The following is a 250,064-nucleotide window of genomic DNA, read 5'->3' as shown; positions in this document are numbered from 1 at the left end:
CTCAGCTTCTGCCAACCTAACAATTTGAAAGCATGTAATAAATGCAAGTAGAAAAAATAGGGACCACCTTTGATGTGAAGGTAACAACGTTCCGTGCGTCCTTGGCATTTAGTCATGCCGGTCACATGACCACCAAGACATCTTCGGACAGTGCTGGCTCTTCAGCTTTGAAACGGAGATGAGCACCGCCCCCTAGAGTCGGGAACGACAAGCACATACAGTATGTGCGAGAGGAACCTTTACTTTTACCTTTACATACTTGCTAACTATTTTTCTTAGCTAGATATTTGCTAACTATCTCATTATTTATCTTGGCTTAGCTTTACCACTTTTTGTCATTTTTCAGTTTAGGTTCATTTGCACACAATTTGTCTTAGCAGAATCCCCTTTCGATACCCCTACCCTATCATTTATTTTCCTACCAAAAGCCTGACTCTTTCTTTTTTTCTTTTTTTTTTTTACTATCGACAATTTTAAAAAATGGTTGTTATTTTTAGCCTGCCTTGTAAATTAAGTTCCTTTTCCATTTAAACCTTTCTTTTTGTCTGCAGATATTAGCTGCTTTGGTGGTACATCTCCTTGGTGATGAACCAATCTTCAATTTCCTTTATATTACTTTTAATTCTTTGCTCAGTCAAAAGCACTCTGTGTGTCCACAATGAGTTCCTAAAGTGCTTCTTTTAAACTCTTTTTTTCTTATTGGAATGACGTGCAATTATATTTTCAGTATCATATTCTTAAGAGGTTCCCACATTTCCTATATTACCCTAAACTGAGGATTTCTTCAATTGTGGAAACTGTTAGTCACTGCATATGCTTCCTTTGCCCAATTAAAAAAATATCTATCATGCTGATGAATTTTTCCTCTTACTCCTTCTCTTCAAGCAGAGCACTCAACTTGCACTTGTAGCATGTATGGTTGTTGTTGTCTTCAAGGATGAAAACAGTCATGGCACAGGTAAGAGGAGCAAATCTGTTCCTTTTTGTGTTCCTCTGATAAGCAATAAATGTCTCCCACTTTCACACACAAAGTATTGATGCACTATTTGTTGGACTTTCTATTTGCTTACTTAGTGAAGTGATTCGGTGGGGATCTGACTTTCTTATATATGTCCTGAAACTCCCTCAACTTGGACAATAGCAACTAATACTCTGATTACACAAAATTGACAATGAGCAATATAGAGTACAATCAGCAGCATTCAGAAAACAATCAACAGTAGTAGTCAATCAGAAACAACTTATAGTCCAGAAGTCTCTTCAGAAAGTGAGTGTGGTCTAGATTATTAAAATATTGTTAACAACAAATGAGGAAAGTGAGACACAAGGAATAAATTATTTAATAGATTCTGTGCTATTTGAAACACAGGATCGGTTGGATATTAATATCCAAACTCTGCCACAGAACATCCACTTTAAAATATAATGAACTAAAATTATTTTAAGCCTAGACTTGAGATGGGCAATCTATCCCTAGATCCTTATTTGTCCATCCCAGAGCTATCCAAATATGCAATTTGACAGCAGCTTTTCTCCCTTTTTCACAAACAAAATAGATCTATAACAAACAAAAAGATGCATAGACTAGATAGAGTACACTTCAGCATACTTCATATTCTCGGCATATTCAAAAAGTAAAACAAAATGACCTCCCTCTAAATGAGTTAAAATGTCCACCTCTAAATTAGTTAACGTGTAGTCTTTGGCTGAAAAGGGTTGGCTTCTTGGATAAGATTGTTTGTGTTATGACAAAAGTGGCAAAAAAAAAATTCCATTATTTCAGTTTCATTGCAAGATTATTTTCTCCAGTTAATAAATCGGTGATTTTGCTGAACCATCATCCAGTCAGTCTGACACCATAGCTTCCAGGTTGAGTTTGTTGAAAGGCATGACTGCACAGGAATTTGGAGTTCCCCTTGCTAGGATCAATGGGATTAAGCTGGATCTGGAAGCATGTGTAAAAATGAAGCTCTGGTGTAAATATTCTAAAATGGCCTTAAAGACTAACAAACTCACTGTGATTTAAATGTTACATCAAAAGCATGAGTTATTCTCATTACTATTATTGTTGTCAGAGCCTTTCTGGATGAAGAGAAAAGAAAAAGCATCTTGGGTAAATAAAATAAGAAATAGATGGATAATATATAATATACATCTGATATTCATTCATAGATCCTTTAGGATGATTAATAACCCAACAGAGTTAGAAACTCAAAGATCGTTTTTGTTTGTTTGTTTGCTTGCACGGCTGCTGGACTGCTTCCTGCAAGTAGGTTGAGCATGAAATAATTAGATGGTCACCTCTCTTGCTGGGGCTTGCAGTCTTTCTAATTAAGGATCACAGTTTTCAATCTCCAGTATATGTTAATAGCAGATTCCTTAGGGGCTGAACTACATGTTATCTTCAGGTAAACCACCCACATACAGTTTCAGGTTTTCAGAAGTACAAATTGTCTTTAAGAACAAAACAAACTAAGAGGAAGCAGAAAGACCAGTAAAGACTTATAAAAATTACTGCTGAAGGAGAAAGGATAGAAATTAACAGATGGTGATAGAAAGAATGGAATAGAATATACTGAAAAAGGCCACAGATAATTGATTGTTTGGTGACATCACCCATCAGGCAATGTTTTGCTGCAGCTGTTTTCTCCATTTAAGATGAATCCAGCAGTAATAAGCTTTTTACTTGGATACATAAACATCTACATATACAAAACCCAGCCCTGTCCTTACGTATAGATTGTTTTTCCAGAAAATGTCTCATGCAACAGGCGTAGAGTACATAACACAGATTATATTTTTGCAATATAGAAACCACCAAATAAATGCCTACAAACAAACTGTAAACACTACCATCTTCAACTAAAACATTTCAGAACTCTGTCAAAACAATACTTTAGTACCATCCGAAATACTTTCTGAAACTGAGAAAAAAAACAACCAAATACTCATTTCCTGGTATGCGAATCAGAGCAAAACTTATTCATCTGCAATAACAAAACCTTGGTGAGCAATTCGAGAGTCTGAATCTTTCATTTGTTATTGCATCCATTTCAAAACTTTCTGGGCTGCTGAAAATGACCAAAATGGCCATATTTTAAACCTTGTACTGACAGTCAAATATCAGCCTTTTGGAATTAGCAGTATACAACATGTACACAAGGAAGAGATATGTGTATATGTATGTATGTATGTATGTATGTATGTAGTGTGTATGTATGTATGCATACACTATGTATACAAGGAGGTAATGAGCAACACTGGGCTCCCTTTCCACCCACTATTCATTCAGAAGTAAGTGTCCAATATGCTCTTCCAATGAGAATATACATCAGAGTGGTAACCCACATGCAATGTGAATCCTTAAGACTCATTTATGAAACTGCAAGAATCCCCATGGTATGCAGTCATTACTCAAGAGTTATTCCATTTGTATGAATTTCAAATTAATAGAACATAACTCACTATAACTATTAGTAGGAAATAATTACTAGAAAACCCAGCACCTTCAAATCCTACTCCTCCAAATAGAAATGTTAGTTATACATGTTCCAGTAACATGCTCTTTTACATGACTTAAAGTGAAGGGGAGGGAAGGGCATTAAGATTAGAGCATTAAAACTGGAATGTCAATATACAAAATATTAGCATGTTTATGTATATGTTCTCTTTTTCTTTCTTCCTAAAACAAATGTATCAGAAGCTCCACTGTTGAAAACTAAAGTTGTTTCAGCAGCACTGTGCTGCCACACCCATTGACTAAACCATATTATTATTCTGAATCTGATCAATGTTAGGTTTCTAAATTAAAACAATCTGAGATTTATAAAGCTCACTTGTCAAAAGAGGCTGATAAAAAAAACCTACATTTTAATACCTTCTTCAATCGTGCCCATTAACTCTCACTGTTCTTTTTATACTGTGTGTGTACTTTATGCACTATGAATGAAACAGAATGAGTATATGTATCTATCAGTTACTTGATTCAATAACTATACCACCTCTTTATTTGTATATCCAAGGCAGGCCTAGATGGCAGGCCTTTCTGCTATGGTGCCAACATTGTGGACTCTTCTCCCTCCTTAGATAAGGTTGGCCACATCACTGTTGAGATTCTGGAGGTCCCAAGACCTGGTTATGTCAGCAGGCTAGGGACCCCAGGGAATAGATGAGGTGGCTCTGGTATTTTTAATATCCCTTCAACTATTTTTTTCTTTTTATAATTTATTTTCCATCAAATTCTGACACGATATCTTCTCAAGTATTTATCGTTAGGATAAACTTGCCAAAATTTAATATCTGCAGTTTTTATTCATTTTTGTGTGGATACTTTCAAAGAAGGTATCTAAACTGAGTAACTTTAATGCATTTACACACAATTGTTAAGAACTTCAAATAAATATAATTGCTGTTTCCCAGCCTAAAAATTACAAAACTGAATTCTGACTTCTGCAGTTTAATATTTTACTACCTTAGGCCATCTAAGTTGTGCACTCTTCATTTCATCCATGATTTAATAAGATTTGATTTGTAAAGAAAAGTCCATCCATTCTATAGACTCATTGTTTCGTTTCTTTTCTTTTTTTGTCTTGTAGTAAAAGGCAACACTTTTGCAACGTTTCAATAACTCACAAAACACAAATTATTTTTCAGTGTGGATCCTATTTTAACTAATGATTTTATTAATGTTAAATTGATTTTTTTCCCTAGAGAACGTTTTAACTAGAAAATATTCAACTCATGCTGAAGTAATAATTTATATGAAATATATGATGCATGGAAAAAAGAGGTGTCAAAGTTGCCACCTTGACATTTTAATCTCAGTCCCTATGGTTGAAACCTTTGTTTCAACTATAACCCTTCTAACCAATACGTACATAAATGATTCAGACTTAGAACAAACACAGATATAATTAGCAATGGGAGATGCACTTCCTCCAAGTCTGATATTCCTCCAAGCATGTTAGCCAGGTATAAAAGATGATCAATGCATAACTGTAGTCAAGAAATAATACAGTAAAAGATTGAAGGTTAAAACTTCCTCTCCCAGAAGCCCCTTATGTCTGCAAACCCTAGCTCTACTTTCTGCCTTGGTGTGATGCTTTGTAGTTATTGATGTGACCATCTAACTTCCAGGAGGGCACCTTACCTTTTAAACTCCCCATGTGAGAGACAGGGGTCCTACAACCTACATTGCTTTTCTGGCCTTGTAACATTCAAATGTGCAATTAGCAGTATCAGCAGTCTCTCCCCACCTGCCTCATTATAAGAGGAACCAAATTCCTAAGAGAGAAATCAAACTTTATTTTATGAAGGAGAAGAAACATAGAAATAATGCCTTTTACAAAAATTTAAATTATTGCATACAAAATCTTCAATGGCAAAAATACAGAAAACAATATGAATAGGTAACATATAGAATAATCAGAATACAGAATAACAGAGTTAGAAGGGATCTTGGAGGTCTTCTAGTCCACCCCATGATCATTTGTACCATTCCAGACAAATTACTGGACAAATGACTGCTCAATCTTTTCATAAAAACCTCCAATGATGGAGTATCCACAGCTTCTGGAGGAAAGCTGTTCTATCGCTTAATTGTTCTCACTGTCAGGAAATTTCTCCTTAGTTCTAGGCTGGCTCTCTCCTTGATAACTTTCCATCTGTTACTTCTTGTTTTGCAAGTGGTTTGGAGAATAGTTGATTCCCTCTTCTCTGTGACAGCCCCTCAAATATTGAAAGACTGCTATTATGTTACCCTTAGTCTTTCTTCATCATATGTTTTAGCTACCAGTCCCCTAATCATCTTTGTTGCTCTTCTTAGCACGTTCTAGAATCTCAGCATTTTTTTTTGTATTGCAGTGACCAAAACTGGATGCAGTTTTCCAAATGTGGTCTTACCAAAGCAGTATAAAGTGGTACTAACACTTCACACCACTTATTTTATACCTGTGCATTTGCTTGTTCTTGCTTAAGTGTAAAACCTTACTTTTCTCACCACTGAATTGCATTTTGTTGGATAAACTCCAGTGTCAAGATTCTTTTGGATCTTAAGCCTATTTTCTAAAGTTTGGCTGATTTCCCCAGCTTGATATTGTCTGCAAATTTGATGACTTCCCTTTCTATCCCCTCATCTAAATCATTTATGAAGATTTTGAAGACTACTGGGCCTAAGCCAGAACCCTGAAGTACCCCTTGCATGTTTCCCTTTCTGTAAATATAGTTCCATTGAGAACTACATGTTGAGTGGAATTGGTCAGCCAGTTACAAATCCATCTGGTGGTGATGCTGTCTATTCCACATTTTTCAATCTTCCCAAGAAGTAGGTTGTGGTCTGTCAAATATAAAGCTGTGGACAGGCAACTAAGTTGAAGAGGTTCCAATTTGCAAAAAACCTACTCAGAATTACTGAGCTTCTTCCAAGAAAATAAAAACCGGAAACAAAATATTAGACAGGGAACACTTTCTTTCTTTATCTAGATATGAATATAGAGTCATAATACTGAGTATCAAAGAAGTAATTTGTAATACAGAATTTTAAAAATAAATTTTGAAGAAGTTTATATTGTAATTCAAGTATGGCATTCTACATAACCAGAATGAATATTCGTGATGAAAAGAAATACTATTCCTTCTTATCAGCTTACCAAACAAGTTTCAGAACTCCTTCCATGTTTTAACTGAATATTTCATGCCTATAGTCAACCTAATTGCCTGCCACCCAGCATGCAGTGGATATGATCTAAGGACAATCTGCTTCTTAGTTTATATGAGGCTGTTATTGTACTTTTCTTCCTGCCATTCAAACTTGGAGACTTAACAGAATAGCTGGAATTATTCATGTTGCCAATTTGTAACTGACTCACTACATTTCAGTGAAATAATTGCCTTTTTATATAGAGAAGGACATAATGTCCTACAATGGATCACAGCAACGTAAAAATCTCCACATACTTACCCAATTGCATTATAATCTCTCAAATTCTTTTCAGGCTAGATACATAATTATTGCTTAAATATTTTTTTTTTTAATGAACCACTTTGCCTTTGGTAGCATTTTCCCCTCCTTGCCTTCCTCTGTTCCTTCCCTTCGTTCCTTCTCGAAGCCTGAAAGTACTACTTAATGAACATAATATACCTAGCTAAACAATCTTCCACTAACCTATTTCTATACTTTAGAAAATTACTTCCAATGGTAATGGAGAATTCCTCCCTGGATATTTTTCCTTTTCTATCTTGTTATTTGTGCATTATCATGAGGACATTAATCCTTGGTGCTGAGAGAGAGAGAGAGAGAGAGAGAGAGAGAGAGAGAGAGAGAGAGAGAGAGAGAGAGAGAGAGAGAGAGAGAGTAGTATACTCATGCTGTCATTTAGCCAGTGTTTATCTTGTCATAAGCCATATGACAGTAAATTTCAGAATGTTACTGATATTCTACATACAGCTAGATCTAATGAGGCTCAAGAGGTAAACATGTAACTTGAAAGTTAGGAAATAAACCCAGAATTTTCTATAGTGCCATCTTTTATATATTTTTCATGATTGTCTGAAATCATTGAATGATGTTTGGATTCAGATATTATATTTGTTTTAAAAAATGAATTTTTATTGTTTGAAAATGACTCTGTCTTTATTCTTTTCTTTGAGAAAAGAAAAATTAATGTCCATCCCTTTATCATTGTTTAACTTTTGCCTTTTTTTTTTTTGTGCAGAATATACACTACTTTAACTAGAGAACATTCTATTGCACAGCCTGCAGATTTTTTGTTAGTTTTAGGAATCTTAACTGCAATCAAGATAATAGTTAATGGGTTTTGTTTAATTGTCAATGTGCCCTTAAATGCCTGCAATAATTATCTCTGGACTTTGGTGTACAAAACAAAATCCAATATTCATGTGAATACATATTCTTAGCCTAAATGAAACAAGAGCAGCTTCCATTAAGCTAAAGAATCTGTATATGTATATCTATGTATGCATATGTTATATGCATATATGTGCATATGTAAGCATATGTATGTATGTATGTGTTGTATATATGTTACACTTGCATAATATTTCATAACTGGCTTTTCTTTTCCCAACTTTCACCCCTAATTTCAGTACTGACATTAATTGCCTTTTTATGTTTCAAGCATGTTGCTGAATAAGAATTATTTCGGATGCAATTCTAAATTAGGAATAAGCTTCATGAAAACCAATACTAATTCTGCTAAGACTGCACTTTTAAATGTTCTTGATGAACCTGTTACAAATGGAGGAAAAGAGAGAGGAAGGGAAGAGTTGTTGTTTTCCAGAAATGCAGCCTGTACTATTGGCATGCATTCATTCGGGTTCCTTTTTTCTGGATTGCATGAACAGTATGACCTTTCCTAGGTTATTTTTCTTATTGCTGCTGCCAATGCTAATTTGCTTGACCTCCAGCATTGGTTACAACCCAACTTCATCACTGCTCAGGAAATGAAACTAAGATGAGTAACCATTTCTTGCTTGCCTGCTTGAAAAATGTGGCAAACAGAGAACATCATCAAGGCAGGAAGTTGAAGTCCCAATGGAGACATACTAAGCTGGAAATGGGTGATACATTGACAGAGAAAGCACCAGCCCCACTTCACACAAGCCCCTTGATTTCTTTAGCCTACATTTAACTTTTGGAATTTAAAAATGATTTAATATTTGTAATTGCTTTTAATATTTATATTTTTATTGTATTGTGAGCTGCCCAAAATGGTTTTGGATAGTGAGATCGGCAGCATATAATTTGAACAAAAAATAAATAATAAATAAAAGTAGCAAGGCCAGAAGCATTGAAAATGATTGCTTACTGTGTATCACCTTGTAGATATCCAAATGCCAGCCTCTGGCTCTAGTTCTAAAAAGATTGGCATTTCTGAAGGCAGCACAAAGTTTTGAAGAGGTGAAGAATTCCTCTTAAGTTGTTTCACAAAGCAAAATGCTCCCAAGTGCTTCTAAAAGTAAATTGCTGTTTGTTTCTCCTTTAAAGATTGTGCCACAGTGTGGTGTAACCCTATACAGTAGCAAAAAAGTAACCCAACAAGGAAACACACACCTACAAGAGTCGTGGTGGTGCAGTGGTTATAATGCAGTATTGCAAGCTAATCCTGTCGACTGCCAGCAGTTCAATTCTCACTGGTTCAAGATTGATTCAGCCCTCCATCCCCCCAAGGTCGGCAAAATGAGAATCCAGATTGGTGGGGGCAATCTGCTGATTTTGTAAACTGCTTAGAGAGGGCTGTAAAGCTCTATGAAGCGGTATATAAGTCTAAGTGCTATTACTGTTCCTATTTTGCAAGGCTCTAGGACAGGACTGTCAAACTCACGATCCGGATGCATCACACGCTGGCTACACCACCCATGGTTTAGCAAAGGGGGGAAACGTTGCGATACATCATGTGACAATGTGTCACCGCGAGTTTGACAACCCTGCTCTAGGATATCTATGGCATGTGATTTTCTTCTTGATATCAAGATTTTATGATTACAGCCATAATATGTGCAACAGAACTATATGACATAGAGCCACATAGTATTGTGTAAAAGTGTCTAAAAATGAAACAGTATTTCTTTTACTCCTCTTACATTTATTCATTGATCTACTCTCTTAATTATTAAAGACAAAGAGATATATTTGATATTTGAATATTCCTGCTGTGGCTCATCAACCTTCATAAGGAAGATCATAATTTAAAGTCCTTCCAATCTTCAATTCTTTAACTGTAATTCAACTCTTAGAAAAAGCAGATAGTATGAAGATTTCTCTTTTGAAGAAAATAAAAAAGAGAATTACTTTGGATGATAATATAAAAAATTAAGTTGCTATGAAACAAACCAGAAGAGATCCACTTCATGAGGCCTGATGCAGAAAAATACTAATTATTCACTCTGCACAAGAGACAGCAAATCACATTACTGATGAACGCAATTGGAATCACTTATCAATTTATGATTTGCAATGTTCTTCTACAACAATAATTCTTCAGCTTTGCATTTCTCAAATCAGTGAAGCACATTTTAGGACCTATTTGTTTTGTATGAATGTTGATTATGAAAAGGTCTTTCTATAGTATTAAAACTCCAAATTGCAAATTGTTTAAGACTGAGAATTCATTTACTTGATTATAATAAAGCTATTATTATAATTTCTTTTATTCCCTTTGGAATTGCATTTTTATTTCTTTGATATAGGAGTTTTGATATAGGGGACTAGCAGATAAATCAAAGATTCTAGCTGGCCTTTAAGTTGTTTCAGCATTCTACTCAATGGTATTATAGCTTTAAGAATTTCATTAAGTAAATTTTTCATCGATGAATTAATATTCAAGGAACTGGAATAAATGTAATTACGTCACTAAATCTGACTGATGACAATAGAATGGCTCATATGTAAACTGTGTACTAACTGGCACAACTGCATTCTATCTAGCTTGAAACAAGATATTGTTATGTAGCGTAGCTATGTATCACAGTATGTATGATCCATCAGTTAGTTGCAAGCTGATTAAAATCCCAGTTGACTGTAATTTCATTGTTTATGCTTTTCAACAGGGTTTTAAATTGTGGTCTATCCATAACCATAACTGTCTTAACTTTTTGCTAATCCCACAGCTCTTGCATTAGTCAAAGTATTTGACTAATTATTTTATGGATTACTTTTGAGCCTTTTTCTTTTGAAATGTATGGCTTTTAATTTGCTTTCATACTGTTCCTTGCCCACCATCTGAATTTAGGCTTGAAATAATTAATATTTATATATATTATCTCAAGATTTAGTTAGTATTATAACCAAAATAAGAACTATTTATGTCTGGAAAATATACTTCAGTGTGACATTTAAATCAGCTGAACTATAAAATATATAATTATTTCATTTTTTTTCCTTTAAGTATCAATGAGCATTACATAATTTGAGAGTATTGCAGATTAAAATTTCCAGTCTAAAAGCAAACATTATCTTTTAACCATTATGATTGTTTCGTTTCCGTTTTAGATAATGCTAGCTGACCCTTTTTAACTATTCTGGCTTTTGTAAAGGAGCATTTTGTTGGGAAACAGATTCCAGGTTCCTTTCTGTAGATTACAGCTCACTGCTTGATTAGAACCCACTTAAACCACAAAAATAATTCTTGTTTGTTAGAAGTTTGTTTATGTGGAAAAATATCCAGCTATTATTTCTTTGTTTCATGCAAACCAGGCCAGAGCTATTAATCTGTGGGTCAGTATACAACCTTAGGAAATCATAGCATTTGCAGAATTCATAGTTAGGTTAGGTATGGGAAAGCAAATATGCAAATGAAGGCATGTGGTACCTATCCAATAGTCAGCAAGTGCCTCAATTTAAGTAGTTCAATTCAACTCAATTCATTTAATTACAAAATATGGGAGCCTATCGGAGAATCATCAGGCTGCAGACTGAACTGGGAAGTCATAAAAATACCCCAGAAGAAGCCCAAATCATAGCACTTCTACAATGCTGCTAAGATAGCTATATGGATCTGTGTAGGTTGTTTCCAGATGCTGAGCTGCAAAGGATTCGTCTGTTAATTTAATAGGGAGTCACCTTTTAGGGCAATGAGTTTAACTTGCTCTTAGCATTAGATGGTTCTATTGACTACCATGATTATAAATGTAATAAAGGAAATAGTATTATAGTCAACTTTGTTTAGTAGACTAGAAGAAAATCATTTCAAGAAAAAGAAAATGACAGCATTCTTATAACCATAGAATTCTACTGCAAGAAAGTGTTGTGGTTTTCCACTTTTTGTTCCTTTTTCAATATTTAATTATGTTTACTGTTTAAATAGTTGCTACTGTTAGAATTTTACAGAAGTGAGGAGATTCTGTCTCATCCACAGCAGTTTCACAGAAACTAGTCAATAATTGCCTGAAGATTCAGGAAAATGTGTATTACATTATAAAAGTCCATCAGCCTCTCTCTCACAGGTGTACTGTTCACTGTTCAAAATACTTAGCAAATGATTACTCCAGTGAGTTTAGAAAATCATCCCTCCAGTTATAGAAAAGCTGAAGATATTTTCATTACTTTAAACTCTCAGATTATCAAAACTGAACTGCCAACAGCAATCTCCAATAAAACATTTCTGAACATTTACCTCCGTGTTGATGGAAAAATGTACAAGAAGGTTAAGCATTTGCATTCTACAGAAACCTTCATATTTGCTGTGTGTTCATGTTATATTCTAATCATCTTCCAGACACAAGAATGTATTTAAATAGGGTGCTTACAAAACCATTACTGTAAGCTAAGTAACAAAATAAAGCTCATTGTCTATTTGCCAGAAATACTTTGCATTTTTGTTTTCTCATTTTTCATTCCTTTGCAAAAATGCAAAAAAAAAAAAATCTGAATAATTGACCTACACAACAATGGAAATGAAACAAAATGAATTTCTTGTCTTTAAAAATTATCTGAAAAACAAAATCTATGACATAGTTATGCTCTGGACTGAAAATCAGATTTTCCTCCCAGACATGCCTGTGGATTTTTTTTCTTGGATAATTTATTTTAGGTTAAATTATAGCAGTTATTTTTTTTTAATGACATTATACTCTATAGAAATGAAAGATTGAATGTAATCCATGCTAAATTTGTAAAATACAGCTGATGATTATGATTTATTTTGTCAATGTATTTACCAAACTCTGGACTGATAAACTAAGCAAAAAAACTTGCAATTTGCAAAGTCAGTGAAGGCAAATCTGCAATCATTGGAAGATAAAAGGGACAAAATCCTATGATTATTATCAGACTATCTTAAGAGAGGTTTATATGAGCCAGTTGCCTAATTCACCACAGAACGATGTTTTGTTTTCCTATAAATACAGATGTAGATTTAAGGATTTACCTAGCTCTCATTCATCCACTTTACCGCAAATTCAGACAGCACACTAAATCATGTAGTTCCAGCCCTGGCATCTCTCTGATTACTTTGAGACCATCAGTCGATCTGTTCCAACATTTCAATATTGTAGATACAAACAGAAACCTTATTCAGCTTGTTTTCTTCCGTCCAGGTTTACAATTGACTTAAAGCTTCACTCTCTAGAATATGAGCTACACAACCACACAGCCATACCCTCAGATCACAATTACAATGGCCAAACATGTTGTGCTTGTTGTGCCTTAACATATGATTTTCAGTCAACATCAGTGTTGAATAAACTTTCCTTGCTGTTAAAAAGTCTGCCTTTGAAAATCTGCTACAATGTAACGAGTGCCCTCTAGTGTACAAAACTGGCTGAAAAAGATGCAGGGAGAATTAAATGTGATGTTGAAGTCCAAGGAATGCCCAAGACAGCTGCTGCCTTTTGCTTTCACCTGGGTTCTTTTTCTGTAAATAAAAGATGAAAGAGCGACCACAAGAAGAAAAATTATAATATGGATAAGGGAAGTGTTACAAAAATTTAAAATAGACAATACCTTGTGGGAATTATTTGTGGAATCATAGAAACATAATGTTGATACACTCATGTGATGTCTCCAAATCACTCCCACAATGAATTCTTCTTTCTCTGTCTCATATTTCCTATTAAGTTATTACATCAAAAATAGAACATTTTCTGGATCATTTGTAATTTGCAAACAATAGTGACACCATCTCTTCCCTAATATGAATGAAATAAAAAAGATTTAGGGTAGCCAGAAGTGAATTTTCATCTGGAACAACTATGAGTTGCTACGATTACTTAAAGGATTACTTTAAGAATCTTGGAATCCTCAGAGTTCAGGATTCTATTTAAAAAACTATAAAGCAATTTGGATCCTGCAGACTTGAAGACTAAGTATTCCAGTCCTGGTCCTCAGCAGTATTTTGAACTCTTCTTCCTCTTTTTGGCTACGGCGTTGCTGACCTTCTCAGTTAAAACTATAATAAGGACAATATCCAGTGAACAATCTTCTTTTCTTTCTTTGCTGTGCCTCTTCAACTTTTTTTTTCAAGTATAAGTTCTGTATCTTTTCAAAACATCTGTATATCTAATTTTCATTTCAGTTTTTCTCTGAGTTTAGAATAGTTTTAACAGCTATCCATTCAATTTTTATGAATTCTAGTAAAGTATGAAGCAATCAGAAGCAGTCATTTCAGACCATTTTGTGGGGATGCTTTTTATACATGGTATGAATAGAAATACACAAAAAATGGACTTCTGGCATCTGGAAAAAATGAATAATGAGGATAAAGGACAACAAAATAAGAGGACATGAATTACTAAATATCTCATATCTCAGCTAAGAGGAGCCTAAGCAGAGCCAGATAAATAGACAGGCTAGACTAGATTAAAAAAAAAAACTTTAAAAATCTGGATCAAGGTAATGACAAACCATTTTTATATTAATATCAGTAAAATAAGATATAAATGTCCATGTAGTCATCAGCAATCAGGCTCAGGGAACTTTATATTCTATTTGGAGTTCATGTACAAAATAAGCACATGCCCCTTCATTCATTTCACCAATAATAGAACAACCAATTAAAACCTGCTTCCTTATATTCCACTAATGGGATTTATGGATGTTGTACTACGGTATTAAAATAAAGAGAGATGTATTTCAATATAATTAATTGAGACACTTTCTTGGCTTCAAGCCTTTCTTCTAGTTATCTACCCATGGCATGTAGAGTCATTTAATTGATTAATCAGTGCTCTTCCTGACATAACTGAATTCATTGCTTCTCTTCTCAGAGATGCTTCCTAAAATGTACAGTTTTAGAATGGTAAATGTAAAAGGCAGGTATCTGAACTTGTATATTTTTTCTTTTTTGAAAATGGCATAAAGTTTATTCCAGAGTAAGGTGGTAAATGGAATCAGCCAATACTTTATATACAAGAAATGTTTATCACTTTTTAAAGATAATTGTTTTGAAGATATCTAAAAGTGCATTAAGAATCATTCAAAGCCACAGAAACCTCATCTAACATCACAAAAAATTTGTTTAAAAGTTTTGTTTCAACTGGTACATTAAACATTTTCTGCTATCTTTGAACATTTATTGATTCTTGCTTTCTGTTTTCAGCACACACACACAAAAATCTAACTACTGTGTGGATACCATTTTTTCCAAAAAAAATTATATAACAGTTGTGTGTTACCTAAATGCCCTTCATAACAGTGTTAATTGTTTACTGCCACATTTTTTCAGTAAATAGTTTTCCTGATGGATCTCTACATAGCAGTCAAAGTACAGTCAGGCAGTCAAACCATAGTGTGTTCTTAAAATTGGATTTCATTATTAGCAACAGACCCTTATACATCTGACAACACAAACAACAAAATCCTAAGTAGCATCTCCTAGAGCCTCTGAAAAACAAGTGGGAAGAAAGATTAGGAATAAATGATATAGACTAGGTTTCCCCTACCTAGTGCTCTCCTGATGCTCCCTCCAGCTAGGAAGGGAGGGAAACTCTGCAGACTCTAGTCCCAATACAATTTAGACCATATCTTTCTGGCAAATTTCTGGATGTGACAAGTTTCTTATTACATCCTTAAGTGGCTTCTGTCAGAAAGAACTAAATAACACTCCAGCTTTCCCTGGGAACGGGGTCTGGATCAGAACTCTCCAGCAGAAAGGAAGAACTTTTGAAAAACCCATGTGGCCAAAGTTGATTGGACCCAAGGGTCAACATAGAAGGCCCCACTTGGGATGGTGGGGAAAAGCTATCCTGGAGTGAAATATCATCCTGATCAGGTGGGGATGACTACCACATCCACCCACTCACTCAAGGGAACAACAGAATCGTGAGTCTTGCTTTGGCCCTAGGCACGCTGATACGTCTCTCCCCACTTCCCCCCACCCCGTACCAGATGCTTCACTCCTACTGGATGTCGTAGATCTTGCGTCACACGGAGGGCAGTAGGCGATTGGGAGAATGCTGCCCGCGTCTCCTTTTTTGACTAATTATAAAGTCGCCTTCTCCACTTCTTTGCTCCCGATTTTGCTGAAGAGTTCCGAAGCCAGAAGAGACACCCTTCTTGGAAGCGAAGGAAGCAGTCCCACCAGCGCCGTCGTCGCTTCTCTTCGGTAAGATTGATTTGTATTATTGCAGCGGATCGTTCTTCGCCATCTGCCATTCCTTTCTTCCCTCCTCCTCCGTTGTTCATTTTTCTTTCTTTCTTTCTTTCGTTTTCCTTCCTTCTTCTGCATCTTCGTTAGTTAGCATCTTGGAGAAAAGCCCCGCGAAGTTCTTCCGTGGAATCTTCTGACCTCTGAGCAAGAGACTTCACCGCTCACTTCAGAAGCGCACCGTCTATCGCGGAGCAGAGGAGAAATGTAAGTCTGGGCGTGTGGGGAAGGAGGGGACAATTGAGCTCCAGGGCTAGCTTTATCCAGCTTTTTCTTAGCCTGGATTTCACTCGCGCACCTCCCGTGGCTCATTGCCGGCGGAGATGTAAATAAAAGGAATAAGATTACGCAGCGAACGGGATGAAATTCGTTCGTCGCTGGTTATATTATAGCATCTGGAATTGTTCATTGCTCAAGGTTAAATAATCCCATAAAAGTACGTGAAGTATTTTATTGTTTACTTAGTTTGTTACTAAGATTTCTTCCCCCCCCTTTTCGCCCCCCCAGAGTTATACTGAAACTCTGTATAAAAGGCAACATTTATAAAAAGGATCGTTCTGTTTATTATGTAGTGAGCTACTTGAGATCTGATAAAAGGGAAAAAATTACACTCGATTTCAAAGAATGTATTCTAATTGTATGTTCTTTAATTGTTTCTAGCATCATGCATGAAATTGTTCACATATGTAATAATAGACGTTATTGCAGGATCCAGTTTGGGTTGGTCAGCAGGATCAGAGGTTTAGTCTTCTGAGCTTTCGGATTGGTGCTGAAGCCCATCTTCAGGGAACTTCTCTCTAGCAGAGGGTGTGCTTTGGACTATTCTATGTGGTTATATGGTCGCTGTCGTGTGTGGCTTTTTAGGTGTTGATTGGGGATTTAGGTCTGGACAGGCACCTTATAAATCCAACACACAGAATAGTCCAAAGCGCACACACTGCGAGAGAGAAGTTCCCTGAGGATGGGCTCCAGCACGAATCCAAAAGCTTGTAAGTCTAAACCTCTGGTCCTGGTGACCAACCCAAATTGGATCCTGCAACATTATGCTGGGAAACTTATATTCGATGTCATTCATGATATACATTATTGCTGGCGTAATACAGCTAAAAATACCTCGGATTTTTTTTCCATATGTATTTCTTAATGCAATGTATTGCTGGTATAAAAAAGGAAAATATTGTAACTGAGTTTAATTCTTCTTCTTTTTGCAGACCATGACATTGCTTCTGAGGTGTTATTTCTTGCTGTTGGCTCTTAACGCATACCTTATCCTTACCATTCAGGCAGAATGTACAAAAGATTGTGCATCCTGTGCCCATCAATTGGCATATCATGCTGATATCAACCCCTTGGTAAGCAGAATTTACTCATTGTTATTTTGAGATTCTTTCTCCCAGCTCAGCTTGATACTTCATAGTTGCACAAATAGATTACAAATTCAAAATTAGATAGATCACTAACTTAGATTAGTTACTCAACGATGGAATTGAATTATCACTGAAGAACTTACGTTATAGTTTGTTGTCCATGAATATTTTCACACAGTCCATTGAATCTAATATATGTCAACTACAGATAGAAACACTACAAGACTGAATATTAGCATATGTTCTTAAGCAACAAAATTACAAAAGTACATAAAGTGCTATTTGATTTTTCTCCCCAATGTGTTTAAATGTTATAACTTCATTCACTAGTAAAATATTTCTTAAAAATTGATGTTTTCTTATTTTATATTATTATTTTATTTTAATTTTTGTACTTTCAAGTTAATTTTGACTTCTGGCATTAGCCTGGACAAGTCCCTGTATTTTTCTTGCCCATGTTTCTTTTTTTCCCTAAGTGGTTTGCCACCGATTTCTTCCTCGGGGTCAGAAAGAGTGACTGGCAGGACTGACCCATCTGGGCTTCTGCCTAAAACTGGAACTCATGGTTTCCCAGTTCTGGCCCATTGCCTTAAACCACAACACAAAGTGGATCTCAGCCTTAATATTACTATACATTGAATATTCAAGTTATATATACTTCATTGATTAATTAATAGTGAATATGCATTAAATTAATTGGCTACATTCCTGTAGTTCATCATAGCCAGATCAAGGCATTCACTAGTCCTCTTTAACTCACTGTATTGGAAAATGCTTGCTCTTGCTGTAACCACTAAAGAACGGATGGAATAGCAAATAAGACAAAAGGAATGGAATGCCTTTCCCATAGTTCAGCTCGTGATGTTGCAGACTTAGTGGAAGCTATGCATTTTAGAATTAGTACAAACAACAGTGTCTCAGTTATATGGTTTATTATTGTCTCCCTGTATCCTGCTAATCTCAAAATATTATAGTGATGGCATAATTATTGCCATTGTTGGTCCTTTTGGGGGTCTAATCTGACCCAAAACAATATAACTTTCAAAAGCACCATATATTAATGGAGGTCTTTTCTTTCTTCCCCTCCCTCTGTCTTTCTATTTCTTCTTCTGTGAATTTGTTTTTAAAATCTCATCAGATCCATAAGAGAATGTGCGTTCTTCTATATAATCTCCCTGGTTAATAATTAAGTAAAAACAATTGAAACTAGTAAGATTGTCATAGAGAAAAACATGTTTTCTGCCTATATTCTTAGATACCAATGCCCTTTGCAACTCAAAAGCAAAATAGCAGCCGATACTTCATTTTATTAACCTCCCAGACCTTCTTCCAAAATATATTTTTGAGGAAAAAAAGTACTGTTTTTCAACATTTAGACTCCTCCTTCAGCATGCACATGAAAAGTGAGAGAAACAGTTTGGGCTTGAGTTCAATCATAAACCTGTTAAACAATTAGCATCATTAATTTCATTATTATTCCAATAAATATATACATTTAAAAGATAATATTAACCATAAAATCAGGTTATTAATTATCATAATGAAAATGGAGGCAAAATAAAAGTAAACAGCAGAGCCAAACGGTTAAGCCCATCTTCCTTTATCAGACTTTCATTGTGAAAAATGAATAACAGCCCTCTGAAGATAGAGAAAAATAGTACAAGATAGAACTATGGCCACCAAAGGCAACATTTAAGTTACAATAAACTTTTGAAGAACTTCAGGAATGTATTGGTTGTATTGGCCGAAAATAAGAGTTATACTCCAGTATTATTGAATAGAATCTGGTGAATAGTTCTACGTAGACTTCCAAGAGTCCATCCCAATGAGTAAAGATGGACATACTTCTAAGCAAATAAGCATAGGTTTACATCAGATGAGGAAGCAAAATAAACGGAAATTAATCATTTGATATCTTAGCTCATAAATATCTTGTTTAAATTTGATCAGGCTAGTCATTTATGTTTCCTTTTGTTTAATCACATCCTGAATAACAAGTCCTTTCCATAACTATCTTATTTGGTTTTCCTTCTTAGTTTAGAATAGCAGAAGTAAAAAAAACAAAAAGAAATAGGTATTATTCCCATAAAGAACAAAATGTTTTTCATAAAGTAAAATTATATACTTTATATATAAACTAATATATATACTATATATACTAACATATACATACTATATATGGAGATAGCATAAACTAATGCTACAGGGTTATCACAATTCAATAATTACATATTTGGTTCTTGTTCCTTTTAGCTTGCTAAAATGTTTTTGGCTGTTCTTTAATGCTAATCTATTACATTCCCTTAATTTTGCTGTTTCATTCTTTTTCCCCATCAGATCTATTAAGTTAGGGTTATTAATCAATGGTTGATAGTTATCCTGGTGAATATATACATTCACACCATAATCATAATAGGATATACCAATTGAATCTGCCTGTAAAGATTAAAAATGTTTTGGATATGAGATTTAACATTAGCAGGAGGCAAAAAAAAAAAAGGAGCAAGAGCTAAATATTCTGTTAGACTTCAAAAACCAAGAAATATTTCTGTATAATAATGTTCATATACAGCTTTATGCTGATGATAATTGCATCACGATTCTATTGAAGTATACTGTATATAATTTATAGCCAAATATTCATATTTAAGCATGCAGGATTTTCTTACTTCAGAGGAAGTCATGATTCCCTATGGATTCTCAAAAGATCCCTAATGAATATAAATTATTCCTTCATCAAAACTGAGCTGTAAGAAGTAAACTGGTAGAAGAAATCCGCAGTCATAACTGGTAAATCAAGCTTGTTCAATTCCAAGCATGAAAAACAAAAGCAAAATTAAGAAACAAATGTGTATGTAAAGCAATAGCAAACTCTCGGTTTGAACAAAAGCATTTATTATAAAGAAAGCTAATGACCAACCTCAATAGCTTGAATTAATCGTTCTTTATTCTAGCTTCTGAAGTTCCTAACATCCTTTTAGTAATCAGGAATTGGAGAAAAAGTCAGTCAAGGAACGAAATTATATATTTCATCTTGCAAGAATGTGACCTATTTGCTTCCAACCATGATGAATTCAAAACAATTACAATTATTCCTCTTTTGAAAAACTAAATTATTTCAGTTAGACTGACATATGGAAGAAGACAATGAGTGTCAGAGACCTAATAAAATCAAAAATTGCTTTCCAAAACTATGCATGTAAATGGTTAGTCTAAATGACCATACGTTTTAGTATTAAAATTTGCAGATCTTAATGACATACCAAGAATGGGCCAATTTTGAAAAAAAAGTTATCAATCCCCACAATACAAAAAAGAGACCCTATAAAAGTACAGAGAAGAGCAACAAAGGGCTCTGGAGCAGGTGGGTTCTACTTACCTCTGCTACCGGTTTGCAACGGGAGCGCACACATGCGCGCTTACAATGGGAAGGTGGGCAGAGCCTCCCGCTGCCGTTACTACCGGTTCATAAGAACCGGACCAAACCGGGAGCAACCCACCACTGGTCTGGAGTCTGATCCATATAATGAACAGTTGAGAACTTGGTATGCCTAGTTCAAAGAAAAGGACTACGGATGATATGATAACAGTTTTCCAGTACCTATGGGGCTCTCACAGAGAACAGGGGGTCAACCTATTCTCCAAAGAACCTGAGGTCAGGAGAAGAAGTAACATGTGGAAGATCCTTAAAGAAAGATCCAACTTATAACTAAGGACAAATTTCCTGACAGTGAAAACAATTAATAAGTGGAACAACTTGCCTCCAGAAATTGTGGGTGCTCCATCACTGAAGGTGAATAAATTAGGAGTAGGTTCAGTATATGTATTTATCTTTGTTCTACTTGGCTATTCCAAATGAATTCTCATGGTCCAAAATGTTTTAATATTACGTGTACAGTTTTTATACAATTTAATCTTTAATAGAATATATAGGGATGTCAATTATAAAATGCATTTCTTTCTTCAACCTGTGTTTGAAATCATCTTTCATATAATTCAACAACTACTCATTGAATCAAACCAGCAAAATATTTTTAAAATATTTTATTTGTATGCATGTATGCATTTTTATCTTTTTTGTTGCCTGCCTGCCTGCCTCCCTGCCCATCCATCCATCCATCCATCTATCTAACAACATTCCTAAGATTCTGCAAGACAGTTCTTAAACTAATTTCCTTGAAAGCAGAATTTGAGTAGAATTTTTAATTATACCATATTCCATATACCAGAATGGATGCCATTCCAGTTTCTGAAAACACAGTTTCTGAGAACACAATAAGGAAACTTTTGTCAGACCCAAGCCCAGAGACAATATAGTGAAATCCAATTGAGTCCAATTCTTTATTTGCTTATTCCTAATATACAAAATCTTGCCAGACTAAAGCTAAAACTCTCTAACATAATAGACCGATGCTAAGAGATCCTAGGATGTGGCTACCCTGAACCTCTTTCTTCCTTACCCATCCAGTTTTGGATTAACCAGTCTCTTAATTTGGGTTTATCTGCCTCCATGGGAAACTGTCCCAGGTGCATATTTCCTCAGGTACATATTTCATCACACATTTGATTTATCAGCATCAGTGATTATAGAATATCTGGAGAAAACCTTATTAGTTTTAAAAGTAGCTGAACTGCCAACTAATACATGCTTTTTGTTTTGCTTTGCTTTTATCAGCTTAAATCCTTAAACTTCATAGACATATATAATCGTTTAAATGGAGAGAGCATAGATATGTGTATTTGTATATGTTATCCTTATTCAAAATTGTTTTCAATCCCTTAAATGAAGGTCAAACAGGGGATTTATAACTTATATGTGATTCAAAGTATTCAAATATAATACATGATGAGATTTACAGATGGTTGCTTGAATTATCATTCCAAAGAATTATGTAAGTACTGAACTACTTATGCAACATTGCTGACATACATCTCTTTAACCTAGTTGTGCAATACAAAGTAAAGGTAGTTAGCTTAGGCAGCACCAGTAATCTGTTTGGATAGCCGCAAATCCTTGCATAAGAGCTTTACTTTCGGTTCCATCAGATAATCAGAATGATCAATAATTGAGCATGCAATTATCTACTAAATATGGGTCAGAATATACATATAATCCTAGAAATTAAATCCAGAGATCATACTTAAGCAAATGTGCAGGCTATACCTCCTTTATTTCCAAACATTTCCCTCACTGAAATGGAATGAGCAACAATGTAAATTCAGCAGGTAGGGAAGAATGGGATTTAGGTCTGAACCTTAGTGTTTCTATGAGCTATGCAGGGTCTGGTGGCTCAGCAGACTGATAGCATTGTGATTAACACCAGCTGTCTGCAATTACTGTAAGTTCGAATCTCACCAGGCTCAAGGTTGACTCAGCCTTCCATCCTTTCTAAGGTAGGTACATTGAGGACCCAGTTTGTGGGGGCAATAAGCTGACTTTGTATAAATATATACAAAAGTATGAAGGCTATTGCTTAATGCATTGTAAGCCGCCCTGAGTCTCCGGAGAAGGGCGGCATATAAATCAAATTTAAAAAAAAAATTCTGGAATTACTTTACTAATCCAACTAGATCATTTTAAGCATTACCCTCTATTTAAAAATGAATATGTCTTATTGGCATCAATTGCTCAAATTATAACACTGTATATAGAATAGACAGATTCATGTTTAGTCATAGACTTATTAAAACAGTGTAATTTTAATTAATAAAAACTAATGTTTCTTGTTGATTTCAAATGATCTAAACTAATTTAGTATAGTCCTTTTCATGCTATAGAAATGGGGCAGGAAATAATTGTCATGATTCTTCCTTATCCCAAAGTTCTATGTATTTTTGCAAAGGCTGGGAAAACTAAATGCAATATGCATTTAACGAAAATTATTCTTATTTCCTTCCTTTAGTGGAAAATCTCCTAGTGTCTCCATGAACATAATGAAGAAAGACCATATATTCATTATTTATATTTTAAAGTTGTTAATAAACTTAGTAAGGTTTTACTTAGGAAGGCTTTGGGGATTAATTTTAATAAAGTTATTCTGCAACATTCTTAAAAATTTAGCTAATCTAAATTATTTTTTATGAAGTGATTTTGTAGCAGTTTTATTGATATAACATGCAAAATTTTGAAATACTTATTTCAAAAAGAAGTATTATTTTATTTATTTATTTATTTATTAGATTTTTATACCGCCCCCTCTCCCGAAGGACTCGGGGCGGTGAACAGCCAAAATTAAAAAACATACAATATAAACAATTAAAATACGTTTAAAACAGAATTAAATCCAAAATGGCTCCCCAATTTAAAACGCCTTACCCATACCCCTATAAATAAGACGAATTTAAAATTTAAAAATTTAAAATTTCCACATTTAAAAAGGGGGAAGATTTAGGCCAGGCCAGCTTGATAAAATAGAAAAGTCTTAAGCGCGCGGCGGAAGGTGCACAGATCCAGGATCCTACGTATATCCGGGGGGAGCTCGTTCCAAATCGTAGGTGCCCCCACAGAGAAGGCTCTCCCCCTAGGGGCCGACAGCCGACATTGTTTGGCCGACGGCACCCGGAGGAGCCCCTCTCTATGGGAGCGTACTGGCCGGTGGGAGGCTATTGGTGGTAGCAGGCGGTCCCATAAATAACCAGGTCCTAAGCCATGGAGCGCTTTAAAGGTGATAACCAGAACCTTGAAGCGCACTCGGAAGACCACCAGGAGCCAGTGCAGCTCGCGCAGGAGAGGTGTCACATGGGAACTCCATGTCGCTCTCATCACCACCCGCGCGGCCGCACTCTGCGCCAGTTGGAGCCTCCGAGTGTACCTCAAGGGGAGCCCCATGTAGAGAGCGTTGCAGTAGTCCAGACAAGAAGTAACGAGGGCATGAGTGACTGTGTGTAGGGAGTCCCGATCTAGATAGGGACGCAACTGGCGGATCAGGTGAACCTGATGAAAAATCCTCCCGGACACGGCCGTCACATGCTCTTCTAACGACAGCCGTGAATCCAGGAGGACACCCAGGTTGCGGGCCCTATCCGTGGGGGCCAATGATTCGCCCCCAATAGTCAGCTATGGCACTAGCTGACTATATCGGGACGTCGGAAACCACAGCCACTCGGTCTTGGATGGGTTGAGCCTGAGCCTGTTCCTCCCCATCGAGATCCGTACGGCCTCCAGGCACTGGGACATCACTTCAAGGGCATCATTGGGGTGGTCCGGGGTGGAGATGTACAGCTGGGTGTCATCCGCGTACTGATGGTACTTCACCCCAAAACCACGGATGATCTCGCCCAGCGGCTTTACATAAATGTTGAACAAAAGGGGCGAGAGGACCGATCCCTGCGGCACCCCACATGAGAGGCCTCGGGGTCAACCTCTGCCCCCCTGTCAACACAGACTGCAACCGGTCGGAGAGAAAGGAGGAGAACCACCTTAGTACGGTGCCTCCCACCCCCAACTCTTCCAACCGGTGCACATGATACCATGGTCGATGGTATCAAAAGCCACTGAGAGATCTAACAGGACCAGGACAGAGGAGCAGCCCCTGTCCCGAGCCCTCCAGAGATCATCAACCAACGCGACCAATGTCGTTTCCGTGCTGTACCCAGGCCTGAAACCCGACTGGAATGGATCCAGATACGACTCTTCATCCAGGTACTGGGGAAGCTGTCCCGCACCCACACTCTCAACAACCTTCGCCACAAAACGAAGGTTGGAGACTGGACAATAATTAGCCAATATTGCCGGGTCCAGGGAAGGCTTCTTGAGGAGGGCCTCACCACCGCCTCCTTAAGGGCGGCGGGGAAGACACCCTCACCCAATGAAGCATTTATAATCCCCTGGAGCCAGCCTCGCGTCACCTCCCGGGAAGCCAGCACTAACCAGGAGGGACACGGGTCCAACAAACATGTGGTTGCGTTCAATCTACCCAGAATCCTGTCCACGTCATCTGGGGTCACAGGATCAAACTCATCCCAGATAACAGTCTCAAGACCTGCCTCCGTCACTCTTGCTGGATCTACCCAGTCAGAGTCCAGACCTTCCCGAATCTGAGTGATTTTGTCATACAGATACTGAACAAAGTCCTCGGCTCTTCCCTCCAAGGGGTCCTCCCGCGCTTCCTGGTGGAGCAGGGAGCGGGTCACCCTAACCTCCTTTAAAAACAGTTTTGTGCAATATATATCTATTTATTTGCAATGAATTTATATAATCTGATCATTGTTTCAGTCACTTTTCTGCCACTGCTCTTGGTTTCATCTACCTTTCTTTTTTTCTACACTTTAGCTATTCCCAAATATTTTTTACAGAATTTTTATTTTTCAACAATTGGAAAGACAGGGGCAATCTGATTATATTCATTTTCATTACTGTGTGGGATATGTGCTAAGCAAGCAAAATTTCTTCACATGTACATTTTGCTGAAGATATATTTGTAGTAAGTCATGAAGGTGTGTTCCAGTAGTATAAGGATATGTCATGTATAGAACTTCTGAGACATTATTTTTTTCAAGAGCACTTTCTTCTATCCATAAACTCAACAATCCTGTATTTCACAAATCATGCAAAATCTTTATCACTATTGTCAGATTACTGTTTTGAGGAGTACATCTTTTTAATTCCATCTTTTCCATTCCTATGCTTAGAAATTGATCGTTTTGATCAACTTTGATAATCCGTTCAGAAAGATACCATATTTGGCCATTTTCAGAATTTAAAGTTCTGAAACCTAAGACGATATTTCAAATGTTATTTCTACTTCTAAAATAACTTTATAAATCAAACTATTTTTCAGGCATGTACACTAGAATGTGAAGGGAAACTGCCTTCTGCCAAAGCCTGGGAAACCTGCAAGGAACTTCTTCAGATTACTAAACTGGACAGTCCAAAAGAGGATGAAAGCCATTTGCTAGCCAAAAAATATGGTGGCTTCATGAAAAGGTATGGTGGCTTTATGAAAAAGATGGATGAGCTCTATCATGTAGAACCAGAAGAGGAACCCAATGTTGGAGAAATTCTTGCTAAAAGATATGGAGGGTTTATGAAGAAAGATTCAGATGATGATGGTTTAGCTAATTCGTCTGATCTTCTGAAGGAGCTTCTTGCAACAGAAGAAAATGCTGAAATAGGACACTATCAAGACTTGAGTGATAGTGATAGTGAGGTCCTCAAGAGATATGGTGGCTTCATGAGAAGCATAAAGCGCAGTCCAGAGCTGGAAGGTGATGCCAAAGAGTTACAAAAGAGATATGGTGGATTCATGAGAAGAGTAGGAAGGCCAGAATGGTGGATGGACTACCAGAAAAGATATGGTGGATTTCTCAAGCGGTTTGCTGATACTCTTCTTCCTTCAGATGATGATGGAGAAAATTATTCCAAAGAGGCTCCAGAGATGGAAAAAAGATATGGTGGATTTATGAGATTTTAGCATTCCTTATTTTGTCCTTTTGATCCCAAATCAAAGACTGCCTCATTAACCATAATTTATTGTAATGTGTTGCTTGTACTGTACAGTTTTTTACTGTCCTGGTTAATAATGCAACTTATTGTCTGTTATTTCAGGTTTTGTGCTCTTTTAAGTTTAAAATAATTTGTTTTAGTCTAATTTGTCTATATTGTACTTTCATGCTAAATCTACTTTAATTACCATATCCATTTCTTTAAAGAATGTAATTGTTTAACTGTATATATAATAAATTATTCATCTTAACTGCATAAAATATCCTGAAGCAATTTTTGTAGTCACTAAATTTATGAACAGCAAAGATTTAACAGTAGACTGTTTTATGTGAATTTTATGCTGTCCATGAAATAGAAGTTATTCACTTTCTGAAAATATTCCACATGGTTACTTTTAAAATCTTCTGTATTTCAACAGCTTAAGAAAATCTTAATAATTTATATTTAAGTTTACTCTTTACCATACCAGCCTTTATGTTTGTAAAGAACACATTTCATCACTTCAAAGCAATAATCTAATTTGATTTAATCCAAAGGGATATTATTTTCATAACCATTTATATAATTGGCTTGTAAATTGAATAAACAAATGCAATTTTCCTAAATGTTAGTTTCCTTAAGAAAATTAAGAATATAATCCTATAACCTTCTATTATGTAATGACTCAATTAATTCTACATAATAATTTCTGAGAATTTCACCATAAAACTTTTATAGTTATGAAATTACATAACTACTAATAGATCTTAAATTCAGCAAACGCATAGCTTGTAACAGAATTATCAATTTATGTAAATACATTTCCTAAATTCAGAATTGCTTTCACATGCTATATTTCAGGATTTTAAAATTTTCCATGTCTCCAGATATAATTAGTTGCTTGTCTTTTGCGATCAGGTCTGGGCAGCATGAGCCCATACAGTAGCTATGTTACCTTCTTCAGTTATAAGACATTGTATATAGCTATAGTTATTTGTAAGGGGTACAGTTTCTCCAAATGCTCATTAATATTAATTTGTGACTTTATAATGGAATATGGATGAATAAAAAGAAAACAGGCTAGAATGTATTGTATTCATCCCCCTACCCTGCCCCCAGAAATAGTAAAGTTAGTAAGAGCAGCCTACATCTTTTGAGTACTTCAGGTGTTACATTGCAAGTAAGAATAGAAGAACTGTATATACTGAAATGCAAAATTGCAGCATTCCTCTCTTCTAACCTAGGTATGGCATATTTAGAACAATGCTTATTACTTTTATAGAAAGACATTTAATAAAGAGTACTTTGCTGAACATATTGGGAGAGAGCTAAACAATTTTATATCTCATGCACTATATCAAAAAGACTAGTTCCTTTTGGCCCACTTCACCTAAATTTTGAAAAAAAAAAACCTTGATCATTCTGCATTGAGGAGATACAAAATAAGGTTTTAAATGGTACATGCTCTGTAACAAGCATAAAAATGATGCTGTGAGTTGTCTAGGATTAACACTACACTAGTTATCCCATTTGTTCTTTGCTTCTACATATAATTCTTGTGAGACAATGGTCAAGGGCAATGGTGGTATTCAGCCGGTTCTATCCGGATCAGGCGAACCGGTAGCGGCAGCTGCAGGAGGCTCCGCCCAGCCTTGACATAATCACGTCCCATTTAGCCACATTTTTTGAGGTCTGTGCATGTGCAGAAGATGGCACACGCTCACATTTGCCAACCGGTAGCGAAGGTAAGTGAATACCACCCCTGGCCAAGGCACCAAAACCACCCTTCCATCCTTACTTTAAAGAAGTCCGCTAAGAAAGGAAAGGAACCAGGTTCTTCACATGAAGTGGCGTAGGTTCAGCAATAGCACAGACTAGTTTACATACAGATTATTCCTTGCAGGGAAAAGTTGATTTTATTATAAAAAGTAATGATACGTACTAATTTGACTTGGTGTATGTAAATCGTCTGAAGTCTTATTTTCTTAGTATGATAAATTATTAATTTCTATCTATTTCTGCATATCCTAATTTATATCAATTTCACCCATCATAAAAGCTCTATGCTCAATCCTTTGGATTATCTTTTATTTTATCGTATAATTTATTATATATTTTAACCTACAGTTACATTCTCTATTTTTGAAACCCCTCTGTTGATTTCTATCCAACCTAGCTATAGTTCTGTTTTCCTTTAATAGATATTATTCTGTTTATTATTGGTTAATCTTTAGTGAGATTCACAGCCTTTGAGGCTGGTTAATAGCTCAGTAGCTCGAGTCCTAACCTAGGAACTGTTAAGGTATCGTCGGAGGATGTAAGCTGTTCCGAGTAAGGTGGTTTTTTGTAGAATCAAAATGTTCAAGTCCGGTAAATTTAGAATTTCTAAATAGCGGGGTAGCCCTTTGGGTATTGCTCCAAGGGCTCCAATTACAATCAGGACAACATACGATTTCTTTTTTCACAGTCAACTAGGGTTGTTTGAGAATAGAGGTTTGTGACTTGATCCTGAAGAAAACTTTATGCCCTCCATTTTGTTCCATGCATGCTATCTCTAAACATTTATTTTATTTTATTTTATTTTATTTGAATTTATATACCGCACCTTCTCCCGAGGGACTCAGGGCGGGTACAGCCAGATAAAAACATACAGTACAAACATTACAAACAATTAAAAGAATATATATTAATTTGGCCCCAGTTTAAAATGACAAACCAATTAAAAATATTTAAAAATATGTTAAGCCAGCCCGGCTTGCTGAAAAAAGAAAGTTTTAAGGGCACGGCGGAAGGCACCGAGGTCTTGGATTCTCCTTATCTCTGGGGGCAGCTAGTTCCATAGGGTAGGTGCCCCCACAGAGAAGGCCCTCCCCCTGGGGGTCACCAGCCTACATTGTTTGGCTGATGGCACCCCGAGGAGGCCCTCTCTGTGGGAGCGCACGAGTCGATGGGAGGTTGTCGGTAGCAGCAGGTGGTCTCGAAGATAACTAGGTCCTATGCCATGGAGCGCTTTAAAGGTGGTAACCAACACCTTGAAGCGCACTCGGAAGACCACATGTTGGATTGCAACATGATAAACATGTTGCAATCCATTGACATTTGTACTGTCACCACCACTCACTGACTTTTTTGTCAACTGATGCTCTTAATTCCTGCCATACTGGTTTCTTGAACGCTATTACTACTCTTCTCTAATGCTGCCATTCCTGTTCTGGATGCTGCCACTATCACTTAATCATTGCCTCTGCACAGTACTTGGAGTCACCCTCTTGTGATAGATAGATAGATAGATAGATAGATAGATAGATAGATAGATAGATAGATAGATAGATCAATGCTATTTTTTTAAGGACAAGAATGTTTAACAAGAAAAGCAGCCTGGACAATTTTAGTTTTGTTAGTAGTCAGGGACGTATACATGTCAGCCTATAAATCTACAACAACGAGCAAAGCCCATACTAAGTAAGTGGGAGGGGATGGCAAATAAAGAAACAAAATTTCCAATCATTGTCTCCAATATCTGTTTTGGAGGTGAGAATGTGTTCTGCAGGGAACAAGAAGAGGACTTGGCATACAGTTCTATGGCAGATGAGAGTAGTTGGCACTAAGTAAACAATATATAGCACCATGACTGAAGAACCAAAGATTTTTCAATAGTGAAGGAAAAGCCAGGAGTGATGGTAGCAGAGCTGGGACAAGTGAAGTCATGGGTGAGTGAAGCATAGGCAGCAGCAACCCCAGAGATTATTTATTTATATCTGTTAGTTGTTTGTTTGTTTATTTATTTATTTATATCCTCTCTTTATTATTTTTTACAAAATACTTAAGGTGGCAAACATACCCAACATACCGTCCTCCTCCTATTTTCTCTACAACAACTCTGTGAGGTAACTTGGGTTGAGGGAGAAGGACTGACTCAAGGTCACCCAGATGGTTTTCATGGTCAAGGCTGGACCTGAACTCCAGCCTCTTGCTTTGTAGCCATTAGACCACACAGCCCTCCACAGTAGGATGACACACTTGGATTAGCAGCACCAGCAAAACATTATGTAGATCCCAGTGGCAGCTCAGAGCCAGAGAGAACAGAAGTTCAGTTGTGGGGAAATAATTAGTTCCTCTCTATTGCACAGCTGGGAAAATAGCCAAAACCAGTTATGCCCTTGGTAATTGCCAGCAGGAGGCTATAATAAAGACCCATTCCAAAAAAAGGCAATGGAGACAAAATATAGTTAACGTAGCATAAATTTATGAGCTAGAATTAGAAAAGCAAGCAATTGGGAATATAGATAAGAAATAAAGGCTATACGGTAACTATAAATAGCATATAAAAACTATAGAGGGGTCTATTTTGTATAAGGACTGTACAAGTTATGAACATGATCAGTGTAGAACACTGTATAGGACATAGGGATTTTTATGAATTGAGTATAGAATTACTGCACTAAGAAATCACAACCTGGTTTGATTAAAAGCAAAAAAAAAAAATATTTTGTACCTTCCTTTTTATAATAAAAATACTTTCTCAATGGAAGTTGGCTTGTGTCCCTCCTGGGTCTGCCACAGTCCCTCAACCTAGGACAGTCTGGTCTCCTTGGCCAAAATCTGCCAAATTTTTTCTTGAGTCATTTTATACTGCCTGGAAAAAGACAAATACATGTCTATTGGCTCCATGTGTCAGCACTTCCCTCATCCTATTACTTCACAGGGAATAAATACATATTTTGTTTCATATGTGCAACTGATGCAGTTTAATTAATTGTGGGTGTTTAATTTAGATTGGGTTTTCCTTAAATCTAATCTTTTCCTTAAACCATTTATGGATTTGATGTTATTTCTCATGTAGGCACAGTATTACTAAAACAAAGAAAAAGAAAGAAAAAGAAAATGTAATTGGCAACCAAAAAACATGGAATGGGAGAAGCTGCCTAAGTTGTTCTACAATATCTTAAGGTGTGAAATCTTTCAACATATAAGCAATTGCAAGAGTATAAGATGCAACTTGACATCATGAATTATGTAAATGACTTGGCAGAGATGACTGACAGAATGAAGAATGGCAACTCACCTGACTGCATTACCACATTTGGACTAGAAGAACAAATAAAGTGGCAGTTCCCGTTCCTAAAAGTAAATCTGTTCAGTTGCTTTAAGCTATGGACCTTAATAAAATATAAAATGAAGTTAATCGACTATATTATGATTAAATCAATACAAATTATTTAAAAATTGAGGTTGCAATTTTAGTTACCTTCTATATTACTTCTTTTTCACTGATATTAAATGAATAGTAAAGGCCATTCTGTACATTCTATACATTCTGTATACATCAGGTAACAGAAAACATCTCCCAAATTGTATTTATAGAACCAAATTAAGACCAAAAACAAGGAGCAAATTACAATAAAATAATACAACAGCCTAATCAAGGAACCACCGAGAACCCCAACCAACACTGACAGGGCAAGCTACCAGTATATATAAAGACAGGAAACCCCATTCCCTTCTAGCATTGATGATGTTACTTAGCTTGGCAATGAAATGTGTGCAAGAAACAATCAAGCTCAGAGAGCACCAAAGACCTCACACTTCAATCCTGAGCTACTATATCTAATCTTTTCTAGCAGTACCAGGGGTGAAATGCTCCCAGTTCGGACCAGATCGCCCGATTTGGTAGCGATGGTGGCGGGTGGTTCGGAGAACCGGTAGCAAAAATCCCTGCGCCCTCCCTCCCACCATGCTCAGCTGAGCTGCACAATTATCAGAGGCTTTTTTTTTAAAGCATTTTTTTCTACAACCTTTTCCACTGAAAAAAATTTTTTAAAAGTAAAAAAAAAAAGCCTCTGATGATCGTGCGGCTCAGCTGGGATCGTCAGAGGCTTTTCAAAGCATTTTTTCCTGCAACCTCTTGGCCGAAGAGGTGGTAAAAAAAATGCTTTGAAAAGTCTCTGACGATCCCAGCTGAGTTACCTGATCGTCAGAGAGGCTTTTCAAAGCATTTTTTAAAAAGCCTCTCTGACGATCAGGCAACTCAGCTGGGATCGTCAAAGAGGCTTTTAAAAAAATGCCTCTCTGATGATCAGGCAACTCAGCTGGGATCGTCAGAGAGGCATTTTTTAAAAAGCCTCTCTGACGATCCCAGCTGAGTTGCCTGATCGGCAGAGGCTTTTTAAAGCATTAGAAAAAATGCTTTGAAAAGTTAAAAAAAAAAAAGTTGGCCATGCCCACCCAGTCACATTACTCTCCCCCCACCAAGCCACACTCACAGAACCAGTAGTAACAAATTTTACATTTCACACCTGAGCGGTGAATATTAAAATATGTATCTAAGTGGATTTTGTTTCTTCTTTTAAAAGTCTGCTCTATTCTAGGAAAGTACATCAGGCAACTTTGTAAAACAGAGCCAATCTAATCATATTTAAATGAAGGAAATCTTATCACACAATGAATAAGAATGTGGCTTATGAAAACTGTCTTTTGTTGGGTTTTGATGAAGTAATTTCATCACAAAAAAAATAATTAAAGGTTATTTGGAATAACAAAAAATTAAAAAATAAAAGGTGGTGACAGTGGTAGAATTTGGGTTCTAGCTTTTGTTACATAGAATTAATTTCTTGCAATACTTATTCTATGTAGTGAAACGTACTAAAAACATTTATTTTAATTGCAGTCTTGTATAAAATCTTAAATACAAGCCACCACTTTCAGTGAGCCTCTAAATACTTCCTGATTATTTTTTTTCACAATCCAATGTCCTTATTTAATTTGTGGAATATTATTAGAGGGCTTTAAAATATAGCTTTTTCATATATTTCTTCATTACTTTTTCTATTTTTTTATGATACATATATTTCCATTTGAGCATGCTGAATGGTTAGGCAATGTAAGTTAAAGAAATCTAAAATGGGTAGTATGACAAAATCTGGAAATTTACATATTCAGTAACATCTTTAATAACACTGCCATGTTTCCTTGTTCATGCAAACAGTCTGCTTGAGCAGGGTTTTTTTCCAGAAGACCTCCAGAATCTCTTTTAATAGGAGCCTGAATGGCGTAGGAGGCTAATGCCTCCTACTAAGGCAGCATTTAACATCCAGCTGCCTGCAATTACTGCGAGTTCAATTCTCACCAGGCTCAAAGTTGACTCAGCCTTCCATCCTTTCTAAGGTGGGTAAAATGAGGACCCGGTTTGTGGGGGCAATAAGCTGATTTTGTATAAAATATACAAAAGTATGAAGGCTATTGCTTAATGCATTGTAAGCCGCCCTGAGTCTCCGGAGAAGGGCGGCATATAAAAATAAAATAAAATAAAAATAAAAAAAAATAAAATAAATCTGTTATTCTATTATTTAGCTGCTGCTTCCTCTACTCCACAACCCATCCAGTTCCCTTTCAGTCTAGCAGAATCTACTGCCAAGCTCCCATCACCACAAGTCCCCCTCTACCTTCTATCTTCTCTGACATATTTAATGCTTCTTTCTTTTGAAATCTCTGTGCCAGCTTGGAGTTGTAAATTTTCTTGTCTTTCTCAGTAGCTGGCTGAGAATATGCAGGTGCATATTTAAGTTATGCACCTGCCAGTCAAACTACTGGAAAATATTTCATCTTGAAAGTGATATATAACCTTTTTTTTTATTTGACTTCAGGGCATCACATTCTTACACTTAGCAGTAACTGAATTGCTATTAGATCCTAAGCATGAAGAATAAAAAGGAAGCAGCCAATCAATAACACTACTAACAGGACAGAAAATGAATAATAATTGAATTGTAAGTTATGCTTGAAAATATATATATGAAAAGTATATCATACGTACAAGGTCTTGTATTGTGATATTTCCTGAAAACAGACAGAAGCAACAGCATGATCAATTTGTTGCAGAATATTCTTGTGTGATTGGTTCCAGGATTTGTAGTTTGAGAGAGATTATGTTTCCTTACATGAAATGGTCTGTCAAGAATAAAAAAGTTCAGTGTCCTGGTATAAATGCAGAGGAGAATGAGACAGTCAGATTTCAACTTTTCTTTCCTCTCAAGAGTGTCTGGTTACATGTACAAATGAGGCAGTTTGAAGTGCAGTTAGAACAAAATGTTTTCAAAGATAATGCAGGACAGCAATAGGTAGTTCATTTTATTTTCTTCTGACAAAAGCAACATGTCAGTAAGTTGTAGATAAAGAAAACAGCACTTAGATTTATAAACCGCTTCATGGTGCTTTACAGCATATTGCCCTCAACAATCTGGGTCCTCATTTTACCAACCTCGGAAGGATGGAAGGCTGAATAAACCTTGAGCACGTCAGAATCGAACTGCTGGCAGTCGGCAGAATTAGGCTGCAATACAGCATTCTGTGGTACCATGGCTTCTCTAATAATTAAGAAAAAGATTACAGGACTTTAATGGCTATCAATGAAAACTTACACCAGACACATGCTGAAAGTCTAATCCTAATACTTTCAAAATATAGTAAAGCAAGTACTACCAATACATTCAAATGAGTATTTGAAACCCCCTTACACAGAAAACCCCCCAAGAATACTGTAGTTCTAGTTCAGTGGTTCTCAACCTTGGTAGCTTTAAGATGTGTGGACTTCAATTCCCAGAATTCTTCAGCCAGCCAGGCTGATTGGGGAATTCTGGGAGTTGAAGTCCACATGTCTTAAAATTGTCAAGGTTGAGAAACTCTGATCTAGTTGAACATGCTTTTTTTAAAAAAACAGACTTGTGATCTAAACTGATAACAGATTCTGCCCGACAAAAATAATTTTATCTGGGATCCTATTTGAAGAAATTCAGAAACAATACGAATTCATTATAAACCTCTGAGAGAGGGTTGTAAAGTAGTGTGAAGTGGTATATAAGTCTAAGTGCTATTGCTATTATGTTGGTTAGCATCAGTTTCCAAATTTTCTTTTCACATGTAAGGCTTCTTTTGGAGAACAGCTGCCGAGAAACTGGTTTGCCTAGAGTTTTATTAATCAAGCTCAATATTGTTTCATGCCAGCTATTTCTGAATATTCATAATCAAGAAGCTAGAAACAGGGCAAAATTATGCAAGGACAGACTTACCTTTCCGGAAAGTGTTTTCTGAACACTGCTACAACAGTATGCAAAAAGCCCTGCTTGCTGGGAATTGGAGCACAAAGAATCTTGATTTATTAAGGTTTTATTACAATATTTAGTGCAGATAAATGAAAGTTTTAATTTACTAAATTGGATTTAGGACAGCATTTTCAGAACCTCACAAAAATATTTTTCTGAGATAAAATTTCAGGATATAATAACGCTCATGCTTTTCTGATAAGCTTTGATTTTTATTCTCTTCTCTAGCTTCTAAATTACACTGCTACAAAGCCATCATTTGGCTTTTTGTAGCTTAGTAGGAAGAAAGGCTATATCATGATCCATTCAAGTAACATGAATATAGAATTTGTACTCATTTAATAGAAAACTGTATGCTATGCTAACAGATGTGCACAGTTCAGCTAATAATAAGAATTGGTCACAAATGGTGAATGTCTTGATTTACAAAGACTTAAAATGAGAAATCTTAATAGATGCAGAAAACTGATAATAATACAGGAAAAAACATAAATAAATTCAGACCTTTTTGGTAGGTCCTATGCTGTTCAACATATTTATAAATCATTTGAATGTGGGGTTGGAAATTGTGATTTGATGTTATAACACAAAGATAGGGGGAGGGCTAATATCTTAGGAAATAGTAGTTGATGCTCCCATTAGATGAATACGTATCTGGGTGAACAATTACATCAATGAGTATACATCAGAGAATATAGTAGAAATATAGATCCAGTTTGGTCTATAGTTAATGCACCAGGATAGAAGCAGGAGACTGTGAGTTCTAGTCCCACTTTAGGTATGAAAGCCAGTCAAGGGACTTTGGGCAAGTCACTCTCTCTCACCAACTCATCTCACAGGGTTGTTGCTATTGGGAAAAATACCGTAGAAGTGTATATTCGCTGCCTTGAGTTATTTAGAATAATAAAGGCAGGATATAAATAAATAGTGTGGGGCTCTTTTCCTAGCCCTCAGTTATTCAACATACTTATAAATGGCTTAGAAAAAGATTTTAAAAATATTATCAAATTTTCAGGTGACATAAAAATAGCAAGGCATAGCAAATGCCTTAGAGAATCTTAAAGCACAGAAGGATCCTGACAATAGGAACATTAGGCAAAATTCATTAAGATGAATTTCAACATACAGAAATGGTGACTACTGTGAAAAGGATTTAGCGGATCACAACCTGAACATGTGTGAACAGGATGTTGAAGTAATAAAAAAAAAATACAGTCAAAGGCTACATAAACATATGTACAACATCAAAGTCAAGATAACACATTATTCTTCTCAATTCTACAATAATCAAACCGCAACTAAAATATTATGGCCTTCTCTGGGCACATTTTAGGAAGGACATTGACAAAGTGGAGTATGTCCAGGGGAAAGCAAATTGGACAAGGGCCCTGGAAGAAAATCTTATGAGAAACAATTTTGATTGAGTGGTGGGGAGTCTTATTTCTCCTTGTTGATTCTGCTGGAAACTGCCCTCTCACAAGGATGGTGCCAAGCTGAATACAGGCCAACCAATGTCAGGCTTGAGCAACAAGCTTGTCAGTAAATTTTTATCACAACTAACGGATCAACTATTTGATTCTGGTTGCTGCATTGGTCACATGAAATGACATTTGTTAATCCAAAAAGCAGACCCTGCACATGGGAAATGCTAGGATAAAGAAGAACAGTTCAAGTCACTAAATGATTGGGGGAAAGACTGCTGAAATGTATACTTGTCTTCAAATATCTCAAAGGTTCTTATGTAGGAGCCGGGGCAGAATAGTTCAGAACTATTCAAAATCAGAACAAGAAACTGTGGGTTTAGAGAAATATTTCAATTAGCCATCAGAAAAAAACCCCCAAAAGATAAGAACTTTTCAATAATATAAAATCATGTGTCAGAAAGTGATGGACTTTCTTTCACTGGGAGTATTTAAACAGGATGAATGGCCATCAGTTGGGAATAGTACAATAGTTGAACCTTGTAAATTGGACAGAGTTAGACAAGATTCTAACCTTTATATTATTACATTATATTTATATTTATATTATAACATTTATATTATAACATTATTTATAACTGTAGAGGTAAAAGGTCATGGTGTAGGCTGAGTGCAGCACACTGCCTTGCCTCAGACACTATGTATCTTGCCTGCTTGTATGATCTCATTCTGGCTCTGATTTGCATTATCTCACCTTGCCTTCACCATCAGGAGGATGCAGGAGGATGGCATTTTAAGGGGGGGGGGCGAATAGTATCTATCAGTTAAAACACTGTTGCTGGTTTGCCTTTTCTGCTTGTATAAAGCTGTATAAAAAGCAATAAATGCTGCGAAGGAGAGAAACATCTTCGCACAGAGCAAATGCCTGGACCCTGATTTCTACATATAACATTATAACCAATGTTCTAACCTTTATATTATATAAAATGAATTGCATTAGGTATAAGAATTTACATCAATTCTTAGAGCAACATGTCTTAACTCTCTAGAAATACTACTCCATGTTCCATAACTATTTAATGGATACATAGGTATGTCACAATGTATGTATTATTGCTTATTGCATGTATTATTGAAATTTAATACATATTCTATGTATACATGGAAAGTTACCTACTAAAGAAGTCAAGAAGAAGCCTTGAGTATGTGTTTGTGTGTCAATGTCAGCTCGTTTTGAGTCCTAAACCCTTTCCTCTTGACATTTCGAATAAAATAACTTTTAGGAATTCTTTTTTTTTTTTTTTGGCAATCAGAGTTTGAAATATTTGTTTCATGTTTTCATAATAATTATTTCTAGCTTGAAAATTGCTAGTGCTCCACCTTTACACCAGATTATTTATTTGATTTGACCTTTGGATAGTAGGCAGATGCTCAGGATTATTGATTACATTTTCTTAAGAGGTACGAATATGTAATATGAAAAAAGTACTGAATGGAAATTTGTCTAAGATATGTGTGACTGTCATCCACATTTTAATAAGGATTTCTCTTTTTAACTTCCCCAAAGAGAGGGGATTATCCTTCCCAAGAGAGTGGTTTAAGTTCCCTTCCCTAAAACCTTTTTACTCATTTTCCAAGATGTTACCCTGCTTTAATTAATCGTGCAGCTTTTTACAGAGATGCTTAACATGTACATTTGCTAATTAGTTATGAACCTTGTTGTATATTTAGTGCATTAGAAAAAATGTTGTGTACAGTTGCTAAAACAAATATTACATAGCATACAGCAATAAGAAGCTTTCTGGTGCTTGGAGAAAACAATACTTCTATTTCACAAGCTCCAAAAAGAAATTGCACAAGTGATTAGATTATGTAAATAGTATTATTCTACCATGGCAATAATGTCAAGCTCGCTGATAATAAACTGAAACTTCACATTTTGACAGTTCCACCTTCTCTAATCTTTTGGTATTATTTGGCTTAATTGTTGAGTTGCATCACCTAAAATCAATCTTCATCTTCATATGTATCTTCATGTCTATCTTCATGATTTACAACACTTGACTTTTTTTGAAACTCATTCTGCATTTTCACTAACTTCCATCACATGGCACATAATTCAGTTTAATAATTCAAATTTGGGAAGAGTTTAATTGGGCTAACTGAATTCCAAATGATCGTAAACTGCTAGATTGTATGGCTGTTATAATGAGGTAAACCCCATGCTTTCAAATTTTGGGGATGGGATAGTGGGGATTAGTTTCACAGGCTAAACTTGGTCTGAATCTGTCTTTCCCTGACCACATTCCTCTTTTTCACTGCCTATGCTTAGCGTGTCTTTTCTGTTTCCTGAGACGACCGTCCTTCCTCCACCGGACCTCGCGCCCAACAATGAGAAAGTGGCTGCTCCGAGTAAACTGCCTCAAGCACATTCACCTGGTTGGCGCAGAATGTACCGCTTTCAAGTGAAGAGTTATTACGCCCTGGATCGCTCAAGACCGGAAAGAACAATTACTGCGGCCAGAGTTGGCAGGGATCCAATTGCAACAGGGATTTCAGCTGTGCCAAGCGGAATGAGAGGCACAAGTGGCGCCGAGCATTTTTTCCCTCTCTTTAAGGGACGCGCTGCCAAGGAGCTGCTCAGTTTTCTAGCCCCCCCGCCTCTCGGCAGCGAAGTTGGGATAAACTGGGCTGAGCGATGGAAGGGAATTTCCCGTCTTCTGTGGAGAACCCACCCCCTTCAGTCAACTTCTCCTCTCCACTGTATTGGCTGAAGAATGGGGAAGATAAACTCGATCCTGGAACTGCAGAATTAGGCTACAATTAGACTAAGGCAGTCGTCCGCACGTAAAGCAGGTGGTAGGACCGCCTTTGGGGTGGATGGGCGTGTCTTCTTCTGGACTGCCATCTAGAGAATCTGCGCTGGCGATACTACTTCGTGGTGGCCTTCTTGTTCGCAGTACGGACGTAACCTTTGCCTCTTCAGCGAAGTCTGGAGCCGGGAGGAGTAAAACAACTGAGTAAGTCGGTGCGCGGGGCCGATAACTAGCTGGAGAGTTTTTACGGCGTAGCTCTGGGGCGCTGAGGATTGTGGTTGTTTCACGCTCAGGGCTAGGACCCGAGAGACGCTTAAGAATACTGTAGTTTACATTTCACTTCGTGTGTGTACGCTATCTCTCTCTCTCTCTCTCTCTCACACACACACACACACACACACACACACGGGTGGGGTGGGGTGGGGTGGGGAGGGGGTGGAGGAATAGAAGGGGCTGCTATCTGCGGGTTCGCCCTGTTGCTCTTTAGTCACTGCTTCCTCTAATCCAAAGTTCAGAGTTACGTCGCCTGAAATGGCTGGTAAATACAAGAGCAGATCCTTTTTAGTGAGAGGGAATTTCCTCGTTTTTGCACAACTTACGGTCAGGCCGTATCTTGTCGAAATTAGCAGAGGCAATGTTAAACTTTTTGCCTAATCCATACGTCTGGTTTGCTTCTGCTACCCAATAAAACAGACACAGACTTCAGAGGATAATTAGAATTGCAGAAAAAAACAATTGCTACGAAGCTGCCTTCCATTGAGGACCTTACGATTTATATTGTTTCCTAGTATGATTTGATTGCTTATTTGAACCCAAATAAGCAATCTTATATGTACCCTTGGGTACCCCAGGGTACATATAATAACTATACCATGAAATCATATTGAATTTTGAATTATCTGTAATAAATTTATAAGAACATAAAAATGTTGCTTATTATTTAATTTCTCTATGCATAATTACAAGATTTTGAAAATGTTAAAACAGCCAAAAATTATTTAGAGCACTTTGTTGCTTTAGTTTCATCATTTACACTGCCCACAGGAATGATATACACATGCCTCTTTCTCACTGATAAACCCTATCAGTTTTGATCTTCTTCTCTGGAGGATCCCAAGGAAGAAGGAAAGGATCCCAGCTGAAAGGAGGTGAAAACAAGACATAAATGTTTGGCAATAGATTTAACTGATCTTTGAATTTATTCAACAGGTAATCTGAAACGTGGTCTCCAAAATGAATTTCTTCCTGGAAACGCTGAAAATCATTTTGCTGTGTATATATTATCTGATGGAGTTTTTCTTATCGTTTATCTATGCACGGAAGAAAAATGTTGCTGGTGAAATAGTGCTTATAACTGGAGCTGGAAGTGGAATGGGAAGACTGATGGCTTTAAAATTTGCTCGACTTGGAGCTACTTTAGTTCTTTGGGATATTAATCTGGAAGGAATCAAAGAAACAACTAGATTAGCACGTAATATTGGGGCTATGAGAGTACATGACTACATTTGTGATTGCAGCAAAAGGCAAGAAGTCTATCAAGTGGCAGGCCAGGTAATTATATAGTTATAGATTTTGTACAACATAAAATAGTTTATTTAGCCATCAAACATTTGTTCCATCTGCTAACATGGCATCTGTAAATCACTGGAATCATATATTGTATTAAACTATAGTTTATAGTTTAAACTATAGTTTATTTATTAAGCATTGTGTCTGGTTTTATACAACATATAAAATCAAAATCATATTATAGGTTCACATGTGTGAGCCCAGTTGTAAGAGTGCATAGTATGTAAACCTCCAGATATTGAAGCAGAATCCCCAGTAGCTCTAGCCAACATGACCAATAGTGAAATATTCTGCTGGCTGAAATTCAGAAATATCTGAGGACTGTACATGGTATTCAAAACTACTTGCATGTATATGACACCATTATGTCATTTTAATACCACCTGTAGTCTTTGATTTATTCAGATAACAGTCTTTTTTATGGAGACTTCTAGGATAGCATTTTGGATCTCCTGCTGATAAAACACATGCATCCCAATTCTTGTGATGTCTTTTTAAACAGCAGTGAAGCCCGTACCTTTACCACAGATCCTTAATGCTGAATGACAAATTGAATAGAAGGGAATGAAGGTAAAATTTAAATTAGAGAAAAAATGTTTTATTTTCCAATTTGCCCCAGTGTTTTTTCCCTTCTTTGAAACTTTAAAGTCTACTTTGCTGAACAGTGAAGTGTGTCTATAATTGAGAGATGAAATAAGCCACCTCCATTTCATGTACTGTAATGTCTGATGGCATGTTTAATGTAAATGTATGAAAATATCTATATGAAGATTTTGATAAGTTGGCTTTCTTTTGAATTATGTAAATTTACTACAATTGTTTTAACTTGGGCCTGCTCTGTGGCTTTTCTAGGTGAAAAAAGAAGTTGGTGATGTTGGTATCCTGATTAATAATGCTGGCATCATAACAGGAAAGATGTTTTTAGACACCCCAGATATGCTTCTAGAGAAGAGTATTCAAGTGAACACAATGGCACACTTTTGGGTAACAAATTTTTGATTAATTTTTTTTTAATTTGATTTATATGCCGCCCTTCTCCGGAGACTCAGGGCGGCTTACAGTGCGTTAAGCAATAGCCTTCATACTTTTGTATATTTTATACAAAGTCAGCTTAATTGTGAAAGTATATCCAATATTAACTTGAATTGTGTTTTTTTTTATTAGTAAAAATGGCCTTACAGATAGAACTCTTGTGGAAAGTCCTTTGTCTTTTCTCATCATCTTCTGACCAATAAGAGAAATATTTCATAGTAGAATATCTTCTCTCACTAGCTTCTGATCAAATTTCTAAAGAGCAAACAAATAAACAGAATCCAAGAAAGATGATAGGGGCAAGAGAGACCACATGAACATGATTGTAAGAAAATCATAACTAGAAATCCTGTTTCTCAAGCAATTTCAAAGCTATGCATAACATTATCCTCAGCCCCCAATCAATTCTATCACCACATAATACTTTTCTATCCTACTGAAGAAGCTATTAGAATTGCACAAAGGCTCTCTTAGAAGACAATTCAATAATTTCAAAACAGTAATTCTACTATGATGGGATCATGTTCATTCACAAAAGGACTACTGGTATATGGTGATCTCTAAGATGCAGCAATATAGTGAGCCCCTTAGCATTAATAAACCCCTTACCATTTTCAACCTACAACAAAAGATTATATTTTTAGTAATTTGTTTCTCCATTTTTTTAACATCCCTTCTTAACCCTTCTCTACTCAACTATTGTCACTCAACTTGAGAAGTTGAAAATAATGAAAAAAGTTCCCCACTTCTAACGTAGGCCGTATTGGTATTCATTTATGGCTTTTGTGCTGCTATAAAAGAATAGTATAATTATTGTAAATGTGATAGAAATCTGGACAAGTTTTATTTTAGTGGAACAAGTTGAAACGAACAAGTGGAACAAGTTGGGCGAACAAAATTAAAATGGACAGGATATTATCTAACACTCTTGATTACTGGCCATGCAGATATGAGATGTAAGCCAGCATTCAACAAATTTTGGAAAGAAAAAAGTCCCAAAATCTGGAATGCTACCAATTGTTTAAGCAGATAATATTGATGTTGATTTTGACGAAGATTCACACAATCAGCCATTGCTGTTGGCAATCACAGGTTCAACCCTAGAAGTTTTTAAAAACCTTTCAGTCATGCTTCTCTAAGTATAGACTTTCTCAAGAAACAACAAAAAATCTTCTGTCTCCATAGCAAAGATATTCAAAAATATTGTTTTTCTTTGTTTCTACCTTTGACTTCGGTCTTGATTCCTGGCAACTTCGTCAATTAGGTCCATGCAGTTTTAAAGTCTGCATTTTTGCTATTGATGCCCTCTAGTGGTCTATTAAAAAAAACAAAACAAGAATCATAGCTGTGGTTAGCTGTATATACGAAATAGTAAATTTGAACATATCACAGCAATAACGTAGAAATGCATAGCAGGAAAAGAGCCAGTGATCCATCGAATCTGCCCTTTCAGAGGTTTATTTTGTTTTTAATTTATTTTTTTAAATTTAATTTAATTTTTATTTTTGTTAGATGATAGACATGTGTTTATCACCTAGCACATTTACCTAGGATTGATCCACTACCTCCACTGGAAGTTGGCTCCAACTTTCGACTACTCAACAGCAAAGTACTGTTGAACTTCTGAAATAGAGCTAGATTAGATATATTAGCATTTATCAAGGGTTCAGATTTTACAAGGGTATTATAATCTCTTGCATATTTTTTCATTGGTCCTGATGAGAAGATTTCTTGCAAAATAAACTAACATATTTATTTATAAAATCAGCAATGATATTACTTTAATCAAATACCCTAGATAAAATGGAATAGTATAGTATAGTATAGTATAGTATAGTATAGTATAGTATAGTATAGTATAGTATACAATACAATACAATACAATACAATACAATACAATACAATACAATACAATACAATACAATACAATGCATAATATGGACAAATAGCAAAACTAACTGAAAACTAAAACCATTGCTAAATATAACAGCCCTAGTGAAATGTAAAATATGCAGAATTTTAAACAATGATGTTTATTATGCAGATGACAATGTTAAACTGGGTTAATTGTAAAGAAATAAAACTTTCAATCTATGGTACACTCTCATAAATGATTATTATTTATTTACATAGTGGAATAAACATTTATTTCTCCTGAATGTATTGTATTTCAGCCTAACATTTCTTGATAAAATTAGAAATCTACTCTGGAACCAAATAATTATATTAGGAGAGTGGCTACAGCAAAATCTAACATTGCCTTCTAATGTAGTACTTAGTATTTACATAAATGTTATTTCAATAAACAATAGCCCTGCAGATACTGTGATTATTATTATTTAAACTTGTTATAATCATGAGGCATACACATTTGAGAAGGCCTGGGTTTTTCTGTCAACAGATGAGACTGATATCTGAGGAAGGAGGTCAACCAGTAAAAGTCAGTTCCTCCCACTTCCATCTACCATAGCTAATCTAGAAGGATACCAGATAACATGGTCAGTGGTATTGAAAGCCACTGAGAGATCAAAGTGCCCAAGAATGGAGGTGCCACTCCATCCTGGCCCCAACAAATATTATCAACAAGCACAACCAACCCTTTCTCCATACTGCATTTCAATCCAACTGAAACAAGTCCAGATAATCTGTTTTCTCCAATATTCTTTGTAGCTAAAGTCCATCACCTTTTCCACAACATTTTCCACAAAAGAAAGTTTGGAGACTGGATGATTATTATTCCAAAAAGAGGGATTTGGTAGTAACCTCCTGAGGAGAGAATGTACCCTTCCCTCTTTCAAAGAGATTGATACCACACACAGACCCATCCTTGGTCACCTTCAAATTGCTTTAACATTCCAGAAGAGACCAAAATGAAACAGATAGTTGAACTAAGACTGGAAGACTTTTCAGAAAATCTGAAATATTGTTGTATCTACCCAATTAGGTCATTTTTGAAGTAAAATTTTAATTTTTAAAAAAATACATATTTTTTATATATTCATATGCTGAAATGTATTTGTTTTTACGTCTTCTTCATAGACTGTCAAAGCATTTGTTCCAGCCATGGTAGCTTCTAATCATGGACATGTGGTGACTATTTCAAGTGCAGCTGGTTGTTATGGTGTCAACAAAATGACTGGTTAGTATATGGCAAAACTCTTAATTTGACAGTTGAGGTAGGCCAAAGAGTTAGCAACCTTTGTTACAAGTCATGTTTCCTTTGAACAAGAGATAAAAGACTGTAGTAGGAAAAAAAGAAGAAAGAAATATGAAAGAAAGGTAATCAGATTTATAGAAGTATTAGTCATTTTTGAAAAAATGATAGGGCAATGTACTTCAAGTAATTGAATTAAATACAGTGAATATGATGGCTGCCCATTTATTTAATTATTCCTTCTGTCACATTTCATGATAATATTTGAAAGAACCATTTAGGGGTTCCCCTCAAATAGTTTTAGGTATAGTGCATTTTATCATAAACGTGAGACAAGCTAATAACAAATAATTACTGTGGCTATTAAGTATAACATGTATGCATAGTAATTAAGAAAGTTGCATTTTCACATTTCATGATAATATTTGAAAGAACCATTTAGGGGTTCCCCTCAAATAGTTTTAGGTATAGTGCATTTTATCATAAACGTGAGACGAGCTAATAACAAATAATTACTGTGGCTATTAAGTATAACATGTATGCATAGTAATTAAGAAAGTTGCATTTTCACACATCTGGAAGGACTTCCTTCTTTACCCTCAAAATTCCCAGCCTCTTTTTAGCAGCAATGTTGTAAACATAGAAAATAGACCTCTGAAGGTACAAACAAAAGATGCCAATTGCCATTGATTTTTATTCAGTTAGTTATGCTTATGTGTGATATCCAAAATATTTTTATAGGAAAACTATTCTGCTTCGTGCACATACTATTCTATTTCTTTCTCACTTTTCAGATTACTGTACAAGTAAATTTGCAGTTCTGGGTTTTGCTGAATCTCTAGCTTTAGAGATGTTCGCAATGAAAAAGAATGGTGTTAAATCTACAATTGTCTGTCCATATATAGTGAACACTGGAATGTTTGAAGGCTGTGAAACAAAGTGAGTTGTTTGCATTTCATAAATATATGTGTGGCCTTAAATGATTACATAAAATAATGACAGGTTTGAATAAAAATAGTGATAACAGGTTTAAATATAGCAGAACTTGCTTTCTACAGCATTCTGCAACCTTAGTAGCAATTGTGTATATGAATTTTTCCAGTTTCTCTACCAGAAGCCATTTCTGATATTTCTATAGTTGAAGTCCACACATTTGGAAGACTTCTGTTGTATGTTGAAGTCATATACATGGAAGCACATTCTTTTGGAGAAACTCTTTCTAGTCATGACGTCCTGTGCTCTGAGGAGTATTCAGTACTGGTTCTGTTTCAGCCATCTTGTACTTTCCCCAAAAGGAAAGCCAACAAGAAAAGATGCTTTGTTAAAGAAACTGCATGTTCAATTGTGAATCATGCAGAAAGGGATGATTATGGTGACTGGCTCAATGGACAAATCAACAGAATTAGAGAACAAAGTCCATAAGGTATCAGGATTTCCTTTGTTCCAAGTTGCACTACTGTCAGGTTTCGATGCTATCTCAAAATAAATGAACTTCCAAACTGCCGATCTTTAAGGAAATTTTCTCTTTATTTGAGCACAGCAACCTGATCCTGACTCTTTCGCGGTCAGTACTGACCTTTGCCCCCCAATCCCTCCCTTTCCGATCCCCAATTCTCTGCTTCTCATTGGCTATCTTCCAGGTCACTTTCCTGATTTCTTCTTCGTCAGGTCACAGGAATGTCTCCCCTCTCCCCATCTCCGAGGAGACTGAATCTTCAAAGGGATTTAGCAGGCAAAAGTTCAGGCTTCTCTTCCCTTTTCTATGTCAGTTCTGAAACGCTGACAACTACTTTATTCAGCCTACCAGATCTTTCAGCACAAGAAAATCAAGATGTAAACAATACCCTAATCAAGGAACAGCCAGACAAGCTAACAGTAAACAGCCCAACTAAAAAAACCTCCAAGACTACCCCAATCCTCCCACACACACACACACACCAACACGGACAGGGCAAGCCACTGGTATATAAACGGAGAGCAAACCCCACTCCTTTCTAGCACTGATAATGTTACCTAGCTTCAGTAATGAAATGTATGTAGAAAACAACCAAGCTCAGAGATCACCAACAACTTTTCAGCTGTGGTGGCACAATGGTTAGAATGCAATATTTCAGGCTAACTCTGCCCACTGCCAGTTTTATCCTGACTGGCTCAAGGTTGACTCAGCCTTCCATTCTTCGGAGATCGGTAAAATGAGGACCCAGATTGTTAGGGCAATATGCTGATTCTGTAAACTGCTTAGAGAGTGCTGTAAAGTACTATGAGGTGATATATAACTCTATTGCTATTGCTATTTCAACCCTGAACAACAAATATTCTCCTTTATTGGTGAAATCTGGTTTTGGTAAAGCCTGCTAAAAATCTGGTAAAATGATTCTTTACATGTATAAAATGCTTGAGCCTTGCCTGTTATAGTGATGTTTCTATACTCTTAGCAACATATTTTACACTAGATTTTACACTAAATCCACAAAAGAAATCTCACATTTGCAATGTTAGATGTGCTTCTCTGAATGCTTATTAATGGAGTATTTGCAAATTACTCCATTAGAATTGTGAAAACTACCTATAAAAAAATGTTGTCCTAAGAAAATAAAGAGTTCGTATTCTGATAAAACAGTATAATAAGCCAAATGAGAAAATATGGATAGATGGTAGTAGGTACATAGGTGCACAAATGGCAAAAAATGCCTTAAAATATTATAGAAGGAATTTGCTGGATTGATAAAATACCAGATCTAAAATCAATTTTTGACAAAGGTTGAAAAATTAAACTGAGGGAATTATTTATATAAATTATAACTTGCTTGAAAGCCTTTTATAGAGAAGGCATATGAAAAACTGAGTAAAGTAATATGACAAATTGAGGATAAAATATGAAAAATTAGTCCAAACATTTTAAGTTGTATTATTGTAATAGTAAGTGAACATATATGTTTTACAAATAGACACATAAGAAAAAGGGCACGAGGAAGAGAAGATATTGGGGTTACTGAGAAAGAGAGGGAGACAGTATTAGTTGGTTGGTGCTGGTTCCAAGCATATTGATGATTGCTTTAAGCTTCAATTGTTATTATTACAGATGAAATTCAAGAAAAATGTAATTCAAAGTGGTGGTGTTTTATTCTGTCAGGTGGTCTCACTTGCTGCCCATTATAGATCCAGAATATGCTGTTGAAAGAATTGTGTCTGGGATACTTCGAAATGAGCGATATATCTTTATACCACGAAGTCTACAATTGTTCAACATAGTAAAAAGGTAAGATTATTCTGCTAGAACTAATCGAAAATGTCAAGAAAGGACCAGTGAACAACAAAAAAGTGGTATAAAAAAGTCCCCAAAATGTGTGCTGTATTGAAAGAGATCTCAGGTGTATGTAAATTAGACAAAATCTTACACAGGTTAATTTTATTTTGGAAATTGATCCAATTCAGTTCAGTTATTTTAATTGAATTAAACTGAATTAGTCAAAGATAAAAGAAGGCACCAGGCTAAGCTACCTAAAATGACACAATTTCTCTTTTAGAACAGATTCTAAAATTGATGTTTCGTATAAAAGTACAAAAAAAGATGGATTCACCTATAGTTGGCATTTTTTTAAAAAAAATAAAAGCAATGAGAAATCAGTGTCGTAACATACTTTCATCCAGTAGCACAAATAAGGAACACAGAGTGAAGACTGTATCTGAAATGTAGCAGAATGGTACTTCACAGAAAAACAAGAGCAAAAAACAGTGTAGCAGATAGAGCATCAAATTCCTGATGTATATTCTTTGAGTGTGCCACCAGTCCTTGGGAAGATTTCTTTCCTTTAACTTGAAGTGATATCCACTAATCTTTGTTTTGAAAAGATCAAGGGGAAGCTTTGTCACATACCCCAGACCAGCTGCACCTATGCACTGAAGTCAGGCACCATCAGCATTCTTTTTTGTTTTTGTTGTTGCTTTAAAGAAAGAAAATCGAATCATATCCATGGGGATATGAAAGTTTTACAGAATATTGGAATGTGTATCAACAGAGACCACCATTGATTAGTGGGCATACCTGGAACTCTGAGAACATACTGGGAATTCTTTTACAAAAGGGTTGTCCAGAAGTCTGCCCATTCAAAAGAGGCTGCTATGGAAGATGTATCCAGCGGTGACACTGATTTTACAAGACACTGTCTTCCTCTCTACTACCTTCTGTCTCACTGCAGAATTTACTATGCTACTTCCATTTATCTTTGCCCTTTTAGGTGGAAGATTAAGCACTAGTTTGCAACCATTCATTTTTCTTTACCAATAATATAAAAAATGATGGGCACAGAGCCATAGTTGGAAATGCATATGCTGTTAGAAATAGGTATTTTGCTTTGTAGTTTATTACTATTATATTTTAATTGATTTTAACTTAAAAAGTAGGGGCAATAAACCTGGTGGGTGCAAAAGATTAAAAGTATGGCAAGCATTTTATCAATAGAATCATTTCTAGGGAGAATGTCAGAAATTCAGATTCCATATCGTAGTTTGGATATTTTGAAGGCATATTTTATTGCTTGCAGGCAGCATAAAATAAATAGTATCATACACAATGCAGAACAAATATGGCTTGTCTCCAATGCTTTCCTGCAGTCACACTTGGAGCAAAATTGAAATGTGGTCATCTTCAGGTATTGCCTAGAGCCCTGATACTGTAAATACTCTATCAGGAGAAGGGGCTGACCCTTGCGATGGGTTACTTGTAGAGATTAAAAATCTGCAACATAACCTTTGCTTCAGTGATAGCCCAGCAAAGGAGAAGCTAGCAGTTAGCAATAGCACTTAGACTTTTATACTGCTTCATAATGCTTTACAGTCCTCGTTAAGCAGTTTACAGAGTTAGCATATTGATTATTCTTTCTAGTCTTGTACTCAGAAAGGCTGTTCCTTTTTGTTTGAGACAGAGCCTGGATGAATTTTACTGTAAATCCAGCCCTGGAATAGGGTTAACATTTCTGGATAAAATGGACATTGTTCCCAAGGGAAGAAAGCCCACAGTTCAACCAGCATTGTGTTCCTATACACAAAACATCAGGACAAAAAGAACAATCGTATTAATGTGAAGAAGAAATAGACAGGTTTTATTTGCTTCTAAATTGTGAGAAGGGATGCCTGAATCATACTCATAGTAAACCCAAAAAGCAGCAGTTGGCAGAGATGTTAACAGCTAGTGATGGCATGAATCCAGAGAACTATTATTACATATCAGTGTATTTTTATTTGTGGATCAGAATAGAAGAAAGAGTGGTTTACTATACTCTGCATTTCTACATCTCAAAGAAAATTGGTAAATCCAAATAAGGACATTTCTGTTTCATCAATAGCAGATCAAAGACACTAGGATATTTAAGAAAATTTATATGTGTATATGCCCCCGAGTTATAGACATCACTTCCAAAGAGAATTAAATTGGTTCTCTTATCTGCTGTCATCTTTTTAATATGACTGAGAGGGGCTTTTATTTTATTGGCTACTACAGATTATCTGCTGTCTACAATTTTAGTTTTTTTCTATGTTCTAAAATTTAATTTTTATGTTGTTTCTTTTGCAATTAATATTTATTAAATTTCTATACTGTCCCATCTCACCTAATTTTGTTTAGCTTCTTAAACAATCTGTAAAATTAGCATAACACTAATTTAGCAAAACTGACAGCAACTCAAAGTTTAATACAGTATAGAGTGGCTTATGTTCTTCTCTTTTCTTTTTAGCATTGTTCCTGCAAAAACGCTTGATATCCTTTATGACTATTTTGGAATTTTAAAAGTTATGCATAGATTCAAAGGTCGGACAAAGAAGATGGATGATTACAAATATCAGACAAAATCAATAAAACCTCCAGGTTCTCTTGACTAATTATAAATTGAGAAGCCAATATATAGAACTTCCAATTTAATTAATGTTGTTGCAAAGGGTACACTTAAAACAACAAATCTGGAATGGCTTATTAGCAACAAGTTAAATACTGGGAACAGGGTATGAATAATTTTAACCATAACTGTTTTTACAATTACTGAAATATAACCTAATGGTGATGCTTTATTTTAATGAAATTACTTAATTATAGGGAACAAATTACTTTTGGGTGGACTGTTAGCAAACCAAGGAAAATAGTAAATTAATAAACTAATGATATATAAGGTGAAGGTGCTCTAACCTAGTTTAGTCTAATTTCCCCATTCTGACCAGGAGATTGTGGTTTTTCACTTTAGATGAGAAGAAGAAGAGGTTCCTGTGACTTCTCCCAAAATGCTGAGTTATTATTTCATAGTTATGTTCTGTATCCTAACCCAGACTGACTACAACTGCCTATCTAGAAATTGAATGGGAACATCTCATGAGCTCTGGCTTTCCAGACTTTGCAGTAGAAAAATCTTAGCTTCAAGGTACCCAGCCATGACAATTTTGTCATCAGCTAACTTGGCATTTTAGATACAAAATGAAGAGGCTTGCAGCACCAGCAATATTTTTGAGTTCAATTATTGTTCAGATTTTTCACAACCAAGAATATTTAGACCTCTGCTTGGATATGCCCCAGTAAGAATCATAGGCCTTTATCTAATTAAATTATCCGTTTTAAAATACAATGACTAAAAACAATATTTTTAATATTAGCAAATTTTAAATTGTATAATGTAGCAGTCTACATCAACATTTTCTTTACTAACACTCTGCACTTCAGGGGCCATCTATTCGATGTGAAAACTCTTTCTGTTGGGAACCAGTTTATGAACGTTTTGATTCACTGCTCTTGCAAAATGTTTCTTTCATTAAACTTGTTTATAATTATTAAGATTATATTACAGGATCCAATCTGATGCAAATGCTTCACATGAAAATAACTGCACTGTTCTTGTGAAATATAAAATGCTTTGTCTTATACCTCTAATTTTATTTCATCCCAGTGAAGAATGGAAGTGGGTACCATAGTTTTGTTTTTACTATTCCAGATTATGTATGAGAGACCAGGTAATAGATGTCAGTTGTGTCAACTGATTGACTTCAAATCTATGAAGTATAGGGCAGAGTCTAGTTGAAAAAAAGTGTGGGGGGGGAAACAACACCCTACCACCATCACCACACTCAAATGTATAAATTGCCATAGATATAATAGTGAATTACACTCCCAGATGTTTTATACAGGTTAGAACTAGTTTTATACAGCTTAGAACTAGCCCACGATAAAAGTTTTATCTTGAGTGTTTGAGAAGTCTGTGGAACTCTAAATGTAGCAGCCTTGTTAAGGTTAGGGCTTGATTCATTGGTCTGAAATCTCAGAAGAATAAATCTCTTTTTCTGAATTCTGCTTCTGATCTGGAAAAGGATCAGGTAATTTCCAAAGATTAGGCCTCTGTCAGTTTCCAGAAAAACCCCCAACTCCAAGTAAACTCCAGCTCACTACATATCCCTAATACAGAACATATATAATCTCTTTCATTTAATCAATAACTTTAGATACCTTAGCTCAGGGGTATCAAACTCTGGTTGTCATGTGACGTATCGCGACTTTTTTCCCCTTCACTAAACGGAGTGGGTGTGGCCAGCGCGTAACGTATCCAGCCCATAGGCCGCAAGTTTGACATCCCTGCCTTAGCTGGTAAAGTTACTATTTCATATAAGTAAGTAGTAAAATGATCATCACATGATCAATTTATGCCAAGGAACCAGTAAAGGCTTACATTTAAATATGAAATTCTGCTTACAATAATTGTATTCTTTAGCTATTACTGTTGAAATCATTCCTCAAAATTATTTAGCAAGCATAGTGCTTCCATTGTGTTTCTGGAATCCTTCCTCTCAATAAGACTGAAATGGTGATAGGCAGCTCTTTTCTCTCTCTGTCTTGATGTATAGATAAATAGTACAAAAGTAGCTTAAAACAAAGATAAAACATGCTTTCTTTTGTAAACATGCTTACAAATAATACCTTATACATTGGTTTCATTTATTACAAAGAAATGCAATTACATACAAGATCTGTCAACTCTATGTGTGTTCTAAGAGTTAAAAACATAAATTAACTGCACTTTATAGATGCCCATCTTCAACTTTAACGATAGTTGGCAGATAACATGGTTAAAAACTACAAAAACACAAACAGGATCGATAAAATATATAGTGGTTGCCAAGGACAACTGTCACAACAATAAAATGGATCTCGCAAGCCTATCAGCCTCCTCACCCACAGGCTAAAAAAAACAACCATGTTATAAAGTTTTATGGAAGTCCAGAAGAGTCATGCCAGCTGGATTTCCTGAAATATGGTGTTCCAAGGAACAAGGGCTATAACAGAAAGGGGGGGGGGGGACATTTCCCAGGTTACATTAGTTGACATTTCCTAATTTCCTAATATTCCAGCCCCATGTCACAGAAGGCCAGGACCTTTTAAATACTACTAAGCCCAGTTAGAACCAGTGCAGTTTACTCAGCAGATATAATATTGATATACAGTGGTGCACTCAAAACTGCCTGCGACTGAATTATTGATCAGCTGAAGTTTTCAGATGGTTTTTCAAGACAGCCCAGTTAGATCACATTGCAATAATTACACAGTAGGTGAATATGAGCAATACCACCCAATTTAGGAAAGGGTACAATTGCACAAGTTGTAACTGCAAAACTCTCTGGCCACAGATGCCACATACTTTAGGCAAAAACATGAGGTCATAAGACCTCCCAAATAACACATTGGTTCAGTTTGGGTACTGCCATGCCATCAAGAACTAAAGATGGCCAATTGTAATTTTATTATAGTTACAGAAAACAGAATATTGCAAGTCTAAATGTGTGTCCTCTTTCCTGTCTTTATCTTAAAGAAAACTAGGAAGGATCAAGTCTGAAATGTTTTCTCAAATTACATGCTTTGGACTCAGATTTCTTTTATATGACCTTTCTCTTGGCTGCAATTCTCCTGTTCCTCAAAGTTATTCTCCCATTACATCCCCTACAGCTTCCAGACATGAAGCATCACTTGATTGTCCTTGGGCAGAGATCATGAGTATCATAAGCATATTGAAAATGTTTCAATCCATGCTGACAGATAACCAGCAGCTTCACCTATATTTAATAAAAAAGAGCAGGAAGAACCATTACAGTAATCCAGAACAGAAAATGAAACAGACCACCTATAGACCATCTTTCAAAAAAAAAAAAAAGATGCCCACACAACTTTATCCAAAAATGCCTGACTACTCAAACCACTATAGCACAACCAACATAAAGTCTGAAAAAGATAAGATTACCACACATTAAAAACATCTTACAATCAACACACTGTTACAACAATATGGCATCATAGCAGTACACAAACCAACTAAAACCCTTCAAAACATCTTAAATAAACCAAAACACACAATAGCCCAGGAGACAAAATAGGAGACATCTACAACAGGGGTCTGCAACCTTGGCAACTTTAAGACTTGGCAACTCCCAGCAAAGCTGGCTGATGAATTCTGGGAGGTGAAGTCCACAAGTCTTAAAGTTGCCAAGGTTGCAGACCCCCAATCTACAATATACAATGTAAAGTATACAATGTAAAGATTGTAACAGCCACTATGTAGGACAGACAGACAGAAGACTACCAGAACGCATCCATGAACTAGAACTCAAAAGATATAATGAAAACTTCTTAATCTTACAACATGAAGACAGATGCAAGCATACTTTTCACTGGGAAAGTGAGCAACCTAAACCAAGCTAAATCCAACACACTAGGGAATTCATGAAAGCTTGGCATTAAAACAGATCAGCCACCAATTGATACATAGAAATAAACCATATTTACACACTATGCAAAAGAGACAATAAAAAAGCTAAACAAAAAGAACAGAACACATCCTCTCCAACAGCCAACACCTAAATAAATAGGAATTAAGATCAGGCAAATAATTAAGCAAATAATTAATACCATAATCAAGGAACTATCAAGGAGAAAACTGCACCCACACCCACTGGCAGGAAAGCTACTGTACATAAACAGGCAGCAAACCCACAGTTATGACATTATTTAATTAGGCAATGAAACATCTGCAAGTAAAAACCAAGCTCAGAGAGAACAACCAGTTTAGCATTTAATGAGTATTAACTAAGTTTCTGGGTTAATAAAATATATTCTTTATTCTAATCCTTAAATAAGTGGATGAAATTTATAATGGGCTAGACATAGGCCAACAAATGAAGACTTTATCCAGACTGAGGAAATAGACTTGACTGCATGACTTTAGGTTGCAAAAGAATTTAGTTATTTGCAGATTCAGCCAGAAAGGCATAATGGTTAAGATGTTACTCTGGAACGGATGTCACAGCAGCGTCATGTGATGTATCGGAACTTTTTCCCCTTCGCTAAACTGCGCTTGGGCATGGCCAATGCATGACGTATCCGGCCTGTGGGTCAGGAGTTTGGCAGCCCTGCTCTAGAACAAAAGAGATGTAGATTCAAGTCTATTCTCAGCTGTGGAATCTTACTAGGTGACTTAGTTTATTTGCTACAGGGAAGCACATTAATAAAAGAAGTAAGATTTATTTAGCAGCAATATTTCTACTACTTGTTTTTAAAAATTATATATTGCAATATTTTCTCCTGAAATGACACTGTAAATGTGACTTGGCCCACTGGAGGTAGTGGAGTTATTGACATTTTTAAGTTTCTCTAGTTTACTAAATGCATGTTACTACTACTACTACTAGAGAACAAAAATCTAAACTCCTTTAATGAGAAGCATGTGATTAGCAATAAAATGAAGTATTATTCCAGCTTCAGAAACCAGGAAATGATAGAAAGAATGAAAAGAATGTATATATTCAGGTCTAATGATATATTTCTTATATTCTAAATTGTTTTTAATCTTTAAGTTTTACTTCCAAAACTTGCTAGTAATTAGGAGCTACTGAGACTTTATTTTATTAAACAAATTTATATACCGTAGCTGCCCAACTCACAGTGACTCGGGATTATGTAAATTAAAAACCTAGAGTTTGACCCACATCCTCACCTACAAATAATTTTCAATAATTTTAGAATAATTTACCTCACTGTACAATGTAGAAGTGTAACTTCAAGACTAATGGCTTGAGAAATAAATTATATATTTTAATTTATACTACACAATTAAATAGAAAAATACAACAGCAGTTACCTTTTCAGATCTTTCTCTACAACAAACTGTTGCCTCCCAGGATAGTCATCAACTCAAGTAAAAAATAGTCTCTTCTGTTAAGCTCAATTCCAGAAAACTCATGCAGCTTTCTTGGCAAAAATATAAAAGTGACCACTTGGGGAGGGTGGGGAAGGGTGTTCTATTCTATTTTTCCTACCGATCTAGATTCTACAGCCCTTGTATTCCATAGAGATCTTCCATCAATATTAACCAAGCCTGATCCTATTTAGCATCTAAGTCCAGAAATATTACCTTGTTGTTAAACAGGCATCAAAGCAACTTGAGTTGCAGTAAACTTTATAAATGCTTTTTAATTTAGTAATTTAAACACCAACAAGTATGCCTTACTATTTTCCCCAATGAATTACATATATCAATATTACACTTTCATATTTCTAATAGCATCTGAAATTACCTTAATTATCTAGACGACAAATATATTTACTAATAATAATTTATTCTAGAAAAAAGGATAAAGCCATGATTTTGTACATGAAAGACTCCAAATTCTTCCTTTTCTTGTAAGATCATGAACAGGAAAATAATATAATTAATAAAATAATTATATTAGTAATATATTAATATAATAATTGTGTCATAAAATTAAGTCCCTACTCATGCAGAAATTCAAATTACAGCATTTCAAATAAATCTGTCTAGTTTGTTTCTGTATATAAATAAAGAGGCACCTATCAGCTCTTTAGTTGATTGATTCAAATGCATTATTTTCCAAGATTCTCAGTTTTTGTTTTTCTGTATCTTAAATCCATTTCACAGTAGCCTTTTTTTTGTAATATGGTAATAGAGAAAAAATCGATCTTTTTGTAAATGACATCATCAGGTTTTTGAAAAATCCCGTATGTTCCCTATCTGTAATCTTAACATTGCATATATCCAGTATAGTCACAGAACTAAATAGACCCATTTCATCCACCAGACCTGAACAAATACAAGTGAAGGATATTGTAAAAAACAATTGAACTATTTATGAATATTGGTGGATTCTGAAAAATCACCAATGGAATATTTTAAAAGATCAAGCCAATCAACAGCTTCACATCAATACTAGATTTGCAGACATTCTAGGAATGGATGACAACCTGTCACCTCCCTCTAGTCACTTTTCATTCTTAATTCTCCGTAATCCAATTCTATATAATGCCATTTTGAAAAATTGAAGATTCAACAGTTGAACAGGGGCAGAAAACATAAATGTAAAATTCAAACTTTTGTGATGACACATGACACATTAGTTGAGTTCAGGATTAAGTTATAGTAATACACAATTGTTTATTTAATAATTGTACTAAATATGGGAAGAGTTTCAATATAGTCTGAAATGTTGCTGTCAATTTTTCACATCCTCATTTCAGTTTAACTGCCTAGTAAATAATGTAGAACTGTTTCTAATCAGCATTGAAAAATATTTTTTTTAAAAAATCATAAGATTTATATGTAGAATTGCTCACACTTAAAACACACTTGTTTCAACACTATGGCAGTACTGAGTAAAAGTAGGAATGAAAACATCAGCTGAAATAATTCACAAGATCAAATCTTCAGTAACACCCTTTCCTCTAAAATAATTAAATATGGTTCAGATACAAAGATTTCATACAGAAGGATATATATAAATCTATTCATTTTAATTATTTGTGTAACTCTGACAGTGTTTGTAATTTGATTTAACTCTTCTATACAACATGCCCTTTAACAAATAGCTGCCAAGTACTTCCCAGCTCACCTGGCTGTTCTTTGCAGAAGACTTTCCTCATAATTTTCAAATTATATCCTATAAGCAAGAGATGAACAGCGGAATTTAACCAGCAAGTTGAAAAGTTTCTCAAGAATTTTACCAGCATATCAAAATACATTTAAGTACTACTCAGTTGAACATTTATTATTTAAAAATAAATAAATAACATAATTAAAAATTTATTAAAAATATTTATTAAAAATTTAAAAAAAAGAGGTTCATAAATAACATTTTGAAGGAACAAAAATATTGCCAAAATTAATACATTTAATGACCTATTTTTAAAGGTCTCATGCAATAGATACAAAACTAAATATGAATGCTGTGATATCCTGACACTAAACATAATATGATTCATATGAATTCAGTGATTCTTGATTCCATCTATACTGAAATTTATATACAAATTACAAGTTGACGTCTGCTGGACATGCGGAAAGTGTTCAGTTTTTCCTAAACTTTTTGAAAATACTACATACCACCTTTTCTAGGAAACTCCTGATGTATACCAAACTGAATGTATTAATGTTAGTTAATACCACTGAATTGATAGACTTGAGGTTAAAGGTGAAAATATCTATAGATTGATAACCATCAGCATTTTAGTGAAAAATATAATTCCTTAAAATAATAATTTTAAGATAATAGGATATTAAGATTTACTAATGATACACTGATCTAAAATGAGCCAGCTTTGCCTTTTCTTGGGAAATAAAATTTATGAGAATGGTATATTTTCAACTATTTCATTTGAAAATTAATTTTACATTATCTGTTATCTATTTGAATTTTCTCCATGTATATAATATATGACATTATGTGGTACAATAAATATAAAAACACATGAATTTGCAAAACCTTATTTATTTCTACAAATTTTTCCCATATAAGAATGCATTTCATTCTTTAGACATCTGAAGTTTCAGGGTTCTTTGTTTTTGGTAAAAATCACAGTACAAGGTAGTAGCAATGCAGCTATCAAGAAACCACTTTTTAAAATAAAATAAAGCACACAGTTATAGTAAAATCATTACACATCCTATATTAATAAAACTGTATGGTCAATATGGTGCTCTTCCCAATGAAGCTAGAATTTTCTTTCTTTCTTCTGCTATAGGCATATATGGTTTTATTCCATCTTGTCTTCTCTGCATCATAATCCCATGCTAGAAATGAAAACAAATAATACACTATGATTAAATCCATTTTGCTATTAGCAAATTAATATTTAATACATTTACATATTTAGTTCAGCAAATCGAATACTTGCTGTATAGTTGGATAAGACTTGCTCTATTAAAATAAATGTTAATGCTGTCATTTAGAGTACCTATTTTTGAAATACTATTTCAACATCAGTAGAAGATAAATCACACTGTTTAAGATACACAGTCATCACTCAATAGTTTGGAGATGGAACTTGGCCATTCATAGAAATGTGAGTCAGGAGAGTTTGCACATGACAGAACTATACAGAGAACATCATGCTTTGACTTTCTCTTTATATACATAGACACTGATTTATATACATGGACACTACTAGAATGAAGCCACAATGTGATTAGGCCTAGAGGCTCAATGTCAATAATCTACCAGAAGAGTCACTTTTTTAAAATAAAAAGGGAAATAGTTTGGTATTAACTGAACAGACTGCAGAGGTGAAATGCTCCTGGTTCGGACTGGATCAAGCGATCTGGTAGCGATTATGGCAGGTGGTTCAGAGAACCGGTAGCGATGGCAGCGTGAGCCTTCCCCCACCCATCCAGGTGTCGTTACTTCCTGCTTTTAAAAGGTAAAAAAAGACTGATGATCACGCACCAAAGCTGTGATCATTAGAGCCTTTTTTTACTAAAATAATCTTTATTAAATATTTACAATAAAATTAACACACAATAATGGTTGAAAAGCAATATAGGAAGCAAAACATAGAAACACTTAAACACAGGATTAAAACCAAACAACAAACAAGACTAACCGAGAGTTAAACTCACTCTCCAATTAATATTAACTAATATCATCCTAGCCAAACATTTCAATGCAATCAAGTTCTTTTTACTAACTACAAAACAATTGGTCTGTTTTTATCAAAATTATAAAGAGTTATAAAGCCTAGTAAATATCTAGTTAATCTAATTAGACGATCTTATCACCCTTTTCCTAAGATTAACCTTCTTTTGAGCCAAACAAAATATCTGTCCCAACTTCTATTATATACTGAATCTTTCTTGTCTTTTAAGATATACGTTAGCCTGTCCATCTCAGCACATTGAAGAATCTTGTTTATTATCAGATGGTCAGGGGTCAGAGCCTTTTTTTTTAATCTTTTAAAAAAAATTTCTCAGGAACTTTCTCTGCCCCGAGACATGTCTGCCCATATTCCTCTCGTCGCCTCCATGGCTGCTTGTTGCTTTTACACTTAAACTTAGCGCGCTGCACAATGGGGGAGACGGCATCCCCTCCTCCTCCTCCTGGAGCCCATTATGACGCGGAGCATTGTCTGCAGCCAGGCAGTCCAGCCAATGTCTAGGCGCAGAGAAAAGTCACGCATTTCCCAACAAGGGCTGGAAAAAGACGCAAATAGAGGGGTGCTTCGCTTCCACTCTGAAATACGGAGTGAGTCTCCATCTGCCACCGTCGCCCTTCTCTTCTCAGGATAGGCGACGAGTAAGGGGGAGGGAAGGGCGAGGGGGGGCAGCCAGCCGACAGGGAACCACAGCAGGGGGATGAAAGAGCTTCATTTATCTGGGTACCTGAAATGACTCTTGATTTAAATCATACGGTAAAAAGAACCCAAAGAAGAAACAACATCAGCAAAAGAAACCAACCCTCATCTGTTTTTGGAAATGGTTAAAGAGGGAAGACGCACATGTACACGCACACACACAAACGAGAGAGGGAGAAGGAGAGAGAGAGAAAAAGAAAGATGAGAAAAAGAGAGATGAGAGACAGAGAGAGCTGCCTCCCATTTCCTGCTGCAGTCGGGCAGAGTGTGTGTGTGTGTGTGTGTGTGTGAGAGAGAGAGAGAGAGAGAGAGAGATTGAGATTCAGCTCCATCTGCTCTCCTCGAGGCAACCTCGTGGTGCTCTGCTGTGACAGCCTGACTGTCACCCCTTTTCCAACGCAAGGTTTATTTTGGTATCTTTCCAGAGACAGAAAGAACGTGGCCAACTTTCCTTACAGTTATTCCCTGGGTGTGGGGTGGGAAGTGAGGGTGGGGAGTGGGGGAGAGGGAGGAAGAGAGAAAGAAAGAGAAAGAAAGAGAAGAAATGTTTGGATTTCACCACTAGTTTGTACGGAGGATTAGCGGGGGGGGGGGAATGCATGACCCTCCGGGATGGAAAGGGTGGCAAGAGAAGGCTCCGATGTTCACTTAGGTAGTGGAGGGAAACTCAAAGTGTTTGGGGCTTCAGAAGGGGCAGAATGTGCTTCCAAATGTACAGCTCCTGGTTCTAACAGTGAGTGATGTCAAGTTGGCCATGCCCACCCAGTCACATGACCACCAAGCCACACCCATCAAGCCATGCCCACAGAACCAGTAGCAAACATTTTTACATTTCATCCCTGACAGTGTGGTATAACATCAGAGTATGCTCAGCTAGTTTTTTTCACAAAAAATAGGTGGGAATAAATGAATGTGTTCACCCATATTATTAAGTGCCTCCGGAGGACCTGACTGGGGGAGGGAGGGGGAGGTCCGTTTTTCTTTCTTACCTGGCTCCAGATCCTCTCTATGAGTCTAAGGAAGGCGAAAACAGCTTTTCCCACTCTCTCATAGACACTCCGGAGGCCTGAAAAGGCCCATTTCCCAACTCCCGGTGGGACAGGAAGTGACGTTTTTTGCTGTTCCCAGCCTCCAGAGACGCCTAGAGAGGCTCTGGAGGCTGGGGACAGCAAAAAAGTCACTTTCTGTCCCACCAGAAGTTGGGAAATGGGCCCTTACAGTCCTTCTAAGGGCTTCAGAGGGAGTGAGAAAGGCTGTTTCGCCCTTCCCAGATGCATAGAGAGGATCTGGAGCCAGATAAGAAAGAAAAACAGGCCTACCAGGCCATTGCATGCCAGAAGCAGGGGGTAGGGGGGGTTGCACGTGCATGTGCAAGACAGGGCTCATAGGATTATGGGTGTGGGCACGCGCGTGCGTGAACCTCCCCCCTTCCCCTGGCACACTATGGCAAAAAGGTTAGCCATCACTGACATAGGCTCTGCATTGTTCCCCGTGTAATTTAACTTCTATAGGAAATCACTGGGGCAGGTGATTAATTAGGTTGAGGTATTAAGATAAATATCCAATTACATATTTTCACCATGGGTAAAGCTGAAAAGTGGTTGGTATCATTAACTGTGTCTGGAGGCTGGATGGGATAAAATAATCTAAAGTTAAATATACATAAAATATTAATTACTGTTCATTAAAAAAGGATCTGGAGTCAACTCTTCTTCTTTTACATGATAAAGCAGCTGCAACTTCCAAGATTATACTGTATTTACAGAATCTGACTCACTGTTGTGAAATGGATGGCTGTTTAAATCAAACAAACAAACAAACAAACAAACAAACAAACAAACAAACAAACAAACAAGATTGCTCAGTAAATAAAGGCTGGGGTTAAGCGAGCCTCTGCCCAGTTTCAACTAATGGGAAAACTGCAACCCTACGAAGGGCTCAGAGACGTTGTAATGTAAATTCATATAAATGATGCAATAATCTGACCCTTTAATATTGACAGCTTTTTTAAAACAATTGATAGACAGAAATAGATAAGAGACATTATTTCTATTTGTTTACCTGAAAACGTTTATTTAAAAGCCTTTCAAATCTACTTACCCAAAATTTTCGGCAACTTTTATACTTTAGAAAAAAGATTGCACACATATCCTTATCGGATTGATTCACTTCCAAACACTTTCTAGAAGCATCGCTTTCCTTGAATATGAATGAAAATAAAATATAAAATATAAAATAGTTGATTTCCACAGTTTGGAAGAGTGCCATCTTCATTTGTTGAAAGGCAACTAAACAATAAGGCTGTGATCTTACAAATAATTATGTTAGAATTAAATCCTACTTAAAAGTAGTGTTATATCTGTTTCTTAAAAGTATTAATCTAAGACATTAACACTAAGTTTAGGCTAAAAGTTAAAACTATAGTTTTGTAAATATTAAGATAATAGATATCTTAAAATTCTCCCAACAAAAAAATATTGTTACCAAGAAATGCAACCAAATTTGATAAGGATGTAAACTTTTTGGTTTTTTTAAAACTAAAATAGAATTGATAATCTAAAAGATATACTAGAATCCCAAGAAATATGCAAGAAATAAGATAATTTCCTTATCTGACTGATAGTTTCAACAGCTTGCTCAAAGGTTTTATAACATCATACGATATCACCTATAACAAATCACAATTATAATTTAGAATAAACCTACATCTTCAACTGAACTACTTCTCAATTCATAGAAAGGAGCTGGGAGATAAAAAAATAAGGCAAGCTGAACTCGGGAAGTGGTACTTCTTTGCAGAGCCAAAGCAAATGCATCAGCAGAACTTCCTTCATAGAGCTTATAGAAAAAAAAGGAAAGAAACACGGAATTCTTGTTGCTGAAGAACAGTACCATAATAGCACTGAACAGCCCATGTTTTATTTGTATATATACCAGACTTAGGTCAAGTTTTGTATAAATATTTTTAAAAGATTTTAAGTTGTTAAAATAGAGATTACAATAGCCAATAAAAACATTTGGTTTATGATAACTTCAAAAATTTTAATAAAACTATTCTTTAAAAAAATATAGAATGATAATTAGTATGATTATTAGTATTTAAAGTTGTTAGATGTAATCAATATTCTATTGATTTCTATTAAGAAATAAGTTGTTTATAGTTATATTTTACTTGTTCTGCAAAGGGTTAATCTTTGTGCTTGAAAAACTAAATAAAAGAAAAATAATGGATCTTGAATTATATTATATCAAATCAGTTTATTAGTCATAAATCCAATAAAATATCCAATAGTAGAACTGCTATATTACACATGTGACAGAAAAAACAATGAATATAAGACTTAAACCAAAGGAATTGTATCTGTATTCAACAGGATGTTCTTATATTAAATGTCTATTTTTTTCAAAAGGTAGAAATTTTTGAATTCATAAATATTTCTTAAACACTTCAAAACAAGTCCTTAGACTTCAAAACTAGTTTAGTAGCAAATGGAAACTTCAAAAAAGCCTTACTTCAGCACATATTTCAAGAAAGAAAACATTATTTTAATTTATTTAATTAAATTTATTATTGCTGTCCATTCCGTTTATAGTTGTTTTATTGTATTACAAGATGCAAATACATTATGTAATTCAGATATTAGCTAGGTACAAAGGTATTTGTACTGTTAACTGTAGGCATCACAACCAAGCCAAATCTGGAACATGAAGAGTGTGTACACTGTAAGTATATCTGGAAAAATGCTGTTCCGGAAAGCAAGGTCAACAACAAGAAATGTTTTGTTTCAAACTACTGAAGTTCAGAAGCATTATGACTTTGCAATTCAACAGAAATAAACCCAGAACATATTAGTACCGTATTTTCCGGCGTATAAGACGACTGGGCGTATAAGACGACCCCCAACTTTTCCTGTTAAAATATAGGGTTTGGGCTATACTCGCCATATAAGACTGCCCCTCTTCCAATGCACACCAAATAAAAATTAAAAAACATCAACTGGCTCACCTACAATGTAAAAGCAGCTGTGCTAGACCCAAAATGGCCCCTGTAACAAGCAGGAACCTCACAAAAAGCCCCCCCAAAAAACTTTCACACTCTAAACACACACAACACAACACAACTGGCTCACCCACAATGTAAAAGCAGCTGTGCTAGACCCAAAATGGCCCCTGCAACAAGCAGGAACCTCACACAGCCACAAAAAGTCCAAAAAACCAACTTTCACACTTTACACACACAAAATTCCACATACAGCTTTGTGAGATTTTGTGTGTTTGTGTAGTTGGAGTGAAACACTACAGAAACACACTAAATCTCAGAAAGCTGCACAAATATTTTATTTTATTTTATTTTTATTTTTATATGAAAGCTAATTTTAAAACTTCCTAAACTTTAAATGGCTAGGTCTAAAAAAGAACAACTAAAAAAACCCCAATTGACTATTTTTTTTAAAGCTCCCAAAGAGGAAAAAAACTTACCCAATAGAACAGGGGTCTCCAACTTTGGCAACTTTAAGACTTGTAGACTTCAACTCCCAGAATTCCTCAGCCAGCTTTGCTTTGCTGGCTGAGGAATTCTGGGAGTTGAAGTCCACAACTAACTCCTTGCTTGATTGCAGGCAGGGAGTTGCTTGCTTGCCTGAATAGATTCAGGCAAGCAAAGCAAGGCAAGCGTTGCGACTAGCAGCTGAGGTAAGCAAGCTGGAGGGGGAAAACTTTTTCCCTTTTACATGGTTCTGGCGATCCCAGCTGAGTTGCAGGGAACTCAGCTGGGATCGTCAGAGCTGGGATCCTCAGAGTAAAAGGTAAAAAACTTTTTCCCTTTTACGTGGTTTCTGGCGATCCCAGCTGAGTTGCAGGGAACTCAGCTGGGATCGTCAGAGCTGGGATCCTCAGAGTAAAAGGTAAAAAACTTTTTCCCTTTTACGTGGTTTCTGGCGATCCCAGCTGAGTTGCAGGGAACTCAGCTGGGATTGTCAGAGCTGGGATCGCCAGAGCTGGGATCGCCAGAGCCATTTAAGGCTCGTCAGAGCCTTTCGGGCTGGTCTGCCTGGTTACAGGAGAACTACACCCGGCGTATAAGACGACCCCCGACTTTTGAGAAGATTTTCATGTGTTAAAAAGTCGTCTTATACGCCGGAAAATACGGTAGTTACAAGAGCCCTTCAATATCAGCCATCAATTTTCTGGTCTGTCTGCTATCCCAACATATGATAATCTATTGTGATTTATATCCCACCTGCCTACCATCCCAATCTTCCCAACTTTTTACCTTCCTTCTCCTGCCACCCTTGATGTCCCAGCACAGCATATACTTTTCATCCCGCATCTCCTCAACTGCCACTGGTTAGGTCTTCACAAGCTGTTGCCAAGAAGATCCCTTCAGACTTAAACAAAAAACAACCTCTCAACCCTTCTTTGAATCACGCTTACCTGGACCAATCTTTCTAAAAGAACACAGCCCCATTTCATTCTATGAACTAAGATACCTAGAATACATGTCTCTGTTTGGACACAAACTATCCACAGTCAACTGCTATGTTTGCCGTGTTTTGCACATTCTTATGTAAAGCTACACTTCAGAAAAATAAATTAAAAACTCATAATGTCGATTTATAAGTATTCAACTTACCTCTAAACATGGATTAATGTCATGATCTTGCAATCGGCGTTTTTGGGACATAAAGTCAGTATTGTACTGCTTTTCTCTGTGGTTTTTTTTCGCTTAAGGACAGCAGCTAAAAAAAGACAATTACAACATATCAGGACAGCTTTTGTCTTCACAAAAATTTTATACTTTTTCCTAGGGATTTGTAAATAATATTTTAAGAAAAGGTACATGTTTTGTAGAAAATTTTGAATAAGAAAATTTTTTGTTTGCAAATTAGTATAATGAAAATCAGCATCAGCTTCACGTTCATTAAGCATATAATGTATTAGTATGTTCAGTATTATTTTTTTTAAATCTGGTTTTATGAGGTTTAACATTACTTTGAAAAAAGCACAAAGTTCTGAAAAATAATTTTTACTTAAAAATTGGAAAAGAATGTGGCAATAGATGACAATTTTTTAAAAAACAAATAATCTGTAAAGCAAATATGATATAACTTTGAAGCTGTCAAAGTTGGCTGAAGTGAACTATATTTCAGAGACAAATCTGATTCTAGAAAATCTGCACTGGCATATTTCTGAAAGAAATATAAAGAAGAAATACATTTTTGCCCATCCCAAAGTTAGGAATTTACAGTTTTCCACAGAGTATGGCTATTACATATGAATTTAAAGGCAAGAGGTCGGAGCTAGGTCAAACATGTCTATAGGTGGTTCAGATAAGTCATTTGAATATATTTGTATAATCATGGCGTGGGCGGGGCAATACAAGGCCTATTTCTTCTACACAGCATTAACTGAGGCCTTGACCTAACAGTCTTAAAAGCTATGAATTAAAAATATAAATTGCAATAGATATTATAGAAAAAAATTCTGGATTTTTTATTATAATCCCTAAGAATAAATTTTTAAAAGAGCAAACTTTCTTAGCTGATGCTTCCTGTTACTCTATCTACTATCTCTTACAGAATGGCTTTTCAGTGACAATTAAGGGAAAGACAAAGCACAATGAGGATGATTTCCAAACCAAATCAATTGTGGCTGGCTTTTCTTCTGCTGCATATAATTACTGGCTTAATTTAAAATGCAGCAAGTTATAATTTGATCTTTGAAATTCAAAGCAGTAAGAAATTTTCCAAGCTTTAGTATCTAAATAATAATACTTTTACTTGTAAAAAATATTTTTACAAAAGTTTGTTACATTCATGTTGCAGGAAAGCCATATTACCATAGCCAAAATTCAGAAATATATAAAATATAATAATTTTCAATAAAATTTGTTAATCTGAAAATCTATTACCAGATTCCTATACATCAGTGGTTCTCAACCTGGGGGTCGCGACCCCTTTGGGGGTCGAATGGCCATTTCACAGGGGTCGCCAAAGCCCTCTCTCGCCCCCCTCCCACGCCTTCACTCACCCTCACTCTCTGCTCTGTTGGATCGCCAGCCGTTCGCTTACCTCGCCCACTCTCAATCTATTGCTGCCTCCTGAGTCCCAGCTGATGGCTAGAGGAAAAAAAACTGTTTAAATTCTTGCCGCGGGGCTTCAAAGCCCGCCCCTTGCCCCGCCCCTCCACACCACTATTTATTGCCAATAAATAATGGTGGACGAAGGGCGGGCGAGCCAGCAATTTAACAAATGGTTCGGTGGTTTTTTGTAATTTTATTGGCCCGCGGAGCTTCAGCATAGGCTAATTAGCCCTTGATTAGATCGGCTCCCGACTCTCAGCTGATTTGCTCTCAGCTGTTTTGCTCAGGGCTCTGCTGCTTGCTGGAGCAGATTTTTTTCTCCCTAGCTATGCTGAAAAAACGAAATTGAAAGTAAAGCAGGCTGTTGGCTTTGCTGTTGCTGCAACGTTGGAAAATTAGGCAGGCAGATTTCTTTTCTTTTTCCTCACCATAAAAGGTAGGTGCAAACAATTGGAAATTTAGGGAAAAAGAGGAGAGTTCAAGATTTTAAAACACAAAAGAAAAAAAGCTCTATTTAACTAGGGAATTGTAATAATTGAGATACTATTAATTGTATATTGTGTTGAAAGCAGAAATGGTTAAGTTGTGGTTTGGAGGAATATATGGGGGAAATTATTTGGTTTATTATTATTGTAAATATAATTGATTTGTAAGAAATTGGATTGCATGGAAATAATTGGAATATTCATGTTCATATTGATTAATATACAAAAAAGGTAGTTATATAACTAATTGATTTATATTAACATGTTGAATTTATATTAAACAACTGTAATATTACATAATTAACCAATGTGAGGATGGATATAAAAATAGATGACAATGGGAAGGGGTATAATATAGAATAGAAGGGAAGGGGCGTTGATCCTACCTGAGACGCACCTTCTCGTTGGGTGGAGACAGCAGCCAGGATGGGTGTGGTCATCTGTTAGGCCGATAGACTGAGCCCATCAAATTTGCTAAGTCCCGCCCTTGTTACCGGGCAAACCCAGCTTTTGGCGAGGATCCAAAGACAGGCTCGGCGTGTGGGACACCAATACAGAGCAAAGAATAGAGACAGAACAGAAATAACAGGGCCAGACTGGCGACAGCGAGGGAGGGTCTGGCTGCTGTCTCCACCCAACGAGAAGGTGCGTCTCAGGTAGGACCAACGCCCCTTCTCCATTGTGGGTGGAGACAGCAGCCAGGATGGGACATACCAAAGATTCACGTCCCTACAACCGGGTGGGACCAGTCTGGTCCGAAGTACCCTCCCCGGAAACAACTCTCTGTAACACTCTACGACCAAAGGAGGCATCAGCCGAGGCAAATTTGTCAAGTTTGTAGTGTTGAATGAACGGAGAAGGCGAAGTCCATGTGGCCGCTCTGCATATTTCAAGCAATGAAGCCTGAGTTGCCCAGGCAGCCGAAGTAGCGGCGCTTCGGGTAGAATGCGCCGTCAGTCGAGGAGGTCTCGGTAGAGAGCGTAATTCGTATGCCTTGGCTATCGTCTGGCGAATCCAACGCCCAATAGTCGGTGAAGAAACCTTGCCGCCCAAGGATACCGGTAGAAAGGAGACAAAAAGGGATTCCGTCTTGCGGAAATCCGCCGTCCGTTTAATGTAGATCCGTAGAGCCCGACGAACATCCAAAAGGTGCCACCGTTGTTCCAACCTGTGGGCTGGACGAGGACAAAAGTTGGGCAGGATAAGATCCTGCATGCGGTGAAAGGTGGTATTAACTTTAGGTACAAAGGTTGGGTCCAGACGGAGAACCACACGGTCGGTATGGAACACACAAAGGTCCTCCCGGATTGAGAGGGCAGCCAGTTCGGAAATGCGTCGGGCCGAAGTGATAGCAACCAAAAATGAAACCTTGCAGGTCAAAAGACGAAGGCTAGTCGTACGCAAAGGCTCGTACGGGGCTGCCGTAAGGGAATTAAGGACGACGGAGAGATCCCAAGTGGGGTACCTGTGCAACACAGGCGGGCAGAGATTCATAGCTCCTCGTAGAAATCGGCGGATTAACGGGTGCTGTGTCAAAGAGGACAAGGAACCAAAGGTAAGGACCGATGAAATCGCCGCCACCTGTCTCCGCAACGTGTTGGGAGACAATCCTTTGCGAAGGCCTTCCCGTAAGAAAACTAAAATATTAACTATTGAGGCCTGTAGGGGAGGGATCCCCGCTGTATCACACCAAGTGCAAAAGGCCTTCCAAGTGGCCGAATAAATCCGGTTCATAGACGGCCTTCTCGACGCCTGAATTACGGAGATCACGTCAGGAGGGATGTTGACCTCCCCAAGTGTATACCGCTCAAGTGCCAAGCGGTCAGACGGAGCCACTGTAAGTCCGGATGAGTCAAGGTTCCTTGGGTTAGAGCGTCCTGTGGCTGAGGTAACTGCCACGGTTGGGTTATTGACAAAGACACTAGGTCCGCAAACCAAGGTCTGCGCGGCCAATGTGGGGCCACAAGAATGATCTCCGCCTGTTCCATCAGCAACTTGCGAATCACCCGCGGAATCAGGGAAACCGGAGGAAAGGCGTATAGGAGCCCGGGTGGCCACGGGGAGCGGAGAGCATCGACGGCCTCTGCCTGAGGCGACGGGAATCGTGAGATGAAACGTGGCAGCTGAGCATTGTCCGACGTGGCAAAGAGGTCGAGTACCGGCTCCCCGAAACGAGACGTGATCAGTCGGAAGAGACGAGGGCTGAGACGCCACTCCGCATGATCTAGATGACGACAGCTGAGCCAGTCGGCTTGTAGATTGGTGACCCCGGAAATGTGTTCTGCCCGTAACGAAGCCAGGTGGACCTCCGACCATAGTCCCAACCGTAACGCCTCCGACATCAGAGAGAGAGACCGCGTGCCTCCCTGGCGGTTGACATGGGCCTTCGCTGTAATGTTGTCCGTGAGGACCAAGACGTGTGAGTTGGAGACGAGACGATGAAAGGCCCGAAGAGCCAGGAAGATTGCCCGCAGTTCCAGCCAGTTGATGGAACGACGGGACTCGGCGGATGTCCAGATGCCCTGGGTCAGGTGACCCCGACAATGAGCACCCCAACCCTGGAGACTGGCGTCCGTTGTCACCACCACTCTCTGTGGATCAAAGAAAAAACAACGCCGGGAAAGTGCTGGAGAACGCCACCACCTGAGAGACCTAATCATCTTCCTAGGGACAGAAACCCTCCTGGGAGAAGTACCCCTACCCGCCTTTTGCAGAGGTAACAGGAACCACTGAAGTTCCCTAGAGTGCAGTTGGGCCCAAGGAACTAATGAGATGGCGGAAATCATCTTACCCAGGAGTCGAGACAGGATTAGGGGAGAGGAAGAAGGAGACCGTTCAACAGTGGCAACAAGGGATCTCAAACTCTCCTGCCTCTCGTCCGAGAGGAAGACCTTCCCAGCCACCGAATCTATCAAAGCCCCCAAGTGAACCAAGGAAGTGGTGGGGACCAACTGACTTTTTTCCAAATTAACTGAAAACCCGTGGGCCGAAAGGGAGTGGAGAGTGAATTGTAAATCAGCAAGAGCTTGTTGAGGCGTAGGAGACAGAATCAGAATATCGTCCAGATAACATTGTAATCGAACAGACTTAGCCCTGAGGGAAGCTGCCAGAGCAGCTAGTACCTTAGTAAAGGTACGAGGGGCAGAGGAAAGGCCAAAGGGCATGGCCCGATATTGATAATGGTGGCCCCCGTAACAGAATCTAAGGAATTTTCTATGGGCAGGGAGGATGGGTATGTAGAGATAGGCCTCAGTGAGGTCTATGGAAGAGAGGAGATCGCCCCTCCTGACACCGTCCAAAATAGATCTAAGGGAGTGCATTTTAAACTTTCGATACCGGACGTACCGATTGAGACGTTTGAGGTCCAGAATGGGTCTCCACCCCCCCGAGGACTTGGGAACAAGGAAAACGCGGGAATAAAATCCCTCGCCCCGCTCTAACACGGGAACTGGTTGAATAGCCTTGATCAAAAGAAGGTGCTGAACCGCCAAATCCATAAGGGATCGTTTCTGGATATCGTTAGAGAGCGGACAGCAAACAAAAGACCTCGGAGGGGGGGAGATGAATTCAATGGCCAACCCGGATCGAAGGGTGGCCAGAACCCATTTGTCTGAAGTGGAACCTTCCCAAGCGGGGATGAAAAGAGCCAATCGGCCCCCTATGGGCGGATCCGGAGTGCACTTAACGACGGCGACCGGAGAAACGACCTCCTCCCCCTCGAAAGGGCCGTTTGGGGACAAAGGTCCTACCTCTGGGAGGTCTGTCCTGAACGCCCCGTTGCCGAGGTTGAAAGTTCCCCTGCGACCTAGGGAAGGAAGAGGAAGAGGAAGGTCCGTCATAGGGGCGAGATTGGGGGCGAGACGGGTACGGGCGAAACCTGGAATCCCCCCTACGAAAAACAACCGGAAGAAATTTCTTCTTGTCCTTTGTCTCCGAAAGAAAAGGATCGAGGGAGTCCCCGAACAGTTTGGAGCCCGCAAAAGGAACCGACGCCAGGCGCCATTTATGCCTGGCGTCGGCCTGCCAGTAGCGTAGCCAGACCAATCGGCGCGCCGTAACCGCAGAAGCTAGAGACTTGGCCGCAAAGCGAGCAGTATTCAAAGTTGCGTCTGCTGAAAACTGCGTGGCGGCAATAATCTTGCTGAGATCTTGCCGTACCCGGACGTCCTCCGTAGACAACGACTCTTGTAATTGCCGAAGCCATAACAGAGTTGTCCGGTTAAAAAAGGAGGCCGTTGAAGCTGCACGGATGGCCCAAGAGGCACTTTGGTGGGCTCGTTGTAAGACATGTTCAGCACGGCGCTCCTCCGGGCGAAGTCCTTCCTCAGGGTCACCGGGAACCGCCGAGTGAGGTAGGAGGGCAGCCACGGGAGCGTCCACAGACGGGATCTGGAGAAGCGAATCTAGATCCGGAGCGATGCTAAAGTTCCGACGATCAGTTACTGTAGGTGTCAGAGCAGAACCCGGCGTAGACCACTGTTTCTTAATAACATCAAGAAACAAGGGAGGAGTGGGGATGGTATCTACCGTCCTAGAAGGTTCAGCGAAGAGAGGACTCAAGGTACCTTTGGTGTCCGAAGTAGAAGTTGGCAGCGGGGAAGGAGAACCAAGCTGGGCCGTAGCAATGGCCTTATGTAATAGCGATTTAAACAAGGCCTGGGGAAAAATGTCCGTAAAGGCGGGCTGCTCAGGAGGAAGGTCCTCATCCTCCGAAAGCTCCAGGTCGTGAGGCTCATCAGTCACCTGAGAAGGAGACCCGCTTGCCATAGAAGAGACAGGGGAGTCCGGGGCGTTGACAGACAAAGCGTCTTCCTGCTCCCTATTCTCCCTGGCCGGGGAGATGACGGAGCGTACAGAGGCCGCCCTACTGGAGGGCTGAAAATGCGACGCCAAAGACTGCTGAACCGCTGCAGCTATCATCTGCTGTATCTGTTCTTGGGACGGAAAGAAATGATGTTGCGGTCCCGCTGGCACAGCCTCTCCAGAAGGTGGGGCTGGGGGGCTTCCGCTGAAGGAGTCGCAGTCAGTGACGTAGAAGAACCCCATAGACCGGTCGTCTCAATGACCGCCGGGCAGTCCTGGAGGGAGAGATGGTCCCCTTGTGCACCAGAACCAAGTCCCGTAGAGGCGCGAGGTGAAGTGGATGAAGCCTCGTTGACGGTCGACTGAACACCGCTGGCTTTGGCGCATATCTTTTGTAGAACCTTGTCCCTGCGAGCTTCCGCCCGGGAAGGAAGAAGATGAGTAGCCGCCTTGCTTCGAGGCCGAGGGGGGTCAGAAGGATCCAGTCTGGAAGAAGCTGCAGCAGAGTCGCCCGTGACGGCAGGGATGTCCCCACGATGATGATGATGAGAGTCGGAGCTCCCCGCCTTTCTGCCATGTTTAGACTTGTGGGAAGCTTTAGGCATGATGACAGAGAGCAGTGTTACAATAGTCAAAGAATTGCCCAGAAACAAATACAGTGGATTAGCCCCAGAATTTAATTGTTGGGAGCGTAGAAAAACTCCACCTGCAATTGCCAAGAACGCCCTGATGACACTAAGGTGTGCAGGGAGCACCAGTAGCAGCCCGTAACAGGAGACAAGGGCGGAGGGGGGGGGCGCGAAGCCCCACTTCAAAGCGCACGTTTAAGAGACAATCTGTCCACCCAGAAGGGGAGGTGGGGGGGGCGCGAAGCTCCGCCAGTTATTAGGTCAGGCAAATACTTCCAATGCTGACAAGGGCCCGTTACTCGTGAATGGAGGCCGTTGGATAAATGCCAGAATAAGTTTTCGCGCCAGAAAGGGCCTCCGCCGCCCAGCGACTCCGGAGGAATGGCGCCTAAGCCGATGGCCCCTCCCAGTGTCTAGCGCGGCGAAATTAGCCCCCAAAGCACGCTCAGTTGTTAAAAACGCTGGTGGTCGAAGGGAAGAGTCTGGCTGCCTCCCTCAATGCCGTCGGGAGCGTAAAACTCCACCCGAACACAATCCACGCTGTAATTTCAATGCAAACGGCAAATAGAAAAAAACCGGGGCACTTTGAAATCCAAAATGGCCGCCGGGAGCTTCTGAAGGGGGCGCGAAGCTCCACAGACGGCTAGAAATGCTCTGGAGACCCGAAAAGGCCAGGAGAGGGTGGAAAGGGAGCGCGGACACTCCACGAAGGCTCAAAGGCTTCCCCCAATTAAACTAAAAGGAAAGGGAATGTCCTTCCCCCCCCCCAAGCCACCAGCAAGGCCAGCTAATGGGGAATGGGAGAAACGACCTACTTCCCTGTTTACTGAAGCTGTAATCGCAATCCAAAGAAGTCCAAATCACAATCCGAGTCAAACCAGGAAGACAAGTGAGAAAAATTATTTCAGATAGGCAAGAAGCAGCCAGGAAAGGTAGAAAGGATCAAGAGGATCAGTCCCACACGCCTGTCTAGGCTGACAGACTGAGCCAAAAGCTGGGTTTGCCCGGTAACAAGGGCGGGACTTAGCAAATTTGATGGGCTCAGTCTATCGGCCTAACAGATGACCACACCCATCCTGGCTGCTGTCTCCACCCACAATGGAGAAAAATTGAATTTGATTAAGATTAGAGATGAGGATGAAGGGTAATATTGGTTTTTTTAAAAAATAGATGAGGAATAAATATGGCAAAAAGGAAATATAGAAATTGTAAATTTAATTGAAATGACTAAACACTGTTTAAATTTGTGAACCGGCCAAATACTCTGTTCAAAGAAAATACATTGTATGTTTGTATGTGTGTTTCTAATTATTGCTATTTATTCATATTTGTTCTCTTTTATTCTTTAAAGTTTAACAATTCATTTTTTATCTTAATATCTTTATATTTGTTTGGGGTTGGCTTTCTTCCCTTTCATCTTTTTTATTGTACAGCAATCTTTCTCCTCAAACCTACCACCTCTCTCTTTTCTTTCCTTCTTACTTTCTCATCCTCCCCCTCTTCTTCTCCTCCCTACTTCCTCTTCCTTTCTCCTTTTCCTCCTCTCTTCCTCCCTCTCTTACCCTCACTCCTACTCTAATTTTACTTCCCTTCCTTCATCCCTCTCTATTGCTGTATCCTTTTATGCATATTTACTACTCAGAGGGCTGAAAAAGTTATTTTTGACTGGTCCTCGCACTTTTGACCAGTCCTCAAACTTACGACTGTCCTCACATTTTACGTTTTTGCCCTATCTTGTCACCATGGTGAAGAGAAGCAGTTATGAAATGAGTGACATGGTTGTTAAGAATGCTACAATGGGCATAAATGATGACCAGTCGTAACTGCGAAGACCGGTCAAAAGTGCGAGGACCTGTCAGAAATCACTTTTTTCAGCCCTCTGGGTAGTCCTTTTGTGCATATGGACTACTCAGAGGGGCTGAAAAAGTTATTTTTGACTGGTCTTCGCACTTTTGACCAGTCCCTGAACTTACGACTTACTCACATTTTACGTTTTTGCCCTATCTTGTCACCATGGTGAAGAGAAGCAGTTGTGAAATGAGTGACATGGTTGTTAAGAATGCTGCACGGGCATAAATGTGAGGATGGTCATAAGTGTGAGGACCAGTCAAAAGTGCGAGGACCTGTCAGAAATGACTTTTTTCAGCCCTCTGAGTAGTCCTATACACATAACCATGGCCACCCGGTCACATAACAGCTAGCCACGCCCACCCAGTCACATGACCTCCAAGCCACACCCACAAAATAAGCCACGCCCACAGAACCTGTAGTAAAAAAATTTAGAACCCACCCCTGGTTGGGGGTCACCACAACATGAGGAACTGTATTAAAGGGTCGCGGCATTAGGAAGGTTAAAAACCACTGCTATACATGGTAATGCAGGAAACTAGCAGTGTCAAGGGAGGAATTACACAGGGAATCAGTTTATTGAGTTTCTACATAGGCATAAGAGGACAAAGCCCCACTCCCTTGAATGCAGTTGACTCTTATCTAATTTTATCCAGGTGCAAATCCTTTGTTTGAGAGTGCATAGGCTTGAGAAATAAATCAGTAGTTTTGAACTTTCACATGTGGACCTGCTTGCTTGAGCCTAACAGTACAGCACTCTTGAAACGGGTCAACATATATAACTTAACTTCGATAATTCATATAACATAATAACTACTTAAGAAATATTGCCCGCTCTCCAAAAAAACCACCTGAAACTATCTGTGTAGTTATCAAAGTCAAGGTTGACTTTAGGGATCACACATACATACACTGATTTGAAAACAAACTTATAGATGTGGATTTACAGCCTAATATTTGTGTGATTGTATACTACTTCAATCCTTATGATTCTTACATCATTTATCTGCTGACATTGGTTATTTCTTCATTTCAAAATAAGGAAAGACATTCATGTATTTTGGACACTGGTTTTGGAAAAAAAGGGGGGGGCAAATTGTGCTTTTAAAGAATTTTTCTATGATAAAGCAGTCTACAGTATAGCTATACAGTCTAGACTTTTATCTATGCAGTAAACAATTTATGTAAAATTTGCAGTCTAATCCTATGTAGGTTACATTAAGTTCAACATGGCTTACTGTCATTTAAAGTTCTGCATTTTCTTTAAATGTTACAAAATATAACTACTAAATATAGTAACAACTAAACCATAGCTTGTATGAACACTAAAATATCTGTAACTTTTTCTGAAATATAAGATATATTAAGTTTACAGACTTACTACCACTACAAAATAGTTTTTCTTTTTGTGTCAGACTCAGACTAAAGCCCCCTTCATGGATTACTGTCTTGTTGTGGCGAAGGGGCTTGCGTAGCTCAATGAAGCTATGAGCTATGCCGTGCAGGGACACCCAAGACAGACAGGTCATAGCAGAGAGTTCTGACAAAACGTGATCCACTGCGGAAGGAAATAGCAACCCACTCCAGTATCTTCACCATGAAAACCCCATGGACAGTACCAAAAGAAAAAAAGATATGATGCCAGAAGATGAGCCCCTCAGGTCGGAAGGTGTCCAATATGCTACTGGGGAAGAGCAGTGGGCTAGTACTAGTAGTGCCAGAAAGAGTGAAGGGACTGGGCCAAAGCCGTCACACAGCTGTAGATGAATCTGGTGGTGAAAGTCAGATGCTGTAAAGATTTTTTGTCCATAGGAACCTGGAATATAAGATCCATGAATCAAGGCAAGCTGGATGTGGTCAAACAAGAAATGACAAGACTGAACATCAACATTTTAGGAATCAGCGAACTAAAATGGACAGGAATGGGTGAATTTAATTCAGATAACTATCAGGTATACTACTGTGGGCAAGAATCCCCTCAGAAGTAGGGAGTAGGGAGAAATGGAGTAGCCTTCATAATCAATAAGAGTAGGAAAAGCAATACTGGGATACAATCCCCAAAATGACAGAATGATCTCAGTTCAAATCCAAGGCAAACCATTCAATATCACAGTAATCCAAGTCTATGCCCCAATCACTGGTGCTGAAGAGGATAAAATTGGCCAGTTCTATGAAGCCCTACAGCACCTTATAGAATTAACACCAAAAAATGATGTCCTTATCATCATGGGGATTGGAATGCTAAAGTAGAAAGCCAAAAGATAACCAGAATAGCAGACAAATTTGGCCTTGGAGTTCAAAATGAAGCAGGGCACAGGCTGATAGAATTCTGTCAATAGCAAACACTCTTTTCCAACAACCCAAGAGATAACTCTACACATGGACATCACCAGACGGTCAACACAGAAATCAGATTGACTATGTGGTCTGCAGCCAAAAATGAAGAAGCTCTATACAGTCAGTAAAAACAAGGCCAGGAGCTGACTGTGGCTCAGATCATGAGCTTCTTGTTGCAAAATTTAGACTTAAATTGAAGAGAATAGGGGAAGCACTAGGCCACTCAGGTATGAACTAAATCATATCCCTGATGAATATACAGTAGAGGTGACAAATAGATTTAAAGAATTAGATCTGATAGACAGAGTGACTGAAGAACTATGGATGGAAGTTCGCAACATTGTACAAGAGGTAGCAACTAAAACTATTCCAAAGAAATAGAAAGGCAAGAAAGCAAAATGGTTGTTTACATTCCAATTCCAAAGAAAGGCAATGCCAAAGAATATTTAAACTATCGCACTATTGTACTAATTTCACATGCTAGTAAGGTTATGCTTAAAATCCTACAAGCTAGGCTCCAGCAGTATGTGGATAGATAACTACCAGAAGTACAGGCAGGATTTCAAAGAGGCAGAGGAACTAGAAATCAAATTGCCAACATACGCTGGATCATGGAGAAAGTTAGGGAGTTCCAGAAAAACATCTACTTCTGCTTCATTGACTATGCTAAAGCCTTTGATTTTGTGGATCACAACCAATTGTGGCAAGTTCTTAAAGAGATTGGAGTACCAGACCATCTTATTTGTCTCTTGAGAAACATATATGCGGGTCAAGAAGCAACAGTGAGAACTGGACACGGAACCACTGATTGGTTAAAAATTGGGAAAGGAGTCCGGCAAGGCTTTATACTATCGCCCTGCCTATTTAACTTATATGCATAGCACATCAGGAGAAAGGCGGGGCTAGATAAATCAAAAGTTGGAATTAAGATTGCCGGGAGAAATATCAACAACTTCAGATATGCAGATGATACCACTCTAATGGCAGAAAGCAAAGAGGAACTAAAGAGCCTCTTGATGCGCATGAAGAAGGAGAGTGCAAAAGTTGGCTTGAAACTCAACATTAAGAAAACTAAGATCATGGCATCCAGCCCTATCAATTCCTGGCAAATAGATGGGGAAGAAATGGAGGTAGTGACATAGTCAAGGCTATGGTTTTCCCAGTTGCAATGTATGGCTGTGAAAGTTGGACCATAAGAAAGGCTGAGCGCCAAAGAATTGAGGCATTTGAACTATGGTGCTGGGGAAGACTCCTGCGAGTCCCTTGGACTGCAAGGCGATCAAACCGGTCAGTTCTAGAGGAGATCAACCTTGACTGCTTTTTAGAAGGCCAGATCCTGAAGATGAAACTCAAATATTTTGGCCACCTAATGAAAAGGAAGGACTCACTGGAGAAGAGCCTAATGCTGGGGAAGATTGAGGGCAAAAGAAGAAGAGGACGACAGAGAATGAGGAGGCTGGATGGAGTCACCGAAGCAGTAGGCGTGATCTTAAATGGACTCCAGAGCATAGTAGAAAACAGGAAGGCCTGGAGGAACGTTGTCCATGGGGTCGCGATGGGTCGGACCATGACTTCGCAACTAACAACAACAGGCTAAAGCACTTTGTATTCTAACAGTCTATTCCTACATCTTATATTAGGAAATGAATCCTTTATTAAATGTTTCCTCCTTGGTGGAAATATATGCAGACTGAGCTCTGTGAAATTGATGGCCATTCTATTAGATCTCTGTGCAGATAGGAGAAATGCTTATATTCCCAATGGGGAATTACCCAAAAATGGTAAGAGCAAATAACATTTTCCTCCTGCAACAAAAACTGTTGCAAAAGTGAAGAGTTTGGCAAATTAACAAAGTGGCCCCAACACTGAAAATAAATTTCCAAAAATGCTTTTTTCCCATGTCTATATATGTTTCTGCACTAACCTTTCTGGTTAGACTTGACAAAGGCAAATACTCTTAAGAATACAATAAAGATTCCTTGAGTCTACTTCAACCTTGAAGACACTTCCTTGTTATTTTCTAGACAACAGTATATGGAAGTGATCTTATTCTAAGATTTACAGCCCTGGGATTTTCTATTAGTCACTCATCTAGATATATACTTACAGATTCAAACTTGTTTAATGTTTTCAAGATTAGTTGAAGTACAAATCAATGGTACCCATCTCTACCTGACAAGCTCAAACTGTCTAGCAAATATGTATAAAAAACCTTCCCATCGTTATATACATTCCTATGCATTCTTCTATGATAGCAGTTTATGGAAGAAACTGGTTCCTAGTTTTATTCATCCCTGTTAATTATTAAGTTTCTAATATCTTTTACATCTTTGCTTTTATTATATTGTCAGCCTCCCGAAGTTGCTTGGATAGTGAAATGGGCGGAACATAAATGTAGTAAATGAATACGTAGTATATTTTCCAATGAAAAGCTTTCGGGAAGTCTATAAACACAAAGGAAACAGCTGTCTCTGAGCTTCGAATCCAACTTTTCGTACAATTCAATGGAGCACACCGCCATTCTCCACAGAAACCGAGGAAGGAAAAGGGGTGGGTGCAGAATGGCTAATTCCTAACCCCAAATCAGGGAACAAATTTAGAAGGAAGATTGAGCCTCGGTCGACTGAACTGCTCCCAGGGCCTTCCCGTGTAATTTAGCCGACAGGAACCTGGAGCATCATGGTGAATGGCGATAATGACCCCGTAAAGTCACTCCGGCCCGTTTGTGGACTACCCACGAAAGAAAAGCGAATCTGAGAGAGTCGGGATCACCGCGACAAGAGAAAAAGCCTTCAGCACCTGAAACGGACCGGGGGAGGGGGGGAAGGGCGAGGCCCGCTTCGGTCACCTTTCCCTCAAAGCTCTTTTCCCCGCATTCTTCAGTCTCTTCAGAGCCGGGGGCAGCGTCTGTCTCGGACGCCGCGAAGCTCCGAGAGGAAGGCAGGTCTAGCGAGGAATATCTAAGCGGGCGAAGGCGCCCCACGCAGCACAGGTGATACACCGCGTTCTCACGACGCCGCTCCACAGCGGATAACTCACCTCAGTCACCACGAGGGAACTCAACCCGACGGCTCGTCTCGGATTCGAAAGACGTCAGCGGCTTGGGCAACGACCTTATAACTGGCGCAGCCTACCCCATTTCTGGCCCCGCAGCCCGGCGGAAAATGACAGCTCCTTGACCCAATGGATGCGGCCGAAGCTCTTTGAAAGACAGCGCCAAGCCGCCGCAGACTGGCCAATCTTTGCTCGGTTCCTCCCCGGCCTATCCCGAGCGGCGTTTCCTCCCACCAACGGGGCAAGCTGTGAGCGCGAAAGGCGCCACCGACTGGGCGAGGCTAGGCGGCTGAGTGACAGGGGGAGGTGTCCAACCCGCGGCGCGTGTGGGCGGCTGGCGGTGTGGGCGCGGCGTGTGCGGCAGGCTGAGCTGCACCGCAGCGCATACACTACAATGGCTGCTGGAAAGAGGGGAAAGCAAACAATTTCCAGGCCCGCCGCGTCCAGCCCGAAATATGGGGAAAAAATTACAGAAAAATCGGAGAACCCTGTAAAAGGCGGGAAGCGGGCGCTGTGGGGATGCTGAGGCTCCCGGGGTGAGTCTGCTGTGGGTTGGGGGTTCTGCAGCCGGGGTTCAGCAGGGAAATATTAGGGTTATTTAAATTCTGAAGGGGGAGGAGGAGGAGGAGGAGGAGGAGGGACGCGAAGAGCGAAGCAACAGCAGCCGGAGCAGAGATGGGGAAGGTTTGCGCGGCTCCATCTCTCTTTTTAGCCCTTCTGGGCTTCTTGGGGGGTCCCTGAGGCCAGCCCGGGAAGGCACCCTAAAAGTAAGCCTCGCTTTCTCCAGACTTGGCTGGGACTTCTTCCCCGTTCTCTCTCCCCCCCTCCCTTCCCCTTTGCCTCGGTCCGGGTTTCTTGGAACGGTGAAGAAGTGCCCACCCCGCGCGCGCTTGTTTTAGTTAAGTGGGGGAGTTTTGCAGAAACTTGGGAGAAAAGTCCCCCCCCCCATACACACACACTTCGTTTCTCTGTATGTGTGTCTTCTCCACCCCCTCCCTCCCCTGAGCTCCAGCGTCTGTGCTGTGAATATAGTGACAGCAGCGGTAGCAGCAGCAGCAGCAGCAGCAGCGAGGAAGGAGCGGAAGACATTAGAGTCCGCGGTGCCCCAAAATGAGAGAAAATTAATGAAAATTCAGCGGTGTCGCCGAATCGGACACATTTTGCGCAGAAACGTTGCTAGGGGATTGCTCTTCCCTGAGGGAGTCCCGGGGTGCCCGCTGATGAAGCTTTAGGGGGATCTGGAGTCACTTTGGGACATCCAGCGCCCTTCTCCCTCTTTTCATTGGACAAAAGTTTTTTTTTTTTTTTGGCTTCCCCCCCCTCCCGCAGCATAAAGAAACGAATTTGCCTCCTTTTTGACTTCGGCAGATGCGGAGGCTTTCTTTTCCTTTCTCGTGTGGGTTTGGAAGAGAAGCTTAGGAAGGCGAGCAAGGTTGAGGGTGGGCAGCATTGGGGAGCGGGGTTCGTTAACTGAAAGCAGGAGAGATCCGGAGAGAGAGCAGGGACAGCTTGTTGTCAGTATCATAAACAACCAAAATGGAGGGAGAACTGAGGCATATAACAAAATTAAAAATAGCTCGAAAATTCCTAAAAAAAATCCCCAAGGCGCCCGAGCTTCCGAATTGGCCCCTAAAAGATCACTCTGAACCCGCACACCTTCGTGTTGAGTTTTTAATACTCTCGGAGAGCAAGGAGTTAAAATTGATGCCTATTTTTGTTGTTGATGAGCGCTTTAGAAAGGCAAAAGCCCTTTTACAGCTCATTCCCGACACTGCGAGAACGTGAAAAACCCCTTTCTTCCTTGAATGGTGGCGGGAGGTGGGAATGCACGAGCTGCACAGCTTTGGGGCAATGTGGAGCTGATTGTGAAGAAGGTAACTGCTACATTTGCCAAACTTTGTACCTTCCTTTTCTTTGTCTGGGTGGTGGTGGTAGAAGCACAGATGGAAGAAAGGGAAGGTGGCGCGAAATGAATTACCTCGAGATTGCCTTCCCCAGTTAAGATGTAATGCAGTGTAAAAAAGTAAACCTGGCCTGTCTATGGAATATCTTTAGGCTGATTATGGATCTCAAGTGTTTGGGGTTCCTCTTTGTAAAGTGCATTCTGTTTGTACAATACAGAGTTACAGCAGCGTGCCTTAGAGTGAACTGGCAGAAAATACATGCAGTGAGGTTCTGGGAAAGAATCAGTGACTTAAGTCTAGCATACTTAATTCACTTGGTTTGTATTTTACAAAGCATGCAATCTATAATTTTCTCCAGATAAGAACGATGTATTCTTTGCATCATATTAAAGTTGATGTTAAAGTGCTGCTGATGTTGGTTTCCACGTGGGATCAGAGACAGAGCAGGGTATCTTAAAGAGACAGCTCCTCTTTTAGCTATCCTCACCTATGTCAGAGCTCTAGCTAAAGCAAAGCAGTTGTCCTGTATTTGCTAAAATGTAAAGCCATAAATCAAACTCAGAACGGAGACTATGACCCATTAAGCTGACAGAATTGCACTACTTCCAGTGTTATTTCTATAGCTGTTGATTGGATGTAAGTATTTACATGCTGTGATGCCATAAGGCTGTATTGTACAGTGGCTGAATTTAAATTAAATTGTGCTTTGGAAATTGATTTTGTAATGTTACGTGTAGAAACTGAAATAGTTTCTGCAAGTTATAACATTATAATTTCTTAGAATAACAAAGTTTCCTTTGAATTAACATACATTCAATCAAAGGCATGAGGGAGCTGATAATTAGACAATATTGAGAGGGTATCAGTTGAAATGAAGTAAAAGTATGTCTTTTTATGATATTCAAACCTGGTCAAAATATATGGCTAGAGCAAATAGGGGACCCAATCTGTGTGAAATTTTTACATATGCTTATGATATCTCTGTTGTTTTCATTGAAATACAGTATAAAGTGAAAGCAGGTCACATTTTTAGAATCTGTGGTTGATAGTCACCTAATAATTTGAAGTACCAGTGCCTGTCTTTTAAGTGAACAATAGTAATCTTTGTGATATAGAATTCACCATACATGTTTTAAAAGCTTATAGCAATATACCTGAAAAATATTGTAACAGCTCTCAGCTTTGTCATGAACACATATCTAAAATACTTGCTTTTACACGGTATGGATTATAAAGTGAATTCAGATAAGTATTCTACCCAAAAGGGTGAACTGAATGTTGAGATTAAAGTTATCAGTGTTTATTTTGTGTACCTGAAATCTGTTTTAGTGTGTCTTTTATGTGAGCAACTGAAAGATTATATATAACCTTGTGATCATACATGTCTTGTCACTTCCTTGGGTGTATCCAATAAATGTATTGACTGTGAACAATCCTGTGGCTTAATACCTTTGCACACCAAATTTTCCAGTTATCTCTTTTAAAAAAAAATAATTGCAATTATTTTTAAAGAATATATTAATTCATTTGGGAAGGGATTAATTTATTTTTATGAAGATGCTATATAAACTCTTGCTGAAGATTTACCTATTTTTGCTATATGTTCTAATATTTCTAATACAATAAAAAGAACTTTAAGAAAAACAAACTTTCAAATAACTGATGCACACCACAGGTTTAAGAATGTCACTTGAGTGACTGGGGTTTGTAGTACATAAGCAATTTTGAATTACCAAGTAAAGTCACTACGTTCATAAATATATGTAGGAGAATAAATAGGAAATAGACATGTAGTCTTCCACTCTTACCCTAAATACATGAAACACTATGGCATTTGTGGACCATGAATAGAAATTTTCAACATTGGCATTAACCTTAATGCTGAGTTTTGAGCATGAATCTTGATTTTTCTACAATTCACATTAAATTGTATTTCCCAGAAGAACAAATAAAGTTTATCTACCTTTCATAATATAAATTATATAAAATAGATTTACAGAACTAGTATTTTATTATAGTTTTATGTGATATACTGAAATGATAAATTCATTGTTAAAAATGAATTATTCTGAAAAATACAATCTGAATTTTATTTTCTTGCTTTTTATGAATGTTCTCCATTTATGGAAAAGTTTAATGAAGTTAAATTAGACTGTGTTGTTTAGCCTTAAATATATTTAAAGCTAAAAGATTGAGAAAAGTATTTGTTTCTAGAATATAGTTTATTCCCTGGCTTTTTTTTTTAACAACAGGTGAATTTCTAGATTCTTTTAATCATTCAAAATCTTTAATCTTTTAAAAATTGGATAGACCTCCAAGAATATAGATCTTTTATTACTGAGAACATACAATTCTTTTTAAAAAGTTAAAACAATGTTTTAAGAAGTTACATTGATTATAAAATTCTTGAATTAATATAAAATCCTATCTATTATGCTATAATGTTAGAAATTTCATAGTTCTTCAGTGTATTTTATTCTGCATGCTACTTTATAATTCAACCTTGTTCCACAAAATCTTTTAAATTTTAGTTTAAATTCAATTATGATATTCAACCTCTTACTAATATTTTATCAAATGGTTTCTTTCCACAGTAATTTTACTCTTTTAATATAGAGGTTTAAGTTGTTCAGTTTAATGCATTATCTCAGACATTTATGTAAATTTGTTTTACACTTAGAAAAGTTTTTGAAAGCGGCTTTAAATTATGTACTTTACACTTAAAGATTATCATTTGTATCTGATAAGTTTAATTGTAATGGTTTTCACACATGTTAAACTTTAAAGGGATACTGAATAATTATGTTAAGGTTTATATCCAAATCTTCAGTGAGTTACACTAAAATGGCAAAATGTCTTAAGTGATGACAATATCCTTCTGAAAGTAGATAGGATTAATAATTCCAGTAGATTTCAGCAGGATTTAGTAAATATCTGAATGACATGCTGATTACCTTTAACCAATTACTGTTTAAAAAGTGTTAGAGAACTATGAGAATAAATGAAATTTGCAAATATATTTCGTACTTGTCTGACATAAATTTGTTTAAAGATTTACATGACAGACAGCTACTGCTTTATGTAAAAGATTCAAGAAACAAAAAATTGTCTACATTTAAAGAAAGCAAAAAGCTGTTAAATAGTTTTTCTTTCTTTGAAATAATGCAGATTTTTTCAGATAAACAGAAGAGTGTTTTTCTGAAAAACAGTAAAACTGATTTGTCTTAGTTTTATGTATATTTAGTTGCTAATGAATAGCCCAATTATATGTATAATGAACTCATGTAATCTGAACATGTGTGTCTGTCCTATAACTGCACAACAATTAGATTACTAAAACCACAGTACTAAGGTAACCATGGTATAAGTTAGTACTTTCAAATAATGGTGTAAATTTTTGAAAGACCTTTATCTTCAAACAACTAGTATGAATATATAGGTTAAAAATTACAATTCTTATCTATTTTAACAATTGCTTAATCCTGTATATTACTGCAAAAATACTTTATCAGAGTTTTTGTGAATGTGTAGAATTTGGGCAGCTTTTTCATACTTTGTAGAAATTATAAAACTGAGTACTATAAGTGGAAAAAGGTTTTATTAAAATTAAAAAGCTTTCTTAATCTGTTCCCAAATGAACTTCTTACCATGAAATTGTGTGTATTTGTATATTTTTGCCTAGACAACTAAATACCCAAACAGTTAAGAGATATAATTTAAAATGTGGCATCTGTTGTAATTTTTCAAAACAAAAATGGGAAGCAAGATATATATGAATGAGAATCTACTTCATTTCATATCTCTCTGAAAGGTTAGGGATATGCTGTTCTATTGGAGCTAAATGAACCAAGAGACTAAGGAAAAAAAGAAATAGGACCGTGAAAAAAGATAATGGAAACATACTTCGAAGGGGGAAAATGAAAAAACGAAAAGAAAACATGTTTGAAAAAGCTATTGTAATCACATTTGTTTTGTGTCCAATATCCCTGGAAATCAGATTAGAAGTATTTAGCAGACATTACTTTTTAGGCAGTTGTCAGCTAAAATTAATTTTTAAAAGGCTAATATGATTCATGTAATGATGGGATAAACTGGATCACTTTCCATTTTAATAGATCTTTTTGTATTTTTCATCTCTTTTGAGAAGTTGAAAAAGTTATCTTTTTTATGTTACATTATATGGATATACATGTTATATCTGTTAAATTCAGAATGCTGTTGTAAAAACAATTTAAAATAAAATATCAGCACAACAATTGATGACTAAGAGATGAGTTGTAATTTGTTGAAAAAAAGATATTTAGATGAAAATAATTGTAAAAATAGAATTGGTAAATACTGTTTCAGTCTAATGTTCCATTATGCAACTCAAATTACATTGAATTAATGGTCCTGTAAATGTATAATACTTCTGTATTGGATTAGGAATACTGTGATTTTTCTCATAGATGTTAAAATTATATTGCTAGTCTTATGTACTGTTTATTCTGAAGTTAAAATATATACAACATATATTTTCTTCCTGTCTTACATCCTCCTAAGTGTATGAAATACTTGTAGAACTATTTATCATGAATGACATTTCAAATGTGGAAGTTACATACAAGTCTCTCCAAACACTGTTCTAGTGCAATGTTATTTTTTCTTACTAAGGAATATTTCCTTGTTGTGTAAGCTTGCTTGCTTACTGATGCCTGCTTCTTACTAGATAATTTAGTTTCTCAATGATTGATTTTCTCATTTTAGTTTTTCCAGTTTCTTAGATAAAATGATTTTCTTTAATAATCTTATACAAAACATGTTGAAATAATCTAACCTACAGTATAAGGTATATGAAATGTATTATACACAGTATTTTAGATTTTGCTCAAAAGTGAGCAAAGTTAAAATACTGTGCATAACACTGTTTATATGTATGCTTAAAAGGAAGATTCTGGGAAATATTTGTAATGGAATAATTTTTATTTTCTTTCATAAAAAATAGTCTGTAATAGATTAAATCAGTTTGCAGTGGTTTTAATATGGTACAAAATGGGAATTTCCTTAATTATCATACGGTTTCAGGGAATATTAATACAAATTCTAGTTTTAAAAAATGATAGACATTTCTTTGGTATTGTAATAAAGTTACGATTGCATTTGAAGAGAAGCCTATATTTCAGTATCCATGATTTCATTATACCAGAAGTTGTTTTTAATAACAAGAAGTTGAAATTGGAAGCAAACCATAAACCACAGCGAAATGGGGACCAATTCTGAGACTTAACTATCTGACGAACTGGATCTACATCTTGTTCATTTTGCGTATATAAAAAATACATTTAGTAAAATTTATGTGTTTATATATATGAAACTAGTTCTAAAACAGTCCATGGTTTTAACTTGTTTTCTTTACTTTTGGATTTTGTGATACAGTAAATTAATAAATTGAGAACAAAATAATTTTATGTTATCTTGTACATTAACTGACCACATTAGCTGTGGACAAAAAAAAAGCTTTGAGTTACAATTAATGAAAGTCTATGCCCAGAAAATATTTGAGTTTTTAAAGGGCCACAAGATTACTTAAATATTGCACTGTGTGATTTACTTAGTTTTCTTTTATTTCTAGATAAATAAGTGTTTTAAAAATACTCAAAACCATAGAGTTTGCTTAGTTCATTTATAAATTTTTCTTATTTTTTATGTATGATGGCTAGTTTTCATATTTACCAAAGTGGTTGAAACCTGCTAGGTTAAAAAAATTATTAAAGTTTTAGGAAACTCATCTCTATCCAGGAAATTAAAGTAATCTTTCAACCATCATATACATTATATATTGCTTTGATCTGAGATGCACAAACAAGTGCAATTTCATATCATTCTAGTTTTTAAGTAAAGTTAACGTTCTAGTTTTTAAGTTAAGCTCTTAGATCTTGTGTCTTAATTAAAGAATGAAATGTAATTGAGAAATGAATCCAGTGAGTTGAATCCCAAATTTCCTTGATTTTTTTAAAATGCCAAAGCATTATTCTTTACTCTGCAGTCTTTGTGCCTTTTAACAACTGAGAAGATAGTGTGGTAAACTGCAAAAATAATGAATGGGCAAAATAGAGTTAGGTAAAATTAATACAGTACTATACTAAAATCTAAATTCCATTTTAAAGTTTTGCATTTTTGTAATATTAATGTCAAATCAAATGTGAAACAGACATTCCCTGAAAGTTTTTATAACTGATGTGTTTATTAGTTTTAATGCAGAAAAACAGAATAATTGTATTTCTGAAAATATATACTGTTATCATTTATAAAACTATAAATTGGTAATTTCTTTCAAAAACTTTTATTTTGATCACATGACATAGGAATGTTGCAACAGTTGTAAATGTGAAAACAGTCATGAGTCATTTTTTTCAGTTCTGTTATAACTTTGAATGGTCACTAAACGAATAGTTGTAAGTCCCGGACAACCAGCACTTCCACAGAGAATGCTAGTTCCAAAAGAATTCTCAGCCTGAGGATCTGGACCTTTTCCCTGATAAATGACTATCAAGTATGAGAAGTTTAATATGAATGACAGTAAAATAAACATTTGCAATATAGTTGAAGAGTTGTTGGTGTCCAAAAAATCCTATGATTGTTTCAAATAAATATTATTTAAGAATTTATATAGTATGTGATAATATTGTAATTTTTATCTCTGTTTCATTGCTTGGAAGACTTTTATTTAAATTATTCATAAACATTGCTGTAATGATGATAATATGAAAGGAAAGGGAATTTATAATTTTAACACCTGCAAAAGTATTGGGGCTCACTAGATATTCTAGTTTGAGGTAGTTAGCTGTTATAGCAAGACTGTTTCCACTTGCAGCAATTTTTTTTCTATATACAAGTGCATAATCTACAGAAATGAAAACGAAGATTTGAGGAACATAATCTTACTTATCAGTGGCTAATGGAATAGCTGGTTTAGGCAATCCTCCTCATCCCATCTTAGTACAGGCCTCTAAGAGTACTTGGAAGAAAGCTCCAAGATAAATGATATCTACCCACTAATAAAGATTATACGAGATATCACTGTATGGTAATAGAATAATTAGGATACAGGTTTTTTTAAAGCCTTAACATTGACGTGGGAGATATTTTTAATAGGGTTTTCATTAGGACTTGTCTTCTCAATTGTAATCCATAGCCTCAAAAGGATCTTTTAAAAAATGTTGCTGTTAGATATGCAATTTTACATGTTCAATGAACCCAAAATTGGAGGATGGAGATATTAGTTTAGTATCAAGAGTGAAAATGTGAACTCAAGCATTACAATTTACTCTATGTTGAAGAATCATTTATGTCCTTTGTACAACAGTTATGCAAGAGTATGGAAGTTTAGAATTCAAGCTATGTATATATAAATTTCAAAATGTGTTTTCAGAATTCAATTAGTTTACATCTCTTTAAGAAAGAAGAAAAAATGGGCTTTCTTCAACAATAATGTTTGTTTTATAAAACAATAACAAAGCATGTTATTGTCTTTAATTTAAATATTAGAAGATAAAAAATTACAATGAAACTTCAATTTACCAAAACTATGCAACAGACTGTGTGTGAAATACATCAATTTTGATTACTTGTAATTTGTGTAATAAAAATATATAAAACACACAGATAATAAATGTTCTAAAATTTTATGAGCATGTGATTAGTGGGGATCCTATGTTCCAATTAGTCTACTAAAATGAAAATTATTAATGTGATCATTATCTTCGAAGTCCTAGTGACTTGAAAAACAAAGACCTTTCCTGAAAGGATGAACAAGCCATGTGCTTTGGAAGAATCATACAACTCTTATGTGAAGTAAGAGTACTGTTGCCTGTGCACACACATTAATACAACTGGAACATTTTTTAATCAGCTACACAAGCCTTCCAAACATACAGCTGTGCCATGATTTTATGCAAAGCAAGTGCTTTCCATAACTTTATTTTATTGTAATATAAAATTACTAGTAATATAATATAGTAATTTTATAGTAATATTACAGACTAACTGTTCAGGGTGGTGGTAATCGCTCTGAAGTTATCAAAAGTAATACAGAGGAGTAATATGTAGGAGCCTTTGAGAAAACTATGAAAATAGTTTTTGCTTACTCCAGGTAATGTTTTAAACTGTTTATTTTTAGTTATAAAAATAATCTACCCACAATATATAGACAACACTACAACAATCAGTGCAAGTTCTGTCCTAGTATTGTTAGCCATTCCTTTATCTTTTACATACAGTTTGCATTGCTGCCTAGGATGGAGTGGATAATCAGATTCATTTTTTTATTTATCCAATTTATATAACTGCCCAAACGCAATTCTGGACAACACACAACAAATGGGTAAAACCACATATAAAAACTACAGATATAAAAGATATTAAAATCACATTAATAGTAGATTTTATATGAGGTACATCCCTAGGCAAAGAGGAAATTAAAAATAGCCACCTCAGTGATTGAGCATCAGCTGAGGAGTAGAAGCAGGACCAAAAGTGGGTAGAATTTTAGGATTATAGTCTAGCTTTTTCCTTATGGCAGTCCAGTCATCTTGTGACAAATGCCTTAAATACATATGAAATGAATAGTAACTTCCAACAGAATAGTGTGAAGAACAGGAGAATTTGTAGTTCTTCTAGAAAAACATGTGTTTCTTGGTTTGGATAAAAAAAAATCCTAAAAACTGGAATGAAACAACAGGCAGAAGCCACTTCTGTGTGTCTGCAATATATTGGAATGTTTCTCAATAATGAATCTGCCATAGCTGAAAAAGATGTATAAATTAAACAATTTTTTATCCAGTACAGAAATACAATATGTTTCCCTCCCCCACCCCCCAGTCTATTGTAATAAATTATAGTCATTAAAGATCTTTTAATAAGCCAATGAACAATTCCACCTGCATGGTTGGATGCCTTTTGGTTGTTTAAATTAGCTGCAGAAAATTTTTTAGTTCTGCTGCCGACTAAAAATATAGCTTTGGGAGAAATTGCTTTAGCAGAATGTTTGCTTTAGGAAAACTAATGCTTCTTTAAAAACTGTCAGGTTTCAAAAGCTCTCCCATTCTCACTTTGTACATTGATAGATATTGCAAACACCATGACTTTCCAGAATAATATCAAAAGAATGTGCCCTATAAGGACTACTGCTATTGGTTAAGGAAATAAGAAACACACCACAATATTGTTACTTTCGTAAGAATGTGTCTGAACAAGTTATAGGTGGTTCTTCCATCTTTTTTAAGCACAAACCAGACAGGCATGATACGTGAATCCAGGCAAAGGGTCTTTGTCCTCCACTACAGTTCCAGCACTTAGATTGATATTCAGGATGACTGGAAAGATGAGAATGTCTTTCTCAACTTGGATGGATTGAAGAAGAGAGACTGCAGGCTGGAAGTGGAAACCCGAAGCTTGCATCCACCCATGGCCCAGAAGTGTTTGGAGCTAGATAGTTGTCTAGCCAACTATCTATCTATGTCCTAGACAGCCAAGTAATGCTTCTTGCAAACTAGTTTTCAAAATGACTAAGCATATTGTCTGAACATTAGATTATGTTACCTATAAGACACTTTAAACTGTTCAACTCTAAGTCATGAATACATATTAAAGTTTGCAGGAGACCAGAAATACTTTTTATTCAGACAATACCCATAAATAATTAGCAAGCTAGAGACATCATTGTTCTTGTCATATGCAGCAGAAGTATATATTCTTATAGTGGATGTGATAATGTAATGAATATTTTACAGTTTCTTTTGATTATTCTCAAAGACTGGATTCACACATCATGCTAAGTTATAATAGGAGGATGTTTGGTCATTTTGCTTAGCATATTATGTGATTCCAATAATCAAGTTGACTTGCTAAAAATTATCATAAATGAATGATACTAACATTTTAGAAATTCTGCATACAATGAAATTAAATTTGATGACAGTAAGGTTTTCATAATTGTGAAAACTAATTGCTGCATCATTAATACTATCAAATAGATTATAATTAACAGACATCATAAAAATTGTTAGAACTCATACATGGACATAGAATTATTGATTCCAATACATCAAATAGATGTATGAAGATTTGTCCTTATCTGTCCTTAGTTATGACAACTATATCTGTCATTGTGAATTTATATGAAGTCCTATTGTTTTAGAGAATTATTTTGTTTTCCTCCAGCTTTCCCTTTCCTGGGCACATATTCCAATAATAGTAACATGCAGAATATATAGAAAGTTTTACTTGAGATAGTTATCATTGGAGATACTTTTTTAATACATGGAACGGATAACATTGACTGTATGAGCTTGCGTGTCACCATACCATTATTTTGAAACCAGTACCTTAAGCTTCGATATATTGCTTGAGTGATATATCATGTTTGTTCATTTTTCATGCTTCTACAGTATGCTTTAACGAGAATTTCCAGAAGCAGCCTAGGGAAGAACTTTGGTGTTGCATCGAAAATTGAAGACCATAGAGGACACTCTCATTATCACAGGCTTCTTTCAGTAAAGTAATTTATGTGTCATGTGGGAGGGTGGTGGAGGAAAGATAGTAGTTGTAATGTTACTTGATTTGTTATGTATGGTTTGGTGTAGTTTGTTAACCTAACCTGCAGAGAAAAGAGATTGAGGCTGACAGACCAAAACATTTGCAGAGGTATAGAACTTAATTGTAAGCAGGCATAATACAAAGTAAAATGCAGCGTACAGCATATGAAAGTTGTACTGAATATCAGAGCTTAAAATGAGTATGCTTTTTCATGCAGTAATACATTTCTAGGCACTTGTTTCTTCAATCAAACTTTTTGTACTCCTGAAATAACTTTTTTTTTCTAACCATGGATTTACATATATCTTTTCCTAAACAAATGCATCTAAACCTGCAGTTCGTATACATAATCCCATATCTGTCAGATGAAAAGTGACTGTTATTTAATGGTCATGAATGCAGCCCTGGAAACATGGATCTGATTCACTGTTAACACTTATTATATGCCATGAAATAGGTTTTTGAAAACACTGTCCTATATTTTCTTGTCTTGTCCAATGCAGTCCTGGACCTTGGGGATTTTTTATCAGTTAGTTCAAGTTTGTATTTCCAAGTTTGATTTTTAGATTAATGGTGTTTTGCATGGCAATATTTCATGCACTGAGTTATGATCATACATATATCTGTTGCTATATAATGTTTTTCTAGCTTTAAGATGCTTTGATATGAAGAGTTTACATGGTTGGTTTATTCAGCTACTTTCCTGAAAATTGTTTAAATAGAAAGGCAAGTTATTCCTAAAATAAAGGTACCATATAGGCTGCCATAACAGAAACTCATAACAAATTGTGTTAAATATTTGTCTTGGATCATATGATGTCTAGCTCTTTCTTTTTCTTTCTTTTTTTCAGATCAGCAAAAATGGGAAGCAGTAGATTCTGGTTTACTTCTAGAAATGTCAGTGGAACTGGTTAAGACCAAAATCTGAAGGTTTATCTTCGTTGCCCATCACCAGGTGTGCACTGACAGAGGCTACCATAAAACTATTTTGAGTATGAACATCTTTTAAAATGGTATAATATATATATATATGAAAGTATTGTTTTGTAATATAATTTTAAATGGTAATTTATACTGTATCATTCATTCTACAGTTGTGAAAGAACGAATGTGAATAATGTGTACTGAAGCTGAAAATAGACATTGCTCAAATTTTTTTCAGCTGGTCTTTGAGAAGTGTAATATTTGAGCAACAATATTAAATACTGTCTACATTGCTCAGCCTGTACATCCACAATTGAATTAGTAATATTTGACAACTACAAATAATAAGCTAGTGTTTTAATTATTTAGAAATTTACTCTAGGGACAACAGAACCAAAAGCAGCTGGGCTTCAAAACACTATGCGCATTGTTCATCATTTACATGAGAACGTTTCTGATAATCTTTTTCTGCCCTGCTCCTCATATATATTTTCTCACTCTCTACCAAAAAAAAAAAAAAAAAAACCCTACTGCTTTCGAAAACCAATCATTTTCTGTGGTATTATTCAATAATGTAACTTTAAGGGAAGATCAGTTTTCTCTTCAGATATTTCATATGCGCACACCTTCGGATCCAGGCCACCAAAATCCTTTTATTTTGTTTTTTAAAGAACCTATAATTCTGAATTTTATTATCACTTGAATTAACATAATTAATCATAATTAATTCATAATCAAGTTTAAAGCAGCAGGCAACAAGCGCTATTTTCCTTTCTCTCATGGGTTGGATAAATGTATATCTTTTGGGGATCACGGGGCTGCCTGATTTCAGATGGTTAGCCACATCAAGCCCAGAGACTAGGTTACTGACCCTTATTCTAGAGAATGCATCTACAGTTTTCTGAATTGGTTCAGGATTTTGTCTCCAGTGCAGGTAGAATTACGGGAAGCATGTAAATGAAAACTTGGTTTCCGTATATTTTCATATATTGAAAGTACAACTAGTCCTCAACTTACCATTCATTTAGCAATCATTCAAAGCTAGTAACAGTGCTGAAAAATATGTCCTTATACGTGCAACCATTACAGTGCGCCTATAGTCACATGATCAGAATTTGGGATCTTGGCAACTGACATGAGTTTATGAAAGTTGCAACATTCCAGGGTCACATGATCAACATTTGCAACCTCCTTAGTTGGCTTCCACTAAGCAAAGTCAGGGGGTGGGGGTGGAGTTCGCTTAATGACTGCATGCTTCATACAACAACAATGGTGTTCACTTAAAATCTAGAGCAAACCTGGTCATAAAATTGGATACAACTCACTTAACGACTGCCTCAATTAGCAACAAAAGTTCCAGTCCCAACTGTGATTGTAATTGAGGACTACCTGTAAAATGCTTCCTTTTTCATCTGAACCTGAGGCTCTTATTATGTACCATACTATTAATATTATGGAACCTGTACTGCATAGTTCCAAGATGCAATGAATGAGACACATATGTATCCTGTGAACGTTTGTAGTTATTCTTGAGAAAATGAACATTTGTTGGTGTATGCTGTGCACTGGGGAAAAGAAAGCAGACTTAAACTAATAGGGTCAATTTCCTATTAAGCCTTTGCAGGGTATGCAGTAGTGGGAAGAATGGTTTGGTGAAAATCACTGTCCCTTTTTCTCCAACAAAATTCTGCTGAACCATTAGTTGAAGCCAACTAATATAAACATAAAGGACAGGAGAGATGGTAAGAAAGAAAAGTTTAATTTATTACCCTCAGTTGAATGTTCTAAAAAGATTTTATTGCAGCTGGGCTTGAAGATCAATATTAAATATGGACAGAAAAAATATGTTGGGGATAGCTAATTTAGGAAATGGGAATGCAGAGTCTGAGAAGCAAGGGTTCTGTTGGCCATCACAACTTAAAATGCATTTATTTTTAAGAATTTGAAGATTAACTAATGGGAAAATAGTGAGCAATACAAGATATTATCCATTCTTTCCTGCTCCATAATTCAATTCTGTAAAATCTCTTGCATTTTATTGTTTTTCTTTCTCTGCTTACTCAGGTTGTTTTTAGTGTTCTTTAATCATGATCGTAATAGAATCTACGGTGTTTTACTTATTAGTTCCACATCTTTATATACCTTTTTAGTTAAATAGGCATTAGTGTTAATAAGACTAGTTATAATGTTAGTTGTAACAATAGTTATGATTGTATTATTAATTTGAGGTAGAATTATAATTAAAAAATAAGATTCTAAAATTCAGCCTAATTGAATTAAATATTGAAATTTACAGAGCAACATATGTACCAATATTATTAATTTGATTATGATTCAGTTGTTTTAGAAACTAGGCCTTCTAATGCTTTAAGACAGGTATCAGTTATTTTTTTATGATTGGAAATGTTCAGTGTTCTTCCCTTCCTTAGCATATCAGTTATAATACTGAATTGTTTAAGATATGACCACATTTATGCTTGATAAATACAAATTGTATATCAAACTTTTTTACCAATAAATAACCCCATCCTCCTGACTTAAGTTTTTAGAATGACTTCAGACTTTTCTGGTGGCCAATTGTTGTTAAGCAATCAACAGTGTTTTGTGGATCTGATTTTTTTTCTTTCTTAAATGCCATTTCTTCCTCATCATTTTTGAGTTAAAAATAATTAATATTACTGTATAGCTGCAGTTTTACCAGTCATAGCATTAAAACACATTTATAAAGAATTTATCAGTTATACTTGCAAAAACTGATAAATAAAACTTCTGTAACTTCTTTAATTGCAATTAGAGTAAATCTGAAGGATTAGGAGTATCCATGTACTTAAAAGTCAGTATTTCTGCCTACCTAAGACCAAATAAATTAATCTGTCCATATCTTAAAGTATTTAGCTGAAGTGCTGAATATTTGGATATTTGTGAGAACACTTAAAATAATTTATTTTTATAACATTTGGATTTTAAAATATGTATTCTTTAGAACAATTTTTCCTTAAAAATCATGTACTTACTGCAATTATTTTCTCCATTACTAAACAAAGGCTATTATACAAAAAGAAGGTACTTTATATTGAGTGTATACTTTTTACATAGCAGTAGCAGTTGCTAGTAAAGACTTAATTTGGATCACATAGTAAATTAATCTAAGCCCTTATATGGAAAAGCATTGTGCTTTTTATTTCTGCCATAGCTTTGCCTCTAAACATTTCTCTGAATATTTGAAAACCCTATTGAACAATATGGGATGGGTTATAATTTTCTTTTACTTAACACTTCACTTACCTTGTACAAGAGGAAACCTGATTTGCAAGGAGAAAAGTGGGAATGATGAATTTACTAAACTCAAGTTTATTGTAGGATCTAAACCTGTGAATTGGTATAACAAAACTCTATCCACTGCAAAATCAGTGAGCAGCAAAAAAGAGACATAAATATTTAATCCCTACTCTGTAGCACCATGACCATCAAATGAAAGCTCCATAAATTTCCAGAATAGATTTGATGTCAAAAGGGAAAGGAGGGAGAGAAAGCGGAAAAAAATTGATTACACTCCATTGATTGAAATCTATGTTCACAGAAGTATTGGAGTCAATATTATGTTTATAGTAGAGACTCAAATAGACATAAAAATTGGGGAACTATCTAGCAACTAACAGAAAGCAAATTATTATTCAAAGATACAGTAGATTATTCAAAGATACAGTAGTTATTTTCTCTACTGTTTCCAGTAGAGATCCAGAAGTTATTTTCCCCAGCTGCTCAAACATTCAGGAACACTGGTTAAAAATAAAAATGGGACTTTGGAGCATCAGCAATTCAAATCAAAATTCAAAGTAACATTCAGAATAAAATGTCTAACTAAGAAAGTAAATAGAAGTCCAAGGCTGGATTTACTGCTCTTTCCCAACAATCTTAATAAGCATTACAGCCTAAACTATGGGCATATATATAACTCCTTACTTGTATAGTCTCTGGCTCCCTTCTTTTTCTCTGATGAAGTATTTGCAAGTTGAGGAACCAACTTTCTTGTCGGTCTGGGCAATCTGCTAATCCAGATGGTGGGCAGAGTTTAATTTTACTGACCTAATAAGGATAATTCATCAGGTGTTTTCTTTGCAGACATCTTTGCAATCTCCCTCAGCCTTCATCTTCAACCCCTACCTGCCCTTCTTTCAAAGCTACCTTTATGCTCTCTGCAAATATTGCTTGTTGGTTGCTCTCAAGGAGGTTGGTTTGTAATTTAGTTTTAACTTCAACTCAGGATTCACACATCCATTTTTGATAGGTTTCTTAGGCTTCAAATCTAACATGGGGTAAGAAGGGACCAGCCATACTTGTTTCTTGATTTCTCTGATAACTTCTTGCCTGACTAAGCCACATAACACAGAAGAAGTATCTTGACTATCTATTTTCTGGTTCTTAACATATCCTAGTGAAGACTGGTCCTTCTGTGCTAAATAGCTAGCTTATTCTGCAAAAAACAAATTTTAATATATAAAAATAAATCCTTAAGAGAAAAAAAGGAAAACAAAAAAATCAGCTGTGAAAAATAAGATTCAATTTTTTAAAACTAAAATAAAATTGAAGTTAATCAGGAAGAAAAATGTTAGGTTGACTTATGTTTTCTACAAGAAATTACCTTTTTCAGGGAAGTAAAACAGTTTTTTGTCAGTTTTAATATGTTTTAAGACATGGGTGTCAAACTTGCCACGTCACGTTGCCGTAACATGATGTTTTGTGACATTTTCCCCATTCACGGAGCTGGGATGGGCGTGGACTGCATGTGACGCATCCAGCCGCCAGTTCAGCACCCCTGTTTTAAGATATTGGACATTTTAAAAATTGATTAACCAATTAGGAGGACTGTCCAAAATATATCAAATTCTGTAAACAAACTAAGCCTTACTCAGCTTATTATGGCATCTTCTATGCTTATATTTGTCTTTTCTGGATCTTATATCTGTCAGTTATTCCAATCTATTTCTCTGGCCTTGCTATCTTTGATCCCACTTTAATTCTACCTATTTTAGGGAGATAAAAATTAAAGCAGTTGCACAGTACCTATAGTACTAATACTTAGGTTTAGGTAATTTGGATATAAGATATTTAAATAATTAGCTAATAAATATTAGGCCATTCTCATATGTTAAAACATTGCATGGAAAAACTTATTGAGGAGCTTATCACTTCAGAATATACCTGGAGGATCTGCATCTGTGAATATTCTCATAATATTTTTAAAAGTTTTTATTCAGGATAAGATGTTAAAGAAGGAGCTTGATTTAAATTTTTCTGATTTGCAAATAATAAGAATGGTTTGGATTGCCTGTTCTGCTTTTATTTTTATATAAAGTTTTTCTATTTTTACAGATTGTTTTTTTATTTAAGACTATTCTAATTCTCTTGCAAACCATATAGGAAGAAGAGAGATATAAAAGTAAAATTAATAATATAAACATGAGACCCTTCAAACATGCAGACCTTCCTTCTGTTCTGTAGTATTACTTCCATATTGCTGTATTCTATAGCATTTATGTTTCACAATGCTATGATTCAGACAACAATCCTTTGGAAGTATATATTAGCCAACTTGAATTTTGATGCTAAAATTTCATGAAACAGTTAAATTAGTTCAAAAACCTATAAAGCAGTATAAGGTACTTCAGAGTACATGTGGATCTGTCCATTCTGAGCAGTGAATTTTGAGCTTTAATAAATAGTCTAAAAAGCGCCTACATATATTACATTAGACCAGCTGAACCTAATTTTATATATGCTTTATTCAAAAGCATCACATAGCAAGTAAACTTCAAAATTAAGTGTAGTTACAAATAGTTGTTTCTTATTTTTTTTTCCAGTCCCCTTTTGCTTTCTTTAACGACCACATGAAACTTGAGAAGCCATCTAAAGCTAAATCATTTAGTGGAGTTGGGCAGTTCCCAAGTGTCCAACAAGAAGGCCTGGTTTAGGCTGCGATGGCCACTGTCATTCCTGGTGATTTGTCAGAAGTAAGAGATACCCAGAAAGTCCCTTCAGGGAAACGTAAGCGTGGTGAATCCAAACCAAGAAAAAACTTTCCTTGCCAACTGTGTGACAAGGCCTTTAACAGTGTTGAGAAATTAAAGGTTCACTCATACTCTCACACAGGAGAGAGGCCCTACAAGTGCACACAACAAGACTGCACCAAGGCCTTTGTTTCTAAGTACAAATTACTAAGGTATTAAACTCTATTTATTTTTCAGATTATATTATGTGTTGGCCATTTTAATATATATCTGTGTACACTCAGCTGACTTTTCTGAGAGGAAATGTTAATTTAGACATCAAATTGTACAATTATAAACTACAGTGCTTAATATTATAAACAAATCTGAATATTGTGTGTGTGTTTTTGATGAGAAAAGTTTAAATCTTTTCAGTTATATAAACTTGTTACAAAGAAGTGAACGGACTGAGCACTTTGGGTATGGCTATAATAAGTAATACTACATAATAAAATGTTAATGTAACTTAAAATCACCAAAGTAGCAGTTGACTAAATTAGCTTATAATGTGTGTTGCTACATTTTAGTATGATGTGTATTGTCTGTAGTGACATGTCATGTAAATTTGTTTCAAAAATATTTAGTATTTAGGTACCGTAAAAATATGTATCTTCTGGTCAAAATAAATACTTACAGAATATATCTGTGTTTAAAGGCATATGGCTACTCATTCTCCTGAGAAAACCCACAAGTGTAACTATTGTGAGAAAATGTTTCATCGAAAAGATCATCTAAAGAATCACCTACATACACATAATCCCAATAAAGAGGCCTTTAAGTGTGAAGAATGTGGAAAGAACTACAATACGAAGCTTGGATTTAAGCGTCACCTGGCTTTGCATGCTGCAACAAGTGGTGATCTCAACTGTAAAGTATGTTTGCAGACATTTGAAAGCACAGGGGTACTGCTGGAGCACCTAAAAACTCATGCAGGCAAATCATCGGGTGGAGTGAAGGAGAAAAAACACCAGTGTGAACATTGTGATCGACGGTTTTACACCCGAAAGGATGTCCGAAGACACATGGTAGTACACACTGGAAGAAAGGACTTCCTCTGTCAATATTGTGCACAGAGATTTGGCCGGAAGGATCATCTAACACGGCATATGAAGAAAAGTCATAATCAAGAACTTTTGAAGGTCAAAACAGAGCCAATGGACCTTCTTGACCCATTTACTTGCAATGTTTCTGTGCCTATAAAGGATGAGCTGCTTCCAGTGATGTCTTTATCTTCCACTGAACTGACATCAAAGCCATTTACAAACACTCTACAATTAAATCTATACAACACACAACTTCAGTCCATGCAGAGTTCAACATCTGCACACCAAATGGTTGCCACATCATTACCTTTAGGAATGCCTTGTCCAATAGATATGGAATCAATCCACCCTTCTCACCAGCTTTCTTTAAAATATCCACTCAGTTCTACCTCATATACAGTTTCTATGACTGAGAAAGACCAGCCATTGAAAGGGGAAATGGAAAGTTACTTAATGGAACTGCAAAGTGGTATGCCTTCTTCATCCCAAGATTCTCAAGCATCATCATCTAAGTTAGGGTTGGATCCTCAAGTAGGTCCACTAGATGATGCATCTGGGGATGTTTCTCTTTCCAAAAGTTCTGTTTCTATAAGTGAACCTCTAAATACCCCGTCACTGGACTTCTCTCAGTTATTCAATTTTATACCAGTAAATGGACCTCCTTTTAATCCTTCTGTTTCTGTGGGAAATCTTGGAATGAGTTACTCACAAGAGGAAGCACACTCATCTATGACTCAGCTTCCTCCACAGGCACAAGACCTTCAAGACCCTGGTAATGGTATTAGCCTTGGGTCTCTTCACTCATTGTCTGCAGCTTTCACTAGCAGTCTAAACACAACCACAACTCTACCACGTTTTCATCAAGCGTTCCAATAAGATGAGAAAATCGCCTTGTGACAAATCTGTAGAAATGCCTTAGATGACTTTAAATACTGTAGTGCCTACTATGTCATTTGTAAATCTACTTTTGTACAGTACCAGTCTCATTAAGCCAGTATAAAATTCAAATTAACTTTTAAAATATTTTGAATGTGTTTGTTCACAGTTGTTTACTCTGGGTGTTAAAACAATCTGCATCGTCACTGCCAATAGATCCACAATTTTTAAAAAGTCTATGAAAAAAATATTTCCAGAATGTTATGGATCTCTTGTTTTGAAGCTTCATTGAGATTTGATAATTTTTATGGTAATTAAATGAGGCTCTTCTGATAATTTTAAGAAAGAATAAAATATTAAAAATTTGGTTTCATGAAAAATGTATAAAACAATTGAAACGATTTATAAATGAATACATTTGTTACCAGTATGAAAAATTGTTCAGCTTTTTACGTGTACATTTCTAAGAAGGTCTGAAGGACCTATTATTTTTTCTTAAATAATTTCATAATTAGGGGTATAAATGTATTTCTTCATTTAAGTGCAATTACAAAGAAGTATGATTTGGCAAAAAAACCCTATGCCTTATTGGCAACTTTAATAGAGACAAAATTAAGAGCTTATTTTGAAATATAAATATTTTTGTTTCATCATTCTGTAAATATCTGTTATTTTCTATTCTCATTTAAAATATGAGTCAAAATCTGCCAAAAGGTTTCACATGTTAATTTCAATTTGAAGTTAGAAAATGAATGTAAATCCACAAATATGTTTTTTCCATAATTACATTGGAGCTAAACACTTTTGAGTTGTATTTCATGACATATATTGTCCCCTGTGCAAGACCTTTGATGGTAATCTTCCTTACCACACCTGGGTATTTGGCTAGTGATTTTTTTTCAATGCCAAGAATTTAAAACAGGACTCTCAGGAGTGAAGTAAAAGCATATTGCTTATGCCACTTTTACTTAATATTCAAGGTATTTAGAAAAACTAATAGCAAAACAGCTATTCATGCTGTGTGTCAAATTGCTACTCCTTTTCAAAACACATTCTTATTTTCCCAGTAACCAAAAGAAAGAAAAACTGTGATATAAAAATGGAAAATGTACTTTTGCTGTAATTTGGAAACATATCCACTGATACCTTTAGATTTTTAAATCATATAATTATGACTATTCATTAGTGTGGTTAAATACATGAGTTTTAAGTAGTTAAAGGAAATATATTTAACAGAAACAAAGTTGCTCCCATTAAGGAGCTTTGGCTCCCAATATTTGTATCATAAGTTCCTACTTTATCGTAGGAGCAATATGCAGGTATGATTTTACTATTTTATACTGATGTATTTAAATTTTATTACTGAATAATAACTTTTATAAGTGTTTTGTTCCAAAGGCATTAAAATAAGGATGTATTAATAAGGAAAAGACCTTTTCAAATTTTGTAAGCTGCTCCAATATGCTGTGAGAATACTTTCTCAAAGTAGTCATTAGCTCTGCTGCATGATTGCTTCTTTTAGTTTCTATGAAACAGATTGCTAAAATGTATCTTTAATGGAATGATTTGTTCAATATTGCTTTTCAGGCTTTTAGCACCATTATTTTAATCCCAGGGGTTGGCGGGATTTCAGAAAGGAGAAGTCTTTGTCTTTTCAAAGGACTAATATTCTACAAGAAATGTAAATGTCCTTATGTGCCTTTTTTGTAGATGGTGATTACTTTCAACCCTTAAAAACAGAATTGGCTTCAGCTTCATTGTCTTTATCCCAGTTTTTTTTTTCATTACTCATAATTGTTTGTGTTCCTAGGAAAATACTGTCATTAGACAGATAATCGAAAACAAATTTTCAATCATTAAAGAAGTGAAATGAACCAATTTTAACCTATCAGTTTTTCATATTTACCACTTCATATAATTACTTATAATTTTTGACAGGGTTGGTATGTATAAAGCATGTTATAACAATGTTATCTGTTTTCAGTATTAGTTGCTGGTTATCTTGTTTTTAGAAATAAGAACTAGTTTTTCCAGTAATCCTTGATCCATGTTAAAGGTCCATATTGTTATGGCAGCTCTTTCAGTTTCTGAAATGGGATTAATTAGAGAAAAGGTGCATTTCAAATTAGCAATAGAATTTCAGACAAGATATTGAACCTCATTCAGTTAGTACTTTGATAAATGGCTACACCTTGTGTGACTGTCACTGAAGATGTATGAATATATGGAAGCAGAATGACAGTGTGGGCGTTATTTACACACTAGTGCTTTATGACTATCATTTAAGCAGAGATTTTGTTTGGCAACTTTAAAATGACAATTTTAAAGCCTTTTATAATTACCAGGTTAACTCTTAAGAATGAAGTGTTGTGTGTGCTGGCTGCTCATGCACCACACTTTGTATACTATGGATTTAAAAATATTATATATATATATATATCTATATATATATAATTTGCTTATGTTTTATTAGTAGTGAATTGTGGAATAGAGTGATTTATTCATTTGACAGTAGAGGTTTTCAAAAACCATATACTGACTAAAACATGAGCCAGACCTGATTGCTTTATTAAGCTAATAATGAATGTTAAGAGTACATATTTTCAGGATCTTTTACCTAGTGAGCTCTATATGTATTTTACGCTGTGTGTGTGTGTGTGTGTGTGTGTGCGTGCATGTGTGTGCACACGTGTGTGTTTTAAACTAAAGCTCGATCAATTTCTGTGTTACACATAATACAAGATATAGCACTTTCAAAACAAAAATATAAATCTTATAAAAAATTTCTTGCAGGTTATGCTTTCTGCTTTTTTTTAAAAAAATATTACTTTTTCAAGTGCCATTAGATGACATATGCAGGCCTTTGGTATAATGCTTTGGGTACAATATGGTAAACAGTGTAACTATTAACAGGTACATCATAAAGTATTCTTTTTTATCAATTTGCTCTATTGCACAGAACTAGAGTGTCTTTTTAAAGAGTTTTACAGTAGATTCCTAGGTTTACACGTTTCAACATATCTTTTACTGCCATTTAATATCAGTCCAATAATTGAGTGGTTAACCATATTTAAGTGTATACATAGAATTTGGAGGTTGCAGTCATGTGCCCACAATTGTTAGCGGAATCTCATATAATTCAATGGGAATTACATTAAGCACAGGGTTTTAGGCTAACAGCTCAGCCCTGTACATTTTATTTGGAATACCTTTTAAGTTTAGTGAAATTTATTTTATGCATTATTCATAGAAGACAAATCTTCAAAATGTTAATAAACAGAATTTCAAAGTGTGATATCCTGCCACGCAGTGCTGTTGTTAAAATTCAACATAGGTTGATTTTATGCCTATTAATATAAAGAAAAGGATGAAGCTCTTAATTATTTGTCTCATACACTGGTTGATCAGGTTAAAATAATGTGCCTCTGAGTACAAAGATCTCTACATTTACATTAAATGTAAATGAATGACAGCTGCCTATCAACATCCTATCAGTATACAGTAAGTTAACCACCCATTTGAAATTAGAGATCATTTAAAGTAAGTCATGTTGATTAACATACCCTTCACCTTTATAAAGGTGCCCACATGTTGAAAGTCCTTGACTTTCAATAAGTATTTATCCCTAATTAATATAGAACTATTGTTAACTGCATGCAAAGATTTTTCAGTATCCGCATCAGTGGTACAATTGAACCAGAATGAATGTTTATTGTCTCAGAAACACTCCTACAAATATATTATAGTGGATCATGCTGCTAATATAACTTGGGATACAACTCCTCTCATGGTGCTACAGATCTCCCTGTCTCATTTAGACTGTGTATTTTTATCCATAGAGAAAGGCCTATACTAGATTTATAGATGTATATTTTTATACTGTGACTTAATTTGTCATTTAATGAATTTTGTATACCACAATTTTTTCATATACACTTGCAAAATGTAAAAACTTGGACATATATGCCCAAATAAACCTTTCATCCAAACTAAAACTAATAGGGCTTTTAATATGGTGTGAAGTGAAGAACATACTTGTTTATAAAAGCTCTTAAATATTGACAGACTGGGAATTAACATAAAAAGGATGACATCTGAAACAAGCTTGGATTGCTGAAACTATATTTTTAGATAGTGAGAAATGTTTGAACTTGTGTGCTAAAAAGTTTCAGTGATACAGATTTTGAGTCAAAATAGAAAAATGCATTCCAGATTGAATTTGTGTATTTCATTTAAAATTACTATCCTGTGATATGGAAATTTGTGTTGCTTATCATGTATATGTACTTTACAATGTATTCACAAACTACTGTTGTATTTGTATAAAATATAGACAAAAGATTGCATATATATTTTTGTGTATAAGCTCTGTAAAATAGCTATCACATTATGAAGCTGCAGCAGAAATTCATTTTAGACATTCATATCCAAAGAAACAGACTATTTATTGTCCACATACCCTGATAAAAATATAACTTGCTGCTATTAAACAATAGTGCTGCAGCTTCTTGTGGCCTACAGTGTTATGTTTGCTGTACAAAAAAGTATGTGAACTCCACAAAATATCAATAAAACTACAAATGGTTTTAGTTATGTACAAAATATGCCTGGATTTAAGTGGCTGTATGTTGTTTATCTGTTGTTGCGGTAACCACTAATGTCTTTGAGCTACTTTTTAAATTTGTGGATAATTGTTAATCTTACTGTTTGAAAGAAGAATGATAAATAGCATCACTGCATCATTGGCCTGAGAATAAGGGAAACTGCTGGGTAAAATGCATACCCCACATTATAAATTTTTGTATGACAGAGAAAAAAAGTCTCCAGAGGTTTTTCCTAAATGAAGAACTTATAGTTTGCCACTAATTATGCTGCATTTTAGAACACCTTACAGATTATCCTGGATTTTTCTTTTCTTTTTCTTTTGGCCTTTGAATCAGTTTTTAATTCCTGGAGATTGCCTGGACTAGTTGCTGCAGTTTCCTTAGCAAAGTTTTTAAGAAATGGCTTGCCACAGCTGCTTCTTAGGGCTGAGAGAAAGTGACTAGCCCAAGGTCACCGGCTTTGTGCCTAATGCTTTCACTTTTCTCTCATGATTCCAAAAAACAAAATTTAATAAAACTTATAAAAGAATATGCAGTTTCTGTTGAGGACAACATTTAAGGGGTTCCACATTAATAATAGATCAGTCCAGGATTATTTGTTTTTGTGTTTTGAGAATGTTAATGAAATGCGTACCATGTTTCTGAAAGACTTTGACTTTTAGTCCCTCCTCCATGAAAAGTGGGTACTGGAATATTTATCCATGCTTAGGAGGAGAACTCAGAAGGAACACTGGCTGCTTCTTGCAGCCTTAAGCCCTTAAGATCACAAAGCAAAACTGTGCAGCCCTAAATGTGAAAATGTTTCAGTGAAAAATCCCAATTAAAATAACATTGCCAGTATGTCGGCTACTAAAAAGAATTCCTTTTGAAAGATGGGGAAATGGAAAAATATGAGAAGGGAACCATCAATTGTTTCCCACAAAATGTTACCCCCGAAACAAACTTTGTACTCTCTGTACAGTATGTGAACCCATTCAAATAAAAATAGACTAACCTTGATATCTGAAAATTATATAGATAACAAGTAAAATCTTATTAGAGAAAGGATAGTCAGAATATTTTAGAAGGATTAGGTTGAGCAAACTCATATTTTTGTGAAATTGAAATGTGAAAGCCATGGTCATACATATTTTATAGTTCTATGAGTTCTTCCATGTCTAATATTAATCCAGCAATTTGAAAGTATTATACTAATTACTATTTGAATCTATTTTCCTCTAAATTTCAGTAGTGAAACAAATGCCCTGTTACACAGTACCTGAACAAATTGTACAAATACAAGATTTAGACTAGTATTGGAAGATTCAATTTATTCACGTTTCTCACAACATTACCAATTCTAGTAAGCTGAAGAAGCTGAAGTGAACAATTTCCAGTAGCCAAATCCTCTAAAGCCGTGTTTCTCAACATTGGCCATTTTCAGATATGTGGAAGTCCACTGCCAGAATTTTCAATGGTCATGCTGACTGTGGAATACTGGGAGTGGAAGTTCACACGGCCAAGGTTAGGAAACACTGTTATAAAGTCAATGGTGAAAAGTAGTATTAAAGCTCGAGATCCAGATGACTGTAAACTCTGGTGTTCTGCAAGTGTAACTGAATTATATGAGAAATAGGAATTCTTTTATAAAAAGTTATATTTCATAGAATCTATCACATTATTCAGATCCACTCAGTTTTTTTTAATTGACACCATTTCGTATCAACATTGGAAACATGAAATATGAGGTGAGTGAATCTAGCAAAACTGGTTTCTTCATAAGAGTACACTTAATTGAGAATAACCTGCTAAGCCTTTTTTGATATGGGAACAATAAAATAGTTGATGATTCATAAGTTGGGTTTTTCCTCTTCACTTTGCATTGGAAATTTGAAGAACATATAAGATTTGTGATTTCCTCACAAATAACATTTATTTATAGAATTTATATAGCCTCCCATCCTGGCATGTGACTCTGGGAGGCCTACACAATTAAAAACAAACTAGCAACATAATTCAACCATTAAAATATAACAACAACAAACACAGGGAAGAGTGAAGTCTACACTTACACCAGCCAATTAATGGACTCCACACTTCCATGGGACTCCCCAAGCCTGATGGCAAAACCCAAATTTGACGAACTTCCAGAAGTGCAACAGGGTTTGGTCCAATCTTACCTTGTGGAGGGGTGATGTTCCAGAAGGTGGGTGCCAGGCCAGAAAGGGCTGTCTTCCTGGGTCTCATCAAATAGTTCCTTGAACCACAACATTCATCTTCTGCCAGATCTGATGGGATGAGTAGATGTAATTGGGGAGAGGACTTTTTTCAAATAACCTGTCGCCCTGCCCTGTAGGGTTTTGAAGGTTATAACTAATGCCTTAAATTATATCCAGAATCAAACTGGCAACCAATGCAGCTTATGGAACAGAAGGGTAAGATAGGCATACATGTACTTGGGGCACACATAATAGCCCCTATTGCTGTATTGTACATCAGCTGAAGCTTCAGGATACTCTTCAAGGACATTCCCATGGTATGAGTGACTGAGTTAAATCTCTCAATCCATATCCCGGTATATGGAATATTTCCTTATCCCAGCATGAACTCCTATATTCTCTAAGAGTTTGAACATAATACAGAAGATGGAAATGTTGAGTGAAGTTGGTAAATGAGTAATAATTAGTTTTATGTTTTCATTTATAGGATTAAAATCTAATGAGATTCTTTTCTATCAATACTAGCAATTTAATGAAATTACTTTAAATGTATTGTTCAAAATTGTTCTTTAGATACTTTCATACCAAATAAAAGATAAGATTGCCCTCTTGTGTAGACAAACTGTATTAAACATTTTTTTAACCTTAAATCCATAGCAGGAAGGCAGTACCGGAATTCTAAAATAAAAATTTCAGCTCAGAGATTTGTTATCATTATCCAATTCTAAATTCAGCAACTTGCCACTTTATGTGAGTAGAATTTAATTTGGTACTTTTCTGCTTAACATTTGTAATCAAATTATAATAGGAAATGGCAGTTCTTTAAAAAGCCATCCCTGTTACTTGAAGTCATCATTGCTTTTCATCGTAATGTAATATTAATTCTAAATTACAGACATATTAATTAATATAAGGATCAGAAAACACCTTGAACATCATCCAACCCAATTCTTCTCCAGTTCAGAAACTTAGTACTTATAGCTAGTAGTAATGTAGCTATACATTACTACTACTTGTAGATATACATCTACTACTACTTATAGCTTCCATTCCTACAAGAGGACTAGAACTTACTATTTCTCAGTTTCTACTTCAGCATCATAACCAGTGCAGACCTAAAACCTTTAGAAAGAGAGTAGCTATTAAAGTACAAGTATAAGGCAGCATAAGAACTCCAAATACATGGCACAAAAATTAGTTCATTAATTCTTTAGTTCAATGAGAGTTTACAAAAGGCCAGGTAAGCTTCTCTATAGGGGGAATTCTTTGGCTTTGATGATCTATCAGAGTAATTTCTTCAACCAGACCACTGATGATTAAAAACAAGGCTTCAGGTGACAAATATAATCAGAAAGAGGAACCAATTCTGCAAATGCTTACAGTCCTTTATAATAAACATTGCTTTGACTTGCTCTTGAAACCAGTTTGAAGTAGCCAACTTAAAGTGAACCAAATCTGAATCCTACATTCCAAAGTAGAAGTCCTAAAGCTCCAAGGACTGAATTTTTGCAGAAAGAGTGGATGCTTTCAAAGGTAAGATTTAAGAATATTTTATAATATTTAATATTTAAATGAATCAAATACATATCTATTGCTATATTTCCTTTATCTGAGACAGTGGATTAGCCAAATCTGTTGTAGGGCACCCTCAAACACACAACAATGATCCTTCAAAGACAGATCAATTGTGTCTAACACAGACATTACTTCTTTAGTTCAATGAGAGTTTACAAAAGGCCAGGTAAGCTTCTCTATAGGGGGAAGTCTATTTTGCCTAAGAAAACTTCAGTTCATTACCTACAGAACACCCAATCTTCACACCCAAGCATAAAGTCAGAAAGCTAACTGTTACGAACATAACTGGGCTTTTTTTCCCATTAAGGTCCTCTCATTTTGAGAATCATTAGCAACATATTCAACCTCCAAATCCTTAGATGACTTTTAGTGTTAATGGTATTTCATTAATTGACTCAACTCCAAAGACCCAATAAAGCCTTTGAAAGTCTTGGGAATAAACCTTCAGGTTTAGTCAATGATCCTGCAAATGTTTGGATCTCTGCTTGTACAGAAGAGCATTGAAATTTTATTACCTATTTTTGTGATCTTCATAAATTAAAACTTAATTCATGTGAGAGTGGTTATGAAAGGAAGCACTCTCTTTCAAATACCTTAGGACAATATTCCATAACCCACGATCCTGGTAAGCCCATTTATGTGTACATCAGCTACATTAGAAGATTCTTCTGTATCAGAAGAGTTTACTCCTGCACACATTAAAGTGTCTAAGGACAAACTCTTGAACAGGGCAAAATCTTGTATGTGACACAGGTTGACTATTTGTTAAAAACACTCCCAATGAGGTTCTATAAACTAAAATTTTAAATTTTTGCTGCATTAATCTCTAATGAAGGCATCAGATTTGAAATAGGTATGCCCAAAACTGAACATGGGGCTAGGAGAGAAGTTCTGAGTTATGGTTAAAAGTTTTGTTTCCCTCAGTGAAACTTGCACCTCTCACTTTAATGGATGACAATGCTTCTCCATTGGCCTTGTAGAAAATAAATTACCCAACATTGGTCTATCTAAAGAATAACCAAAATGAGCATATATAAAAGCTGAAAAATGAAGAATTATAAACCAAATCAGCTTCCTAAGATAGCTCCAAAATGTTTATCATTGTGAACATTTGGAAATATGTGAATTACGTACATGAGCATAATTGAGCAAAAGGAAAGAATTCTTTAGTTAGGAATAGCATCCTACCTTCTGCCTTTCTCTATACATGGAAGATTATGTCCATTCTGGAGAAATAGAAACAGGTAGTAACGTGTTTTGTTCAGCACATATCCATTATGCCCTATTAAAACATTCTTGGGGGGGGGGGGAATTCTTCAAAGAGAAATGTGCATTTGTTTTTAAAAGATATTGAAGTTCTCATGAGACTGAGAATTAAACATGTTTTATTTTTGTAGAACCTTTATTCCATCTATTTTTATTTGTAATTATACATTGAAAAAGTTACATAGCATCACAAATGCTATCACATAACAGTTAGGGATTGCACTAAGAAACTAATAGCATTTTTTTATCTTTGTTTTTGCAAGACACAGAACATTGGTTGTATTTCAATGAATGCAAAATAACATGAAAACCACAGATTCTCTACTGGAAGCAATAGTAAACTAGCCTATAACCAACAACTGGGAAAGTATAATTATTTTATTATTACTATAAAATATAACTATTGTACAAAGGAAAGAAAAAAGGATTAGCATAATTGTATATTAACTAATTAGGTCTTTTAAGGAAAGGAGATTGGTTACAGACTTGTTGGAACAAAGCATCAAATCTGATATGCTGTTAAACATAACGTATTCAAGCTACCATTAAACATTTCATTGCCAATCCCCTTATGGAATATAATTAGGGTTAGGAAGTCAGTTATCTGTATTTGATTCTGTCCAGCCCAGGTTAAGAAGACAAAAACACAATTTCTTTGAAGTAATAGCTATTTAGTTTACTGCATTAGTAGGTCAGTATCTCAAACAATTTATTCTCCCATAGTTTCACAGAGTTTTCACTCTTGCTGGTTTTGGTAGCCACCCATCAACAATCCTTGAGGATTGACATAAGAAGATCCTTTATAACAAAAGATGGTGCCCATGAAAAGATAGATCATCAGAAATTATTGTTGCTGAATAGATAGCATACTTATTGAACTTTGAACTTACAGTATATAAGTATCTACTTGGAGATAAGGATCCAAACACTACAAGGCAAGTAGCAAAATTCTTTCTACAGCATGCTGAATATGAAGATCCCTTAAGGAGCACCAAACTTGGCTAAGATTTTTTAAAAATTGGATTATTTTGTTATATCACAGAACTCACCTATGTAGCATTTATTTGTATCTGAATAAAGAATTTGATAAAGTAGCTTACAATAAATAGGTCTTAAACTTAAATATTCTAGTATTTCAAATTTTATAGGTTTAATAATTTGGTACTGCCTATGTTCTATATTGTTTTAAGCATTTTATAAATATACTATTTATCAAGTTATGGGAGTTTTTATGACCAGTTACGCATTTGAGCTTCTCTTTTTTAATGACTCCTACTAACAGCATATATTTATCTATGCTCATTTTTGTGTTCTTACCTGGTCTTTACAATTTTACTTGTAAAACATGTATTATATCAGTTAGTGACTACTATTGATTCTTAAAATTGCCCCTCTGAGGCTCAGTACAGTAATTTACAATTCAGCAGCTACTGAAAGGCCAATCAAGGAAAGAAGTAACCCTTTGATCTCTGCTATTCTGATCTCAGCAAGATTCCCGCTGAAGCAATTTACCTCTGAAGGAAAACTGTTATTAGTGCCAGCGGTTACCACTTTGGTTTATAAAAGGGAGTGGGAGTTGTTAATGAAGTAATTGTAACAAGTCAGATGGATGAAAAATTCATTTCATTAATTTTACCCATAGTACTTGTTTAAAAAACATACCTAAAATATCCAGAATTGTAGTACATAAAACAATTTGTTTTGTAAAATTGCAGCTAATACTTCGTTATTTAGTTATGTAGCTCCATAAAATTATCACTTCCAGAAGACTTTTTGCTTTTAACTGCTGTTCAAGAATACAAAAAGTTGACTTCTTGAAGTCATGATGAAATACCTTCAGATGTTTACCTGTTATACAATTTAAAATAAGGAAACTGTGTAATGGGGTAAGCTCTCATTCCTGCTTCAGCTCCTGTCCACCTAGCAGTTGAAAAGCATGCAAATGCAAGTAGATTAATAGGTACCACTTTGGTGGGAAGGTAACAGCATTCCTTATACTTTTGGCTGGTCACAAGTCCATGGAAAATCTCTTTGGACAATGCTGACTCCCTTGAAGAAATAAAAATGACCAGAAGAAACAAAAATGACCAGAGTCCACCCTAGAGTATGACTTGACTAGACAGGGAAACCTTTATTTTCACCTATTATCTGAAACTGATTGGTGTTTATTATCTGATAATCGCTTTTATGAAAAGTATATAACTTGGTATACTATATTGTGCTATAAAAGTATATAGTACAAAAGAATAGAAGAGTACTGAATTTGCTTTCTATTCTGGAAACATTTTCCCTCTTTGTTAATCTAGTTTTGCCTAATCTTTTCCTTAGATAATCATGCCATCTCCTCTTTCTCTTAATCGTCTTCTCCATTTGGAATTCTCTCCATCTGTGAATGCACGTCCCTGCAGTAGCCCTTTGGTCTGTCCTGCTAAAGGAGAAAAGTTCTTTGGGATGGGAAGCGTGTCTAGGATTCGTCGGCTACCCCCCCACTTGGCTTGGTGTTCAATCGACTGGGATCAGTTATGTCTCCTGCATCTCCTCGGCTCTGGCGGGTTTGGTTCTGTTTATAAGGCAACTTACCATGGAGCTACAGTGGCTGTAAAACAAGTGAAGAGATGTAGTAAAAACCATTTGGCATCACGGCAAAGCTTCTGGGCAGAACTAAATGTAGCACGTCTTGACCATAACAATGTGGTACACATAGTAGCTGCTAGCACATGTACCCCTACTAGTCAGGATAGTTTGGGTACCATAATTATGGAATATGCAGGTAATTGCACTCTACATCATGTTATCTATGGGACTGGTTATTTAACAGGAAATAATGATGGCCTTAAATGTGACCATGGGTTTTTGAGTACAGCTCAGGCTGTCATTTACTCCTGTGATATTGTGGCAGGATTAATATTTCTCCATTCTCAGTTAATCGTGCATCTGGATTTAAAACCTGCTAACATATTCATAACAGAACATAATGTTTGTAAGATTGGAGACTTTGGATGCTCCCAAAAGCTAGAAAATAGCAAATCTTCAGGACTACATCTTTGTCATCAAGGGGGAACATACACACATCGTGCTCCTGAACTTCTTAAAGGTGAGAAAATCACACCCAAGGCAGATATCTATTCTTTTGCTATTATTCTCTGGCAAATGGTAACACAGCAAGAGCCTTATCTGGGTGAGCGCCAGTATATACTTTACTCTGTGGTAGCATGTAACCTGCGCCCCTCTCTAAATGCAGCTGTGTTTAAAGGTTCAGCCACTGGCCAACAACTTGAGACAATAATTGAAAGCTGTTGGGGAGCTGATGTAGCCAAGCGTCCTAGTGCAGAATGTCTCCTTCACGATCTTCATTGCTTGCCTGTAGCAGTATAAACAGATTTTGTCTTATCATTTGCTATCTGTATTATTATCTTTGTCCTAGCTAAAGTGTGTTATTGATCTTAACTTTGATGCTTTCCAGAAATATATATATATATTTAAATAAATATGCTCTAAGACATGAGGGTCTTTATAAAAAAAAAGTGACAAGTTTTTTTCTGCTTGTTAGGATTTACAGTATTCAGTTTCTTAATTATTTATTTTCGAAAGATGCATTTACCTCTTAACACCGCAATAAAACAAAGAATCCAAAAATTTGTGCTGTGAACCTCGGACAAATTATGATGTGCTATTCTCCCTGCCCCATTAAACATTATATGGCTTATCAATAAAATGTTGACTCTTTTTGAATTACTGCCATTCAAAATATGTAAAGAATATATATGTAACTTTAAATATGGTAGTGTTCATTTGTGTATGAATTGAAAACCATAAATAAGAAAGATATTTAACTGCAGTTTTTGTATATATTTTCTGAGACAATTTCTGCAGTATGGTGTTCATTCAGTTCTACCATGGAAATTGGGAAGGAAGCTGTTGTAGAAATTCTTAGTTCACATATATTATTTCTCTTCCTTCGATGCCCTCTTCCATATAATAAATGCAAGAATTTGTTCTTATAGTTAAGTTATTGGTCTCATTAATTAATCAAGTGTATATTATTTTACTGATCTTTTAAAAGAAGTTACTTCCTATACTTTCTGCCTAAATAAATTGTAAACTTTCTAAAAAATATTTGTCAACTGTTCCAAAAAGTTACAAAAGGTTTTGTTCATTTGAAAAGAAAATCTGCAATTCTAAAGATACTTCAAAGGCAGCATACTTATTGTGACTTATTTCAGAGAACAAATGCTAATCTAATACTATGTATACTTGTAGTTTAAATTTCACTGAAATTATGGAAATTACTTTTAATAAAATAAATAAATTTAGACTGATAGTCTGTATTATTTTGTAAAAATGTTAAAAATAAAACTGGAGTTTGGTTTGTGATGCATATCTATACAAAGCTCTAAGCCAAATGTTGAAGAAAATATCTGCTCCTACTCCTCTTCTTTTTAATATAATGTGCATTATAATTTGATGTTTTTAAAATTTTGAACAATAATTTGATTTTAAATTAGAATTACAAAGCATCAAGAAATAAGATAAACCAAAAATGCCCTTAATCTATTTAGCCTAACTTTTACTGATTATACTTAATAACTTATTTAGCAATATAAATAATTTGGCCAACTAAGAACAGAATAACAATGAAGAATCATTTAAATATGAATTTATGACTATTGAATTTTTGATCAATTATATGATCAATTATATGAGTTTTTCTTTAATCCTTTCTCCCTATGAATAACAAGTACGATCACAGTTCAGAGTGGTCCTCCAAGAAAATGATGTCTCCAGCGTTTTCTGCTTAGGCAGAAATGTCCATTTTTATAGTACGTCAACATCTAATGTTATAGATTGTATTTTTACAAAACTGATAGAATTGAATAGTTACAATTCCAATTGTTATATTAAGAACAGTCTTTACAATAGTATGGCTTTCTGAAATCTGTATTTCAGATATTTTAAATAGCAGCTACAGTTTAATCACTAAATAGTGGCTAAAAAAATCAGAGAACAGCTAACACACTTGAATTTTTGCTGACAATTTTCCAACTCAGTATCTACTGAAAAAAATGCCATTCCCCTTCCATATCTAAAATTGTCCTATGATAAATTTTAGAAAAATAAAATATTGGATAACTTGCTATACAACATGTTCTATAAATACATGAAAATAAAGGTTTTTGAATAATGAAATAAGACTTCCACCTTACCCGATTTTTTCCAGCTTATAAAGTGATTATCCCTTAGCTAACATGTACTTACATATGTAAACATATACATAAATAGCACATAAAGAAAAATATTCCTGTATCTGATTGTTGTCATATCAGCCCCAGGTCAGGCCAGGAAATTCCATAGGAAGGTTAGAAACTGACTATTAAAAAAAATCTTGCAAATCTGATTGTGCTGTTCCTCTTCATCCTCATTCTTCAATGAGAGAGCAGCTGCCTGAGCAGCTTACACATTAATTTGACTTAGGCAATGTATTCTGCATATATCCATCAAGTTAGTCTTCCTTACATTCTCTTTATAATTATTCCCACACCTAAATGGAATGACTAGATGTTACCCAGAAGCTGATTTTCTATGTTCTCTAATAGAACACTATATGAATATTTTTATACCATACTCTGCTCGTTGACATACATAGCAATTAACCCCCATTTCATTAGTTTATCCACAATTCAATATTTCTCATCATTCCACCAATTTTCTCTTATTTCCACTGCATCTGTGTTCTTATTTAAAATCTACAGTAGAATTCTTCAATCTCAGCTTAGAAACTTTTTTTAAAAAGACACTCAGCTGTATTTCATGTTACTTCAGTAAATTTAGCTGCTAAGCATCTACTGTATTATAAGGTAAGTCTTTAACCTAGCTCAACTTTTGATGACTTCACAGACACATCCATAAAATTTTCTTGGCAACACTGTGAAACTGATTTGTCATTGCCACCTTTTGGAAAATATCATGGTACAGTCTAGATAACATCATGTTCTCCTATATTCCTAGGATATTTTCCAACCTGTTTTCATTTAGGTAAATAATATTAATTTCTTGCTAATTGGCTAAGGTTGTTGAAACACCAAACTTTTTTTAAAAAAAGTTGTTTTGCAAAAGCAATCTGTTTCTATTCTGGGTTGTAGACCTTTTGTGTATACTATTCCTTGAACAAGAATTCTACTCTGTTTCTCCATGTCCTGTCATCTCACTTCTGCACTGAGATAGCACTATTGTACTTTCTCACACTCTGTGTGTGAAGTCACATGTATACTGAATTTCTTATAGTTCACATGGTATTATGGTTAACATGGAATTCGCAGATTTTTTTTTCTTGCACCCTAGGAAAGAAATATCTGCTGGTACCTACTCTCAACCTTGCAAGTAGGAGGCAAGCATCTTCATCTCTAGGCCACCAAATTATATGACAATATCTCTTGCAAAAATAGTGATTTTGTTCAGGGATTGTATACCTCATTTTTGTTGTCATTAGCCATCTATTGGAACAAATTTAAATTTACAATACTGAACAGTTGGTTATCAATTTTGCTTCAATATTACCTATGATATTATGAAAACAAAAGGTTTCCCATCAACTGAAATTGAAAAGCCTACTTTATTTGTCCTCTAAACCTTTGACAAAGTTGAAGCTATCTATACATTTAAGGAGAAATTGTAATATTCTAAAGAATCATAAGATTTCGTTTTTGTTACGGAGCCATTTATTTATTTATTTATTTATTTATTTATTGGTTCGATTTATATGCCGCCCTTCTCCGGAGACTCAGGGCGGCTTACAATGTGTTAAGCAATAGCCTTCATACTTTTGTATGTACCTGCTTAGTCGGGTTTTCGGCCCCCCAAGTGGTGTTCTTTTTTATAGTCAGCTTATTGCCCCCACAATCCGGGTCCTAGACGCTATAGAGCACTGCACACAAGGACAGTTTTTCCCGAATGCCATCACTCTGCTAAACAAATAATTCCCTCAACACTGTCAAACTATTTACTAAGTCTGCACTACTATTAATCTTCTCATCGTTCCCATCACCCATCTCCTCCCACTTATGACTGCATGACTGTAACTTTGTTGCTCGTATCCTTACGATTTGTTTCCTAATATGATTTGATTGCTTATTTGTACCCTATGACTATCATTAAGTGTTGTATCTTATGATTCTTAACGAGTGTATCTTGTCTTTTTATGTACAGAGAGCATATGCACCAAAGACAAATTCCTTGTGTGCCCAATCACACTTGGCCAATAAAGAATTCAATTCAATTCAATTCTCTATTCTGTTCTGTAGCTTCCTTGGTGGACATTAAGGTCTAATCGGTGTTTCTTAACATCAATCAAGTTTAAGATGAATGGACTCCAACTTCCAGGATTGAAGTCTTGGGGGTTGAAGTACACACATCTTTAAACTTGATTGAGATTGAGAAACCACTGAGGTACTTGACACAATTACTCGAATTAGTGGCTGCGGAGAGATTTCCTAACGGCTAATATAGCCTATTTTGACGCAGTTTTACTCTCCTCCAAAATAATTTTAAAAAGTGACAGGAGAGAACGCCACCATCTCCAGACAACGCTTCTCTCCCGCCAAGGCGAAAGAGACCCCTCCCTCCCAAAAAAAACAGCCTTCGCTGTTTTCCGGCACCATTAGGAGCGGCCGCTCTCTCTGAGGCTACGCCTACAGATCTTCCACTACCCACTACGTTTCTGGGCCTAACGATATCAGTTCCGGTACAAAGGGCAAAGAGGCGGGGAATGGTTCTCCCTCAGACTATATAAAGATGCCCCTTGAGAGCGTGCTTCCTTTGGGCGGTTGTCTGTGCTGCGGTTCCTTCTTTGTTTCCTGACTCACCGCTGTTCCCTGGGCCTCTGGTGCTCACTTCGGCCGGGATTAAGTCGGTCAGGAAGGTTTCGCGGCAACTATGGTGAGAGGAGGAAGGGGAGAGCCCTGCGCCGAGGGCTGGGCTGGGGTAGACCGGAGAGGATGTACGAACTCGAGCGGCACGAGAACTCTTAGGCCGCCTGCCTGCGCCTGCGCCGTGCTCGCTGGCGGCTCGTGCCTTTCTCTGGCAGCCCAAAGGCGCTTCCTGACTCAGAAACTGGAGCAAGGCAAGCCTGTTCGTTGGATAGGAAAAAGGGCGAAGTCTTGTTATTAGCTATTCCTATGCTTGTCTTTTGTGATCCGAGGCGACTTTTTCGCCACTGGGTTTTGAAGTCCCGCGCAGGTCGGAAAGGTCTCTGCAGATGGTCCAGTACAGAAGTCTTCAAACTTGGCAGGTTTAAGACTTGTGGACTTCAACTGCCAGAATTCTCCAGCCAGCTATGCTGGCTGGAGAATTCTGGGAGTTGGTCCACAAGCTATGCTGTGGAGTTGAAGTCCACAAGCTATGCTGGCTGGAGAATTCTGGGAGTTGGTCCACAAGGTATGCTGTGGAGTTGAAGTCCACAAGCTATGCTGGCTGGAGAATTCTGGGAGTTGAAGTCCACAAGTCTTAAAGCCTCCAAATTTGAAGACCTCTGGTCCAGTAAAACGCGTGGGAACGGGCTACCTAAATACTTCATAGTAGGGCTTCACGACCACTAAGAAGAGAAAGGACAGTACGAAGGAGACATAGATCTCAACCTATTTTTCATTGGGTGTTATTTCAAGGTTTCAGGATGTGTTCCGATTTCTCAGAAGTATCACGTCATTACAATCCTGTCAAATTATTGTTCCTTAATTTAAAAGTTTAAAGGTAAAACTTCAATGTTTGTATTTGACAACATAGAACCTTGTTATAAGATAATAGATGGATTTCACAATTCTGGCTAAAATTATTGTTCAAAAAATAATTCAGTGCATTATGACAGATTTGTATATTACAGTCAATGTAGTTCACATTGCTTAATTAGTTCAAAATTGCATAATTTTGATTGTGCCTGATTAAAACAGTTCCTCAGTTATGACTTCCTCTTAGTATAAGCAAACTGAGCATCCTTCAATGGATAAGGGCAACCTGTTCTTCAAGGAATGCACAGACTGCTAAACAGTCTAGGAAAAAGTTTTATTGCAGATGCTCATCAAAAGAGCACAGGCAAATATTTATATACTAAGATGTCATTTCTCTTGTTGTGTGAAGCAGCGTATTACCCTTCTCAACAAATCACAAAAGGCTGATAAACCTCTTTTTGAAAGGTTTTTCTAGCTTTCTTTGATAGTAAGGTCTGCCTATTACTCTACAGTTCCTAATGTGTAAGTAAGCCAAGAATTGAACAGTTTCGTCCACAATTTCTTTTTTTGGGGGGCGGGAAGCGTTCCAGAAATAGTTTGCTGTTGCTAATAGCTGAGTTGCTAATTTTCACTTTGGTGGTTTGTTATAGGCATTTAAAGATACTGGGAAGGCACCTGTGGAGCAAGAAGTAGCAATTCATCGAATCAGAATTACTTTGACAAGTCGCAATGTGAAGTCTCTTGAAAAGGGTATGTCACAAAATAGAACAAACATTTTTAAATGGGTGGTAGTAGTTTACATGGTTTTGTCCCAAGCTTGTGTGTTCTTACATAGACATAGAGGTCTCAGAATAATTTTTATTGGCTCATATATTTTGTATTATTGAATCATATATAAAGTAGCATGATGTGTTTGGGCTTTGTATTTTTATTGATAGAGAAATAAAATGTTCTACATTGGTTATATTAGTGTTACTATATAGTTGGCAATGAGGACAAAGGCTTAATTGAATTACTATGATAAATTTATACGCTATTCTGAGCCAACATCCAAAGCAATGCTAAAGTGATCTGTATGTAACATTTAGTTAAAATTCTTGCTTTTTTACAGTTTGTGCAGATCTCATCAGAGGTGCTAAAGAAAAAAATCTAAAAGTGAAAGGGCCTGTTCGCATGCCTACTAAGGTACTTAATTTGTGGAAGGTTTATTTTTTTCCTATATATCAAATTATTAAATTGTATTAGAAATAGTTTGGTTATTGAATACGTCTTTTTGCTTACATTTTAGACTCTGCGAATCACTACAAGAAAAACACCATGTGGTGAAGGTTCCAAAACTTGGGATCGTTTCCAAATGCGTATACATAAGCGCCTCATTGATTTACACAGTCCTTCAGAGATTGTCAAACAGATAACTTCTATCAGCATTGAACCTGGAGTTGAAGTTGAAGTTACTATTGCTGATGCTTAAATGATTGTTACATGTATCAATAAAAGCTGTTAAGTTTTTATCATTACTAGTTGTGATAGTGACTTTATCATGAAGATTTGAGAAGTCTAGCTTACAAGTTTTAAGAAAGGAAAGTGGTGATCAAGATATCAATACAAAATTCTCTGGTTTATAAATTTGCAATGGTTTGTATAATTAAATAGACTGAATCTGTGATGGCGAACCTATGGCATACGTGCACGAAGTGGCATACAGAACCCTCTCTGGGCATGTGCATTGTCACCAGTTGCTCTTCCGAGTTCCAGTGCACCAGTGCACCCTCCAGTTTTGTCACTCTGTGCCGAAAAGGTTAACCATCACTGGACTAAATACAACACACACACACACACACACACACACACACACACATATGTATATATACTGGGATCAAAAAAATAATCTGATTCTTGGGTATTTAATTCTTCTGTCCTGAAATAATTTCTATGATGGACAGTTTTAACTTTAAAAAAAGGCACTAGATCTGTTGCGCATTGTAATCTAAACCCATTTTTTCCTTTTTTTAAAACTATCCTGAGATAGTTTAAAGAAATTGTTTTTTAAAAAACTTCCTGAGCTTTTTTTCTGAAGTCTCTAGAGTACAGTATATTCTTTGATCATGGGGAGGTTGCAACAGTTGTGTGAAAAAGTCATAGTCACTTTTTTCACTTTAAGTCAACTAATAATAGTAGCTGGAAGTTACAGCAGACTGAAAAAGTGACTTGTGACTTTTTCACACAACTGTTGCAGCAAACCCATGATTACATGATCAAAATTTGGGCATTTAGCAACTGGCATGTATTTATGACAATTGCAATGCTCTAAAATGGGACAAAAAAAAGGCATAAAATGGGGCAAAGCCCACTTTCTTGCTCAGCAACAAATTTTGGGCTCAATTGTAAGTTGAAGACTGCAAATTAATTGGAGTTAAATAATAGGCAATTGTTTATTATACCTTGCAAAGAATGGCTGATTTTATTTGAAAAGAAAGGGATCTTTTGCTCCAAATAATAGACTTTTAAATCAATACTGAAAAAATCGCTTCATAAGCAGGTTCATCACAGATAAAAATACACATTTTGGTGGGTATAAACATTTCTCAAAAATGAATACAATTTTTAAAAAGACATCACAATTGGTTTCCATAACACTAACATTGTGAAATGGACTTGTCATGGGTGTGTCTCCTTCCCTGTTAAGAGAATTATGTAGACAGTATTTTGAAAAACATTTACATTAGTGATGTTGCATGCATAAACCACAAACTTTTTTTTAATTAAAGACTGGTAGAGCTTTGAAGTAAGCAACGATGGATGTTGAATTTTACTTGCTTATTCTATTGGACATTTGAAATAGTCATAATCTAAAGGATTGGTAGCTTCAGTAATGTTTGTTAATTATTACTCATTATATGTGAAAAATATTTTTGCCTAATGTTTTTAGGGCATTTTTGTTAGTTCAATTTTTTTATTCCTTTGTTAATGCCCTCTAGTGGATTATTGCAGCCACTGTAATTTTAAAAGAAACCAGACCAGTTCTAACTAACTGGCTGCATTGTATTTGAACTTTTCACAGGAATCTTTCTAGATGTTAACAGCTGACAAAAAAATGTTAATCTCATTCAGTGCTCATTTGCAGCAGGAGCTATATTGCATGCAGTACACTTGGGTATTTATAGAAATATAACACACTGGCATGTAAATACATATGCAAAATATTTTTCTAGCCATATAATTTAATAGTGGGAAATTTTGCATATTTCCTTGCAATATGAGGGGATTTGTCCTCATGTTCTCATAATGATAATGAGTGTTTTTGCCAAGTAGAATCAGGGAAGGGAATCGCGGGTTCGGGCGGCAAACCTGTGATCCCCTTCCCAATTCCAAACATGGAGTATGTGCAGAGACAAAAAAAACTGTACCGTGTTTCAGGCAGCGGAACTGGCCAGGAAGAAGTGTGCTGAGAAGGAGGATGGGGGCGCGCGGCTCTGCAATGTGCAGAAAAACACTTTTAGGCGTCAGCACTACAATCTCCTCCCCGAATCCAAAGCACTTCCCAGTTCCCCGCTGCACATTGCAGGGGAACTGGCCGCCACCTGAAGCGCGACTCTTGAGTTTGCATTTTGGAATCCAGGCAGCAATGGCTGGAAAGGAGGAACGTTTCCCTTTAGAGGCTCCCATTCAGCTCGGTTTGGCTCCTGGGCGCAGAGAGGGTTAGGTAGCGGCGGCAGCGGCTCCTCACATTGCTGAGGAGTGAAGTCAGCGCGGCCAGAGGGGTGACCAGCCGCAAATCGTGGCACCCGCCTTGTTCCCCAAAGCTGCTGGGCAGATTCCTCCGCCCCCACACTGTCCCGAAAAAGAAGGGTTGTTCCTCAGGCTGTGCTCTGTCCCTCCCCCCAGAGCATGCTAGGGGTCTCTTTGGGGAAAAGCGAGTAGTCCCTGCACCTCTAGCTTGCAGGAGGAAGAGGGCGGTGCCACCTTAAATGCTGGTAGGCAGAGGTAAAATACTTTTTTCCTTATTTTCCTGCCCCAAAATTAAGGTGCATCTTATACTCCGGTGCGTCTTATACACCGAAAAATATGGTAGGTTAAAATGTAACTGGCTATGTGGTAGTGAAGTGTGCTTTTCAAATGCTAACAAATGAATGCAGAGACCATTTTGTGCAAACACACTCCCTGATTGGCAGAGGTCACTCATGTTTCACACTGTAATCTTCAGATGCATTTGGAAATGTTGAACTAAATGTTACATTCTGAATATAAAACATAATGAGCTGCAGTCCTTTCATATACCTTTACTTACCAGTGTTATGAATCATGAGTACTATAATCCAAAAGAGTGACCACATAGGCAAGATTTGCAGCATGAAAATTAAATACAAATAAGAATGCCAAATTCTGTAAATGAATTGTTACATCTCCCAGCACCAGAGGTGGGTTTCAGCAGGTTCTGACCAGTTCTGGACAACCGGTAGCGGAAGAGGAGTTTGGAGAACCGGAAAATACCACCTCTGATTGGCCCCACCCACATTTATTCTCTGCCTCCCAAGTCCCAACTGATTGGGAGGAAATTGGGATTTTGCAGTATCCTTCCCCTGGAGTGGTGTAGGAATGGAGATTTTACAGTATCCTTCCCCTGCCATGCCCACCAAGCCACGCCCACAGAACCGGTAGTAAAAAAATTTGAAACCCACTACTGCCCAGCACAATTACTAAGCTATTAGGTTTTTTTCTTCCCCTTTTCTCTTGTAGGAGCAGCTGCACCACGTTGTCGTCTGATAAATACGTATTTTGTAATACTGTTGTTGTAAATGACTTGGAGCAGGCACTTGAGGAATTGGCAAGACCACTTCCCTCCCATACTCTAAACCAGTGTTTCTCAATATTACCAATTTAAGATGTATAGAATTCAACTCCCAGAATTTCCCATCCATTCCACACATCTTGAAGTTTCTAAGGTTGAGAAACACTCCTCTAAAAATGTTAAATATTGCACCTGCTCATATTAGCCAGAACCACTTTAATGGTTCCTTTGTTCTTTACGAAGTTTAGTCTGTTCTGAAGGTTCACTGAAACTACTACTTCAATAAAAAAAAATACTTCCAGTAAACATCTATGGACACACAAACTACACATCTTTGCTGATAACTTCTAAGTATAAATGCTTATATGCAGTACATACAATATTAACAGCCCAATAACAACTTGTTTAGATAAAAGTCTGCTCAATTAAGCTTACAATCAAGTGTGGAGATTACACAGCTGCCTCTCCCAGAAGTATCAGTAGGATATGGGGAGGGCATATAAGCATAAATTTACTTGCTGACTTCTAATTGGTCAGAGGCCCTTATATAAAACCTGAGGTACACAATAACTTTTGCTGGGAAACTTGGAGAAACATTTTTAAAAATCTTTAAATAGAAAGGAAGTGCTTCTATGTAACTTCCAGAGAAATCAAAACAGGTAAAATATTGTTCAGGAAAAAAACAGAAGTTTAAATATATCTCTAATAACTATAAATGTGTAGAGAAAAAGAGAACCTTAATTATGCTTAATTATGCTCTAAAGAGACTCTAATGATACTTTTCTTGAAAAAGTTTGTGGCTAATTTGCCTGTGGTGATATACTCTAAGATATTTGTTTAAACCATGGTTTGTTAAATAACCTACAATGGCTGCGTTTACTCAACATATTAACCCATTATCAAACAAAGTAATTTAAGGTGTAATATTTGTGAAAGACCTAAAACAATCTTATATGAAGGTTAAGCCTGAAATGAGGAAAATACATAAAATATGTATCTGAATGAACAATTATAATTAAGGAGTACATTTTCTGAACCATGTTCTCCTAACATATTCTAGAATTTGAATCAATGTGTAAAAAAGACAACTACTATGTGGGTTAGCTAGGTTCAGAAGCTCTTATCGACTATCCTTTGGAATTTTACTTGTGGAGAAAGGTTTACTAGTGGTTTATTTAATAACATGTTTTGTATTTTCACAAAGCCCTACCAGACTACCATAATGGGTCTAAAAAATTCTGAAAATTACTACAGGGCAATAATTTATTCTCGTCTTAGATCCTGTTTCTCAAATAATAATGTACCTTTAACTGGCTTCATTGATAGTTTGACATCTACAGGCTAGTACCCAATAATGCCAATTTGAAAGATGTGAATAGATATTTTCTACGATCTGAGACTGTTGCAAGTGGCTTGATATGAAGCCACTTTTCACTTCTGTTTATTAAATAATCCCACAAAGACTGGAAAGGAATCAAATGGAGTTTACAAATTCAAGCAGACATTCTTTGGTCTGGAATTCCATTCTTATGGCTACCAGATGAAATGAAAGACTTTTGGTTTTGAAAGTGTAGAAGCAAATCAGTTGAAGCAAAAATAGGATGTGGAGCTAAATCAAAATCAGTTTGTATTTCTTACCAAAACAATGATGCAATTTTATATTGCTCTTACAACCATGCAGTGGTCATTAAATTTCTTTTGTGATGGGCTACAAGTTTTTTTTGTTACCTTTAAAACTCTACCTGCGCTAATACATCAGTATCTTAGGCCTTAGTTTTATTTTGTGCTACATATGATTTTTGTTTTGTTTTGGTGAGATTCAAAGAACCATTTAACTTTAATAAAGAGAAGCTTAAATTCTGGTGATTTAATGAATACAACTACAGTATTTGGTTTTGTATTACAACATGGAAGTCCTTAATTGTTGCCTTTATTTATTTATTTATTTATAAATATTTTTATTTACTTCGATTTCCTGCTAGCTCATAGCCTTTATGTTTCCCAGTTATCTTCCCTCCAAGCACCTCCAAAATCAACTAGCTGAGCAAAAATAAAAAGCTCTCAAGTTGCGCATAGCTGCTGACAATTTCCAAGCATTGTGTGTGTGTGTGTGTGTGTGTGTGTGTGTGAACAATATATAAGTGATCTGCCATTCTGCAAGAAATTTGATCAACTTCCTAGTCTGTTCTGCAGCTTTAGGGTCAATCTTAGTTTGTTTCTAATCCAGGCAAAATTAACTAGCTGCACCACCTGCAGTGTCTCCAAGTACTCTTAATTTAGCATTTGTGGTGAATTTTAGATACATTGGTTTGGATCCTGAATGATTAAGCACATTTGAATTAAAATCAATGGATCTTTATGATCATTAAAAATTTACATTATAATTAGTTGTCTAACAGGTAATACTAGGTTCAAAGGTTCATAACACTAACTACAGGGGGTTTTTTTGCTTAAAAAGGACATTACATACAAGCTAGGATTTTTTTTTTCTGCTGTCATATAGCGAAGAATGAATTGCCAAGAAAATTATGGAACTGCTTTCATGGGATGTGGCCTGGTAGAAGCAGTATCTCGTGAAGAGTTGTCTGAAGTATCTAGTCCTGAAGAACAACAAGAAGTGAAGGTAGATGACTTCATGTTTAACCACTAAAGACGCTTGTCTAGATTTCTGTGGTTTGACGTAACATACTGTATGTGAACGCTAAATTCTCTAACCCTCAAGTCTATCCCATGAAACATTGGAGAAATCTCCTGTCATCTCACTGATGAATCTTAAATTATATCATAAAAGGACCAAGTAATTATGAACATAATAAACACAAAGAGAGTTAGAGCAATGTGTTGTTTTTGTTACATGGTTGCTTCTCACAGTGATTGAAAACACAGTACAAGGAAAATGAAATAAAGTTAAGATGAGCAGCATGTACTATGTACCAGATTAATGGACCTAAATAATAAAAAATTGCAACCAACTTAAACTGTGTGGCCTGATTTATGGATTGTGTGAAGCAGTGGTTTACTGATTCATAATTATTTGTATAAACTACAAGTTGTTGCATTCACACCACAGACTAAGTCATAGATTCTGGTTTACAAACTACAACAGTAGTTTGTAAATCTAACAAACCTCATTAGGGCATATTGTGATGCTTGAACCCTGATACAAACTTTGATCCCTTAAAATCAGAAATATTTTTCACCCCATTCCCATATGTAAAGTTAAATCATGAGCATGTACAGAGCTGGTTTTACTAAACAAATAATGTTTAAAAGAAGTAAATTTTTAGGCACAAAAGTAAAATTGAGGCAATTTAGAAAGTAAAGGGTAGTATATTCAAGACTAGTAATTCTAAAGGATAAAATAGACATTATATATTTATTATTTTCTTCTTTAAGGAATTATATCAGCCACTGAAAGTTTACTTGAGAGTTCGGCCCTTCTCAAAGGCAGAGCTTGAAAATAATGAAAACCAGGTTTGTTATACATCATTTTGAATATTCAGAACAAGTAATCTAAAAATCTTACTTTCACTATTTTGGTTTCTTAACAAGCTCTTAGATTGTTTTTCATCATCATTGTCTAAATATCACCTATACTAGAATGCGTTATTGATTTGTTTATGATTGCCTTAACAATGGTTTTGCCATTAATGGAAATGTGTCTTTTCCAGTGTATTTCTAGTTGAGTTCTGAAATCACTGCTGTAGACCTGTTACTATGGCTCTCATGCTACAGGGGTCCTCATTTAATGACCACTTGTTCAGTGTCTTTTTGAAGCTACCACCGCACTGAATGAGAAGACTTATTACTGGTTCTGTTGCAGCCCTTACAGTGTCTTTGTGGTCATGTGATCATAATTCAGGCAATTAGGGCATCACAAATATCCTCACATGATCACCATTAATGAGCTTTACTGCTGGCTTCCAACAGAAAAAATCAGTGGGCAAACCAACAGTAGGCTGCAAATGGCAATCCTTCACATCATGCCTAACAACTGTGCAAGATTTTTTTTAATGACAGAAACCAGAACTGACACAGTTGTTGGAAGCGAGTGTGGCCATGTGACATCATGCTGCCTAGCAATAGAGTTGCTGCTCCCAATTACTGTTTTTAAGTCTATACAAGTCTATACTACTTGGCAGCCATTTGTTTTAGCAAGAGCTCTTCAGTTAGGAAATACTTTTGGTATATATTTTTATTTTATGCATTTAAAAGTATTTTGATTTTTTTCTCCTGTTATGCTTTTAAATAGTTTGATTTCTGCATAAGACTGCTATTTTAAATTCTTTTTAATATGTTTTATATTGATTGTGTTTATATAGATTAGGTTGTGCTTTAATCAAACAGCAATATGAGATGTTTTAGGTATAGGATAACTAATGCATTTTTAAAATAAACATACAAATAAACAGCTGGGTACATTGAAAATGTACAGTGGAGCATAATATTTAGATCCTAAAATCTAAATATGTTGGTTCTCCTGTCTGAATGTATATCAGAAAATAGCTTTTCTTGGTATAGAACAGTTTTAACAACCTTAGCAATGTTAAGATGTATGGAATCAACTCCCAGAATTCCCCAATCAACATAGTTAAAGTTGTCAATGCTTGAAAAATATTGCTGTATAAGAATATCTTCTGCGATGGGCTCCATCGAGTTGTTATGAACACTAAATGGATAATACAAGGGGTTTGCATATACTGCATATCTTGGACATTGTGTCATATCATTTAATTTGTAAAGGATATTAAAAAGCTTTTTGTATTAAGGACTGCTTAATTATTGAAAATCAAGAGGCAGTAACACTTCAGGTTCCAAAAGAATTGGCCCAAATAAAGACTAATGAAAAGAAGATTGGACAATCTGCACATCAATTCACCTTCACAAAGGTAAAGTGTCCCTCTTTCCCCCATGCCCCATTTTCAGAGTTTTGAAACACAGGTAAATTAGTGTCAAAATATTTTTTTGTTTAGTAATTTTTAAGAAATTGCAGTTTTAAATATACAAATATTCAATTTTTATACACTATATAATTAAGTACAAATTAGTTTTCAATAGTAACCAAGTAACCAACAGTAAAGGGACTGTTCATTATTTCAGTGGAATCAAAGCTTTCAAAATCAAATTGGCTGCTACACCCTCTGGTCAGTCTAACATCACATAAAATCCTAACTCTTTTAATTGAGTAATTTAGTTCTTAATTTGATTTTAAATTGGGGGTGTTTTAATTGTCGTGGGCCAATACTATTTAATTTGTTTTAAACTATTTTTAAATTTTGTATTCTATGTATCTTTATCTTCAGCTGTTCACCGCCCTGAGTCCTTCAGGAAAAGGGCGGTATATAAATTTGAACAATCAATCAATCAATCAATCAATCAATCAATCAATCAATAAATAAATAAATAAAGTATGTATAAACATGATCATTTCTAACAGCAGTTCCTGGAGAATCCAATTTAGATCAGAACCATAATACTTGAATTTGACGGTTAACCTTTTAAAAGTTAAAATAATTTATTTTCCACAAGTGCTATTTTGAATGGAAAATCCAACATGCATTTTGCTGCTTCATGAGTTCAACTATCTAGACAGAAATGTTTTCTCATCACTTTTTTTTCCCATCACATAGTCAATATTCACCAGGGAATTTTATATCTAATATCCATGTGCCATAGTTACATTAGATAAATTATGTTCTGAAGCCAATGCAGATTTTTCTTGTGGTTTCAAAAATGGAAAACTTGATGAAAAGGGATGGGAAAAAAATCTAATAGAAGTGTTTTTGGAATAATCTGCACATTCCTAAAAAAAAAAAAAAGTAAAAGTTGTAAAGATTGTTTGTAAAGCTTTCATGCATCCTGTTTAATTTGTCTCTGAAAATAACTTGTATTCTCTGTGTAGGTTTTTGGACCAGATACAACGCAAAATGAATTTTTTGAAGGCACAATGAAAGACATTGTAAACGCTTACCTTGACGGAAGAAATGGCCTTGTTTTTACTTATGGCGTTACTAACGCAGGCAAAAGTTTCACAGTCCAAGGTATAATCTGAGGTTCAAAATTCAGAACATCTTCTCATTTTACAGCATGAAAGGAAACAAAATTAATTGTATCCTTAGGTTGTCCAAAAGATGGTGGCATTCTTCCTCGTTCTCTTGATATGATCTTTAATCATATAAAAGGAAGACAGTATTCAAAGATGAATTTAAAACCTTGCTTCAGTAATCTTACCAAGAGGCTAAATGACATGCAAGTTAAGCAAGAAGAATCCATGAAAGCTGCACTTCTTTTTTCTTTGAAAGAGGTAAGTGGACCAATATGTTTGGTATTATCATGTGTTAAAAGTCATATAAGGCTTCATAGGAAAAACTCCACATAATCCTAACTAGAATTTTCTACGTAATTCATTGTGGTTCTTATTTAGCAGTGTGTATGTGTAAGAGTATAACCAAGCCAATTAAATGTACCTAGACAGACTTTAAGATCAAAACAACAAGGTATTTAAAGAAGTTATCCTCTGTGATAGAAAGCTCACAATTTTGAGCTCTCTGTTCTAAAGCTTAAGAAGAAAAAGAAACTATCATGCTCTTCATGTAGAAAGCAGGGTGAAGGAGAAAGACCAAGAATATAATGCCTTGGTAAGGCCACACTTGGAATACTGCATCCAATTTTGGTCGCCACGATGTAAAAAAGATGTTGAGACTCTAGAAAGAGTGCGGAGAAGAGCAACAAAGAGCCGAGGTGGCGCAGTGGTTAGAATGCAGTACTGCAGCTACTTCAACTGACTGCTAGTTCAGCAGATCAGCGGATCAAATCTCACCAGCTCAAGGTTGACTCAGCCTTCCATCCTTCCGAGGTGGGTAAAATGAGGACCCAGATTGTTGGGGACAATATGCTATTTAGTATACTGTCTTTGGTGTAAGCCGCCCAGAGTCCTCGGAGAGTGGGCGGCATAGAAATATGACTAATAATAATAACAACAACAACAACAACAACAACAAAGATGATTAGGGGCAGGGGTAAAATCCAGCAGGTTCTGACAGCTTCTGTAGAACCGGTAGCAGAAATTTTGAGCAGTTTGGAGAACTGGAACGGAAATTTTGAGTAGTTCGGAGAACCGGGAAATACCACCTCTGGCTATCCCAGAGTGGGATGGGAATGGTAATTTTGCAGTATCCTTCCCCTGGAGTGGGGTGGGAATGGAGATTTTGCAATATCCTTCCCCTGGACTGGGGTGGGAATGGAGATTTTGCCGGATCCTTCTCCTTCCACGCCCACCAAGTCACGCCCACTAAGCCACACCACACCCACCAAGCCACGCCCACAGAACCGGTAGTAAAAAAATTTGGATTTCACCACTGATTAGGGGACTCAAGGATAAAACAAATAAAGAACAGTTTCTGGAACTGGATATGTCTAGTCATGAAAAGAAAGACTAGGGGTGACATGATAGCAATGTTCCGATATCTCAGGGGGGTTGCCACAAAGAAGGAGTCAAACTATTCTCCAAAGCACCTGAGGGCAGGACAAGAAGCAATGGGTGGAAACTAATCAAGGAGAGAAGCAACTTAGAACTAAGGAGAAATATCCTCACAGAACAATTAATCAGTGGAACAAATTGCCTTCAGAAGTTGTAAATGCTCCAACTGTTGTGGCCCCGCCCTCTGAGCCTGTCCCATCGGAGGAAGAAAGCTCCGAGCATGAGGAAGAGGAGTCAGCCAGGCCTCCCTCTCCAGGCCCCTCCCCTCTGGCATTGTCTCAAGTGCCGGTCGAGGGAGAGGAGACAGCTGATTCGAATCAAAGTGATAATGAAACATCATTCCTGGACGCACGCCTCCGAAGGCGTGATAAACGTTTGCAGCAGCTTGGGAGGCGTGCTAGGGATTAGAACTGAGTCACTGGACCACACCCCAGAGACTATATAATAGAGGGTGGTGGTCAAGAATCTTTTGTGACGAACAAAGCAAACCTTGAATAGTCACTAAAGCCTCGTCCGGAGCTGCTGAGAGAAAGATTTAAAGTGTCGGACATTTGGACTCTTGAGTATTTTGTCTTTCTGGTTTACTTTGAAAATAAAGTCACTTGGCAGACGGTGTGTCTATCGCTGCCAAGTGGGAGATAAGAACTGGGTGCGTTCCAAAGTGTTTCCTTAACCCTCGACTGGCTGTGTGTGTGTGTGTGTGTGGGTACGGGGACAGATCACCAACACTGGAAGTTTTTAAGAAGATATTGGATAACCATTTGTCTGGTGTAGGCTTTCCTGCCTAATCAGGGGGTTGGACTAGAAGACCTCCAAGGTCCCTTCCAACTCTGTTATAATATTATTCTTCAACTTAGAATCAAGCAGTGCAGCCACAAAGGAACAAAGAAGAATTTCATTGTTTGCTATTTCTCCTATTGTTCATGGTAGTCAATAGAAGAGAAGATGATATATTAGAATTGCATTTCCAGTAATAGCTAGACATTCCCTGGAAATTTCATATAGTATTTATGATGAGCAAGGATTATTGGCAAGAAGAATAAAGAAACAGTGTAAGTCCTTTAAGTCATATGAACCCACCATTTCTTTTTCTAGGATAGGAGCTGGTTGTTTTTTTTCTTAGCCAGAATTTTAGACGTGAATGAGTCCACAGGCAATTAAAAAAATTTAGTAGGTGGTGTTTTCTATACAGAACAAAAACTGTAGAATCAGTTAAGCAAATCCATGGGTGTGCTCTTTAAAGTTAATTTCTGCCTTCATATTATAGTTCATATGTTCACCTATGATACGGAAGGTTAATTACTGGGAAAAAAATAATATAAAAATAAATCTAAAGAAAAATAGATAAAACAAGAGCTAAAACAATTCCTAAAGCTAGACTGAAACTATTTTTATCTGCACCTATCTTTGCATTAAGGAGGATGCGTGAAATAATGTTTTTAATTATCATTTTGGTGATCCAACATGCAGCTCAAGTATTTCATTGTACAAGTAGTCCTTGACTTACAACAGTTCCTTTAGTGACTGTTCAAAGTTACAATGGCACTGAAAAAAGTGACTTATGACTGTTTTTCACACTTATGACCATTGCAGCATTCCCATGGTCACATGATCAAAATTCAGATGCTTGGCGAAGGGTTCATATTTATAATGGTTGCAGAGTCCTGGGATCATGAAATCACCTTTTGAGACCTTTTGACATACAAAATCAATAGGGAATTCAGATTCACTTCACAGCCATGTTACTAACTTAACAAGTGCAATGATTTACTTAACAACGGTGGCAAGAAAAGTCGTAAAATGGGGCAAACTCACTTAACAAATGTTTCACTTAGTGACATAAATGGGGGGGGTTTAGTTGTGGTCATAACTTGAGGACGATCTGTATTTTACTTTTCAGTTACCAGTAGTTTCCAGAAGCTGCTGAAATATGTTAAGACATTCAGCTCCAAGTATATAACTGGGTATCAAACTTCATCACAGGAGAATTGCTTGTCTTGAAATAGCCACATATTCAAAAATAAAGATTAAAACCTTGCAGGATTGCTTACAAAATTATTTAAAGTTTATATGAATAATAGAATAAAAATACATTAATAATACACAGAACATTGCTGTCTGTGAACTAAGCCATATGATGTATTAAAAATAGATGCACACATAAGGCAGGAGAATGGCAAAGCATGTTAATTAATATGTTAATCTCTGGAAAATCCTGACATGCTTTAGTGTTCTCAGAATGAATATGTGAAGTTTTGGGGAATATGCATTTAATGCTAGATTCATTAGAAGCTATAATAGCTTTTTTTAAAAATGGAAAGTGTGGAGGATTTTTAATTTTTTTTAAAAAACAAATTCATATAACTGAATAAGAATAAAATATAATTAATCTATATAATATTTTTTAAGGAGACTGAAAATATTTGGAAACCTTCAGATTCAATGTCATACAGCTACAACTCACCAAACCTTCCTTTGGACCAGTTAGGTAAAGTAAATAATGATCTTTCTTTCTTTCTTTCTTTCTTTCTTTCTTTCTTTCTTTCTTTCTTTCTTTCTTTCTTTCTTTCTTTCTTTCTTTCTTCCTTCCTTCCTTCCTTCCTTCCTTCCTTCCTCCCATCCTTCCTTTCTCTCTCTCTCTCTCTCTCTCTCTCACTCTCTCTCTCTCTCTTTCTCTCTCTTTCTCTTTCGCACACACACAGAAAGAAAGATGCACAAGATGTGCATGTACATCTTGTTAGGATAATGTGAAAAAGTGCCATGCCCTGGAGATAAAATGCAGAAATTTTGTGTAATAATATGGAATATGTCAAAACAAAGCTGTATGTCTTCCACCAGTTCTTCAAAGCCAACATTCTGAAGCATCATTAGGCATCAAATTAGGTCCTTAATACTAGCATTTAACAAGGATAATAATGTATAAATGTGAATAAAATCTCATTACTTTGTTGAATAAGTGTTGCCTTCTATTCTCTTTGCTGACTCTCAAACTTTTGTAAACAGATTACAAGTCTGAATTTGTAAAATCAGAGGCTTATACCATGGATCAGAAAACCTTGGCATCACTTTGGGTTTCCTTCTTTGAAATTTATAATGAATATATTTATGACTTACTTGACTTACTACCAGTCTTGAAAAATCAGAAGCGCAAAGTCTTAAGAATCTGTGAGGATCAAGGAGGAAACTTTTACATTAAAGGTAATACTGTCACTTTGTTGTTACTAGCTAGACAATTACTGGGTCTAAGATCAGTTTCAATGATTATTTTGGTAGCCTAGTTGTTAGTTCTTGGGACATTGTCCGGCACTAAATGAATATACAATTTTTGCAATAGCAGATGGAATCTATTTCTCCTCTTAGGGCAGGGGTCAGCAACCTGCTGCTGTGGAGCCGCATGTGGCTCTTTCATCCCTGTTGCGACTCTCTCTTGCTGGTCGGCTCCACAACTGATAGGACTTTCAGTTTGGACAGGTAGAGGAAAAAGGATGCCATGCTAGGAAGAGACTCTATGGTGGGGGAAACCAACTTTCGGTCGGCTCCAAAATTGAACGTGGGGGGCTTCCGGTTAGGATTTTTGTGGCTCTTTGTGTGTTTAAGGTTGCCGACCCATGTGCTAATACAACCTTTAATAAGAAGGCACTGTACTTTAAAGTTTAAATGGCCATACAGTAAATTCTAGATTAGAAACACAATAAAACTCACACACACATCCCAAACTCGTGTATTTAAGCCCCAAGATCATTATTGCACAACTCTGCCTAGAAACAGGCACTTTTTATGATGGAGTCCACAAACATTTACTATAGTCATATTCTCACATGCACCTAATCAGGGTACAATTATTCCTTAGCAAGTTGCTTGTTCTATCATATCTCTATGAAGCTGTCTTCAGATGGTCTTTACCCCATGAGTGAATCACACTTGATATCTCCCATAATTGCCTCAATGCTAAAATAATTCAATTCTTTCTCCTTCTTATTCTGACAAGGAAAGCCTTAACATGTACAAAATCTCCACTGTATTGATCACTGACATCATGATAGCATTGTTCCAATATTTGAAGGGCTGCCAAAGAAGAGGGAGTCAAGCTATTCTCCAAAGCATATGAAGGCAGGACAAGAAGCAATGAATGGGAACTAATCAAGGAGATAACCAACCTAGAACTAAGGAGATATTTCCTTACAGTTGCTTTCAGAAGTTTTGGGTACTCCATTACTGGAGGATTTTAAGAAGAGATGGAACAGCCACTTGTCTATGGTATAGCGCAGGGGTCAGCAACCTGTGGCTCTGGAGCCGCATATGGCTCTTTCATCCCTCTGCTGTGGCTCCCTGTTGCTGGTCGGCTCCACAATTGATAGGGCTTTCGTTTAGGACAGGTAGAGGAAAAAGGATGCTAGGAGGAGACTATGGTGAGGGAACCGGACTTCCGGTTGGCTCCAGAATTGAACCGGGTCTTCTGGTTAGGACCTTTGTGGGTCTTTGAGTGTTTAAGATTGCCGACCCCTGTCTTAGGCAAATTCAGAAATTGATTATTGTAGCAAAAAAATGCTCAGTTTCATATAAAGTTTGTTATTTTTCAAAAGCAAGTAATTTAGTTTGAGTCTCTTATTTAATGAAAATCCCTTTTCATAATAGAAGATGACACCTGTATTAACTTCTATTGGTTTCCAAGTTACAACTTGGAATAAGAGTGCCTTGTGAATTGGTTGTTCTATAACTTTTAAAACAATGTTATATTTTTTTGTTAATAATAATATTTGCTCATTATTTGGCTAATCTTAACATCAGCTTTATTGAATATGTAGGCTTCTTGTTAGTTATATGTAATTCAGACCAGAATTCAAATATTATTTTATAAATAGAAATCTGTCTCAAAAATTAGGGTGAAATTTCAGCTCAAAAACAGTGGGACAACTCTGGACAGTAAAAGGTGCTTTTTATACTGGTCTTGAGTCAAGGCTTTGTGAGAAGTCGAAACCCTATCTTATGTTATCACTTTATTCTCTTTTATTCATCTTGTGTCATCTTTTTATTCTGTTTAAGGCCCTGACAATTGTTTTCTGGGCACAAGAAAGAAACATGTGTGTCCATTTTTTATGTTATCTTATGTTCATTATCATTATGTTCATATTATATTTTATGTTCAAAAGCAGGGTTAGTTTGAACTCAGCAGGAGTACTTTCTGAATAGCCATGTACAGGAATGCACTGCAAAGAAGCAACAAGTTGTATAACTGCACAGTGAATAAAAAGAGCTATAGTTTCATTTTTAATGTATGCTGATGTTATTTTTTCCCCCAGATTTAAAATGGGTCAATATATCAAATTCAGAAGAGGCCTGTAAAATACTTAAAATAGGAAATAAGAACAGAAGCTTGGCATGCACCAAGATGAACCAGCAATCCAGTCGAAGGTTTGCTTCATTTAATTTAGTTTTACTCTTCCTTCTTGAGCTAATGATATTGCATGCAAAGTATAATAAATGGTATGATGGAAAAGGAATGAAGAAAGTATGTACACAAGACTGACTACAGCTTAACGCTATAGAACTGCAAAAAAAACAAAAAAAACCAACCACAATTGTTCACAGATTTCAGTTTTCTTCTAGCACTGTGAAGTATTATAAAATGATATTAACACTTCATGTGATCTTGATTATATCAAGGGTGAAATCAAGCAGGTTCTGACAGGTTCTGGAGAACCAGTAGTGGAAATTTTGAGTAGTTTGGAGAACCAGTAGCAGAAATTTTGAGTAGTTCGGAGAACTGGCAAATGGAGATTTTGCAATATCCTTCTCCCGGGAGTGGGGATGGAATGGGGATTTTGCAGTATCCTTCCCCTGGAGTGGGGTGGGAATGGAGATTTTGCAGTATCCTTCCCCTGCTATGCCCACTAAGCCACCCCCACCAAGCCACACCATACCCACCAAGCCACACCAACAGAACTGGTAGTAAAAAAAATTTGGATTTCACCACTGATTATATCCCTCTGTTAATGCAGCCTAGGACTGTTGGCTTTTTTGGCAGCTGCAGCACACTGTTGGTTCATATTTATGTGATTGTCCACTAGGACAATTCACTACTTTACTAGAACAGTTCACTAATTTACTCAAATACTTTTCTAAACTGATAATAATAGTTATGCTATACATATGCCATAGTGAAATATTAAAATGCTTGACAAAAATTAGAACACAACATAACATATCTGGTGATTTTTTCCCCTAGTCATAGTATATTTTCTATTCGACTCCTCAGTTTGAGTGATGAAGATGTGCCACGTACTCTTGGAATCTCTGAGTAAGTGTCACTTCACTAATGATAGAGTACAGTATACTAATGTAGATTTATTGATTGATTGTATTTGTATGATGTCAAATCTCCAGCACTTACAGCAGCTAACAATAGTAAACTATGCAAGATGCATAATTAAAACATCAATGGTGAACAATTTACAATATATAAAAATATATAACAACCAAAAAAGTATACATATAGTATAAATAGTTGAGAACATCCCATTAGTCCCAAACGTTCCTTCAGAAGAGCTGTGTTTTAACTAAATGCAAAGCAACCAAATGAGGAATTAGCCTTACTTTCAAACAAAGGTAGTTTCAAAGTATAGGACCATATGGAGGGGGGGGCGGAATCCTGGCTTCCAGCATATTCATCTCATCAAAATGTGATGATACCAGTAGTTTTTCTCAGGAAAAATGTATCTGAGAGTTTGCATCTAGTTGGAGAAGGCACTCCTGCTGGTATCTAAACGTAAGTGTTATAAAGCTTTATAGGTTAAAATCAGCACTTACGATTGTACCTAGAGCTTATGGGCAGCCAATCCAAGACTCACAATACAGCTTTTAGATGCTGATAGTAGCAGACACCTACCAATGACTAGACTGCTGTATTTTAACTCCAGTGCAGTTTCTGGATAGTCTTCAAAGGCAGTTTCATACAGATTGCATTGCAGTAGTCCAGACAAGTAGCGTAAGGCCATTAATCACTGGCCTTATATTTGCTTCCTACAGAATGAGAGTGAATTCATTTTCATAATTACAGTTTAGCTACCTTAATGACAACAGCTGCTTTCATTTATTCAACTAATGAAAGATCAAAAGAAATTAGATGGATGTGTTGATTTGTACAGACTTTCCCTCTGTGACCTGGCTGGTTCAGAAAGATGCCATAAAGCTCAAACCTTTGGAGACAGACTGAAAGAAGCTGGCAATATTAATAATTCTCTTCTTATTCTTGGAAAATGCATTGCAGCTCTGAAACAAAATCAAAACTCAAAGTAAGTAAGATAGATAAAAGTTTGGTACAACTTCAATTTAAAACTGTTTAATACATTAATAACTTCAAATAGTATGAAAGGATAGTTATAGTTTCCTTAAATAATCTGTAATGACAGCATGACACAATGCAATTGTTTACTGCAGCAGGTAATAAAAAATTGTTATGTTTGCCAGTATCATTTCCCAAAAACCACACGTTTTAATTGCTATACAAAAAAAATGGTTTATCTCTCCTTTTCTCTGACTCTTACCTTACATCTTTGGATTTTGCAAATTATCCTGATTCTGAAGTTAACATTTATACAATTTTTACTCCAAGATTAAGGCCAACTTATATTCCTTTTCGAGAGAGTAAACTGACTCGCCTCTTCCAACCCTTCTTCTGTGGTAAAGGCAAAGCCTGCATGATTGTCAACGTTAGTCAATGTGCTTCCACATATGATGAAACACTTCATGTAATGAAGTTTTCTGCTGTAGCAAAACAAGTAAGAAAGATGCTATATCCTTTACAATACAGTGAGCATGTCATGTATCTTATACTACCACTTTTACCATAGTGATTGGTTTGTTTTCTTTGTCAGCTTATCTTGTTTGAACTGAAAAGATGATTTTACTCCTTCCTTCTTTGATGCTTAAAATTAACCTGAACTACACACTATGCATTTAACTGCTTTTGTGTGAGAACAATAGTATTCAATTGTTGAAGCTGCTGTTAGTGATTTTTCCAATATATGTAATGTTTATAGATTATAGATACGTTGAGGTCCAGTTCCCTCCAGCCTCAGACTGCCTGTCCAATTTCCAAATAGGATGGAACATACATTACCTCATTCTATGTTGTTAGTTTCAGAATAGAAAATTATACATTTGTGGTGAAAATTTAATTTTGAATGACAGGGTACATACCCATGAATGGGTATTTACTGCTGAAAGTACTAAAGCTAGTAAAAAAAAAACTTATTAAGAGGTAGTAACAATAGCTAGAGGTATCTACTGTATTTTATACTAGCAGAATTTCCAGTCTTCCATCATTTTTTTAATTAATTTTTTATTGATTAAAAAATACAAACAAACATATATACAACAATACAACAAACACAACAAATAAAGATAAATCAAGTCTTGCGACTTCTTTTCCAAGTTTATCACATCGGTAAACTATATTTATATTCCTATATATATATCTACATATTTACTTACATAATAATATCTTAAACTCCATATTTAACCAATTATATTTCTTGCTTGGTACTCAATTTTTGTCTATGGATTTTGACCAGTCTTCCATCATTAAATTACCCCTTGATGATGAACTAAACATTTTTTCCATTAAGTTAATAGAATTTCTCTGATAGTTTTTCAAAGAAAGTAAAAAAACAAAACAAAATTAAGTTAAAACAATGATCTTATCTTTTTAACCAATCTTAAAACGTGTTTTGTGCCTGTTTGTGTGTTTTAGGTCATTCCAACATTTCAACACAAACTCTTCGATTATTTTCCTCCAAAGTATAGCAGGAGAGAAGATAAACCTACAGTGCATTTTGATGACATATCAATTGAGCAATTTCCCACCTATACCGACATTCCCTCTTCCTCTGAAGATGAGGAAATAGACATTACTATTCTGAACCATGAGGTAGTCAAAAACCAGTTCCTTACAATACAATATGTTCAGGAAAAAAAAATATTGTGTTTTGTTTAACAAAAAAATTGTTGTGTAAATTATAGCTGGTTGAAAAACATATAATTGTAAACCATAAACTATAATTTGTAAATCCAAAATGGTTGAACATGTATCAGATGACTAAAACATATTATGGCATGGTGAAATGAAGGAACCCATAACTTTTCCAATTCAAAGCAGTTAAATGTGGGTTGTCCATATGCAAAAAGAATCATGACAAGTTAAGAGCTATGGTTTAAGGACTGGAAACTTTGATAAGTAAACTCAGATACATGTTGATTGTGCCATAGGACTACTAGTGACTTTGTGAAAGTAGTAATGAAGTCAGAAAAAACCAGAGGAGGTTGATCATTTTGCAATAAAAGTCACTGATTTAGGCCTCATTCTCTTGAAGAACCTGAGTTAAAAAAACGATAGAAAGAAATAGTTTTCTATTATCTGAGAACCTGTCTAAAGAACTACAGATATAATTAAAGACACAAGCTTGTAATTCAGACTGGAGTGGGTGCATATGATAGATTTAGACCTCCTTTCCCCATCTATTTACTTTCTGAAATTCAATATCCAGAATAAAGACTTTTTTAAAAAAAATTATTCAATTGCTCATCACCACTAGTGAATTTCAGAACTCAAATAAGAATGGCAGGAATTTAGGCATTATGTTCCTTGCCTGCAGTTTTATTCTGAAATATCTGCAAACTTTCAGTAAAACACAAGGAGTCACTGGTACACTGTATGTTTTTATTCCTGCATTACCGTGCTATGCAATATGCATTCTTAGTTGAGAAATCACCCTTGACTTCTGCATGAACAATTATGGCAGCCATATGTTCAGCTACCAGTGCAATGGTAATAATTTTTCCATTTATTTCAACAAAAGAGGATATACTTAATTGGGCCAAGCTTTTAGTAGAATAAATTTTAAAATCAATACAGTTCATATGTGAAGTACATTGGGCCATTTTTAGTAGTACTGCACAACCTGAGATAAAACGTCTAAGGATAAGCCTTCTGGCTAGTGAACTTCCAATATTAGGTTTGACTTCTTCATGCATGATGTATCACTTCCATTTTTTTCATGTTTCTATATATGGTTCATGTTGGTACTATAGGATCTCTTGAAAACCACAGAGATGTTAAAGAATAAACTGATTGCAGAGAGGCAAGGCAAATTACTCCTTGAAGTCCAAATACGCAAAGAGATGGCCAAAGCAATGTTTCAGCAACTTATGGAAACAGAAGAAGCTTGGAGGTATGCCATAGGAAGTTATATTGGTAGAACTGACAAAAGTCATCTGCCTGTCCCATTTCAAGGACAGCCAAATGAATCAGCAGTTGCATAAAAAGAATCCAATTATAAATATGAACTGCAGCAATGATAGATCCCTGATTAAGGTAGATCTGATCTACCTTAATTTTGTGTAGCAGCTTTCTAAGTTACTTCGAAAGAATTAGCTTAAAGCTTATTTTCATTTTGTTTTATTAAAATTAAAACTTTATGGCAATTGTTTACATATTTTTGGCTGCTCCATATCATTTCCAAGTATTTTGAGCACTTCTATGCTTCTATAATACACAGAAAACTTTGGTAATATTGTGGAATATATTATGCGATTAGAACCAGTAATTTTGATACATCATTTCAGTTCTATCCAATTAACTATCAATAAGGTGATGCCAACTTTAGAAAGCTAAAATACATGGCCTATTCATGCATGTTTATTTGGAAGGGACTATTAGATCAAGGCTTGTTACACACCATTTATGTTTTATGAAATATTATATCAGAAGGAATACTGCTGTTTACGAAAACACTCAGTGGACATATCATTAAACAAAAGACAGAAGTGGATGCTGGAAGGCAAAGCATTGTGTATATGAGAGAGTTCCTGAAAATGAGAATTGTAACAGAAAGGATATTTGTTTACAAGAAATACAATACAGGGACAGGCAATGCTGATACTGTACTAGAGAGAGTCCAAGAGCATTGCCTGGGAAAAAAACAAGACAGAGAAAAGTAATCCCAAATTAACAATAAATTAGACACAGTGCAGGCAGAGTAATATAGAAAATACTTAACACTCTAGCTCAGTGTATGTCAATCTTGGCAACTTTAAGATATGTGGAAGTCCGCTCCCAGAATTCCCTAACTAGCATGGCTGGCTGGAGAATTCTGGGAGCTGAAGTCATGCAAGTTAAAGTTGCCAAGGTTGACACTGGTCTAGTTATAATGTATTGTCTCTTATGATCAACAAGTCACAAGTACTCAAGAACCACTGTTCTTGGCATTTACATCTTCAATGGAGGGAGGGGCAGAGGAATTCACTAACAGCCCTTGTTAATGGATTTGATAATGAATCAAACTAGCTTTACAGTATCTTTTTTGCAGTATGATTCCAGGTTTTTAAAGATTTGCCTGTATCAGAGGTACAGTACAGTAAGTGTCAAGAAATAACTAGCTAAATAAAAACACTAACAGGCATGATGTTCTCATAGCTGATGGCGAAAGTCAGCCAACTTTTGCTAAGCTAAATAAGTTTAGACCTTGTTAGGACCTGAATGGAGGAACAACCTGGAAAATCCAAGCTTTCAGGGTAGATTGGAGAATCAGAAATAAAAAATAACAAACCAACACTCCGAAAAGTAGATGGAATGGCAAATAATTTCTGTATTGTGCCTAGAATGATGCATGAATTTGCTTATGTACCGTAATTCATCAGTAACTGAGTTTAACATGAAGGTGATTTTTCTTTTTACTTTATAAAATATTTCAAGGAAAGCTAAAATGGCCTGACAAGGCAAGTGGATTGATGAAAATGATTCTTTCCATTCACTAGTGAGGGAATAAGATAGATGCATTATGGGTCCTTGGGACTCACTGAACTGGCACTGATCATGTTACCTTGTTTTGGTAATGAAATGTCTGTAAGAAAACAACAAAGCTCAGAGAGCACCAAGGGCTCCTCATTTCAACCCTGAGCTACAAATATTCTCCTTTATATATGCATTATCTGAGAAGTGGTTTATAGTTGAATATGAACATGCACCTCTTGTATTAAGCTTACATCTATATCTTGATCCAGATATAAAAAGTTCTGAGCAAGCTCATATGTAAAAGGAAATGCAAACAGCTGGTATCTGAAACTAGTAAGCATTATACCAATCATTCTCAATAGTTACCGGTTGAAATCAAGGTCAGTGAGCAAGGAATTGAATATAACAATAATTAAGTAATAAAAAGTTCTCTGTGTTCTGGTTGTTGCATCTTGCTGATCCAGTAAACGCTTAGAAGACTTGAAAGAAAGTTATGAAGAAAAATTGGAAAATAAATTTGTAATGTATAAAGATGCCATAAAGAAGCACGCATACACATGTGCAATGGACCAAGTTGAAGAACGTTATGTTCCAATAGAAGAATTCATAGCTGAACAAGAAAAGGTTCAGGTATGCCTGGATTTAACCTATTGTAAATTTTGGCATTTTTGTATAGCTATCTCAGGAATTCTATCCCAAAGTATAGTTGGTAAATGTAAAACATGAAAATATATCCAAGAGTACACTGAATGGCTTGTTTGTTCGTTGGTCTCATTTGTCATGTTTATAAGGCCACCTAACTTCATAAAATCTCTGCTTACACGAGCAGAATTATAAAAAACTTTAGAAATGAAATTATTTACAAATTCAATACTGGTAAGTCAAAACAGAATCAAGCATGAGGTGTAAATTGTTTCTTGTGCTTTTTAGAAAGTTTCATTTTGATTAAGGAAATAGATTTTGAATTATCATTTAAAACAAAAAATTTTGGACGAAGGACAAAGAAGAATCATGTTAAACCAATATCCAAAATGATTTTTCTTGCATTTCTAAAACTGTTTGATTTGTATGAAGCCCTAAACTATTATAGAATATTATTGCTCAGGAAAGAGAAATGAAAATACTAGAGCTGAAACTAAAACTTGGAGAACAAAATAGCCTGTCTTCGGAAATTCCCTGCTCAGACTCTACAGAATGGAAGATAAATCTAGGTAAGAAGACTGTGTCCTAAACTTGCCTACAATTTAGAATGCCGGTCACTATTCTTCAGTATTCAGTATTCTTATCCTTGTTTGGTGTTCACAGATGCTCAATGCAAGATGATGGAAGAAACTTCAGGTGCTTTACCGAAGCCGTATAAAGAGAGAGATGAGGTACCTTTGTTGTTTATTATAAAAAATAATTTATAATCTAAAATATGCATTATCATAATCATTCTATATATAGATTAAAATATATATAGTGTAAAAAAATGTAAAAATATTAAAAAGAAAAATCAAAAAACAATTACATTGATGCATAATTCTGAGAAAAAAAAATACTTAAAAACACAATTTCAGTGTAGATAATTTTAGTATTATTAAACACATTTGCATATCTTGAAAGATAGGACAAGTTACCTTGAACATTAATTTGAGTATTTCATGAACATATGAAATGATTGCAAGGGTGTGTAAAATTAACTATGGATCTTGGCCCAGTGCATGATAGCAACCTTTCCAGTGTTGACCTCGGGGCTGGTGTAGGCATGGCTGGGGGGGCCTGGCCAGCTTAACGTCACTTGTGTCGGGTACCTATGGTGGCCAAGTGCTTAGGCAATACTTCCCTCAGATGCTCCCTCACATTATAATCTCCCTCCCTCCCTCCCTCTTCTTCTTTTTCCTTTCCTCTTCATTCTCCTTTCTTCTACCTTCCCTTCTTTCCTCATTTTTCATTCCTTGCTCTCTTCCCATCTTACCTTCTTTTTCTTTGTCTTTCCTCTTTCCCTTTCTAATTCCGGTCCCTTCTTTCATGCTCAAATGCAAAAGGGGAAACATTTCATTTTGTTTTGCTAGCCCTCTGCCAGCGAAAATGGGGCCTGCGGGGCTGCACATGCATCCCGCCCGAGCTCGGTTTTTGCTCACAGAGGCACCACGGGCCAGTCCTTTGCTGTTTCCAGGGTGGCCTCATGGACCACATCTAAGCACCTTGTGGGCCTTGAGTTTGACACCCCTGCTCTAGAGGCTCTCTGGCACATGGACAGCTACATAACTTTTTTTTGCAGCAGGCTTAGAATTTAAAGATTGATATAAAAGAAAAGAAAAGAAGTGGGGAAGAAAGTGAAATAGGCATTTCAACTTATTAAAGTCCTGTTTCAATAATCTTTAAGTGTTGGGAGACAAATGAAGAAAGTCAAGGGTTCTTTTGAAGCAAGTTGTAACTAAAACTGTACATTTGCTTTTCCAAATGGCTTTTTTCCCAGTGGATTGGATACGACTTCAGCATATTAGAACATTATATTTCTTACATATGCAGATTTTATAAAACATTTAATAGTATCATGTAACATGATGAAAGACCATAAGCTGTCAGTTGATGATAGCAATACTTTCAAACACTTTGTTTTGCAGTTAATAAAATCATTGAAATTGAAAATTCATAAGTTAAACGAAATGTTGCAAGATGCCAAAGAAGAATATAGAAAAATAGTTGAGGAGAACACTACATTAAAGCAGATGGTGAGTCTTAAGATTAGTCACATATCTGTTTAAAATGTATTTAGAGCTGTGTTCTGCTACAAGATTCAAAATAATATGCTGAGATATGCTTTCCAAAAACTGTTCTTGGCCTTATTTAAAATCATTTTAACTTTTTCACTGTTATTTTGCTTCTTCAGTTAAAAAGTAATTGTGAATACAGGTAATTCTTGCTTAACAATGCTAATTGAGACTTCATTTTTAAGTGACGGGATTGAAAATCCCAAAATACATGACTGCACCACTTAGGGCCAGCAGTTCCAGTGGTCCTGGTTGCCATTGTTAAGCAAGGACTGTGTGGGTTGTTAAGTGAGAACCTTATCCTCAAGTGACTGCAACTTCCAACTTTTGCCAGTTTCCCCTTTGATTTTCTTGTGGACAGCTTGCAGAAAAGTGATAAATCACAACCACGATTCATGCTGTGATGTCCATAAGTACAAAACCTAGTTATAACTGCCATTCATGCAGAATTGTTTTAAATTTGAACAATGAGTCATTGTTAAAGACCACTTATTATTTTATTTATTAATGAATAAACCTTCCATCTTACTATCTAAGCAACTCCAACGTAGACACTAAAGGGAATTTCAGAGTGCAATGCACTGTTTAAAGTTAACTCTGAAATGAATAAATCCTGGTTGTTAATAATATTCTTTTGGAAGACTAGTCATGGGAAGCAAAATAAATAGAATTTGGATATTCAATCTCATATGGTTGTTCAAGATTCTGAAAAGGTACCACAACCACTTCCAAAAGAGTATTATTCATTTATTCATATCAGAGTAATAGAGTAAGTTAGGTGCTAGAATGAGTACAGATAGCAATGTTGGAGTGTTTCTTCCCCATATTTTTAAAATTCAGTTAGGATGTGCAGTTTTGGAAGAAGCTAGGGCAGTAGGATTAAAAAGACAACGTTCTAATTCTATTTAAACAAATCTTGCTTTCATAGGAACAAGAAACCATTTGCCTTCAAAATAGGCCTAAATATGACCTTGAACCTGAACCCACAATATCTCACCTCCAAGAAGAATTAAAAGAAAGCAAAGGTCTATTAAGTACAGAAAGTATTAAACAACATAAATCCAAAAAGGGCTTCTTTGCAAGTCTGAAACATTAGTAACAGATGTTCCTAAGACATTGAAAAGTAAAATCTGAAAAAAGCTGAGGTGTCACTTTCTGCATCACCGATTGATGTCAGTAGCACATAAAATGAAACTATAATACTGATCATGACATACTGAATCAAAATTTATAAAAGTGGAAACCATAGGGATATAAACTTAATCTGAAAGGAATAAAATGTCCTATATTTTGTTCATGGTAATATTGGCATAAGAGTTCACTTGAAACAAATTGAAATTTTTATCTTGATGCTAAATTTGCCATCTTCCTGATGGTGGGATTACAACCCACAGAATTTGCCGTTGTGTCAGGAAGAGTTATTCTACCAACATATTTCGTGGACATTAGATGAGGGAAGCATGCTAAATAATATTTACATTAAGAATGCTATGGCTTCTTCTAAAATTCCTTTATTCCCATTTTCCTCTTTTGTAAACTTATTTTTTTAATTACTGTAACAGTGCATATAATATTTAGATCTTAACATTCACATACTTTATGTTTATAACCATTGTGAAAATGTGCAGAAAGCTATTCTTTTGCTCCCCAGGAATTCAGCTAGGACAATTTTAATAATTGACATGTTGTTTATATTTTGATACTATGACTAATTCTTTGACACCAATAAACTATATTTCTTTTGTACATGTTCACCATCTGTAATTTTTTATTTCCTTATAAGTGCAGTAAAATATATGGAACTCCCAAGACATTAAATTTGTATAACTTTATATATTTAATTAGTAAAAGACGACAAATATTTTGCAAAAGTTAAGCTGTCAGAAGTATATGGGGTATATTGAGTGAGGTACGTTCATTCTCTGCAGTTATTATTTGTCAAAAATCCAAATTAGTTTCTAGAAAAATCTGGATTTATTGTCCATACTAGAATCTATTTTAAAAAATCCAAGGAAAGGAACAAGTACTATAAGAGCTAGAAAAGACTACAAGAGAAGCTAGGTACATTACAGGAAAAATGGAAACGTGTGATATTCCAGATAATGTCTAAGGTCTAGCATTCTTTATCACTGACCAGCTAGCTAAGACATCTATTTGATGTACTCAAACACCACATATCTGTAAATCCAGAAGAATTAATTTGTTAAAGAAGCTGTCCATTATTGTAATAAGGAATAAGAAATTGATCTTATATTGGTTCAGATTTTCAATAATGCTTATTTATTAAAATCACAAAAACATTGAAATTGTATTTACAAGTTGACAGTCTGATTACCAGTCTACCAAATAAATTTCTTCATTAAAAGTATATAACAGTATTGACCAGCACTACTGAGCATAGGTATAAACATTGTGTTCTGATAGGAATAGAGTGGTGAAAAGCATTTCAGAAAATTTAACCAAAACACTGTCCTCCCAATATATAATACAGGACACTGTGTGTGTGTGTGTGTGTGTGTGTGTGTTTGTGTGTGTGTGCATGCGTGCATGCACGCGCGCACGGGGCTGGCTGGATGGGTAGAATTGCTAAAATCCTGATGCACAGTATTGTGAAATGTTTTTGGAAGACCCATATTGTTTAATATAAGTTGTGTACTAGGACTCTTGCTTCTAAATGTGTTCAGTTATTTTTCACCATATAATTTATGTGTGCCAAAACATACTACTTTTAGTTGCAATATGCAATTGTATTTCTAAAGCTACACATTTTATTTGCCTTTTTCCCTAAACATATTAAGGGAATAATAAAATGACATAATCAGAACGGGAAAAACTAGGAATCGAAAATAGCTGTTGAATTCCAAAAAACCACAAAAGATTATTCTAAGGTGATATCATTTTCTTCTCAATTCCAGCATATTTCATACTATCCATTTTTGAAGGATACCTTTAAAAGGAAATTTTCACTCATGCTTAGAGAATAGATTTTTTACAAAAACTTTTTTTTTTTTGCAAAGAAATGGTAGAAAAATAAAGGGATTCCCTCAGATCTTTGGCAGCTTTTCAGTAACCAAAATGCAGCATCTCGTATAATTTCTAGCTCAGCTGTAAAACAGACTAATTTTTTTCCCCAGATGCGTGTTGCACAGAGTATTTGGAATAACTGTTGCTTGCCTTCATGGAGTTTTGATTTTGCACCAGGATTTTATACAGAGGATGATCTTCTGTTATATCATAATTCATTTCAACTAATTGTTTACTTAATATAAATACAAAGAAAGCATCAGTGAAGAAAAAAAAACAACTTCTAAGCCTTCAGCAAGATGTTGATAATCTGTCTTGCCCACTTGAGCTCTAGCTTTCAATTTTGGTATCACAAACAATTAGGGTATTCCAACACATGTATGTTTGTAAGTATAAAAGAATTGGCTCAATCATATTGTCTTATTAAAAGGTCCCTGCCATTTGGAAATAAGAGCAACAATTCTTTCTTTTTTTTTCTATGGTTGCTGCTGATATTGTCCTTCAGTAGCTGTATAGAAATCATCAAGGACACTCTGTAAATATTCAAATGTTGGTCTCTCTTCTGCTTTATCTTTCCAGCATGTTTTCATAATATCATAAAGCTCAGAGGGGCAGGATTCCATGCATGGCATGCGATAACCACGTTGAAGGGCTGCCATTACATCAGAATTACTCATACCTGAAACAATTTTTTTAAAAAGTAAAAGTTACATTTTAATATGGCTGGTCTTATATCAAAATGAGAAGAGCTGATTTAGAAAAGGAAAATATACATTTCTAAGGTAAAACATGTGCTTATATCCATTTTATTCACAAAATGGGCAGGATTTGCTTCCTGGAGAAATGCAATATTTAGGTATATTTCTTTAACCTAGATAAATTATTTGTGAAAATCATAAAAAAAACTTCAAAACACAAAAAGAGGCTTGTTGTTTTCCAAAGGCCTAATCTAAATTTCTTATTTCTAAGCTTTGAAGAAAAAGTCTTGCCACTGTATACTCGGTTAACAAGGTTGAAATGCTCCTTGTAACCTGGGAATGAGTAGGACCAAACCTCAATTGTTTTGGCCTCCGAGTATTGCAATTGGTTCTCCAGTTTAGCAATGGCAAAATGGGCCAAAGCAAACATTTCCACCTTTGCCCACAACAATAGGAGCAATTTATCCAATTATACAAAAATAATCAGATTTACACTTTCATTGTCTAGGAAAAGATGCAACTAGTGAAGCAACCTAAGTTTTTGAATTTTAGTTACTTAATTGTGTGTTGTACTGGTGCTTTATTATTATTATATAATAAATATAATATTTATTCTTACTATAATAAAACATTGTTCCATCTGATGTACCATGTTTTCCCAAAAATAAGACCATATCTTATATTTTTTTGAACACCTAAATAAGCGCTTGGCCTTATTGCCATGCACTCAAAAGCCTGATTGGGCTTATTATCAGGGGATGTCTTATTTTGGGGGAAACAGGGCACTTGCAGCCACATTTTCCTAGCAACTTTTTCTTTTACCTTTCACCAAATAACTATGTTCAATGCATACCTTTTATTGACTCCGATACTTCTCTATATAGTAGAAACAAAACAGAACAATACATAGGAAGAAGCACAAACCTGGATAAGGAATTTTTCCAAAAGTAATTATTTCATACAGAAGAACGCCAAAGGACCACACATCTGATTTAATAGTAAAAGAACCATAGTTAATGGCTTCTGGTGCTGTCCATTTGATAGGGAACTTTGCACCTATGGAAGTACAAATAATCCCATATTAAATCTAGACATTAAGAAGTGAAAGGTAGTTAAGAAATTGGAAAGGATTGTGAAGTGATGGGGTAATGTCTTCTAAGAAAACATGAAAACCTATTTTCCTCTTCATCCCCTGCCTTACCATAATTGTCCTTCATGAACAGACAACAAGTAGGGAAAACATGCAGATCATGGTTTCTGGAATTCTTTCTACCCCTTTTCCAGCAGTGGTTATAGAAAGTCTCCATATTGTTTTCTGGGTAATGAAGTAATGTGCTTCCTCCACTTGTGTGAGTATGACACAGGAAGTTCAGGTTGGGTACATACTCTTTGTTCTGAATTGTATAATCAAGAGGGAGGGAGCCTTAGAATGGAGGAATTGACAATATATAATGTATTTCTCGCTTCCAGAGAAATACATTATATGTCTCCCTACACTCTCTCCCCACCGGATTGTTTGTAATATAGAAAATAACACATTATTCAATATATTAAATTAAATATATTAAATATATTAAAAGTTTAATTTATTACAATTTATTGATTAGAAACATCTAAGAGACCCATCATTAAATATATTAAAAGTAAAAAAAAACAGTACCAACCTTCCCTGGCTGTGTATTCATTATCTTCAATTACTCTTGCGAGGCCAAAATCAGCAATTTTACACATAAGCGCGTCTGAAACTAAAACATTTGCGGCTCTAAGATCCCGATGTATGTAATTTTTTCTTTCAATGTATGCCATCCCCTCTGCAATCTGCAAGAAGAGATAAAAAGAGATAATTTTTCTACTGTGTTGCTTATACCAGTATGTAAAAAAATAGCTAAAAAGAACTCATTAACAACAGTTTGTGTTCTATTTTAGTATGTCAGCTTTATATACAAGCTTAATATCTCCTTTTATTTGTATCTGAAGAATACTTGTAAAAATTTATAACCGTTTGTTAAAAAGTGGTGATTGTTTAAGCAATATTTTGTAAAAATTTGTCTAAAAGTTATATTTGGATCTGTTTCCAACCCAGAGGCCAGCGGTTTAAAGACAAATATGACATTTTCCATTGCTTTCCAAACAATAAAAATAGAGACAAAGTGGATGGATACTAGTTGTGTCCTATTTAAATAACTAGTATTTAAGTTATAGTTTTTAAAAATATACATTATTTGATTTTGATGGAAATTGCTTTTCTAAAATTTGTTACAACTGCAAATCTTTAAAGAGCACTTAATTTTATTTTTAAAAAAGGATTTATTAGGGTTTAAAGAGATCTTGGACAAATTCTATCTTTCTGAAAGATAGCCAGACAGGTGCCATCTGAACTTCTGGTGAAAAACTTCCAGAAGGTTGGGATAGGATACCAAAGAAATATATACAGGTAGACCTGTACATATGTACAATTTAGCCCAAAATTTCTGCTGTTAAGTGAGACATTTGTTAAGTGAGTTTTGTCCCATTTTATGACATTATGACCACTTAACAGTGGTTAAGTGAACCACTGCAGTTGTTAGTAACATTGTTGTTAAGTGAATCTGGCTTCCCCATTGACTTTGCTTGCCAGAAGGTTGCAAAAGGAGATCACATGATCCCGGGACGCTGCAACAGTATAAATATGAACCAGTTGCCAAGCATCTGAATTTTGATCATGTGACCATGGGAGTGCTACAAAGGTTGTTACTGTGAAGGACAGTTGTAAGTCACTCTTGTAACTTTGAATGGCCACTAAATGAACTGTTCTCAGTCAAGGACTATCTGTACTTCCTTTATGCCCCCACTCTTTCTAGCCCATATATGTAGGGAACCTCAAGGCTGTAGTAAGTGCATCAGTGGTGGGTTGCCCTCGGTTCGCACTGGTTCTATAGAACCGGTAATAAAACCAGCGGGAGGCTCTGCCCATTGACTCGACGTTATCAGAATGCTTCTGTGCATGCGCAGAAGAGCGCACGCGGGGGCCCATTGCAAACCGGTAGTAAAGGTAAGCAGAACCCACCCCTGAAGTGCATGTGCACCAAATAGGCCCAAACTATCTGAATCTGGCATATACTTATTAGTCAAGCCATATAGAGTCTGAAACAAGAATTTGAACTTGAATAAACAAAGTTTCTGGAAGTCGCAGTTAACCTAAGTTGAAGCTGAATTTCAGCAACTCAAAAACTGTAATACTGTAAATAGATGCCTGTACACTCTTTAAAAACCAATAAGTATACATAAAAAGAGAAACTGTTCTCTTCTTGTTCCTCTTCTTGAGGTCAGGTAATGGAAAAATATTTGTGGCTTTTCTCATTCTACTGTCATAATTGCTGAATGCTTTTTTTTTTTTTTAAATATGAGAAATATTCTTTAGATTTAAAATAAAAATGTATGATTTTTTTGAAAACAAAACTGGAATGTCCAGAGAAAATCATTCACTGCACTGGGAAAACAAAAAGAAAACCCCAATTTTAAACAGAGATATAAAATGCTGTTGATGTTAAACTAGTCTAGGCTAACAGAAAATTAAGTTCATGTTCAAAGCATACTTGTTAGACGGAATACCATTACCTAGTATTTTGATCTGTGGTATATACTGGCCTAAAGACAACCATAATTTTTATTGAAACCTACCTGAAGCTATGAAAATTTAGATCTATTTATATATATATATATTGTTCCACTGTGCTAGGTTTTGACGTGAATATCTAACAAGATAGTAATGTATTCTGGCTAGTTGCTATTTTATTTAATGGGAAAGAAAGTGAGGAAGATAAGATGAAAAACTGTTGGCCTTGGTTTTACTGCATCTGCTTCCTAGTCGTAACAGGGTCCATCCTCAAAAATGAACCTATCTTTAAGATTTTTAAACCAGTTGGAAGGAACCTAGTTTCTCTTCCTTTTTCTAAATTGGCTTGAAATCACATGGGCAATGCATTTACATGGCTAATGATTTTTCACAATGATCCAAAGATTAGTCATTATAGGTCTAAAATTCTCTTTTCTCAAGTTCATAAACGAGAACAACAATGAGTCTTCTTGGCAAGTCAAGTTCATGCCTAGTTGGCATTTCTTGTATTCTCTTTTGTAGTACTAAATAGTCATCGTGAGAACCTAAGGATTGCAAGAACTGTTCTGAAGCAGGAAAAAAAACACTTTTTCTTGCTATGTTGTTCCTTGAAGTTAGAATATGAATACTTATTCCATGACATCAGAAAAGCCCCAGACAACAATTCAGCTCTATAAACACAATTAATTACTGCTTCATAATTAAACTGAAGTTTACATAATAATACTAGCTTTGTTGATAAACCATAATTATGGTTTTCAAGGGATATTTTTACATGCTTGTAATCAGGTTGAGCCCAGTTACATCCTATTATACTATGTAGTTTGGTAACAGTTTATATACTTTAATCTAGTCACATAGATCTATTATTTTACTCTATCAACAAGAACACTTCTTAAATTTATATCTAGTTTTGTTTACCTGAGCTGAGAAATCAATGAGCTTTGGTAGTAGTAATTTTGTCCCTTCTGTACTCTTCAGAAAATCCAGTAAGCTTCCTGTGTGGATAAAGCAAGTATATTGGCAAAAAATACAAATAAAACACAAGATCATCTGATTTTCCAGATTGTGCTAAAGTATGTAATTTTAGATTAAGCTTCACTGACTAACCTACAGGTGATTGAATTTGGACCATTATGGATAAGTCCAAATTGTGAACTTTATTTTATTTTAATTTATGAACGATAGTTTTGTCCAGAAAAGAGCCAAGTTCCAGGATGAAAAGCCAACAGTTCTGCCAAGATTCAGAAGTTAATGTAGATTGACTCTCTATTTCAGATCTAATCACTATCAATAAATAATATGTTTAAAATAACATTCAATAATGCATACCTTTTGCCATAAATTCTGTTATAATGTAAATAGGTTCTTCTTTGGTGACTACAGCATATAGTCTGACCAGCTTGTCATGCTGAAGTGTTTTCATCAGATTGGCTTCTTCCATGAATGCTTGGACAGACATAGTACCAGGTTTCAAAGTTTTAACTGCCACTTTGGTATTGTTATTATAGTAACCTAGAATGAAATTGTAAGATGAATCCATTCATTATTATTTATATTCCATTAATACAAATCTACTTAAATATCTAGACATGACACTTTTACCATGCTGAATATATGGAAAAGTCCAACCTTATCCAGCCTGGTGTTCCTCACATGTTAATTGAGCTGGAAGAAGAAATTTGAATTTTGCATTTAATAAATGCAAAGTTTGTTATTCATTGAAGCAACTTTTTTTCAGGCTTCAATGCAATACAGAAAAAAGCTGCCTCTGCTTTATTGTATCCATACTTCCAAATCCTCTCTATAGAAAATTGGGGGATAAATGGCTCTTCAAGAGCACATTAAGCTCTTAAATAGCTGGATCTTACACCTAAACCACAAGAAGAAATATAATACTCATGACAAATTCATATTTAATGATATCACAAAAATCCAGAAAAAACTGTATATATTTAATTTCTTTTATATTAGGAAGCTAAGTAAATAAAATACTTTTATTTATTTATTTATCTGTTTCTCAAAACGATACAAAGTTGCATATATGACTGACATTTTGCTCCAGGTAATGAGTTAGGCCCATGACCACTCAAATAAACTGACTGGTAATGATTTTAAGTCTGAATCTTCGAGGTAGTGCTAATGGGATAACAAAATATGATTTCAGATGCATTTTTGTTCCAAAGTTTTTTCAAATTTAATTTGTATTTTATGTTGTGCACTTTTTATAAAATTTATTAGAGTGCTTGCTTCCAGGTAATGATTTCTGTATGATCAATTCTCATCAAAATAATAGAATATATTCCTGAGTGCACATATTATATAATCTTTTGAATGAGTTTTTTTCTCAAAGCAGATACTGTCTAATGAAATAGAGTTTTCTCTTTTCCATGTTATAATATAGTTCAGGTTGTAAAATGCTGTGAGATTCTTTTCTGTTTTTGGTTACTGGATTTAAAAAGTTATTCTTCTATACAACTTAAAACGTAATAAAGGATTAGTATTACCCTTTAGTATCTCCCTTTCATTAACTGTTTTGGATTTATTTGCCACACTAAAATCATTATGGAGCAAACATACATGTCCTTTTGGAAAGACAATGTCCATGAAATTTACAGACTAATTGTGATCAGTTCCAAGTCATTTCTTTATGAGGTGTATGGCAAGCTAATTTGCATGTTGGCAGACATCAGCAATAGCAAAGTTCAGTTTGGCTCTTCAGTGCAGTAATTTTGTCATTGTCTAGCAGTTACTTAAAGGGTTACAGTATGCCAAATTTAGATGTCAAAGTGGTTACATAAACAAGAGGAAACATCTTGAACCAGAAACGCCCTCCCTTTTTTTTTTACATAAAGATGCAGGAACATAACTTCCTGAAATCGGTTCTTCCTTTTGAAGATGACAGCACTTCCCTAACCTTCATTTTGCAGAATTTTTGGTATGGCTGTACTAAATAGCAAACATCCCAAGATGATGCCTGAGAAGCATATTATATCTGCATGTCTTATATTAAAATTAACAAATCAATCATCACTGTGCTGGGAAATGAAGGCATGGCCATATGGAGTTGGGTTCCTAAATTGAAAAGAGAGGCAGTCATTTGGTGGACAAATCGAGCCTGGGTAGTACAGTGGTCTAAAGCACCCTGTTATTAAGACCAGCTGCCTGCAATTACTGCAGGTTCGAATCTTGCCAGGCTCAAGGTTGACTCAGCCTTCCATCCTTTCTAAGGTAGGTAAATTGAGGACCCAGTTTGTGGGGGCAATAAACTGACTTTGTATAAATATACAAAAGGATGAAGGCTATTGCTTAGCGCACTGTAAGCCGCCCTGAGTCTCCGGAGAAGGGTGGTATATAAATCAAATTTAAAAAAAAAAATCGAAACTTGACCATGCAACTGAAGTCAAGAATCATAGTCAGCCAAGATTTGTTCTATGCTACCCAGCATTATCTTCCAAGTACTGCATAAAGCACAGTTTCATGATATGAGCAAATAGTTTTTTCTATATTCTCTGACCAAATAAATGTTCAGGGTAATTGGGCAATAACAAAGGCCCATTTGGCTTATTCATGACCTTAGGAGCTGAGACATCTGGGAATCTGGCACCATACTTTAATGCCAGGTCTGTTTTATTATTTTAATGCCAGGTCTGTGGTCAACAAAACTCCCCTCATTCGCGAGTTGATTGAGGAGGAGAATTTATATCCTTTTATATTTCAAAGCAGTGTTAAGCCAATCTAGGGCTTTGTAGTATTGTTTACATGTATTTCATGCCTCAAGATGCCAGAAAACAGCATCCTCATTTCTCAGTAATCATGTCCATGATAGATTATTACAAGGAAGACTCAGGAACCACAGTTCCCCTATTCCCTCCTCCTTAATCTCTGTGGCTGATGGTCGGATTCCGAAAGATCTCCTGTATGGAGAATTAGTGCAGGGAAAGCGCCTCAGAAGGAGACCACAGCTGCGATATAAGGATATCTGCAAGAGGGACCTAAAGGCCCTGGAATTGGACATTAACAACTGGGAAACCTTGACCTCCGATCATTCAGCTTGGAGGCTAAAGACACCATGGCCTTCTCCAATTCGAAGAGACACTTGTTCGGCAGGCTGAGCCAAAGAGGCAGTCCCAGAACCAGCGAAATCTGGGGGCTTGGCAGGGGACAGAATGTATCTGCCCTCAGTGTGGAAGGGATTGCCACTCTCAAATTGGTCGTTTTAGTCACACTAGATGCTGTTTTAGGACCTCTTTCCAGAGCACGATACCATAGTCATTTGAGACTGAAGGATGCCAATGTAATCTCTGCCATTTACATGTTATTAGCATCTGAGAAATTATCTATTTAATATGAGTACCTTACCCATCCAAACTTCTCCGAATTGACCTGCTCCAAGTTTTTTCACTAATTTGATTGAATCTCGAGGGATTTCCCAGGCATCTTTATCCCACGGTTTCTGTGGCTTAGGACTAATGCATGCTTTCTCTAGCTTTCTGCATAAGCCATCCGCTTGCTCTGTTTAAGAAACAAACATCCTATGTTAGTGTATCATTAGAAATTTTCAGTGATCATATACCTGTATTTTCTTTCTAGGGATAGGATTACTTTTTATTTCCACAGATTCTGTGGCATTTGTTTTTCATCCCCAAGTTGACTATCAGTAAGATTAGTGTGATCCTGGGATACAGCCGCAAAAAGTTATATGGGGATAATTATATTAGAACTATGTGTATTTATCCAGCTTTTCTTATTTTCAATTTAAAATTTTACTTGATGAAATGCTACCTTGTGCCATTAATAAGAAAGTATTCTATTATAGCTGCATAATCATAAAACTGGAAAGCTTTGTTAATGGTTGATAATACATACATGCATGCATTTCAGTAAACTTTGTTTTACTTTATTCATTGGTGAATATCTAGCAAAATATATTTTGCTAATTATAACAGATAAAGCAGAACTTTTTGCTTGTATCAGCCATGATATAAGGCTTCCTTGAGTGAGGGTGCCTTTCCCGCCGCCTTGAAAGAGGCGGTGGTGAGGCCCCTCCTCAAGAAGCCTTCCTTGGACCCGGCTGAATTAGCTAACTACCATCCGGTCTCCAACCTTCATTTTGTGGCGAAGGTTGTTGAGAGTGTGGTGGCACGACAGCTTCCCTGGCACCTGAATGAAGCTATCTATCTGGACCCATACCAGTCAGGCTTCAGGCAGGGATACAGCACAGAAACGGCATTGGTCGCGTTAGTGGATGATCTCTGGAGGGCTCGGGACAGGGGTTGCTCCTCTGGCTTGGTCCTATTAGATCTCTCAGCGGCTTTTGATACCATCGACCATGGTATCATGCTGCAGCGGTTGAGGGGGTTAGGAATAGGGGGCACTGTACTGTGGTGGTTCTCCTCCTTCCTCTCCGACCGTTCGCAGTTTGTGTTGGCAGGGGGGCAGAGGTCGCCTCGCATGGGGAGTGCCGCAAGGGTCAGTTCTCTCGCCCCTTCTGTTCAACATTTATGTGAAGCCGCTGGGTGAGATCATCCGTGGTTTTGGGGTGAGAGTCCATCAGTACACTGCTGACACTCAGCTGTACATCTCCACCCCAGACCACCCCAACGATGCCCTTGATGTGATGTCTCGCTGCCTGGAGGCCGTGCGGGTCTGGATGGGGAGAAATAGGCTCAGACTTCCTTCCAAGACCGAGTGGCTGTGGCTTCCTGCATCCCAATATAGTCAGCTGGTGCCATCGCTGACTATTGGGGGTGAATCTCTGCTCCCTCACAGAGAGGGCTCGCAATCTGGGTGTCCTCCTAAATGCACGGCTGTCTTTAGAAGAGCATATGATGGCCGTGGCCAGGGGGGATTTTTATCAGGTTCGCCTGATTCGCCAGTTGCAGCCCTTTCTGGACCAGGACGCCTTGCGCACGGTCATTCACGCCCTTGTCACCTCCCGGCTGGACTATTGTAATGCTTTCTACATGGGGCTCCCCTTGAAGAGCACTCGGAGGCTCCAGCTGGTCCAGAATGCGGCCGCGCGGGTGGTTATGGACGCAACCCGTTGTGCCCACGTGACACCCCTCCTGCGCGAGCTGCACTGGCTCCCAGTGGTCTTCCGGGTGCGATTCAAGGTGTTGGTTATCACCTTTAAAGTGCTCCATGGTATAGGACCCGGGTACCTTCGAGACCGACTTCTGCCACCAATAGCCTCCCACCGGCCAGTTCGCTCCCACAGAGAGGGTCTCCTCAGGGTGCCATCAGCCAAGTTTTGTTGGCTGGTGACACCCAGGGGGAGGGCCTTCTCTGTGGGAGCCCCTGCCCTGTGGAATGAACTGCCCCCGGAAATGCGTAAGATCTCCGACCTCCGTGTATTTCGCTGTGCCCTCAAGACCCTGCTGTTCCACCAAGCCGGGCTATCAATGTAATGATTTTTAAATTGGGTATTTTAAATTTTTGAGGTTTTAAATCTGAGCCAAAATTATGTAATAATTTTAATTATTTTTAACTGATGTTTGTCTTTGTGTTTTTAATAGGCTGTACACCACCCTGAGTCCTTCGGGAGAAGGGCAGTATAGAAATAAAATTATTTATTTATTATTTATTTATGATATTCAAACTTAGAAATATGAAATTAATGTTTGGATTTTTAACTAAACATAGAGATTTACCAGGCATGATATATTCAAAGAAACATGGAATAGTATTTAAGGCATAGTAATCAGATATAGCTTGACCAAGTGGTAAAGATAGGCATAAAGGGAAAAGAAAGGTCTGAAGATATGTATATAAAATGTTAATGTGAATGAACTAAATTGCACTCTCTTAAATATCAACTGTGGTTTTTCTTTCCCACAGCAAATATGTTCACAAGACTGCCACAATGTTATACAAATAATTACAATGTTGATAATCTGAAAAGTGTTCTGTTTCAAGCCAATCTGATATTACTCAATCTGCACTTAGCTTATCCTTGTTTCATGCTGATATATGCCTTTTGATTATTTCAAGCTCCTCCCTTATGAGAATTCTCCTGGATTTATAATGATGCTCACCCTTGACACAATTTACCCTGTAAGTCAAAATCTATTTGAATTTGAAATGCAGAAAAGTTTTCAGTCTTGGCTAGTATCTTTTAGGTACTTTAGAAAAGCTGCTGACTTACTTTGATAATGTTTGATCATATCACTGATGCAGGGAAAAGTGATTCTTGGAGAGATGTAATAGCCTCCATTATCTAAGCTTCTGATTTTGTAGTGCTTAACAACATCACCATTTTGTCCATCATGGTCTCTTATTGATAATGAATAACTACCTGTGGACAAAACAAAACCAACAATAAACCATAAAATAATTGTCAGTTGGTTACTATCTTTAAAATAATAACTTATAACAATGTTAATAAAGAAAAGGTTAAACTGTAAGTGTCAGCTTTGTAAGGTAGTCCAGACAAGAAGCCCATTCAGAAGTGCTACTTCTACTCTATTGTAAGGTTGTATTAATATGATATTGCAAGTCTTAAAGTATGTTTCTCCCCCGCTGCCTTCAAACCCCAAAATACTAAGAAGGGTCCCTTTTGAGATGTTTGCCTTGCCCATATCCCTTCTGCATGCTAATTGCCTCATATATGAACATTGTTCTGGATGCTTCTCTTCCTCCATCTCTCAAGATCATTGCTACCTATCATTGCAGTAAGACAATAAAGACTAGGCCCATCAAATTGATATTTTTCTAATATCTGCTAAACAAGTTGCAATAAAACAATATTTACTTCAGAAAAACAGGCTTCTGTTAGTACAGGGGTGGGTAAATGTGGCTCTTTTACAACCTGTGGACTTCAAATCCCAGAATTTCTGAGACAGCTTGGCTGTCTCAGGAATTCTGGGAGTTGAAGTCCACAGGTTGTAAAGAGCCACATTTGCCCACCCGTGTGTTAGCACTCCCATTTGTTAAAAAAAATGCTTCTTAAAAAAAAATAAAACAACACTTTTCCTGGGTGAACAATTCTGACTTGTCCAAACAAACAATGATTCAGAACAAGGAAAATAATCATGGGACTCTGGTTCTATTTTCCCACTATAGTTAATCATCTTATAAGCTATTTTTCCCACAGTATCACTAATTCCAATTGCATTTCTTACAAATGTGAACAATTACATTATGTTATAGCTGAATAGTGGAAGAATTTGACTTTAATAAGAGTCTGAAATGAATGTAAAATAGAATCCTAATCACCTTTTTCCCTTAAACACTTTCCTTTTCTTCATTCAACATAAACCTGGAAACCATAATCATATGGCTGAGCTGGCATCTGGTGGAGATGGAGGGAAATTTAACATTTTTTTTCTCTATGGGTTCCTCAGGGTTGTACTCTCTCTCCACACCCCTATTTAACAGCTAACAAAGCCACTATGTACAAGGTCATATACCATCACTACTGATGATATCCAATTATATAACACCAACCTAGAGCAACCAAGTCATACTGCTTAGGTTCCTTCCTAATTTCTAGAAACTCTGGAGACCTAAATGGCAAAGAACAGCCTTTGCTCTACCCAAGCTATAGTCATACACTGTGAGTTTTGGGACCCCCAGTTCTAGGGACTTTCCTCCATCCTCATTCAGTTCTGCATAAAATTGTATTCCCTCAGACAGAACTGGAGCACAGTTTGGAGATCCTCTTATGGTCTTGATTCTGCTGAAACAGGAGATAGCCCTGAGGTTCTTTCAGATACTAAATTTCATACATTCCCAGATTTTGGGACAATCATATCTTAGTCGCCTCCCATATGGACTAATGCAACATGCTCTATATAAAGCTGCCTTATACCTAGGAAAAATATTATTGTATGAATAATTATGCACACAACTTGATGTACCATTGTGTGCCATCGCACATGGCCATGTTATTTATGGTACACCTGTGTCTCTGCTAATCTCTTGATATCTGCCAGGCAGGCATGTTTCAGGTCCCTTCTTATATTACCTGGCAGAATGCAGCTGCCATCCCTTCTCTGTCACAGTCCTCTTAAGATTCAGATGAATAGAATAGAATAACAGAGTTGGAAGGGACATTGGAGGCCTTCTAGTCCAACCCCTTGCTTAAGCAGGAAACCCTACTTCAAACCACTTCAGACAAATGGTTTTCCAATCTCTTTTTAAAAATTTCGAGTGTTGGAGCATTCACAACTTCTAGAGGCAAGTTGTTCCACTGATTAATTGTTCTAACTGTCAGGAAATTTCTCCTTAGTTCTAAATTGCTTCTGTCCTGGATTAGTTTCCACTCATTGCTTTGCCATAGAATGCCCAAGATGTTTCAAATAAATTTGATCATACAGAAGCTTATTCAAAAGTTTTGTCATAAAGATTTAAGAGTTTTAAGACAGAAAATTGAATTTATTTTCAGATCCAATGAAATACAGAAAACTTACCTTTTAATGTTTCACTCTCTCTGATCAGGAATGCTCCAGGAGCATTTCCTGGAGCTAAAAGTTGCCTTTCTGCATCTTTTCTGGTTATGTCTTTAAAGAACCATCTGAAAAGTATTATTATAAACATATTTTTATTGTTACCCAAACATGAGAAAAAAAGCAATGGAAATCAAATATTTAAAGGATAAGAAACCTACTCTTCTGTTTCTAGGGTATTGACTTTTGCAACATAATTGCTTGGGATAAATCCTTCTTTCTTAGTTACAAGGGATTTAGCCCTCCACCATTCGCCATGTCTAAAAAAAAGAGTAAAATAAACACTGTTATTTTTGTAAAGAAGACATTACTGATCAACCTCAGTAGCATTCAAAGAAGCTTACATTTCAACGGAAGAAATAATAACTATGTTCAGACATCATACTAATCCAGGATCAATGGTTTGGCATGATTCACATACGTTGAAATAATTGCCTCATTTAGGACTTATTATGCTAATCCAGAATACACTACTTGCTTTGTTTAACTGTAGATGTGAGTAAATCACAGGTAATTCTCAACTACCGGAATTACTGTCGTAAATTGTTGTGGTCATAAATTTAGGCATCATGTGACCAGATCCCCAATTTTTCAATCTTTCTGTGGTGGTTGTTAAATGAATGCTGCAATTGGAATGAGAAAATCGACAAAAAAATGTCACAAATCACAGTCATGTGACTGCAGGAAGCTATACATGGTCATATTGATGATCATGTGACCATTGGGAATATGTCTGGTCACCACAATTCCAGAAATGGGTGGTAAGTAGCTTTTGCGGGACTGTTGTAACTTCAAATCCTTGTTATGCAAGTGGTCGTAAATTGAAGATTATCTGTACAAAGTATATTTTTTTTCAATGACAGAAGTAACCTTATTCTCTGATGGTAAGGCACACTAAGATACCAGGAAACCGGAGACATTCTTAGGTGGCTTAATTGTTGAGCTGGCTATTTTTATCCGCTCTTTGCTAAGAGCCTGTATCTGTTTTTATAAGGTTACTGTAAATGTGATTTTTATATCTTTTTACATCTATGGTTTTTATATGTGATTTTATCAATTTATTGTGCACCACCCATATTATCCTTTGGTGAAATGTGCAGGTGTTTGAATTTTATAAAGAAAGACATCTTATTTGCCCATAATAACGTTCTCAGACAGGCTGGGTAGAAAGCTAAGCCAGTGGATCCAAGCACTTATCTTCCTTTCATAGCTAAAGGTAAATGGTTTAGCATGCTTTCAAGTATGCCCAACATACTACCTGTTAACTATGTTAAGAATCAAAACTGGTTTGAGATCTCATGCATATTAAATCCTGCATGCACTTCCAAAACTAGTTTTTGCTTATCACACAGTTTTAGATGACTGAATGATTAAAGAAATATATAGGTCAGTATTATATAGGCCACATTAATTTCTGCATTTGCATTTCCATAGAAAGTGATAACAAAATAAATCCTAACAGTCTAGACATAGATAGTTTTTATTAAACTAGAAAACTGATGGCAGAAAAGACCCAGGGGCTTATTTGAGTCTTCCCTTTGAAATTTTTAATTTTTAAAAATTTTGTCGGATGATGGACGTGTGTTAATCCCAAGAATGTTTAAACTCAGTAATTGATTAATATTACTAAAGTAATATTTCATGGACAGAGGAGAAGCATGGAACTTTTAATTGGAAACAAATATTACACAGCTATTAATGGCTATGGCTATATAGATATATGTATGTTTTATTATTATATATGTAATACTAAAAAAAATATTTTGAATGGGGAAAGAATGTGAACAAAAACTTCCTTTAAAAACTGTAGGACATCTGCTTTTGAACGTCTAACCAATTCTTCAATAAGAGATCACAGAGATTGAATTTGAAAGTATACAGCAATTGTATGTGTTACAATAGTTCTTTTATTATACTCTTCCAATTGGCCAGTTGGTCAAAACAGGTTAAGTTGAATGACAGTCCATATCTTGTGAACTTCATGGCCAATAAATACAGTCCTTCCCAGTTTTTACCCAGTACAATGCTACCTACATTATTTTAACCAGCTTTGGTCTACTGGAATTAAAATGGCCAGTCTAACTGCTGAGCATACCCCTAATCTCATGATTACATAGAAGTAAATAAAAGTAAGACAAGACCTCTATACTTACTCCTCCAGAATTCTCATTTTTTCTCCTTTTTTGAAGGACAAGTCATCTTCATGCATGCCTTCATAAATATATAAGGCTATCACAATGTCCCCATGTTCTTTCTCTTCGTCTAATTGAGAAATGCAGTAAATACACTCTTACTCATTTATTACATTCAGACAATAGCAATTTGTTTATCAATCAGTTATTTTCTCTAAACATACCTTCATGATAGAACCTTTGACCTGGCAAAAGAATATCTTCATTTCCCTAAAACAAAATAATAAGTTATTTTATATCACCAAACTTGTTTTAATTTAAAATACAGATCCTGTAGGGTTTTTCTTAAGTTGATTATTTTATTTTGGGCTGTGTTTTAAATTTCTGCATTTAGGTTTGAAATGTCTGCACATACAAGTTTACCAGGAAATTCATGTCAGAGTACAGCCATTGTGGAAACTAAATGGTTGCTCTTTTATCTGAACCAGCAGTGTTCTTCTATAAGCATCAAATCTATATAGATTTATAAAAACATTCCTGAAAAACTTGCAAGAGCCAACTGGGAGCATGTCTATTTATAGAACAACAATTAGAAATTGTTCAATAGACCTATAAAAATGAATTCCATGTCAACAAGGACTCATACAACCTAATCTGTTCCACTGAACAATGAATAAAATTTATTCAAAGTCAGTATGCATTTTTAGGTTATTTTGAAATTGCTTGGCATTCTGCTATACTAGCCTATTTAATGCTAAAATATATTGATGGCACAATTGAACGTTTTGGCTGGAATATCAGTATTTTTGTGGGTTTACTGAAAACAAAATTGATCTACTTTTGGTAAAAACAAATTTATTTATTTCTCAAAATTATATTTTATATATACATTTATTTTAGTAGAATGCTTTTCCATTTAAGAACATGGTTTGTGAATATATCACTAGATAACTATTGATTATTCTTCAAAAGATCTTTCAATTATCCAGTAAGTAGAGTAAAGTTGACATATTAAGGGACTCTTGGCACAGTGGTCCCCTTTTCAATCACTTGAGTTCCAACTGTTATTCTGACAGAAGGCAATCCAGTGCAGAAATAGCTCACCTTTTCAATGGTGTTCCAATGAGTCTACAATACTGTAAGAAAATTAAATGGACCATAGCTTTATTTTAAAAGGGGGAACTGATGAAATCCAGCCAATCCTGAAATCCTGCTGAATTGAAATACTAATCATCAGCAATGCTACTCCTTATTATGTTAAAGGAAATACATATGAGCAGCTCACGTAACTTGTAAGAAGAGTCAGTCCCTTAGTTGCCTAGGCTGAATTCACACAAAATATGTTTTGTTAAATAATCTGGAAGGACTGAAATTATATATTGTACTAATCTAAAATATAATTATAGTTCATGCAGTGGTAGTTGGTGGACACTTTTGGAGTTATGAAGGCAGATTTTAAACACTTTGTGTACCAAATGGTTATTGCGATGGGCAGTAAATGGAACAGAAGCTCCATTTATCAGATGGTAAGCAGTTTTCCTCCACTGCTAGTCTATAGCTTCCTGAGACCCTTTTCCATAGGGCTCTGGAATAATTGAGATTTGAATAAAAAGGTGATTTAGAAAAAGTGTATATGTCCCATGTACTGTCACCTCCTTAATTCAAATGCATCCTTTCTTGGACCAGAAAAAGTTCAGCTTCTAAAAGGATTTGCCAGCAAGGGCACAATGAGCAACTTGGTGCATTCAAAAATTCCCTTTCTCTTTAAAATCCAGATTGCTGCACATTCCTATTGTCTATCATCTCATCTTTGCCATATTATTTTGGGGCAAGTAGGTCCAATAATACGATAAAGTGCCATTTATTTTTTTAATAATGCTCTGTACCTGGGGGTATAATTCACTGAAATGCAGATTTTCTTTAAGGGCAATACTTTGTGTTCTATTAGTTGTTCTTCTTCATTAAAAACAACCTCAAATGAGTAAAGTCATGCATGGCAGGCTTTAGCACGGGGTGTGATCCCAGCTGGTTTTCTTACCATATGATAACTGAAAAACAGTTATCCTGTAATGGATAAAATTGCCAGGTGCATTATATAGTTCTCAGTTCCCAAACTTTAAAAAGAACAATAATATTGAATTTTTGGCTTTAAGACTTTCTTACACATTAAGTTTCTATTGCAATTTATCATTCTTTTCTGTAGCAGTTTTTATTAAATGAAAAAAAGTACTTTATGAAGGCATCCATCTTGAAAATGGAGAGCCATCTCTCCCCTTAGTATATGTTTTATGAGAATAAATGCAGTATCTATGCAGCATGTTAAGAGTGCATAGTTTTAAAAAATATTTTTGGACGCTGAAATAGTAAAAAAATTAATAGTTTTTTTTAAAAAATCCTGGAAGCTCCTTAGATGGACACTTTGCATGCAGCGCTCTGCAAAGGAATTAGGATTAGGACCATCTTAGTTTAATACAGACAGTCCTCAACTGAACCCAAAATTTCTGTTGTTAAGTGAGACATTTGTTAAGTAAGTTTTGCCCTATTTTACGACCTTTCTTGCCACAGTTTAAGTGAACCACTGCAGTTGATAAACTACTAACCTGGTTGTTAAGTGAACCTGGCTTCCCCATTGACTTTGCTTGTCAGAAGGTCACAAAGGTGATCACATGACCCTGGGACACTGCAATGGTCATAAATATGAACCAGTTGCCAAGCATCTGAATTTTGATCATATATATCATGGGGATGCTGCAAAGGTCATAACTCTGAAATATGGTAGTAAGTCACTTTTGCAGTGCTGTTGTAACTTTGAACGGTCACTAAATGAACTGTTGTAAGTCGAGGACTACCTGTAGTTTGTTTCCCACAAGAGTAAATACTTTCACTGTGCTTGCAGAAGTGGTGGGTTGTCCCTGGTTCGCACCGGTTCTATAGAACCGGTAGTAAAACTGGCGGGAGGCTCCGCCCACCGACCCCGATGTCATCAAAATGCTTCTGCGCATGTGCGGAAGCTTCTGCACTTGTGCAGAAGAGCATGCGTGTGCGCGAGCAAAGTGAGCGTCCGCGTGCCACCCCGCTGTGAGCTGGTAGTAAAGGTAAGTAGAACCCACCCCTGGCTTGCTGTCATAGTCTTCTCCTACTATCTCCCCCACCCCCCGCAGCTGCATTGGGAGGCATTTACTCCCAACCTGAAGTCTATGGAGAATCATCCAGGTCATGGTTGTCCCAAAGATGCTTTTTTCAAAAGGCAACTGGAGTTTCTTTGTTTTTCCTTGAAGATGTTTTGCTTCTCATCGAAGAAGCTTCTTCAGTTCAACTGAAGAAAATAAATTCTAAAGCGATTTCCTCCATCGTGAACATGTTAAAAAAAGAGATTTTTTTTAAAAAAGGAATTAATGTATTTCCAAGATTCCACAGTGAAACTAACACTGCTTAGTGATCTATAATGCAGGGCTGTATATTCAAACTGTTCTTAGTTGGAACTGAGGACTCAAAGACATAAGGTTCTGGATTTTAGGTACATTCTTTATGGGCTAATGAACCCACTGCCACAAAGTTAAACTGCAATCCATGAAAATGTAATTTTCATTCCTGGTTATGTGTTGTGTTGGTTTTTTTAATGAAATAAACACAAGATATGCCAGTCAAACTGCAATCTCAGTGTTGGGATTCTTCCCTGAAACTATCTACTTACTGGCCTTTGCTGTTTATTGGACGTTGGATCCCTCACATAAATAGTTCGTTCAGTTTTACGTACTGATTTGTTCTTCATATCTAGCCCATCTCCATGCAGATTCTCTTTTTGTTTGGATTTTATACATCCCATATTTTCCTGTTGGGACAAAACAAAACAATGGAAAGATTAGACAAAAATGCTGTCATGTATTCACATAGTCAAACCTATATGAATTTGCGAGGGATTTCCAGCTTGGCAGCAGAATATAAATAATAAAACATTGTCCCCAAAGAGATTTATGTGGTATCTTTAAACAGACAAAATCATATAAGTGTTTCACATAAGGTTTTTATACTGCATGTAACCCTGAAAACTAATATTTATATACAGCATTTATCATATCTAAATAAAAGGGATTTTTGCTTTATCTTCAGGATGAGTCACTGACATATATTACATTTACACAATAATTATTGATGTTCCATAATATTTTTACAATATGCTTTATAACTAAATATAAGGAAAACTATAAGGAAAATATAAGGAAAACACGTCAAAATCTATTTCCTTCAAATCATACTCCAGTAATCCATCTGTTAACAGTATCACTGTACAAATGCTCATAATAGATGTATAAATGAAAAAGTCAAAGTATTGAAATCAACACCTTTCAAATTTGATACTATTCCAACCCTACATTATAGCTCCTACAAATGTGAACTTTAACTGAACTGAATTCAGTATGTTGAAAATATAGACATCCTATTTAAAATAGAATTTAGCCTGAGAGGTCCAATGTTCCTAAAAGCTTTGAGTTAAAAACCAACGTTTTCAAAACTGCAAAAAATCAGTATATAATATGTATACATTAAAATTTTATATTTAGATATTGTGTGGTTTGGGATCAAATCTATCAAAGGAAGTATTTTCATTTCTACTCTATTTTAACTGCCCTGGAAGTTTTAATGGGGGATTTTTTAAAATAGAGCGTTACACAAAAATAAATATACTCAAGGATTAATTAGATAAGCCCATGAAAATAGTCAGAATTGCACAGAGTTTAGTGCCAACTGAAATATCTCTTCATTCATTCCAATAAGAATTTTCAAAACAGAAGGATAAGGAATGGGGAATTGGATACTTTTAAAATAAAATTAAAATTAGGCTGAAATCTGTCTAATAAGTTCCTAAAAAGTACAGGTTTGGGGTTTTTTTTGCTATTGTTACTTTTTGCCTTCTCTTTTTCTAGTGTCTTCTCTTTTTTTATCTTATGCTCTATTTTTTCATCCTCCTAATGTCTTTTGAAATTATTTTTGAGCTTACTGAAAGGTGAGTGAAAGGTCGCTATGTTTTCTATCTACAATTCCTGTATGTTCATCCTTTCTAAATTTAAACACCTCATGATTAGTGTCCTGGGATTTAACTCAGGTTTTAGAAATTGGAAAAGTGTATATTGCTTGAGGGAATGTCTTCTGAATGTTTACTGCAATCATGCAATATTTCTTAAAATCATCAAAATCATGTTATGTTTCCTGATCTCATAACATTGTTTTTATTATTTATTTGGAAAGATCAGAAGGCTCTTGCAGATTGGTACCTGGTACCCATAGTGACCACTTTATACTCCTGGCAGAATGAAGGAATGTTCCATAGCTATCATTTCAGCATAGCTCTAGAATAGGGGTATCAAACTCAAGGCCCGTGGGCCACATCTGGCCCACTGGGTGCTTAGATCTGGCCAACGAGGCCAACCTGGAAACCTGGAAGGACTGGCCTGCAGTGCCTCTGCCAGCGAAAATGGAGCTCAGGAGGGCTGCATGCAGCCCTTCTGAGCTCTGTTTTCTCTGGCAGACGGTTGCAGGCGGCTGTTGCAGCCAAAAATGGAGCTCAGGAGCCCGTTTTTGCTGCAGAGCCCTCGGACCACCACATGCATCTCCGACATGAGTGACGTCGAGCTTGCCATGCCCACCCTGGCCATGCCCATCCCGCCCCTCCAAGGTCAAACACAACCCTGATGAAATCAAGTTTGACACTCCTGCTCTAGAAAGAGGAAAAGGCTAGAAGCAAGCCTATAAGAGTCAATTAAGAAACTAAAGGAAATGTCAGTCCACTGCTTCTTTTATTCATAAGAAAAATCCCACATGAAGCAATATAACATAGTGGTAGCTTGATAAAATCCTATGTGTAAATAACAGAAAAAGAAACATAGTTGCTATATAAATTCCTAATATGTATGAAGTTCCATCTAGGTTCTCAGAGAGATATCAACAAATTCAAGTATTCTTAAGCACTGCAGAATCGTAATCATGCAATCAAAATATTTAAGAAACATAATACTAATGAACAGGGATGAAGAAGTACTTTCCTGTTTTAACAAATAATATTTCCTGTGTAATTCTCCTTTGCATAGCATTATCCTGAAGTCAAAGTACAAGTATAAATTATCATGTTGCAACAAGTTTGCAAAAATGCATAAATTACTTGTACCCATGACTTATCAGTACCTTTAAGTTGACTATCTGACCTTTGATCCCATGAGTTCCTGGGAGAGTACTCTTCCCTACCTACACACTTGGGAAATATTAACACTACAGGCCAGGCCCATTCTTTAGTACTGAGAGATTTGTGACAAATCCTTCCCCTCATCTCTTTTTCCCCCCACCCAAGTGAGAAAGAGAAATATTACAAATGCTTCCGTTGAATGATCCAGAAATTTGAAAGGGGAAGGACATGAAGTTTGAAAGACAGAAATTAAAAACACGACTTTGCTTTAATGCCATAAAACTCTGCTCCAATCTGCCTTATTTTTAGATTCTTTTAATTCTGTTTTGAAAATGTAGCTAACATCTTAAGGAGTTAGAAGACATGATTCAATTTATTCTTAAAAGAATCATGTAAGAAAGCAAAATCAAGATTAGCCTAAGTGCATCTAGTGATCTTCACTGATCTATGAAATTTGCCCCTCAGATCTAAATATCAGTTGCTTTTTACTTTATGCCAGGCCATTAGATGTAAAGTCTCTCTTAAAGGCTCAAAAGAAATCCCCTGAAAAGGGGAAAAAAGTATCATTATCTCTTCATGGGCTAAGCATCTTTCTACAAAAAAATGTTCAGTATACTCCAATATTCCTTTCACTCAGTACCTAAAAATACTGTATTTTAGATTAAACATGACTATTCGAGAGTTGAAGAATAACTGTAACTCAGCATTTCTACAGCAATGCTTTAAAAGCAAGAAAATGTAATTAGGACTAAAGTTACGTACTTTTAATTTTTTTCCAAATAGTCTTTGGTCTGGGTCCCTTACATACAGTTCCAGTTTATCAGATTGATCATACTGTAATTAAATCCTTCCTTGCACCCTTAAAAATCATATTTGCTTATTCAGTAAATCTTCTTTCTGGAGACAAGTCTCTTTTCTCTACCACTACCAATTATCTTTTTGTCTCTCTTTTTCCACTAACATCTCTGAATTACATATTGCAGTCCTTCAAAGTTTAGAACTTTTGATTGTCTTCTTGAGAACAATTTGCACTCTTTAAGAAGGGAAGTAAAATTTGCCAAAGACTGGAAACTGCTAATGCAGCAAAGAGAACAGATGAAGAAACTGTGAGGAAAGCAACAGGAAGAGCGAAAAGGAGATAGTGTGCTGTTGGGTAAGAAATTCATGCTATAGCTGTTACGTAGAACACAGATCTTCCCGTGATATCCACAGGTCTGCCGGTTAATTATTTCTTGCCAGTCTGTTGTTCCAAGCACATTTTGCTTCCTAGTTTTGATACTGGAATTAAATAAATAACAGGGAAAAAAATCTTTAGAAACAAACAAACAAACAAAATAGTAGCCCAGAAATGTATTGTATATAGTCTCCCCCATACATTCTTCTTATTATCCCAAAGGCAATCTTTATTATGATGCCTCTAAACAAGAAAAGGTAGAAATACAATCAACTTCTCAAACTTCATCTTATTTGACAAAAGAGTCCAATTTTACTTCACCTTTCTTTAAATATCAACGAAGTTTGAAAGCAAAATTTAGGTTTTTATAATCAGTCCATGGAATTTCTCTGAACACTGGATAAGTAAGAAATGACCACAGAGTAATTCTATTCTATACGATGTATATTGACGTATTGTGATGTTTTTTGCCTTTGCGGAGCTGCTATGGGTGTGGTCTGCACGTAATTCCGCAGGCCGCCAGCTTAATAGCTGCATTAGAGGGATATGTGTCTTTTGGGATGAATTCAGATATGTCTATGGAAATATGTCTTTCTTTGATTAATGTTGCCATATGCTCAGCCAATTAAAGATCTGTACATTACTGTTTTATAGCAACATCTCTTTAAAGCAACCTCTTTGTTAGGGAAACATAACTTCTGTTGCACTGCATAGAAAGCCACATTCTGCAGTAAATACTGACAAGAGGAAAGAAAGAGAATAACAACATACTCTGTAACCACACTGGAAACTTGGCGGGATATACCCACTCAGTAAAAGGAACTATATTTGACAATTTGTGTCCAGTTCTACCCAGAATTAAGAATGTTATTTGGCAATTTTCTTTAAAGCAAAAAATGTTGTGTCTTCCATTTGGCATATGTCATCTTTCAGAAGAGGCTGCAACTCCTGAAGATTTGATTCAAATTCAGTTTACTTATAAAGAAAAGCAGACTAAAAAGTGATTAAATAAGTACAATCTATCACATAAGGAATAAATAATCGCCACTTGGGGCTTTCTCATTATAATTGTGGACTGGCATGGTGGCTTGGATTTTCAAATTAAATACAAGATTTTAGTCTAAGTCATGAAGAAATCAGTACCAGTTCTTTGGATTGTATGCATGTGTGGGATGCGTTTGTGTGAGGAGGAAGTAATGCCAAGAGCCATTTGGATATACCTCGTAAGGAAGACCAGAAATGGCATGCCATCACCTTCCCATGAAGAGGTAGCCGCCTCTCTTGATAAAATTCACTGAGTTTGCTGAGAAATTCACTCTATTGCTGCTGTTTCTTGTTTCTTCATTACTCAGGTAGCCATACTCTCATATATTAGTGGTTAACTGAAGACAAGGAGTGTTTGAGTGATCCTGGTTTCATTGCCCTGCTGTCCTCAGGAGTCCCACAGAAGAAAGCACCCAAGAAAGAATATACAAGTCATGGGTTACAGGACAGTTGAAATGTTTGCTCTATCTGTGGACCTGTGGTGGCTCAGTGGTTAGAATGCATTATTGCAGGCTAACTCTGCCCACAGACAGGAGTTTGATCTTGACTGGCTTAAGGTTCCATCCTTCCAAGGTCAGTAGAAAGAGGACCTAGATTGTTGGAGGCAATATTCTGACATTTGTAAACCACTTAAGAGAGTGGTGTAAAGCATTGTGGAGCAGTATACAAATATACAGTATACAAGTAACGGGAGTTCGCCCCATTCATGGGGTGAACTCCCATTACTTGTCCCAGCTTCTGCCAACCTAGCAGTTCGAAAGCACATAAAAAATGCAAGTAGAAAAATAGGGACCACCATTGGTGGGAAGATAACAGCATTCTGTGCACCTTTGGGGTTTAGTCATGCCAGCCACATGCCCACGGAGATGTCTTCAGACAGCGCTGGCTCTTTGGCTTTGAAATGGAGATGAGCACCACCCCCTAGAGTCAGGAACAACTAGCACATATGTGCAAGGGGAACCTTTACCGTTATACAAGTCTAAGTGCTATTGCTATCCTTACCATTACTGTACTGCTGGTCTTAGCTTGTAGAGCAAACTGACAGTTCCAACCTGAGCTACAAGGGCTACTGTCCCATCTAGGCATGGAGCTTGGTTTTTTCCATAGTCCTAGGGAAGATCCATGGAGCCTGGCACAAATCTACATCCTGTCTGATTCCAAATGTTGCTCTTCTGCTGCATGAACATAGCTACAGAAAATAATTAGAGGCCAAGTGTGGTCTAATGGCTAGGAGATTAAAAACCCTGATTTACTAGAGATATACTTGACCGATTTACATAGATTCTGCTCAAAAGTCCTAATCGACATTGTGCCCTTCCAGATGTTTACCATATCCAAAATTACGTCTGAAGTGGCTACAAAAATAAAGATGGAAGTCAATATGTCTCTTATTTCATGTAGATTGCTTTATAAAGTTAGCTTCTATTCTCCTTAAAAATGTTGCCTTAAACCAAAATAAATTCAGCATTAGTAGATGTCAGTAGAAAAGTTATGAATCCAAAAGATAAAAATTAAATGTATTTATTAAATTTGCATACAATTATAATCAAGAACTTGATTTTTTAAATCCAGTTTTAAAAATAAGAACAGCATATATAACTTATAAATGTGTCCAATGTAATCATTACTATTATTATTTCTAAATAAATGAGGCATAAATCCAGAGTTACAAGAAAAGCAGTTAATTATCTTTTCTGCCAAATACACTGATATTGAAGTCATATTGATATAATCACAAATAATCAGGGGTAGTTACTAGTTTCTTTTTTTAGCATTAAGCAATAATCACCTTTTTTATGGTGATGCTCCAAGGACTAAAACAATCTTGCTTTAAAGAGGAAATGTTCCTTGAATATAATTTAAGCAGCAATTTCACCAGTCAGGAGAATCTGAGTCATGCCTGGAAACCCATCACTGTGCAAGAATTTTTATTTTTTTTTTGTCTGTGCCGGGTGAGGGAGAGTAGTATCTTGGTAGCATTATGACATAAACTTACTGGAGACTAACTAACAAAATATCTTTTCAGCAGAACTAATGGATACAAATTTGTGTATTTATAAGCTGTAAAAGTAGTCAGTATATAAACAGGCAAAGAAAATGAAAACCTTGTGTTGCACAGATACATCCAGGAAGTATTATAAAGGCATTAATTGCAAGATGTCTTTAATATGGTAATTTTTGACTAAGCAGCATAGCCTAATTTTATTATAATTCAACAATGCAATGTGCCCTCAAATATAAAGAACATGAAGTCTATATCTAAACAGCAGATGGGGGGAAAAGAGTATTGATAAAGAATAATGTTTGTAGGTCAGAATTGAAATGAGGGGTGGTTGGTACTCTCTAAGCTTGGTTGTCCCAAAGGTGCTTTTTTCAAGAAGTAACTGGATTTTCTGGTTTTTCTTTGATGATGTTTCGCTTCTCATTCAAGAAGCTTCTTCAGCTCTTAAGAAGCTTCTTGGATGAGAAGCAAAATGTCTTCAAAGAAAAACCATAAAGTCCAATTGCCTCTTGAAAAAAGCACCTTTGGGACAAGCATGACCTTGGATGACTGAGAATCTCCATAGACCTCTGAGTTTGGTTGTTTTATTGCAGACATTCCATTACCCAAACATCAGTGCACTAATGATGTTACCTACTTTGAGTAAAGAAACATCTGCAACAAAACAACCAAGCTCAGAGCACCAGGACCCTTCAATGAAGAACATATCTGAATTGTCTTATATCAAGTCACATTTTTGGATCACAGAACTCTGCACTAAGATTTCCTAAAAGCTATGGAAACAATATTTTCCAGAACTAGAATCTATAATCCAAACTTTTTTTTCTTGACATTAGGGAAACAGCTTCCTAAACTTTAAAAAAGTATTAATTATTATTAAATTAAATGCTATATTTTTATTTGCTGTTTGTTCATAGCTACTCTAGACATAAAGAAGATCAATGTACAGAGTTACAAAATAAATAATTGTCCAGCTATAATACACTTCCTTCTCGGAAATTCCAGCAGAATTAAGTGAGCTATAAAAATGAAACAAAACACTTTCTTAGTAATACACTGATATAATATAATAGGAATGGCTCACCTTTTTATGACCAATGCCATTAATTATCTCTCCCACTTCTATCTGGAAATGCCAGACTGTATGCAAATGCTGAACTTTGTGAGATTATTAGTGAGTCATGACCCTCTTACTCTATGTAAATTCTGGCCAAAATGACTTCAGAACTACAAGGCCTTCCTCCATTTCTCGTTCCTATAACTTAATAGCTTCACTTCAAATATTTCATTAGAATTCTGGCTACTTTTGTTTGAAGTAATCAAATGGCACTAAGAAATCATTTCATAATTTATTTGTTCAACTTATTTATTTGTTCAACTTGTATGCCGTCTTTTTCCAAAGACTCAAGGCGGCTTACAATGCATTTAAAAACCATATATAAAAACATTAAAAATTAAAACATTAAAAACAATTAAAACCCATTCACACCATTCATGGCCGGATCTCGCCAGATCACAACAGCGAGATCAACGGCCCCAGGCCTGCCGGAAAAGCCAGGTCTTCACCGCTTTTCGGAAGGCCAATAGGGTGGGGATGGTCCGGATCTCAGGAGGTAACTGGTTCCAGAGAGCTGGGGCAGCCACAGAGAAGGCCCTCCCCCGCAGGCCCACCAGACGGCACTGTTTATCTGACGGGACCCAGAGGAGACCAACTCTGTGGGATCTTACCGGTCGCTGGGAGCTATGCGGTAGAAGGTGGTCTCGAAGATAACCTGGCCCTGAGCCATATAGGGCTTTAAAGGTAATAACCAATACCTTGAATTGTGACCGGAGACCAATAGGGAGCCAGTGCAGCTCGCAGAGAATTGATGTAATGTGGGTGTACCTAGGTGTACCCATGACAGCTCATGTGGCTGCGTTCTGGACCAACTGTAGTCTCCAAACACTTTTCAAGGGTAGCCCCATGTAGAGCGCATTGCAATAATCTAACCGTGAGGTGACAAGGGCATGAGTGACTGTGAGGAGAGCCTCCTGATCCAAGTAATCATACAGAAATGAAAAAAAGATATTTAATTAAGCTTCTATTGAAGGAGGAAGATTTTGTTTTATGTAAATGCAAACTATTTAAAACCGCACTACTCTATGTTCGTTATTTGGTTGTTACTGCTGCATAAGAATTATAGGAAAATATTATGAATGCTGTTTCTATATTGGTATACTGTTTCTCTTCATTATTCTCTTCCTCTTATCGGTCTCTTGTCTTGTTTCTTTTGTTTTTTAAATCGACCTTTGTTAAATATTATTCCTTTTATTAAGCTTTCCTTCCTCTAACTACTGATTTACATAGCATTAGTAAATGGTTGATCAGTATTGTTAATTTGTGTAGAGGACAACTGGAATATGTGGCATGATTTAAAATAATATTTTATAGCTTTTTTTTTTTTACTTTAATCACTCTTATTTGGGGGACAATGCTTTGGTCTTTGAAATGTTTCAGCTATAGTACGGATGGTTTTTTTAAAAATTTGATTTATATGCTCCCTTCTCTGGAGACTCAGGGCGGCTTACGATGCGTTATATGCGTTGTGACATATGCCTTTTTCTTGGTTGTTTAAATTTTAATAATTTGTAATTTCCTTTGTAACATGACATTTTAAAAGGTTGGGATTCCCAGTTAGGTGAAGAGAATTGTTAGCTAAATATATAAATATGGCATCTGAAATTGCTTCATTTTTCAGAACACACTGACATTTTTCCTAAAGTTAAAAAGCTGTTTTAGAAAGCTTGGGCAGGGCAAATTGATGTATATAATAATAACTTTAACATGCAAACGGTATTGGCATTATATTTAATAGGTTTTTGATGAAAAATGTTGCATGAGATCACTGTACCGCTCCTCTGAATTTCTATGGTCCAACCAACAATTCTTCAGAACAAATAACTATTTATTTTCAACCCCTATATATTAAGGGTTTGTTTGTTACCTTTGAATTAATCTTGATTCCTGGTGACCATCCAGACAGGTTTTAATAGAAACATTTTTGGAAGTGGTTTGCCATTGTCTTTTTCCTGTGACAAAGAATGACCGTCCAAAGTCACTCAGGTGGAAGGATTCATGCCTAAGGCAAGACTAGACTCCATTGTCTTGAATGATATCTTTAGCCACTGCATCTTAGTATATACTTAGTATATACTAAGTTAAAGGGTAAAGCCATATAAGGGTTGACAGTTGTGTGAATCAAACTTTGGATCCTTATTTAGATCATAGGACATATAAAAGTAGTCCTCAACTTACAACAGTTCATTTAGTGACCATTGAAAGTTAGAACAGCCCTGAAAAAAGTGACATACAACTGTTTTACAGATGCTCTGTAGCATCTCCTTGATCATGTGATCAAAATTCAGATGCTTGACAACTGATTCATATTTATGAACATTATTATATTCCAAGGTACTGTCATCATCTTTTGCAACTTCCTGACAAGCAAAGTCAATGGGGAAGCCAGATTCATTTAACAACTGGGTTATTAACTTACGAACTGCAATAATTCATTTAACAACTGTGGCAAGAAAGGTGGTAAAATTGGGCAAAACTCACTTAACAAATGTCTCACTTAACAACAGAAATTTTGGGCTGAATTGTGGTCGTAAGTTGAGGGCTACCTATATTTGGTTCCAGGTTCAACTTCTTTGTCACTGTGGTTGCCTATACTTAATCTGAAGCTTTGAGTGCATGAGATGAGGAGTTTTGTTTATCAGATAGTTTGCCGCAGAGTGCAATGCCGATTAGGGCTGAAAGGAAGTGACCCACTCAAGAACACCAGACTGGCTTCTGTATAAAAAGGAAAACTAGAACCTGGAGGTTCTCCTGTTGGTAATCAAGAAATTTAATTATTAGACCATGCTGCAAGAGTGTACATCTACATTTCATTTAATAGCTATTGGCTTGCTGTTCTCTTCAATAGGAATATCACGAATCTGGCATATAGAAAACATTTTTTACTAGATAATTTCCTGATAGCACTTCTTTAATATGTGGTAGAGATGCCTTCAGAGCCTTTTTACAAATGTTTATAGATGTTATAAAGTTTGTGGCTTTGAGAAAACTGTTAACTGTACTGTTTAATAGATATTTTAATGCATCATTTCTGAATGATGATGATTTTATTAAGTAGAAGGAAATGAAAAAGGAAGGTTTTTAAAATTAAGATGACTTGATTATGTCTTGGATATGAAATACTGCTACAGTCTTTATCTTTGGATGAATCATAATTTTCATAAATTATAAACATACAAAGAAGCTACAATCAACTAATGTTAAAGTTTGCGAGGAGAAAATTAAATGTGTCTCTTTATACATTACCTCCACTGTCTAATCAGTAAGCTTTATAATTCAAAAACATTTTTATTACACTAAGACATGGGTGTCAAACTCGATCACATCACGGGCGGATTGTCATGTATCGCAAAGTTTTTTTTGTCTTTGGGGAGCCGAGGAAGGTTCCCAAATCCAGCCCGTGGGCCGCCAGTTTGACAGGCCTGCACTAAGACAATGACATTGGAAAAAAGAATAACTATCTTAAATATAGCTAATATTGATCAATCTACTAAGAATATAAAAGATAATGTAAGATGTTGCATTGTATGTGAGGTTTTGATGCATTATCCCATGACCTTATTACAATTTATTGTTTTAATTTTTAAGATTTAATTGATTGTTTTATTGTACGTCACCTACAGTCGTATTACTGGAATGGGCAGTTATATACATTTGCTAAAGAAACAAAAAATTGATTCCAAGTTTGATTAGTATTTAGAGAACTTCTATTGTCATATATTTTTAAATGGAATTTACAACATATAGAATTAATTTTGTTATATTTAAAGATCTGGATTGAAATTGGATTGTGGTTTATAAATCAGTAATCTTCTTTCATAAGAGTCCTGAACATCTAGCTCTTTTCTCAAGCACTGGGCCAATGCTCATTACAAAATCTGTTTGGATTGTGGTTAATGGTTGTAATTGTTTTTGTTCAGCATAAATAAGCCATAGTTAAATAGCTGGCAAATCAACAAGGGTTGTTTCAAATTGTGTGAAATATGTTTCCTATAATCTTAAAACTACACCTAGTGCTTAACGATCACAACCACAATTGTGATTGGCAATGCGGTTAGGTGAAACATCACATAACCTCATGTTTGTCATGGGCATTAAGCAAATCATCCACAGTAATTAAGCGAGAGATCATGTGATTGCAACTCGCAATTTTATTGTCAGCTTCTCCATTGACTGATTATTGGAACTCATCTGTGAAGCATGTAAATGGTGAGCATGTGACCACAGAATGTTGTGACAGTTGTAAAAACTCACCAAATGCAAATTGCCCAAATTATGAACATGTGACCACAGGGATGCTGCACTGGTTGTAAGTGTGAGAATCAATACAGTACAAAGCTACTTTTTCAATGTCACCAAACTTCAAACTCATCATTAAGTGAGGACCTTCTATAGGATAATATTAGGAAAAAAAACTATCTGCATGTACAGTATATTGGATTCTTTAGTGAATGTTGAATAAAAGTTGCTTAAAATTACTTTGCTGTTGAATACACAACTCAAATTCTTAATTCATATAGTTTGTTTTTTTGCTATTATCACATTTAGGATGACTAAAGGACTCTGGATTGATTGCAGTGTATTAAAGATGCGTATTACCTCCTTCTTAGGGCTAGGAGAGTGTGACTGACCCAAGTCACCTGCCTGGCTTTGTCCCTGCGGCAAGACTAAATTCAGTCTCCTAGTTTCTAAACTAGTGCCTGGTTCTCATACCATGTATGGTAGAACCAAATATATTAAAGATCTCTCATACAACTATTTTTATTGGACCACCAGAATTCAAGAATTAAAATCCATTGGTTATTCTGATGTTAGTCTAATATATCTGCATGTTTTCCCTGTGTCTATCCCCATTGATAAAAGTTGGTATTCCTTAGAATTCTAAATAATCTTGACATTGTTGGAACCTATTGAGATTTCATCTCCCTTCTCTCTTCATAAGGTTTGTGTCTGAGGAGTTCATTCAATCAGTTGCTTTAACTTGTTTATCCAATCCAATCAGTTTTCAAAACTTATCTGATCACTTGACTAGCTTTCAAAATGTTTTATGTTTTCGGAACACATATAAATAAATGGGAAGGGGAAACAAACTGCCAACAAGTGCTTTTCTCTGCTTTCTATAAAAGAGGGTTTTGTAAATTCTAGTATGCATTGTTTCTTAAATACAATGGAATCTCTGCTGATGGGCCTCAAGAACTATTGAGTGATCAGTTTGGATAGCAAACATTTCAACATCCCCTGACTAACAAAGTGGATGCAACTTTAAGAAATACAAAGTTATAGACTTGTAATACAAATTTCACTGGTTTTATATCGGATTAGCAAAATACATGTGGGACACCTGGAAATATTCTAAGGCATAATATAGTATTTATTTTTGCCTTAATGTAGCATCTGAATCTACAATGCCGTATCTAACAATGATAACAATATAACAAAATGTGGTTTGTGATATAACCCTTCCCAATGCAACCATTCATAATAGGGATTGTCACATCTTGGTTCATGTTAATTACTTTTTTCATGTCCCCAGAGATGCTGATACACTCTTTATGTGAATCACAATTCCAAAGCTTAACAAATTAGAAGCATATGGTTGAAAGAATCCTGATCTATATGAGCTTCCAACCAATAATTTTCCTTTTCATCAACAAGTATAGTCTCTACTTAATCTGTGGTTGTTGGTTTTTTTTTACTTTAGTATAAGATCTCTGGATTTCATTGTTTTCATGCCTGAAGGAAGACACACATATATTGTATATCTAGTTTACATATAATGTTTAGCCATAATGTAACCATTGTGTCCGAACACAATGTTCAACATTTATTATTTGAAAATTTGATAGTAAGGCTATAGATTCAGATTCAAAAAGCAAAATGGGATTCTGAACACAAATGTCCATGCACAAAGCAACTGGAGACACCTTAAACCAATTATGTCTTTTTGTATCTTTATTTGGCTACCTTTTGCATAATCTTAGGAGAAAATGAATTTAATTTAAAGTATTCCTAATACGTGCTACATGCACATTCACGTGCACTTTTAAAGACATTCTGTTTTCTGAACTTGATCATCACCTAGCTGCATTTGCTAGTTGCTTCTTTGGTTTGTCTGTGGGGAAAAAAAACTGAATGCTATCGAGAACATAAATCTAGAAATTATGTGCACTAAAAGTAAGCAATCAAAAAGGTACTTCAGCACATTTATTATGTAATTTATTTATTTTACATAGCAATTATCCTTGCAGTTGTCATTATAGGTTGCATACATGGGGTAAAAAGTGAAACCAAAACCAACAATTAATAATAATGGTGCTTAATGACAAACCCAATTCAAACCTTAAGAAAACACAGAATCACACTGACAGTTCACCTAATCATCTGATCTCATGCTGAAGTCTTCAAGGATTTATGAAATGCTACTAGAGTCAGGACCATATTATTCTCTAGGGCAGGGATTCCTAAACCTTTTGCCATTAGACCTCCTTAATGTACACACTTTCCCTAATAATCCAAATAGCAAAATGAATACAAATGAACAATGAAAATGATATAAGGTAACTTTACTTTTAACATAGACATAAAAAAAAAAAAACTTTCACACCTCTCCTGGACTCCCAAGGGAAGTACCCTTGTTGGGAAACTCTGCTCTAGAGTTATGATGTTCCAAAGGACAGATGCTCCAGGCGTATTTCCTGGATCTCCCCCAGAAGACAAAGTTAGTAAAAGGACCTGAAGCATGTTCATCTTCTTACATTTGGTGGAATGGCAGAAAAGGATGGGTACTTATGATCTATGTGGTAAGAACCATATGTTTGATATTTTCATTTTAACTGATACATGCCTTAATTTTGAATTTAAAGTTTGTAAGGCATACTATTAAATAAAAGGACGTTTCCCACTGCAAAATAACTTTCACATACAAAGCAAATATACATTATTGATGTAATGTGTTAGAATCCAGAGTGGCAAGACTGAAAGATAAAATGACTTATACAAATATTTAATTTGTTAACTCTACTTACAAGTTCCTTTCAAAGTTTACATTTCCCAAAGCAATTGCAATGATTACTGGTTCATTCAAAGGAAAAACAGACCTAAAGAAGAGATTGTAAAAGTTTACGCAGCATACACCAGCAACTATAAATGTAGTCCTCATTTCATGACCACAATTGTGACTGGCAACTCGGTCATTAAGCAAAGTGCTCATTAAGTGAAAATGTATTTGTCTTATAATTTTACTCCAGTTTTCCTTTGAATTGCAGACCCGCAAAAGTTGTAAATGCAAAAATTCATCACAAATTCCTCACCATACTAGCTACAAATCCTAATAAGGCATTTGCTAAACAAGGACTACTATAAAGACTTGTGCTTTTCAAAGAGCCAAGGGATTAGATCTGGAAAGTCTTTCTGAAAGATATTTCCCAGAGCCACAATTGAAAAAATGGAATTTTTAACAGGACAATCTAATTTTCTATGTGACTTGAATGTATACCTGCTTCATCACTATAATGAGGTATATTAGAGAACAATGGGACTATGTTGCAACATGCCCAAAAAACAAAAAATAAAATATTAAACAATAATCTAAACAAGTGTGGCTTTATTTAAGGAAAATTAGAGAGATGTATTATTTTTATGATCTATACTTAGCAAGCCTACATGTTTTTAGTGACAAAATACTTAAAATAAATTTATCTCAAACACTGGGTTTCCTGCTGGTGTTAACATGCAATAATGAAACTTCAAGAAAAGGAACTAACTATGAAAAATATTATCCACACATACTTTCTTTAGTAACCGGGTAGCTTTACAGTTCTTCAGTCACAATATCCACACTATAACATAGCAGCTGTACAGCTTTTTGAATTAGATACCTTTCTTTTTTTTAAAGCAAAACTTCATTTTTAATTGAAACTCAAATATCTTAATTACATAGCAACCCTTCTCATAAACATGAGTTTGTGCAGTGGGTCATAAAACAAATACTATAAACAAATAAAAATAACCATTGAAAACAATTCAACATACACAGTAAATAAGACAGTGGGAGAATGGAGCAACATACTACACACAATGCAACCACCTCATGGGCTCCCCAAGCTTTGTAGGGAAAAAAACAGGTTTTGAGAGAATTCTAGAAAACCAATAGGGCTGGGGCTAATGTAACTTTGGGACAAATGATGTTCGTGGCTTTTGTTTGTTTGTTTGTTTGTTTTTGAGTAAATCCACTAAAGAAAAGGCCCGCCTCCTGATTCCCATCAGATGTCACAAATACAGATGTGAATTGTAATATGCTCCTCCTCCCAGTCCTTCTGGTATGGTTGTTAACAGCATAGATTGTAACAGACCATTTATGATGTTTATTTCAAAGCATTCACATTTTTAAATTAATGATTATAGATGCCTTTCAAACTCTTAACAAGAAATGGCACAATCTTAAGTATCTAAAAGATGGTAGATAGCAAAAAGTGCCTTGCTGTGAACTCTGGCAATGAACTTTTTTTGTTGTTTCTGCGCATTTGAAAGTTTGATAGATCAGTATAGGCATTTTCACAAAATGTCTTGAAAAAAGTTAAAGGTTTTAAGATGGAACTCTAGAGGATCCTGGGATTTCATGAGAGAATTACAAACCTAGAGAATAGTTTTATTAATTAACCTTGTCTCTAAAGCAGACTATGAATATTTGGTGGTCTGGCAAGTGAGAGAGACCTGAATAGTGACAGATGTCTGAACATTTTTACTGATAAAAATTATATTTATTAAATGTACATGCCATCATTCCCACTACTAGTGTGACTCCATGTCCATATACTGCTTGGTTTTTTCTTTAACAGAATATATCTTGCTGAAATTAAGAAATCATCTGCTCTTTCATACGATCTGTGCCTATCCTTAATTATCTAATAATTAATCATTATGTTCATATCTTCCAATGGTTTCATTGTCCTGACCAAATAAAACATATCTGCAAATGTTAATCATGTGGATATTTTTCCTTTTCTTCACATAGAAAATTTGTCACACTTCATAAAAAGTTGGATAGAGACATAGAGTCACTCTAGCGGTGAGACCTGTGGCATATATATTTAATAAATAAATATAATTTTCATCAGTAAAACAAATGAACAAAACATTGTATTCCAACATAGTGTATGTTCCATAGTGTATTCCAACATAGTGTATTATTCCATAGTGTACATATGGAATAATCAACATAGAAGCAATTATCTGCTGCTTTAAGCCTAAATTTGCATGCATCAGATGTGGGGGTGGATGGGTCAGAAAGGAACCATAAAGTCATAGTTTGCCTGACTGGAACATTCTAGCCACCAAGATGCAATTGCCTCTTTTTACCATCCTTACTTCTCTATATGCAATGTGTGAAAGGACACTCCAACTTGCCCTTTTACCATTAATCTTTTCTAACTATTTTTTTCTTAAAACTGGAAGATACTTTGCTTCAGTACATTCCGTATAAACATATACTTATTATTATGATTTCTGAATTTGAAAATAGTAATTCACTTATCTAAGGAGTAAACTAAGAATAGACAGAGTGTGATTTGGAATCATGACTGATTAAGCAATTTGTGAGACAATATTATTTATTCTAAAGACCACTACTGTCTACTTATAAGCCTTTCTAGTGAACACAAATGGATTGTAACTACACAAAATATATACTATGTCTTTGTTTGTTGAAGCTTCAAATGTTTCCACATACACACACAAGAATATCAACCCTACTCCAAATTTGATTTTTTTTAATTTAATGACCTAAACAGGAAACAATTCCCCCTGATTCAAATTACAAAGAAAATCTTTTTAAGAACAAAATCAATTAAAAGTTTATTTGTCCAGTATTATAAGTAATTGTTTAACATTCCATTTTGAGTAATAATTAACTTTTGCTTGTATCAGAAGGCTATAAAAACAATGGACGAGAATGCTAAATAGTAAACAACTATTCAGATAGCCATATCAACATTGTGAAATAAGTGAAAATCAATGAGCAACAAAACAGAAGTATATTGTTAAGATGAATGCCCTATATTAAGACTGTAGTTTTTGTAAATCTTAAGTATCTAGAACATCCTAACAGGTAAATAAGGATAGGATTGAGGAATTAAAGACAGTTAACTTCAACTGCTCTTCTAGATTTAAAAAAAAACCTCACTATAATTAATATTAATAAGAAAAAAGAACATTGTATCTTGTAGCAATGATTTAGTTAGTTTAGTTAGTACTAATATCTAAGAGCAGCTCCATTATTATTAAACTGCACAAGACAGTAACTTATTATGTTCACTAGTATTATCCAGTTGAGGAAAACAGCTAATAGTATTCATAAGTGGGGAAAATAGCTAATATCTGGTATGGTTTATATTTCTTAAAATAATCAATCATGTCATAAAACAACCTACTTTTAATAAGACTGAAAATGTAGTAACACTTGCAAAATATTCTGAACAAGAGGGAAAATGTCTGTCAAAATTAAATATCTGAACTGCGTAAATTTACTTCCCTATAAACTGATGGATAGAGGAGCTATTGTAATAATAGTACTGACTTCCTTTCAGCTAATGCAACTGTAACATAGCTAGTATACAGATAAAACTTCCTCTAAGGGTCAGCTGTATAAATTGCCCATTTAGTATCACACTTCCTCTTTTTTTAAAGAACTGTTCAGCATACAGTTCAAACTGCAGAGCATTAAAAATTTAATTAACAAAGCAGGAAATGGCACTATGTTGTAAATGGTTTCAGAGCTTCATTAAAAATATGTATTTGTACCCTTTTGCTAATGTTATTATTATTCACTTCTACAAACTACTGTAACAATTTTATCTTATCCATGCCAGACAAAAGTCTTCATGAAAGTGCATCTGAAGCATCCCTAAAGACTAATATTGTATAAAATAATGTCTAGACTACTGGACCCCAGATTCAAATCCTAATTTTGCCCTGAAGCAGAGTTCAGAGACTTAAGTCACCTTCCCTCAGCCTTGTGGCATTTTTGCAATGATCAAATGAGAAGACAGCAAACTAGGCATCTTGCCTTGTCCTTCTGAAAGAAAGATGAGACATAAACTTAGCTAAGAAATACTTACAAATTAAATCAGTGCTCTCCTGATATCCTTGTCAATGGTTTTCTGAACTAACCCATTTTTTTAGGTGTGCAGACTTCATTGCATCATCTATTACTGGTTTGAGGCACAGTTCTACAATGTCTAACCCAACTGACACCTAACAGTCTGGAGAAAATTGGGTCGGGAAAGGCTGATCTTCCCACTGCCTCTAATTTCATTATATATAAATACTAATATCATACGTTAATTACATTACTGTAGGCTAGATTGTCTGCCTAACTTGGGATAATTTCAAGAGATCTTCAATATCTTGTAGGGGCAAAGATTCTTAAATAAAAGGAAAAAGATGGAGAGATAATGCATGCATAAGGTACCAAAATCAAGCGTTGAGTGAATTTACAATAGATTCCTTAGTTTCTTGAGAGCCAATGGGCCCAGAGACACCCCTTCAACTGTCAACTTCATCGGAGAGCAAAATCCCCCTTTCCCCTATCCCCCAGCGCCCCACATCCGTCAGAAGGAAATCCGTCAGAAGCAACGATCCACTCTCCACCGATAAGACAATTTATCACTGAACAAAGCAACAGCCAACTAACCCAAGTAGCTTCAAGTCGAACCGGACGGGTAGAAAGATCGTGGTCTGATCAAAGGAAGTTCCACAGACTCCAGTAAAACCAAGCCATCTCCCAGGACAGGAAGGGAGAAAGCGGCCGCCAAAAGCCCCTTAAAAAGTGGTCGAAAAGAAGAGGGACTTACTTTCCTGAGCTTGGAGAGTTGAACTCCACACCAATTAAGTCCACCGTTTCTTCAGCCCGGAGGCTGGGGAAAAGGAGAGCGAGCCCGCAGCCCAGAAGGAGCCTCTCTGAGAACGCAGTGGCCCAGTTTTCGGAACTTAAAAACAGGGGAAGTGAAAACCTAACCAAGAAGAACCGGCGAGGCTCATTCTCGCCTCAGCCAGTCCTGCTGCGCTGCAGAGAGGAACTTCGGGCGCCTTGCAGAGGCTACTGTGCGCTCCGGCTTTACTTCCTGGTCGTGGGCAATTTGCATAGTTTTTCTGGAAAGGGCGCGCGGGAGGGGTGGGGGCTGCTCCGGGTAAAAAGAGAAGTAAAGTAAATGTGGGCATTTTCCTAAAAGGGGCGGGAGGAACCGAACTTGCCCAAAAAAAAAAAAAGTTGTGCCTTAGAAGTAGCGTCCTCGCAAACGGACGCAAGCCACCGGCTGCGGGGGAGGGGTGTGCGCGGGACAGAGGTTTGGCTTTTGGGCTCAGGTAACGCCGATGGCTAGAAGGAGCTTTCCTCGTTTCCTAAAAGAGGGAACGGATTGGGCAGAAACTGCAGTGACCTCACGGCGAGTCAAACCCAAATGGATTGCTCCTTCAGCTTCCCTCGTCCCTTTTATTCCGATTTGCCTCCCGAATCCGCCGCTAACTGGATTCCTCTCGAAGCCTCCGGATTACAGTTCCTAGAGTTTCTATATAATGTGAACTATGTAAAACTAATTTGAAGAGTCCGAGTGTATCTGTCGGGGAAAGTTCTGTTGAGGTCAGTGAGGTTATTCTCAGGGGGGGTAAAAGTACAAGAAATCACACCCGCAGGTATTTCAGTGGGCTAAACATTCATTTTAGTTCAACTGTATGAACTCTAAACTATATATTGGCCAGTCAGTAAAGAGTTAACTTTTCTTGTTGCTTTTGTGAAGGTAACCATGAAGCACGTTTGTAATTCAATCATTAAAAACTCTTTGGTTACACCCAGGGGTGAAATCCAACAGGTTCTGGAGAACCGGTAGCAGAAATTTTGAGTAGTTCGGAGAACTGGCAAATACCATCTCTGGCTGGCCCCAGAGTGGAATGGGAATGGAGATTTTGCCACGCCCATGAAGCCACGCCCACAGAACCGGTAGTAAAAAAAATTGAATTTCACCACTGGTTACACTGCATCTGTGCTTAATTTATATGTACCTATCTACATACTTGCGTGTACAACTATGCCAGCACACGAACATGGGAGTTTGTCAACCAGATCTGCAGGTGGGGAAAAAGTTTTTTTTTCTTCATGTACTCCTCTGTCTTCTCACCAATTGCCTTTTAAAAGAGGAAACCTAAAATTAGTCTTACAAGAAAGACAAATGCCATTAGATGCTGAAATAAAGACAAAAAAGTACAGTATATTATTCAGTCTGAGAAAGGCCTCTTGCTAATAGAGTTTTATTTGATAGTATTACATTTTTGCAATCACTTTATCTCACCTTTATTTTTCATAAATAACTCATGCAGCAAACAAGCCCTTACTCCTTACTCCTCCTAAATTCCGCACAACAACAGATCTCTGGGGTGAGTTGGCTGAATGTGAGTAGCTCAAAAAGTCACCCAGCTGGCTTTCATACCTAAGGTAGGATTAGAATTCATGGTATCCTAGTTTTTAGCCTGGTATGGAGTAAATGGGCTATTGATGGTCATCATTTCAGGGCAAACACAAAAAAGTAGCATTTTACTATGAAAGGCCATGATGGCCCTAGCCTGGTGTTAATTAAAATGGATTAAGAGAGCTTTATAGTATTTGGGGCTATGATAATTTATGTATATCTCCAAAGGGGTATTCATAGAAAAGATAATCGGAGAATGGCTGTCAGTTATGTGCTCCTTGGAAGTGTATCAAGGATGCTGCTTTCAAAGATGTAACATGGTTAGTTTTCATCATTGCATGTTGTGTGAATCTAACCATTGTGGTTTTTTTAAAAAAATAGTCTTTATTCAACCTTTTTAAATTTTAAAAGCACATTTCCATTTTTACAGCTTTCAACTATCGGTAACACTTCAAGTTTCATAATTCCAATTTATGGCCTATTTTATACATTTGTACACCTTTAAATATATAATATCCTTTACTATAATCTATTTTTGTTCTTCATTAACATCAATTTTATATATATATATATATATATATATATATATATATATATATATATATATATATATATTCTTTTTATCCTTTAACAAGTTTTATATTATAAATATCATTTTTAATGTAACATACTTTCTATATCATCTTTATGCATCAATTTTACTTCTCATTTCAAGCCATTGATAACACATATTCCAATTTTTGTAATACTCTAATTGCTCTCTATCTCTAAGTTCCATGTTAACCATTGTGATTTTTAAATAGGTAATACAATGTTTGACCCAGTGGTAAAATCCAAATTTTTTTACTACCGGTTCTGTGAGCGTGGCTTGATGGGTGTGATGTGGCTTGGTGGGTGTGGCAGAGAAAGGATACTGCAAAATCCCCATTTTGTCCCCAATCCTGGGGGAAGGATATTGCAAAATCTCACCCCACTCTGGGGCTAGCCAGAGGTATTTGCCGGTTCTCCAAACTGCTCAAAATTTACACTATTAGTTCTCCAGAACCTGTCAGAACCTGCTGGATTTCACCCCTGGTTTAACCGCTAACAATTGCAGCTTATTGGGCCAACTACAGTTTAGCAAACTGTGTGAATGCAATCAGTGTATGAATTGTAACTTTTATCTTATCCATCTTGGCAATTTAGCTAGCTTTCTTCAGATTGCTTATTGAATAATGCTGAATTGGCTTTCTTAAACTCTATTCAGTTATTTTCGCATTGTAGCACCCAGAATTTCCAGGTGAATTTTGATCTTAAGCAAACTAATAAACTGCTATCTTGTCTAATTTTGGAATATATGAAGTTGAATCTTGGCATAGTGGTTATTATATGTACTAGTTTAGATCATCATTTGTTGCCCTGTTCCCCAGTACAGAGGGTAGAAATTTACCTAATCTTGGCATGAACTATCCAAAAAATGAAGCAATAAAAACTTGAACAGATTTGCTCAGTTTTTGGTATTGCCAATGAGACAAGCCATTCCAATTAAAATGTGTCATATAGATGTAAACTGTAATTTTCCATCTTCTTTAAGTACCTACAGGTAGTTCTTAACTTACCTTAACTGGTCAAGGTTATGACAGACTTCCAAGGGTATTTATGACCTGGATTAAAAAATCTGATCGCCCTCTTCATGCAGTCATATTATCACATTTTGGGCAATTATCACATTTACAGCCGTTTGCATCATCTTGCAGTCATTTCACCACAATTTGTGACATTTTTAAAAATGTGAAACAGCACCTCTTTCCAACTTCTAGCAAAATAAAATGTCCATTGCAGACAGTGGATTCACTTAATAATCATTGTGCTCACTTTATGACTTCCATGTTCTCAATAGAGATTGTAAAATCAGGTGCAGGCACATGATGACCTGATTAAAAACCGGTAGATTGATTATTGTAATTCCAGTTATATATATGTTGAGGGCTACCTGTATATTAAACTGGTTATATTATGTACATTTTATATGTATTATTGCAAGCTATATATTTTTAAATATATTTTTATTCCACATTGCTTTTATGCTATCTATAGAGATAATTTTAAAACAAAACAAAACAAATGAACATGAAGTTCCATGTCCAAGATTGTTAATAATTGGATGTGTATATTATATAGACAGCAGGATTCATGTTGAGCTGCTTAAAAATATTTCTAGCCAATTAAGTACTGTATAGGTGGAATGAACCACCTGCTGTCCTTTGCATTATTAAAGCTTGTCATAAATGCTGAAGAAAATCATCCGGCTCTAAAATATTACCCTGGTTATATTTACTCAGCACAAGTGCCATTGAATTGAAAATAGGATTTCAGCCTTGTATTTTAAGCTAATCACTCTATGCATGCTTAAAGTAATTCCCATCTGATTTCATATATACCGGTAATACTCCCCTTTCAATGGAAGCATGGAGACTTTATATTAAAAAAGGTATAAAATACATTCTCCCTCAACAGCTCAAAGCTTTCCAAGTTATAGAACTATGGGTATGAAATCCAAACAACAATTAGGGCACATTGATCTTATGTTATGCAGTCAGATCATAACTTGCAATATATGCTGACTCTGTAAACAGTTTAGAGAAGCTGTAAAGCACAGTGAAGCTGTATATAATTCTACGTGCTAGTGCTTTTGCTATATGTTCCAAGCCTTTACAAAAATAAAGATCTTCACCTGAATTGAAAATAATGTATCTATCATAAGGATATTATGGCTTTAAGGAGCTGTTTGTAAGCAGATACCTGTTAGTCAAGCTTCACTTATTAAGCTTAAATTATATTATACATATTGACTCTCCATTTCTGTGGGATGCTTATTGCTGTTTGAAGTGCTGCTTCTATGTGTGTTTTGTTGTCTTCCTGGAAAGGACTTATTTGCCATTTGAAGTGACTTCACTATGGACCTTGGGCTGCAATAGCATAGACAAAGAGCATACATGGACCAGCAAGTGCTACAAAGATCTCTCTAAGTGATTCAACATTCCATTGTTGACATGCATACACTGTAAAACAGAGTAAACTTTTAAATCCTTATTGATATTTGTTACATATTTGTATATCTTTGTTTTAGTTTTTATGTTTCATTTATGCAGTGCCAGTTGAACTGATATAAAAGAACTTGGCTTAATTCCATCATTAATTCAGATAACTATGGAAACTCAGAGATCAAATTTTGTTTCATAAGAATAAATACTAGGGGTCACTGGTCCTATACATAGATTGTTAGCTATGGTAGTGTGTGCCAATGTTGAATTCTATGTTAGAGAAGGTTACTGGTCAGAGAGTAGATCACCGACTGCAAAAATTATACATCTTTCCCAGGCCATGGCAAACCATCATTAGGTCCTATTATCTGTCAACCCAATTATCTTTTGGATTCAGACATTGCATTAAACTGAACAATCATGTCAAAGCTTAACATAAAGTATGAACCCACCATTGTACTGGATTATGGAACAGTGATCTAAAATCTATGTATGTGTAATGCTGGGCTTTCCCAGAGTGACATAGACTAGTTTTAAATGGCTTATAGGTGAAGGTATAGCTAAATGATTAGGAAAATGAAAGTCTCTTTTCAATTTCACTTGCTAGAAATGTTGTTTTTATTCTGTATGTTTAGTGTAATGTGCATTCATAAATCATAGGTAGGTCTATCAGACTTTGACTGGCAAAAAACTTGGATGACTATTAGACAGTAGCAAAGTCTAGGGCTATCTAATTGTCAGGGACTTTGTATTTCTAGTTCTGATAGCTAGACTAGCTGAGAAGTAAGATAAAATGACACAAAAGTGTGCGAGCTTTTCATCTGAAAAAAATGGTACAAAAAGCAGGGTATAGTAAAGAAGCAAAAGATCCAAATTGTGGTTGCTAACCAAGTACTACCTGTATTTGCAGTTGGTGGACAGTGTGGTTGTAGCAACCACAATTCAATCAGTTGAAATCAATTCTACAGGAAGGCTAAAATTTCGATGGTCTATCCTTTATTTACATTCATAGAAAACTAATTTCCCCCCTGAATGGCCCTCACTTTACTCATAAAACTGATAAATTAATTACAGAAAAATGTACTGTATTTAAACTAGCATATAGTAAATTGAATTGTACATATGCTCTGCTGCTAGAAATCAATATTGAACTATCATTGAGAGAAAGAAAATTGTCTTTGCATCTTTGATATGTAATTAAAAGCTGACACTTTCATGTCTCCATTTAGAATTGGGAGCAATTCCTTTCTGAAATCTCAAGAGTGAATATAGCATCGAAGGGCTATATTCACAGGACAAAGTATCATGTAAGTTTCTAATTGATTTTAAAATAAACTGTTACTTCTAATTCATATCTCATATTCAAAATGCTATGTTGTATGACCGTGTGGTTGGGGGATGGAATGAAGACAATTCCTCCAGGCCCAGCCATGGAAGAAGCACTATCTAAATAATCCTTTATTTGAAATGATCGATATTTTTCATTCAAGTCTATAGATGTCAGTGGCCAAAAAAAAAGTGCTGATATAGGATGCTATAAGAAAAGGAGATCTTAAAATAATCCACTGTCCTCAGCCTCTCAACTTGTTGAAAGTAGTTGGCTAAAGGAAGAGAGACCATCCCCCACTGACAAAAATAATGAGTGTCAGCCAAGGTACAACATTCTTCTGACGTTTTCAGCATATTTTCTAATTACCTAAACAGGAGGTGCGGGGAATACTACAGGATACCACCAAGTGCAAACTGTTTTTGAAAAGTAATTGCATCAGAAATGTATGTTAACTAATTTTTAAGCAGGTTATTTCATGCATTTTAAATCCGACTGATTGTTTTACCTCAAGGAAGTACACTTATTTTTCTCACTTGTGCACTGGTACAAAGAAACAAGCAATTTCTCATAAACAAATATCCCAGAGTGGTTACTTGAGGTGAGGTTTATCATAAGGAAATAAGTAAAGAATAATAATGACTTACTAGATAGCGTTAAAAGATAAAAACATAAAAGAAAGCAAGTATTATAGGAACAAAAATATTTGAAGCTAACTCACTAAGTAAACTGAAAAGCTTTCAGGTATTTAATAAAAGATAATCTTAATTTGAATACAATATTTTCAAGGACAATTTGTTGTATTCTGCCACACCATTCTGAATTGAAGTTTTAGTAACTGACAGGATGAGTTAATTGAGTTAGCTGGGACTTCTGCAATATTTAATTGCATTAAAAATTTTAATGATCAAGTATGGATTTTCTTACAGTTTAATTTATATCATCCTGCTTCTTTGTTTTAAAAGTCAGCAATTCCTGACCTTCTGTTTAGTTCAAGAGGAAATATGCTTTATTCTTTTCTTCTGAATATAACTATACAGCTAACATTACATGAAGTCTACTATGACATGAATAATGGCAGAAGACTGAATCCTGCTTTTTCTTAATTTTTCCATTTCCTTGTTGTTACTTCTTTCTGCTTCTAATCCTCATGTTCTGTGAACCTGATAGGCCTGGAAGTTAGTTGCCACTTTTATCAGTGTTGCTGCTTTAGGATTCTTTTAAAACAGCTATAAACTAATTATACTATATATACATGAGCTTTTGATAGAAAGTAAACACATTTTAATGATTATAGCATTTTTTCTTCCAAATTCTATTTTTCTAAATTTATAGAGGAAAAAGGACACACAAAAATGAAGAAGCAAAACACAAAAGCTGGCACATCAAAACAAAAGGCTTCTACATAAAATGAAATGCTCAATAAAACACCACTTGCCAATTTTTTTACACTCATGTTATGAAACTGCTTTAACAGTATTCTGAAAGCAAAACACAGTCACCACCATAGAGGGAACACCAGATTTTCTAACTTGCAGTCAAGTAAAAAACATAACTAGCCCTATAATCATTGTGAAGTTACATCCACAAATAATTTTAGGAAACAAGGAATACACAGACATGAAATGGCTAAAGCAGAAATGGGAGAAACTTCCTAGGATCCAGTCGCCAAGTTACTTGGTTACTTGGAAGCCACATAGAAGCCAGTTCCCCTCTAATGCTTTCTCTCTGTGCCCTGCTGAAAATGGGAAGTGAAGCCACAGCAAAGAAAGATCAATTCCTTCAAAAGTTACTGCTTCAAAACAGCTCTGCCTAGGAACCTTGTTTCAGTCAATCCTCCTGTAGTAGACTTCTTTTCCTCACTAGTCTTTCTCAACAAGATGCAACAGACTCAGCACCTGGGCTGTGGGTTGGTGTGCTCAATAACGGGTGGTGGGGGGCGGGGAGCTTGAGGCACCACATGCTTCTAAAGCAACCATTTTACTATCTAAAACTTTACATGTTCTCCCCCCTTCCTGACATAAAAGAAAAAACATGGGAACAAGAAGTTTGGGTGCACCTAGGGACCTAAAAAAAAAAAAAAAGATGAGAGATGTTATAATGATTTTGTCTTAAAACTCAAAATAAATTCAACTTAGAAACTTATTGTTTCTTTTAATGTTTGTCACAACCTACCTACTTTCACTATGTCTATTTAAACTTTCTGACTGCAAATTCAAGATCCATAAGGAAAATAGTTTAACACGGAAGTTATTTTTTATTTCGGTGTGCTGAAGAAAGCCACACTTCTGTTCTCTTATAGCCCTTGGTAGGAAGTCAGTGATGCATTTCATCTGAAAATACTGGCAGTTAACAAGACAGCAAAAGGTGAGTAACATTTAGACTAAGATATTAAGGAGGATAATGCCTAGTTAGTATTCGTATTGGAAGGAAATAAAGGGCCATAAGCTATTCTAGAAAATTTGATAAAACTGGATGATGTGCAGGATGGTTATTGTTTATAGACTAGATGCAGTTAGTTTTGCATATGGAAAAAGGAAATAGGCTTAAAAAAGAGCAGTACTTTTATCAGCTTTCAAAGTCAAATATCTAAGCCTAGTTGAAGGGAAAAAGAACTCCATGTCTCATACTACACGTTTAGTTAAGCATTCCGATTAGTCTTTTCATAGAATTAATTGTATCTCTCATTTCTTGTTGAAATATAGTTGCAGTTAAATAGCATGATCACGGCACAAGTTAAATAATGGTGTTGTGGCCTGTCGGCCGCCGGCCCCTCCAGCAGCCAAATCAGATGAGGCAGCAGTGTGGGAGTCAGGGCCAGCATCAAGGCAATCTGAGAGCTTCGAGGGAATAGATGGAAGAGGGAATAGAGCTGTCAGATATAGAGACAGAGGCAGAGTCTGGGCCGTCCATCAGCCCTCAGATGGAGAGTCAACAGACCCCAGAGGGAGGTGGCTGATGAGGAAGAGGAGGAACAGCTGGGTCCAGTGCCTGAGACACGGATGCGCAGAAGGCAGAGGAGAGCAGTGGGAATCTATGGGCTGGTTCTTGGGACAGAAGAGCCACCACTGCTAGTGAAGCTCCACCCTAGCTCTGGGGATAAAAGGCAGGGGACAGAGATTAATTGGTGTGGCAGACAACTATTCATTTCCCTGGAGGTCAGGCATTGATAGCCTGCACTTCTCAATCCAGTCTGGAAATGAGAGAGAGAGAGGGAGGGGCGACTGGTGGCAGTGAACGGTGGCAGCAATAGCCGGGGAACGCTGGTGAAAGCTCCAGCGTTCCCAGGCGGAGGCAGTAGACACAGATGAGGCAGCAATAGCACTGTTTCTGGTTGGCCAGCCTGTTGATTGGCTGGGCTAGAGGACGACCCAGCTGTTGGTCAGCTGACTGTGGTGGGCGCAATGGAGCGGAGACCTGATGTGCCACATGCTGGGCTAGGAGGCAGAGGCAGATTTTTTGTTTTCTTGTTTTCCTCTTATGGAGCAAAATATACAGTAAAGACAGAGGACATGTCGTGTTTGGGAGCCAGGTCAGAACAAATGACTTTATTATTTACAAACTGATTTCTTCTTTAATTTTGTCTCAGTATTTCAGTTGAGAAAAAATGATTGAGGCAGAATCATGTTTCATCTGAAAATAGTGATATTTATACCATTAGTTGACAGCAATATGTCAGATCCTTTACCTGCTGCTGATAATAAGGCAAGAGTTCAATGAAACCCAAATACATCAAGGCAGAGCACTAGAAAAAAAACACAGCACATTCAGTTGTAAATTATATCCAGCATTTAATAAAACAAAGGAATTGAATACTCATTAATTTAGAATGATAACTATTATTAGGCCACCACTAAAGTGTTCCTACAAGGAGGACAAACTATTAGCCATCATAACACTGCTTTGTTCTTATGAGAGTCAGTGATGTTATGTCACACAGTTGTTTATCCTTTCCTAATATTGATGCTACTAATAAGCCCTGGATGCAGTTTTGTTCATTTGACCTATATTAAAGGAAATAAGAGCCACAAAACTATATACCTGTCTGTAATTGGATCAATTTCATACAGTTAAGAACTGTTTCAATATATCCTTTTGTCTAGGAATGTACCTGTTCTGGTCAAGAATTTTCCTTAAGCAAAGTGATTTTTTCTTTTTTTCTATTCCATTTCTTTTTCAACTTTTTTTCAAGTTATTCCGTAACTACCATAGATGCTCAGTACTTATTGCTTAAATACTTCTCCTTTAGTATTTGCTTTGAAAAGATACGTACTTTTCTAAACGTTGTGACCATCCTGAAAAAAAATGATTTCTACTCTTTATCCACAATGCTGTTAGCATTCATAGTTTACTGTGAAAATGACAAGCAGTCCTTGTACAGTGACCACTTGTTTAGCAATCATTTGCAGTTATGATAGTGCTGAATAAGGAGATTGGTCCTCAAAGTTGCAGCTGTTGCACTGCATATATGATAGATAGTAACTTGACTGCTTGAGAAGCAGCACATAATTATGATGGTCACAGCATCCATGATCTTGTGATTGCCATTTGTGGTCATCAGTGTCGGCATCTGACAAGTCAAAAAGGAAGATAGCAGGAAACTGCAAGTCATGGTCATATGACGTTGTATTATTTACTTAATGACCCCAGCCAGAACTCTGTTGTAAATTATGCATATTTTTGCTTTACAGTCATATCACTTAGCAAAGGAGTTTCTGGTCCCAATTACAGATTGATTGATTGATTTATTTTTTTATTTTTTATTTATTTATTTGAATTTATATACCGCCCTTCTCTCGAAGAACTCAGGGCGGTGTACAGCCAGAATAAGAACACACAAATAGAAAAATTAATAACAATTTAAAATATATATTAAAGAATATGGCCCGTAACTAATTAAAAACCCATTTTTAAACCTCAAGAGTTAAAAATTAAAATGGAAGATTAAAGGTTGAAAAGAATTGGAATTAGGCCAGCCCGGCTTCTTGGAACAGCAGTCTTGAGGGCACAGCAGAAAGTGCGTAGGTCCGGGATCCTCCGAATCTCCGGGAGAAATTCGTTCCAGAGAGCAGGTGCCCCCCCCAGAGAAGGCTCTTCCCCTGGGGGTCGCCAATCGACACTGCCTGACCGACAGCACCCGGAGGAGACCCTCTCTGTGGGAGCGTACTGGCCGATGGGAGGTTATTGGTAGCAGAAGGCGGTCTCGTAGGTATCTAGATCCTAAGCCATGGACCGCTTCAAAGATGTTAACCAACACCTTGAATCGCACCCGGAAGACCACTGGAAGCCAGTGCAGCTCACGCAGGATAGGTGTTACATGGAAGCGCCACGTCGCCCCCACAATCACCCGTGCATCCAGGAGGACACCCACGTTGCGGACCCTCTCCGTGGGGACCAAAGACTCAACCCCATAGTCAGCGATGGCGTCAGCTGGCTATATCGGGACACCGGAAGCCACAGCCACTCGGTCTTGGAGGGGTTGAGTCTGAGCCTGTTCCTCCCCATCCAGATCCGCACAGCTCCAGGCACTGGGACATCACGTCAAGGGCGTCATTGGGGTGGTCCGGGGTGGAGATGTACAGCTGAGTGTTATCAGCGTATTGATGGAACCTCACCCCAAAACCACGGATGATCTCGCCCAGTGGCTTCACATAAATGTTGAACAGAAGGGGTGAGAAGACTGACCCCTGCGGCACCCCACAAACAAGGCGCCTCGAGATCGACCTCTGCCCCCCTGCCAACACGAACTGCGACCGGTCGGAGAGAAAGGAGAACCACCACAGCACGGTGCCCCCCACCGCCAGCCCCTCCAACCGGTGCAGCATGATATGGTCGATGGTATCAAAAGCCGCTGAGAGGTCTAACAGGGCTAGAACAGAGGAGCAACTCCTGTCCCGAGCCCTCCAGAGATCATCAACCAAAGCGACCAATGCCGTTTCCGTGCTGTACCCGGGCCTGAAGCCCAACTGGAACGGATCTAGATAAGACAGCTTCATCCAGGTGCTGGGAGAGCTGTCGCGCCATCACACTCTCAACAACCTTGCCACAAAGCGAAGGTTGGAGACTGGACGATAATTAGCTAAAACAACCGGGTCCAGGGAAGGCTTCTTGAGGAGGGGCCTCACCACCGCCTCTTTCAAGGCAGAGGGGAAGAAACCCTCACTCAAAGAAGTGTTAACTATCCCCTGGAGCCAGCCTCGTGTAACCTCCCGGGAGGCCAGTACCAACCAGGAGGGACACGGGTCCAGTAAACACGTGGCCGCACTAAGCCTCCCCGGGATCCTGTCCACGTCCTCGGGAGTCACCAGGTCAGACTCCTCCCAGATAACATTCTCAAGACCCCCCTCCATCACCCCACCTGCACTTACCCTGTCAGAATCCAAGCCCTCCCGAATCTGAGCGATTTTGTCATGCAGATATTGCATAAAATCCTCAGCCCTACCCTGCAACTAACTGAATTATCAATGTATTTGTAAATGAATGTTTCATTAATCTTTTTGAAGTTGGTGAGATGTATATAGTTAAATTCTTTTATCCCAGTCAATTTTCATTCACAATATAGATAAAAATTACTCCATAATCTCAGCCAACGATGATGAAAAGCAATTGATGCAACATTTCAAAGGAGTAAGAAATGAAATAGTTCCTTAAATAACTTCCTTCCACTGTGCTGAAAAAGCAGGCTCCTCTCTTTTCATAGCCAAATTTAAAATGGTTTATTAGGATAGAAACAAATAGATTAACTTAAGTAATGTAAAATTGGAAATATGGAGTCTCACTTCAGTCGATTCTCATCTTTTTACTATCAAAATATATTTAAGTCTTTTTATAAAACATTTTATTGGTATTTGTGACAAACATTTTAAACCATTGTTTTCTCAAGTTCAATAGAACATGGAACATTTTGCAATAAAAAATTAACAAAAGTAAATAAAAGGAATGATACATTAAAATTTGATAATCTCTTTTATCCCAATAAACAGCTTACTAATAAATAAGTCAGGACACATCTTGTCTAATTAAATTTCCAAAATAAGCAGTTATGGTCTTCAATCTGTTATTCAGAAAATTTTGTTCTATTTCAACTTTTCCTCCTGGTCCAGCTAAGGAAGCTACCTGTAAAAAAAAACCAACGGTATCAGAAAATCAGACATTTGAGATATAGTTGCATTTATTATGGGAAAACCCCTTGTATAAGTTTCAGTTATGCTTTATTATTTACCAAGTGGAACATTTTCTCCAGCAATTTAATTTTAGAATTAGGGTTAGAAATGGTTTCTTTCCATAATGCCTTTTTCCAGGATCTCTTTTAGCACTAACTTATTCCAAACTCACAATAAATAGATAGACAGTAACTAATTTCAAAATCCTTTTCAAGAAATAACTGGTCATTGTTAAAAATATTTTCCTCATATCAACCCTGAGATACAAATAGTCTCCTTTACTAGTACCAAATATTTTCCCCTCCCCAAACGTGCTGACTGGGCGAGCAAGAGGATTAAAAAAAATAAAATAATCAAAAGTGGTAAAAGTAAGACAAAGAGAAATTTATGTTCCCTTCCACTTTTTGTTCTGTTCATTCCTAACCCTTATTTCAGGCTTTTTCAGACCTGCTGTAAAAATATAAAAGCAACTCTGCTATATCACATCAAACATCCAGCCTACAAAATATTCTGATTAATTCTTGTTCCTATCAATACGCAAGTGCTTTATGCAGTATATAGATTTTCCTTCTAGACTATATAAGCTCAACCTGTGAATGGCTGCAAAAGCTGTTGGAAATGGGTAATGTGCTCATGTGTTCAGCATTTCATGTTTGTCCTGATATCATCTGGCATGCCCACTGCCAGCCATAGAATCAACCCCCATCTGTGTCATAAAAGATCCTTGCGCAAAGATGTAGTCAAAATAGATTTCCCCAACCCCTATCTTTCTGTAAAAGAAAAAAAAAAAAAAAGCATTTGCCTTTTCAGCATCCAGTCAGTCCCACAGTAGGAAACCAAAAAACAAGAAGTAATGTATTGAAGCAGGAAATACAAAAACCATGAAGGCTATTTAAAAACAACAAAAGAATTTTGAAAGAGACAATAGATAGGAAAGAAAGACTTGGAAAAGATATAAAACCCAAAGCATTAAAACTTTAACACTCCAATCCCAAAGATTTGGTAAAATATTAGTTTAGAAACTATCTACTCAGGAAATACAGGATGAATGTAAGAGTATCATAAATTAATTACACATTGTGCACAGAATCATTGTTTACTCTCATAATTATTTAGGGTATTAACTGGTACAAGATATTATAATACTAAATAATTAGTATGCTTTAAAAGGGTTCAGTGAACAGTGAATAAGTTTATCAAAGGATCTTGGGAGAAAAAGGATGACAAATCAGCCAACAAAAATGGAATTTTGCTGAACTATTTGAAAGTCAAGAACTATATGACAATTTACTGATGTTCATAAAGTTATTAATATTTCTATTTAGTAGAAAAACTACTCAATGTACAATATGTTCATTGTATTATTCCCCCAATTCTATTAACATCACTTAGAAGAGTTTCTTTCAAATTTTGTTTACAGTCATGCATGAAAGACCAAATAATTGTTTTTTTGCATTTTCCATTTAATATGAATTCCTAACTGTTATATGACAATTTTGACTTTTCTCTTCTTTTAAGACTTAAACACAAGTTTAAATGCACAGAACTTTTTCTTTGTTTAAATGATTATTAAAAATAAAATCTAGCTGTGAAGACTGAGGAAGAAATGAATATTATTTTTAAAAGAAATTGTATGATTCTTTTCATACAATTACCCTGGGATGCAAAAGTAGAAATAGTCAACCATCTAAAAAACTGCTTAAAACAAAACAAAACAAAAAAATCCCCAAAGAAAAATTCCAGATTCAAAATTTAAACAGTATCAGAAACTGTTTGTTACACTGTCAAATTCTGGGAAGGTATATTTTCATTCTTTTTCATTTTCATGTGCCATCAAATTTGTGTTGACTCTTAACATCCATATAGACCTTCTCTGTGATGGTCCATTAATTCCAGAATTCCTACTGGAGGCACAAGTGACCATAAAATATGCTACACTATCTTGAGCCTCCTTAAATTATTCTATTTGTGTTATGTGCTGTTGCTGCTTTCAATAAAAGTTTAGTGACTTTTACATCATTACCTTAAATAAATCAGAAAAACTTTCTTAATTGAACTGGTCAAATAATGTAAATTGCAGGTATTGCAGGACCTACCTAGCCATTTTAACTATTGGGCCATTAATCATAAGTGCAGCCTAAAGTAAAATCTGAGTTGTGCCACATAATTGTACCACCCAGTTACAGAATACAGACCATTAGCTGGCCATTCAATAATTACTCTCCTGCTCCTTGTGTCAATAAGATATAGGCCACACAATACCACTAGGAGAGTTATAGGGATTGAAAATAGCTGTAACTTTATAATTCAGGATTCTTCACAGGTCACTGAACTTTGACATTTAATACTGTAAGGGGAACTTCTGTATTACACAATTCTTTGTAGAGAAATTGTGTACAGTATTACTCAATTCTTAGTGTGAAAGATAGATGCATTCAATTGTTCCTGTATGTTTAGTCAACAAAATTTTAATCATTCTATTTAATAGCTTTTCCCACCTTTTCCCACGGAGTTAAGTCTCAAAATCCCTATGCAGATGCAATATTGTATAAACATACATGGAGAGCACATATAAGTATTTTGGTTTTAAGTACATTAAGCCTATGGGCTTATGTTACCATTTTAAAGTACAGTATTTCTTTTCTAATATAGTTGGAAACATGCTTGTTGATTTTCCATAAATGTGGTCAAAGGGGATTTTGGAACCCATCAAAAAGGAGTTGGGGCAGCAAAGAAGCATTCAATACCCTCGGGTTATCTATCCCTGCCTTAGGCAATTTGATTATACTTAAAAGACATGATTTTTATTTTTAGCGTATGAGAGTTGTAGAAACTAGTTCTATTCTTCTTTTAACTCATAATGGAGTTCAGTACAACTTGTAATTATTAATATTACACATTCATATATTAATTGGTGATCCACTTTGTACAGTCACAGAATAGACAATTAGTAGGGAGTTTCAGGGGATTCAGTCCCAAATTTGAAGGTGTTTATGAGAAATAACTGCATGTGCTATATGGTTAGAGCTCTTCTGCTTTAAGATTTTTGGGATGTTACTGTATCATATCACTGACCAGGTGGCTATGCCAACAGAAATCAGCAGGGATTTTAGCCCCCTCAACCATCTGGGGTCCCAGGGCGTGAAAGCTGCATTCTGCTTGGAAAGTAATTCACAACAGTAACTCATATTCCTGTTACTATGAAATTGCATTTTTGGGTCACTCTACCTTTAAAGGTAATTAGCACAAAATGCAACAACATGCCTGCTAACTGACATTTTGTGCCAGCAGCATATTATAGTTTTGCTGCAGGCCCTACAAAGATAACCAGTGTTTCCTGGTTTCCACATGCTATTTTAAATGCTTATTTTGACCTATAAAGCATTATATGGCTTCAGGACTGCCTCTCCAACTACAATCCAGCTGCCTCAGACATATCACTTGGGAAGTTGACAGAGTAAGGGCACTAGGCCAGGATTAGCTGTTTCTCCAATATGGTCCATTGTATGGAACATTTTGTCTGTGGACATTCAACTTGCCCTGACATTGATGGTCTTCTGGAAGGATTCCTTTTTAATTTAATGAAGGTGATACCATCTTGTGAATTTTCTTTTTCTGTGTTTCTATTTTTGATTTTACACCACTTGTTTCTATTTATATTTTGCTGTACTGTGGATATTTTACACTTGTCTACCATTGAGAATTGTATGATAATAGCACTACATAAAGTTAATAAATGAATAAAATCAAAAGTATTAACACTTATGAAAGTGATCTAAGACCACAATTGCTGACTTCAAAGTCTTGAACCTTGTAAAACCTTTTTATGGAGAATTCCCATAAAACATTTTCACAATCATCTGCACTTCTTATAAAAGAGAACTGGCTGTAATTACTGCTTGCGTCAGGGCAATAATGCTGTAAGTAATGGGACACATCCAATTTAACCTATGTACTAACTTAGTAACTTTTAAGTAACTTCTGATTGTCAGAGTTTTGGGCTGTGGATCTTAATAAAATACTGACGTGTGAAAATTTAGTAATTACAGAAGTTATTACCTCAATAGGATTCACTAAATTTTATACAGACTTGGAAAATTTCAAGATCCTAGAGAATAATCTAGAGTTCATTACTATCTATTCTGGGATTGCAATGAACTAGACATTTGATAGGTTGTATTGAAGTGAATAAATTTCCATTTAAATAACAGTTTTGTAGCACAGAATGCTATTATGTTCAGAAACTCTAGATAGTATGGACCAGGGATGTCAAACTCATGTTGTCATGGTGGCGTCACCTGACGTATCAGGACTTTCCCCCCCTTCGCTAAATTAGGCATGGGCGTGGCCAGCGTGTGATGCATCTGGCCCACGGGGCATGAGTTTGACAGCCCTGGTATAGACAATGATTTCTCCTACTTTTCCCGACAACAATAAACCAAGAGAGTGACTGACCCAAAATTATCTAGTGAGTTTTGGTGGCTCAGGTTAGGATAGAACTTGAGTTTCGCACTCCTTGTCTACTAAAGCACTGCATCTTTGAGCTTTTAAAACAAATTAATTTATGTTAAACATGGACTATAGTGCCTGCAAATGCTGTCATGGTTTTAGCATTTATCTAACCCCAACTAGTTTTGCTCCAAATGTGTCAAATATGCTCTGAACAGTCCATCTTTTTTCTGTTTTAAAATATAACAAATCTTCACATTACATATTTTTGAAATTGCTGCTCCCTCTAGAGGAAATGTAAAGAAAAAAAGTTTTGATAGCTTCAATAAATAACAGAAGTATACATATCAAGTTATGTTTTAATTCCGGATAATAACTGTTTTGGATTTGACAATCCACAGCAGGATATTGATATGTCTACAATTAAACTATAACAAAAATAGAAAGTCAATGCTACATATGTCACAAACAGGGAATGTTGATGACAGACACAGAACAGACTCCCAAAACACAGTAGTTGGAAAGCTCTATCCATAGCCATTCAGCTTTTACTATTCTTCCCCGATCTTTTTCTAAAGTGTAAGACTAGTGAGTGTAGGGAGTGCAAAGATAGTTTAGTAAGAGGAACGCAAGAGTCATTAAAACCTTTAGGACAAAATAACATCTTGGTCAGGAGAAAGGAAGAGTCAAAGAGATTCAAAATAACTCTACTTTGATTCTGTTTGGTGTAAAATGTGAAAAATAAGCATTTGTGAAAAATAAGCACTTGTTCTGCATCAAAAATAAGATATTTACACTATCCCTTATATACTTTATACCAAGATTAGGCAATCTACATTCTCTTGGAATTTCATAATAGTTCTGCAGAGAAAGACAATTCCATCTCACTATTGAAGTTTTGAGGTGGAGGCGAGAAGAAACAGAGAGAGAGAAGCTTAGCTAAAGTTGCCAAGTAAGATGAAAATTTATTTTATTTAGTTGAATGGATATATAGATTAATCCAATTGCAAATGATTCTGAATTGCATACACTTTAACCTCTGTAAAGTGTGTTAAAAATACAACACAAGAAAAAGAACACAAACATATCACATTATACAAATTTATACAGACCTTAAACCCTAATTTACACTTTAATTTCTGACTAACAGTATTCATTTTATCTATAATTTATAACTCACCTGATCTATGTCAGCGTTACGTGGAAGAAAATAAACAATGTTGTTGGTAATCTTCTGTGACAGGTTAAAAATTTCGAATGTAAAATTGCGTTAAGAAAAACACTGTTATATTGCAATGGTTCTTTCAGCAGAACAATTTTCTTAAACATACATCCTTCCACATATAAAAACCAAATACCAAATGTTTTTATCTAATCATGTCTAAATAAGAATTCTTTTTACTGAATAAGCCTAGGGAGGATTTATTATATTTTTCATCTGTTCAATAAATAAGGACAGAAACAGAAAATTGAGCCAGAATGGGGAAAACAGCTTTTGAACTTGCTTCCTTTTTAACTGATGGGCACTTATGGATCAACCCATATTGGAGGAGGAAGTATTATCAACTTGGAATGGTTAATTAAACAACAATAATTTCTATAAGTTCCTTATTAAAGAAATGTTTTACTTCCATTCTTTCTACCTCATTTTCACTCTAACATTATATACGATATTCTGAAATGAATTAGTCCATTCTACCATTTGTTTCTATAGCCTGATTTCCATTTATTTTGCTGCATAACCATTCTGCTGACCAGCCTTAGGACATAAAGCAGAACCACTTCTCTCTGCCCAGCAATACATCTGAAATTTAATGATTGGCTGTGCTGGGCATGCAGAATAATGACAGGTGTGGGGAACTGGAAGCCTATGTCTCAGGACTGAGTAGTCAGTTTGGTTACTCATCCCAATCTCTGAGACATATATACAAATTCATGCTGAGTCAGTCATCTCTATATAGTTTCCATTATTCTAACTAGAACACTTGATAGATGGCACTGTATTAAAGAACTTATTTAAAACAAAACTGAAGCATGTTAATCTGGACAGTATTTTTACACTGTTAATAATAATGGTTCATTGTAAGATTTGCATAGCATCTGAAATCTTTCAGCTTTATGAGCTAATTTAATGCTATTAGTATTTGTTTTACTTTACAGATAGAACTTAATATACAATATACAAAATGTGCAACTTTGTAAGGACAAAAACTGTCACATCTGGTAATTTTAAAAGCAAACGTACAAATCTTTCAGATGACTTAAAATTTATTTTTCAAAACTTTGTACAAAATCAGACATCTTCAAATACTGTAGTTCATATAATGAATGCAAAACTGCCATGAGAAATAATTAAAAAAAATAAACTCCACACTGAAAATCTTATTCTGATACTTCCTTTGATATCTCTTATAATCATAAGCAAACAAAAAGAAGCTATGTGGCTTTTTGAGAGGTCCTTGATGCTTTGAGCTTGGTTATTTTCTTGGAGACATTTCATTATCCAAACTATGTAACATAATCAGAGAGCACCAAGGACCCCTGATTTCAACTCTGAGCTACAAATATTTTCCTTTATTTGTATATGGCTTTTTATTTACCACCTTATTGTTCACTTCTCTTGAAGTTAGAAATCTCTTCCCATTGGTACACAGATATCAATCTGCAACTTTATCATCTGCTTTGCCACTATTAAAAAGAATTATACAAATTTTCTTTTAAGCTACAAAGATCACCATCTAATATCCTGAATTCCATTACGGAAGATCACTGTTGATTAGAAACAAAATAGCAATAGCACTTAGACTTATATACCACTTTACAGCCCTCTCTAAGCACTTTACAGAGTCAGCATATTGCCCCCAATGATCTGGATCCTCATTTTACCGATCTCAGAAGGATGGAAGGCTGAGTCAACTTTGAACCGGTGAGAATCAAACTACCAAACAGCTGGCAGCTGGCAGTCAGCAGAAGTAGCCTGCAGTACTGCATTCTAACCACTGTGCCATTACGGCACAAAGGACCCCCTAATGTTATAATATAGAGCTTTGTCACTCAAAGGAAAATGACATCAGTTTTACCTTTATGGAATGAAGGCTAAAACAAAATGATTTTTTAAAAAGGATATCCATCAGGAGAAATCATTGTTTGAATATCAAAGATTTCTGCAGCAGCATATTCAGGTCCACCCCAGGGAGGACTCAAAAACACAACATCTGCTTTCAGACTGGATGCCAGCTTCATGAAATCACCACATATGAATTCTATCTGGTCTGCCACTCCGTAAACCATGGCATTATTGTGAGCGAGTTGGATCTTCACAGGGTCAATGTCAACTGCAATTACTGAAAACATGAACCAATTTTAAATATTAGCCAGCTTAAAAAGAAAACCCATGAAACAGAAAATTTCAGATACTTTCTAGAAAAATAGTAACTAGCCTACCTGTAGCTAATAAATATATTTCCTATGGTTATTGGCTACATCTGTAGTTATTTAGCCAGAATAGATTAAGAAACCTAAAAATTTTGAAGATCTATTTTTTTTTTACAATTAAATCTGGACTTCAATTCCCCAGCTGGAATGGGAATTAAAGTCCAGGTATCTTAAAGTTTCTAGATTGAGAAACGCTAAGCGGGAACAATACTTAGTCTGAACTAGCAATCCATTATTGCTGCTATGAAATATCTAGTAAAGTTCAAACCTAATAAAAGAATTTACCTCTTTTTGCTGCCAAGGCAAACTGAATAGCATTTCCCCCAACACCACAAAAGGCATCTACTATTATGTCAGAGTCAAATGATAGCCTTACACGGTCTGCAATGTGTTGAGCAATCTTCTCAGGTGTTACGGAAAACCATCCCTCTAATAAAAAAAGCAGTTAATATATTCGTGAGTACATCAGCGCAACTACATTTTATCATATAGCCATACATAGTTGTATAAATTAAGAACACAAGTGTAACATTGCCCTGCAGAATCAGACAAAGGCATCCCTTGCTCAACTTCCTAATTCCCAGGCGGCAGATTCTTAGGTTCCATCCTGAATAGCCACACTGGCATGTAATAAGAAATCAGAATTCCTGGATTCTCCTGACATACTATGAATAAGACGTTTGCAAATTCACAAAACTCACGTGTGTCTCTCATCAGTTTTTTTCTCCCTTTCCAAGGCAGTTTGTTGTAATGCCTGAATCCAGCACCCTGCTGGATTCATAGTAGTCTTGGACCTCAAAAACATGCTAAGCTTTGTTGGCTTATGTTTCTGGCAATTCTGTGATTGACACAGTCAAGCATCACAGTAAGATTTGGCTCACTTCCTTCTCATGGGAACTGAACAGGCCGTATATACAGGTAGCCCTCGATTTACGGCCACAATTAAGCTCAGAATTTATGTTGCTAAATGATACATTTGTTAAGTGAGTTTTGTCCCATTTTACAACTTTTCTTGCCACATTTGTGAAATGAATCACTGCAGTGATTAAATTAGTAACACGGTTGTTAACTGAATCTGTCTTCCCCACTGACTTTTCTTGTCAAAAGGTTGCAAAAGATGGTCACATAACCCCAGGACATTGCAACCGTCATAAATACGAACCACTTGTCAAGATCCAAATGTAAATCACTTGCCCGTGGGGAATGCCATAATGGTCATAAGTGTGAAAAATGGCTTTAAGTCACTTTTTTCAGTGCCATCGTAACTTTGAATGGTCACTAAACAAACTGTGGTAAATTGAGGACTACCTGTACCAGTTTGGTGCTTGTTCACAAAATAAGAGGAATACTAGCTCTTCATTAATTGCAAACCTAAAAAATGACCACAGCATCAAGCAGCAATTATGTATGTGAACGATTCATCAGAGAACTTGGTTATTATTTGAAAATAGTTTTTAGGTCATAGAACACAGTATATCATTAAAAACTTACCTCTATCTAACTGAATCCCTTCATCAAAACGAGAAAAAAGTCTATATCGTTGTGCCCAGTATTTAGTCAGCTCAGGATCATTGACTATTTCGTGAGGAAGGCACTTCAGGTTTCTGTTTTTACACTTCTGCATCTTTTTATTTTTTTTCTTCTTTTTCATAGTATTTGTTTCACCTATGTCAAAAAAAAAAATCAACTTTTTTAAAAAAAAGAACATTAAAAAAAATATTTAAGAACACCAAGGAATTTATTTTCCTTCATCTTTTAAGACACAATATTCCAGAAACCAAACATTTTCTGTGATGTGCTAAATTATTAGCATCTACTATAGTAAGAAAGCATAAATTCATTGGACATTTATTTAATGGCTGTATAAAATGTATGACACTTTAAAAATTGAACAGAAAATCCCACCCAGAAAAACCCAAGTACAAAACCACCATTTGTTATTAGTCAATTATATTTTTTTCTTATAAATGCCTGTCTATGCACTATATAACTATGTACATCTATAAACACGTTATTTTTAATTTCACATACCTTCTGTTTCCATTTGTAGGTAGTCTGGAATATCCATGGGAATGAGTTCTCTTCCTAATGGAGCTTCTTCTCCTTCTCCTATCAGCTTTTCCTTGCCTTTCTCTTCAATACTGTCACATTCGTGGGTATCTGAACTAGGATATAGCAAGTCACAATTTTGGAGACTCAAATTCTTCTGTGAGTGAGAAGCATTTTCCTGTTCATCTGAATCACTGCTGGTAGAAGTATGATAGATTCTACCTTCAGATCCAATTTTCACATCTTCATTTGCTTTTTGCAAGAATTTCTGTACCTAAAAATACTACATGTTATGTAAGTCAACTTTAAACAAAAAGATTCTACCTTTAGTAGACACTGTGCTTCAAAAATCTACCTTGAAGAAACAGAAAATTTTGGTAATCAGGAGTTCTCATGTGCATGGGTGTTCTGCTCAAATTTGGAACTGTTCATTTTTCTTTCAAAATAGGCAGTCAAAAAGTGGGCAGAAATAACCCTTATATTTGTATGAATGGTTCTTTCCATACATAATGGCACAATCAGATTAGAATATTATCAGTGATATGCTGTTGTCTGTCAGATGCTGCAAAGGGTTTCCTCGCCCCACCCCACCCAAGAATTTGGATATTTATGAAGAGACTGAGGCCCTCCCAAATCTACTGATAATCTTCACCACACTGTGTATTTAAGTCTGTTATCAGAAACAGGAAATGATATCTATGCTTCATGTTTGTCCCCAGGACCTCACCACTGTATTTTTCTTTTCAAATGCTAACATCTTTTTAACATATACACTTTTTATAAATACATGCTACCTTTTCCCTTAATGCCTTTAGTGCAGAATGCCATAACAAAAGTCATTAGTTAAGTGTCTGCAAGCATTCTATATTGAGAACAAAGCCTTGTAATCATTTAGAGACTGCAAGTGTTTCTTCTTCAGTTTCCCAAGTTAACAATTTACAGCTATCTTTTCTGTTGTTACTTAACATATGCTAGAAAATATATACTATTTTATGTCATTTAATTATTTGATATTATTCAGTGTAATACAGTTAAAACATTAACATTAGAAAATGTAGTATACTGTAATAAAGAAATAACAGAGTACTTTGTGTACTATACTATATTCCATATGCAAACAATATATACCTTATTTAAGGTCTTACTTTTCTTCAACATAAATGTTTCAGGTTCATCTGTAAAATATGTATGCTTGTTTTTAGTCTTGATTGTTCTACGCATGTCCAAGAAGTCTGATTTAAATTTAATATTTTTATTAAGACGAATCACTTTTCTTTCACTGAAGCTAGGAATGTCTTTGTATCTGAAGAGAAGAAGTTAAAAAATTACTATTTAGAAAGATGGCCTACATTTTTGTTTGTGTGTAGGCATGTGTGAGATGGAGAAATATAAGCAAAATTGTATTTTTCACTTTTTAAGATGAGTTAAGTATAATTTAGATGCAGTCTATCTTGGGATACAGAAGTTATAGCTATTATATGATGAGGCCAGAATGGATGTAATCCAATATTTTTAAAATGCATCAGGGTGCTTTAAATCTTGGCTTTAAAACACTTCCAAAACCATACAAATCAGCTGGCGTAGGAGAGACAGGGTTTTAAAGGATGAACCAATTTTTTAAGCCTTTGCAATGATTTCACCCACATTTTGTCCCTTAGTAATTATCATGTAAACATGTTTAAACTAGAGAAAAAAAATCTGAATTTGATATTTGGGTTGATATATATGACCTGTAGACTTTACATCTCTGATTTTTGACCTCCTTTAAAGTTGCCATATCTATAAGCCTATATCACAAGTTTTAGGTGTTATTGTTAAGTTATAATATACTACAAAGCCTTAATATATTCTGCATATTTTTAAAAAAACCACATTGATCTCAGGTTTACTCAAGGATTTGAAAGAGATGCAGGAATCGTTAGTGTAATTTATATTGATTTCATTCTCTGTAGTCTTAAGAGTATTTTTTTTATTGTCTTCAATGGTAGAAATCCTTCAATATTTTATATATTGAAAAATTCTGAGTACTCAATTGTATTTAGGCATGTGGGGTAAATCTTCACTTAAAGATACAACTGTTTTTAGGACAGGTCTAAAACAAATTTTACAATATTAATACATGTGGACTTCAACTCCCAGAATTCCCAAACCAGCATGCTGTCTTAATATTGCTAAGTTTGAGCAGCACCCGTCTATATGATGTTAAAAAAAACTTTTTAGTATACATTACTTTTGTCCTGTGCCATGTTTGAGCCCCAACTGGTGGAAAATTCCATCTGAATCATCCTGAGGATTTTCTTCAACATCTAGTTCATGGCTTGAAAGAAATCACAATACCCATTACAATTCAAAACATGATGAATAATTAAAAGTAAAACTTTATTGCCTTTTGAACTGAAGATAGAGCATCTTTAAAATTAAATATTAGAAATTAGTATCCTTTTCACTCAAAATAATTTCCTTCATTTAATCAGCAGTGACCAAAACCCATGTCAATTCTCTCCTATCACCTCCCCGGTGGGAAGATTTCATGGGACTCCTTATTTACAGAGACTTTGCCCTTGTGGCTGCAAGGCAGAAACTCTCCACCATATGGTGCCCTGTCTATATGCCCCAAGCAGGGGTGAAATTCATTTTTTTCCCCTTCCTGTTATGTGGGCGTGGCTTGGTTGTCATGTGACTGAGTGGATATGGCTTGGTGGTCATGTGACTGGGTGGGCGGGTGTGGCCAACTCAATGTCACTCCCACCCAATCACATGACCCCCCCCCCCAAAGCCACACCTGCCCAGGTCTTGTAGGCTCCAAGTGTTTTCTGTGGGAAATGGGTCATGTGGCTGGGTGGGCGCGGCCAACTAGATTGGTCTCACCCTTAGGAAATTTCTCCTTACTCTAACTCTCAATAAAATAGCACAATAAAATAGCACTGTTCCAGTGGTGGGTTCTAACCAGTGTTACCACCGGTTCGCTTCGCGCATGCGCTTTGAGAAAAGGAACAACAGACATGGAACAGAATAGTCTTCTATTTTGCAACATATCTGAATTACTTGTTAAACCAGGGATGGGTAGCCTGTGGTTCTTGGAAACACCTGCTGAATGTTGCTTCCTCTCATTTTAAAATAGGAACAAAAAAGTGTGTGTATACACACACACACATATGCTCCCTCCCACATTACATGCTGGGGTAGACCAGGTAGACCAGATGTCTCAATAGAAAAACTCAGTCACTCACTCACTCGCTCACTCACTCTATCTATCTCCATGCAATTATGTGATTCTTGAACATCGTCTGGACAAGTCCCTTGGCAAGGTTTTTTAGAAGTGGTGTGCTATTGCGTCCTTCCTAGCGCTGAAAGAAAGTGACTGGCTAGCTTTGTGCATAAGACGGGACTAGAACTCAAATCTCCTGATTTCTAGCCCGATGCCTTAACTACTATAAAATGGCTCTCACATAAAAAAGTAGTGTAAGATTAAAATAGATGTTCATATTAACAGGAAAAAAAGAGAAGCTCAACACAACCAAAAACAAGAATGCATAATGAAGCCTCATGCTGAAGCCCTCCAGCACAACTATCAAGTATACCACCCCCCCACAACCTCCAAGCTAAATAGCATGAGAACAACAATCTGTTGACATAATGGATAACCTGCCTCCTCTTTAGTTTGACAGGTTTATGCTCAGGGGGCTCCTCATCACCATCATTACTGTCAGATCTTCCCTTTGCTGTGGTATCCAAAAATTCCTGCTGTGAAGCTAGTATAGAAAAAAAACATAACAGAATGATATATTTAAAATTAAACACTTTGAGGAAGAAATCATAGTGTTTTCTTTTCTCTAAGTAAGACAAAGACAAAGGTGTCACAGGAATGTATTATAAGTATCTGATTTAGGAATATTCAAATACTTTGTACTAGAAAACACTTTTTCATAAATTTGGTTGCTTTATTATAGAAATTAAAACATTTAAAAATAAAATCAGAAAAAATTAAAAAACCCAAAAGATATAAAATACTTTAAAAGTACTTAAGCTTTTATGATAACATTAAAACTTGACCATGCCAAGCAATATTGACCAATCCTTCTACTATATCAAAGAACTGGTTTATAACAAAAAAAGCAAACACATTTGTAATCCAAGAATGTAAATCTTGGTAGGCACTTTGTATCATGAAAAAGAATAATATTTTAGCTCTGCTCTATGCCTAAACATAATAATTTTTTCTTCAGAAAATGATAACTTCCTAATATGGTAGGAGGTACTGTATGTAATACAAAATAACATGCACAATTTGAAACTCTATTACTATTTGCAAAACCGCATCAATGAACTTACAAATTTTAACCAGAATGAGATGATAGTGTCCTTTTTATCACTGCACATTTCCAGGATAATGATGCTTGATTTATATGACCATCCAACTTACAAGAGTAACTCTAGGCAGCTTACAGTTGTATAGAAGCCTAAAGCCACCCTTTCAAAGCATTATCTAGGACAGCATTTAACACCAGAGGCTTAAGGGTGTGTGGACTTCTATGCCCAAAATACTCCATCCAGCTTTGGGAGTTGAAGTTTACACATTTTAAGTTGCTGAGGTTGAGAACCATTGTTCTAGGTCCGTGATGGCAAACCAATGGCACGCGTGCTAGAGGTGGCACACAGAGCCCTCTCTGTGGGCACGCGTGCTGTCACTAGCTGCTGTTATCGTTTCTGGCACACACATGTGCTGGCCAGCTGGTCTTCGTGCATGCTGGAGCGCTTTGTGCATGCGCCGGCCACCTGGGCTTTGGGTTTCCAGCATGCACATGTGCGCCGGCTCCCTGGTCTTCGGGTGTGTTGGAGCACCAGAAACCCAAAGCCAGCCTGTGCACCGGCCACCTGGTCTTTCCGTTTCCGGCACTCCGGTGGGTGCACGTTCTGATTTGGGCACTTGGTCCCACAAAGATTCGCCATCACTGTTCTAGGTTGTTCAATAAACTTTAAAAACAATGAAACTGGTTGTGTAGTGTTGTGTATTGTGCTGGTTAGTAGATAATGTAACCTCTAAAAACTATTTAAGCTCCCAAAGCCAGCATGTGCACCAGCCACCTGGTCTTTCGGTTTCTGGCACTGCGGTGCGTGCACGTTCCAGTTTGGGCACTCAGTCCAGAAAAGATTCGCTATCACTGTTCTAGGTTGTTCAATAAACTTTTAAAACAATGAAATTGGTTTTGTAGTGTTGTGTATTGTGCTGGTTAGTAGATAATGTAACCTCTAAAAACTATTTAAGCTTCCTTTTAAGTGAGAGAATCTAGAGGCCTCAAGTATGAGGTCCAAGCCAAGAAATGCACAGAAATGCTCTATTAAAATTGCTAAAGAAATCTCAATTTTAAAAACATAATCAACATACTTTATTTTAAAATCCAACTACTGGTTTGCTAATATGGGATGTTCCAATGAACCAACCAGCTAATATTCATATTAACAATATTTTTAAAACTATAGTAGAAACTGAATCAACCAAATAAATTTCAGTGCTGATTGCAATTCAGGAATTTTTGATGCTGCTAAGGAGCCTGGATCAAGTGGCTTAAAAACCTGATAGCTCAATTATTTCCAATAGCCACAAAAATACCAGATTAAGACTGGAATACCAACCTGGCTGATTTGATGATCCATTTTTAGAAGACACACTTCCTTCTCTTGTTCCCTTATCCGATTTCTCAGACTGGCCACAATTGTGAGGACCATGCCTTGCAATGCTTGCTGAAGTTGGTTCTTTATGTTTTTTAGTATCAGATGCACTTTGCAATTTACTGTGTTCTGCTTCTTCTGAATTTAAATTTATTTCACTGATTTTAGAAAAAATATAATCATTACTGGGATCATTATATACAACAGGATTTTCTTTACAAATGTCTTTGGAAGGAGGATAAGTATAAAAGGCTGAGTCCTGTACTTCTCCATGGTCTCCATGACTGCCTGAGTTTAATGGTTTTTCTGACTGCTCACTATTCAGCTTTCCGGTATTCATTTCTAGATCACTACCATGTGTAACATCAACAGTCCAACCTTGACTTGCCCAGTAGCGAAACTGTTCCCAGTAATACCAGTAGAGCTCATTATAGTGTTGCTCCCACTTATCCTTCATTTCAGGATTATTCCAAGGTTCAGGATTAACCCCCTCCTGTTTCTTTTCCCAGCTTTTCCATAGAAGTTCTTCTCCAAACTGATGCCAGTATTTCTCCCAATCTTCGTTTATATGAAGTTCATTCAGTGGCATGCTTCCATTTTTACAGCATTCAGCATCTTCCTTTTCCACTAATATTTCATCATCAGAAACCGAATGGTCATCATCACCCTCTTCCAAGGACTGCTGCATGGCTTCATGGATATCTTCTTGTAGCGATTTTTTCTTCCTTTTCTTTTTCTTCGTCATTTTGTTAACTGCCTTGCCAGTCTTCTCAGGGGCCTAAAATGTAATATGAAAGCAAGCAAATAGAGTAATTCTGGATTGCAAGTTCAGGTCCAATATCCTAAATTTATTTCGTGTACCAATCTTTTCCAATTTCGCACTTTCTGATGGACTGAGATTATTATACCAGTGAAAAGATCAGCCATTAAAACTTAACACTGGTGGAGACTCTGAATGCTTCTTCAGCATTATTAGAAGAGCAACAGGTTAAAAAAAAAGTACAGGGTTTCTTTTTGAAGCCACAGGATGGCTGTTTTATCAATAAAGACAAAAATATATTCAAAGATTCATGCACTAAAGCAATATAATTGAGGGAAAAAATGGCCTGCATCTTCAAATGAGGAGCTTCTGGATTTCCAATCATGAAAACCAGCTGGGCAACTTTGGTCCAGTCACTGTTTCTCATCCCAACCCACCGTGCAGGGTTGTTGTGAGGAAAACAGGAGGACGAAAAAGTATCATGTATGTTCACTGCCCTTAGCTACTTATACAGTAATAAAGGCTGGAGAAAAAAAATCTATGAAATAAAAATAAAGAACAGTAACACATGGAAGTAAAAAGCACCCAAAAAAAATCACTATTCTCTTTATATTCAATGCAATTCCATTGCATATTTCTCAATTTATTTTATAATTCAATAATTTAAACTGAATTAAACTGGGTTTTACCGCTTTTGTTTTATTGGCTGACAAACCGCCAAACTGTATGGGTAACCCCATACTCTTCATGAGTTCAGTTTCTGAATCTGGTTCAACATCATCCACTTCCAGAGCAAGACTGTTAAATTTTTCAGTAGTCTCAAAGATAGGTTTCTCCTCTTTTTCATTATCTTCAGTAACTTCATCTTCTCCTGTTAATACACAATAGAAGTTTATAAGGTAAGGTCTATCAATTTTGGATTTCTGATGAAGAAAACTGGTTTCAGGTCTAGCATCAGGTTTTGGGATTATGGATTCTCTGTCACAAACTCATAGTGCTTCTAGACTTTCCCCCCATTTTCTTCTCTTTCTTGCTCTATTTTCTCTGGGTTTTTTTTTTTTTTCTTCTTTCACTTTCATCCTAACCCCTCTATCACATTTTTGAGATTTCCCTTAATCAATCCTTTCCCAGAAATTCATGACTTTTTGCCATCAACCTTTTTTTTTAAAAAAGAACAGTCCTCAGTTAATAAACACTTGTTCATCAACCAGATTTAACATGATGCTGAATGAGTAGTAGTTAATAGAATTATTTAGAATAAATAAGATGGTCCTCAAAATTCCAATCATGATAGCAGCCCCCCCCAGTCATGTGATCACAACTCATGTGCTTAGCAGCCAACCTGGATTTTCTACCTTTGCAATGCTGGTGGTCACATGATCAGATTTTAAAACCTTTCCTGTTAGCTTCCCACAAGCAAAGTTGATGGGGAAGCTGGCAAGTTGCAATCACACAAGATTCTCACTTAGCAACCTTTGGTGATATGTTTAACTGGGGTCTGCTGGAACTGCTGTTGCTAAGTGGTGTGGTCATGTCACATCACACTTTACAACCATATCACTTAGCAACAGAAATTCTGGTCCCAATCACTGATATTTGCAAGAACTGTGTGTGTGTGTCTGTAATCTCACTTATGTTAAACATTTCACCTTAACGAGAAGCATATCCTTAGGTAGGTAGGTAGGTAGGATTTATTTATTTATTAGTAACCCGTGGCAGAGTTCTTGGTGCAACTTAATAAAATTTGCATGCTAGTGCTCTGATATTCAATATGAGTCGCGGTGGCGCAGTGGTGAGAGTACAGTACTGATCACTGTTTGGCAGATCGAATCTCACCAGGCCCAAGGTTGACTCAGCCTTCTATCCTTCCGAGGTTGGTAAAATGAGGATCCAGTTTGTTGGGGGCAATATACTGACTCTGTAAACTGCTTAGAGGGGGCTGTAAAGCACTATGAAGCGGTATATAAGTGCTATTGCTATTGCTAAAAGGATATAGGTATAATACAAAATCCTTTGCAGATTTTAAAATCGTATTCCTTCATGAAGAATTCTTCTTATAAAGTGTTCCCATTATTTGTTTTTGTATAATTAATGGAACTTAGTGTAATTTAATTTCACATAGACCGCCTTCTGCCACCAATAGCCTCCCACCGGCCAGTACGCTCCCACAGAGTGGGCCTCCTCAGGGTGCCGTCCGCCAGACAATGTCGGCTGGCGACCCCCAGGGGGAGAGCCTTCTCTGTGGCGGCGCCCGCCCTCTGGAACAACCTCCCCCCAGAGCTACGTACAATAACAGACCTCCGGATTTTTCGTCGGGCCCTGAAAACCCATTTATTCCAACTAGCTGGGCTGGCTTGAGTCAAATTTTAAATGGATTTTAAATTGGAATGTTTTAATCACGGCCAAAATTATTTAATTATTTTAAACAGTTTTTAGACTTTGTATGTTTGTATGTATGTCTTGTTTTTACTTTGGCTGTTCACCGCCCTGAGTCCTACATTGGAGAAGGGCGGTATAGAAATTTAAACAAATAAATAAATAAATAAATAAATTCATAAAATAGGAAAATATCTGACAATAAAAAGAACAAATCCAACTCTTGGCTGCAATCTAGTGGTTGGCTAGATATCTGCAGCTCAGCTACAGTAATGCCTTTTTATAAAAGCTTTAAATGTACAAGTCAATTAAACACACCTGGAGATATTAATTTTCATACTGGTCTAGAACAATGGTTGCAAAAAACCAAAATTAACAAGAAACTTTTCAATAAAAAACTCACCTATGCTGTCATCAGCATCTTTAACGTAAAAGCCTTTTAAGCCTAGTTTGTATAATGTTCGATCTCTGGAGAAAATAATCAGTAACATCAATGAGATATGGGAGTAAAGCATCAAGGAACAACACAAATGGATAATAAGAGGGGCTTTTTTCAGTATGTATTTCATGTGCTTAATTTGCTTTTAAAACTTAACTTGGTATATCAGTGCCAAAATTTCAATCCAGCCAAAAATAAGCGTACTGCACACAACCTAATTTAAACTGAAACACATATAGAAAACAGGTTGCAGCTGCTTAATTTTACAGAAGAATGAATACTATTGTTAGGCAGAAAAAAAGATCTCTCTCACAATCAAAAGTAAGCAATAAAGAGACAGGTCTTATCACTTGGATCCCTTCAATAGTTAGAAGCACATAATCAGATGTTCTATTTGTGTTAGCAATGCTTTCCCTAATTTGGTGAAAAAGAAATCAGTACAAAGCAGGGAATCGCCCCTGAAAAAGACCTCTTTTTGCATAGGGAGGATATCTGGATGAAATCTCTAAATACTGGCAGACTTGTGCTGAGATAAATAACCCTTCAGATAGTCTTGATCTGAAGCAGTGAAGAATTATAAAAGGGAAGACTAGTATTTTCAGTTTGATTGTAAGAACCTATGTAGCATTTGTTAATATGATTTATTGGGTTAGGGATTTTCTGTCTTCACTGTGAGTTGTGTTGGGGGGTGCACGGAGGGAGCTCAACCAATCTCACTGTACATATGTTGTGCACTGACAATAAAGATTTGAATTTAGCAGCTGAAGAAGAATATTATGAATAAAAGCTCATTCCTATTTGCAGTTTAGAAGACCTATTCCAGACTAGTTTACAAACATCGATTATAACACTACAGTAAGATAATTTGCAGCTCTATAGTTTATTCTAGTAACATTTCCATGCAACATTATTATGTGTGGCTTTAATTAATGAATAATGTGGTTTATTTACTTTGGGCTCATGTTATTATACAAACACACTTGGGTACATTGTGCTGTATCAAGAAGCCCTGGTTAAATGGGCATAGCAATTTCCCCCTACAAAATGTGTCTTTACAAAAAAATGAAGAAAAATGCCCCCCCTTTCATTTTTGCTCCACTTCAAAAAAGCATGCCAGGCAACAATCAACTCCAGTGCAAGCATAAACTGTTCGCCTCCGGGCTTAATTTCCATTGAGATCTACGCGAGGATAATAAGGCCAACTTCCTAAGCGCTGTTATGCTTTTGAATTGGCACAAGATGTTCTTTTTCTTGCAAAAGACTAAGAGGCTCCAGTCAAATCAGAAATTCGAAATCCTCGCCCCCGCATCCCCCCCGACCCCAGCAACGATCACGTAATCCAGTGTTTTTCAACTTCAGCATCTTTTAACTCGATGTGAGGACTGCAAGTTGTCTGGGGAATTGTAGGATTTTAAATCTAAAAGATCCTGAAGTTGAGAAACACAGATCTAGGCGATCGAAAAAGAGCCACGGATCGACCGCCTGGCCCCAACTCACTCGACAAACGCCCGGGTGCACAAACAGAAGACATCTCCCACACCGCTGCTGCCGTCTCCTCTGCTCAGCACCATTAGCAGCTCGGCCACCAGCAGGCTCCTCTCGCCCTCGCGCAGCATCGCGATCTGCGGCCGCCGCTGCCCTGCCTGCTATTCTCTTGCAGCAATTTCGATCCTCCCGAGGGAGCAAGCGTGAGATCGACCTTACAACGGAAGCGGATCTCCGCGCCCGTTACCCTCCCTTGGAGTCCGGAAGGGGAGGTGCCTACAAGCAGTTGTGAGCAAAGCCGTCTTTTTTGGGTGGGTGTGTGAGGCTGAGTTGTGAGCGAGAATTAACAGCTTTCAATGTAAACTTTGAACGGAGATCTTCCTATAAAACAAGGGTCTCCAACCTTGGCAACTTTAAGACGGGTGGACTTCAACTCCCAGAGTTCCTCAGCCAGCTTTGCTGGCTGAGGAACACTGGGAGTTGAAGTCCACCCGTCTTAAAGTTGCCAAGGTTGGAGACCCTGTATCAGGGGTGAAATCCAGCAAGTTCTGACAGGTTCTGGAGAACCGGTAGAGGAAATTTTGAGTAGTTCAGACAATCGGCAAATGCCACCACCTCTGGCTGGTCCCAGAGTGGGGTGGAAATGGAGATTTTGCAATATCCTTCCCCCAGGAGTCGGGAGGGAATGGGGATTTTGCAGTATCCTTCCCCTGCCATGCCTACCAAGCCACGCCCACAGAACCGGTAGTTTAAAAAATTTGCATTTCACCACTGCCCTCTATAGAAGATGACTTCGCATAGAAACAATGAAAAAAGAAGCATTTGTCTCTAGAAAGAGCGGGCTACCGCATCCCCTGGAAGAAAAGATACTTCGGAACTGTGTTAGTCAAACTTAGCTGGCTGGAGAATTCTGGGAGTTGAAGTTCACCCGTTTTAAAACTTGCCAAATTTGAGAAACACTGCTTTATAGAAGGCATTGGCAAGTCCTCCCTAGTATAGGTAGTCCTCAATTTACAACCACAATGGAACCCAAAATTTCTGTTGCTAAGTGATACAATTGTTAAGTGAATTTTGCCCCATTTTACGACCTTTCTTGCCACAGTTGTTAAGTGAATCACAGCAATTGTTAAGTTAGTAACACAGTTATTAAGTGAATCTGGCTTCTCCATTGACATTGCTTGTCAGAAGTTCTCAAAAGGTAATCACATGACCCCAGGACACTGCAACTGTCAAATGAATCAGTTGCCAAAGCAGCTAAATTTTGATCACATGACTATAGGGATGCTGCAATGGTCATAAGTGTGAACAATTGTCATAAATTTTTACAGTGGTTCTCCTCCTATCTCTCGGGCCGTACACAGTTTGTTTGGGCGGGGGGGTCAGAGATCCTCCCCAAGGTCCCTCACTTGTGGGGTGCCGCAGGAGTCGGTTCTCTCCCCCCCTGCTCTTTAACATCTATATGAAGCCGCTGGGTGAGAGTATTCGTAGCTTCGGGGTGAGGTATCATCAGTATGCTAATGATACCCAGCTCTACATCTCCACCCCGGACCAACCCAGTGTTGCCCTTTCCGTGATGTCCCAATGCCTGGAGGCGGTATGGATATGGATGGGTAGGAACGGGCTCAGACTCAACCCTTCCACGACAGAGTGGCTGTGGATGCCAGCGTCTCCTGATCTAGTACCCCCACCACTTCAGATGGGAGGAGAGTTGCTGACTCCCTCTGAAAGGGTTCGTAATCTAGGCGTCCTCCTTGATCCTTGGCTGTCCCTGGTGGATCACCTGATGGCCGTGACAAGGGGGGCTTTTGCACAGTTGCGCCCTTTCCTAGACAGGGATGCCCTTTGTACAGTCACTCACGCTCTCATTATTTCTCAACTGGATTACTGCAATGCCCTCTACATGGGGCTGCCCTTGGGGTGCACCCGGAGGCTTCAACTGGTCCAGAATGCGGCCACGCGGATTGTTACGGGAGCTTCCCGTTACTCCCGTATAACACCTCTCCTGCGCGAGCTGCACTGGTTACCGGTGGCCCTTCGGATCTGCTTCAAGGTGCTGGTCTTGACCTATAAAGGCCTACATGGCATGGGCCCAGGGTACTTGCAGGACCACCTACCGGCCTCCCACCGCCCAGTGCAGTCACATAGGACTGCCCTCCTCTGGGTGCCATCGGCCAGACAATGTTGGCTGGTGACCCCCAGGATGTTCTCGTGGCCGCACCGGCCCTCTGGAATGAATTACCCACTGGGCTTTGGACGGCCCCCGACCGCCGCACTTTCCACTCCGAACTGAAGACATGGCTTTTTCAGCAAATTCCCTGATCTGTTATGAGATTTTAGTTGTTGGGGTTTTTACATTTGGATGTTTTTAGTTCTATTTATTGTTATATGTTTTTTATTCTGTGAGCTGCCCTGAGTCCTACGGGAGAAGGGCGGCATAGAAATCTAAGAAAATAAATAAATAAATAAATAAATAAATAAATAAATAAGTCATTTTCTTCAATGCCATTGCAACTTTGAATGGTCACTAAATGAACTGAGGACTACCTGTATAGGAATCATGGTAGCCTTTTATGATAACCAAACCTTTGCTTGAAAAATCTGCATATGTACTATTAACCAGTGCCTCATGGTTTGATTTGAGAAATTTCCACTACCTATGGGAAGTCTGTGTTTCAAGTTACTGTTAATGGGAAGCAGGCTAATGATCGAGTAAATGCATTTTGTCAATAGACAAAATAAGTTTCCCTGTGCTCCATGCTAAGTTCAAGAATCTTCCTTCCTTCCTTCCTTCCTTCCTTCCTTCCTTCCTTCCTTCCTTCCTTCCTTCCTTCCTTCCTTCCTTCCCCACAGCAGCCCAGGATAAAATGTTTCACATTTCTGTTGATTTTTCCCAACATTGTCTCCCACTAATAGCTAAGAGTTTCTTGGTGATGCCAGTCTTAATGCTGTCTTTCCTACAGGTAGAAATCACTACTTTCATTATGTGCCATCAAGTCAGTGTCAATGCTTAGTAATCAGATAGAGATATGTCCCTAGTCAGGTCCTTCAGGTCTTACAATGAAGACATTCATTGTCACTGTAATCAAATTTGTCAACCTTGCTGCTGGTCATTCTCTTTCTTAGTTTTTGCTTGAAAAAAGAACTCTGAATTGATTTGTCTAATGATCCATTTTTTTGTTTTTTTCTCAGCTGTCCGTGGTATTCTCAGGATTCTTCTCCATCCCCAAAATTTACTCTGAGGGAGTTGCTGATTCATGGATTAATTAGATTTCAGAACTAATTGAATTACCTGTTAGAAATAGCCAAGACTATTGTGTTATAACACCTTTTTAAATTATGTATTTGATGTGTTTTTAATCTGAGGGTATTTTTGTATTCAATGCAATTTACATTTTGAACAGAGTTGGAACTGCATTCCATGATGTACAGTGTATAAGTATTTGAAATAAATACTTTTAATTCTTTTACTTGTAAAATAGATTCTCCAAGAAATTAATAAAAGTTCTTTGGCCTCTATAAATTTGAAAGTGTCCTGTTACTATTGTAGGAAGTTAGCACTCACCCCTCTCCTAGAATAATGAAATATTTTAGGAAATATTAAAAAGGCAGAATATTGTATTTCCCTAATTGAGAACTGGAGAAACATGTTTTAAAGACAAAGCAGCTCCCACCTTCTTGCCCCCCCATCCTTTGTCAATGAGGCAGAGGCAGAAACCCAATCTTTGTCAATGGACCATCATCTGCAACACAATAGGACCCCTTTAGCAACAGAAACTAACACAATAGGACCCACTACTTCTATTGTGTATTCATTCCCCTAACCTTTACATCTATCCTCTAACCATTTATACCATTTATTCCCTACCATGTAGTATTCTGTTTCTTCTTTATCTTTTATTTCTTTTGTGAGTCTATCCATCTCTACACACAATATTTTCCTTATTACATTTTCCTCTGATGGTACATTGTTATTCTTCCAATTTTGTGCATACATTATTTTCACTGCTGTTGTGATATGTAAAATTAAATATTGTATTTTTTTGCCATAATTTCCTGTAAATATTCCTAATAAAAATAATTCTGGTTTCATATCTATTTGTTGTTTGGTTATTTCTTCCAGACATTTTCTTATTCTATTCCAATATTGTTTTACTTTTGGGAACGTCCACCACATGTGGCAATATGTTCCCTGGTTTTGTCCACATTTCCAGCAAGCTGGTGATGTATTCGCAACCCAAGCTATTTTTAAGTGCATGCCAAAAGATACAGATGTGCAGTATCAAGGGTCTGTAATGCATCATGGAAGATTTCACAACTCACAAGTTACTTAAAATAGCCCATTTTGGCATTGAAACATTTTATAGCTCAAGTGTTTCTCAACCTTGGCAAATCACTTCCTCATTTAAATCCTTTGACCGCGGGAGGAGATTTTTCGCGCGAGGGGCTCAGCCTCAGACTTCAGATGGAGCGTACCACAACAGACTGTAGGTAGGGGTTTTATTTTTCACTGCTTTCCCGCTCAAAAGCTCCATAACGCTAAAGATAATCTTTTAAAGTTAAAAAAAAAAGCAAAAAATTCTTGCTTATATTTCGGAATTCCGAGACGTGTGTTATATTTAAAGCCTCTGCATCCTGAAATGGTCCAGGCCAGAAAAAAGGCAAGAAAAAGCCAAATCCTTCCTCGCAGTCTCGGCTGCGCTTCGTAGTCCTGAAAGGAAAGACGGCGCCGAAGGTCTCCTCCTCCTCCTTTTGCATCTACACGATGCGCAACTTCATACTGCATTGCGGCTTCTCGGTGTTGCAGGTTTCTGCGCGATCTCCCCGTTTGGTCTTCCATCGAACGCTTTTGGGCCGAGCCGGGCCGGGGTCATTCCTGCCACCCAGATTTGTTCGCGCCCGGGATGCGGGGCTGTGCTTAGAGCCCTTGGATGGAGCGCCGAGATTCAAGTGAGCGAGGGCGCGGTTCCCGAAAGTTGCTCGGGCGGCATCTTTAGCGGCGAGGCAGGAGCTCCGCTGGTAGGAGGGATTGCCGTAGGATGAAGAGCCGAAGCGCCGCGGTCACAAACATTGGAAAATGACGCCTCGTTCTCGGAATGGAAAAGAAGCGCTTGATGCAAAGGCCCAGGGAACGCTCCCCCGCTGACCCTTGGCCTCTTTGCGGTCCAGTGAATTAGTTTGATCAGGGAAAAAAGGGCTTTTTCGTCCCGGGCCGCTACAGTTTCGGAAACGGCTGCCAGATTTCATAATTGCAGCTTTTAAGGAAGCCCCCTCTTTCTCTTCCTCTCAAGTCTTTCATGGCTCTCTTTCCAGTTCCTGGCAGAAACTTTCAATCTGTGGAAACTGCAGGTTTTATTTATGTTGTATGCTTACAATGTTATCTGTCCAAATTGCCTTGAACGAGTTTCTGCCTAGAAATACTTTAAATCGGAATGAAAGGGCATCCAGACTGGGGATTATGGGAATTCATATCCAATACATCTGAAAGGCATTCAGAAGACTGGCTTCTGAGTTAAATATACTTTTTTTGCAGCTAGTGGTCTCCCTTGACTTAATTCGTGGAATGTGGACAATCTTTAGGATATGGAAATAGGTTGATGCCTATTGCAACAATGACAGCTACTTAACAGTTGTCTGCATCCAGGGCCAATGTTAAGAAGCTGTTTTTCTATCACATTGCTTTTTTAGTTTTAAACAGAAGAGAACTAATATGAATTCATTTTCTGTTGGGCAAGACAATATGACCTGGGTCATGGAATTACTGAACAGTATCAATATGTCTCCATATAATATCATAAACAGTTTCACGGATTACTCAGCATACTTTTTCTGGGTGTCAGTACTGTTCCTACTTCTCTTTTCTCCTGTTTTAATAATTCTTGGTTTTATTTATCTTTCTAATTTTCTCTTGCATATTTATAAGAGAAAAGTTAACTTAAAGGAAGATTATCTCAGTCAATCATGGGACAAGGGACGGAAGGCTGTGGCTCACCTTTGGGACATGTACAGTACACTGTGGCATGGTAAGTTTAATTTCCTGCTTGATCTACATGTTGATGTGGCTTTGTTCAATACGACAGTGGTTTATAATAACTTTAAATGGCACAGAAGACAACATGGAGCAATCATGTGATCTTCAGAACCCTCCATCAAGTTGCATTGTTTAATTATGTGTGGGGACTAATTATATCACTGCATTTAATGTGGAATATATAGGTAATGTCAATGCATACACACATACCATACCAACCATGTAATCCCCTTGGTGATAAATGTTATTTTTGCAAAGCACAGAAAATCAGTAAGAAATAATAAAAATTGCACTACATGTAACTTATTGGAGGAATGCAGGTAACAGGATGTTGGCTTGTGAAAAAAAATTAGAAATCCTATCTTGTTAGAAAAGCATAAACATGCTTGGGGTAAAATTGTTTTTGTTGACTCATACTGCTATGTGCTAAAACTGATCAGTATTTTTCTTATTCTTATTTTCTTAGTGGAGAGTGCTGCATAGAAACAACTGAAACTGCTTTTTTATCTCTCTAAAATGTGTTGTGTAGATAATACCAAATTTAGGTTTTACTCTGGATAAATCCTCTTCATTGATCATTACTTTTTGACCAATGTTACCTTTGGGCTGGAAAAAAATGTGAACCGAGATAATGATTTACTGAGGGCTCCTTTATTACAAACTAGTATATATTTCTAAGAGAGTTCAAGGACTGCATTGTTTCATATCTGAAACCAAGTTTTGGAGTAGACGTGTGTGTATATGCATGAAAGTTGGAGTTCCCTTTACTCCACTTAAGTGCATCTTTTCCTGGGCTCACAGATAATTGTGCAGGTCCAGGAAACAATACATTTGTCTTAAGGAGACACTAGTACAGTGGTTCTCAACCTGTGGGTCGCAACCCCTTTGGGGGTCGAATGACCCTTTCACAGGAGTCGCCTAAGACCATCGGAAAACACAATGGTTTTAGGAATAATTGTATGGTTGGGGGTCGCCACAACATGAGGAACTGCATTAAAGGGTCGCGGCATTAGGAAGGTTAAGAACCACTGCATTAGTAGATAATAACAAAGTGCTTTGTGGAATTGTTTTATTTTAATGTTGAATTGATTTCTATGGCAACTTGAAATGTGTTATTTAATTATTTATTAACAATAATTATAGACCCGAATCTACATGACTCTGTGTGATGAATTGATTTTTAAATACATATATTTCCCAGAATAATTGAAATGGCTGGAATATAAATTTCCAAAAAATAAAAAATAGGGCTCACCAATGCTTATTATATTTCTGAATGTTATGAAATGCAACAGTAGTGCTTTCTTCAATAATGTTTTACTGTTTGGTTATATAAATATAGAAGACAGGTAGATTTCTGTGGTAACATGATACATTTATGAATATTCTGACATCCATTAAAGTAAAAGGCTGGTTAGCCAATTACATGGTTATCTGAGACACCACTAGGAAATTCCAGGGCTGTAGGCTGGATAAGTTTTAAAAAGTCCAGAAAAAGACAATGTCAAACTACTGCCAAAAATTGATATATAGTATATGTATGTGCACTCATCAGAAGTTGAGTTAACTTTGAGAGGGACTTACTTTATTACATTATTTCTAAATCCTCCCACTTAAATGTCATTTCTTGTGGGATAAATTAACTTTCTAGTTGCTCCAGTCTAATGTATTGCTGTCTGCTGAAGTAGAGAATGCTTGTGGTCATAGCAGAATTAACATTCTTCTACTAATCCATCATTTGGTATATATAAGCCAAGGAGGACTATCAACTTTACCTTTAGCAACAAATTGATCTCAACTGTCTCTGGCAAAAACCTACTGTTATTTAAAGGTCATGTAACCAATGACTATGAAAAGTCCTTAACAGAATAAAGGTTTTGAATGGTGTAGTGCTATAATAGAGAAGATGCATAGCTAAGGATTGAATTCTGTCGGGTTCTGAACATCTGTTCTTCACAAGCTTTATTACCAAGCTAGGTAATATCAACAAAGCAAGGCAGTAGAGTTTGCTGGGTGTTTATATATGGCAGCTTTGTTACCAGTGTTGATTGCTCCTGGGGTGAGTATTGTTACATCTTTGATCTTGTTTCTCTGCTGCTGATTTCTTCTTATTTGTGTGTTGATTAATAGATTTAGAATGAGGAAAGATATGTTACAGTTCTTTGCTGTTTCCTTCATCTATACAGGTAATCCTTTACCTATGACCATTTGTTCCATGAATTAGGATGGCACAGAATGAATGGTGGGTTACAATCAATCCTTGGAGTTCTGGTTATCCCAGCACTCCTGTGGACATGTGAATGTCCTGCAATCATAACATCACAATTTGCAATCTTTCCTGCTAGTTTCCCAAGAAAGTCAGTGGACAGCTGACAAGGAAGATTGCAAGTTCCTGTGATAAATCTCCCCCACTTGGCCCTCTGCGCTCATGTACCCTCCTCAAATCCCTTGTGTCATGGAGCTTGGGCCACTTCCTGAGGATCTGGCGCATGACTGGGCCGACGACCTGGTGGCCGCCTGGGATCGGGCGGCTGGTGGGGCCTTGGATTGAGTTGTGCCTTTGCGGCCTCTGACCCAGTGCCGATCCCTCGTAACTCCTTGGTTCACTGAGGAGCTGAGGGAGATGAAATGCCGGAAAAGACGCCTAGAGAGCGGTTGGAGGGCCAGTCTAGCTGAATCTGATCGAACATTGGTAAGGTCGCATATTAAGACCTACCTAGTGGTGATGAAGCTGGCAAAGTTTAATTACTTTTCCGCTCTTATTGCATCATCAGAGAATCGTCCGGCCACCCTGTTTAGGGTGACCCACTCCCTCCTCCATTCGGGAGCACGGGAGGATCCCCTGGACGGCAGGGCTGAGGATTTCGGACGGTACTTGTATGACAAAATCGCTCAGATCCGGGGGGATTTGGACTCTGACTGGGTAGATTCGGGCAGGGTGATGAGGAACAGTCCTGAGAATGTTATCTGGGAAGAGTTTGACTCTGTGACTCCTGATGATGTGGACAGGATTCTGGGGAGACTTAGTGCGGCCACATATTTACTGGACCTGTGTACCTCCTGGTTAGTACTGGCTTCCTGGGAGGTTACACGAGGCTGGCTCCAGGGAATTATCAACGCTTCATTGAGTGAAGGTTACTTCCCCACTGCCTTGAAAGAGGCGGTGGTGAGGCCTCTCCTCAAGAAGCCTTCCCTGGACCTGGCAGTATTAGCCAACTACCGTCCTGTCTCCAACCTTTGCTTTGTGGTGAAGGTTGTTGAGAGTGTGGTCGCGCGACAGTTTCCACAATTCCTGGAGGAAACGTCTTATCTAGATCCGTTCCAGTCGGGTTTCAGGCCTGGGCACAGCACGGAAACGGCATTGGTCGCATTGGTAGATGATCTCTGGAGGGCACGGGACAAGGGTTGCTCCTCTGTCCTAGCCCTGTTAGATCTCTCAGCGGCTTTTGATACCATCGATCATGGTATCATGTTGCACTGGTTGGAGGAGTTCGGGATGGGGGGCACCGTATTACGGTGTTCTCCTCCTTTCTCTCAGACCGGTCGCAGTTCGTGTTGGCAGGGAGGCAGAGGTCGACCTCGAGGCCTCTCATTTATGGAGTGCCTCAGGGGTCAGTGCTCCCGCCCCTTCTGTTCAACATGTATGTGAAGCCGCTGGGTGAGATCATCCGTGGCTTTGCGGTGAAGTACCATCAGTACGCTGATGACACCCAGCTATACATCTCAAACCCCAGGCCACCCCAATGATGCCCTTGAAGTGATGTCCCAGTGCCTGGAGGCTGTGCGGATCTGGATGGGGAGGAACAGGCTCAAGCTCAAGCCTTCCAAGACTGAGTGGCTGTGGCATCCCGATATAGTCAGTTGACTCCATCACTGACTATTGGGGGCGAGTCTTTGGCCCCCGCGGAGAGGGCGCACAATCTGGGAGTCGTCCTGGATACGCAGCTGTCCTTGGAGGAACATCTGACGGCTGTAGCCAGGGGGACCTTCTGTCAGGTCCGCCTGATTCGCCAATTCTTGATTGGGATTCCCTGTCCACGGTCACTCACGCCCTCATCACCTCGCGCCTGGACTACTGCAACGCTCTCTACATGGGGCTCCCCTTGAGGAGCACCCGGAGGCTCCAACTGGTCCAGAATGCAGCCGCGCGGGTAATCACGGGAGCCGCCTGGTGCTCCCACATAACACCGCTCCTGTGCGAGCTGCACTGGCTCCCAGTGGTCTTCCAGGTGCGCTTCAAGGTGTTGGTTACCACCTTTAAAGCGCTCCATGGCATAGGACCTAGTTATCTTCGAGACCGCCTGCTGCTACCGATGACCTCCCACCGACCTGTGTGCTCCCACAGAAAGGGTCTCCTCAGGGTGCCATCAGCCAAACAATGTAGGCTGGTGACCCCCAGGGGGAGGGCCTTCTCTGTGGGGGCACCCACCCTCTGGAACTAGCTGCCTCCTGAGATAAGGAGAATCCAAGACCTCGGTGCCTTCCGCTGTGCCCTTAAAACTTTCTTTTTTCAGCAAGCCGGGCTGGCTTAATATATTTTTTAAATATTTTTAATTGGTTTGTTATTTTAAATTGGGGCCAAATTAATATATATCTTTTTAATTCTTTTTAATGTTTGTATTGCATGTTTTTTATCTGGCTGTACACCGCCCTGAGTCCCTTGGGAGAAGGTGCGGTATATAAAGTCTAAATAAATACATACATACATACAAACATACATACATACATACATAAATGTTGGCCACTCATCCACCTCAATGAATCCTCCCAGACCTGCAGCTCCTTTTCATCTCCTCAGACCATCACTCACCCCCCTGACTCATACCTTGCAGCCTGCACAGCTTCCCCAACCTATGTCTGTAATGCACACACTCTAGCATCTCCCTTTACAGCCCTGTGCACCGTTTCCAACCTGCATCAAGCCTGTCACACAGCCCTCCCAAACCACACATCTTATGCAGCCTGGCACACTTTTCCCAACCCACACTACATCTCTCATGGACCCTACTGCATCTCTTCCTGAAGCGTGATGTGCTTATCCATATTTGCACAACCTCCCTGATGCTCTGTTGCACCCTCCCCTACATTAACCTTGCTCTCTCCCCCATTTGACAGCACCTTCTATTCTACCTCCCAGCCTGGGATTTTCTGTAAATTTCTCCACTGACTTTGCTTGTAGGAAGCCAGCAGGAAATTACCTCACTTTATGATTGTGGGATTCCTTCAATGGGATTGTAGGAATTGCCATTGCTAAATGATGTCATGCTTTATGACAGCATCATTTAGCGACAGAAATTCCAGTCCCATTGTAAATTGAGGACAACTGCTTCCTTTCTTGAATAGTTTTTAGATGGAGCTTATCTCAATTCTTCTCACAATTTTCTTCCTATTTGTCTTACCTAGGGATTTTCCGAGACCTTGTATCTGATCTTGCAAAGTTGTCTGTTTTAACCTCTTTAGCTGTGTGCACACTGTTTTATGATGCACCTGGATATGTAAATTGCTGTTATTTTCTATTATGATGACTGTGTCCAAGAAAAACACTTTTCTACTGTAACTATTTTCTTCTCTTGTAAATCTGATTCCATGAAAGCTGTTCATGGAATGACACATGTATCACCCATGTAAGAGATGGACCGTAACTCCGAGGGGACTATTACTTCTAGAGGTTGCACTACATTCTGTACTGTGAATCCTGAGATTCAAAAGCTTAATCCTCTAATCTGTTTCTATATTTGTTCCTCAAATTGGAAGTAGGTGATGAGGCTGAAATCTATCAGTCCCACAACTTTTGGTATTTTGACAGTATAAATGCTGAAGAGGATTATAGCAAAGAGTTTAGCTTTGAGTCAGTTTTTGATCTCAACAACTGTGCTTATATTGACTGCAGTTTCTTCTAGATTCCATGCTAATCTTAATCTTGATTTTTTATTAAAGCAATACTGAAACTCTTATATTTTATCCTTTAAACAGGTTATGAGATACATGGGATGGATAAAGTACCAGAAGGACCAGGGCTTATCGTATTTTACCATGGAGCCTTTCCTCTAGACTATTTCTACTTTGTATCTAGATTATATTTAAGAACAGGCAGATTTTGCCGCACAGTGGTTGATTACCATTTTTCCAAAATACCAGGTAAAACATATTGTCTGTGCACAAACACAAATATTTCAAATCTTTTAACACAGACATAATTACAATTTATTTTAAAACATTACACAGTTCCTCTAAAATGCAAGTTTATCTGGCTTCTTGAATTATCAAGCAAATCTTGTATCATTTGACATTTTGGTTATTACTGAAAAATAGCGTTTTTGTAGCCTGAGCCAGAGCAGCTTAGGTCTGTTCCACTATTATTAGCATCTTATTCTTTTATAGACAGTTTTGATAAAACAATATTTCTTTGGTTATTTGAGAACAAAAAATGTCCAGGCAAACTGTTGAAAATAAGTTTTCTGTTTCTCTTTGCCTATATAATCAGGGGGAAAAAATCTTTCTTTTAAATGATCTTCAAAACATGTACAATTTTCTACTTACACTGTTCTGTTCATTCAAATATCATCTAACAAAATGCTCCCTAAAAATAAAAAGGTTTTCCCCCATTGGTTTTGTCCAGATTTTTTCATTCCTCATCTATTGGGGAAAAAGTTTTTGCAAATTTGTCTGATTTTTATGTCACTTTGTATCAACCTTTGACTGAAGAGCTCGTCTTTAGTAGAAATGAACATCCTGCTCTTTACTGACAGTGATTTTAACTTTCTGTTAGTTATTGTCTAAATTCAATAAGGGAGGCTGAAGGTTGTGTGGCAGTAATGGGGAAATTTATTTATTTATTTGTATACCACCTTTATTATTTTTACAAATAATTCAAGGTAGTGAACATATCCAACACGTCCTCCTCCTATTTTCCCCATAACAACAAGCCTGTGAGATTGGCTGGGTTGAGAGAGAGTGACTCCCCAAAATCACCCAGCTGGCTTTCATAGCTAAGAACTTATGGTGTCCTGGTCTCTAACCTGGTGCCTTAACCTCTAAATCAAACTGGCTCTCACCATGCTATCCATAACAAAAGTATAATGTGTCTATGTGTTAGTGTTAGTGTCTATGTGTCTAATGTGTTAGTGTCTATGCAAACTTTCACTGCCTTTTCCCGCTTAATGTAGCAGGACATTACCTGTATCTGAATATGTGTAACTAATTACAGATTTATTAGTTAAGGTGCAGCCTTCTACTATTTCAGTTTCATACATTTTTACAGTCAGCAAAGTAATATAAGCCCTGCCAAACCTGTTTAATATTTGTACCCTGTCTGAATATAAAAGACATTATGTTCTAATAAATGTGTTGCTGAGTATACATCAGGGGTGAAATGCTCGTGGATCGGATTGGATCGCCCAATCTGGTAGTGATTTTTCCTGTGGTGCGATCACCGCCCAGATGTCATTACTTCCTGGTTTTAACCAGGAAGTAATGTTTTTTTTACCTTCTGTGCATGTGCAGAAGATGTGTGCGTGCACGGAGCGTGCGCTTCTGAACCAGTAAGGAAGGTAAGTAGATTTCACCCCTGGTATACATGCAGAATATCAGGTCCTAGCGTTTTAATCGAAATTTACTTGTAATTCTGTTTGGATCTGTCAGAAATGGACCAAACCAGGAAACCAATCCCACAAGAAGACTAGAACTTTTTAACGTCATTAAGATAGGCTATAGCAGTGATGGCTAACCTTTTTGCCATTGCGTGCCAAAAGTGGGGGTCGCGGGGTGTGTGTGCCCACCCATAATTCAATGCACCCCACCCCCCTCACATGCGCACACGACCCCCCTGTGCTCTCCCCGCTTTTGGCACGCGATGGCACGGTGGGCCCAGTAGGCCCGTTTTTCGCCCTCCAGAAACTCCGGAAGTCAGCTAACCAGCATTTCCAGTCTCCAGAGGGCCTCTGGGGGACTGGGGAAGGCCGTTTCCACCCTCCCCAGGCTCCTAGAAAGCTTCTGGAGCCTGGAGAGAGTGAGAAACAGGCCTTCCCCACCACCCAGAGGCCCTCCGGAGGCTGGAAACAGCCTGCTTTCCGACTTCTGGTGGGTCCAGAAGGCCTGAAAATCAGCTGGCTGGCGCACGCATGCACGCTGCAGCTGAACTAGGGCAATGCTTGCGTGCCCACCGATATGGCTCCACATGGCACCTTTGGCACGTGTGCCATAGGTTTGCCATCATGGGGCTATAGTAACAGAATCTTTTCAACCTGTCTACAGGGGGAAACCAGATTGAGCCTCTTAATACTACTTCCTTTTCCAGGATTTGAGGAATATATGTGTCCTTGTTTCTGTATTGGTTTATGAATATTTCTTTCAAGGCCATCTCCATGGCTTTATACAGCATCCAAAGAATACATTGAAGTTGGCTCTTTGGTACAAAGCTGGTACCAAAAAGCCAACTTTGGTACATTTGATCCCATCCTTGCGGTTTTAATTTGTAATTGGTTTTAATTGGGTTGTTTTAAATTGATGGCCAAAATTATTTAATGTTTTTTAAACTGCTTTTAAATTTTATATGTTGTGTTTTACTGTGGCTGTTCACTGCCCTGAGTCCTGTTGGAGAAGGGCGGTATACAAATTAAATAAATAATAATAATAATAATTTAGTAGCATTTAGCCTGGCCTAAATCTTCTCCTTTTTAAAATTTTAAAATTTAAATTTTAAACACTAATTTTAATTTGTTTAATTATGGGATATTTTTAAAATTTAGCCAAATTGTTTAATCTGTTTTAATTTATTTTAAATTTTGTATTTCTGTGTTTTATCTTTTGGCTGTTCACCGCCCTGAGTCCTTCGGGAGAAGGGCGGTATAGAAATTTAATAAAATAAACTAAATAAATAAATAAATTTCATGCAAAAATTAAATTATATCCATATTATAGGAAGCATTTGCATGATAATTCAGAAGCACAACAAGTCAGCTATGTTCCTTAATAATTATGTTAAAAACTGTTAACAACTGTCATCAAAAAATTGTGTATATAATATTTGTTTCTTTATGTGCTCTCTCGACCATTGGTTCACAGGATTTAATTTTATATATGGCTTACAAAAGAGAACTCAAGAGAGGAATACTTTTATTTGTGTGTATAGAAAAGTTTTAAGTATAATACTGTATATATTCTAAAGATGCTTTTGCTGGTATCTTGTACAGGTATAAAACTGTTTTATAATGTGGAAGGCCTTACACATAATGGAAGGACAGAATGTACTGAAATTCTGAAAAGGGGATACTTATTGGGAGTTTTACCAGGTGGAACCCGAGAAGCACTGTTTAGTGATGAGAACTATGAGCTTTTATGGGGTCGCCGGACAGGCTTTGCTCATGTGGCTAGAGATGCAAAAGTGGTGAGTAGCTTTCTGCTATGCATCTAAAACATTATAATGAAGGTTACAATGGACACTGGATTAAATAGAAATCTATTTAATCTATCCAGCAATCATTAATTACACTTTCATATCATCTACATCATTCCAGTCATTGATCTAAGTTTTCTGCAAACTCCCCACCCAAAAATAACCACCACCACCTATGGGTAACTTGGATGAATTGTGTGGTGAACATTTTTGCCTTCTAGATAGTCATGAGTCTCAGCAATTTATACTTTAAAATGAATATAAAAAATGGAGAAACAGATAATAGATTTCCAAAAGAAAATAGTAACTAAACAAAACAACAAAAATAATTTATAGAGGGTCAGCAGGCATACTGCTCCAAGGTCTAGGAAAACAGTCAAGCTTTCGGAGTTGTATGAAACATCATTATGGTGGGGAGCCATATGGATCTCTTTAGAGATTGTCTTCCAGAAGGCAAATGCCACAACAGAGAAGGCACAATATCTAGGTCCTGAGAAATAACGTTGTTTAATTGAAGGAACCCGGAGTATGCCCAGCTACTCTGCTGATCTTACTAGATGGGCAGAAATGATGAAAGATAGTTCTGGCTGCATGCCAGAAGGGCTTTAAAGATGATAACAAGCACCTTGAATTGCATCCCAAAGTCCATCCATCAGCAACCACTGAAGTTTGCGGGTAGCCCACCACTGCCCATTCTAATGCATTCCAGTAATAGCTTCTGGACAGTCTTCAAAGGTACTCCGTAATCCTACTGTGAGGTGATGAGGACAAAAATGACCAACTAAAGAGTGATTTATGAGTAGGATGATAATCTAGTCACCAGGGTAGATCTATTGAATGTCTTTGCTTTCAAGGGAAAATTTTCTCAGATGCAAAGCCAGGCCTCAGATGGCAGGTTTTCAGAGCCCCAGGCTGTCAGCTGCTGCTGGTGAATGCTAAATTAGTCTGTAACAATGCTATCTTGATTTATGACTTAATTGTTGAGGAAAAGGCTGATCTGGCATGCATCATTGAGAGTTGGCTGGGGGAAGAGGGTTGGGTTCTGCTCTCTGAGATCTGCCTGGGTGGTTTCCATGTTTGGCCAAAATCCCAAGGAAGGGGAAATAGAGTGGTGGTGATTGTTTGGGATCCTTGGCAAACATTCAGGGGCCTTGCTCCACAAATTGTTGGATGTGGGATGCTATTTCTTAAATTGGGTACCAGGAGAAGTCTATTAGACTGCTGATGTTGTTCCAGTCTCCTTGCTATGTACCAGTAGCAACTTCCCTGCCTGACTTCCTTGATTCCATGACTGGGCTGATGGTTGAATTCCCTAGATTTATGGTGCTGGGGGATTTCAACCCACCATCCCTAGGTGCAGGTCAGAGGTATCGGGAATTTATGGCCATCTTGGCAGCTATGGATGTGACCCAAGTCATCCAGGGCTCAATTCATAGTAGTAGTAATTGGGGGAGATTTTGATTTCTCCCTGCCATGGACAAGCCACTCACTGGTGACCCTCAGTTTCTCAGTTGCTACCTCCCTCTGCAGGGAGGCTGAGCCCATTGGATCAGCCCACCCCAGGAGAGTAATGAAACTAATTGGATTCCAGAGGGAACTTGGGGTTATTCTGGAAAGTCTAATACTCAGTCCAATTAAAGCCTTGGTGGAATAACAAAGTGGCAGTATCTTTCTTTAGATCAGATTATGCCTGAGCAGTTTCTTTGCGCCAGAGTTCCTGAATTTTCCATGGTACATGATGGAATAAAAAGAACTTAAGTGACTAAGAGATACCTAGAATGTCACTGGTGAAGACAATCAGACACAAGCTAGAGCCACTCTTAAGGACTACCTAATGGCAATAAGGATGGCGAAACATAAGTACTTCTCCGCCTTTATTGTGTCTGCTCATGGTTGCTGAGAGGCACTGTTCTGGGTGACTTGGTCCCTCCTTGGAGAGAAAAATGCCAAAGTCTACCTAAAGGGTTACTATGAAGAATATACTGATTTGCAATGCAAATCAGTTGCATTAATTCTATGCTGGACTCCAGCTTTAGAGCAAAGTCTATGGAGGTGATGGTGACTACATCTTGCAAGGTAATCTGTGAAGAGTTTGAGCCTATTGAACCTGAAGAAGTGGACAGGGCTCTCTCAGCTGCTAGTTTGACCACTTGTATGTTAGATCCATGTCCCTTCTGACTAAAGCCTTGCAGGAGGGGACATGTTGAGTGGGTTTGGGCAATAGCTAACTTCTCCTTGAGAGAGGGAGTAGTGCTTCCAGCTCTTTAAGAGGCAGTGGTGAGCTCTCTCTGCAAAGGACCATTGCTTGACCCAGTAGCCTGGACAGTTTTTATCTGGTCTCCAACCTCCACTTTCTAGGGAGAGCAGAGTGGTTGCATGGCAACTTCAGAGAACTCTGGAAGAAGCAAATTATCTAGACCCCTTTCAGTAGGGGTTCAGTCGAGGGTTTGAACCTGAGATGACATTGATCATATTCATAGATGATCTCTTGTGGGAACGGATGACCTCAGTGGCACTTGATACCACCAATCATGGTATAATTGTATGCTGGCTTCAGGAATTGGGGGTAGATGGCACTGTATTGTGCTAATTCTCCTTCCTCCAAGGCCAGCTGATAAAAGGAGAGAGATCTAGCCCACATCCCATACTTTGTGGGGTATGTCAGGGTTTGTTCTCTCTATTTTTCTATTCAGCATTTACATGAGGCTGCTGGGTGAAGTGATCCATTGGTTTGTGGTGAGATATCATCAGTATGAGACCCAGCTTTATATCTCTACCCCAGGCCTCATGAGTGATGCTCTGGACATCCTATCCCAATGTCTGAAGGCTGTTGGGGACTGGATGGTAAAACGAGCTTTGACTCAACCCTAGCAAGATGGAGTGGCTGTGGATATTTAGACTCCCCAGAGACATGGTTCTTCCATCTCTTCTGAATGGGGTTGCACTGCCCCAAACAGACCCAGTACACAATCTGGAGTCCTCCTAGACTCATGGCTCCTGCTCAAAGAGCAGGCAGCAGTAATGGGTAGGAGGACCTTTGCACACTTCTAATTGATGTGTCAATTGCATCTGGACCAGGAGGCCTTGTTCACAGTAACTCACACACCCTTGTAACTTCCAGGTTAGACTACTGTAACACACTCTACATGGGGTTTTCCTTGAAGGCTATTCAGAAACTCCAACTGGTGGTTGTTTGGGTAGTAAATGGTGCCAGATATATGGCACATGTAATACCACTCCGGTATGAGCTGCACTGGTTATCGCTGTGTTCTGGCTACAATTCTGGGTGCTTGTGATTATCTGTAAATCTTACATGGCTTGAGACTGGGGTACCTGAGCATTGTCTTTTTTCAAGAGTCTCTACCCATCCAACTAGGTCAAGCACAATGAGCATGCTGCACATCTCATCAGCCAAAGAATGGCCCCTGCTGAATGGAATATCCTCCCTTCAGAGATCAGAATGGCCACTACCTTATTAGCCTTTCATAAGGCTTAAAAACCTGGCTATGTTCCTGAGCTTAACATGCTGAATGTGCCAACGGCCCAATTTCCTGGCTGTATTGGTAACCAGGTTAAATACCTTGCTATTATGTATCTTAAATTGGATGCTTTTATTGTTTTAAAATGTTTAATTTTTTAGTTGTAATATATTTTATGAATTGTAAACCACCAGAGTCATTGACTGAAATGGGCAGCCCAAAAAAATTGAACTAATAAAATATATAAATAAATAAAAATCAAAATGGCAAAAAATAATCTTGGGCCAGAGACATAAATGGACACCAAAAGACAACTTCTCTGGTAAATAAACTTGTAAATGAACATACTTTCATTTTGCACTACATATACACTGCTGTTCATTAGTCATAATTTAATGAAACAAAAGAGCTTTCATATTTCATTGATTTTTATGGGATGATAATCCTTTCCCATTAAAAATGGGAAAGAGCCTTGATAGTACAGTGGTTTAGTGCACCCTGTTATTAACACAGCTGCCTGCAATTTCTGCTGGTTCAAATCTCTCCAAGGCTCAAGGTTGACTCAGCCTTCCATCCTTTCTAAGGTAGGTGAAATGAGGACCCAGTTTGTGGGGGCAATAAGCTGACTTTGTATAAAATATACAAAAGAATGAAGGCTATTGCTTAACGCATTGTAAGCCGCCCTGAGTCTCCGGAGAAGGGCGGCATATAAATCAAATTAAAAAAAAAAAAATCCATGAGATTTACAAAACAATGTCTTTGAGAAAATTCATGTTTTATAATAACTGAAATATTCTGTTTTCAAAGTTGTGTAAAAGTGCATGGTGATTCTATTCCATACATTTATTACCACATTTATTTATCTATCTATCTATCTATCTATCTATCTATCTATCTATCTATCTATCTATCTATCTATCTATCTATTTAAATTTTTATACCGCCGTTCTCCTGCTGGACTCAGGGCGGTGAACAGCCAAGAATAAAAACATCACATAAAAAATTTAAAATTTTTAAAAGAATTAAACAAATTTTGGCCCAATAAATTTAAAACACCCCAACTAAAATCATGAATTGAATATCTCATTTCTTTACTTAATAAAATTTATAGTTAAGAAAATTTATATGGCAAATTTTCATCTTGCATATAAAGTCCATATCAAATAGCAACAGTATTATTTAAAAAACTTTTTCTGTATTCATAACCATGACATAGTTTAAGGAAAAGGATGGCTGTGTTTAAATTTAAATTTTGATGAAATGCAGTTTATTCTTGTATTAATAATCCTAAAACTCTTAGTGATAAGATTAGCACTTTTCAGTTCCAATTCAACAAAAAGTAGGATATCCATATCCTTAAAAAGTTGTTAGCTGCAATTTTGGTTTATTGAAAAGACAACATCAAATCTTGAATTACGAATGGGCTTATTTCAATAAACTCTATTGATGAATTGCCCCATTTCAGATTTAGATTGAATGCTAATCTATAGACAGTTGTAATGAAAGCTTAGAATTGCTACATTATGAATCTCCAGAAATTAAGGTGGAAAGAACACATTTGTATACATTGAACTGTTGTAGTTGAATTAATCCTTCAAAATCAGGGTTTTTTTTCCATGCATTAGATAGTATGTGTTTTATTAGAAACCATTTTTAAAAGTGAGGTATCTAATACTGAGAAAGGTATAATTTCCTTTGTGAATGGAGATAATGTTTATTGTACTAATTATTCAGTGTATGATGCTAATGCATGATCTTTAAATTGTAGAGGCTGAAATGCTGCCCTAATTCTGGCTACTTTTCTCCCACCTTTCTCAGCCTGTCATTCCTATATTTACAAAAAATCTACGAGAAGGATACAGAACACTTGGGAAAATATGTAAGAAAAATTCAACTTGCATCTACTCATTGTGCTGAAGCATATTTTATGGAAGAAAACCATGCTGATTTCAACTGGATTTCTATTTAATTGTGTTTAGACTGTTGATCTTGGATTAAAAAATATACTAATTTTTTTGTTTTCTTATATCCATCTATTTCTCCATTTCTTTCGTTCTTGGCCTTGGACTTCAATCAAATTGGCTGATCCTATTATTTTGTGTTCTTATGTCTTTGCTTCTCTCTCTTTTTATCTGTGATTCTTTTTGTGTTTTCTTTAAATTTCTTCAGGTATACAATAGTTGTGTGGCAGATGCAGCTTTACTTTGGCTACAATTTAGTTGCAGTTTTGTGTATTTATATTGATGGAAATTAACAAGACAAAATGGCTAATTCTATACAGAACTAGGACCTTGACATTTGTTCTGCATAATAACTGAAGCATGCATTTCTATACAGTTAAGATATAACTGCATGGACTTTCCAATCAGGGCACTTTGAATATTGTTCAGCCCACACCATGTTGTTGTTGTTGTTGTTGTTGTTGTTGTTGTTGTTGTAACATGACCATATTTTTGATTTTGCACACAGGGCCATTCAAATGGTTGTATGAACGTACCCGATGGCCAATTGTTCCTGTATATGGTGGATTTCCTGTGAAATTTTGCACATACATAGGGGATCCCATTCCTTACGATCCAAATATATCAGCTGAAGAATTAGCTGAAAAGGTAATTGAAGTGAACTGCAGAAATTTCAATTATAACACTTGTCGTTATATTGATATTATTATTCATGAGTCACCTGATCCGGTAGCGATGGAGGCGGGTGGTTCGGAGAACTGGTAGCAAAAATCCCTATCCCCCCCCCGTCCAGCTGAGCTGCACAATCATCAGAGGCTTTTTTAAAAAAAATTTTAAAGCATTTTTTTCTACAACCTCTTTGGCGGAAAAAATGCTTTTAAAAGTAAAAAAAAAAGCCTCTGATGATCGCGCAGCTCAGCTGGGATCGTCAAATGCTTTTAAAAGCCTCTGATGATCCCAGCTGAGTTGCCTGATCGGCAGAAGCTTTTTTTCTTTTAAATGCCTCTGACGATCCAAGCTGAGTTGCCTGATCGGGAGAGGCTTTTAAAAGAAAAAAAGTCTCTGCCGATCAGGCAACTCAGCTGGGATCGTCAGAGCCTTTTGAAAGCATTTTTTTACAACCTCTTTGCCAAAGAGATTGTAGAAATAATGGTTTTAAAAGTAAAAAAAAAAATTGGCCACGCCCACCCAGTCACATTACCACCCCCCACCAAACCACGCCCACAGAACCAGTAGTAACAAATTTTAGATTTCACCACTGGTATGTTCATGATAAAGAAAGTTTGTGATGGCAGGCATCTAAACCACTGAAAAGTTTACTGAACTTTGTTAATATTTCTGTTTAAAATATCATAGTATGCAATACCTTTGGATTATATTTATTGCTTGTGGAATCACACCTTTTAAAAAATAAAGGCAAATATAATTTAAAGTATAAATCCAGTTACAAATGTGACATTGTTCACTTCAGCACTTCATTGTTCACAGTGGCATTTGAAAAGTATAAGATGAATATTTTATATTCATAGTTTATAGTTTACATATTTTTCAGAGAAATAAAATAAAATAAAATAATATTTTTTTCCTTGTTCTTTGCTCTTTTACAGACCAAAAATGCAATAAAAGATCTCAGAGATAAATATCAAGAAATACCGGGTAACATACAAAGAGCACTATTGGAACGGTTTGAAAAATGCCCAGAGAAATGATGCCATTCTGCTTGTGAAAATGTAGATCTCCATTCGCCCCCACCAAGAAATATATTGTGCTAGTGATTTGAGGTTTTTTAGAAAAAAATAGTTCACTTCAGTCACTAAATTTTAATATACGTGTGTTAAATATGCAAGTGGAATATCTATTTGTTGCTTGTTTGCAATTTTAGATTTGTTGATTTATTGTGTATATTTCGCATATAGAAAAGAGATATAGGTTTGGTGATCTGAACTTCTTCACATTAATATTTTTAGTGATGACCGACCTTTTTGATGTATTTGCAATCATTTAATAAATATTGTTCTACTTAAAATTGGAAAAGAAAATTTGCTCAAACTTCTTATCCCTGAAAAAAATAGATTCAGTGGTGCTCAACTTTTTTTTAATGGCACAGGAATGTGCAAATTCATATAAGATTTAATTCAAAATTCCTATATAAGGTCCTATTTAGATGTTACTCAGATTTTAAACTGATTCAGAATTTAATTTGATCACACATGCAACTATAGGCTATAATGAAGAAACATTAAAACTCCTACACCTACTTCATATTTAATGATTAATTAATTAGGGGGGAGAAAGAGAACGATTTAGCAGAATGGAGCGAACATGGCATCTGCTGCCCACCTACTGTCTGCTTGTGGACCATTTAGAAACAGACAGAAGCTCAGATTTGGCCCTGAAGCCATAGTTTGCTGATCACTATAAAACCAGAACAACAATAAAATAAAAAATACAGCCTGCCAAGCACCAAAATTTCAGAAGTTGTAATATCCATACCCATCCACTAGGGTTCAGTATTGTATATGAATCATACAATTGTGTACTAGCCAACAAATTATGATTTATTCTGTCTGAAGATGATGTATGAATATGAGCAATAATGCTTATATAACAATGGATGCTTACCATATATCTTACTATATAGTTTATGGGAGAGACACTCTTCATCTATTTTCTCTGCAGACACTGGTCCAGGACGGTTGAAGGTCTGACATAGCTCTCATGTTTGTCAGAGCAAACAAGCTCCATAACCGCGTCATGTTTGTGCTCATTGGAAGAATACCCAAAAACATGAAATCACAGCTGCCAATTGTTCAGCTTGTGTTGACCTTCATAACATAGTTTTTTTTTGTTTTTTTTTTAAATTTGATTTATATGCCGCCCTTCTCCGAAGACTCAGGGCGGCTTACAGTGCGTTAAGCAATAGCCTTCATACTTTTGTATATTTATACAAAGTCAGCTTATTGCCCCCACAAACTGGGTCCTCATTTAACCTACCTTAGAAAGGATGGAAGGCTGAGTCAACCTTGAGCCTTGGAGAGATTCGAACCAGCAGTAAATTGCAGGCAGCTGTGTTAATAACAGGGTGCTTTAAACCACTGTAGTACCAAAGCTCTTCCCAAGGACCTAGGAAATCATAATTTATCAGTATTGTAAATCAAAATAAAATATCTTTATACCAGCTTTTGCAATAAAAAGAGTACAGTAAAAACAGAAATAGTTTGACACAACTATTTGTTATTTGGAAATTACAACTGGTGCAGATTGCAGCAGCAGTTTCGGGACCCCCAAGAATAGCCCCAAGAATACCCCTGTAACTAGGGGTGAAATGCTCCTGATTCGGACCGGATCACCCGATCCGGTAGCGATGGAAGCGGGTGGTTCAGAGAACCGGTAGCAAAAATCCCTGCCCCCCCCATGCCCAGCTGAGCTGCACAATCATCAGAGGCTTTTTTTTTTTTACTTTTAAAAGCATTTTTTGGCTGAAGAGGTTGTAGAAAAAATGCGGTTGTAGAAAAACCCTTTTTTTCTTTTAAATGTCTCTGACGATCCAAGCTGTTGCATGATCGGCAGAGGCTTTTTTAAAAACCTCTGCCGATCAGGCAACTCAGCTGGTTTAAAAGTTTTTTTTCTTTTAAATGCCTCTTGACGATCCCAGCTGAGTTGCCTGATCGGCAGAGGTTTTTTAAAAAGCCTCTGCCAATCAGGCAATTCAGCTGGGATCGTCAGAGCCTTTTGAAAGCATTTTTTTACAATCTCTTCGCCGAAGAGGTTGTAGAAAAAATGGTTTTAAAAGTAAAAAAAAAAAACACCCAGTCACATTACCCCCCGCCCAAGCCATGTCCACAGAACCGGTAGTAACAAATTTTAGATTTCACCACTGCCTGTAACACCACTGTCTCCTTTAAAGCCCTTCATGGCATGGGTCCAGATTACTTCAGGGACCGTCTCACCCTACTGGGATTGACCTGTACCACTTTGCCGGCAGGAGGCATGCTGCGGTCCCATCAGATCAATTGTTCTGACTGGTCCAGGAGGAGGACCTTCTCTTCTATTGCTCCTGTCCTCTGGAACATCTTGCCCACCCCCCCACCCCCCTTGAGGTTGGCTCTAACCCTCCTATCTTTTAGTAAGAGCCTTTCAGATGTGGCTTTGCCAGTTGGCTTGGGGAACAACGTAACAGTGATGGTTGATGGAGTAATACCAGATTGCACTTCACCCCCCCCCCACTTTGCCCCCAGTCTCCCCATGTGTCTTTGGTTTTAATGTTTGTTTTTAACTTTTTATGTTTTAGCTTAGATGTAACTATAAGCCACCCAAAGTTACCCTTTGGTAAATGGATGGCCAATAAATTATAAATAAATAAATGAAAATTGAAGAAGGGAAGAGCAGTAGGGCAATAAAACAATATATCGAATTAAAAGATTTGCACAGTTGTATAACATGATGAAGATATTTGTCCACTAATATATGAGTGTAAGGTTAGCATTCCTTAAAAATAAACAATAAAATAGACATGAAATTTATCCATGCGGCCCTCAGATTTTAAGACGATTGAGGTGATCAGAGTGTCAGGTTTCGTTGCTATCTTAAATAAACTTGATTTTCAAATGCAAAGTCTCTAATGAATCTTTTTTCTTTATTTAAGAATAGAAAACGACATTCCTGAACTCTGTTGCAGCCAAGATTGGCACCTCCTTCCACACCCCTCCCTTTCAGTTCTTCAACCCCAATGTCTCAT

At 36.7% G+C, this 250,064-nt stretch overlaps 11 protein-coding genes, 2 long non-coding RNA genes and 1 other non-coding gene across 44 annotated transcripts; 9 read left to right on the top strand and 5 right to left on the bottom strand.

Moving 5' to 3' along the window:
• The first annotated feature begins 15,903 nt into the window (after window positions 1-15,903).
• Window positions 15,904-27,172, top strand: PENK (proenkephalin). Its single transcript, XM_034429820.3, has 4 exons — window positions 15,904-16,058; window positions 16,191-16,307; window positions 17,312-17,452; window positions 26,248-27,172. The coding sequence occupies exons 3-4, from the start codon at window positions 17,315-17,317 to the stop codon at window positions 26,878-26,880; spliced, it is 771 nt and encodes a 256-aa protein (XP_034285711.1). The 5' UTR covers window positions 15,904-16,058; window positions 16,191-16,307; window positions 17,312-17,314; the 3' UTR covers window positions 26,881-27,172.
• A 14,079-nt stretch (window positions 27,173-41,251) lies between these two features.
• SDR16C5 (short chain dehydrogenase/reductase family 16C member 5) lies at window positions 41,252-52,882 on the top strand. Its single transcript, XM_034429809.3, has 6 exons — window positions 41,252-41,777; window positions 42,648-42,779; window positions 45,867-45,966; window positions 46,776-46,920; window positions 49,115-49,240; window positions 51,714-52,882. The coding sequence occupies exons 1-6, from the start codon at window positions 41,460-41,462 to the stop codon at window positions 51,856-51,858; spliced, it is 966 nt and encodes a 321-aa protein (XP_034285700.1). The 5' UTR covers window positions 41,252-41,459; the 3' UTR covers window positions 51,859-52,882.
• A 6,880-nt stretch (window positions 52,883-59,762) lies between these two features.
• On the bottom strand, window positions 59,763-82,014 carry CHCHD7 (coiled-coil-helix-coiled-coil-helix domain containing 7). Of its 11 annotated transcripts, none has more exons than XM_060681969.2 (6): window positions 81,859-82,004; window positions 68,707-68,753; window positions 67,269-67,374; window positions 64,343-64,474; window positions 63,737-63,835; window positions 59,763-60,080 (listed from the first exon to the last, which is right to left on the bottom strand). In XM_060681969.2, exons 3-6 carry the CDS (start codon window positions 67,317-67,319, stop codon window positions 59,976-59,978), a joined length of 387 nt encoding a protein of 128 aa, XP_060537952.1. In that variant the 5' UTR covers window positions 67,320-67,374; window positions 68,707-68,753; window positions 81,859-82,004; the 3' UTR covers window positions 59,763-59,975. The 11 variants fall into 11 exon arrangements, with proteins under 11 accessions (XP_060537952.1, XP_087746713.1, XP_034285702.1 ...); XM_087890587.1 differs by having other exon boundaries at window positions 68,666-68,753; window positions 81,859-82,003; XM_034429811.3 differs by lacking the exons at window positions 68,707-68,753; window positions 81,859-82,004 and adding exons at window positions 66,909-66,998; window positions 68,666-68,683.
• Window positions 71,040-74,122, bottom strand: LOC148114920 (uncharacterized). Its single transcript, XM_087890756.1, has one exon. The coding sequence runs from the start codon at window positions 74,120-74,122 to the stop codon at window positions 72,884-72,886; it is 1,239 nt and encodes a 412-aa protein (XP_087746882.1). The 3' UTR covers window positions 71,040-72,883.
• Window positions 82,015-82,142: 128 nt separating the features above from the next.
• PLAG1 (PLAG1 zinc finger) lies at window positions 82,143-107,846 on the top strand. Of its 14 annotated transcripts, XM_087890578.1 has the most exons (5): window positions 82,200-82,409; window positions 95,204-95,365; window positions 96,892-97,018; window positions 101,138-101,496; window positions 101,979-107,846. In XM_087890578.1, the coding sequence occupies exons 4-5, from the start codon at window positions 101,255-101,257 to the stop codon at window positions 103,240-103,242; spliced, it is 1,506 nt and encodes a 501-aa protein (XP_087746704.1). In that variant the 5' UTR covers window positions 82,200-82,409; window positions 95,204-95,365; window positions 96,892-97,018; window positions 101,138-101,254; the 3' UTR covers window positions 103,243-107,846. The 14 variants fall into 14 exon arrangements, with proteins under 14 accessions (XP_034285698.1, XP_087746705.1, XP_034285697.1 ...); XM_087890579.1 differs by lacking the exon at window positions 96,892-97,018 and having other exon boundaries at window positions 82,182-82,409; window positions 95,204-95,307; XM_087890577.1 differs by lacking the exon at window positions 96,892-97,018 and having other exon boundaries at window positions 82,198-82,409.
• LOC148114919 (uncharacterized) lies at window positions 97,467-112,846 on the bottom strand. The gene is made up of 4 exons (XR_015733384.1): window positions 112,808-112,846; window positions 111,119-111,166; window positions 110,006-110,113; window positions 97,467-99,322 (listed from the first exon to the last, which is right to left on the bottom strand). It is a non-coding gene; the product is annotated as an uncharacterized LOC148114919 (long non-coding RNA).
• Window positions 112,847-115,193: 2,347 nt separating this feature from the next.
• On the top strand, window positions 115,194-116,619 carry MOS (MOS proto-oncogene, serine/threonine kinase). Its single transcript, XM_034429048.2, has one exon. It carries the CDS (start codon window positions 115,220-115,222, stop codon window positions 116,258-116,260), a length of 1,041 nt encoding a protein of 346 aa, XP_034284939.1. The 5' UTR covers window positions 115,194-115,219; the 3' UTR covers window positions 116,261-116,619.
• A 4,011-nt stretch (window positions 116,620-120,630) lies between these two features.
• RPS20 (ribosomal protein S20) lies at window positions 120,631-123,119 on the top strand. Its single transcript, XM_034429800.2, has 4 exons — window positions 120,631-120,817; window positions 122,253-122,352; window positions 122,714-122,787; window positions 122,891-123,119. The coding sequence occupies exons 1-4, from the start codon at window positions 120,815-120,817 to the stop codon at window positions 123,071-123,073; spliced, it is 360 nt and encodes a 119-aa protein (XP_034285691.1). The 5' UTR covers window positions 120,631-120,814; the 3' UTR covers window positions 123,074-123,119.
• LOC117672926 (small nucleolar RNA U54) lies at window positions 122,587-122,651 on the top strand. Its single transcript, XR_004593422.1, has one exon. It is a non-coding gene; the product is annotated as a small nucleolar RNA U54 (small nucleolar RNA).
• A 5,781-nt stretch (window positions 123,120-128,900) lies between the features above and the next one.
• On the top strand, window positions 128,901-149,514 carry LOC117672414 (kinesin-like protein KIF20A). Its single transcript, XM_087890755.1, has 18 exons — window positions 128,901-129,014; window positions 129,788-129,865; window positions 131,161-131,280; window positions 132,294-132,432; window positions 132,511-132,695; window positions 136,281-136,359; window positions 136,875-137,069; window positions 139,172-139,283; window positions 140,098-140,169; window positions 141,017-141,163; window positions 141,484-141,649; window positions 142,624-142,800; window positions 143,961-144,100; window positions 146,127-146,292; window positions 146,768-146,873; window positions 146,968-147,035; window positions 148,272-148,406; window positions 149,347-149,514. The coding sequence occupies exons 1-18, from the start codon at window positions 128,901-128,903 to the stop codon at window positions 149,512-149,514; spliced, it is 2,367 nt and encodes a 788-aa protein (XP_087746881.1).
• Window positions 149,515-150,675: 1,161 nt separating this feature from the next.
• LYN (LYN proto-oncogene, Src family tyrosine kinase) lies at window positions 150,676-191,030 on the bottom strand. 3 transcript variants are annotated; one of them, XM_034429798.3, is made up of 13 exons: window positions 190,681-191,030; window positions 171,011-171,148; window positions 167,541-167,586; window positions 167,338-167,446; window positions 165,346-165,444; window positions 165,149-165,252; window positions 162,883-163,032; window positions 160,098-160,250; window positions 157,068-157,250; window positions 156,657-156,733; window positions 153,805-153,958; window positions 153,065-153,196; window positions 150,676-152,121 (listed from the first exon to the last, which is right to left on the bottom strand). In XM_034429798.3, exons 2-13 carry the CDS (start codon window positions 171,140-171,142, stop codon window positions 151,919-151,921), a joined length of 1,542 nt encoding a protein of 513 aa, XP_034285689.1. In that variant the 5' UTR covers window positions 171,143-171,148; window positions 190,681-191,030; the 3' UTR covers window positions 150,676-151,918. The 3 variants fall into 3 exon arrangements, with proteins under 3 accessions (XP_034285689.1, XP_034285690.1, XP_087746702.1); XM_034429799.3 differs by having other exon boundaries at window positions 171,074-171,148; window positions 190,681-190,918; XM_087890576.1 differs by lacking the exon at window positions 190,681-191,030 and adding an exon at window positions 190,521-190,539.
• A 5,505-nt stretch (window positions 191,031-196,535) lies between these two features.
• LOC117672808 (uncharacterized) lies at window positions 196,536-227,821 on the top strand. The gene is made up of 3 exons (XR_004593377.1): window positions 196,536-196,618; window positions 198,941-199,005; window positions 227,654-227,821. It is a non-coding gene; the product is annotated as an uncharacterized LOC117672808 (long non-coding RNA).
• TGS1 (trimethylguanosine synthase 1) lies at window positions 203,460-224,713 on the bottom strand. Of its 2 annotated transcripts, none has more exons than XM_087890573.1 (13): window positions 224,477-224,713; window positions 222,944-223,008; window positions 220,854-221,035; window positions 219,369-220,182; window positions 217,384-217,486; window positions 215,965-216,051; window positions 214,863-215,037; window positions 213,717-214,008; window positions 213,177-213,350; window positions 211,971-212,114; window positions 211,378-211,594; window positions 209,431-209,509; window positions 203,460-203,754 (listed from the first exon to the last, which is right to left on the bottom strand). In XM_087890573.1, exons 1-13 carry the CDS (start codon window positions 224,593-224,595, stop codon window positions 203,638-203,640), a joined length of 2,568 nt encoding a protein of 855 aa, XP_087746699.1. In that variant the 5' UTR covers window positions 224,596-224,713; the 3' UTR covers window positions 203,460-203,637. The 2 variants fall into 2 exon arrangements, with proteins under 2 accessions (XP_087746699.1, XP_087746700.1); XM_087890574.1 differs by having other exon boundaries at window positions 224,520-224,707.
• Window positions 227,822-228,855: 1,034 nt separating the features above from the next.
• On the top strand, window positions 228,856-247,365 carry LOC117672806 (DGAT1/2-independent enzyme synthesizing storage lipids-like). Of its 5 annotated transcripts, XM_060681974.2 has the most exons (8): window positions 228,856-228,952; window positions 230,385-230,484; window positions 232,623-232,678; window positions 236,466-236,630; window positions 239,684-239,877; window positions 245,184-245,244; window positions 245,835-245,974; window positions 246,934-247,365. In XM_060681974.2, exons 3-8 carry the CDS (start codon window positions 232,630-232,632, stop codon window positions 247,033-247,035), a joined length of 711 nt encoding a protein of 236 aa, XP_060537957.1. In that variant the 5' UTR covers window positions 228,856-228,952; window positions 230,385-230,484; window positions 232,623-232,629; the 3' UTR covers window positions 247,036-247,365. The 5 variants fall into 5 exon arrangements, 4 of the variants coding, with proteins under 4 accessions (XP_060537957.1, XP_034285687.1, XP_034285686.2 ...); XM_034429796.3 differs by lacking the exon at window positions 232,623-232,678 and having other exon boundaries at window positions 228,858-228,952; XM_034429795.3 differs by lacking the exons at window positions 228,856-228,952; window positions 232,623-232,678 and adding an exon at window positions 229,014-229,411.
• The last annotated feature ends 2,699 nt before the right edge of the window (window positions 247,366-250,064 follow it).

This window comes from Pantherophis guttatus, chromosome 3 (genome assembly GCF_059756535.1).
Source record: "Pantherophis guttatus breed Tessera chromosome 3, ASM5975653v1, whole genome shotgun sequence".
NCBI lineage: Eukaryota > Metazoa > Chordata > Lepidosauria > Squamata > Colubridae > Pantherophis > Pantherophis guttatus.
Note: the sequence above shows the minus strand (reverse complement) of the source record. Positions and strands in the feature narration are given on the sequence as shown.

What these genes read in the sequence shown, in the direction of transcription:
- PENK (XM_034429820.3), top strand. Translation starts at nt 17,315, where the DNA reads ATGACATTGCTTCTGAGGTGTTATTTCTTGCTGTTGGCTCTTAACGCA. An exon ending in ATGCTGATATCAACCCCTTG is followed by an intron (nt 17,453 to 26,247) that starts GTAAGCAGAATT and finishes ACTATTTTTCAG; the next exon opens with GCATGTACACTAGAATGTGA.
- SDR16C5 (XM_034429809.3), top strand. Translation starts at nt 41,460, where the DNA reads ATGAATTTCTTCCTGGAAACGCTGAAAATCATTTTGCTGTGTATATAT. An exon ending in TCTATCAAGTGGCAGGCCAG is followed by an intron (nt 41,778 to 42,647) that starts GTAATTATATAG and finishes TGGCTTTTCTAG; the next exon opens with GTGAAAAAAGAAGTTGGTGA. An exon ending in TGGTGTCAACAAAATGACTG is followed by an intron (nt 45,967 to 46,775) that starts GTTAGTATATGG and finishes CTCACTTTTCAG; the next exon opens with ATTACTGTACAAGTAAATTT.
- CHCHD7 (XM_034429811.3), bottom strand. Translation starts at nt 66,965, where the DNA reads ATGCGGGATGAAAAGTATATGCTGTGCTGGGACATCAAGGGTGGCAGG. An exon ending in GAAGTAGTTCAGTTGAAGAT is followed by an intron (nt 63,836 to 64,342) that starts GTAGGTTTATTC and finishes TTCATATTCAAG; the next exon opens with GAAAGCGATGCTTCTAGAAA. An exon ending in AAAGTTGCCGAAAATTTTGG is followed by an intron (nt 60,081 to 63,736) that starts GTAAGTAGATTT and finishes TTTCATTTCTAG; the next exon opens with CATGGGATTATGATGCAGAG.
- LOC148114920 (XM_087890756.1), bottom strand. Translation starts at nt 74,122, where the DNA reads ATGATAGCTGCAGCGGTTCAGCAGTCTTTGGCGTCGCATTTTCAGCCC.
- PLAG1 (XM_087890579.1), top strand. Translation starts at nt 101,255, where the DNA reads ATGGCCACTGTCATTCCTGGTGATTTGTCAGAAGTAAGAGATACCCAG. An exon ending in TCTAAGTACAAATTACTAAG is followed by an intron (nt 101,497 to 101,978) that starts GTATTAAACTCT and finishes CTGTGTTTAAAG; the next exon opens with GCATATGGCTACTCATTCTC.
- MOS (XM_034429048.2), top strand. Translation starts at nt 115,220, where the DNA reads ATGCCATCTCCTCTTTCTCTTAATCGTCTTCTCCATTTGGAATTCTCT.
- RPS20 (XM_034429800.2), top strand. An exon ending in TGTGAAGTCTCTTGAAAAGG is followed by an intron (nt 122,353 to 122,713) that starts GTATGTCACAAA and finishes GCTTTTTTACAG; the next exon opens with TTTGTGCAGATCTCATCAGA. An exon ending in CTGTTCGCATGCCTACTAAG is followed by an intron (nt 122,788 to 122,890) that starts GTACTTAATTTG and finishes CTTACATTTTAG; the next exon opens with ACTCTGCGAATCACTACAAG.
- LOC117672414 (XM_087890755.1), top strand. Translation starts at nt 128,901, where the DNA reads ATGAATTGCCAAGAAAATTATGGAACTGCTTTCATGGGATGTGGCCTG. An exon ending in CAAAAGTTTCACAGTCCAAG is followed by an intron (nt 132,433 to 132,510) that starts GTATAATCTGAG and finishes TTGTATCCTTAG; the next exon opens with GTTGTCCAAAAGATGGTGGC. An exon ending in CTGAACAAGAAAAGGTTCAG is followed by an intron (nt 146,293 to 146,767) that starts GTATGCCTGGAT and finishes ATTATTGCTCAG; the next exon opens with GAAAGAGAAATGAAAATACT.
- LYN (XM_034429798.3), bottom strand. Translation starts at nt 171,142, where the DNA reads ATGGGATGTATAAAATCCAAACAAAAAGAGAATCTGCATGGAGATGGG. An exon ending in TATGATCAAACATTATCAAA is followed by an intron (nt 160,251 to 162,882) that starts GTAAGTCAGCAG and finishes TTTCTTAAACAG; the next exon opens with AGCAAGCGGATGGCTTATGC. An exon ending in ATTCGGAGAAGTTTGGATGG is followed by an intron (nt 157,251 to 160,097) that starts GTAAGGTACTCA and finishes ATTTCATTCTAG; the next exon opens with GTTACTATAATAACAATACC.
- TGS1 (XM_087890573.1), bottom strand. Translation starts at nt 224,595, where the DNA reads ATGCTGCGCGAGGGCGAGAGGAGCCTGCTGGTGGCCGAGCTGCTAATG. An exon ending in TGCACCCGGGCGTTTGTCGA is followed by an intron (nt 223,009 to 224,476) that starts GTGAGTTGGGGC and finishes TATTTTCTCCAG; the next exon opens with AGATCGAACATTATACAAAC. An exon ending in GTAACGCTGACATAGATCAG is followed by an intron (nt 203,755 to 209,430) that starts GTGAGTTATAAA and finishes TTTTTTTTACAG; the next exon opens with GTAGCTTCCTTAGCTGGACC.
- LOC117672806 (XM_034429794.3), top strand. Translation starts at nt 230,172, where the DNA reads ATGAATTCATTTTCTGTTGGGCAAGACAATATGACCTGGGTCATGGAA. An exon ending in CCATTTTTCCAAAATACCAG is followed by an intron (nt 236,631 to 239,683) that starts GTAAAACATATT and finishes TATCTTGTACAG; the next exon opens with GTATAAAACTGTTTTATAAT. An exon ending in CAGAACACTTGGGAAAATAT is followed by an intron (nt 245,245 to 245,834) that starts GTAAGAAAAATT and finishes TTTTGCACACAG; the next exon opens with GGCCATTCAAATGGTTGTAT.